The 243,793-nt window shown below is 37.0% G+C and overlaps 9 protein-coding genes across 16 annotated transcripts in view; 4 read left to right on the top strand and 5 right to left on the bottom strand.

Moving 5' to 3' along the window:
• Positions 1–1,221: 1,221 nt before the first annotated feature.
• Positions 1,222–88,990, bottom strand: LOC139972909 (uncharacterized). 6 transcript variants are annotated; one of them, XR_011795091.1, is made up of 6 exons: positions 18,951–19,107; positions 13,047–13,195; positions 11,329–12,569; positions 8,152–8,389; positions 3,944–4,894; positions 1,222–2,391 (listed from the first exon to the last, which is right to left on the bottom strand). XR_011795091.1 is itself a non-coding variant. In XM_071979221.1 (4 exons), exons 2-4 carry the CDS (start codon positions 12,166–12,168, stop codon positions 4,833–4,835), a joined length of 1,140 nt encoding a protein of 379 aa, XP_071835322.1. In that variant the 5' UTR covers positions 12,169–12,569; positions 18,951–19,108; the 3' UTR covers positions 1,222–4,832. The 6 variants fall into 6 exon arrangements, 1 of the variants encoding a protein (XP_071835322.1); XR_011795092.1 differs by having other exon boundaries at positions 13,092–13,195; XR_011795093.1 differs by having other exon boundaries at positions 13,141–13,195.
• Positions 25,729–41,672, top strand: LOC139972908 (uncharacterized). Its single transcript, XM_071979220.1, has 7 exons — positions 25,729–25,963; positions 30,261–30,533; positions 31,783–32,031; positions 33,883–34,029; positions 35,659–35,739; positions 38,717–38,826; positions 39,962–41,672. The coding sequence occupies exons 1-7, from the start codon at positions 25,903–25,905 to the stop codon at positions 40,190–40,192; spliced, it is 1,152 nt and encodes a 383-aa protein (XP_071835321.1). The 5' UTR covers positions 25,729–25,902; the 3' UTR covers positions 40,193–41,672.
• Positions 48,092–132,407, top strand: LOC139972904 (uncharacterized). The gene is made up of 57 exons (XM_071979215.1): positions 48,092–48,275; positions 52,417–52,527; positions 53,297–53,384; positions 58,509–58,594; positions 59,166–59,249; positions 60,332–60,460; positions 63,589–63,809; positions 64,182–64,269; positions 65,017–65,063; positions 65,268–65,327; positions 65,496–65,538; positions 65,694–65,740; positions 66,592–66,665; positions 67,312–67,408; positions 68,372–68,383; positions 69,500–69,557; positions 70,743–71,023; positions 71,863–71,966; positions 76,663–76,725; positions 79,003–79,038; positions 79,690–79,716; positions 80,287–80,316; positions 80,836–80,946; positions 81,684–81,734; positions 82,721–82,774; positions 86,757–86,837; positions 88,504–88,560; positions 89,021–89,122; positions 89,591–89,638; positions 92,627–92,684; positions 93,166–93,277; positions 94,154–94,301; positions 95,187–95,300; positions 96,286–96,434; positions 96,673–96,822; positions 97,520–97,645; positions 99,283–99,333; positions 99,764–99,811; positions 102,162–102,314; positions 104,726–104,764; positions 110,007–110,036; positions 111,682–112,035; positions 113,012–113,221; positions 114,012–114,041; positions 114,516–114,596; positions 117,014–117,070; positions 119,820–119,855; positions 120,371–120,424; positions 121,458–121,517; positions 122,528–122,698; positions 124,165–124,324; positions 124,813–124,944; positions 125,888–125,943; positions 126,410–126,550; positions 127,273–127,375; positions 127,829–127,898; positions 131,495–132,407. The coding sequence occupies exons 2-57, from the start codon at positions 52,438–52,440 to the stop codon at positions 131,562–131,564; spliced, it is 5,232 nt and encodes a 1,743-aa protein (XP_071835316.1). The 5' UTR covers positions 48,092–48,275; positions 52,417–52,437; the 3' UTR covers positions 131,565–132,407.
• Positions 132,408–148,606: 16,199 nt separating this feature from the next.
• Positions 148,607–167,819, top strand: LOC139973303 (cystine/glutamate transporter-like). Of its 3 annotated transcripts, XM_071979878.1 has the most exons (10): positions 148,613–149,246; positions 150,546–150,671; positions 153,552–153,651; positions 154,310–154,354; positions 154,792–154,915; positions 157,405–157,508; positions 158,801–158,897; positions 160,210–160,359; positions 163,720–163,897; positions 165,897–167,819. In XM_071979878.1, the coding sequence occupies exons 1-10, from the start codon at positions 148,721–148,723 to the stop codon at positions 165,971–165,973; spliced, it is 1,527 nt and encodes a 508-aa protein (XP_071835979.1). In that variant the 5' UTR covers positions 148,613–148,720; the 3' UTR covers positions 165,974–167,819. The 3 variants fall into 3 exon arrangements, with proteins under 3 accessions (XP_071835980.1, XP_071835981.1, XP_071835979.1); XM_071979879.1 differs by lacking the exon at positions 150,546–150,671 and having other exon boundaries at positions 148,607–149,246; XM_071979880.1 differs by lacking the exon at positions 160,210–160,359 and having other exon boundaries at positions 148,609–149,246.
• Positions 167,820–168,145: 326 nt separating this feature from the next.
• Positions 168,146–173,463, bottom strand: LOC139973304 (cytochrome P450 2J4-like). The gene is made up of 3 exons (XM_071979881.1): positions 172,583–173,463; positions 170,707–171,660; positions 168,146–169,741 (listed from the first exon to the last, which is right to left on the bottom strand). The coding sequence occupies exons 1-3, from the start codon at positions 172,941–172,943 to the stop codon at positions 169,563–169,565; spliced, it is 1,494 nt and encodes a 497-aa protein (XP_071835982.1). The 5' UTR covers positions 172,944–173,463; the 3' UTR covers positions 168,146–169,562.
• Positions 173,464–175,767: 2,304 nt separating this feature from the next.
• Positions 175,768–187,899, top strand: LOC139973231 (palmitoyl-protein thioesterase 1-like). Its single transcript, XM_071979766.1, has 9 exons — positions 175,768–175,945; positions 178,300–178,409; positions 179,045–179,172; positions 180,798–180,956; positions 181,518–181,532; positions 182,639–182,729; positions 183,424–183,522; positions 185,477–185,548; positions 186,190–187,899. Exons 1-9 carry the CDS (start codon positions 175,789–175,791, stop codon positions 186,322–186,324), a joined length of 966 nt encoding a protein of 321 aa, XP_071835867.1. The 5' UTR covers positions 175,768–175,788; the 3' UTR covers positions 186,325–187,899.
• Positions 187,470–207,077, bottom strand: LOC139973230 (eukaryotic translation initiation factor 3 subunit E-B-like). Its single transcript, XM_071979765.1, has 13 exons — positions 206,903–207,077; positions 203,557–203,616; positions 201,930–201,987; positions 201,148–201,308; positions 200,433–200,537; positions 199,676–199,801; positions 199,169–199,296; positions 197,776–197,905; positions 196,175–196,276; positions 194,991–195,100; positions 193,862–193,976; positions 192,878–193,018; positions 187,470–190,086 (listed from the first exon to the last, which is right to left on the bottom strand). Exons 1-13 carry the CDS (start codon positions 206,990–206,992, stop codon positions 190,051–190,053), a joined length of 1,362 nt encoding a protein of 453 aa, XP_071835866.1. The 5' UTR covers positions 206,993–207,077; the 3' UTR covers positions 187,470–190,050.
• Positions 207,078–225,671: 18,594 nt separating this feature from the next.
• Positions 225,672–230,729, bottom strand: LOC139973581 (galanin receptor 2a-like). The gene has a single exon (XM_071980371.1). It carries the CDS (start codon positions 230,349–230,351, stop codon positions 229,236–229,238), a length of 1,116 nt encoding a protein of 371 aa, XP_071836472.1. The 5' UTR covers positions 230,352–230,729; the 3' UTR covers positions 225,672–229,235.
• A 12,920-nt stretch (positions 230,730–243,649) lies between these two features.
• Positions 243,650–243,793, bottom strand: part of LOC139973793 (galanin receptor 2a-like) — a 4,628-nt gene continuing 4,484 nt past the window's right edge. Inside the window, exon 1 of the mRNA XM_071980660.1 lies at positions 243,650–243,793. This exon is cut by the window's right edge and continues 4,484 nt beyond it. The gene's annotated coding sequence lies outside the window, so the exon portion shown is untranslated.

Genomic DNA, 243,793 nt, shown 5'->3' with positions numbered 1-243,793 from the left:
TCATTACATTTTCTGCAATTTTTTTTCAAAATCCTCCAGTCAGTTAATTAAATTAATTTAGAAATTTATTTTAAAATAAAAAAGAATTTTTATAGCTAGTTTATGAAATAAATAAAATCATCTTTCAAAAGGTTCTTGCTTTCTATTCTTTGGACGCCCGAGTTACATATTTGTTTTGTTCCTGTAAAGCAATGCTATGTAATTGAAAACTTACACACGTGCTGTTTGCAAATTTCTACACAACCTAAAAATATTTAATGTAGTCATAATGCTCTAAACAGAATAGAACGATAACTCGATGGTTGTAAAACAAGTTGTCAGGTCAAGGTGGTATTCTGTAGAGCGAAAGGAAGGGCAAACTACTGTTAACAAGACACTTTGCATTCTCTTCATATCGAACATATGCAGCGCTAAAATGAAAATGCGTTCTGACGTAATCAATCACGCAAGAGTTGTTGAAAAATCAGTTTCTCTTTTCATTTTTTCCTTACCCGGAAAAGCTTCACGGAAAGATTGTGAAAGTACGACAAGTTTTATGATCGGATCAATTGTGTAAGCAAGCGCAGCACTCGAGATATTGAACAGCCGTCATACAATAAATAAAACTATGTAACCAAATGTGAGTAGATGCAGATCAATCTAAATTTTAAGAACCTGTCTTGTGGTTATGTTTGCCTAACATATAAGCTTCAGCACACAAGGGTTTGAATCCACAAGGACGAGTATATTGAGAAGACACAAGTGAGGATAGTACAGTAACCTACCACGGACTACGTATACTACTTCATCCTGTGTAGTGTACAAGAAGAGAAACCATTGGTGAAACAAACTATAGACACAATGATAAAACATAATTATAACAGCAAGTATAACTAATGCACTATGTGGGTTACAGTGCTTGTGTGTGTGGGCGGAGTAGAAATGAAGGGTCGGAAGGGGGGGGGGGTGGAGTAGAAAGGACGGGTCGGAAGGGGGGGGATTCTGACCCATGAGTTGAACGATCTTTGTTTCTTTCCTCAACTAATATTTTAGTGTTTTGAGAAAATGGTCTCTTTGTTCGCTTTTAGCCAAACATTCCCGTGTTTCGTTATTCACTTGGTGACAAGCCTAGACACTGAGATATGGTTTTGTAAAGTGCTCTAAAATAGTCGCTGTCTGCATGCTGTGATGTAAAACCGCAGGCGATCACACGGGGCAATAACAAGAATACTTAAGCCGATATTTGATATTCGTTGATCTTTATTAATTTAATATACATCTGCCATTAGCCTACCACTTACGACACATTCTTTTTAATATGTAAGGCTTGGCTTATCTAAAAAGTGGTAATTAGGTGTACATTGTAAGATTCAAAAGCACCAAGAGTACACTCTGTAAAGTTGCAACGCGTGTTCAATACGCTCTCAGTTATACCAAACCATGAATACGCATTCACAATAGTATAAGTACTGTGGCTTAGTGACGCTCTCGCCACCTCTCTCAACCTCCACCTCTCTCTCTCTTTCTCGCGATATATATATATATATATATATATATATATATATATATGTATGTATATATATATATGTATATATATATGTACATATATATATGTATATATATATATATATATATATATATATATATATATATATATATATATATATACTTATATATATAAATGAAAACGTAAAGAGAAGGCAAATCCAGAACAGTGAAAAAACTTCCAACCTCCACCGGGATTCGAACCCGGGCCTCCCGCTTTGTATATATATATATATATATATATATATTCATCAGTGCGTTAACTGTTAATGAGCATGTAAGCACCAAACCTATAAAACAAATACTATACACAATAGTCAAGAATTTGCTGGAGTGGGCGATTCAAGTTAAACTCATAATAACCATATTCATTTTACAAGTCTAAGCAACTAGTTTTTGTTTCAGTCATGATGAAACTACTAATTTGACTACTTCCCCTTTGAAGCGTGTTTATATTAATGATTCTGGGATTTGTTAGGCTTCCTTGTGTAATGCTAGTTTACACAGTTGAATTGAAGTGTAGTGCAAATTTAGTTTCTTTTCACCTTGCTATTTTTATCTTTCATTTGGCTCTTTCTGTTTGTAGCTTGTATACTGCAGGGAAAGCAGTACAAGCCCACCCTCCTCTCCACTATTAAACAAAATCCTCGCTTAGATATATCATACATATGATTATTTACGATAAATCATATTCAAACAATTCAACTTATTGCATTAATTACGTGAACCGACGGTCGTATTTACTTCTTTCGGGTAGAGACCCTTACCTGCAATGGGTGTAGATATGTTGATACACACTCTGAACAGAAATGTTTTCCAAACGATACTTAATTTTACATATGCGAGTTCCCAGCAGGATTAGGTTATCTGTACTAGTACTCAGTGTTCGATTTTTCCGGTATCGCATCGCAAAATGCGATCCAAAACGACAAACTTGCGAGACGTTTCCAAATCAGCATCGCACATTGTGCCGATTTGTGCGATACAAATTCCTAGTCAGATTTGGGAGCAAACACTCAAACCTTAACTTACGAACTGTCGATCACAATGTAGAAGTTATAATTTATTGAGTTTATACTCAATGTACAACTTATTCACTTGACCGTATAGCGGAAAAAAAACCTGAAAAAATATTATCCTACCATAGTTAAGTGTAAAGCAAATAGCCTAACCACCTCGGCGGTTACGGATCTCACGTAACTAAACTCCCTGGCAACGTGCCAAAAAATGTTAACAAACAGGTGTTACACAGGGGATGAGCTCACAGTTGTTGGGAAGGTACCTGGGCAAATTCACAGCACATGTACTGTGGTACAGTAGTTGGGTATAGGGTTAAACACTGCAGTTGTAAAAATGTACGCATAGTGCACGCTATTCATTGTTAGGCAGTCTAGAAACGGGGCTTTGCTGAACGTTGTTTGTTTCATAATATCGGAAGTTTTGTAAGTTGCACTTTTTAAAGATTGAAAGACAGATTAAATCTCTTTTCATTTTATACGATAATATAGCTACTTTAACTTGTCATTTAAAAATTTTCATCAGTTTCGTGACAATTTAAATAAAAAAAGTTGTCAGTATTTTGCATCATCAACTGCGAATTTTTTCATCGCCAGACATCGCAAAAAATGACAATTTTCGGGGGCTTTCTCCCCCAGGATCCCCACGAGGGGTTCTACCCCATAACCCCACCATAGCCCTAAGACGGGCCCCTGGACACCACGCCTTTATGCTCGCACGTTACGCGTGCTAGGCAGGCGAACACCGGCGGGAAATCGACAGTGTGTTCGCGGGAAATTTAACAAGGTTTTCCAACACTGCTGAACTGTGCAGTTACTGTATGCATCATGTTCAAGGTTTTCACGGAGGCCTTTGAGGAAATGAATGGTTAGTACAGTGTATATATGCTGCACTAATGCTGTTTGTAGGCCAAGGTTCACGAAGGTCATTGGTTATATTCGCGCGCCGTAGACGTGTTTTTAGATGTTACGGAGAGTCAGGTTTCAATGGATATTAATCGAAAATGAGTTTAACTGACGCTAAAGAAATGGATCGTCTTGGGCAGATTAACAAATCATTGCAAGTATAAATAAGTACAGGTAGCTCTGCTGTTAAAAAGAAAAGTTCAATATCGGTTTGCTGTTATCGGCAATTAGGCACAATTTTACCGATACCGATATGCTGCCGATATTGCAAATATCGGCCGATACCGATATTGAAAACGATTATCGTAGCAACACTAGTATAAATATAATAATAAACAAACATTTTCTAGTTAATACATTGATCGCCAACATTTGGTCCGTTTTGTGGTAATTTCAAAACTGCTATTCAATATTGGGGAACTGCTATGCAACAAAAATATTGTATAGCATTTGTCGAAATTTGTTGCTATGCAATTTTTTGGCCATAAGTCGAACACTGCTACTAGTACTGTATGTGTAGTTGAGTCCTGCGTCACCATGTTGGGTTCCCTGCTGCTGCATGGTGTTTTCCGTCAATCCTGAAGCATGTTTATATTATTGATTCTAGCATGTGTAGTTGAGTCCTGTGTCACCATGTTGGGTTCCCTGCTGCTGCATGGTGTTATCCGTCAATCCTGAAGCATGTTTATATTATTGATTCTAGCATGTGTAGTTGAGTCCTGTGTCACCATGTTGGGTTCCCTGCTGCTGCATGGTGTTTTCCGTCAATCCTGAAGCATGTTTATATTATTGATTCTAGCATGTGTAGTTGAGTCCTGCGTCACCACGTTGGGTTCCCTGCTGCTGCATGGTGTTATCCGTCAATCCTGAAGCATGTTTGTATTATTGATTCTAGCATGTGTAGTTGAGTCCTGTGTCACCATGTTGGGTTCCCTGCTGCTGCATGGTGTTTTCCGTCAATCCTGAAGCATGTTGATATTATTGATTCTAGCATGTGTAGTTGAGTCCTGTGTCACCATGTTGGGTTCCCTGCTGCTGCATGGTGTTATCCGTCAATCCTGAAGCATGTTTATATTATTGATTCTAGCATGTGTAGTTGAGTCCTGTGTCACCATGTTGGGTTCCCTGCTGCTGCATGGTGTTATCCGTCAATCCTGAAGCATGTTTGTATTATTGGTTCGAGTCTCTCCAAGATTAATGTATGTCGTCCAGTTACAGAGTTGTTGACAATTGATAATTCATAATCATGGACGTTAAATATCAGTGAATGTAAGAGACTGACTTCGGTCAGCTTGCGGCTTTGATAAGCCAATGAGGCTTCTTCGCGAGTTCCTGCTTGCAGAAGAATCTAAAATACATGTTTGTATTATTGATTCTATAGCATGTTTAGTTGAGTTCTGCCTCACCATCTTGGGTTCCGTGCTGCTGAATGGTGTTATCCGTCAATCCTGAAGCAAAGAAGACGTAAAAACAATGGCATTACAGATATGATATCAAGAGACATGGCGTTCACTTTGATTATTTCCTTCATCTTGTGGTTTCAGTAGATTTGTAATTGTATTGTGACACACTCACCCAGTCCTGATGATCAGGGGAATCAATAAGGGCACCCCGTAATATTCTTTCATGATAAACTGTATAATTATATATATTTGAAATATAATTACAGAAGAATGAAGAGTGTATATTACTGGCACGATGGGCACCGACCCGACTCTTGAGACATCTACTCTTACCTAGCTAACATTATTCTCACGTACATAACCAACAATGTAACTATAGGAGATATATGCGCATCCTTACAAGCATTTGACATCTCTTCGAATACCCCACATTTAATTTCAGGTTTCATTTATTTCTCTGGCAAAGGGAATTTTCACTTTTCTATCGCGAGCTCAGTGGACTGAAGCGTATTTTCTATCAAATATATAGTATCTAAAAATCTATTGAAATTAACTTAAAAGCGCATTTGAACGACACAATAAGAACCATTCATTGTGTGAATGCTCATGTTATTGACAATGTTGGATATGTGCATCTCGTCTTGTAAAATAAAATAAAAATATACAGCCAATACTCATAGCTAGTACAGTAACTACTGTTCATGTTCCAACACATGTTACCGTGTTGCGAACACAGCGCAGTAGTTACTGATGCACGGTTGTGGAACATGAACAGTAGTTACTGTACTAGGTATGAGTATCGGGTGAAATATATCATATAAAATGCGAGCAAGGCGTCTGAAATGACGGAATAAAGGCAAGCCAAACAATAGCATAATTGATTAGCAAGTAATTGAAACAAGACTATACACTCGTAAGATGTACTGTTATCAATCGATAACTTTGATGATATCAGTTAAATCGTCTGAGTGACGTCTGAATGACGTCACACTAACAATGTTAAAAGCTGATGCTATATTCTGCCAATCATTCACAGGAATCCTTCATAAAGATCGTGTCAAGCACATTTAATTTAAATCTAATGATCTCTTCGATTATCAATGTTGATTTCTTGCGTTAACAGCATCACGTGTCAACATCACGTGTCAAATTGCACTCTTCCCTTAAATTAAAATTAGAATGCCATCTCCCTGTCAAGAGTATATCCTTCATAATATATGTTACTGTTTTAAGTGGGAAAGAAGTAAACACCTATATTTTACCTTACGTAGTAATACAAGTTAAATAAATAACTTGTCTATCATAAATAATTCCTGAGGATGCATTATTGTATATATACAATCGGAACCACTTGAAACGCATGTCCTTCCTTATATGATGAATGGATTAATATGACATTATTCATATATCTATAAGGGTGTTTTCTATAGTACATTCAAATCCAGATTTGAGCAGCACCGCGTGACTTAGTGAGGCTTGAAGCATTCAGCCTGGAAGAGTCGACAATTCAATTAGCGTGCCATAGTCTGGCTCATTTTAGCTTAAAGAAGTGGTAAACCCATCTGTCAATATTATATTGAATGATATCGATACATAAGATAAAGATTTCCTCCGAAAAGCTGAGAAAAGAATCTGGAGTTGTTTAGGAGATATCATGGTTTATATATGTTCAAGGTGTACTGGTCTGTAATTTTACCAATGTATGATTTCATATTGCTAACTAAAGGTCATTAAAGTTTTTTTTTCAACAAAAACATTTTAAATCCTTCGTTAAAGAAAAGGGTTTAGTGGTTCCGATGCCTAAACATATTCATAGTGTGGTAAGCCATACACAGGTTAATATTCCTGAACTTGTGCACATCAGAATGAAGAGAATTATCTATTGACTAATGTGGCAACATATATAAAGGAAGGTACCAGGAGTCAGTTATCATGTTGATAAAGTATGTTTAGTGACAAAGCATAACAATAGCCCAATGGGCACTATAGTTCCTTAAAAGAAGAAAATGTGTTGTATATGTCAGTCATTCCTATAGTAAAGTAAATACTGGAACAAGAGCCCAATGGCACTATCAAGATTGGGTCCCAAAAAATTGGGCCCAAAATAGTCCAATCAAAAATTTGGTTCCAAAATTGGACCCGACAAATGTCGAGCACAAAAGGGCCTAAATATCTAGGTCCACATGTACGATCTTTTACCAACAACTGTATTCCAACTTTGGATACAAACTCTACATGGTTGTAGAGCTATAGCACTGTAAAATGTTGGGTCTCCAAAAACTTGGAGCCCAATAAAATTTTGCGCCTAAATGTTCCCAAAATAGTCTGTCTAAACCCACTGACTCAAATAAAAATTTGGCCCCCAAAGTTGAACCCCCAAAATGGTTCCAAACATTCACTTCCACATCACATTCACACACACACTCAGGTGTGTTTTACATTCAGACCGAGGACCCCATTGTTTTTCCATTGTTTAAATCCACGTACCCTAACCTTAACAATACCCCATAACAATAGAATTCTTTCGAGGACGTGGTGATTCTTTAGAAATCACATCCGAGGACCTGGAATTCTTTTTTCAAGTCCTCGGTCAGAATACAATACAAGGGCACACACACCTTCGGCATCGTCACCAAAAAAAGATTTAAAAAAAAGTACGATATTTGTCGAGTTGTCAAGGTACGCAAAACGCTGCGATTCGAAAATTTGATAATTTTCGTCAAGATATCACTTTAATGTAACTTTTCAGACTTGTCGAGAATATAATTAACACGTTTAATCTACAACTTTAAACCACCGTACATTAGTATTATTCGGTTCCGACAGTATAGATAGTTGTTTGGTCATGTTTTGAATAGTGTTGTGTTACCATGGCTTCAATGCTGTCTATTCAGCGACAGTGTGAAATAGCATTGATCTAATAGGGGTATTTATATTTTTGTAAGTTAGTGATGACGCTTATATAATTTGTTGAAAACTGAAAACTCCTATATGGAGAAGCGCTAAAAGGCTCTTGTTCGCGGCGTAACGTTTTGCTCGAGCACTCGAGCAGAGTAAGCCCATACTGTACCACGGAGACGTACGGTGTTACACAAATTTAGCCCGAGTTAGTAGGCCTCTATACGCGGTGATTGAAAGTATTTCCAGGCATCTAGCAATATGTTCAACTATTTTCCGATCTTGAATTTATAGTTGGACATCCTAAACTACAAAAAAATGGATTCACTGAGTGTTTTATCTTGCGAAAATGACACAGAGGTGATAGGGGAGGGGTGGGGGGGGGCTGTGGAGGGATGGGTTACCTGTCTGTCCATAGTTGGAAATCATTCTCAGTTCTTCATCAATCTTTCGCTTGTAGTCTTCACATTGACAACAGCAGTAACATTCGGCACACACTAGCTTCAATGCGGTTCGGTTTCGCCTTTTGAGAAAGACGAAGATGACAGGATCGATGACGTAGTTGAACACGTGAATCCAAATCCCAATCGATTGGGCTTTGGGGGAAAGATTAAAAGAAAGTGCCAGTAGAAGACGCTCAAGCTGTAGATAAAAAAGAATGAGAATAATCCAATAACTATTTATTTATGACATGTTATATGTGGTCTTTACTCACTTGGTAGAAGACTTTGTATTCTTTTGAAAACAATATGATGGCATGATACCAACACTTTCTAACTGGGTCTGCTACTGCCAATTAACGTTTGTCTCTTTTCACTTTTACTTTTTATAACAATGTTGTTATTGTCTTACCGATACTCTCACATGGTCTTTCTCTGTAACATAGTCTGTGCCATTTCAATCGAAGCGTTATCATGAACAAAAGACCGTGAAATATTAATTTGAAAACAGCTTTTCGTTTATGTTCAATATCGCTTTCACTACGAAAATCCAATAATCCTACGAACTTAGGGAAATAGTGCGAGCAAATTTTGGTTTACAAACATTTGTCAGATTTCCTCTACAACACCTGAACATGTGCACATAAAACTACATAATATTGGAAACAATATTCTTATATGTTGGTTGTGTTCGGTAAATGACCTTCGTCTTTTTCTGCGTGTTATTGCATCTCATTTCCTTTCACATCAGATTCGTTCAAAAATATTTATACGCAAATAAACCTAACATTTCCTTTCATTCCAAAATTGTATTAATAGCTGGCAATTAGTATTTACAATGGATGACAAGAGCAACGTCCTTCGCGGTTCTTCTACGCAAACTACAGTTTATGCCTATAAGTGCTAGGTCAATCAAACTATAGAACTGTCGTCGTTACATGCTAAGTGTTTTTTTTTTAAAGATAATATATTTATTGTAAATTAGACTCTTTAAAGTTAATGTTAACATCCAGCCTTCCTTTCAAACGTCCACTATCAGAAGGTCCCGAGTTCGAGTCACTCCAAGATTAATGTATGTCGTCCAGTTACAGAGTTGTTGACAATTGACAATTCATAATCATGGACGTTAAATATGAATGTAAGAGACTGACTTCGGTCAGCTTACGGCTTTGATAAGCAAATGATGGTTTCTTCGCGAGTTCCTGCTTGCAGGAGGATCTAAAATACATACATACATACACGCACACATACACTATATTCTTATACACAACACTGTCACCTGTCTCCTAATTAAAACACACACTTGGCTTCTCACTTTCCTTTTCTCCGTTCATGCCTCAGCTCCTCATCTCACAAAGGCCACAGCCCAACTGTCTTAAGTCCTTCTACCCTCTTCTCCTCATCTTAAAAAGTCGTGTTTTTTAATCCCATTAAGCTACCCGTAGATGATTCCTAAGCAGCTGATGTAACCTAGCATATAGCTTTCTGCTCCCTACTTGTAGACTTCACAACACGCCCCTCTCCCCGAAAGACTGTGACAGTCAATTCTTTCACCTTATAACTTATTCCCTAAGAGCCCTATGTAATTGAGAAACAAACTAACAACCACACCCGGTATCTCCGTTTACATACACATCTTACAATAGTGAGAGTTAATCCACTCTAAAACAGCCTCTAGCTTCTAAACTTTAATATCGTACAAGTCTTAGTAAGCCCAGCTTTTTAATCCCCTTAAGCTACCCCTATGATTCTTAAGCAGCTAATGTAACCTAACATAGCTTTCTGCTCCCTACTTGCAGACTTCATAACACTAACTATATATACATGTAGGTCATGTCTCTCTGCGTGATGGTGAACAACGTTTGTATGCACAACCAGCAGTTTTACTAGATGCACCGTAATAACCCACATATATCAACAGTATAAAATGACAGTTAAGTATGCTTGCATTGGTTCGTTTACAGCAATCACCGTACAGTTTAATGTAACAAAGATGCATGAAATTGTCAATATTTATTTTATAGACAGAGTTGATTTAATACGGCATACTCTGTTTTCCTGCCATCAAGAATGATTAACAGTATTCGCAGTTGTTACCGTGTGTCATGTATGTTAGTGTGTATTAGCTAATGTTGAAAAGGCATTCATCTCCTAATGTAACAATAATTAAAATAAATATACAAAATATGAAAGAAATCAGCAACAAAAGCTTAATCCCTATGCAGTTGGTCTATGACACTTTCAGATTATCCAAGAATGACATCATTCAAATAATGAGTTCTTAATTCCCAATTATTAGGGTTATTTGTTTATTGTAAGCATCTATATATTATTGTTAATGGTTGGATTAATCTCTCATGAAAAGCAGCATTGTGGCGTTTGGTCGGTCACTCTTCAAAGTTAAACAAGTAATAATCAAAATAATATTGACACTGATCAAAGTAAGACACCTCCAATATGTTCTCCACATGATACTTATCATGTCAGTTTCCTTAGCATGTAAATCACAAGCGAGACAATTTTCAACTGTTATTTGAAATGCATGTTGACCTGCAGGCAACATATACATTTGTTCAGTTGACCTGCAGGCAACATAAACATTTGTTCAATTGATCTGCAGGCAACATATACATATGTACAGTTGACCAACAGGCAACATATACATTTGTTCAGTTGACCTGCAGGCAACATATATATTTGTACAGTTGACCTGTAGGCAACATATACATATGTACAGTTGACCTGTAGGCAACATATACATTTGTACAGTCGACATGCAGGCAACATATACATTTGTTCAGTTGACCTGCAGGCAACATATACATTTGTTCAGTTGACCTGCAGGCAACATATATATTTGTACAGTTGACCTACAGGCAACATATATATTTGTACAGTTGTCAGTTTCACCGAGGGCGCAATACCAACTCTTCTTTTCTGGTTTATAACCTTACATCAATAGTGAAGTTAGCTAAAGACGATATACCCATATCTAAGAACCTCGTGGTAATGTAGATATTTTGTGAGAAGCTTATTGCAACAACTAAAATACCACAACTTTGATAGGAAGAAAATATTAACACAATTTCCTTGTTTTGAGGTTTGAATTGTTAGTTATGATAATAACATGTTTCAACTTACATACAGAGGCAACCAGGATATCGTGTAGGCTATTGAAACGAATACCATTATTATCGCAAAGCGCATTTCACTGTTTGATTTCCGGTTAGCGTTATTGGTTGACGATGCTTTAGGGTCATTTGGATTGGGTGCCACAGCGACGTTAAGGTGGGCAACTTTGTTCCTCATATGGAAAATAAAGTAAATTATGAACATATTGAAGCCCAAAATGCTAAACATTATTGAGAATCCAACACAAAAGAATATAATGGTAAAGTGTAAATGGTACTTGTTTATGACTGTAACGTCCAAATCTCCCGGCGAGACACATTTATATCCCTCGGCTACTTCTATTTTATACAAACCAAAGCCAATGGTAGGGAGAAGGCATACGACAACTGCGAATGCTTGCATGCTCCCAAGAATGACTTTGACTTTCCGTAAGGTGGCATACTGACGGTGTAAAAACGGTGCCATCACAGAGAAGGTTCTTTCCGCGCACATTAAGACATTGGCGAAGCCGGACGACCAGGTAAAAAATATACTGGTCGAAACGGAGAAGTCACACCAGATTGCACTGTCTACGAAGAACGGGATAGGGTAAAGAAATCCTCTGATCAGGAAAAAGATGACGGCGATCATGTCAATACGTAGTAAACTATTAAGAAGGAACGATGGCACAACATGGCGGGAATTCTCTACTCGGATCCTGTTTGCCCTTCTAGTACCAAGTATAGCGAGAATGTGAGCCACAAGTCCAATGGTCAAAAGCAATGTTATCACAGCTGGAGACAAAAACCCAGGAAATGCATCATCTTTCTCCACCGCTTCCGTTTCATCTGATGAATTTAGTAGTTTCATTATGAAAATAATCCCTCCTCAAGAAAAAAACATTGCACGCGTTACTCAAAAATGCCGTTTACATTAGCTGACAGTGAAAGCGTTTTATGTCATAGCAAGAATACCAACGAACCAATTTACAAATATGTCATTAATTTCAACACGATCGAAACTAGTTCTGTTCAAGCTTTCTTCTGCGTAAAAAGAAAACTTGAAGTTCTGTCAACAATTTCTGATGATTCAGCTGAAAATTCTATTCTGGTTGAATCCATAGAAACTACAGTTAAAAATAAACGGTTACTGTTCCTTTTATTGCCAACTGCCCTTGTGCACTTGAGGCAACTGCATGCGTGTGAGCTGTTGAGGTTGTCACTTCGAAACCTAAAGCTTCCTCAATCAATTCAGTCGGATCTTTTCTGTGCCTAAATAATGAGATAAAAATATTAAACGAAATGATAAGAATGTTATGTAAGTAATGTTGCAACGAATACAGACTAAGAGAGAGAGCAAATTAAGTTAGATCAATATCTCATTATTTCATAAAGAGAGCATTAAAATGTGTCCAATTCCCAACCTGATTTAAATGATAGTGATAGCAGTTAACTTTGAAGGCACATCTTAGCAGATAATTATATAAATATACAGAACATTTAAACTAAGTATCAACAAAGATGAGGTGTAAGCCAGTATCGATTCAAGGCTTTTGTCTGGCGTTGATAGTTTGCATTCTGCCAGTGTGACAAAGGCTAGTAAAACTTAAATTAACTGGGTCACATTTTCCAGAGATCAAGATGAAAAGATGCACTAAGTGTATCCAGGTTTTTTTATCAACATATTGCAAGTTAAAAATCAAATTAATTGAATGGAATAAACTATATAATGCCATAAACGTGCATAACCTCCAGTTAATAATTTAATAATGAACTAGTTCGAGAATCGGCCACCAAATTGATTTGTCGTCAATTAAAGAGCTTAATGAGGCTTGCACGTGACATTTTCTCATTTCCGGACTTTGATTTCTATGCAGGGATGCACACACGCAGCTTTCCTGTGGCAAGGACAAACAAAACAGAAAGGGAAAAAAGAATAATAAGAAACAAAACAAGAAGTACAGAGAGAAATAATACTTCCTTGATATTGAAAAATTGTCACACGGAAAAATATTTTGGCAGCCTAAATCAGAAAGTATAATGTTTTAGAGATTAATATCCTTGTTTTTTTGATATTGTATGTTTATTTGAAAGATCATACATATACACACCCATAACTTAAAAAAAAAATAATAATTGTCTAAACATATAACATAAATAAAACTTATATCAATATATAAATGAACTGAAACGACCTCTATTGTTTGTTTATGCCTCACCTGAAGACAAAGTGAATATCCTTCTATTCATAAATATCATATTACGAAGAAGATAACTGCCATCCGAGGAATCACGGATTGGTTTTCTTAATACTGATACAAATAAACAGAGCGTTTCCTCCTAATAGTATCATGTTTTATGGATTCAACATTTGTAAGTCCCATTTCACGTATTTAAATCAATAAACATAAAATCAGGTTTCACACGTCGTGTTTATATCGCCTGCTGAATTGATAATGCGGATATTTCTCTGTGTTGTGCAAGCCTTGTCACGTTCCTTTCTTTTAATGTCAATTGAGAGATGATATTGTATATAATATGCTACCAGACTTTCTCCGAATATAAATATTGCTTATAAGATCCACGCTATAAATAAATAAATTAAAAAATAAATATCGGATACATATATATACAAATAAGCTTTTTTCATAGCCTTTTAAAATTGATGATAACGATAGATAACGATAAAAACGATAGATTTTTTGCCTGTACATCAGCCAAACCTATATATGCTTAGTTACATTGAATTCAGTTGATTCCCGTGAAAGTTATTACAATCGATACTTTAGTTCCTTAGTTCCTTATAGCCGGTCGTTTGTTTTAGAAGCAGATGTGTTAAAAATAACTCATCTTATTATCACGTTTGTTACCACATATCACTTTCGTTCTGATATGGAAGTACATTTTTAGTGTGTTTGAACTGTACACAAATTTCCTTCATATTGGATAAAGCACAATTCGGTAGTATGTATTCGAATATTATTAACTAAGGACCAACTTGTTAAAAAAGTTTGATTGACACTGTAAACAAGAACGAGAAGATACCAGGGGCGTCAACCCCAATTTAAAAGTGGAGGGGAGGGGGGGTAGTGGGGGGGGGGCATAAATGACTGAACATGGGATAAAACTGAAGAAGTATCCACATAGCGCACACCGCAACTTCGATGGCGCAAAACCTTTATCGGATGGAGTCCAGGGGCCCGGCTTGGAGTAATGGAGTCCAGGGGCGGACTCACATCTAGAAATCTTAAAGTTTGCTTCGGTTTGGTCCCTGAATTGATATGTCTGTTATAAACATGTTTTAACAATATTCACATCTGACAGTTGATTACATTTCAGTTATAAAAAAAACTTAAGAAACACGAACGGAAACATTCTTTCACTTTGTACCCACGAATAAAATCGTAGCCATTTTTTTCTGCCCCCCAAAAAACCCTCCCAGATTGACGGAAATAACACTTCGCAGGCTTTGTAAGTTGCATCTAAACATTTCATTTGGAGATCTCATGGTCTGGAAATTTACACTTAAAGAAAAAAAAAGAAGGAAAAAAAAAGGTAGGCTCTATATAAGGAACGTTTCATTCGGTAAAATCACTTTGAAGAAAATAGGACTTTATAAGCTATGCTTTGTAAGCGCTACTTTATTCATTGTTTCACCCCGGAAATTGAAGTTATAAAAGCGCGCTAGGGCATTCTCATGGTAGCTGTACCCTATATATGCAGAGGGGAAGCCATGTGGGGAATTTAGGTGTAAATTAATAATTCGGTTAGTGTTACCTTTAATTGCATTACTTGTCAAAAAAGGACGTACTGAGAGGGGAGGGGGAGGGGGTTGGTGAGCTGTAGGGCACAGTGACTCAATATTCTTAGTTAAAACACACTGGGGCACTAATATAGGGTCCGGCAATGAACTAATAGGCCTAGTGAAACATATAGATGTAATAAATATATTAATAAAAAGTACTTTCACATTAGATTGCTGCACTGTTCTTGCCAGTTAAAGCTTACGAGCTCTCGATGTTCATTATTATTCTAATAAAAGTTATGAAACCAAAACAAACGCTAGGTCATCGCAACCACGATCGTGTATATATACGTGATGAGCGGCACGTTGGCTAAGATCATGTGTATCATTTAGTTCCATTTGTACGGGAATCGTGATAAACACCACGCCGTCATAGTCTACATGCAAGGGAACTGGGCTTGAGAGCAGATCAGTCGTTCGGTTGCTTGGTGTTTCGTTTCTTTCTTGGGTGACTTTTCTAAAAAAAGTACCCTGTGTTCTTTTTGAACGACATTGTTTCAAAACGTGGGTAGAATCTTGAGATTGCACACTACTGACTAAAGAAATCAGAAGAAATGATATGAACGTAGCAATAACAGTAACTGAAATAGCCAATACTGTCCAGGCGTTCACATTATCGTAGGCCTACGTTCCTTTAGTGAGTGGAAACGTCTGGGGTAACTGCAACCGCCCCCCCCTCTTCCCGCAGGCTACGGCCTTGTACTTGGCCTCAGTTAAGTTAATCACTAATAAAGCATTTTGTGAACATATGTACATGACTACTAAACTAGAACTTAAGGTAAAATGGGTACAACCACTGGCGGATCCAAGGGGGGGGGGGGCCGAGGGGGGCCATGGCCCCCAAAGGTGAGCCAAAAAGTGTTTCCGAACATCCGCTAAATCATATGATTGGAAATTAAAAAATCGAGAGGAATAGCAGTGGTAGACTAGTCTAAACCTTTTCGTTTTCTGGTTTAAAATTAAATGCAGAGCTCCCAACTGACCCGCAATTCGCGGTAATTAGACCCGCATTCTAACACCCAAACCCGCTGACCCGCACAAGCGTCCGAAAAAACCGCATTGTAATTGTCAAGTATACATTAAAAAATTTGCATCAAATTTTGACTTAGCAACCATCATTTCTTTAGCATTTAGCATAATAGAGTATAAAACCTCCTTTACAGCATCATTTGAACCACAAATTAGCCTAAATTTCTTTTCATTGGGGCGAGCAGCGAACATTTTCATGCCACGGGAAAGAATGAATTATCACCTACTATTCAATTTATTGATGTTACACACAACAAAATGCATATTTCTCAGAAAATTTTGGGTGACAAAAGCCTTTCTAAGTGCCACCATTTTACATGTAGGCATCACCAGGATTCCAAAACAATTCCAAAGGGGAGGGGGGCACCCCCTCCCCTTATACCCCTCCCCCAGGACGGCGATTCGTGGCATGCACCAGCATTTGCCTTCTCAAGAGTTGGGAGCTATGTAAATGCATGAGCATGAGGATTTACAGTTTAACACCATTTTGCAGTTACAGGCTGGTTGTAAGAAATTTATAACCTATGAGAAATAAAATTTCTTGAGAAAGATGATCCCAACTTTGTTTTATAAATATTTTAGAAAATTACACCTGGGAAACATTTTTTTTAGAAGTAAATTAACATCACCATTGTACACTTTTGTCGCACCAAATTGCATCTGAGGGCATTCAGCAATAGAAAATTTTCCAAAGGAGAGGGGGCACCCCCTCCCCTTAGACCCCTCCCCCATATCACTCTAATGCCACTTTGGCCCCTCCCAAACAAAGGCCCTGGATCCGCCAGTGGGTACAACATGACTAGCAGCTTAGCAGATAGCCTCAGCGGTATATTGGCGCGGTTCCTCATTTAATTTACGCTATAAATGAAATCCGTAATTCTTATTTCAATCCGGTTTAACAGTTAAATTTTCATCAGGGGTTGAGCAGATGAGAAACATTAGTTAACTATACTACTAATCTCATAAATGTGCATGTTTTAGCTCCTTTAATGAGATACACGAGTCATTATAAGCCTAGCGCCCACGAGTCAGTCACCTTATGAGGGATGGGGGAATTTGACATTGTGTCCCCATCCTTCAGAAAGTGGGGGACAGGAGGACAAGTGGGGGACATGTCTCTCTGTCCCCCCTCCCCCATGATTGACGAGAGGAGACTGCAGAAAACTAACGTCGTAACATAACCTTATGTTTGCTCTTTGCTCTTACTATACCGACTCACCAGTCTTGTCAAACGTTACCAAATAATCTACATTGATAATATACAGACTCACCAGTCTTGACAAACGTTATCAAATAGTCTACATTGATACCAAACATACTCCCCAGTCTTGTCACACGATACCAAATAATCTACATTGATAACATACAGACTCACTAGTCTTGTCATACGATACTAAATAGTCTACATTGATAACATACAGACTCACCAGTCTGACCACACGTTATCAAATAATCTACATTGATACTATACAGACTCACCAGTCTTGTCAAACGTTACCAAATAATCTACATTGATAATATACAGACTCACCAGTCTTGACAAACGTTATCAAATAGTCTACATTGATACCAAACATACTCCCCAGTCTTGTCACACGATACCAAATAATGTACATTGATAACATACAGACTCACTAGTCTTGTCATACGATACTAAATAGTCTACATTGATAACATACAGACTCACCAGTCTTGACACACGTTATCAAATAATCTACATTGATAACATACAGACTCACCAGTCTTGTCAAACGTTACCAAATAATCTACATTGATACTATGCAGACTCACCAGTCTTGACACACGTTATCAAATAATCTACATTGATAACATACAGACTCACCAGTCTTGTCAAACGTTACCAAATAATCTACATTGATAATATACAGACTCACCAGTCTTGACAAACGTTATCAAATAGTCTACATTGATACCAAACATACTCCCCAGTCTTGTCACACGATACCAAATAATCTACATTGATAACATACAGACTCACTAGTCTTGTCATACGATACTAAATAGTCTACATTGATAACATACAGACTCACCAGTCTGACCACACGTTACCAAATAATCTACATTGATAATATACAGACTCACCAGTCTTGACACACGTTATCAAATAGTCTACATTGATACCAAACATACTCCCCAGTCTTGTCAAACGTTACCAAATAATCTACATTAATACTAAACAGACTCACCAGTCTTGTCACAAGGTACCACATAATTTACATTGATGCTATACCTACTCACCAGTCTTATTAAACGTTTCCAAATAATCTACATTGATAATATACAGACTCACTAGTCTTGTCACACGTCACCAAATAATCGACATTGATTATATAAATTCTCACCAGTCTTGTGATACGTTTACCAAATAGTCTACATTGATAACATACAGACTCACCCGTCTTGCCACACGTTACCAAATAGTCTACATTGATAACATACAGACTCACCAGTCTTGCCACACGTTACCAAATAATCTACATTGATAATATACAGACTCACCAGTCTTGTTAGACGTTATCAAATAATCTACATTGATACTATGCAGCCTCATCAGGCTTTTCTTAGCTTCATAATCACATATCACCACATGAACTTGCCCCCTGCACCACAAACATATGTTACAATAAGTTAAACGTACATACTGCCGTATTAGTGATACATGCTAGTGCTAATTAGAGCTTAGGCCGACAGTCTTTCTGATTTTCACAAATGACCGGTAATTTTGAATCCGCGCCATGGATAAGGCAGTGGATTCAATGATTGAAACGGTTACGTAGTTACTTTAACGTGAAGCTTACCAAGAACTTTGCCGGCGCTCTTAGAATATCACCAGCCTCAGAGGAGCATACTCAGGTACGACACAGGCACGGCACGCCATGTACATGGAAATCAAATGTAAACCTTGCACTAGTCAATTGAAAAGTGACGTTCATTATGAAACGGATCTCGCATTACAGGAGGAAGTTAGCAAACGTATATAGATATTGCTTATGATAGTTGATGTGCACCGAATTGGCATTTTCCCTGTGAGGAAATCGTTTATACATAGGTCAGATACGTAGAATTTTGTGAAAATTATACGGCAAGGAATCACGAAGCCAACGCTTTGATATTTACCAGGTTTCAGTCATTCTGAAGTAAATACCGAATGGAGTGTTATAATATTCAGGACCACAAACATTAGGAAGTAGTGGGGAGCAGTGATAACCTAACTGAAAACCACAATATGCTAAAGGGGCACTTTGACGTATTTACCAATAGATAGTTGACAGTTTGAATTGTTTACAACTTTTTTTGACAGATTTCATCCACATTTTTGGTCACTGTATCATACATGAGACTCCAGTGCAAGCAAATCAGTTGAAATTGAGGCCTTAACAAATAAGGGTTCAGATGATAGCTGTAAACCTTGGCAACGAGATGATGATGCTTAAAAATGAGGCTCAACTTCAGGCTGCATAGACCTTCCACTCTGTTACTATGTAATAACACTACTTTCATAAGCATTGGTAGAACACCCAACTTGAGACGTCTGCAGATATTGTCCATATGGTTGGTAGCTCTTATAGAGAGTTATGTCGCAATGTTCAACGGTGCCCAATTATGTAACTAGACCAATACTTCAACCAGAGTGGTTTCCTGTTGCACAGGAATACTGTCGGAAATAGTAGAGACGGTCTGCACTTTAACGTCATACATGAAATGAAGTTATGATGATTCATACCATTTCTTCATAACTCAAGTGATATTCCAATTGCACAAGATGATCATTTCACAAATTTGCTTTGAAAGTTATTGTCAATACATATCAAGGGTTTATGTAGCCTCCTAGCAGAAGCGCAATATGTGATGTACAATGGTAATTTGGCTGGAAATGACTTTAGTTTGTTTTAACATTTGTGTACAAGTAAGTTGGCCTGACGTTTCGATCCTAGCAGGATCTTCTTCAGAGGCTAAATGACAAGTAACAGAAGGGACAAAAACACACACAGAATACAGACAGGTTAATGAGCACGTTGAACACAATGAGATACATTTAAGGGGATAAGTAGACAAACGATGGAGAGAAGAAAGCAACAGGGGAAGAGGAGAGGTAGGAGATAATCAGTGTAGGGACAAAGGGAGGATTTTATTTTGTTTTAACATTTGTAAAAGTCATTTATCCTCAAAAGATATGCATACACAACTTTCGCAGTTGAAGAAGACTTCAACTCATAGAACATTACTATCTATTAACAATACATCCCAAGTGTGTTATATTTCAAGGACAATCACTCAAAATAACAAATGAGCATCAGTCATGTTGAAAACACAGAAACACCTGAACCAAAATTGTTATTAATACTAAAGACCTCTTAGATTTGTGTCAGATGGATGGCTGCTATTCTTGAATTTGACTTCCGGTTCATTCTGAAATCTAATAGAAAATTGGTGAGTTGTTAAGTCGCAAAATGTCCATGAATGTTCTGAAAGAAATAGAAAAACAATCTTTCTTGTATATTGGATCCTCCTGCAAGCAGGAACTCGCTGAACTCACGAAACAAGCAGGAACTTTCTTAATCTTGCCCACGGATTTCTGTACAGGGTTGCCAAGCCAGGAGCTATGAGAGCGGGTAGCAGTAGAACTTCTCTACAGAAAACCTGAGATGCTGCAGAGATTAGACTGAGGTAATACATGTGGCCACTTCAGTTGTGAAGTCCTTCCATGATGCAAACGTCTGGTTCTGCAGAGCAGCAGAGATACCTACTAATGTAAATATAAATGATGCAAAAACTAAACTAAGAATCAATAGAGTGTAACTATGGTAACTGTAATGCTTTTATAGAAATTTGCCTTAATTCACATATCTAACGTTTAAATATATACATACTAGAGTATGATCTTCCCTTAGAAGAATTAAAACAGGAACTACCGACGTTATTATATAGAAATTTCAAAAGCCGAAAATTTGGTCGTTTGATAGAGGATTAAATTAGAATCATGTTATTGCCACACCGGAAGGTTGATGACAAAGACAATGTGAACTATTTCCATCCATATATGGACAGTGTACATGTGTCATTCGATCCTGGTCACAACGGTGTCCATGTGAATCAATGATGGTAACAATAGTGTACATGTGTGATTTAACCCTGGTAACAATAGTGTACATGTGTGATTGAATCCTGGTAACAACATTGTACATGTGTGAATCAATAATGGTAACAACAGTGTACATGCGTGATTCAATCCTGGTAACAACAGTGTACACGTGTGATGCAATCCTGGTAACAACAGTGTACATGCGTGATTGAATCCTGGTAACAAAATTGTACATGTTTGAATCAATAATGGTAACAACAGTGTACATGTGTGATTCAATCCTGGTAACAACAGTGAACATGTGTGATGCAATCCTAGTAACAACAGTGTACATGTGTGATTCAATCCTGGTAACAACGGTGTACATGTGTGATTCAATCCTGGTAACAACAGTGTACATGTGTGAATCAATAATGGTAACAACAGTGTACATGTGTGATTGAATCCTGGTAACAACATTGTACATGTGTGAATCAATAATGGTAACAACAGTGTACATGTGTGAATCAATCCTGGTAAAACACAGTGTACATGTGTGATTCAATCCTGGTAACAACATTGTACATGTGTGATTGAATCCTGGTAAAAACATTGTACATGTGTGAATCAATAATGGTAACAACTGTGTACATGAGTGATTCAATCCTGGTAACAACTTTGTTGAAAATATGTAAAAAAGGAAATTGGTAGAGTAAGGATTAGTTCCTTTCCTTTCCATTATTGGTTGCGGATAACTGCGGGAAGAGTGTAGGCGAGGGTGATTAATGTTCCAAAGAGTGAATAACGGATGTTATCACAAACACATATAGGTGTGGGGGTGCCAATGTTGTTTCAGCCTGTTTTTACAAAAGTTAGTATGTACAGACACTACTTATTTTAGTCGCGATCCTTATAAAAACTCAATCAGCAAAATCAACGTGGCAATGAAAACATTACAATAGCCATCACATACGATTTGAAGGAATTGTAGTATTAGGGTCCAACCCACCTATTACAATTTATGCCATCCACAACAAATAGCATAGGGTATTATGATTGTGTAAGTATGAATTTACTCAAGTAGATTTTCTGCATTAAAAAGCTAATCCAAATCCGATATGGCCATGCCCATCATGAATATTTGGCATTGAATACATTTCAGTGGTCAAGTATCATATCTATACCAATAACAAATATGAATACAATCCATTAAAGAAAATATTGATCATCACTGGCCTATGGTGTATCATTGTGTCAAGTATCAATTCAAACTGCCTGTGTCTGAGATTTTATGTTTACAAGCTACTTTGAACCAAACCTGATATGGTCCCGCCCCTCAGGAAAACTAACAATAGGGGAATGGCACCGAGAACATTTCAATAGCCAAGCATCGTCATCTTCATACCACATACAATTATGACGTTACTATATTTTTCAATACTTCATGTTACGTCCGACCCAACCTTTAACATCAATACGCTCCATTCCAAAAGCAAGACGGACAACGAACATTGGGCTCTGGGTGAATCATTGTGCAAATGTGAACTCAAACTGCTAGACCGTTCTTGATATTTCATATTTTACATGCTACTTTTAGCCAAATCTTATATGGACCTATCCCTCATCAATATTCAATAGGCGTCAGAAGACTGGCACTGACAACCTTCAATGATCAACTCTATACCAAATATGAACCTAATATGAACCAAATATGAACATAATATGGTTAGTCAGGAATATTTCTTTCTTAAATTTTGGATGTGACGTCCCACCCAACCATTAATGAATATATTCCATTTCAAAAACAAGAGTGGCAGGGACCATTGGGCTCCGGGGTATCATTGTGTCAAGCATCGACTTGAACCAGCTAACCACTCTCGATATTTCATGTATACAAGTTACTTTAAGCCAATTCTAATATAACCCTGCCCCTTTGAATATTTAGTAAGCATCAGAAAACATGCACTGAAAACATTTCGATGGTGAAGCATCATGCCCATACCAAACATACAGGTACTATTCCATATAGTCAGGAAGGAATTACACTTTTGTTTTCATTCTTCAGGTTAAGCACCACCCATCATTAACGTACCATATCCGAGGGAAGACAATGTTATATCTGATTGGAAGGGTAGAAGAAGAAAAAATCGTGTATTGATATTTTTATGAATCGTGTTATGATCGCTGTTTGTTCAATTCTGAAAAGAAAAAGAAAAACAGAACACCTTTAAGTAGGTAGTCTTAATACAAAATAACCCAACGAACTCTTGAAGACATTAGTCGGTCTTCTTTAATCAACATTTCGCTTTCAAACCCCCTGAATTTAACACGATGAGTGACAATTGCCTCATACCTTTAATCTGCAATAATGATCTCAAACCAGAAAATAGATAACTTCTTTCAGTAAACCATACGACACCCTCACTGGGCTTATCAATTACCTGTCTTGCAGACATTTGCAGATCTAAGCGCTAGATCCATGTTAATAAGAACTGTATACAATTAACTAACTACTGTGACCGGATGCGACTAACGACAGTTTCAGAACACAGATGTGGTTCGCAGTCACAAAAAGGTTCAGTACGACATGATTCAGTAGTCGGTAATCCCAACACGTCATTAACATTAACGACAGTAACTGGAGAAATAACAAAACTTGGCCTACTTTGTTGCCATCGTTCTCTCCAGGTGGCATACTACTATTAGAGTCTATATCTATCCGCTCGATTGTTTTCCTGTTTCATGAAAAGTGCCTAAAAGCAGCGGGAGAACATCTTTTGTGACCTGTTATAAATCATGATCTAGTTTTTTGTGGCTAACATGTTAAAGAGCATGAATAGAAGTACATGTGGTGAGAAAATGTGGTCAATTAAGGTAATTTACGACCCCTTTAGGTCTCCCAGGAGCAGCGTACGAAAATTGTTTACTACTGAGTGAAGAGGTTTGTTTACAAGTGACGAAAACTTCCGGCTGGGAGCCTGGGACAGCAAAAGATCTACATGGTCAGGATACCAAAAAATTGATGATGCCATGAAAGGCCAACTTGTCAGCTATCCGGCAATGGGCAGCGTTTAGCTAGTGGAAATTCTATCTAGACTTAAATACTTCATTACTTTTGTAATTTAGTGTGTAAGTCAATGGGGCTTTTAATGTGCGTATGCTACCTCCAACAGCGCTCTGTATTGCTCCATTTTGTGGCCTCGTCTGCCTAGCGAGTGCCCCCTCATTTGGAATGCTTTCTTTTCTGGTTTCGCTCGAAACACTAATGCCCTATCAAGGGATGCTTAAGTTTGTTCACTTCAGTTTTTGTATGTTGAAGTCAATGCTTAAGTAGGAAATGTATACTAAGTTCTGTAACGACCCATTAAGACTATTAAGAGAAGTACTGTATAAATTCTGAAACCAGCCTACGTGACAACTTAACCTCTTAAGAGCGACGTTACGGATAGTGTTGTGGGAGGAAATATAGTTGCACTGCGTTTAATCTGTGCCAAATTAGTACAGTAACTGCATTGTTTGAATGAATGTTTATTTGTGCCTTAAAACCTAAAAATATTGAGATCATATCTGCAACTCCATGGATTACTTAGTGATTCAACTGTTATTCACAAAATAGAAACTGTCGTTAGTCATTATGCTGCATCAAACACATAAAGTAATACATTTATTAATGCATATTGTTAGTGCCTTAACAGAAACAAACTGTTGCTGTTGCTACATACATGACAGCGAAAAACGAAATGTACTACTTCATCCCAAGAGACACAGAAAACAAGAATTGTTGGAAAATATCGAGTGGACCCGTGAAAATATGGGCTTTATATTCTAACCACTCTATCCTGACATAGCATAGAGTATCAATTGGTACATCTGATAAAAGCATTACACGTCAGTAACTACCTGACCAAGATTTGTAAACCATCATAGCTATTGAAACATTTTGGATGAAAGGAAAACCAATCATCTCCCCATCTTTTTATGTCATACGTCTGAACATGAACATACCGTCTGACACGTAAGCATGGCCGCCACGCACGGATCTAGGGGGTACGTTTTTATGTTTATCAAGGGTGGGTTGGTGGGCAGGACGACCCTGGTCCCTTCATGCAGGGAGTCGCCTTTAATGACCTCACCACCAACTGTGTCTGTAAAGTTTCATTCATTCTTGCCAAATTCACTCACAGTTTTGTTCATATTGAATAATAAGGTGACTTGCACATATAACCTAAGCTAGATTAATGATTCCGAGTCTTGACCTAAATACCATCAAAGAATCATTAGTACGCATATGCTTTGATTATACAATCACTTGTGTTGAAATGGGAAAAAGTATCCAGGTATATATTGTTGCAGTCGTAATCATATCTACTCCCTTTAAATAAAATATATCATTCAAACTATCTCTCGCTATATAGTGCTCAAAGAACGAAAGGAAAAGTCGCTTTGATTGTTAATTAACTTATTAGGTCTATTCATTATTTTATATCACAACTTTTGTTTAAAGCGACAACAATCTACAAACCCTCAAGTTCTAGTGGTTGTTCATAGTCTCGCTTATAGAGTAACCATATTTGAGAGATTTTATGTCAATCAGTACCCTCGCTCGTGTTATAGATATGTATAGTGTATAGGCTATGGTTGTTATACACTGCAGTAACATGCCATAGGTATCCCACGAGTATCGAACGATGAATCTCTTAACATTGTTAATGGTAATATCAAGCCTAGTAAGGACTGTTACATCTACAGGTAAGAAAACCAACACTTTCGTAATCAACTTGTGTAGCTGACGATTTAATCTCATGTATCCATCTTACCATGCCGAGCTGTCGTCGGAGATAATCAAGGCTAAGTATGGGATGAGGGAGAGATAGAGTGTGTGTGCGATGCGTTTAGTATATACGCCATGATATCATACATAGACAAGGATTAAACGCCAAATTAGATGAGATATATTTCCCTACAGGAGATCATTGATCATACAAAAAGCAAACATATTGAAATCGTCCAGTTTAAGGGTTGGTAGTTGCTACGTGGTAGGTATATAGTGGCACACAATTCACTTAGGCATATTCAGCTAGACGTTGAGACAGCAGATCCCCTTGACCTAACACAGTCTGATCTAATTAATGTTCTTTAATGGTAATAAAGATGCGTTATTGCAGTTTGATATGTCTTCATAGTTTAGGTATTACATCCCTATGAGTTAATGTTTATCAATCGTGGGCGAGCAATACTGACTTTATTATTCTATTACTTACTATTATAGCTGTATGACAATTTTACCCCGTTTTTTATGTATAACAGAAAAGTTTATCTTTTTCGCCTTGAATTGAGAATGGGTCTTGATGACGTCATTGTCGGCATTCCTATAGCATGCTGCTGCATTGTGCAAAACATATGCAATAGTATACCATAGTTGTTTTGTTATTCATTTGTGGACACATCGCGGAACAGCTTGCCTTAATTTCACAAGTATGTTTAGTTGCTCTGGGTGGGAGTGACACAGCCCGTGTTTATTTTCGAACAAACAATAGAACTTTTAACTTTCAGTAAAAGAAAATATAGTCTTTATGGACATTAAACTTACAGACTGAAAGTCTCGCTTGCAAGACATCAAATATAAACAAAATATAATGGGTGAATAATTCTATTTCTCGCCTTCACATAACGTGTGTTTTGGCTCGTAGACCTAACAAATATGGGGTACAGTTGTCAATATCATGCAGCCCATGTGTATTTGACAAGAGAACGGGTTCAAAACCTTGGACAACACACATCGTGGAACTCAACAACGTGATAATGCGATAGTCATGACGAGACCATTATTATGTAGGCAAAGCTTCAAATGGTAACATAGCTTACGTTAAAGGAAACACAAAACCCTAACATCATAATCAGCATATATGTGATTAACGTTATGAACAACTTCTCCAAACTGCCAATAAAACTCTTATTCCATTTGGGAAATATCACAGATTTAACGTCCTTTCACAGACAAAGCTTGAAGACTTGGTCAAGTATAATATGACATCTCTGAGCCAGGTGTGCAACATTTTTCATGATTTATTACAATGTTTATTTACGGCAACAGACATAGATTTCGCATATGAATCTAAAAATATTGAAGCTCATCAGATAACCTAACGATGGGATTGATTTCAATGTCAACGCTGTTATTATTCTACCTTGGAATTTTGAAAAAGAAAGAAAGAAAAAAGGTAACAGATCTTTATCAGCTCCCAGAATTACTTTTAAACTCTTAAATGGTAAAATCTTTCTCTTAGCTGTTTGGTGGAGTTGTTCTTCATATTGCTCCCTGTCTTATAAGCTATAGGTGATGATTGTGGTTTTGTCTCCTTTAACACAACAAATTAAACGCAAAATTTTACATTTGCAGTGGATTGGTTGGCCGTCGAGAACACGTTCTAGGAAGTTCTATTACATAAACTTCGGCGCCGGTTTGAATCACACATAAGTGGAATCGCTGCGTTATTGGTTGTTTCGAGCTCGCCTCGTAGACAGACGTTAAAAGTCTGTGAACATCTATGAACAACATAGTCCTAATCACTCTAATAAGCATTAGAAATCATGAAAATAACTGCAACTACCATAAGAACTATTCAAAGATTGACCATTGTACAAGTCTTTTCTTTATTCTAGTTTTATTTATGAATTAAGATTAGCTAATTATACACATTGCAGGCGCGTATCCAGGATTTTCTAACCCGGGGGGGGGGGGGGCGCGAATTACTATCTAAGCGGAGCGCCACCATCGGTTGGCGCGGAGCGTACAAGAAAATTTTTGGTTTTGATACCCCCCAGATCACCGGAAATGGCACTTCTCGGGCTTGAAAATGAGCAACCAGATGTACACTTTTGCCTGAGAACCAAGTATTTCCCAAAAGTTTTTTCCATCCATAACCTTTTTGAAGATTGTCACCAGTCACACATCATGTTCGACCTCATTGCATGTCCTATGGATGATTGCTTTTGTAGGTTATTCTACGTCACGGCCCACAATATCCGAAAGCCCCACTTTTCAAGGTTTTAAGCCCATTACTTGTTCAGAATTTGAAAATTCACTTTTCTCGTGAATAAAATCACTTCAAAACATACCCATAATGTTGCACAAAATTCAATCTATAGACAACCAATATAGAAAAACCTCCTTCAACCCCTAACAGACAGGTCAAAATTGAACGAGTAGAGGAAAGTATGATGAAGAATGTTGGTGAGGAAATTTTCGAAAATTCCGACACAGTTAATTTATTGGTGTACAAATATTAAAACCTCTTATAATGGCTTTTACAAAATTTCGTTGAAGGAACAGAAAAATAGCAGATATTTCCGATATCAGGTATATCGAAACCGAACACTTCACTCATAGGCGTAGGTCCCGTAGGAGGCGGGGCTGCAGCCCCCCCCAATTGTTTTCCCATTTTTTTCGCGCACCTACTGAAAGAAAAATAAATAGCAATGAATAGCTTAAAATGATCTCCTTGGTAATTTAAATAAAGTTCTAAGCTTGGCCGACATTACTACTGTAAAAGAGAGTCTTGACATAAATGGATCTGTATGCTTTTTCTCGATCTACATAAGACATTTGGTTGTTTACATTAGCATCCGGTGGTATACTGTGCAACTTTCACGGACCGTAAGGTACACGATGCCATACATTGTAATGACCGATCTTGCCTATATGATATTGGCATCGACATGTTGAATGCGCGAAAAATTTTGGCTTTTTTTTCGGGCAAGTCATTACAGCCCCCAAATCCAATCTGGCTCCTACGCCTTTGACTACACACATTGACAGTTTTTGAGGCTGTTCATCGTGGAACATGCATTTCAATGCTCATTGATATGGTGTTATATCTGCTCTTTGCTTTACAAATTCGAACAGGCGTGTAGCGAGTAATTGCCAAGGGAGGGCGAAGCCTGTAGGCAAACTATCTAAGCGAAGCGCCACCATGAGTTGGCGCGAAGCGAACAAGAAAAATTTTGGCCGAAAATGCCTCCCAGATCGCTGGAAATGACACTTCCCAGGCCTTTGTAAGTTGCATCTAAGCATTGTCTATTTTGAAATTACTAGCGATGTCATAAAGAAAATTTGCTCGGGGGGGGGGCGGTCGCCCCCTTCCCGAAATGCGTTATGTTCCCGACGACTCGGTCGAGTTCAAGTACATTAGTGAGAGAGGAAAAACGGAAACGTCAAAAATGGAGTTGTCGGGGTAAGGGGTAGGGTGAGGCGCACACCCCCTCCGTAATCCTTGATCTGTCACTGGCTACCCTGTGTATATAATAGGGATCTTTCTCTTCCCGAGGTCTTGGCTATCTTCTACTCCCTCCTTTTCTCCTTTTTCTCTCTTTTTTCTTTTTCTTTTCCCTTCCTTCCTCTCCTCCTTTTCTTTTTTCCCCTCCTTTTCCCTTTTTTCTTCTCTTTTTTTTCTCTCCTCTTTTCCTTACCCGGGGGGCGCGCGCCCCCAACGCCCCCCCTGGATACGCACCTGCATTGATAATGTAAAGGGAGTGACTGTTTAATGCTCTGTTATTCCTGTGTATTTATAACCTTGTCGTTTCAAGGACACTGAACACAAGTATGTGGCCTAACGCGCTTTTGAATTATTTTATTTTCTTCTTTGAAAAGAGGAACATTATTAATAAATATATGTAATTGTATAGCGCTTTTATCCAGTTGCAAACTGTTCAGAGGAGCAAGGTACACAATAATAAAATAACAGTTACAAAAACACAACATTACATTATTAAAATGATATATGTAGGCTTGTACTAATGGGTTAATATCCACTGTCATGGACCTGCTCGTTAAGTGACGTTTTCTATTGAATTTGTCAGTGTAGGGGGAGAAATTGTCCGCGTGTGATATTAACAATTTATGGCACGAAAATGCGAGATATAGAAATAAAACCTTAAAATGTCATTTGCACCAACGTGTTTGTAGGTTACGTGTTTGCTTTAACTTATGTTTAAGCCTGACACTTCGTTACATTTTCAAACATGTTGCCCTTTATATCTTTGACAGGTTCAGACTCCTACCGATATTTAGGTTGCTTTAAGGACGGAGACAATGATAGTACAAAAGTACTCTCGAAGCGAGGCAGTTATCGACCACATACAGATACCACGAAGTGCATGGAATATTGCTTGGAAGATTCACTTTTTTATTTTGGTATTGCTCTTAAATATATGTGCTATTGTGGCAATGCTAGTTCAAACTATTCCCGTTTTGGACCCGCCTCTACACCTGGAAGTGACTGCTTAGATGCAAACTATAACAACATTGAAATCTATGAAGGTATGAAAGGGACATTAATTGTTGTATGGCATAAAGTATTGCGAGAATATATAAACAACCTTATAGTAATGTGACATCGGCAGTATAGTTATACAGCTATTGCTGGGCGTTACGCCGGAATGGTGAAACCTCTTCACCATGGGAACAAGCGCAGCAATTGCAAAGTTGCCTTAATGGAATTAGTGTTTTATGTAGATACGATGAGGTAGACAAGAACTAGGGGAAGGGGGCAGGGGCTTACTGCTAGAAAAGGCAGTGTATACTTGGTGGGGGGGAGTGGGTAATGTACATGTAACAATTAGTATAATTTATTCAGATAAAAACACGTTATCACGTTATCATTGTTATCAATGGGACGGAACAAGTTCCAGATGTATTTGTGTGGAACCAGAATGAATTGGACATGATACAGAACATGGGCATCCGCAGCAAACATCCAGAGGGGAAGGGGGGAGGGCTCACTCAATAATCGATAATTTGCTTAAATATTTAACCGGTTCAACGTGGAAAATCAAATAATTTAACATTGAACCGCAGCTTTCTGGGATTTTTGGTTCACTTGTGACTTAGGCTCCGGGCGGCCGAACCGGATGCATTGGGCTAGTTACGCTGCTGTCTGGGATCTTTGTCGAGATTTTAGATCAGTGCTCTATCATATAAATATACCATTTGGTCAATTGCAGTCCGATTCGGCTGGTACTTTCCGCGAATGCCGCCCCTCCCATGCGGACGCCTATGCCCCATGCAGAGTTGAGTTACTTTGAGAACTGGTAATTTAATAGCAAATTACTTTTCGGTCGTCTACAGAAGAGGGAAAAACGAAACAAAAGAAGTAATGAAGAGGGCTGACCTGTTCAAGTCTGGCCAATCCGTACTTAAGTTCTGACTTTAAAGAAAATTACAGTTATGAATATTTGAATTCGTGCTGGACATTTTTCATGCAGTGTCAAGTTGGTTGACCAGATCATCTGACGATTAGAAGGTCCTCGAATGTCCTCCTTATACGTGACTATGCTTTGGCTAAAATGCTGGCCATTGCAAAGAACGATCTTTTTCGATTTTGGTATTATCATGTGTATAAAACCTTAGAGAAAAAAAATAGAGTGTTATATAATCTAAGGTCAAATCCAAAGTTTATTAAACGTGTCGCCTCCGGTAAAATTCCCATATGAATAAAATATTATCAGTTTAATCGTTATTCGTAATGGCGCTGTAGCACTTACATCTTCATTCTTTCTTATTTCGATAGCAATATGTTCCCTCGGTGATCTGGCAAACGGCAACTTCACGAGATCATACGGAGCTGCTAGCTTTAAATGCAACGTCGGTTTCTTTTTATCTGGAAATGAAACACTAACTTGTATAAAAAATATGAAATCAATAGTTTGGGACGGAGAGCTACCACAATGCATGGCGAAGGAATCGCATGCAGTGTCAACTGAAAGAGACCACAGATTAACAGTTTCCCCAACAGAGACAATGCCAAGAAATTTAAATGGTAAGATATATGCAACTGATATTTCTAACTAATCAAGGGCGTAGGAACCGGGGGGGCTGGGGGGCGCCAGCCCCCCCAGTGAAAAATATGGAGGGGCGGAAGTATCGTTCCACCCCCCGCTCCGCAAGTCAGAAAACCCCTTTTTCATTCCAAATGAGAAAAAAATCTCATTTGAAGCACCAAATTGCATCTAAGGCCAGGTGAAAATGCAAAATTCTTTACAAAATGTAGTGGGTGTTGAAGTGTGCTATATTGCACCAAATTGCATCTGATGCCACCTGGAAATGCAAAAACACCCCCTCCCCTTAGACCCCTCCCCCAGGCCGGCCATCAGTCTTCAGCCCCCCCCACTCAAAAGTACCTTCCTACGCCACTGTAACTAATAGTACAAAAATGACTGGATAATTGACTGCGAAACTAACAATACGGTTGTTGTGTGCACAGGCGTAAGTGCCTTATTTGATTGTGGGGGGGGGGGGGGGGCTGTAACGACTCGCCCGAAAAATATAACCAACATTTTTCGGGCGCTCCGCGCGCGGTCAACATGTTAATGTACATATATTATAGGCATGCATCGGTTATTACATCGCATGCCAATTACATTATTTGCCGTGTTATTACCGAAATGGCGAATTAGTCAGGCAAGCTGAGAACTTTATTTTAATTGCCAAGGAGATTTTTTTTTTAAACTCTTGATTACCTTTAGCTACATCATTGCAATTTATTTTCTTTCAGTATAGGTACCCGAAAAATTCTCAACATATTGCTCGAATTTTCACAACAATATTTGGTCGGGGCTGCAGCCCCCCCCCCACCCCGCCTCCTGCGCCTTTGGTTGTGTGTATGTGTTCGTTATAAGAAGTGACAAAGAACAATACAACTTGTTTCTCTTTCCAACGTAAACTTTGCTCTGAAGTGGTGGTGGGGTTGAGTCTGAGACTGGATTAGAATATTTGTGACTTCCATCAGCTGCTTTTCAGAGCGTATTAATTTGTAAGCATTTGTGGTGATTGGTTCACATTTTCACAATCCTTCAGTGATGAAATCATTTCTGAAGTCAGGGTACTCCCGTTGTGCGTTAAACATTGAACACAGCAACTCAAACTTGTTGGAAAGCCAAATCGCGTGAATGGATTGTTCATAGCTATGGAATATTTCTCTGAATTAATTGACTGCAAAACTACCAATACTGTTGTTGTATGTATGTATGTATTTTAGATCCTCCTTTAAGCAGAAACTCGCGAAGAAGCCATCATTGGCTTATCAAAGCCGCAAGCTAACCGAAGTCAGTCACTTAGATTCATATTTAACGTCCATGATTATGAATTGTCAATTGCCAACAACTCTGTAACTGGACGACATACACTAATCTTGGAGTGACTCGAACTCTGGACCTTATATTTGAAAGGCATCGGCGTTAACCACTGAGCTAACACTCCTTAACACTGTTGTATGTGTTGTGTGTATGTGTTGTGTGTATGTGTTGTGTGTATGTGTTGTGTGTATGTGTTGTGTGTATGTGTTGTGTGTACGTGTTGCGTGTATGTGCTGTGTGTGTTGTTTGTTGTGTTGTGTGTATGTGTTGTGTGTATGTGTTGTGTGTATGTGTTGTGTGATGTGTTACGTGTATGTGTTGTGTGTATGTGTTCGTTATAAGTAGTGACAAAGAACCTAATACTTCTGTGAAATCATTTTTGAAGTCAGAGTACTCCCACGGTGCGTTAAACATTGAACACAGCAATTCAAACTTGTTGGAACGTAATGAAATCGCCTGAATGGTTTGTTCATAGCTATTGGATATTTCACTTGTACGTTTTATATCAGTTCTGCAATGTTACTTATTGGTTCTAGGTTCAGTCGAGGTTCAGACGAGGTTCAGCAGTAGCTCTGATGTAACTGTAACGATTCGTCGTTTGCTCTCCTCGCAAACCACAATCACACCACGTGAAGTAATATCAACAAACGAAGCAACGAAGAAGACATTAATGTCATCAACAAGTAAGTATAGGTTAAAATGAGTTAAAATGTATGTTATCACCATTATTCTTTCCAGGAATATCTCGCTTTTAAGTTGTCAAGCAAGATAGATAAAAAGAAGAAGAAGAAGAAGAAGAAGAAGAAGTAAAACTCGTTTAAGCTATTTCTCAACGAGTGTATCAATCGACTGCAATATTACTGTCTTTGTCTACAGGTATTTCTCTGCTTGCTCTTGCCTTGGGATAAACGAAGGTCATTTTATATTATCTTATCTTTTTAAGATGGAGGAAACTTGAGGATGGGTGGAGCTGAGAAATTGTTATAATTAGACATAAAACTGGTGATATCGAGAAAAGAAAGTTGCCAATGAGGCTATAGCAGGCTAATTGTCCATACATGTTTACTGTGAAAGAATAAGCTGCAGATATAGAACGAAGATACTAACACCTGGATATATATATACTTGTAGTCTGTGTAACTTGCAAGGGCGTAGGAACCGGGGGGGGGGGGGCTGGGGGGCGCCAGCCCCCCCAGTGAAAAATATGGGGGCGGAAGTATCGTTCCGCCCCCCCCCCCGCTCCGCAAGTCAGAAAACCCCTTTTTCATTTCCAAATGAGAAAAAAATCTCATTTGAAGCACCAAATTGCATCTAAGGCCAGGTGAAAATGCAAAATTCTTTACAAAATGGAGTGGGTGTTGAAGTGTGCTATATTGCACCAAATTGCATCTGAGGCCACCTGGAAATGCAAAAAAATTCCAAAGGGGAGGGGGACACCCCCTCCCCTTAGACCCCTCCCCCAGGCCGGCCATCAGTCTTCAGCCCCCCACTCAAAAGTACCTTCCTACGCCACTGGTAACTTGGATCCACTGTCATAGAGAAAATTAATAGTCTATAGAATGTTTATAAAATGAGCCATTCAGTAGACACTAAACAAGTTTGATATGTACTTGAATATATTCACTTTCATTTGTATTGTATTAACAAACTTTGAGTGAAGAAATCATGTTGCACTTAGAAGCTCTCTACAGTACATTCTGTACAAAACGTGTAGTGACTACACTAGCTCTTGCATGCACTTTTAAAACAATTTACTGTCAAATTGCAATTAACCTGTGAACCGTTTGGGTGCAGTCTTGCCTAACCAATGAACTATGACGGATTCATTTGTGACTTCATAAATGCAACTGTGTTCGATTTATAGGAGAATCGTGTGTATTTTGTGTACTTGTTTTTGAGTGAAGAAAAGTACATATTAAAGCAGCCGTATTGTCTGGAGTCAATTATACTACTATACGTACACGAGGAAACTAATTAAGCATCGGAAGTGTGTTGAATGAACTCGAGAACCGAGAAGTAACTATTACAAGACGAAAAAGAAATAACAGTTTTCGTCTCTTTCTCTGATTTCACATCATTCGAGTCCTTTGACGTTACCTAAAGATGCAGATATGACGGCTACATGGAGCTTAGAAGAAGGTAAAACTACAGGAACTAATGAGAAGTTATAGTGTTGATATTGTACCATTGGTTCTATGGCATTTGATTACCTCTGCAATACGTTGATTTGTCTCCTGCATCGTGAGTATCATTGCATGATTATTAGGCTTGTGTTGGTTTAATTTGGCGTCTCTATACTCTTGTCCTTACAGATCAGTACATTACTACCACGCCAACCACGGGACTTGGGGATTGGCCTACAACTAATGACTCACAAATGAGCACAACTGCAGGTAATAATGCCCCTCATAACCCGATCATTATGAAACTATACCATTACATATTAAGTACCGTTTATAGATATTATAAGTATACAACATTTCGATTAGCCTATAGCTATTGATACCAGTTTGTCCTGCATATTTCGCATATCACCGTACTTGGCAGTTGTCATCAAGTTGGTTTGATTAGTGTATTGAATAACAATGAATGAAAAAATACAGATCACATGGCAGCTGATACATGAAATTTTGAAGAAGAAAAAAAAAACCCGGCTCAACTGAAATTCCAAATTAGGCAAATAAACTTCAGAGTTTTCAACTTGTTACTTTTTGTGTAGTCTGCTAAGAACTTCATTGAATTTTGTAAAAGATTTTGATGAGATCGTGATGTTTCCTGCAGGATGATGGTATAAGGACATGTAAGTATAATACCAGGTTGTCATGGTAATATACTTCCAGGTAATATACTTCCAGGGTAAGCTTGATGTGTCATAATAATTGAGACAATTCAGAAGGTGGCAAGCTTGAGACGCCCAGGCCGCTCGACTGGTCTAAACGTCATCAAAAGTAACAACTTGAGCCGGACAAAGATGACAATATCTCTCGAGGTCGGCACCATGACGCGATAAACCTCACACAGAAAACTAGCATACTATAACATACTATAAACTTGTTTCTGGTGAATACTGGCAAATGTGGTTTACAGTTCCTATCAGTGGCGGAGCTAGGGGTATTGGTCAGAGGGGGCGAGAATGGTCTATAGAGGCGCTTTTGACACTATCCAAGCGGAGCGCCACCACGGGTTGGCGCGGAGCGTACAGAAATTTTTTGAGTAAAGATATTCCCTAGATCGCCGGAAATGACCCTTTCCGGGCCTTACTAATTTGCAGATAATGTGACAAATGTCAATAGGTAGATGAGAGCACAATAAAAAAGGCAATAATCGTGAATAAGTAAAAAGTGGTAAAAAGCTGAAAAGGGCGCCAGCAGTCCATTTGAGTCCGTCAGGGGGGGGGGGCATCCGCCCCCCTGACTATATGGACGCTCCGCCACTGGTTCCTATGGCTGCTAACAGTACACTAGGGAGGAAATTAAATGAATATACAAGAAGATTTTCTGATGAGCAACTTATTATGCCTTAACATAGTGACTAGTATGACGAATTAATGGAGCTTCCGTTCGACTGAGTTGCGGAACGGGGAGAAATACCCCTCAGTTACAGCTCTTTTATATATATATATATATATATATATATATATATATATATATATATTTATTTATTTATATATATATATATATATATATATATATATATATATATATATATATATATATATATATATATATATATATATATTTATTTATTTATATATATATATATATATATATATATATATATATATATATATATATATATCTCAATTTGCCCTACGTGCAGGTCTTGTCGTAGGCCTAATATTCAAGAGGCATAAATACGGCAGAAAAGAAACAATTCTTTCCTCTGATATATGCAAAGATCATCAGTCAGGAAAATGAAAGGCAAACATGACAATTGAAATGAATTAATAATACTTATCTTTTAAATACTCTTCTAGAAATCAAAATTTACAGTCGCGATGGTTTCGATATGATGTCATGGGTATCAAAAGAGTATACACATAAGTACTTGTCTACTAAATAGTTAGGAAATGTATTCTCTCTTGTGTAAGAACATGATGTCTGTGTAAGTCACTCATATATTTAGAAATGTATTTGCACTGTATAGTTTGCGTACATGCCTGGGAAATAACTTCATGATTTTAAATTTTTATTACGTATTAAAGTATGCTTTCAATTGAACTCATAGGCATATACAAGAATATTACTAAGAGAACAGTTTTTTATTTAAATTCTGAGGTGCACGGAATCCTGTAGAAGAACCATTCATTAGATTAACGATCTCGTCGAATGCGAATGCATTTTCGGGACCTAACCATGTGCATGTTACATGTATGTGTCTGTATATGGTGGTGTGTGTCTGGATGGTGGTGCATGGTAGTGTGTGTGCACTTGTTTTGTATTCTGACCGAGGACTTGAACAAAAGAATTCCAGGTCCTCAGATGTGATTTCTAAAGAATCACCACGTCCTCGAAAGAATTCTATTGTTATGGGGTATTGTTAAGCTTAGGGTACGTGGATTTAAACAATGGAAAAAACAATGGAGTCCTCGGTCTGAATGTAAAAGACACTTGTGTGTATGGGGAAGGGGGGGGGGAGCAGATTCCTATGGTTAAATGCGCTACTATTGGGAGTTAATAACTACGGGCCAGGGATGCCATAATTTCATGGAATTAAAATTCTTTATTGTTTTTTTCCCTTCATATTGGTCTATCCACTGTTGGTTGTAACTTGCTTGTTTGTTAAGTGCTCCGGCATGCGCAATGTCATCATTTGGAATAGTAAAGACTGAAACATAAAGGCGCGATCTAGAAGTTAGCATATTGAGACACAATATGGCACATAAAGTACCGGCGAGGTTGTTTTACAGCAAAGCCTTCGGCATGCATACTAAACGGCAGTTACTTAATAAGTAAGGGTGAGAATTTTTGCCCCGCTTGACAGACACTCACTGAGCATCAAAGTATTACAATGCCTATATTATGAAGAAGTTACAATGACGAGTGCAATGACAACTGCTGGTATACAATAAATACACGCCGTGCTATTTAATTGCCAATCGTACCTTTACTTCCGACTAGTTTCAGGTTTGATACATAATCATTGAATGGTGTGATTATATTCATGTCGTTTATAGTTTACTTTCATTCTTTTCTCATTTCCAAATGGTCTATAATAATGCAAGTCGTTATAAAATGATGGTTTATGTTGTTTCACCTTTACCGCATTGTTTCAACAATATTAGAAAGGTGTAAAACGTCACATGTATTTGATATAAATTCAGCCACATATTAAAGAATATTTGATATAATTGTTCTTGCTTTTCTTTAGAGGGTATCATACCCCACATCATGATAGCAGTAATACCTGTGGCTGTGATTTCATTTTTCTTGCTGTTGTCTCGCTGTTATAAGTATGATGATCCAAAACCAAAGACAAAGGTAAGTAAACATCAACAACAACCTACATAGAAATCTATGTGACACGGTGACAGGCTTGATTATAAGTAACACAGAAACAACAACATAGATAGAAATCTATTTGACTTGGTGACAGGCTTGAGTATAAGATAACACAGATACAACAACCTACATAGAAATCTATGTGACACGGTGACAGGCTTGACTATAAGGTAACACATAAACAACAACATCAATAGAAATCTATGAGACACATTGGCAGGCGTGACTATTAGATAACGCAGAAACAACAACATACACAGAAACTATGTTACACGGTGACAGGCTTGACTATAAGGTAACACAGAAACAACACCATACTTAGAAATCTATGTGACACGGTGACATGATTGACTAGAATGTAACACAGAAACAACACCATACAAAGAAATCTATGTGACACGGTGACAGGCTTGACCATAAGATAACACATAAACAACATACAAAGAAATTTATGTTACACGGTGACAGGTTTGACTATAAGGTAACACAGAAACAACAACCTCTTTATAAATCTATGTGACATGATCACAGGCTTGACTATAGAATAACACAGAAACTAGGTATTCAGCTCAGCTATCTAAGGATATACGGACATGTAACATCGGATTGAAACAACTCCGAACAATTTTTGTTGTTGTTTGTTTCTGTCTGGTAATGTTGTCAGAATTGATCAAACAAAAGATAAACATTAAAATTCCCACCTACAGTGAGGAGCCAACGACATTTTCTTTTGAAAACCGGAGTTGCCATTGAACACATTACTAGCACTCATATATTTATAGCATATACAACTAAAATTGACATTTAAAAACGTTTGCGTTTGATCATCATGTTTACCGAACTCTACAACAGAGTTTTGCTCAGACAAGATTGAATTAAGTAGTATAGAAAAACTTCTTAACTAGCGCTAATTCTATCGAGTAGTTAAAATTTCTAGGAATAGAGGAATCTAATGCGTTGCGCATATCCGTTAACATATTACGCAATACCCGTATAGTGAATGTCATCCCTATAATTACGTAAATGTATGAGAAAGTATGTCATTGCAAGTTATTTAGTGTGATACCTATATTGATGCAATATATGCGCATAATAAATATGTTTTTGTTTGTAGACAACTGGAGAAAGTGTTTGTGGACCGAGTTCATTTGAGTACTTGACACCGAGGGTGGTGAAGAGACAATTTAGTTCAGATGTTCCCATGGCAACTTACAACAAGAGTAAGTCCATGTACGGCAGCAACGAAGACCTGGACAGTGAAAACTTGATTGAGGAGGATTTGCATGGGGACGGGGATATTAACTTTGATGGCAATTACGACCCCGATGAGATTGTATACGTCTAATGTGTTGTATGTTGCCTGAAGATCATCATTTTACATGGTGTATGTAACAAATTGGCGAAAACGTACATTAATTATTAACACTATGAAAATAAACCAGAACGGGCCCTGGCAAAGATATTTTTTTATATCTATATTCGATATCGAGCTTTGATCCTATCATGCACAGGTGAAGACCCAAAACTTAGTCGAACAGGACACCGATGGAACTAAAAGACGGAATTGTTTAAGCGTCATTAGTTTTGCACCCAAATAATGGTCTGTACTTGGCAAGCATCATGGGTAATTTACTAATAACACTATATTAACTAGAACGGGCCCTGGCAAAGATATATTTTATCTATTACTCGATATCGAGCTTTGATCATATATCATGCACAGGTGCAGACGAAAGCTTAGTCGAACAGGACATCGATAGAAGTAAAAGACGGAATTTTTTAAGCGTCATTAGTTTTGGACCCAAATAATGGTCTGTACTTGGCAAGCATCCGGGTATTTTGCTGCCTCACTGAAAGTATCTTCCCTCACCGAGAGGTGTTCGTCTAATCATGGAGTCTTATTTAACACTCGACAGTGTCCAGGTGTTTCATGGGAAACACTTGGAGCATCTGACCATCCAGGAAATTAACACTTCTCGCAATTCATAGTGAGACCAAAATGGACTGGAACGGTGGGGAGGGGGGGGGGGTGGGTTACACGAGGGTAGTATTTAAATATTTTAGTGTAGAGAGAGGTTATGATGCGAACCATAAGTAGCTAGTTTTAAGAAGAATCGTCTGGATATTTCGTTTCAAATAATTTTATTTTTTACGTTTGAAATGATATTCTGTTGAAGTATATACAGTGCAAGTAAGTAAACTAGTAAGTAAACTAAGGAGCGCGAACGACAATTTTGGAAAATCGGATGAAATTGTTACTGTTTACAAAATGTTGATCTATTCCAGATTAAGGAAGCTTTAGAAACCTGTCGTCTTAGAGAAAATGTATATAGAAAAAAAAAACGCTGATAAAATGTCTGTAAATATCAATTAAATGCAGCATGTTCCTTTAAGTTAGTTTGTCCGTAAAAACAATCCTAACAAACAACGAAAGACGATATTTTCATGTTTTAGGTATTTAAATTTGAGAACAACGACATAGCTATATATGTGTATACATGCAGCAGGTTGGAAAAACAACGAAAAGAGTAAAGCAATCTGTCGTGATGTTATATTGTATAAAACAAAACGTTTCACACTATTCTAAGATTATAATATTAAGCAACTTTAACTGTCAGTGCATGCCTATCTTCCCGTTGGTATTCTCATTGTAAGGCGTACAAAGTGCGTAAGTTACCTATAATAACTGAATACGTTAAGCAAGTGGTGTGGAATATTTAATATTTACATATTATTGTTAACAATGACAGAAGTGTTAAATGGTTTAATCAACGTTAATTTATGTGCATTAATAAATGGAAACATGTTTCTTTTTTACATTTCAACCAAGTTAGTTTTATGACCATTGAGTGTATTGTATTGAGTGTACATGGAGTACGCACGTATGCGTAGAAGGGTGCACTGTCGTCCTATATCCTCGTCTATGTTCTCAAAAGCTTTGATGTATAAATAGCCGATTGTTATGGGATTTTCATTGATTCTTCGTGTGCTTAAATTTCTTAAAGGTGTGTACTAACTTCTACTCTAGGGTACAGTGTTATTCTTGTAGTCTTTCTGTGTGTGTGTGTGTGTGTCTGTCTGTCTTCGAACCGAGTGAGATCCCGTTGATGACGTAGCAAGGAGCAACCTGGCCTCGATGCAGCAATAGAAATGGGCCACCAAAGGAGAGTCTACATTCACGCAAGCCCGACCATGGTTTTCGGTCCATGAAACCGAGTGCCTGGGAGTTAACATACGCCACACCGGCCTATAGTTACACACACCTCAGGATCCAGGCAACTCCTTTCATATGTTTCGCAGAATCCAGGACCCATAAGCCTTTACCATTATGCGTTGGCACGATCTGGTGGTGCCACACTCCTCCATTAAATTGAAGATAAGGCACCTTGCAAGAGACTTAAAACATAATCTTTGTTTATCGTCCACTTAAATCGCATTAGCCCGACTTTGCAACTAATTAATGAATGGAATTCAAATTTGCGCATATTTGTACATATAAATGAGTACAATTAATTTGTGGGACACAAAGTTTTCAGTAAGCACTAAGCGGCCGGTGTATAATGCGTTTACCATTGGAGCACCTTGGTTATGTGGTTTGATCCACACAGATCTTATTTAGATTGAATCGTACATGCATGTGGTAGTTACGTGACATGGTAAAATTGGCAGCAAGTTATAACCCACATCAAAATGCAACTGATAGCTGCTTCACTTGTGTACACTGGGATCCATTTTTTCTCTAAATTGATAAGTTTGATTTATATATCTCAAACTCATGTGTTACTATTCACGCATTAACAGGAATACACCGCATTCCCTACATCAGCCTGCGGGGTATATTATGGACATCGATACAGCAAACGCTCTGAAAGTTTCGTTCTCAAACAAAAGCCAGTCGATCTCTTTATACGTACACAGTGAGATGCCGTAGGATAATTAGACTGTAGATATAATAACACATTTTCCCTTTACAAAGACAATACACCATTGACTCTAAATTACTTATTTACATTACAAGAGACAGAGATGTTTTATAATTAAGAATGTCGTCTGTCGACTCGTTTAGAATGTTTTCTCAAAGAACCTGTAAGATTTTAAACTGTGAAAATTCGGTGTTTGCCCTGCAAATGATTTCGCGTCTTCCGCAAGGTGCCAATGTTTAAGAGATGCGTAACGCAAATAATGATTCTACACACTAAATATCTCACTTTCATGACTTCGAGATAGGGCCTATAGAGTAGGATTGTGATTCTAAGCAAACGTATTTCCATTCTTTTCCGTATTTCCATATGGTGAAGTTAATTGTTTCACGGCTGATTCCGTGGGTCGATAAATACATTGCAAAGATACTAGAATGTTCATCGAACCGCATTAATGAGTCTTAGGAAAGCTCGCACGTGAAATTATTAACGACAGTCTGTAATAGTGGTCCGTACTGTGCCGAGTGGCGGCGCCAAGGAGAGGACGGGGAGGGGGGTTCAGGAGATGTCGTTTCCCCCAGCCGGCAGCGATAACAAAAAAAGGACTCTCCCTTTTACGTCCAAATTCCCATTATTTGGGTAACAAAATGTTACACCGTCCAGAAGCTTCTTCCCTGAACCCCAACATTGTACTTAAGTTAAAATAACTGACAAGCAAACTCCGGGCTTGGAAGACGTTTCACAGACCTCAAAATCCAACGGCTTCTGGGGTTTCTTACCTGACCTTTCTGTTGCTGCAGCAGTCACAAACTGACAGCCTCTTGAGTAGTCTTAAGATTTATTAAAAAAAATATTTGTAAATGCTTTTAATCATCTTCCATTCTCCCTTATATTCCCATCATGGTTCACTTACCATAAAAGGTTCATGAGATCTGAAAACATGCCAACTTGAAAGGTACAAGGCTTTTCCTTAGACGCTATGCCGAAGATGTGTCTTTTTCTTACATACACCGACTCTTCGAATGCAGTATATACATCGATTGCCACTGCCATGCATCATAATAGTTCAGTTTAGTTTAGTTTTGAAGAAAAAACAGGATCAGGAGGGACACTTAAGTCCCCATCAAGAACCCAATAGGAGAAAAAAAATTCAGACACAAAAATTCAGACCCAATAACAATGCCTAAAGTGCTCGTCCAAAGCATTCTTACACCCATTGACACTAATTGCAAGTACAACTTCCTCAGGCAAACCGTTCCACTGATTCACTGACAACCCAATTAGCAAAAACGTTATGCCGAATAGTAATCCTACTTTGTGGCTTTTGGAGTTTAATCTATCTATCTATCTATCTATCTATCTATCTATCTATCTATCTATCTATCTATCTATCTATCTATCTATCTATCTATCTATCTATCTATCTATCTATCTATCTATCTATCTATCTATCTATCTATCTATCTATCTATCTATCTATCTATCTATCTATCTATCTATCTATCTATCTATCTATCTATCTATCTATCTATCTATCTATCTATCTATCTATCTATCTATCTATCTATCTATCTATCTATCTATCTATCTATCTATCTATCTATCTATCTATCTATCTATCTATCTATCTATCTATCTATCTATCTATCTATCTATCTATCTATCTATCTATCTATCTATCTATCTATCTATCTATCTATCTATCTATCTATCTATCTATCTATCTATCTATCTATCTATCTATCTATCTATCTATCTATCTATCTATCTATCTATCTATCTATCTATCTATCTATCTATCTATCTATCTATCTATCTATCTATCTATCTATCTATCTATCTATCTATCTATCTATCTATCTATCTATCTATCTATCTATCTATCTATCTATCTATCTATCTATCTATCTATCTATCTATCTATCTATCTATCTATCTATCTATCTATCTATCTATCTATCTATCTATCTATCTATCTATCTATCTATCTATCTATCTATCTATCTATCTATCTATCTATCTATCTATCTATCTATCTATCTATCTATCTATCTATCTATCTATCTATCTATCTATCTATCTATCTATCTATCTATCTATCTATCTATCTATCTATCTATCTATCTATCTATCTATCTATCTATCTATCTATCTATCTATCTATCTATCTATCTATCTATCTATCTATCTATCTATCTATCTATCTATCTATCTAACTAATCATCCTATAGTAGCCCTCCTCTGGACATTTTCGAGTACTTCCTTATCCTTAGCAAAATATGGGTTCCAAGCCTGCACAGCATACACCAGATGAGGCCTAACCAACTGCTTATAAAGCTTATCAACTATGACCTCTTTCAGAAAACTGAAGCTCCTCGATCATATACCTAAACCCCTATTACATCTTTTAGCAGCTTCGAGACAATGTAACTGTAACTCATCATCATTAAGAGTGTAAATATACTTTTGGTTACTATACTACCAATATGCATCACCTTGCATTTATCAATATTAAAAAGCATTTGCGATCCCTGAGACCAGGAAAAGCCTTATCCAAGTCCATCTGAAATTTCTCAGAATCGCTTTTGGAAGAGACCTCAGAATACAATTTGGTGTCATCAGCAAACTTCTTAGCTGTACACAAAATATCTCCGTCAATGTCATTTATATAGGCAACAAAAAATAAGGGACCCAAAACAGACCCTTGTGGCACCCCAGTAACGTCCTGTCAAGAAGAAGCACAGTCTTTAATTACCACCCTCTGTTTCCAATTACCAAGCCAATTCTCGATCTAAGACTGTAAATTCCCATAGACACCATTACTCTCCAGCCTAAGTAAAAGACGCTGGGCGGCTTTCTAGTCACTTCGCCCAACAACCATTTCGCCCAACTGCCATTTCGCTGGTTGGGCGAAATGACCAGGCTGGTTGGGCGAAATGGAAAGGTTGGGCGAAATGGCAGTTGGGCGAAATGGTTGTTGGGCGAAGTGTCCTGCTTCCGCTAGGCGGGGAACTTTATAGAAGACCTTCTGGAAATCCAGGAACACAACATCTACAGACTTCTGTCTATTTAGTGAGCTATACATCTCTAATAAACTCAAAAATATTAGTGAGACAAGACCTTTTTTGACAAAAGCCATATTGAGACTCTCTGATCAAAGACTGGTTGCTGAAGTGACTTTCCAAAGACTTTTTAACAATAGAATCCATGACCTTACAAACAACACTATTGAGACTAACAGGCCTGTAATTACAGGGCTTCAAGTTATCACCCTTCCTGAAAATTGGGGTATTAGCACATATCCAGTCCTGAGGAATATAACCTTCATTCATACATTTACTAAAATCCAATAAGATGGTGTGCAAAAGTCTTCAATTAATACGGATGGATTGTATCAGGCACAGAAGCTTTAGAGACATTTAGACAAAGCGACTACTTTAAGACAACCTCATCCGAAAATAAGACCGTATCCAGTTTAGGACTATCACTTCCCCCCTGCAAATGAGGAATACTACTCATATCTTCCCTTGTAAAAACCGGCATAAATAGTTGTTCAAAAGACCTGCAAGATCCTGACCATCAGTAACTATATAATCTGCTTGTGGTGCCCTAAGAGAAACTTCCAACCGCATCTTTAACTTTCTGCTTTGACCTGACATAAGAAAAGAAGGCCCTTGGGTTATCCTTAACATTTCAGTTTTGCTCCAGAGACTAAGCGGCCCTACCTTCAGCTGATGAATTTTGACTCTTGGCCAAAAGAGAATCAGAAGTAGTTCTCCTAAACAGATTCCACATTCGACATTTTTGCCTAATTGCACATCTAACTTTCTTATTCATCCAGGAACGCATACTGCTTTACGACGACGATTCTTTCATGGAACATGATTTTTCATAATGACACTTATCAGCTTAATAGATCCAATACTGAGAAGCACTCATGGTTCTAAACAAATTAATCCAATCTGTACCCTTTAGTAAAGTTTCAATTGCCTCTGTATCTAATTTCGAAAAATCAGGGACCTTTTCCTTGCCAACGTAATTTAAGACCTGGCAAACAGCATTAAAAGCTAGTATATCATGATCGCTAGATCCTAGTTTTCCTAGACCCGTCAAATCAACAACATTGATTGGATCAGAACTCAAGTCAAGATCCAGGATGTTATCCCCCCTAGTAGGGAAGTATAACATGCTGATGTTAAAAGCAATCTTGGACAACATCTAGAAAGTTATTACCCTTCCTATACCACTGGAACCATCTATCCAATTAAATGTCAGGAAAATATAAGTCGCCCATTATAAGAACATCACCTTTAGCAGCCTTTCTAATTGATTCAAACAGAAAGCCATCGTTATCTTCACCGCTGTTATAGGAGAACGGTAAACAACACCAATAGTTAATAACACTACTGGACATCTTGGAGTTGGCTGTGGACAACTCGCACCAGACAGAATTGACATAAAGAACCTTGCAACTGAGACTTCTCAACACTTACAATATCACCCCTAACATACAGTAAAACTCCCCCATTATGAGTATCCCTCCTGTCCTGACGAAACACAATATACCCTGCAAGAAACCTCAGCACTATCAATGTCCTCTGTGATACCAAACAGGTATACCAAATCAGGTTTCAGATCCTCAAGAAGCACAGTAAATTCAGTAAAATTTTACGAATACTTCTAACATTAGTAAAGACAATCTTCAGCTTATCCCTGAAATTATGTACCCTCAGCATGCCTCCTGAAAATGTTAGAACAATTGGGAGTGAACGTTCATGTAAGAAGGCTAAAGAAAAGTGGAGGAAGGGAGAGGTGGAGGTGCACTATTTGCTACTTAAATCTCTTACATTGTGCGTGATATATAACGACCCTCACCCCTCTCTCCCGCCGCTTGGGGCGATCAACTGGTGATGAGGTCAACGTACGCTTAAATATCTACAAAAGCATTCTTTGTTTTTAATTTTCGTCATGAGCTTTGAGGAACACAATTTCCCGTTGAAAATCAAATATCTATTAGTCGCCATACAGGGTTTTCAGTATCACCTAGTCCCAAACATACTAGCTGTAATATAATATGCTCTCTTCGAAAAAGTGGTTGGTCGGTACCATTCGACCATGTCCGCCTTACACTTAAACAAACTAGATCTATTAAGAAGAAAATATGAAAATAATGTTTTGTCCTTCCTCTATGAATCCACACGGGAATGTCGAAATTAACTTTAATGCAAATCATACCATCACTGCCTGCAAAGTAACACGGAAACACGTCACCAAAGAACAAATTGAACGACGCGCTCACTGTAGTAAACTAACTTCCATACACTCGTATCCCATCATGCAATATTAAATACTTGCACTTTGGTTCGACGATACGGTTTCGCGGAGTTGGTATTATCCATCAAACGCATCGCAGGATTTGTATAGATGACAGCGCAACACGTTGAAAACAACCGAAATAAAACATCAGTCGTAATTACCTCTAAACGTTACCATTAGAAGACTAACTCTGTTAGTAGGGCTTTGAATTATTATTTTTTACTCGATTGTTTACAGTTGCCAAGCAGCCGCCATTACACTGTGTTTTCTGCTATTACGTTAGGCTAGAGCATAGGCTTAGGCTAGGGAGGTTCCCAAACTTCCCAAGTTAGGCAAATGTGAAGGGGCGAATAAAATACCACGTAACAGTTACTTAAATGTAGTTGAATCACCCAGGGACTCAGTATTTCCATAAATGTTTGCATTCACTCAGTGAAAACGTGTGTAGGCCTACCTGCAGTCGGCCATGAAACCGTGCTGAGATGCAATTTCTCCTAGGCTAGGCCAGCCCTAGGGCCTCTGCCTAGGCCTGTCAGTTGGGCTACCATACTCTAAACTTCTTATGAATGATATATCATGACCACTGCCAGTGTCACATAGGCTTGTGTCCAAAGAAACGGATACATAGTTTATAATGGTATCATGGAGAAAAAAATCGAATGAAGTAAACTAGGCTAGATAGGTGAGTAAATTAAACATAGCAATGAAAAGACTTTCAAATTGTGATCTTGAAAGAGGGAATAAGCCTGTTGCAGATTTAGTTCTTGATAACTTTCAATATAAACACACCCGACCTACAGTACAGTAGGACTCCCAGATATATCTTCTTTGCAAACATGATATTGCCAAACATTCAGTGAAGAGATTAAAATATCAATATAAAACACAACAAACAAACAACAACGATATACTGTGCCAATGGTGAACATAACACTACAACTTAAACCAATGTAGTCAGAAGGACTTTGATATAATAATAGAACCATTGTTTTCATCAAAAATGTTACAAGGTTTGACAATTGATGTTTCATATTTATATGGTAAGATAACATCTTAGATCTTAGAGTTTTGAAGCAGCATGATAGAAAGAGAAACATACAATTTGTAAAAAGGAAAGAGATGGGAACAGACCGGGGTTAGTCTGACTTGTCTAATGGATGGAGAAATTAGGATATATGCAACCAACTTACAAAAAAAAAAAAACTAATGAGTTTAATGATGTGTTTACAGATAGTGTTCAAACGATTAACCTAATCAGAATCGGAATCGGTACGATTATTACATAATCAGAACATAATCGGAATCGGTAAAAATTACATGGAATACCAGTTATGTCATACCGATTATTCAAAAACATATGGAAGGTGAAAATATCATTATTCAAAAACATATGGACGTTGAAAATATCAACTGATGTATTAGGTTTGTTCTTTTACTACGAAATATTAAAATAAACACACCCTCTATACGTCTTGCACAATGTAATTTCACCAAATTAGGCTGCCAGGGTCGCCGATTTTGCTTCCCTCATGGTTAGTGACTTCATATTTCTCGGCACAGTAAGCATGGCAGCAATACCAATTTCGCGAATTAACGAATGTGCTGGACAGGGTCGGAAATAAGCGGGGCGACGGGCGATTCGCCCTCGCAAGTGCTAAAAAAGCCCTCCTAAAGCACAATTACGAGTGCAAAAAAGAAAAAAAGAAATACAAGAAAATCGCCCTCGTTATATCAGGTGTCTGTGTAAAATTAATTGTGACATGCGTTTGCTTTAGCTAGGAATTGCAGTTGCAGCGCGAATCGCGCAAACAGTTCTCACATCCCGCATCAAATTTGAAGCAGTGCGGGAGGGTCGCGCACAACCACCAGGAATTTCCCGCAGAGTGACTGGCAAATTACGGCCTCCACGAAGCAATTTCAGTACCAGCGACAATAACCTAAAATCCCCACAAATCTCCGACCACATGGTAGCCTTACTTCACACTAAGTCAACTGCATGGAAATCTAACCTTGCCATCTGTTTAATCGCTCTAGTTGTGTCGCAAATAAAAAATAGAAATATCCATGGAAACTGCAATCTTCGACCACATGTTAGCCTAACAACCACACTAAGTCAATGGGAAATATAGCCTAAACATCGGTTTGCAAAAAAAAATGCGTAGCTTAGTTTACAACTTTCAATTTGCTGGAAATCGACATTTGTTTGGAAGTTATGTGCTATGTCTTATAGGGAATGTTATATTTTATATTGGAGTAGTTTCTAGTTGTTATTATTTCTTTACATCAATCTGGTAACATTTAAGAGTAATTTTAAACAAGTTACTATGGTACAATTTGCTTTTCAGTTTGATTGGCGTAAGCTTACATTTTCTAATTGAACCTGAATGGAGTTAAATAGGTAACGAATAGGTATGTTTAACTTCAAGTTCGTAACATTTCTATTTGTTCATAAACGGTATAATACTGAAAATAAGTACAAAATAATGTCGGAATGAAGGCAATATGTAATTAAAATTTACACTTTGGTAAAGATTGAAGATGGATGGTTTGTCTGAGATACTTTTTGAGATGGATATTTTGAGTAACTACTCTTAGCCCATTTCAAGCCATTAACAGGTGACATTCACGTCGAGGTGGTTCATTGCACAGTGCTGACTAGGGAGGATGTTATTTTCGTATTTTGGAAATTAAAAAAAAAAATTTTTTCTTTCCGAGAAACTCCAGAGGTAATTTGGTACATACAAAAGGATACCAAAGAGCCTTGTATTACAACGAAGCAAAAGGAAACAGAGGAAAATCACAACAATAATTGTTTCTATCACAAACGTTATTGCCGATTTCGTATAAACGGGATATTTTCTCATTTTCAAATAATCGGAATCGGTACGATTATGAAAAAATAATCGGTAATCGGTATTTTCTGTTATGCATAATCGTTTGAACACTATTTACAGACTGGAAAGTGGAAAGCTTCCTGTTTTTGTGAGGATTAAAGTGAAAACAATGATTTAGAGCCAGGCAAAGATACATGAGATTTATAATGGGATCATGAAACTTTCACTGGTTTCAGAGACTGACAGGTGGACTGACCCTTTGGAACCCGAACACGTGCCCTAGCTACTGCATCTGTAGTGAAGAAAGTCTGATTTTAAAGAAAACATGGGAATTCTGAGGGTTCCTTGGGATTTTGTAAACTGGTATTGGTAGATCAAGTTGCTGGATAAGTAATTTGCAGTGCTGTGCCTACTGTACAGTTTGTTTCAAAAATGTCATAGAGAACACCAATGATTCCAGGAAAATGCTGTCTGCAATCATCATGAAAAAAGTTTAGCCATAATCTCAAAGAGCTATATGTCAACCTAGTCAATTCATCCCATTTAGGGGTTGTTTCACCCCTCATGGCAAAATGTACAGTGGCTTGGGGTGGCCGACTGATTACAGTTGGAAAGGAAGGATGTTGCTTAGCTGTTAGGTTAGATACTCTTTTGAAGCATCTCTGTGACATCTATGCACTATAATATTCAATAGGATAAGTAAACAATCCCTTGCGACAGATATCTGACTGGACAGGTTTGGGTGCTCAAATATCAGAAGCAAATATGGATTGCCAAGCACTCGAAACAGACCTCACAAGGTTTTCTATCATACTAACAATGAAACGTCATTAAAGGCATCGAAAACTTGCGCATAAAGAAACGTCTCATGCCGGTAATCTGACATAGTTTCAAATGAGGTGTAACAGAAGTGTTAGACACCACCATCAATCCCAGAAAATACACAGCTTGCTACCGGTGATTAGACACTAGTGTACAGTCAATACATCAAGCTACGGTCAATACCCACAACACAATGTACATAGCAGCGTGGACATCTCAGGTCTAGGTAAAAGATAACAAGGTATCTTGTTTCATTACTGTCTGCATTTTGTAGCGACAAGAAGAACACTTCACTTGCAAGCAACAGAAAGTTGACTTTTTCAGAGCGCGGCACACGGTTTGGGGCGAGTCTTCAATGCCTTTAATGCAATACCAAGGGCTTAAATATTCGTAAAATAATAATGGAGTTTTAATTGATTATTGTAAAACAGTAGGAGGGGAAAGCATTACAAGAATCTTAATTTTCAGAGAAAATAAGTACTGTAACGTTATCAGTTACTGTTTAGTTGTACATTGTCTGCTCAGTGTCTGTTTTCAGTTATCAGTAAACATTTAGTATTGGAGTAGTAGACAGACGAAAAGTAGACAGCATGTTTCTTTATATTCATTTAATAGCATCAGCATTTCCATATTAATTACTTTTCTTTTGTGTTTTGTTCATACCTTGTCCTTGACAGGTTTGATTGATGTCATGAGGCATGGCAGATGACATTGAAGAGTTCATTGCTCAGCAGAAGAGCAGGCTTGCTAGGGAGAGGCAAGAGTTGCAACAGCAGAACAATGAGAAGGTACTTAATTACTGTATAGTAGAACAATGAGAAGGCACTAAAGCTACTTAATTACTGTACAGCATAACAATGTGAAGGTACTATAGCTATTTATTTACTGTACAGCAGATCAATACGAAGGTACTATAGTTATTTATTTACTGTACAGCAGATCAATACGAAGGTACTATAGTTATTTATTTACTGTTCTGCAGAATGATGTGAAGGTACTCAAGCTACTTAATTACTGTACAGTAGAACAATGAAAGGTACTAAAGCTACTTATTTACTGTAAAGTTGAACAATACTAAAGCTATTTAATTACTGTACAGTATAACAATAAGAAGGTACTAAAGGTACCTAATTACTGTACAGTAAAACAATGAGAAGGTACTTAAGTTACTTAATTAATGTACAGTAGAACAATGTGGAATTCTCCATCAGTGTCTTTCATGCCCTATATACTGATGGATACTTCTTATAATTTCATTTCCATGTATCATTGTATCAACCATGAATTGTAATGTTGATTTAATCAGAGTCAACCTCATGTTGCTTCTCTTCATATCTTTCTTCTGTTCTGTTATTACCTTGTGTTCAGCTTCTCTTCTACAAAACTGAATTTAGATTTTATACGGAAGGGGAGGGTTTGGCAGGGGGCTGTGATAGGTTCCGCACAGAGGTCAAGGAAGTCTGTTTTGCATGTACGCCCCTGCCCCTCCCACATTCACTTATCGATTATTGTGTGAGCTAGTTGTTTTGAAACATGATTTTAAAATATTACTCACAGGTTTACCAGGACCTTCAAAATGGAAGTAGTGCTGATGTTCTAGAAGGAAAGAAACCTCAGTATGAACCAGCCAGCCAGCAGAATGGAGGTATTCAATAGTGTAATGTTTTAAAGAGTTTGATTCCTATGAACCTCTTGTTAGCAACAATCTCCTAAGGATCCTTATAGCAATGTCAAAGGTCATTTCTCATTGTGTTATCAACTGCCACATTGTGATAGTAACAGCCATTGCTAATTGCTGGAACAGGACTACCGACTCTCAGCCTACACTATCAGTGCAAAGACTTCGCAGTGTAGTCATTTTATAACAATAAAGCAGTATCCATGGCAAACTCAAAACAAGGCTCAATTGTCGACGACCATTCTCAATGCGAATTAACAATTTAGAGTGGTTCGCTGTTTGCATATGCAATATATGTTAGAGAAGTTTTCTTCTGTTTGGAAAGCTTACCATGAGAACATTATTTAGTATCTAATATTGCACAACGTATAACTATGAATGGGTTGAGTTGCGAACTTTGTACACTAATGGGTTTTCAAATTATTCACAATTTATTCATTCCTTGTCCAATTAGAGAAAGGTTTGCTGATCATTAGGAACTTGGCTGGGCTTTGGGGGCAAGTCCTAAAGGTTGGAGCTGAGTGCAGCCCTAGAACTCAGCTTCTCTGGGACAAGTAGAAATTGCTTGTTGTACCTACGCAGCGCTTAATTAAGTACTAACAATTAGTATGTTACTTTGAATGGGTTTAATGGGTTAAAATCCATGGGTTAGTTATACAAGTGCTGATATGATGAGAATCAATTCCACAGTTCACTATTATGTGCCTTTCTTTGGTTAACACATTTTCACCAGCGAAGAATGTAACTGCCAAGGTGGTTAGGCTTCATTGTGATCTTGTTATCACAGATAAAGATGAATGTTATTTCTTATATTATTTGTTATTCTTGAAAAATATGGTGTCATGTCCACTCATGTTTGTAGGTCAGCATCTTTTACAATGTACAAAATTGGTAGATTGGTAATGTTCTTGACCGACATTCTGCTGAAAAATTCGTCCATGCCCTTGTTAGTTCTTCTAAGATGACTGCAATAGTGTACTGCATGGTCTCCCAGCCTGTGAAATAAACAAACTCCAACTCATTCAGAATTCTGCTGATAGTCTAGTCACCAAACTAAGAAACGTGATCCAGTTTTTATAATATTGAGACTACTGCATTGGCTTCCCGTTAAACAGTGAATCATTTTCAAAATGTTATGCTTGGTTTTGTAATATTCTTCATGCGCAGGGACAGACCTACTTGAGTAATCAATAGACATAGCTTTGCAGTGGACCCTTTTCCAACCATCGAGTAAATCTAAGTTTTGTGGTGATAGGGCGTTTCATATTTGTGCACCACATTATGGAACTCATGCTGCCGTCGTCACTTCAGTCTTGGACCCACCTTTGATTGTTTTCAGTCCCAACTTAAAACTCATCAGTTCATCATGTATTGATCTTGCTTCATCATTACATACTTGGAGTGTTCCCTCTTAATCAAAGCAATGCGCAGCAGCAAGGAACCATGTTATGTTTCCATTCTGGTTCGTCTTAAACTTGTGTCATAATTTATTGATTGATTTTTGTTTTGACTACTTATTCCATTTATTACTCTGGATGAATCTCATATTTGTAATTCATAATATTTTACTGTGGTCTCATCATTATTTAATTATGATAATTATTATTGTGACAATCTACCAATGAATGATGAATGTTGGTAGGTTATCAAGAAAAATTTAAGGAAAAAAGTTCATGTCAGAATAACAGTAATGACCAAACACCTTGCTATGCTGATTCTAAAGCACAACTTGTGTCTCAGAGTTACAATGGAGTTGCTCGCCTAGTAACAACCATGGTTGGAACTAGTGAAAGTCACAGGTAACATGTTATGCAATCGTGTAATAGGGTTGGAAAGGGAAATTGAGAAATCCAAAACCGGTGACAAAGAACTGGGCAATGTGAACACGAAAGTTTGAAATTGTTGACACAGTGAATCAGTGAACCTACTTGAATGATATGTGATGGTATAAAAGCATTGTTTTGATTTTTCATAACTGATAACTGTATGTCTTAAAGTTGCCTGATTGGACGGGTGTGTGACTGCCAGTGTAAATGTAATGTTGCCAGTTATCATTACATCATTGGACATGGTCAATAGTCTCTTTTCTAAATAACTGATAACTCTATGAATACAGTTGTCTGATTAGAGGTACAGTATGTGTGGCTGCCAGTATGAATGTAATGTTGCCAGTTATCATTACATAATTGGACATAGTCAATAGTCTCTTTTCTAAATAACTGATAACTCTATGAATACAGTTGTCTGATTAGAGGGATGTGTGGCTGCCAGTATGAATGTAATGTTGCCAGTTATCATTACATAATTGGACATAGTCAATAGTCTCTTTTCTAAATAACTGATAACTCTATGAATACAGTTGCCTGATTAGAGGTATGTGTGGCTGCCAGTATGAATGTAATGTTGCCAGTTATCATTACATAATTGGACATAGTCAATAGTCTCTTTTCTAAATAACTAATAACTCTATGAATACAGTTGTCTGATTAGAGGGATGTGTGGCTGCCAGTGTTAATGTAATGTTGCCAGTTATCATTATATAATTGGACATAGTCAATAGTCTCTTTTCTAAATAACTGATAACTCTATGAATACAGTTGTCTGATTAGAGGGATGTGTGGCTGCCAGTGTTAATGTAATGTTGCCAGTTATCATTATATAATTGGACATAGTCAATAGTCTCTTTTCTAAATAACTGATAACTCTATGAATACAGTTGTCTGATTAGAGGTATGTGTGGCTGCCAGTATGAATGTAATGTTGCCAGTTATCATTACATAATTGGACATAGTCAATAGTCTCTTTTCTAAATAACTGATAACTCTATGAATACAGTTGTCTGATTAGAGGGATGTGTGGCTGCCAGTGTTAATGTAATGTTGCCAGTTATCATTATATAATTGGACATAGTCAATAGTCTCTTTTCTAAATAACTGATAACTCTATGAATACAGTTGTCTGATTAGAGGTATGTGTGGCTGCCAGTATGAATGTAATGTTGCCAGTTATCATTATATAATTGGACATAGTCAATAGTCTTCTAAATAACTGATAACTCTATGAATACAGTTGCCTGATTAGAGGTATGTGTGGCTGCCAGTGTAAATGTAATGCTGCCAGTTATCATTATATAATTGGACATAGTCAATAGTCTCTTTTCTTTAAAAATGATAACTCTATGAATACAGTTGTCTGATTAGAGGTATGTGTGGCTGCCAGTATGAATGTAATGTTGCCAGTTATCATTATATAATTGGACATAGTCAATAGTCTCTTTTCTAAATAACTGATAACTCTATGAATACAGTTGTCTGATTAGAGGTATGTGTGGCTGCCAGTATGAATGTAATGTTGCCAGTTATCATTATATAATTGGACATAGTCAATAGTCTTCTAAATAACTGATAACTCTATGAATACAGTTGTCTGATTAGAGGGATGTGTGGCTGCCAGTATGAATGTAATGTTGCCAGTTATCATTATATAATTGGACATAGTCAATAGTCTCTTTTCTAAATAACTGATAACTCTATGAATACAGTTGTCTGATTAGAGGGATGTGTGGCTGCCAGTGTTAATGTAATGCTGCCAGTTATCATTATATAATTGGACATAGTCAATAGTCTCTTTTCTAAATAACTGATAACTCTATGAATACAGTTGTCTGATTAGAGGTATGTGTGGCTGCCAGTATGAATGTAATGTTGCCAGTTATCATTATATAATTGGACATAGTCAATAGTCTCTTTTCTTTATAACTGATAAATCTATGTCATACAGTTGCCTGATTAGAAGGGTGTGTGACTGCCAGTGTAAATGTTATTATATAATTGGACACAGCAGATAGTCTCTTTCTCTTTACACCTGTAATGATTCAGAGGATGGACATGGTTTTAATTGCAGACTTCCTAACCATTTTTAGCTCATACCAGCATGCTGGTGTGAGCTATTGTTACAGTGCAGTGTCTATCACTCTATCCGTCAACAATTGGTAAAACCGCTGCCACTCGCACAGTGTTTGATGGAATTTCATGAAACTTGGACACAAGGACCATTGGGTATAGGGCCATCAGAGATGGTCCAAAATTTGGGGTCAAAGGTCACCTGTGGGCCGTAATGGGCCATTTTGTGGAAATACGCAAAATGCTTCTTCTCCTACAGATTCCATGGTACAATGTTGAGGGTTTGTCACGATAGTACTATGGTAGTTTTACCTTCAGGGTGTTCATGAATTTGAGATCAAAGATCAACTAGGGGTCTTTTGTGGCCCGGGCCGCGGCCCTATATTTTCAAATTGCTCCTGTTCTTACAGTGTATGGCCAATTATAATGAAACTTGGTCACAATGTTCCTCGGGATGAGAGTTACGAGGGGTGTTCGGAAAATTGAGGTCAAATGTCATTTAGGGGGTCATCGGGGGTCATTCTTTGTAATATTTTCAAATATCTCAATCTCCTCAAGATTTTGATGGATCATATTCAAAGTTGAACTGATGATTGTTGGATTGTGTATGAATAAGGTGATGCCTAAAAATTTTTGGTCAAAAGTTAATTAATTACAATTAATCCCCATTGTTTAAAAAAAATCTGAGCCTTCACTTTTTGCCAAAGCTCCTTTAATTTGTCTCCCAGTCCCTGCAGTGTTTGTTTACATTTGTGGTTAAGCTCTGCAGAGGCTGTTAGTGGAATTAAAGCAGGACTGGGAGTTGTTATTAACTGTTGAACTGTAAGCATGAGAGCCCTATAGCCAATCAGCACTTGCCGATTCTTAGAAGTCTTTGAGAATGTAGGCAGCTTGCGAAGTTATGTCTTGTAGGGAGTGCTTGTGAAGTTATTTCTGCTAAGGTAGAGGGGAGAAAGTTTAATAGGGTAGGTCAGTGGTATTGTCTGAGAGAGTGGGTAAAATAGGATTTAAAGGGGAAAATAGGAATTATAGCCAGTGGTGTGGCCAGGGTTCTGCTAACGGAGGGGAGGGGGGGGTATCCCTCATGGGCCCAAAATTGGTTTTGTGGGCCATACATTTTTAAGCTCGAAAAGGTATGAGCTTCTGCACCATTGGTGCTCTAGTCTTCTTTGTTTTTGCATTTGTCCAGGTGGTCAGCTTGTATTCGGACAGGAAGACGTTCAGGCAAAGCTTAGAAGGGAGAGGAAACTGGAGTATGAACAGTATCTTAAAGAGGTAGATTTCATTCATGTTACTTCAAGGAGAAAAACATATACAAAACAGCTAACCTTTTACTACAAATTCTTGTTTGAAAGCCTATCTCTCTCAAATATAACTCAACCCCTTTGATAAGAATTTAAAATGAATGTGGATGTCCTGTACCGATTTAAAAGGCTTCTTGTTGAAAGTGAAGAAAAATGTCGGCCGGTGGACAAGTATGAAAACCTATTAAGCTATTGCACTATCTCAAAGGACGGACATTTGGCTGCTTCACAGTCTTAGTTTGAATATATATTATGTTAGATGGTCAAAGGTCATTTGAGGCCAATAAATGTCCAAAATATGGAAACCTTTTGTAAGCATGGTGTCTGAAAGAAATTTTCCAGGTATATCCAATTCCAAAAAAGGTGTGACTAAATACATCACTGAAAGCTCAATTCACATTTTTAATCTTGGGTTGCAGGTTTTATTTTCAAATTCTTGATTGAAAATTGGTAGGAATTTCATTTCCTTGATTGTAATTAATGGTATTTAATTGTTGATAGTTGTATCCATTCACAATTTTTGTGTTTTTCTTCTGATGCAGAAGGAAGCTAGATCTGTGCAGAAGAGATCAGTACAAGGTGGTCATGGCAAGTCTCTGCCCATCCAAGACAGAGGATCAGCAAAGGTATGTCAACAAGAACCAGATAATACGATGCACTGCACAACTCTTTATGACGCTTGGGGGTTATTGATACTTAAAGGCATTGAAGACTCGCCCCAAACCGCATGCTGCACTCTGAAAAAGTTAACTTTCGATTGCTTGCAAATGACGTTTTCTTCTTGTCGCTACAAAATGCAGACAGTAATGAAACGTGATACCTTGTTATCTTTTATCTAGATCTGAGATGTCCATGCTGCTATGTACACTGTGTTGTGGGTATTGACCATAGCTGTATGTATTGACTGTACACTAGTGTCTAATTACAGACGGTAGCAAGCTGTGTGTGTATTTTCTGGGATTGATGGTGGTGTCTAACACTTCTGTTACACCTCATTCCAAACTAGGTCAGATTACCGGCATTAGACGTTTCTTTGTGCGCGAGTCTTCACACCCTTTAAATACCTCTCAATACTGACAGTGTGATGATATAGCAGCAACAGAGCTCATTTACCACCCGTTGTAGCTAATCTTTCAATTAGTGTATTCTAGAAGTGGTTACAATGGTTGGGACTGTGAGAGACTTGTGTTTACAATACTTCATGTCCTGCATACAATTATCGCAAATTTGGAACCATTGTAACCAAAACCATTGTAACCCATTGTAGCCACAATCTTTACAAGAAAATCTCATTTTCTTATAACGAACCGGTGCTGTGGCCCATTGGATAAAGGCGGTGGCATTTGAAGCAATGAGGCTTAGCAATTGGGAGTTTCTGGGTTGGATACCCAGCTGGGTCATAGTGAGGTGGGTTTGTTCATCCAAGAGCAATCTATGGTTTTCCCATCTGAAATGACTTTCTAATTTGAAAAGATTCCAAAATTGGAAGCCACGCGACGAGTTGTAATCCATAAGCCCTTGCGGGCTTCTCCCACATTTGTGGTCGCTTAAGCGTCGTAAAAATAACTGCCGATTATTATTATTATTATTATTATTATATGATAAGAATTACAAGTATGAAGGTGTCTAAATTTGTCACATTGATCACATTTTGGTTGATGTTCAAGAGTTTTTTCTACCAGCTATAATAATAAGTTTCATTTGCTAGGCACGTGCCAAAAACCAACGAAATCAAGAGTACAGAGCCTTTATGAGGGAGAAGGAACTGAAAGAGAAAGAGAGGAGAGATCAGAGACGAGGTGCTTACCCTTCACCCAGGGAGCAACCAGGCAACAGTGTAAGAGACAGCAACTAATGAAACTTTAGCAGCTCAAAACAGGATGTGTAGTTGGTTTACCGCACAGAATACTTTCAGAATTAATGTCTGTTATTTAAGGAATAAATAGCTTTAGGCTGCCTGTTATTGGTGAATAAACAGTCAAGATCCTAAATATATATATATATATATATATATATATATATATATATATATATATATATATATATATATATATAATATCCATGTGTCAATAGAATAAACAGGTAGCCAGTGGAGGGAGTCTAGCTACTCTATACAACATTGGTTCAAATGTTAGAATATCCATGTGTCAATAGAATAAACAGGTAGCCAGGGGAGGGAGTCTAGCTACTCTATAAAACATTGGTTCAAAGCGTAGAATATCCATGTGTCAATAGAATAAACAGGTAGCCAGTGGAGGGAGTCTAGCTACTCTATACAACATTGGTTCAAATGTTAGAATATCCATGTGTCAATAGAATAAACAGGTAGCCAGTGGAGGGAGTCTAGCTACTCTATACAACATTGGTTCAAATGTTAGAATATCCATGTGTCAATAGAATAAACAGGTAGCCAGTGGAGGGAGTCTAGCTACTCTATACAACATTGGTTCAAATGTTAGAATATCCATGTGTCAATAGAATAAACAGGTAGCCAGTGGAGGGAGTCTAGCTACTCTATACAACATTGGTTCAAATGTTAGAATATCCATGTGTCAATAGAATAAACAGGTAGCCAGTGGAGGGAGTCTAGCTACTCTATACAACATTGGTTCAAATGTTAGAATATCCATGTGTCAATAGAATAAACAGGTAGCCAGGGGAGGGAGTCTAGCTACTCTATAAAACATTGGTTCAAATGTTAGAATATCCATGTGTCAATAGAATAAACAGGTAGCCAGTGGAGGGAGTCTAGCTACTCTATACAACATTGGTTCAAATGTTAGAATATCCATGTGTCAATAGAATAAACAGGTAGCCAGGGGAGGGAGTCTAGCTACTCTATAAAACATTGGTTCAAATGTTAGAATATCCATGTGTCAATAGAATAAACAGGTAGCCAGTGGAGGGAGTCTAGCTACTCTATAAAACATTGGTTCAAAGCGTAGAATATCCATGTGTCAATAGAATAAACAGGTAGCCAGTGGAGGGAGTCTAGCTACTCTATAAAACATTGGTTCAAAGCGTAGAATATCCATGTGTCAATAGAATAAACAGGTAGCCAGGGGAGGGAGTCTAGCTACTCTATACAAAAATGGTTCAAATGTTAGAATATCCATGTGTCAATAGAATAAACAGGTAGCCAGTGGAGGGAGTCTAGCTACTCTATACAAAAATGGTTCAAATGTTAGAATATCCATGTGTCAATAGAATAAACAGGTAGCCAGTGGAGGGAGTCTAGCTACTCTATACAAAAATGGTTCAAATGTTAGAATATCCATGTGTCAATAGAATAAACAGGTAGCCAGTGGAGGGAGTCTAGCTACTCTATACAAAAATGGTTCAAATGTTAGAATATCCATGTGTCAATAGAATAAACAGGTAGCCAGTGGAGGGAGTCTAGCTACTCTATACAACATTGGTTCAAATGTTAGAATATCCATGTGTCAATAGAATAAACAGGTAGCCAGTGGAGGGAGTCTAGCTACTCTATACAAAAATGGTTCAAATGTTAGAATATCCATGTGTCAATAGAATAAACAGGTAGCCAGTGGAGGGAGTCTAGCTACTCTATACAAAAATGGTTCAAATGTTAGAATATCCATGTGTCAATAGAATAAACAGGTAGCCAGTGGAGGGAGTCTAGCTACTCTATACAACATTGGTTCAAATGTTAGAATATCCATGTGTCAATAGAATTAACAGGTAGCCAGTGGAGGGAGTCTAGCTACTCTATACAACATTGGTTCAAATGTTAGAATATCCATGTGTCAATAGAATAAACAGGTAGCCAGTGGAGGGAGTCTAGCTACTCTATACAACATTGGTTCAAATGTTAGAATATCCATGTGTCAATAGAATAAACAGGTAGCCAGTGGAGGGAGTCTAGCTACTCTATACAACATTGGTTCAAATGTTAGAATATCCATGTGTCAATAGAATAAACAGGTAGCCAGTGGAGGGAGTCTAGCTACTCTATACAACATTGGTTCAAATGTTAGAATATCCATGTGTCAATAGAATAAACAGGTAGCCAGGGGAGGGAGTCTAGCTACTCTATACAAAAATGGTTCAAATGTTAGAATATTCATGTGTCAATAGAAGATCACTGTTAACTGCAATTACTTTCAGTCTTTTGTATATAAGAAGTGCTTTGTAAGTGTCCTTGAAACATTAAAGTAACACTGCACCATGTTGCCTAACACCAACAGAAAACAGTCACTATTCCATCACAAATTGATGTTTCTATGTGATGTGTGCAAACAAATGAAGGAAACTAATCATTTTTGAAATATAATGGATGGTCAGGATATGATCACATAACAGATATGTAAGAACGAAAGTAACAGGTAGAATGTCTTAATTATAGATAGCGTGTAAAATAATAATAATAGAATGCAAACATAAGTATTATTAATCTATCACTTAACCAATATGCAGAGAAGGAAGCAATGTCCAAGGTAAAGGAGAAAGCATTTACAACAAAAGTTTGCTATATGTAGTATGCATGTGAAACTAACTTTCACTTTTAGTGTAATTTATTATTCTCTTCATGCCCTATAGAATTATCCATAAACATTAATAGTGATAAAAAAGAAAGGTATTAATTGATGTACAGAAATGTAAATGAGAAGAAGGGGACAAAAACGAAAAGAAAAAAGTAAAACAATTGTATAACAAAATATATATATAGATTTGTGTAATTTGTAAAACAACAAATGTGGACCTTACCTATTCCATGACACAAACCTACACAGTAATCATTTGAGAGCTCTATAGTCATAAACATGCAGGGACCATTTTATCATATTTTGTATTGCTAGAACTCTCTCAATTAAAGGCTTTAAATTGTCAGCTCCTGTCCCTTTTTACTGCATTTTTGTCCATTCAAACCAATACTATATACTTACATCACCCATGTTACATGTTGCATGTCCATTGAACATACATTTTCCTTATCTTTAATAGCTACCATATGAGAAACCTACACAGAGTGTAACAGAGAACAACAGATCGTTTGATATTACACCTGTAAAGAAGGAAGCTGCCTCTCAGACTCCTCATCCACCACCAGAGTACGATGACAGTAGACCTCCTCTTCCCCCACGGAAGGGATGGGGCTCCCCCCAGCCTGGACCTGACTATGATGACTTGTTGCGGCGTAGAAAGGATGAAGAAGCTAGATACAGGTAACATGTAATTTAGAGTCTCACCTTATCAAATATGATGTGGGGTGTGGTGGTAGGGTGGTGGTGTGGTGTGGTGGAAGAATGATAACAGATGGTTGGTATATGTCAATTAGGAAAAGAACTGATTGCTTATCTATAATCAGTTTAATTTTTACACAAAAGATCAACATTTTGTACTTTGTTTTTATAAATTATTAATCTCATTAACAGAGGGCACAGGTTGGACCAAGAGTCTAATTCATGTACTGTGCAGTATACATTCTAGGATTTTACTTCCTTACAAATGAACTAAACCAAATTGAGGTTTGGTACATCTCAGATTCTTGTATTTTCTTCTGATTTGAGTGATATTTGTGCATTTATTTCTTGCAGACGGTACGGTGACCTGGATTATTACCCAGTGAGGCAGAGTTTAAAGCCATCACGGAGTGATCCCAGGCTTGATAGGTACCCTGAAGAGGTAAGGATAAGCCATCCCTGAAGAGGTCTCTTCACACTGACTTGTGAATTTGTTTCTTAAATCTCTAGTCTAGGGATAGAGCTGTGGATTATTCTAGACCACTGTCTCGTTGCTGTTATATTTGATGTGTCTTTCAAGTCTTTCAGTAGATTACTGTAAGCAGTGAATGTGGATCTCCAGCTACACCCTAACTTAATAGAGGGCGCTATCATATTGGTCCTTTCTAAATCCACTAGTTTAGATAAGCTGCAATATCTGACATCTCTGACAGATGCAAAGTACCTGCACATTCCCTTATTAACATAAAGTGTGACAAGACAAGATGTTTTTGAACTTATTTCACAACGAGCACATTGATTGAGACATGTTACAGTGAAGCTGAAGATTCCCAGTGATTATCGTTAAAGCATGGAACAGTGGAATATCTGTAAGTATCATAGCTCTGGGTGTAGTCATATCACCTGTGATAGCAGTGACAGTATCATGGCTCTGGGTGTAGTCATATCACCTGGGAGAGCAATGTCACTAGTGTTACAGTAATGTAATGTGAAGTGGAATACTGGATTATCTGTAAGTATCATTGCTCTGGGTGTAGTCATATCACCTGGGAGAGCAGTGACACCAGTGTTACAGTAATGTAATGTGAAGTAATGTATTATCACATTGCAATAAGTGGAAATAACATGTATGTAAGCTTAACTGTTCTTTCAGGCTTTAAATTTGTGTCTTTTTTTTGGTTTGTCCCAGGATGGTCGGTACAGTCGTGTCAGAGATTCAGAGGATCATGACAGGAGGTATGTCAAACTTGATTTGGAATAAGTGAATACATTAAATCAACTGATTAAAAGTATGGTATGGCATGAATGACTTCACAATAAATTGACTGCATCTTTTAATACTCTCGTGAAGTACTCTGTGGTGATTGGTTTAAGTAATGATGAATATATATCCTACTACTGTTATATCTGTTATATCTTACATTTGTGTTTATTTACCAGGAGAGTGAGGTTTACTGATCTGGAAGCTCCTGGTCAGGAGAGGACATACTATAATGACAGGTAATAACAGAACCACTCATATACACACATATATAGAATCAATGATACTTGGGTTTCTTTCTCATAGTGTATCTTATTTTATAGTTACTGAATGTCAATTATTTAAATCTGCAGTTAAATTAATTCGTTTTTAATCTATTTAATCTGTTGTTACTTTTCTGTTACTAGACCTCCATATCCTGCCACAGACAGACAGGACCCTGGTTACAGGGTGAGTGCTACTTTATACATCAAAAATCAATTTCAATTACCAACAAATTCATAATTTACCCTACCTTAATTATGTATCATTTGTTCTAAATGAACATTTTACTAAAAAGACTACAATTAAATTTGTTAAAATAATTGTAAATTTCTATCTGACAGGATCAACTGGGTGTGACTAGAAGCAGGACTCTCCCTGAATTGGAGAGGTAAGAAGATAATGTTAGAGATAAAGAAATTTGAGTAAACAGTAAGAAATGCTGTAAAATATGTTTTTGGTTAAAACTGGTTATGGCACTTTGATAGATGGAACCTAATATATGAGGAATGAAATTTCAAGCTTTAGTTGACCTGAAAAAAATGTGAAATATTCTATATTACTTCCTTTTTTTTTGCCATCTGGTATCAAGTATCAACTGCAGTAAACAGTAAGAAATTTCATAACACAGTATTTTGGTTAAACTGGTTATGGCACTTTGATAGATGAAACCTAATATATGAGAAATGAAATTTCAAGCTTAATTACCCGGAAAAATGTGGCTTATCATCCAGGTACCATCAACAAAGCTCAAATATTCTACTTTTATTACCTTTTTTTTTTTTGCCATCTGGTATGAAGTATCAACTCCAACAACTGTGATTTTCTCACAAACATGTGGCTCGGTAGCATTACATATTAAATATCTTCAAGGCAGAATTATTTTTTATTTTGATGGTATTATTATTATTAAATTTTTACAATTTTCATGCATGGTAAAAAAAAAAAAAAATCGATAAACATGACCAGAGAAGCATATTTGAAGCCTTCATGGGTAATGTATACCTGACTAATACAGTACAACTAACATCACTTCAGGGTATCAGATCTTAAAAGCAGCTTTTCTCTTAGATAGAGACTGGCATCTCTGTTTATTAATGGATGCATTAGAGGAAACTTGATCAATAACAGCTACTTTAGTAATCATTTAAGAAGGAGATGTTAGATCTTTGTCAACATGAATGTTCTCAATTTTACATTAATTACAATGAAGCCCCATTTATTTGTATTTCAATTTCCTAGATCTGCTTCAAAAGCAAATCCAAGGGCACAGTCTGCCTCAAGACTGAAACAAGAGGAAGAAGGGTTTATAATAGGTAAGAGTATAAACTTTGAGACAAATTGTTCCTGCAACACACTTCAGGTAGGGTTTATGATAGGTAAGAGATTTAAACTTCAAGACAAGGAACACACTCTTTCTCTATGGAAGTTTAAGAATTCAAAAATGATTAAACTTGGTAATAAAATATAATATTTATAAAATAAAATAAAATTTGATAATAGTGTTCTTCCTTCCAAGTTGATTGATATAATGATTTGTGACGACAGAGATGTGATACAGAGTCAAGACTCAAAGTTTGTCTGGATCAACTGTGTCAGTGTGTAACAGTGAGTGTTATTTGTGTTATAGTTTGCAAATATCATTCCTTACCTTGCCAGTTCATATCAACATTATAATAAGCAATGCTATTTATTTGAAATTGCTTAGACAATCTTTTCAGTTTGTAATTACCTTTTGAATCATGATGTTTTCTTATTTATCCCTGTCCCTCCCCCCTCACCATTCCGCTTGCCCCAAGGTGTTCAATTGCAGGCAGAATTGTCTGTTTCCTTTGCCTCTGTTGTAGCTTAATCTCCCATGAAAAATGAATATTTGGTACACAAATTTGACTTAATGAAGCACTTATGAAGACTGGAACACAAGGTTGCTAAGGCTAGAATTCCTTTTAATTGGTTTCCTAGGTAACAGGGAAACTAACAGTGCAGTTCAACGAAAGAAAGAATTGTATCGTCAAGAACTAGCCCAGCAAATACAAGAACAGAAGGAAGCCAAACAGAGGTGAGATAAATTCATAAGCCGGGATGTAAACTTTGATTGCTGTACCTTTCCACTCATCTCTTTCATTTCTTTAAGTAATATGGTAAACCACTTGTAAGGTTGGTAAACAACCAAAAGTATCAAATGTGGTTACCGAAGGGACTGTAGTCATAGTGAAAACTGTTACACAATCCATTATACACATGTAAAATGGATAAAATAAGCCACTCGCATGGGTGGTAAACACTTGTGGTAAAAAAGGGTGGTACACTATCCATGAGGTAGTCCAGTTGAATCATGGTATACAAATCCATTTTATTTCATGTCTGGACAATCTTAAAGTTCAGGTTGTCAGAAAGACTACTTTCCCCAAAATGCCACCTCTAGTATCCTCTAAAGGTACATTGTTAATGATTTGATTGTTTTCTAATGGTCGTGCTTTCTTGGTAATTACTATTGCTCAGCAGTCTGTGTACCTTTCGGTATGACATTTTACAATAAATTGATTTCAATGTTTTTAAAACAAATATTTATTATTGTCATTTTGTTCGGCACTGCATGCTTTGTTTACACCCATTCTCAGTTTTCTATAAGTACCTGTTTGTCCGTTTCACTTCACTATTCCTTTATTTGTCGCACCCCGAAACTGAATCTCAGACCTTAAAGTAGTCCCAGACTTTAGCGCCAGAAAAAGACAAAATGAACACGCTCATGATGCAAACTGTTCAAGTTAGCAACAGACAATCCAATCAAAATGAAAGATAGTATTGACAAAGAAAATGGAGACAATTTTGGTAGTAGTGTTCCTTAGCTGTGATTTTAATTTTTCTGGCAATGATCATAGCTGTTGGTGGCAGTGTTCATTGGATATGGTTTGCTTTCAAACTTTGTGTTAAAAAGGAGGGGTTAATCTGAGTGCTGTGTCCTTGGTGATGTCACCTGTAGTCTCTTAGCAACTCCTTCTGTCTTTTCTTTCTTGAACAGGGAGAAAGAAAGGTGAGCTTCTGCACTTTCTGATCATTCCTCTCTCTTCACTTTCAAACCTTCATACTAACTAAGTCACAGTATGTTCCTGTTAAGATTACCACTCTCGGTAAGTAAGAGATATCCAAACCTTCACTAGGGAATTGTATCATCAAGAAAGTATAAGAACTTTACCTTTCACTGCTGGTGACTGACTGACTGATTGTCTTGTAAATAGCTGTTTCTGCCAAAAGGCGCTTCAGCCAGCCAGGAGTGAAAGCCTGACCGGTAAATATAAGACCCCTAACATGAGAGATGGGAAAAGTTGAGAGACGTTTTGAGTGTCGCATGTCAGTGACCCTTAAATCGGAACTAAAAGATTTAATCTATTCAAGGTAGAATTATTGCTACAGTAAGCTGATATACGCTAATTATAAATCCGTTTACATTTGTGTTTATTTAAACTCTAAAAGCTATGGATGATTAGTTGTCAATGCACCAATGATATAGTGTTAAATTTGAGTCAGCTTGTTGTGTTCTAATGGAAGAGTAAAGATTAATGGATTATAAAAAGAAAAAATTGGTCCCATTTTGCTCTGTGAAGTATGGCCCTTAGTACACATGCCATGTTCCTTCATGTAGTATGGCCCATGTAGACACCATATGCCTAAACAAAGTATGGCCCATATAATAACATGTTCTTTAATGAATTATGGCCCATATAATAACATGTTCTTTAAGGAATTATGGCCCATATAATAACATGTTCTTTAAGGAATTATGGCCCGTATAATAACATGTTCTTTAATGAATTCTGGCCCATATCATAACATGTACTTTTATAATGAAGTACAGATTCCAGTATTTGATGTGTAAATAATGAACGAAGTAGCAAGATAATGTTTTCCCTTTAATTAATGGAAGTGCCTAAAAAAACAACTTTGTTTCATTTCTCATTTCTATTGGAATCTGAAAGCTATCAGTTCCAATCTGTCCTTCTACTTTTACTGTGAGGATTACATTTTGAGTAGTTTTCAAGCTACTTTAATTGATTGATGAAAGTATACATACTTCAAAGCATAGATGATTTCATTGTAAGATTGCCATTTAGTATCTCAGTTTAAAATTTCTTTACCATTCATCTTACAGGGAACGTCAAGAAGACATTCGTCTGGTATCCCAGGCTGGTCCCGAACCTAGTAGGAGTGTAAGTTCTCTCTTTTTTTAAGTTGTGAAATGACTGTTCCCCCCCCTCCTCCCTCCTCCCCAATCTCCTTTACTTTTAAGTGTACAATGTTTTGCTTGGTTTGATTGCATATAGCAAGTCTGTTTGATGTATCATTGTATTCTTCCATATACAGATACACAGAACTGTGATGAGCCTATTGATGTGTGTCATCTTTAACAATGTCCAACCATTGATAGTTTATTCTGCCTCTATCCTGTGATTTTCAGCTTGAGTTTACAAGAACAATTTGCGGGTTTTTCTCCACATATATTATCAATGATATAATATAATATGATGGGATGAATGTTTGTCTTGTGCAGGGGTGGGCAACCTTTTTGAATGAATGGGCCAGATATAAGGGGTGAAAATTTGACTGGGCCGCACCTAACCAACGACCTGCTGTTGATTTCAAACATGTGATTCTGAGGACTTTCAAGCAATAGGTGTGTTTACTTAATCTGTATTCACAAAAATATAATGTCAATACAGTGCAGTTGATAATTAATGGGGATAATAGGCCTACCTGACAGCATCATTAGTGCCAATAAATTCTAAGCAGCTAGCTCGTTTTTTGTGTAAAAAAAAAGGTTTTCTTGCGACATCACACAAGCCGCAAAAAAATCACTGGCGGACCGCATGTGGCCCGCGGGACGTAGGTCTAGTAGGTCTAGTGCAGTGGTTCCCAAACTTTTCAAGGTGGGGACCCCATTTCATGTAGCGCCAGCCGAGCGCGACCCCAAGTTTGTGTCTCCGGAATCATGAAGTTGTGCAGGCCCACATGTACCTGTAGTACAGTACTGAAGTTGTATGTGAAAACAATATAGTGAATATACAGAAGCAGGGTGGCCAGCGACAATTGAGTAAAAAACGCCAGATTCACTCAGGAAAAACGCTAGAACGGCCGCTAATAAAACCCTAAATATGAGTTTTCAGGGTGAATTTTGTAGGATTTTGACTGCGAACGTTCAAATTCGGGTAAATTTTGGGTTCCCTCAGATTTTTTTTTTATATTTTGAAACAAGCCTGCGACCCCATAAGAATTGCTTCGCGACCCCAGTTGGGGTCGCGACCCCAGGTTTGGGAAACCATGGTCTAGTGGGACTGTCAGATTTAATTTTCAAGTTTGAGGCAACCGATCACACAGTTTACCATCTTTCTTGACAGGGACGTAGAAGTGTTGCATCTTCTAAGACCCCACAGCCCAATATCCAGCCACCTGCAGCAGGTCAGGCCTACACACCGTCTTTCCTAAATCAAGCCTACAATGGTCAACCTCAGAGCCGTGCTTCTAACCAATATGCCATCAACTCTGCTGTGCCCCCTTTAAACATTCCAGTCAATGGCAATTCTCAACAACCTCAAAGGCCCCCACCAGTACAGGAACAAATTGGCAATCTTGGACTGGATGAGGCCTATGCGAAGTCAAGACCTTCCAATTTGGATCAGTAAGTGATATTTATTACCTCTGTATTGTTTTTCATTTTTTTCATTTATTGATTTTTGTTCTATCACAACATAAGTATGACATATAACATAGAAGGAGATAAGAAACAAAACTTGTGAAAGGAAGTGTACTAAAAAAAACCTACAGAACTTTACAATTAGAAAAGAGAACCAATAAAAAAAACAGAACCACCCCTTCTCCCCCTTCCCTCACCTCCCCCCTCTCCCTCCCAGTTATAATAAGTGCAACTCTTGCATCAAGTTTATATGCCACCTTTAATAGAGTGATAGTGAAGTCATGTACTAAATTGTTTATATCAATGATTTCTTAGCATTTAGAACAATTGCACCATAATATCTTACAGCTAATTCTCTTTTGCTGGCTGTCTTCCACAAATGTGAAAGTTTTCAGTTGTTGATCTGTTAAGCCAATCACAAATTCATTGGATTGTTAGTCAGTCGTATGTTTGTGTTGGTATTAGTTAGAAAGTTGTTCTTAATTATTATTGTTTACGTTACAGTGCTAAAGATACTTCATTAAAGACTTAAAATCATAAAAATATGATTTGCAATACTTACAGTTTCCATGTCAAGTTTTCGACTAGATCTTTGCATTAGCGTGCTTCAGATTTCATGTTTATTTTTGTATTGTCGTTTGTTACTATAGTAACATGTGTTTTCTCTTGCTACAGTGTTCAAGGTCTCATTCATCTTTTGTTTTCATTACTTTGTTTGCTCAACAGTTGTTTTTCAGTTTTACCAGAAGTGAAAGTAAGAACGATGACTTTAAGGATAATTAAATTTGTACTGATGTTATCATTCTTTTGTTTCACATCCGCAGACCTTTCTCTATCTATAACCCTCCTACGCTTGGTCAGCAGAACCCTGGGGATCCCTATGTGTACTACAAACTCAGAAATCCACTGGAACCAGACCCTAATTACAGTTAGTATCTATCTAACATGAATCATTTCACCAACAGTCTGGTCTTTTGTGTGTTTGATATTATTGGTCACACCAACTGTCATGTGTTAAGTTACAGTACCGCTCACGTATAACTCGCGTAGACGTATACTCTACGTTTATCTACGCGATTATACGCGATTATACGATGTTATACGTTTCTGTACGCGACTTTCTACGCGGTGTCTACGCGGCGTCTACGCCGTGTCTACGCGGCTTAAGGCTTCGCTTCAGTGCACCTGAATAGGGATTATACGCGCGTAAAGACGTACAATCTCGTATAATCTGTAAACGTAGCATATTCTCAGCCGCTTTATATAGCAGAGCTTCTATGGGTTAGAATAAACTGTGATGCAGAAAAGAGTCGGTAAACTCAACATCAAGTAATGTCTTCTAAGCCTTTCCAAAATATTCAACCACAGAGTAAGCATATACTTAAGCCGTTAAGAATAAGAGTAACAAAGAAAACAGCGCTACTAGAATACAAACGATCGATACAATCAGTGCAGGCAAACTTCAGCAAGGAAACTTTATCAATTACAATGTGCACCAGTCTGTTAATATTTATACGAGTTCCTCCCGTTGGGCATTAAATTGAATGTAGGTAACAATTAATGAGAACAAGGTAGGCCTTGGCCTATCCTACCTTTTAGCCTTCATCGAAAGTTACGCCGTATATACCTCGCAAGAAAACCACGATAACCGTTTAACGAAAAAAAAAAACAATATTTGAACTTGAAGATCTGACTTCCCCCAAAAGCAATGACAAGGTTTTGGTTAGGCCTACTATTAAAAAATATTTTCAGAAGAAAACCCTTACGATTTTTTTTCCACAAATATTGAGGCTTATGTTGTATTAGTGCTTCCTCACAATCAAGGCGCCTCCACGAATTTCGCTCCGCTTACGTAAAACTTCTATATATATATATATAACACGTGGAAAGACCCGATTTTTTACACACATAATTCCATTGACATTAGTCACGGAACATAAATTGGTCATCGACATTCGAACTTGCCCAGGTTCACTTCACCATGGGAACGAAAGAAGTTTTATCAGTCGAAATTTATGATTGGTTGCCTTTTAATAAAATGTTATCGTAAACACAAACATAAGCGACTTTGGATACTTTTCCTACTGTATATGTAGCGTTTCTATTTTGCACTCCTGGCACGATGCCAAACTAAATATTTCGAAATGCAGTGTATTGCTTTTTCCACAAGGGCCATTGCTGGTATGTTATATTGAAAGTACATAGGCCTGGCCATTCAGAAAGTGTTGAAAAATCGTGTAAGGTGGATTAATGATTTGAACAAAGTCAAAGGTGATACAACTTTGAACACAAAATTGCTGCGAAGAAATATATTGAAGTAACGTCATGTTTTGACAAAAGCATTCAATGTACAATAACTATTTACTAACCTTTTGAAACAAAAATTCAAGCAGAAGGAGTGGGGAACAGTAACACGAAATAAGAGAAATATCGACATATTGATGATAATGGCCATCGGTGTCGGGCGACAACCAACCATTCCCACTATATCTTATCCTGGTTCTAAGTGGCTTCCGTTCAACAAAAGTATCGTTTTACCTAGGCTCAAAACGTCGCACAAAATATTTTCAAAACAACGGTACACATGAAGTAATCCAATAAATCCCAGACTGATCAACGAATATAAATACGGTACACTACAGCATCGTTACTTTAATGTTTACCTCTTGCCGACACAACCGAAAATGTTTAATGTTTAATATGTAACACGGAGATACGTATTGAACTTTTTTTAAAAAATAATTTCAATGTTTTAACATGTCACTCCCGTAGCTCCTTAAAAGTTGCTAAGCTTTTTATTGATAACGCCGAACGTACCGCCATTACCAGACACACAAGGCGCCACGAAATGTAACAGTTTAAAAAGTCGGAAACATCTGAAAGTACTAGTAATATGCAAATGTTACGAACGTTTTACCCCTACGTTAAGTGTATTTTTTCTCACCGTTCAATCGTCCGGTTATTTTCCTTTTTTTATCTTCAATGGTTATCGAAGTTTGTTTTTGACAATGAGGAAATGTTATTCGCAAAATTTGAGCATATTGAGAAACAAATCCCAGGGCGTAAAATCTCACGAACATACTTGTACTTCCAGGAATCCAGGGTAAAGCTCGTTGCTGCAAAGGTTGAGCTCACACGCGCTAAGCAAGGTACCTGAGAGACTGCTTGGGCCACCCCTCCTCTCTTACGAGACGGGTTAATATAGTGTTGCACGTTTTTGGCAGTTTGCCAGGGTTGTAACAACTCCTTGTTAGGTCAGAATGGAATGCAAATTAACAGGTGTCAGGCTTGTGAGCAGAAACCAGGACATGACCTAGATTTCCAGGGTAGTCAATATTCCGCGCGCCCACCTGCAGTTGGGATATTTGGTGATCACGTTTTAGTACGCATGACATGGGAAAACGAAAACCTCAAATGAAACTTACTGTTGGAATACGTGGATTTTACTATTCTGATGTTCGGTTACAACTGGTTCTTATAATGTCAAGTTGAATGGAGCTGGTAAGCATCTTAGCGCCATTTTAAATTGTGCTCGAACACTTTTGTCAAGGCCAATCAGTCTGTGGATCCTAAATGTTTTTTATTTGGCAAACGGACATTCAAGGGAAAAAGTCATGCAATTGGAAACTGTTTTCCTACATTCTAAGAAGTATAAGTTTTTTACGTAACACCTCTTGTTTTGTTCAAAGTTTTATGTTTTAGCATAGGCCTACTCAAATCAACTGAGGGAGAACAGGATGTTCAATGAAGGTTTACATATTTTTATATGAAAGGTTCGGCGCCGTTTTGCGGCAAATTCTCTGCCTCTTTCAATACATATTTTCCAATAACACACTTCTTGCGACAAAGAATTACCATACGTTGAGTTGTTCTTTTTTTTCAAATAAAATAATGTTTCTCGTACGAAATCTGAAAAAAAAAACGGGCGGCCATTATTTTTTCTTTTCATTGCTTTAATACTAGTTCGGAATACGTGGCTTCCTTTACAAAATATTATTTAATGATAGTTTAGATTGCTTGTAATCCGAATAGACACCCGGGGATTCAGGAAAAAGGGGGCCCCTTGTGCGGGCGAAAAACATGTTTTGTTTTTAACCGGCCCTGCTTCAAGTTGTTCGGTGGAATTTTTTCTTTTCATTCCAACGAACCAACGGTAAATTAAATAAAAATTGACAAAGAAACGCTTAGTAATACTTTATTATTTCTTCAAAATGTTGACAACTATTCAAAGTAAACTAATCCTCCGTGGAACAGAACTTCTACAACTGAAAAATAAAGTCGGGGAAAGAAACACTGAATAGAAACCCAATTAACAAAAAACATTCTATGCCATCAAACACTTTACCTTCGTCCCCTTCGCTGCAAAGTGAATATCACCTCTTAAACTACGATGTAAGAAACGGCTGTTTTAAACATCTCACTAACTCTTTCGGCGACTTTAATCCCTATTCATTGAGCACAATAGCATTTCCTGCGTATAAACTCGTAGAGGGATTATACGCGGTGTCTACGCGGCCTCTACGCGGCAATTTCTTTGTCAACGAGTTTATACGCGAGTGTACGTGTTTATACGTGTTTATACGATTCTGTGCGCGTACACATGTCCAGTTATACGTGAGCGGTACTGTAGTAACCATTGTTTGTCCATGTTCCTCATTGTTTATCTGTGGTTGTCATTCATGATTCATTTTACTCGAAAATGCAATGTCAGAATGTTACAGAGCTGTTGTAGCTGGGTTGTTTCAAGGAGACTGAAATTAAAGATAATAATGAACTAATACTTGAGCTCATCATTACTGGACTGTTTACTGTAAGCTAGCAGGGTTGTCTGTCATGAATAACCAAGGTATTAAGTCATCTGTCGCAGCTATGTTGCACTGAGGGTCAAGTCTCTTCCTATACTGGTCAGTATAGTCTTTGTGTTAATAATCAAGTCTGTTAATGAACAGCCATTCAATCTCAGTACAGAGTCAGCACTGTTTGCTGTGCCGATGACTATGACAATTGGTGAGGTAGATTTCAATATTTTTGGCCCTAGTTGTCCTCTTGGGATACCCTTTACTTGCTATCAGACCCTCTTTTGGAAACTTAAATGTGTGTGAACAGCTGTCATTCTGATGTCATATTCATCCCACAATCATCTGAAGTGATCACATTTTTTTTTTCCATTTACATGTTTTGTGATCTTCAGTGTGATCCAAGCATCAATGTCATTAGTGTGAGGGACAGAGAAATGTATTTTAAGTTCAACAAGTTTGGTCTGCCATGCCTGGAAAGACACTGAACAGGGATGGATGGAGTATATAAAGTACTCCCTGCTCGCACCCCAACATACCTTATCACTATTAAATCACCTAGAACAGGGATGGATGGAGTATATAAAGCACTCCCTGCTCACACCCCAACATTCCTTATCACTATTACATCACCTGTAAGACTGAAGTTAGAAATTCAGTCCAATGACATTGAACAACCTAAACAGACTGCCATGTGACCCTGTATTCCTTTACTTGCCCTGTCTCAGGGTGTTGCTGTAAAACAACTCATTAACATAATTATATGCAGATTACATTAATAGCTTAATCTTCTTGCCTTTCTTGATTGCTAACTTTGGAAACATTTAGGTGAGGTCAACACTGCTAAAACTTGGATCAAATCAATGAGTTCTTCTCTCAATAAAGCTGGTGGTAATTATGATATAGGTTATTTTGGTTTGCATCACTTGGAAGTTTGATGCAGAATTTGATCTGGTAATATGTTGTATCGAACAGACTTCTCCTTAGTTCTTACATACTGTTCAGGGGTAAATCCCACTCACGCACATGTTGTATTACATGTGCTGGGAAATGTGACATCCTGTTCAGGGGTATATCTCACTCACGCACATCTCGTAACATGTTCTAGGAAATGTGACATCCTGTTCAGGGGTATATCCCACTCACGCACATTGTGTAACATGTTCTAGGAAATGTGACATCCTGTTTACGCAAGTGCGACATTAGTTTGTTATGTGCCTGGGTGTTGTAGTTTTCACAATCTTTTTTTATCACCCTTACTGGGCGAAACTTCATCACATGGAATATGATGCAGACATATGTGAGAAACTTGTGTTAAGCAGAGGTGACGAATGATACATGGATTGGGGATTAAAGTGAACCCCCAAGAAATGTTCTCAACATATTATGTCCTTTGTTAGGAATTTAGAAATTGTACAAAAACCTCTAGAATAAGACCACCTCTTTTCTTGGTCAAGAATGTGATTTGAATTTCACAAAGATTGTTCTGAACTTTTGATCCTGTTCTGAAGGCAAAATGAATCTATGTGAAGGTGATGACATGTGTGTGTGTGTTTATTTGTGCATACATGTGATGCCTTGGCTAGTAAACATATATTTCAAAAAGCACTTGAATTGTTTAATTTCATGTGTATGTACTTCCATTGAAGTGAGTGCACAAACCCTATTGTCTTTTAAGTAATAATGACAATAATCAGCAGTTATTTTTACGACGCTTAAGCGACCACAACTGTGGGAGAAACCCTAAGGGCTTATGGATTACAACTTACATGTCAGGTGGCTTCCAATTCAACAGTTTAACTCAAATTTAGAATCTTTTCAATTTAGAAAGTCATTTCATATAGGAAAACAGTAGATTGCTCTTGGATGAAATACCCACCTCACTATGACCCGGCCGGGTATCAAACCCGGAACCCCCTGATTGCTAAGCCTTGTTGCTTCAAATGCCACCGCATTTATCCACCCGGCCGCACAGCACCGATATGGTGGTCAATGTTCAAAACTATTTAAGCATGATAACTAGCTATGTAAAGCCTGGATGGTCTGTGTAGGTCCACCTTGGTGCATAAAATAATTTAATAAATAAAATAAACATAAAATTTAATAATTTAATAAAAAACAAATTTCATGGAGGTCAAAGGTTAAAATTAAGATCAACATAGGTCAAAGTCCTTTTGGTTTTTGTAAAGGTCAAACATGATTTGATGTGAACAGAGCTCAAAAACTTTGTAAACATAATAACTCACATGAGTGCAAAAATCTTGCTGATCAGCAATGGGTAACACATGAATATTTTATCTGCAATGCTACATTAAATATTCTTTTCATGACACATGGCAAGGAATCACTAAGCTAGTTATCTTTCTGGGTTTGGTTGCAGTTTTAAAGCACATTATTTCTGCCCTATCACTCAGTGCACCTCACACAGTCTTAATACCTAATGAAACAACTATATAGTATAGATATCTGATCTTTCCTCAGTATATACTGCAAGCTTTTCCTCTTCACACAATTGTTGAGGTTTGGAAATATGATCTCTCCTCAGTATATACTGTAAGCTTTTCCTGTGTTGAGTTATCGGACAGTATGCTTTGGTCAAGAATAAGTATTTATTTGTTAGGATACCAGTGCATTTAATTGATTATTACCCATTGTTGACATCCCTCACAGCTTTCCAAACGTGAGTTGGTCTGTAAAAGTCTGTAAGCTAAATGGACATACCCTGACTTATAAGATTTAAATCTAATGGAAATAGAGTTGAGGTGACCATGATGTCATGATTGATAGCAACCTCAAAGACGGGGGTACAATGGTTGGGATAAAAAATGATTTTCATTTCAAGGAAGTTCATCTGCAAAATCCATTATAGTTTGCAATTAAGCATGATATGTAGGTATAAATAATACTAGTTACAATTCTGAACCATAGACTAATTTTGTACTTAGAGGGAAGGCTCACTGGGTGACTAATGTAAATAACAGCTACATATTGTTGTTGCTTACTAACTGCACATTAATAGTGTTCATTGAGAACTCTCTACTACTAGCACGTTAGCAGCTAAGTGGAATTCTGTCAGTTTCATTGACACTGCTGTGTTAACACGATTGCTGTTGCTGTGGACTTAAAAGACTTGATTTTCCTCGCAATGACGACAAGATTTAATTTCAGGAGTCCTCAGCGGAAAGGACGGAGATGTATTTGCTGGTGAGTGAGCCTATCACACAACACTATTGACCTTAACAGGGTCGGGGGGGGGGGGGTAGAATGATATGTTATTTCTGTTTAGTTTAAGCATTACTTAATAATCCACAGGTTTATGCAATAGGTTTACTGCCTTTGACGAGTGTGGCATATTCATAGGTCACTGATACAGTAGCTTAATGCATTGTTGCAAACTTACATTCATTATATGTTTAGAATTTACTGTTTAGCCTTTGAATGTTGTTAGGAAAATTAAAAAAACAGGATTGTCCATGGACTGACTGTAACGGACAGGTGTATGTTCTTATGCTTAGGATATATCCTAATATTGTTTATGTATCCAAGGCCTAATAAGTATGGCTTAATTCCATCTAAAATATTATGATAACTTCAACATTAATTTCAACTGCTGTAGAGGCAGCTGTAAAATAGATAAAGAGTTTGTTAAACAAACAACAACTTCTTCTGACCTGACTGAAAATTATTATTTGGTCTGGTAATGAATTATCATTTGCATCGGCCGTGAACTTGCTAATATTGCATAGAGAAAATACATGATTACATGTAAAGCCACGATATTCGTCATGGTTACTTACTTTCAATCAACAAACATGAGAATATGTACATTAATATTGACATCATTTATATCTTCAGTGACCTCGAGACCAAACAAGCTGAATAGTAAGTATCATCTGTATTAGTTTTGTTTCAGACTCGCTACCTATTAAAACTCCTCCTAGTGTGAGTACAGAGCAAGCTTTCATATTCCATCACCTGGGCTGCTCAAACTTTCAAATATACTCCTCTACCCACCCCACCCCTTCCCCCATCTAAGTGTTACATTATTACTCTTACACCAGACTGTACTTACATATCGTCTTGACATTGTACTCCAAAGCCAAGATATGCAGTTTAATGTGAGCTACAAGTAGCGCAATCATTGCCTTCTCCTTCCCGCACACCCTCCCAAGCCTTCCCACACCCTTCTCCCACACCCTCCCCACACCCTCTCCACCCTTCTCCACACCCTGCTCCCACACCCTCCCCACCTTTTGCACACCCTCCCTACCCTTCCCCTGCACCCTGCTCCCACAGCCTTCCCACACCCTCCCTACCCTTCCCTCACACCCTCCTCACCCCAAGTGAAGTAGTTCCTGTTTGCTTTACCTTCTACCCTTGTTAGCAGAATTAGAATGATCTGTGAGAATAGTATAGATATTAGTGGTTCACTATGTTTTCCTTCTGTTACAGATTACCTGACTGACTGGCAAAAGGAAGAAGGTAATACTCTTGACAACTTACTATAAGACTGTTTTGAGATCATTGAGATCCTCCCTGATTTATGTAGAAGACATGATTTGTCACTAGAGAAGCCTTAATTCAATTTATTGTGTTTCAGTGGAACACAATAGGATGGTTGTATTGGTTTTGTCATTGTGGAAAATATCTTACCTTATCCTTCAGGGTGACCTATCTATGGTTATAATTGTTTTAGCTTATAATTAGAAAAGTATTTAAGGATCAATTTTTCAAATAACTATTAGCCTCAGGTCTGTCTTTGAGCTGCAGTTCTTTTTTAACATGTAATCTATCTGTAGCTCTAGGTGTTAATTATTCTTATAGGATATCTTTAAAGTCATGTCTACACTCATTACTATACTAATTAGCTGCCTGTGCAGTGCTTACACTTCATTGCATTTAGCCAGTTTGCACTATCTTTGTGATTAGTAATTCCATAAAGAAAAGACAAACATGCTACATGTGATGATTTGACTGATTATGTTATTGCAATACGTTTAGGAATAAAACAACTAGCAAGCTTGGCCACCCAGACAAGGGAAGCCAAGGCAGGGAGAAGAGCGCCCTCACAAGCTGGCCAATTGAGAAATTTACTTCAAAACCAGAGAAATGGTAAGGGTTACATTAAATGCACGCTTTGGTTATAAAATAGTTATGTAATGTTGAAATGCAGCCTTGATGAATATTACACTGTTGTAGTTGTTAATTCCAGCATTGGCAACATCAGCTATCTTAAATCAATAAGTGTCCAATGATAGATATTCACATACAACAAATAACTGATTTTTTGTTCATTTGTCCACTGTTTCCCTGTGACTGAATGACCTCATTTAGTCATATATTTGAGCTCAGAGCCCCTTTAGTTTGGCATATTGTGAAGTTGAAGTATAGATATATCATTTGTGATAAAATGAAGATTGGACTACATTGTTAGCCTACTGTATGTGTTAGCTAGCCTTATATGTAAAAATTGTATTTAGAAAGAATAGTTGAAAGTCTGTGGATAAAACTTGTAATAAGATCAAAGGAATAGCCTCCTCGGTAGGAAGTTTGGACTGCATCGCCGTTTAATATGTAACACAATAAATATTGGAACAAGAATGGGTAGGAGCAATAGAAGTTGACTGATAGTAAAGGAATTGTTGAACAGTAGCATACAATGCTGTTGAGCTTGGTATATATAGTTAGAACAAGAGTAGATGAGACTACATTTATATCATTCATGGTCAAAAGTGTTTCTGGTGTATAATGATTATGGGTGAGCTACTAAGAGAAACTTCTATTTATATTTCTTTTTTGCCTAAATCTCAACTCATTTTTGATTGCACTGTTTTTCCATCTCCTTTCAGCATCTTCAAGTGAAGTACTCCCAAGCTCTCTAAACACAGCTTCTTTTGGAAGTATGCAACACTTTCATCATTTTCAGTTAATGTCAATTCATGCCCTTATTGTTAACTGATAGTAATACCACCTGATAACATCTTTGGTAGTTATGAGCTCATTGATATGACTAATTTTTATTATGATGATGACCATGAAGACAAAAGAACATTCTCTTGTCATGCATTCAGTGGACTCAGCATATCCCACATTGATTCAAGCATGGATAAAATATTTACTTAACGATGGGTATGGGCTGGTTGCAGAGATAATGCTAAATAGTGTAATATTTCTCGTAAAATATGCAAAGGGGATCTTATATTCGCCAAGACCAATAACAACCGAAAGGTCATGAAATTGAAAAGTATTATTTGGATAAAGTCTATCATTTTGAACTTTCTCTTATGGAAAACGAAGACTGTTGATGTTGGCACTTTGCAATATATTGCTCACTCTATGAATCCTTATTATTATAAACTGAATCAGTGGGAGGCATCTGTAAGAGAAACAGCTTGTCAGCAATGTTCCAATGATAGAAACAATCAAACTGTTGTTAAGAGAAACCCTCTCAAAGATATTTAGGACAGATATGTGGAAATAGCGGCTGTATGCTCTACTCTGATAGTTCATAGTTTCATGACCTTTTCAATAAGTTTGAACCCAAACCAATTAAAGCCAGCAGACCAGTTCAGCTCAAGTTTAAAGCATTAGCTTAGCATCTATGGTCAACTATATTAAAAATTTAAACTCATGTAGGATAGCTAGCATACCTCGTTCTTAGCGTTAATAGTGTTGAATTATCTTAGTTTCATTTCTTTCTTAATTTTGATCATTTCCTTCAACTCAAGTGAATGGAAACCCTGCAATTGCTCCATCTAGGCCTTCTCTTAAAAGTGAGTTTGTTTGACAATAGCTAATTTCTGAAGTCTGCTTAGCACTGTTCTTTTAATTTTGTTCAATCTTTCTTCTCAAATCCTTCCTATTGTTTGTGTGTTGTTCTCATCAGATGATAATGGGAGCAGAGCACCTGGGCGATCAAAACACAAGGTGACATTTTCAAGTAAGTTATTAGACTGTCTCAGAGTCTGTCAGTCAAAAATGACTGCAATTTAGCATCAAAATTTGGACAGAAAATCAAACAAATGTGAACAATTTGTCAGTACACAGTTTAGTCACTTTATTATATACTTATATACTAATTTCATGTCATGCTTCAAGCACTTGTAGTGACAGTATGAGCAGTAAGGATATCCTGTTTCTATTGGATAAAGGTTAGGAACTGTTCATACTGTAAATACAAGTGTTTCTAAGCATGGTATGAGAATACAGTATAGACTTGTATTAGCAGTAAGGATATCCTGTTTCTATTGGATAAAGGTTAGGAATTGTTCATACTGTCAGTACAAGTGTTTTTAAGCATGATATGAGAATACAGTATAGACTTGTATTAGCAGTAAGGATATCCTGTTTCTATTGGATAAAGGTTAGGAACTGTTCATACTGTAAATACAAGTGTTTTTAAACACGGTATTAGAATACAGTATAGACTTGTATTAGCAGTAAGGATATCCTGTTTCTATTGGATAAAGGTTAGGAATTGTTCATACTGTCAGTACAAGTGTTTTTAAGCATAATATGAGAATACAGTATAGACTTGTATGAGCAGTAAGGATATCCTGTTTCTATTGGATAAAGGTTGGGAACTGTTCATACTGTAAATACAAGTGTTTATAAGCATAATATGAGAATACAGTATAGACTTGTATTAGCAGTAATGATATCCTGTTTCTATTGGATAAAGGTTAGGAACTGTTCATACTGTCAATACAAGTGTTTTTAAGCATGGTATGAGAATACAGTATAGACTTGTATTAGCAGTAAGGATATCCTGTTTCTATTGGATAAAGGTTAGGAATTGTTCATACTGTAAATACAAGTGTTTCTAAGCATGGTATGAGAATACAGTATAGACTTGTATTAGCAGTAAGGATATCCTGTTTCTATTGGATAAAGGTTAGGAATTGTTCATACTGTCAGTACAAGTGTTTTTAAGCATAATATGAGAATACAGTATAGACTTGTATGAGCAGTAAGGATATCCTGTTTCTATTGGATAAAGGTTAGGAACTGTTCATACTGTAAATACAAGTGTTTTTAAACACGGTATTAGAATACAGTATAGACTTGTATTAGCAGTAAGGATATCCTGTTTCTATTGGATAAAGGTTAGGAATTGTTCATACTGTCAGTACAAGTGTTTTTAAGCATAATATGAGAATACAGTATAGACTTGTATTAGCAGTAAGGATATCCTGTTTCTATTGGATAAAGGTTAGGAACTGTTCATACTGTAAATACAAGTGTTTTTAAACATGGTATTAGAATACAGTATAGACTTGTATTAGCAGTAAGGATATCCTGTTTCTATTGGATAAAGGTTAGGAACTGTTCATACTGTAAATACAAGTGTTTTTAAGCATAATATGAGAATACAGTATAGACTTGTATGAGCAGTAAGGATATCCTGTTTCTATTGGATAAAGGTTGGGAACTGTTCATACTGTAAATACAAGTGTTTATAAGCATAATATGAGAATACAGTATAGACTTGTATTAGCAGTAAGGATATCCTGTTTCTATTGGATAAAGGTTAGGAATTGTTCATACTGTAAATACAAGTGTTTTTAAGCATAATATGAGAATACAGTATAGACTTGTATTAGCAGTAAGGATATCCTGTTTCTATTGGATAAAGGTTAGGAATTGTTCATACTGTAAATACAAGTGTTTTTAAGCATAATATGAGAATACAGTATAGACTTGTATGAGCAGTAAGGATATCCTGTTTCTATTGGATAAAGGTTAGGAATTGTTCATACTGTCAATACAAGTGTTTTTAAGCATAATATGAGAATACAGTATAGACTTGTATTAGCAGTAAGGATATCCTGTTTCTATTGGATAAAGGTTAGGAATTGTTCATACTGTCAGTACAAGTGTTTTTAAGCATAATATGAGAATACAGTATAGACTTGTATTAGCAGTAAGGATATCCTGTTTCTATTGGATAAAGGTTGGGAACTGTTCATACTGTAAATACAAGTGTTTATAAGCATAATATGAGAATACAGTATAGACTTGTATTAGCAGTAAGGATATCCTGTTTCTATTGGATAAAGGTTAGGAACTGTTCATACTGTAAATACAAGTGTTTTTAAACACGGTATTAGAATACAGTATAGACTTGTATTAGCAGTAAGGATATCCTGTTTCTATCGGATAAAGGTTAGGAATTGTTCATACTGTCAGTACAAGTGTTTTTAAGCATAATATGAGAATACAGTATAGACTTGTATTAGCAGTAAGGATATCCTGTTTCTATTGGATAAAGGTTAGGAATTGTTCATACTGTCAGTACAAGTGTTTTTAAGCATAATATGAGAATACAGTATAGACTTGTATTAGCAGTAAGGATATCCTGTTTCTATTGGATAAAGGTTGGGAACTGTTCATACTGTAAATACAAGTGTTTTTAAACACGGTATTGGAATACAGTATAGACTTGTATTAGCAGTAAGGATATCCTGTTTCTATTGGATAAAGGTTAGGAATTGTTCATACTGTCAGTACAAGTGTTTTTAAGCATAATATGAGAATACAGTGTAGACTTGTATTAGCAGTAAGGATATCCTGTTTCTATTGGATAAAGGTTAGGAATTGTTCATACTGTCAGTACAAGTGTTTTTAAGCATAATATGAGAATACAGTATAGACTTGTATTAGCAGTAAGGATATCCTGTTTCTATTGGATAAAGGTTAGGAACTGTTCATACTGTAAATACAAGTGTTTTTAAACACGGTATTAGAATACAGTATAGACTTGTATTAGCAGTAAGGATATCCTGTTTCTATTGGATAAAGGTTAGGAATTGTTCATACTGTCAGTACAAGTGTTTTTAAGCATAATATGAGAATACAGTATAGACTTGTATTAGCAGTAAGGATATCCTGTTTCTATTGGATAAAGGTTAGGAATTGTTCATACTGTCAGTACAAGTGTTTATAAGCATAATATGAGAATACAGTATAGACTTGTATGAGCAGTAAGGATATCCTGTTTCTATTGGATAAAGGTTAGGAATTGTTCATACTGTAAATACAAGTGTTTTTAAGCATAATATGAGAATACAGTATAGACTTGTATTAGCAGTAAGGATATCCTGTTTCTATTGGATAAAGGTTAGGAATTGTTCATACTGTCAGTACAAGTGTTTTTAAGCATAATATGAGAATACAGTATAGACTTGTATTAGCAGTAAGGATATCCTGTTTCTATTGGATAAAGGTTAGGAACTGTTCATACTGTAAATACAAGTGTTTTTAAACACGGTATTAGAATACAGTATAGACTTGTATTAGCAGTAAGGATATCCTGTTTCTATTGGATAAAGGTTAGGAATTGTTCATACTGTCAGTACAAGTGTTTTTAAGCATAATATGAGAATACAGTATAGACTTGTATTAGCAGTAAGGATATCCTGTTTCTATTGGATAAAGGTTAGGAATTGTTCATACTGTAAATACAAGTGTTTATAAGCATAATATGAGAATACAGTATAGACTTGTATTAGCAGTAAGGATATCCTGTTTCTATTGGATAAAGGGTAGGAATTGTTCATACTGTCAGTACAAGTGTTTTTAAGCATGGTATGAGTATACAGTATAGACTTGTATTAGCATAGTCAAAGTGTCCCATGGGACTGGCTGTTTGCCTGTAGACAGTGCATTTCATAATCTTTTCATGGTATTTATTGTCAGATAGACAAGTGATTATTTGGAAATTAAACAGTTTAAAACCAACAGATAATTTGTGTTCCAAGAGAAAACTTTGGGAAAGATGCAAATTGATCTAAAACAATATCATACCACGTCATTGAATGTTACATAGTTAAGTTACAACTCTGTTGTGAAGTGCAGTATTGTTCCCCAAATCATTCTTTGTGAATTCCTCAAAGTTTTTTAATATACTTTTTTATTCACAGTACCAAATGAGCAGACACCTACAAATTATAACAGTAATAGACAAATTCCAAGTGCTGAACAATTTGAAAAAAGTTACAATGGTAAGAAACAGATAATGGTCAATGTACATAATTTGACATGTTTAAATAATGCATAAAATAGTAAAGGAATAACAAGAAAATAGTCCAGTATGTTAGAGGGTATATGATAAAGTAATAGTCCAGTGTGTTAGAGGGTATATGATAAAGTAATAGTCCAGTGTGTTAGAGGGTATATGATAAAGTATTAGTCTGTGTGTTAGAGGGTATATGATAAAATAATAGTCCAGTGTGTTAGAGGGTATATGATAAAGTAATAGTCCAGTGTGTTAGAGGGTATATGATAAAGTATTAGTCTGTGTGTTAGAGGGTATATGATAAAATAATAGTCCAGTGTGTTAGAGGGTATATGATAAAGTATTAGTCTGTGTGTTAGAGGGTATATGATAAAATAATAGTCCAGTGTGTTCGAGGGTATATGATAAATTAATAGTCCAGTGAGTGTTAGAGGGTATATAATAAAGTAATAGTCTGTGTGTTAGAGGGTACATGATATAGTAATAGTCCAGTGTGTTAGAGGGTACATGATATAGTAATAGAAAGTTTGTTAGAAGGTATATGAGAAAGTAATAGTTCAGTGTGTTAGAGGGTATATGATAAAGTAATAGTCCAGTGAGTGATAGAGGGTATATGATATAGTGATAGTCCAGTGAGTATATGATATAGTAATAGTCCAGTGAGTGTTAGAGGGTATATGATAAAGTAATAGTCCAGTGAGTGTTAGAGGGTACAGTATATGATAAAGTAATAGTCCAGTTAGTGTTGGAGGGTATATGATATAGTCAAAGTCCAGTGTGTTAGAGGGTATATGATATAGTAATAGTCCAGTGAGTATATGGTATAGTAATAGTCCAGTGAGTGTTGGAGGGTATATGATAAAGTAATAGTCCAGTGAGTGTTACAGGGTATATTATAAAGTAATAGTCCAGTGAGTGTTAGAGGGTATATAATATAGTTATAGTCTAGTGTGTTAGAGGGTATATGATATAGTCAAAGTCCAGTGTGTTAGAGGGTATATGATATAGTAATAGTCCAGTGAGTGTTGGAGGGTATATGATAAAGTAATAGTCCAGTGAGTGTTAGAGGGTATATTATAAAGTAATAGTCCAGTGAGTGTTAGAGGGTATATAATATAGTTATAGTCTAGTGTGTTAGAGGGTACATGATATAGTAATAGTCCAGTGAGTGTTAGAGGGTATATGATAAAGTAATAGTCCAGTGAGTGTTAGAGGGTATATGATAAAGTATTAGTCCAGTGTGTTAGAAGGTATGTGATATATTAATAGTCCTGTGTGTTAAACCGTATATGATGAAGTACTAGTCCAGTGTATTAGAGGATATATGATATAGTTATAGTCCAGTGTGTTAGAGGATATATCATATAGTCATAGTCCATTGTGTTAGAGGGTATATAATATAGTTATAGTCCAGTGTGTTAGAGGGTACATGATATAGTAATAGTCCAGTGTGTTGAAGGGTATATGATAAAGTAATAGTCCAGTGAGTGTTAGAGGGTATATGAAAAAGTAATAGCCTAGTCTTATAAAAGAAACACTACTACAGTGTGTTAGTGTGATGTAGTAAATTTGTACGACAAATTTTATGTGTTAAACATCATGTTTTGATGATTTAAAGTCTTGCAAACGCTTGAAATTTTCATTTCTTGTAGAATTCTTACAGAAGTATAATCAGCCTGCTAATGCTTTGCAGCAACAGGTGAATGCTGGTAAGTAGGCCTACCCCTTATTGATATTTACTGAGGCTGATATCAAGTTGGTTGAATAACTTAAGATTAGTTAAATATCTCATTAAAGATTCTGACATACAAGAACAGAGATGAGGATTTGGTATCAACACACTTGATCAGTGCAGTAATTAACTTCTCTAAATAATCAGGATTGTTGATCAACAAACGGATTGAATAATGTTAAGGTTGTGAAATAATGTGATTATACTGTTACTTTAGCCTTACAAACTGTTACCTTCGCCTAACAAGCTGTGATTATACTGTTACTCTAGCCTAACAAGCTGTGATTATACTGTTACTCTAGCCTAACAAGCTGTGATTATACTGTTACTCAAGCCTAACAAGCTGTGATTATACCGTTACTTTAGCCTAACAAGTTGTCATTATACTTACTAACTAGAGGTGGTTTCTCTGTTGATATGATGTTCTCTATATGCAGGCAGCAATCAAGACAAAACTGTGGCTTTCCTCCAAGCATACTCCAGCTATCTGAGCAATGAAACAGATCCAATCACTAATGTTAGCCAACCTACCCTCTCATGTAAGATACATTATTCCGCTTGATTAACCATTTGTTATTAATTGGTTGCTGATTTCCTTATCGTAATAACCAGTGTAGTCCACTGTAGTCAACTCTTTTTGTCGAGAAATCATTGGCTAGACAATGTTACATGTCCCCACCATTAAGCACATTTGTATCTCTGCTGTGATAGCAAACTGGTTTTGTGTGTCAAGAGGTGTAGCTAAGGTCTTCTTCATTTATGTCCTCATTGATATGTTTGTCTTCTTACAAACTGACAATTCTGAAAAACAATAGAATTAGTCTATATAGTTTTAGTAATGCTTTAGATGTATTTTCAAACTCATCTGAGCTAATGAAAAATCTCACGTAGCACCCAGACCAAGTGCATGATTGGTCATTATTATCATAGGAGATGTCTAGTTAATGTTGCAATTCACTCTTTTTCATTTTTCTTCTTCTTCTTCTTCTTCTTCTTCTTCCTGGCAGCCAAGGCAAAGTTTGGAACTGTTCAAGATGTGGAGTCGGCCTATGAGAGTAATAACTATAATATACAGATTCAAATTAAATTTATGTTATTGTTGGTTTCCTTCAGTAGTTTATTGATTAATACTGAGATGCGGCATTTAGTTGATTGGATATCGATTGTTCTTCAGTTTTGATTTAATTTGATTTTTGTTGTTGATAACTTCATCGCTAGCATATCGAGCATAAAGTTATATATTAGTTGCTGATGCAAAAAAATTCTAGATTTCATAAAGAGGTGACATTGTGTTCATGTTTTACTTCAATGACTATAAATGAATCTTGAATGATTACTTAAGTTTAAAAACTAGTTAAGTTTGCAGTATATGATTTCCTTCACACAGTAATCATTTCAGCTTAATTGTAATGAGTATGGAATGAATAGTATAATTGTCAATTGTGTCTACAAATTTGTTTGAGATTATTATAATTATTAATTAATCATTAAGAATAAAAGTTGTATGTATATTTAATTTTTATCAATGAGCTTACAGCAAATTGAATGGATACTTACCAATACTTGTTTTTCTATGATTTTCTGTGGTCAGTTTTCAAGGACTATTTAGCACAACAAGATGATGGAGGTATTATTTACTTTATAAGATATTCCTGTAGTTTACTTATACATTGAGCACTGATAACTAATACACTAACACTTATGAATAAATCACATCAAGGTTGCAAACAGTACATAATGTAAAATATTTTAAATGAATAAAAAGAAGAAAAAAACCAAAGTTTACGTATAACAACTTTAACCAGGAAGAAATGTAAAATGAGGAAATACAGTTTCAATTAAATTATGTTAAATATTTTACTAGGTTGCATAATTGCCAGATTATCAAAATTGTTGTATTGTACTGCCAAGACAGCTTTTACTGTGAACAAGTAGGCAATTAGAAGGAAAAAAACAAAAATGTGAGCCAAAAAAATTGTTTGAATAGGACTGAATTTTAAGTAGTGACCTGGACTTGGACCTCCAGAGGTCACTGTTTCACATCCCATTTTATTTTATTCAAATATTTCTTTGTGTCTTTTTAAAAACATTTAGTCAACTTCCCTTATCTTTATTACATAGCATTGCAATGGCCATGTGTTGATATAGTGAGGTCAACCTGCTCTGTCGGTGACCTTTTTCCTATTCCTATTTTGGGATTCATTGATCGATTGGTTGATCGATCTGTTGATTGATCCATTGAATAACTGTTGTTTCTAGTCTACAATTATGTAAATTAGTATGACAAACTGCCAACTTTGTGTAAAATAGTATATGTTGACTATGCACTTCAGTTGTTCTTGCTTCTTTGTAGTATTTCATGTGATAGTTTCTTCCTATATTTGAACCCATCACCTTTGCTGTGCTATAAAGGGACAACATTCATATTTAAATGACCATACTTTTTCCTGATGTTTCACTTATGTATGTGATAGAACATCATTAGGTAACATGATAAGTAGAAATCTTGGTTTATCTTTTGCAATCATATTTAACATGTTCTTTCAGTAGTTAGTAGTTACTCATCTAATCAACATTTACCCTCTGACCATGTGTGTTGTGTATGTATTTTAAACAGTTCCGTCTGCCAAAGGATGAATATTTTATGGTTTCTACCATGATTTCTCGAATTGTTAGTCAAAGTAATTCAATGAGTATATTTAATGGTTTGTTTGTTCAATGGTATGAAATAAAGCACAATTAAATCATTCTGTGTATGTTTAATATTTTTAGGAATTGACAGATGTTTGCAGCTTAAATATTTCCCCACTATTTATTGGCTTACATGTATAGGCTGCAGTTAGTGTGATAGGATGTCGACAAGGTATATTTTTGTGTTAATTAGCCTTATCTTTAGAAGTCAGTTCATTCTTTCATCCTCATGAACATAGTCGTTGTCGTTGCTTCCCATTTTTATTGTCATTCACCGTTACTCTTTTCATTTCCTCTGCTTCCATCTGTGCTTGGATCACCTCTGTAAGTACTCATACAGTCAAGGGTAATGTCATTATAGTAATATAAGAATGTTATATCTGCAAAGTTTTATATTTCAAATTAATGAAACCTGATTTTCATTTACAGCAAAATTTCTCCTTTTTTTGTCTCCATTTTACAGATAAAATATTGTCTTCTGTAATAGCTATCTTCTTTTATGTTAAAAACAAACAGATATTGTTGGCTATATAATAATTTGCATGTACTAGATGTTATCATATATTTCTCAGTCTTTTTCAACATTTTTTGCTCTATCTGGACATATTTTGATTCAATTCAACATTTTCTGTGGCCTTTCTGTCAATGATCATTGTAAACTCCACTTATAAAATTGGATACATGCAAATAAATAAAACTTTACAGATGAACCAGTGGCTCTAAGCAGAGTCTGATATGTCACACTTAAAGGGAAAAGAGAAATATCTCAACATAGGTAATCATCCTGTATGGTTTTTAATATATTCACCGATAATATATCTGTTTCATTAGAAGATCATTTCTCAATCAGGACCCAATAGTTTGTAAATCCTTAAGATCTATAAATAATAATAACCTACAATGGAACTCTTCCTGTAACTTTTACAGAGCACCCCAAGATGAAATCAAGAATCAATTATCTTTGAAACATTTGATAAAATATTTTTAAAATATAACTTGGGTTAATAAAACTCTTGTTTCCCCCAATGAAGTTTGTGTTGCTTCAAAGAAGCAGATGTAATGACAATTGCCAGACTAAGTAGTTCAGTCGCTTTCATTGAAAAACGTTTTTACTTTCTCAAGAACTGAACATTGTATAAAGATCTAAACAGCACTGCTGGAACTTAGTGCTGATTGTCCATAAATATATCAACATTTATGTTGTGCATTAATCTGTACTTTATGTGTAAATAACTTAAGCTTTTTCTCTTGCCGATTTTTTCCCATAGATCTGCGCCAAATGTTAACATTCCAACCAACTTCTGCTGTGATGTCACCTGGACCTTTAACGTTCAATGATGGTGTCTCGCCAGGTCAGCTTAGGCAAGGACAGGTTCCTCCCCCGCAGTACAACCAAATCCCTCAAGCCAGGTAGATGCCGCAGAGAAACCATAAACACAATGATGTTTACATGTGTTAAGTGATCTCCCAAATATGATGAGTAAACAGAATTAAGCTAATTGATATATAACAACAACAGTTGCTTTGTCTTAACCAGGTCTCAGTGTGTCATCACAATTGCCAATAACATGAATTTTACTGTAATTACCTCAAAGCTCTCATCTTGTTTGTGAGAAGTTATCAATTGCTTGCTTGTTTTTGTACTGTATGTCCTACAGTAATTCACATCCTGTGATACATACCTGGCAATTGTTTTTATTTTTGCACTACTTATTTTGCAGCATGTCTTTCATTGTGATATAGTTGATGCTGTCAATCACACATATGTTTGTGATTAAGGTAATAAGTTGACACCCAATTTTATGTGTTAACTCATTATTGAACCAAATGTCACGAATAATTGCTGTAGCTATGTTAAACCACACAATGACTTCATTTGTTTTCCTTGCAGCGTTGCTTTCCCCAGAGGTGATAATTCCAGTAGGAATTATGGACAGAATGCTGATCTTAGTCCAAGAGCTTTGAAAGATCCGAAGTCATACCAAGCTCAGTTGATGCAACAGGTAAATATGTAAATAAGCAAAACTTAAAGGAGAAAAGGTAATTATTACAGTGTCATCTCCTCAGTAGCATCTGACCGATTCTGGTCATTGTAAACTGTTGTAATACCTGCTACTTTCCAGCATAATTGACTTATCATAGTATTCATTATTAAATACTAAGTCAACTACTTTTTACTTGAAACAGACGTAAGAAAGATATACATGGAGTGGTTCTTCTTTAAGTACATTAGCTGAAGTGTTTTGACTTTTAAACTTGGCTGGGAATGTTTGGAATTCCTTACACTAGCCTGGGACCTTTTAATCCCTTTGTGTTCATCATGTATTCTTAGTATCAGTATATTCATGTAACTTGATTCAGTCCATGGAGGCGGCTAGAATGAACTAATCTAGTTGCGTACAATTAAGATTTCCGTACATTTGCTGTGGTTGTAGGATGTTATTATCAACTGCTGCTGTTAATGTCCCATTCCCCCTTCTCCCTGCTGGTTAACATAAACTTATGATCTATTTATATATATACTCTCTAAAGGCTGGGTATTTTGTCACAAACAAACAGTGGATGTATGTTTTACATATACTGGATTGTTTCACCATGTACACATATGTGTAAATCTATTAACCTGATTCTCAACAAACAGTGGATGTATGTTTCACATATACTGGATCGTTTCTCCATGTGCACATCTGTGCACATCTATAAACTGCTTTCTGAAGTCATAATTGGGCCAACTTTTCAGTGCAAAGGATTGCTTTAATAATTAGGTTGATGATGTGCAATATTATGAAGTAATTCTAAAAATCCTCAGTTCCTCAGTTAAAACATTCAGTATATTTTTTTGTGCTACATTTTAGAGATATTAAATTTCTTTTGAACAGATGAGAGAGAAGGAACTGAGAAAGAGGCAGGAGAAAGAAGACAAAGTCAGGTATGAAGCAAAGTTAGAGGCAGATGCCCAAAATTATAATCCTTGGGGTAAAGGAGGTGCAGGTGCTCCAATGAGGAATGCTCAAGGACAGGTGTTCGGTAAGTAGTATATGTGAGAGTCATTACCTGTAAATATTTTTTATTTTTTTATTATTGTCATCTTTAATGAGGGTAGTCCTGCTCAGTGCAGAAGCACTGCTTTCCAGAAGAGCCCTCAATACAAAATACATGTACAATAATATGCAGTAGAAAAAATGGTAAACATCCGAAAGCACAAAAAAACGGCAAAAAGATAGACAAACAATATCGGACATCTAAACAAAATATATGTTTTCATATTGCGTTTAAAAATATTAACATTTGGCAAGCATTTCAAATTTGGGTGATGACAGATAGCCACTTCAGACACCCACTACATACTTCAGACACCCACTACATACTTCAGACATCCACTACATACTTCAGACACCCACTACATACTTCAGACACCCACTACATACTTCAGACACCCACTACATACTTCAGACACCCACTGTCAGGATATAGGCATTTCAGCAGCATGCTCCTTGGCATTACACTCTTTCAACACTAACATGTGCAAATCAAGTGTATTTACAAACCTGACTTGTCCAATATTGAAATTCACACTATCAACCAAATGGTGTTTAATATCTGCATAAGTTATGTAGCTAATCCTAAACGCAACACTCTTGAAGAAAGATGTAGTGAGAAATGTCTTTGATTCCTTGCCAAATGGCAAACAAAATTTATGCAGTCGTGATGGTGTGTGCATATATTGCGTGTGTTGGTGCGACACCTGCTTTGTACACAAAATAACTATAAAAAAAGTGTATCTTTGGTCTGTACTTTCTCATTGGTGCAATATCATTAAAAAGAAGGAATTTGGCTGAACCCTTTATTTGGAACATGACATCTGATTTTGACCAGTTCTTAATTTTAAGTGTTATTCTCTTTGTCTTCCAGCTGACCTTAAGCAGTTACACAACCTGAATGAACAAGCTCTACAGGATCCTCAGAAACCTGTGCAACTGTATTCAAACACAAGCCAACCAGTTCCTGGCAATCCCAGTACTACAGGTATTACAGATGTGTCAGTGAACTATGAGGACAATTGAATCAGTTTGATAAGGTTACAGGAAGGTAAACCTTGTTGAGAATGGAAGGATTTAGTCAAAGGGATATAGGTTGTGGCCTATACAAGCAACAAAATATAAGATCTGGGAGGTTGCCAGCTCCCTCACCACAGTTGAATAAAGTGAACTGAATTTGTCACTTAGGAGCAATCTTTAGTTTTTCCCATTTGTAAAATGATCTATCAGATTGGTAGAATAAATTCAGAATATGTTAAAACTGTTAATTGGGTTGCCACCTAATGTCAGATGTAAATCAAAAGCCATTCACAACCCCTCCCCTTTTTCCCTCTCACTGGTATATATGTGGCCCTCTTATAACATAAATGAATGTGGAATATTGGAAGCAACTTCTTATCCATATGTAGGGGATCCAGCCTGCAGCCGTCCCTTTTCCCAGTTTAATAATACTGCACATGAAGGTATCGATATTGACTTGCATTTTACAGATTTATAATTAATTTTCATAATGTTATAGAGTCTAAGCTCGACGCCATCCTTGCCGACGAGAATCACCCATTGTTTCTAAATCTCAGCAGTGCAATAATATCTCGCAGTAGGCGGATGAGGCTTCCGAGTGCAATAACAAATCGACACAAATCTTCCTTTATCCCTCAGTGCATTAAGCTCTTTAATTTTCGTTTCAATCGTTAGTTGCCTGCTTTATCTTCCCGTTCTTGCCATCTATACGGGTGTTACATTTGTTTTATCATCACGCCTTTAAACTTTTATACTTTAATTCTCTGATACTCTCATGTTTGTCATTCTTATATCTTCTTACTCTTTATCATCTTGTATTTGTCTTATATGTACATATGCGAGCTTGTATTTTCCCTTTTGGGATGAAATAAAGTTTTACTTACTTACTTACTTACTTAATATGCTTTTTATGTTTATTATAAAGATACCTCTTTTTTCCCCAATTTTTACAGCTGCCCCATCTGGCATAGCAAGAGCAATCGCAGAGAGAGGTCTCAATCCACCAGCAGAAGAGGCTGTTGGAGGGTCCAGTCAGGTACCACCACCCTCCAATCAAATAACAAGCCCAGTGGATTCATACAAAGAACAACTCAGACTGCAGGTAACTGTGATATATTCTAGTAATATATAATCTCACATTGTGGTATAAATATTATTGCAATCAACATAATACAGTTTACATTCAATTCTGCATGTCTGGTGCATGTCACATGTTCTTGTTATGACTGCTGCACTTGTAATATAAGTAACATGTGTAGAATCGGTATAAAGAGACTGGCATATCTCGACAGAGTTCCCGATGTTAAATACGGAATGTCTTTCCTCGTTTCTCAAAACAGGTCGAAGAAAAGAAACGAAGAGAGGCAGCTGAGAAGGAGAAACTCCGCTTGGAGGAGGAGAAAGAGGAGAGGAGACTAGCTGAGCAACAGGAGAGGATGAAGAGAGAGTTTGAGCAAGAACAAGAGGCTAAGAAAAGAAAGGAAGAGGAGGTAAATATAAATAGAGAAGATGAGCAGAGGGTAGGAGCAGGGGGGGGGGTACGTGCCCCCCACTTTTCCCAAAATAGCAAATGTGCCCTACTGGCAAATAAAATGTGCCCCTTTGATGAATAACTGTCTTTTGGAAATCTTAAGCATTTGTTAATTTTAATATTTTATTTTAATTATTCACATGCCGCACCATAATAGTATTGATAGCATACTAATACATCATATATATTTAAGTGACATGGCCGGTGTGTATCGGTTTATTGCATAACGATTGTTGTTTGTGGAATGAGAAAGTGCCCCTCTGATGTTGTGCCCCCCCCCACTTTTTAGAAGCTTCCTGCCCCCTGAACATGAGACTATCAAACCTATGGTTTCACACTGATTACTATATTATTGCATTAATGACAGAAAACATGAGCTAAATGACAGTACTATGTCCAGGTCCATACCAATACCACTGCACTTGAAACTTTGGCCTAGCTTTATAACTTGGCATGCAGCAGCAGAATTTGGTATTGTGTATAAAACTTGTAATGCTAATTTACAGCCATTTGTAACTTTTCGATCAATAGGAAACTACTCTTGCTTCTTGTCAATTGAGTAATCTTATGGAAAGTGGAAATATTTACGTAATATTAAGCTACATACTGCAACGGTCTGCTTTAATAAACACCCGGTGTATGTATCTTTACAACAGAAACGGAAGCAGCAGGCTGACATGGAAGCTAAGCTGGAGGAGAAGAGAAAAGAGGCAGAGGAGAGGAAGAAAGAGGCTCATAGCATTAAACGTGTAGAACCTACACAGAATGAACAAGCCTACCAGGTTAGAGCACATAACACCTCATGATAGGATTCATATTAAAATTAACCTACACAGAATGAACAAGCCTACCAGGTTAGAGCACATAACACCTGACGATAGGATCCCTATTAGTTTAACATGTCTGCTAGAGACACATTAGAACCTACACAGAATGAACAAGCCTACCAGGTTAGAGCACATAACACCTGATGATAGGATCCCTATTAAATTATCATGTCTGCTAGAGACACATTAGAACCTACACAGAATGAACAAGCCTACCAGGTTAGAGCACATTAGACCTGATGATAGGATCCCTATTAAATACTCATATCTGCTAGAGACACATATTGATTATGTAAGAACAAGATTAGTTTATTCCTTCTATATTTAGAGACAAATATCTCATTCAACAAGAATGAACAAGCCTATCAGGTTAGAGCACATTAGACCTGATGATAGGATCCCTATTAAATACTCATATCTGCTAGAGACACATATTGATTATTTAAGAACAAGATTAGTGTATTCCTTCTATATTTAGAGACAAATATCTCATTCAACAAGAATGAACAAACCTACCAGGTTAGAGCACATAACACCTCATGATAGGATCCCTATTAAATTATCATGTCTGCTAGAGACACATATTGATTATGTAAGAACAAGATTAGTTTATTCCTTCTATATTTAGAGACAAATATCTCATCCAACAAGAATGAACAAGCCTACCAGGTTAGAGCACATTAGACCTGATGATAGGATCCCTATTAAATACTCATATCTGCTAGAGACACATATTGATTATTTAAGAACAAGATTAGTGTATTCCTTCTATATTTAGAGACAAATATCTCATTCAACAAGAATGAACAAACCTACCAGGTTAGAGCACATAACACCTCATGATAGGATCCCTATTAAATTATCATGTCTGCTAGAGACACATATTGATTATGTAAGAACAAGATTAGTTTATTCCTTCTATATTTAGAGACAAATATTCCATTCAAAAATTGATCAATATTAACATAAGGGTTTATATAATCTGATTGTGTGGTACATGTTTACCATAAAGAGGGTAAGATGGAATTAAATTGTATTTGTATGACAAACCCTTTGTAAAACAATCCCCCAAAAGCATTGTAACAAAACAATGATTTCAGGTTATTCTTAGAGTGGACATAAGGAAATACAACTGAACCAGCTGCAGGTTTGGCTTTTCAATGATACTTTTGCCTTAAAAATATTATGTAGAAGACACATGCTACACGTAATCATTAATGTCAAATATGACAATTCACAACTGAGTTATTAAACCAGGTCTTAGAAGGAACACCAGGAATCGTTAGAAGGAACGTTATCGTTATCGTTAGAAGGAACTTAGAAGGAACACCAGTTACTATCTTTAAAAATTAAAAATTAAAAGTATAGTTCAAGACCTTCTTTTGTGAACAGAGAATTAAAAAGTTAAAAAATAGGACTGATAAAAGGAAGCATGTTATCTCTGCTTTTGTTGGTTTGTGAAGGTTTCTTCAGAAATAGGAAGTGTGTTGTGTAAAACAGATATGTGAAGGCTTGTAGTATGAATTAGGTAACAGTGTTTTAGTGCAACCTTTTAGTATGATGTACATAAATAATTCATGATTTCTCAACAGAGACAAGTTGCCTCACCACCAGTGCCAGCCTTAACTAAGAATGCAAAGCAGGTATCGTATTTATCTTTTCCTTAAATTTACTCTTTCGTGATCAGAACATTCTTAGAGCTTGTAGGGACACATTGTCTATTTAATTTCATTTAATTTCATGTGCAAAGTTAAATAAAGAACAATGTTTTGCATGCCTAGTTTAATGAAGTGGTGAATGGTTGATTAAGTTACAATTGCAAAATGTGACATGCTATGAGAATTGGACAGTGAACATCATGGACAAATAATTTGGCATCAAGGCATTTTAAAGAAATTATTGGGTGAGTGGTAGGTTAATGTAGGAAGAGAGAATGGAAAATAAATAGTGCCTTAACAGCTGATACAGTTGCCCCAGTAAGCCCCATCAACATCCTTCACCATAGTTGTAGTATGGTATTGTTCATTCAGTATCTACATTGATAACAATAATTTTCTTTTGATTTCATGAAAGCTGTCTGAGCCTGATGCAAAGCCTGTAGCTGCGGCTACAGCTAATTCTGTAGGTTTATTATATTGTGTTTTGTTTGACTGCACACTCATAACTAGACATTCTTCCTTTATTTCTTGATACTAATTATCACCGATAGGTTAAGATATTATCTTAGTAGTGGATGATCATAATGATAATCCCTTCTGATCCATTCACCTTCCTTCTAAAGTAACTGGTCACACGTGTAGCTTTCTTTCTCACCATAAAGTAATCTTCTCCATAATGATCTGTTTGACTAGTCTGTTTCAACAGATGTAATGCCTTGAAAAAAACTAGTTTTTAAAATAAGATAAAAAAGGGAATCATCAGCACATAACATTGACCTAACCTGATTGAGTTATCTTCTGTGTAATGTAGGAATTATTCCTCCTTTACTTTCAAACCACAATGTTCAGTGAAATGAAACACATGCACCTTCATTGCATAGGATATTCAGATCTGGTCTGTTACTTGCTTCTAACGGTTACTAAATTGAACACTTGTACCTTGCTAATTGAAACACTTGCACCTTCATAGCATAGGATATTCAGATATGTTCTGTTACTTGCTTCTAATGGTTACTAAACTGAAACACTTGCACCTTCATAGCATAGGATATTCAGATATGTTCTGTTACTTGCTTCTAATGGTTACTAAACTGAAACACTTGCACCCTCATAGCATAGGATATGCAGATATGTTCTGTTACTTGCTTTTGAAGGTTACTAAACTGAAACACTTGCACCTTCATAGCATAGGATATTCAGATATGTTCTGTTACTTGCTTCTAGCGGTTGCTAAACTGAAACACTTGCACCTTGCTAATTGAAACACTTGCACCTTCATAGCATAGGATATTTAGATATGTTCTGTTACTTGCTTTTGAAGGTTACTAAACTGAAACACTTGCACCTTCATAGCATAGGATATTCAGATATGTTCTGTTACTTGCTTCTAGCGGTTGCTAAACTGAAACACTTGCACCTTGCTAATTGAAACACTTGCACCTTCATAGCATAGGATATGCAGATATGTTCTGTTACTTGCTTCTAGCGGTTGCTAAACTGAAACACTTGCACCTTGCTAATTGAAACACTTGCACCTTCATTGCATAGGATATTCAGATATGTTCTGTCACTTGCTTCTAACGGTTACCAAACTAAAACACTTGCACCTTCATAGCATAGGATATTCAGATCTGGTCTTTTACTTGCTTCTGAAGGTTACTAAACTGAAACACTTGCACCTTCATAGCATAGGATATTCAGATCTGGTCTTTTACTTGCTTCTAACGGTTACCAAACTAAAACACTTGCACCTTCATAGCATAGGATATTCAGATCTGGTCTTTTACTTGCTTCTGAAGGTTACTAAACTGAAACACTTGCACCTTCATAGCATAGGATATTCAGATCTGGTCTTTTACTTGTTTCTAACGGTTGTTAAACTGAAACACTTGCACCTTCATAGCATAGGATATTCAGATCTGGTCTTTTACTTGCTTCTAACGGTTACCAAACTAAAACACTTGCACCTTCATAGCATAGGATATTCAGATCTGGTCTTTTACTTGCTTCTGAAGGTTACTAAACTGAAACACTTGCACCTTCATAGCATAGGATATTCAGATATGTTCTGTTACTTGTTTCTAACGGTTGTTAAACTGAAACACTTGCACCTTCATAGCATAGGATATTCAGATCTGGTCTTTTACTTGCTTCTGAAGGTTGCTAAACTGCTGCTTTCTGGTTTTGCTTCTGTTTTGAACCATTTCTTGAAAATTGCACATTAACCTGTATAATAACAGTAAGAACCGTGATTGTCATATTGTTTTATGTACTTTTGAGTAGCTCTTGGACTTTTCTTGAAGCACTGAAGACTTGATCAAGTCAATCTTCATGTACTTTACTGCAACACAAATCAGATATGCAATGATTAGTAGAGCATTAATAAAATAATGAGTAAGGCCTCAGTGAATATATTAATCCAAACAAGTCCAAACAAGGATGACTTTCTCTGCACAGTTAAAAAGTCAATTTTGCTATTTACTGACAGTTATTGTTTTGTAAACCACACTACTTGATGTGATCATTAGTTTTACCTTCACACAATATGTGTATAATCTTAGAATCAAAACCAAAAACCAGTGTCCCAGCATGTACAACATTTGATGGCATATTTTTCTCTCTCTTGTGGTCAACTTTTCCTGTTTTGGTTTCATCATCTCTTAATTCTCTAGATTCTCTTGCAACTGAGGGTCAGATAGTCCTGCTAGAACGTAGTTAAAGCAATCCAGAGCTTCCTTTTAATCCCAAGTCATGGAGGATAAAATGCTTGGCATGTTCAATTATTCCTTTTATATTATTAACTATCTACTTAGATTGACAGGTTAAAGTCACCCCCCGTGCCAACTTTGCGGGACAAATCTACCGATAACTCTCCCGAAGATGGTAAGCTGAGGCAAACTCCAAGACAAGAAGAGGGCAAGGTGAGGAGAACTCCCATAAAAGAGACAACTCCAAGGAATAATAAGGTAAGTACATATACAAATGAGAATTTATTATCTCAGTGTGTAGGGTTGAACGTGTTAAAGATGGATCCAACTTTGTAAATTCAAGATGGCCGCCTCATCTAGCCAGGAAGGTATAATAATAATTATAATAATAAATTAGATTCATATAGCGCTTAAAACAGCGTTTCAAAGCCCTTAACAAGGTAGGAAAGAGACAAAGCAAACCAAGGGGGAAAAAACAAGAAACTAGGAATCAAACAGAAATGTTTTAAGTTGTCTCTTGAAAATACAAAGGGAGGGAGAGTCACAAACATGAAATGGGAGTTCATTCCAAAGAGAAGGCGCAGCGACAGAAAAGGCACGATCGCTATAACGAGTGCGGGTATGTGAACCAGGGGTTAATTGTAAATGCACATGATAGGAAGAGCGAAGTTTTACTGTGTTGAGCGACGCAAAGGAGTAAGAAGTTCTGATATTTTGAGGGGCAAGCCCATTGATCGCTTTGGTAAGGTATGGTAATTTTATTATCATTTTTAATTTGGTTTTCTCCTCCCTAATCTTTACCTGTTGGGCTCTAGTGCATGCCCTTTTGTATAATCTTTTAACAATTGGCAACCCACTATAATTACTCCTGTTACACATAGCAACACAAGCAAACATTGCACAACTCCTAAATGCCATAGATTAACTGTTGTATTTGAGTTATATGCTGGTGGTGTATTTATCACAACCTTTGAGAGTAATGGCTCATTCTTGATTGTTGATATTTCGTGTTTGAAATGAAAGGTCAAGTGCCCAGATTTTCCAGTTCACACTGTGGATACTCAAGTAACATGGCATAACTGCATTGCATTGAACCCAACCCATGCCTTTGATTCATCAGATTATTTATTTGCTTATCAAGAGTCAATTATATGAATGAGACTGAAGTTTAGGCTAGTCATTTACTTTCCGTATTCTCTTGGCAGCTTCAGAATAAACATCAACATTTTTCACATTTTATTTTTTGTCAGTCACATGAGGACAGCGATATTCCAGTCATTACCTTACATGGAGTATGTTTTATAACAATATAACTGTTCCTTTTTATGTTGAGTAGTTTTCTACATAGAGACTATAACAACCTCCAATTCATTATGGATATATAGCATAACAAACTTACTGTATTAAATGTTGTGTCAACTTCATGTTTCCAGTTAAGTCCTGGATGATTTGGAAGAGTATTAAATTTTGGCTTATAGGGTGCAAAGAAAGTATAGCATTTCTGATTTGTATTGAATACAAATTGGATGTGGTCCTATTTAATTGAGTGTGCAAGCTATAGGTGCCATGTCCTCAGCTAGCTGGCAGGTCTCCTAGCAACCAAATGATTAAAGGGCTAACTGCTGGATGGGTCAGTTGACAGGCCAAAGGGTTGCAAATTACTAGTTTAAATCTCCTTCTAGCTCAAAACTTTTTTACTCTTTCAAGAAATGTTTACAATTCTTGTGGTCAGTTTCACCTTTCTAATCTGTTGTTGACATTTGTTGATTGCAAAGTCTTTCCATTAGACACCAGCCGGCAGTCTGAATTTGTTTAATATATATTAAATTGAATATAACGTACTGTGATCTAACATGAATGGTTCAGCTATTGCCATCGTTGTCTTGTCTAACAGGTGCTAATTAAGTTACTTTTTTACGAGCTATCACTAGATGGCTGTCCCTGCTAGAGCTACATCATATTGTCTAGCTAGTGCTAACTACCTTCGCTCAACTATAGTACTAGTTAGCCTTTTTACAGCTAGTACCATATATGTTACTTCCTCTTTTTTAAATCTGGTGCATTTTTTTTTCAACTTCATAGCCGTACTTTTCTATGCAGTTTGCTTTTCCTTATGGAAATAGACACAGTTTAGAGAAGTGATAATTTTATGTCAAGTGCAATTACCAAGTTGCTCTTTGTAATTAACATATTTGTATTTGTAGAACTGAATGTTACACACTGTATGTATGTATTTTAGATCCTCCTGCCAACAGGAACTCGCGAAGAAGCCATCATTGGCTTATCAAAGCCGCAAGCTGACCGAAGTCAGTCTCTCAGATTCATATTTTAATGTCCATGGTTATGAATTGTCAATTGTCAACAACTCTGTAACTGGACGACATACATAAGCAAGTTTGTCTTGCACATTGACCATTTGTTAAGTTGAAATATCCTTTCACATGTGTATGCCCTATACACAACTCCCCAAACTATACACTAGTCATGTTATTTCCTGCTATGAGGTTTCACCAGCTGCATTAATGGGACTCTGAAACCTTGTGAGATGCCAAAATTTGCTAGGATGCCGCACTTTGCCCACCTGTGTGTGCGCTATGGCAAGTTATAGATAGACGTTTTAGGGAATATTGACTGATATGAATTAATTACTATTTTTATCCTTTTAATAGCCGACAGGAAGAGTAGACAGACCAATCAAACCGGCTAAAGTAGGCTTAAAATTTCTCTTCAGTTGAGCTTTCATTTCATTATCCTCATTCGAGTGACTTAATGAAAGAAATAACCCAATCTTTTAAATACTAATTCTCTTATTGAAGTGATGGCAAACAAGGTACATGGGAAAATGGGAGACTGGGTGTTATGGTCCAAACTATACCACCAAGATAGTAAAAATCCACTGAAATTATTCTCTATTTTAGGTACCTGTTTTGTCCCTGAAGATGAAAAGAATAGGACAAATTCATGTCTATTCTTATGTCAGAACAATTATCTGGTGTTATCTTGTCCTTTCTCAGTGTGGATATTATGGTGATTAAGTTTTACATTTGTCGAAAAAATGTGTTGCTACTTCCGTCCAAAGTCTGATCAAATGAAGTGTTTACTATTATATCTATGTATGCTTACTAAAGTATGTTCAACTTCCAGCAATATGTGCATGCACACATCAATACAAAGAAAATGTGACTTTTGTACTCTAGGTATCTCATAGGGTCTTTGTAGAAAAATGAAAACCCTCCAGTATCAAATTAAATTGAATGTGATTCAGCTGTAAAGAAACTCTCCATGCCTGAAAGAATCACATTCCATTTGATTGGTGCATTATTCACACCAGATATTCTCATTTCATACAAATTTAGCAGTAATTGATGTCAATTTAGCAATTATTTTGAGAAATGTAATTAAAACAGCCATTGCCCCCTGCAGTGCTTATTAGAGCAGCACAAAGTGGAGAACACATGTTTTATAAAGCAATTTAGAATGATACATAGATAATACATAGATCTGAAACAGAATCTAAGAACAGATGTTCCTAGTCTCACTGAGTATGTATATGTACAGTGGCGGATCCAGGATTTCGCCGAAGGGGGGGCCCAGATGGGAAATGCCTAATCGTCGTCCTGGGGGAGGGGTCTAATGGGAGTGGGTGCCCCCCTCCCCTTTGGAAAATTTCACAAAATATGGAGGTCCTCGGTGCAATCTGGTGCTACTTTTCGTGAAAGTTTGGAGTAAAATTTATTTCCAATAAATCATGTATTCATGGTTTGCCGGGCATATATTTGCAATTTCGAGCAATGAGCTGGGATTTACGTCTTTGGGGAGTAGGTGGTGATGCTAACTACTTTTTACCAGGCTACTCCAGGCCATTACATCTTGGATGCCCCCTTCCAGATGGAGACTATTGATGCAGTCAGAGTGCCCCTCTCACCTTCACTTTATCAGAATGATGGTGTACTCTTTTTGCAAATTTATTTTACAAAAAATTACACGCACAGTGGCGTAACTAGGATTTTTTCAGTGGGGGGGGGCCATGGGGGCTGTTCTTTCTTGCGGGGGGCCGGAGGTTACTATCTAAGCGGAGCGCCACCTTGGTTGGCGCGGAGCGTACAGAGAAAATTTTTGGCTTTACAAACCCCCCAGATGGCCGGAAACGGCACTTCCCGAGTATTCTAAGCAGCATGTACCTAGCCTGAAAATATGGATCTCATGTCTGCAATTTCTCAATTGATGAGAAAAAAACAATCTATGAAATATGGTATTACATATCAGATGAGTTGAGATGATACAAAAATCATAATGCCTTTAGCCCCCAATCCCCTCCCGTCACCACTGTTTGATGCAGGGCCGGATCCAGGATTCTGGAAGGGTGAGGGGTTTGCTCATGAAAAATTCGTTAGCGCATCCTAGCAGCCTACCGCTCTGTAACCTCACCGCCCAAAAAAATTTGAACACCACCACAATTTTGAAACTTTTCGGTCTGAAAATTGAGATCGTTATGCATTTTTGGCACGTGTAGCACGCGTGCACACTATAGTTCATTTGACGGAAAAGACACACCTGGATGACTTGTGAGGATAACCGCTTTTCTGACGTCCTACATGTTTAAAATTGGCGTTTAATTTAATTATTTTTTCTCTCTTTTTTTTTGGCCAAGAGCAGGGGGGTCCGGACCCACTGGACCCCCCCCTGGATCCGCCCCTGCATATATTCATTTGACTCGAGGCAATATATGAAAACCTGATACCTCGGCTCAGTACAAACAGAGCCAATCTTTTGATAGATTGTTGCGCTAGGTGGAAGCACTGAACATATTTTCAGCAGATATCGATATCGCGCAGCACAACAAGGTTCGTGGTATATGGTCGCAATCGTCGCATCGACCATTGCCATGCCATGCTGTGTGACCATTCTCATGATTACTACAGATATTGTATTTTCTTATTCTGCCAGATGCAGACGAGATAATTGTGTAACTCTATTTCCCAAATTATTGAACAAAAATTATAAGTGAATCGCACTTATTTTTATATTTTTACAACATTTTTTTACCCCATTCCCAGTGGGGCCAGTGGGGGGCCAGCATATTTCATGGGGGCCTCGGCCCCCAGGCCCCCCGTAGCTGGGCCACTGATCACGCATGGGGCCCTTTCCCTCGAACGCAGTGAAAAAAAAAATCAGGATTTTCAAAAAGGGGGGGCCCGGGCCCCCCCTGGATCCGCCCCTGATGTGTATAACTGTACTCACAGCATAACATTAGGCTAACACACAATATCGTTAGGCTAACACACAGTATCTTTGGTATAAGTATGCAAAATGGATGTATCTGGTGGACCAGCGGAAGTTAAGATATCGGTACCCAGGAACAAAGTTTTTAGACTGTTCCCATCACTAACTTTTACCAACATACTCAAATTGTTGATCTTTCTATAGTGTTTAGCTGAATTGTGAGCTCAGTGTGAAATTGGTTGGTGTAATTCTCTTGCCTGCTGTTGTGGAGGATTTATATTTTTTTTGCAGGCATGTGTTTTGTGACTCATCTTGCCAGCAGCTAATTTTATTTGAAAGCCATAAACTCTGTAACCCCTTTGCAACTTCTCTGTATGCACTTGAGCACTTAAAATTCACAAAGAGCATAATTAATTACTTTCATAATGAGCATAATTAATTAATGAGCATATTCAGTGTTATGTGAAATCATTTTCAGTGCATTGTTGCACAGAGAATGTGTAATTATTGTAGACTTGGTTTTCTTTGTCACTGGAAGACATTTGTTTTACATTTTGCTGTGAATTGCACTTTTTTTAGCTGTCATTAATGATCTCTTGTAGGTAAAGAGTGAATGAATCCTACACACATCAATAGGGTATTTATTGCAATCAAGTGGAAACTTCAGATTCATAGTGGAATACAGATTTCAATTTTTTCAAGCAACTTTATAATCCAACTTTATAATTCATCAAAAGTAGTATTTCTAAAACCATGGAAACAAAATATGCAAAACTCTTTTTTTGCCTCTTGTGTTTCGATTTTGGTGGGTTTCATCTTCATTAGCAATTTAATAATGGAGCCTAATACCAGCAAAGTTGACCTGCTGCTAGAGCAGAGCACCATAGATAGATAGTTACCACCAACTGGTATACTCAACATTAGAGCTTGGATACTGCAACATACAGTAGATGTTCTTATTCCTCCAATGAACTCTCAAAACTTTACCTGGCTCATTTGAAAGTCATATCAGTTTACAGATCCTCTGTTTATCATGTTTCCAATTTGTGCACTCTTATGATTCCACCATCTTTGATGTGTTTCAGAAATTAGATATCTGTCAATGACAATAACAAACTATTAACCTTTCCTTAGTTCTTCTATTCAATGTAGCAGTTTAATTTATAGACGTGTATGTTTCACCCATTATATAAATAGGATGTTCATTATCCACATACTATGTTTGCATAATTATCTATAAAGCAGGTTAAACTACTTTGACTGTTTTAAATATTGCAATGTGTATATGCTTAGTAGACACGCTATTAATGACAACTCAAGCTTATATGGGTTTGTTATACAGGCTGTAATATGTTTAATACATGTAAAGCATCTGGTGTGTATTTTATGTGTGCTCATGATCCACATTTTTAGTTCAAAGCTATGGTTTCTTTTCTATTCATTTAAGTGGATATGATGCAATTATTTTGTAAATGGTTAACTTGATAAAGCTAAAGAATAATATATTATTATGTCCTGCACCTCGGAGGATTATTATGTAATGAGAGGACAACATCATTGCTTAGTACAGTGCTTGTTTTCTTGTTTACCATGGACCTGCACAAATACTGAATAGGGACGAGGGGATCAGTATAATCTGGTAATTATTGTAGGTAGTAAAGTGTTAACATGAAGCGGTGTAGTTCAGTCATTACAGTGAGCTGTTGATTCGTACAGTAGTTATGGTTTTCAGGGATGTAAGTCTTCCGTATTTTTACGGAAATCCGGTTTTTTTTGCAGGGATGTAAGTCTTCCGTATTTTTACGGAAATCCGGTTTTTTTTTAATTCCAATAAAGTTCCACAAAATTGTACAAATATCAAAGACACAACGCGGCAAAAATGCCTGGCCCGTTGCAGCGAGCTAACTTCAATTTTCACTCATCGATCAACCAAAATACCATTTCCTGTTACACATCGCATTGCACTGTACAACATTGTGTGTGCCATGTGAACATCGTTGCGTACGTGCGAACTTCAAATCGCCATAGCTCATTTCTGTCGTTGAAAAACCTTGCCTAATTCACGTTGATTCGTAACTGCGGGTGCTCGACATAAGTTTCGGAAATAACGCTTGTGATATTTGTGAGCGGCTAAATCTACGGGATAGGCATATGATAGTCGATATTCGTGATCGCTTTCAAATGTGAGGCTGTTTTTTATTCCGGATTTCGCTGCGACGTATTCGTTACTTGGAGCTAGCCTAACATAACGATAGTGTGTAAGTAGTCAGAACTAGGGATATGATGTGTTAGCGCTAATACTTTTGAGCTAGCCTAACATAACGATAGTGCGTAAGTATTCAGAGCTAGGAGTAGGATGCGTTAGGACGACATTCCCCCGGTTTCTCCGAATAGTTTTCCGGTTTTTTTTGGGGCTGCACTTACATCCCTGGGTTTTGAATACATCTTTTTAGTAAGAAAAATATATATATATATTGAAAAAAAAAATATATATATATATATTAAAAAAAAAAATAAAGGATTTTTTTATTTTTATAAAAAGATGGATGGTTTAAGTTTAACTAGTTACGTTCTGTTCTCTCTTGGTGCTTGCTTAATGTTTGTATCTAGCTTGCTCTGTGTAATCTCATTAGTCCGTATTGTGTGTTGTTTTCTGTTTCCAGCCCTGATTATATTTAAGTCATGATACTTATAAATATCTATCTTTCTACCTTAATGCTCTCAAAGGAAAATACATATTACAGACCATCATCGAGGGTAAAGTACACACCATATTAATATAATAATATCAAAATAATTCACAAGTAGAATCCTAGTTGACCCATCTGCCAGATTTGTCAATACAAGTTGCCATTATTGTATTAATTAGATAATGATTTTGGTTGTTCTAAGATGTGATATAAATAATGGTGATAAATTACACAATATGTACATTTTGATGAAATTTCCAATGTACAGAATGGAAATGGAATTGCATGAGGATTTTGGTGGCATCAGATACTGATATAAAGTTTAGTTAAGTTTAGTGTAATTTTATTGCAAAATCCTTGTTACCCTTGCCCTTCTTCTCTTTATAATGTGCACATTTTTCTAGTTAAAAGAGTTGATTTTGATACTATACTCATTGCTTATAATACAAAATTTGGGGAACATGTTAGTACATAAAGACCTATATTAAGCAGAGACTTCTAATTAATCATGCTTCAGTGACCAAAGAAAACTAGAAAAGCATTAGCAATGGTGTCACAGTCTAGATATTGAGATCATACAACCATGTACTGTACATGTACTGTATATTAATTAAGGACCAACAAATCTAAATGGCATTTCCAGCTGTATATGTTTCCCTTGCACAAAGTTGTCACATTATCGGTCAAATTGCAGCTTTCTCCATTAGTTGCCATGGGAGACAGAAGTTCTACAGGATACTGTACAATATTATCATACACTATTGCCAGGGGAATGATTCATCAAGTATTGCATCACAAAATGATATGCAAAAAACACAACATGCTACAAGGAGTACTACAACTGCAAAGATGTGTAGTGCTCAGTTTTTGTACAGTCTGTATTTTATAAGAGAAAAAAAAATGAGAGCCTTTAAAAACTGCAACACAAAAAGTGAACACTAACTTATTCCCTGACTGGTTATTAACAACTTTTCAACTTGCAGCTGCACAGGCTCTGTTTCAAATGAACTTTTGTTGTATTCCAAGTAACCCTTAGATATGTTTTATGTGTACATTCATTACCTTGCAAAAAAGCATTATATTATCTAGTTAACAGCTGCACAGGCTCTGTTTCAAATGAGCTTTTGTTGTGTTCTAAGTAATTGTTAGATATGTTTTATGTGTACATTTATTACCTTGTAATTAGCATTACATTATCTAGTTAACAGCGGCTCTGTTTCAAATGATATTTTGTTGTATTCCAAGTAACCCTTAGATATGTTTTATGTGTACATTCATGACCTTGTAATTAGCATTTTATTATCTAGTAGGACTGCATCAGTCTAGACAGCATCTGTTTAATAGTTGCATCATGTTGATATTGTGAGGCATCAAGTTAAAATGCAAACTATATCCAATGTTTGTACGTTTAAGTTCAAACAGCAGAAATAGAAAGAGACAAATCCTTCTTGTTCTCTGAAATAGCATTGCCCATTCATAACTTCAATTCCTCAACAGAAGATTGTATGCATGTTGAGGCTAATTCAAGTTGTGTAGAAAATACAAAACTGAGAGATGGTTTTGTATGAGTTTAACATTTCATATCCCTTTGTTATTGTGCACATACATACAGCGCATCGAGATGTTTCTAATGTTTTTTGCGCTTTATAAGAACTGTATATTATTATTATTATTATTATATAGTGATTGTGAAGTATTGTTAATAATTAAAGGATTTCCCAAGACCGGGATCCAACCAGCCCTCCAAACATCCGAACAATGCCGACGGCACTGCCGAGGAGAGACTGGGTAATGTTTGGGAGTACTCTGGACCCAGTGGGCCAGATAAAGCCAGAATCTTTAGCCCCAAGGAGATTCCAGAGAAACATGCTAAGCTTGATGCTCTCGATAAGTTCAGATTACCCAGAGACTCCCCGAAGGAAGAGATTCCTAAGAGAATATCGGAGGAGACGAGACAGTTGAGTCCACTGGAGAAACTTAGGACTCATTATCCATCAGATGATGGCAAGAAACCTGTAGAAGAGAGAAATAAGGGAGAAACAAAATCACAAGCTAGGCCTAAACCTGTAAGTTGGAAGTGACCTCCTGGCAGTGTTAAGTAAGCCTCAAACTGGGGCTATTTACTGTCTAAATGCTAGCTAATTTTGCCGTTTACCAGTACCTAGCCTTAAATGGGCACTTGCACTATTCTGCCAGTAGACAGTAAGGATGTAAACACATGATATAAATTGTTTATTAACAATCTTCAGTCAAGAAATCCTCATGATTGATTTTCATACCTAGCCTAAGCCCTGTTATCTTATTATCAGCATATATTACTACAGTAGGCTGTTCCAATAAGCATGTACAGTAACTGATATGTGTAGTATTCCAGAAAAGTGAAAATAAGAGGTTGTTGTCCTAGCCAGTGTATATCTTAAGCACTAATTGCAATTTTTAGCAAGAGGCCAGAATTGTTAAGTTGTATACCAGGTGGACGTAGTTGTGAAGCCTCTCCCTAGCTGCATCTGTTGTGGTTTCATTGTATGCATCAGGATAGTTAGAAGTAAGATGGAGAATCCTAGATAAAGTCATTTATTTTGAGTCTCTGACTTTAATACACCAGAGCAAGCACCTGGATTTATCATTTAAGATAATGACTCTGCCTGAAATATGTTTTTTGTTAATTATAGTAGGAATCCCATTTGATAATCTTTCACAGATCAATGACTATACTGTGAATATTGTTGATTTCACTGGTATGGTGATCTACTTATAGAGTTCTGGTCAGTTCCACATGGACTGTGAAAGAGCAAATTTCACCTCTCTTCGTGAGGGCATTATAGTAAGGGTATACATTGCATAGTCAATGTCCGTCACGGCAACTGTGTTCTAGTTTAGCAGGTTGGAAGAGCACACAACTTGTTTCCTTGTCATTTGATTGGTGTGACATAATATTTTGTTTTGCTTTTTTCTAGAGTAATATCGCTAAACTCCCATTTAAGTATTAAATATGACTTTTAATTTCTATTGTTTCTGTTTTATCATTGCCTGCTCTGCAAGGCCTTTGATGTTGTTGACTGGCTGCGAGCTGTTGATTCAGAGCTTATCACCTATGCTCCTCCACTAGCAGAGAACGGCTACAAATCATTGAAAACAGTTCGCAGGCTAACTAGGCACTCTCTGTTGGAGTTCTGTCCAGAAATGAAACATGGACACTTGGAAGCCATTCTACATGAAGTAGAAAGAATGCAAACCCCCAACATAGTCCAGGTATGGCATTAGTCCAAGTATGGCATTAGTCCAGGTATGGCATTAGGGTTAGTACACTGTGTGAAAATGTCATTGACTGAACCCGGTTCATGGTTGTGCAAAATGAAACATGGTCACTTGGAAGCCATTCTACATGAAGTAGAAAGAATGCAAATCCCCAACATAGTCCAGGTATGGCATTAGTCCAGGTATGGCATTAGGGTTAGTACACTGTGTGAAAATGTCATTGACTGAGCCCCGTTCATGGTTGTGCAAAGTGTGACGTTTTTGAAAGCAATTTTGTCGAACTAGTATTGGGTATCATCAACCAAGTTTACACTGTTCAAGAATATTGTACTCAGTTACTTTGACCTACAATCAACTTGTTGCTTAGAAACAAAGTTTTCAATATAAGATGCGCTTAACTCCGTAATAAACTTGGTCACGGTGTTCATTCAGAATAGTTAAACTATTATAAATAATTTCTTTATTTACATCAAATACTTGGTCATTTTTCCATTCAAGCTGATCTTCAAGTACCTTGTGGTCTTTTAATTGTGACAATAAGTATATAAGTTATTCAATTTCATTGTTTGTAAACATTAGCAGAGCTGTTTCTAACATAGATTGATTTTTGTCAACTCAGTGATGGATATCTACACAATTAATGCTTGAAACAGCATGTTAATTAATTACTGTAATAATGATAGTTAATAGCTCTTAGTTGTGCTATGCATGTTAGTAATACTGTAACTGAGTACACTTGTTGTAAACTAATTTTGTGAATTTCTTTTCATGCATTCATGACCAGGAACGAGATGACGAAGATTTTGATATTAATGTAAGCTTGTTGTATTTTTTTAGTTTTTCATCACGTTACAGTACCTGTAGTTATTTAAAATAATCTCAGTGTATTCAAGTGAAATGATGCATAACAAACTTGATGATTTAAAAATTTATCTCTTGAAAAGCTGTATAGCAATTATTATTTGTACAATATAGCTATTTTAGTTCTGGACAGTACTGTCCATTCTTTTATTTCCATTTTCACTCCCCCCACCCCACCCCCCCCCCACTTTCCCATGGTGTCAATTGATGGACTAACCCAAGGCCACATTTGTTATAAACAATTCTTAATTCATACTTTGGCCATCATAAATGTGTCCATAAAAAGTGTGAAAGTTACTTTGTTCCGGTGGAGTCCCTCTTTAGGAGTTTTGGATCATCCGAGCTGTATCGCTGTTATTTCAAAATGATTATATTGGAGAATTCTGATGATTGTATGATGTGTGTTTTTTCAATCATTGTTGAATAGAAAATATCAAAGGAAGGGGATCATCTCCCAGTGGAGTTGTTTTCTGAGGATGACAGCTTGCTTGGTGACATGGAGTCTTCTGTAAGGATAGAGTTTAGTTTGTTCTCCATATTGGTTGTTGTTCTTGTTGAACATTGTCACCCTGAACATGCTATGTTGTCAACAGCATGTAGATATCTGGTGGTCTGCAGGCCTCTCTGATTGTCTTGTAGAGTACTTACAGCTTTATGTGGAAACCCAAGTTTGCCGCCTTTTTGTGTTTTTACTTAGTTGATGTTATACGTACAATAGATGCATTGTGGTGTAATCTAGTAGTTACCCTGTGCTTTACTGAAACCTCTAAGATTCTGCAATGATGTAGTTAATACTTTATTCTCTCCCTGGCCCAGTTGTTTTGTACCTGTTCATCCCTATAGCTCATTGTGCTTATGATGTCTCATACCATGTTAAAGTATGAGCATGAGTTACGTTGTTTGCTTGCTTGCTTCCTTCGCTACAGTCATAAGTGATGTTTAATACCTCCAGATGGTAAAAAACACTAATATCACCTAAGTGACATATACCACCAGATGGTAGAAAACACTAATATCACCTCAGTGACATATACCAGTACAATATTAATTTAACTAGGCTTATCCTAGTTTACATATTATATTTACAAAGTTCTTCATTGTGATAGCACCTTCCAATTGGCAGTGCAAAAAAGCATTGAAGTATTGGGAGATGGTCTCAATCACAAGCTTTTGTGATGCCTAATATACTCTTAAATCTATAAAACACATCATTAAGTTGTTATAATACTATGTGAAAGAAACTGATTGGTTCCCAGTGAGAAACGGTTGGGACACCAAGAGGCATGACATTTACAAATTAAGTTAGTGTTTTTTCTTTTCATATAATCTTTGTGAAACCCTAAATCTAAACTAGGTTCAAGATGTCATTTTTAGGAAGTTGCATACAGTTTCACTAATTCTGTAATTGCAATATGGAATAGCAGTTGTATATACATATACAAAGTACATATTCCATGTGTAAAACTATGTGTAAAGTTTTGTTGTCCTGTTACAAATAATAATTGTTGTTTTATTATAATTATATTTCTAATTAATTTAAGAGTATTCTCATGTATAAAGTTCCATGATATAGTCACTAGTTTAAAATTTCTTAATTTGCCAAATTCTAACAAATATGATAGTTAAGTTTAAGAAGCAAAGCTTCCCAGTGTAGCAAAGTAAAGCGAAGCAAAGCTTCCCCAGTGGCGGAGCGTCCATACAGTTAAGGGGGGGGGGGCAGATGCCCCCCCCTGACGGACTCAAATGGACTGCTGGCGCCCTTTTCAGCTATTAACCACTTTTTACTTATTCTAGATTATTGACATTTTTATTGCGCTCTCATCTACTTATTGACATTTGTCACATTTTGTTGGTGTAATTTGGCGATGACACCTATTTTTTCTTCGTTTATCTGCAAATTAGCCAGGCCAGGAAAGGGTCATTTCCGGCGATCTAGGGAGTATCTTTACTCTAAAACTTTCTGTACGCTACGCGCCAACCAGTGGTGGTGCTCCGCTTAGATAGTGTCGAAAGTGCACCTACAGACCATTCTCGCCCCTCCTGACCAATACCCCTAGCTCCACCACTGAGCTTCCCACCATACTTTTAATAAGTATATTTTATAAGTATAAATCAATCCCCCAATTATATTGCATATCCATTTTATAGCAGATCACCTATAGTAGGGGACCATCTACAATGTTGCATACCTTCTTTATGAAGGAAATAAGTAATACCTTCAGTATTTTATGGAAAATCTGTGTTTGGTGTCCCATTTACATGTGGAACACCGAACCCTATTTTGAACAATAACTATTTCCACAAATAATTTTGTCTAAACTTTTGACATGATTTGCATATTTCCAGTCGCCATACATAATCTGAAATTAAGACCATTTGTTATTAGCCTTTTACGTAGTTCTGGAATTCAAAATTTTTCAAATGTCACAAGTTGGCCCCCTTATTTATAGAATCACCCCATATTTATAAAGTAAATTCAGTTTATGACTGTAGATTTACAGACTCCACCTACTAACCTTAGATGTTTCCAACTTGATTCACAATATACCCCAACCCGTTTAGTGAACTTTCAGACATGGTTACCTTTTAGCTAAAACCAACATTTGCTACCGTCAAGTTGTTCCACAATCATCTGCAAGTCATTTTGTCAAATGAAATGACTTTGTTGTTTCATGTGCTAGTTTGTCTCTGATGTCATTTGTGCATCATCACTAATGTCAGCTTCATTAATGTCAGCTTAAGTACATACTCTTGTCTCCTTAAGACTTATGCATTTGGAAATAATTTGAATTATATATGTTTATAAAATGATTCCTTGCAAAAAAGTATTATAAACTTAAGCTATTGTGTTTTAAGTTGCTTACATTACTTGTTTATGCATGCATCATGCTAATTTGTTGTTGTTAATGAATTTCCTGGTTTTAGAAGAAGAGGGTGAAGGTGAAGAAAAGTCCAAGGCAAGATGATAAAGTTGTTAACAAAGTAAGCAATGAGTGTGTGCATTGGTTTGATTGATAGTAAAATCCTTCTTAGTTCTTGCTTTGCTTTCTACACTCTACAGAGTGAAGACCTTAACTTTCAGTCAAATAACTTCTAACTACATATTAAGTTCACATCTTTGCATTCCTTGATATACTGACTTCATTGACTTTCATATCTCTCTGAACCAGGAAGCCTATTTACCATAACTGACAAGAGCCACATTTTGTACTAACTAGATTTGCACGGGTCTTGGCTTTTGCTGATAACCAATATTTAAAATCCCAATATCGGCCTACTGTATATTAATCAGATAACGATAACAATAATTAACCATAACCTAACGTTAGGCCATATCTGTGTACAATACTCCTTCAGTTTAAACTTGTCTATTTTGACCTGAAATGACACTACTGAGTGTTCATTCAGTATTAATGTTGTGTATTGCATGTGTAATAGATATATACTACACACTATACATGGAACCCTTCCAATAATAAATGGGAAGCACAGTTTGATACTAATATATGTTTTGTGCTATGAATATGCTATGATACTGTTACATGGTATTATTTGTAATAGCTATATGGTCATTCAAAGAACCCTACACTAATTAATGGGAAGCACTGTTTGATACTAATATATGTTTTGTGCTATGAATATGCTATTATATAGGGATGCACCGGATCCAAATTTTTGGATCCGGCCGGAACCGGATTTTGCCGGATAGTACTTGAAATCTGGCCGGATAAAATCTGGCCGGAACCGGATTTTTTCATTGCACAAAAGAAAATCATTAATAAGAAGTAGAAGTATGAAACAAGGAGCAAATCTTAGGTGAGGTATACGCATATTATAAAGAAGGTGAAATGAAGACCCCATTTATGAGATTAAATATGACTTGAAGTGGTGTAATCTACATTCTTTAATAAAATAACTACAATATAATTGTTGACAAGCTTGATACAGTATGTAAATTTGTTTGCTGGAAAATACTGCATACTACCTATGAAGTTTGTTTTTAAACGGGAAGCTACATTTCACAAATCTCATACTTTATACTGAATAAAAAGATTATAATTGTTGTAATAACACTACTATCTGGATTTAGAATTGTCTTTTATTATTCATTATTTGGTAACAAATTTTTACACTGCAGTATTATCTGTAAAATAAAATAAAAAAGCATTGTATCTTTCCAGAAGTGGAAGAAACTTCTTATCTATCTTTTATCTATCCTTTAAAATGGAATTGAATGTTCATTATTAGAACACTTTAAAATGATTTAGGTTTTTCATGAACTTTTAGGAACTTTCATGGTGACAAGAGATATCTCTTTCTGTGAGAAAATTAGATACTGTTTTTTCTGTGACTGGCACCCCATTTGGTGGAAACTCTTCTAGTCCATTGCTTCATCTATTTATAAAAGTGCCAAGATTACAATTTGCATATTGCCATGACCACAAACAATGAGTAACAATTGACAGCTTTCTAGACAGGAAATGGTCTGTAGTGGTCCACAAAAAGATCCATTGTTTTGACTTTTTAAGGTCCTAATGCACATGTTTGGATTTTGGACATGTCATTTCATGCAAGTGTTTCTCTCTGACAAGTAGTACTGTTAATGAAAGTTATTTCACTATAAGATTTGGAATATGGCTTCCTCATTTATTTGGAAGCATTTCACTGTTCAGGATCAGGCTGATGAAATTGCAGAGTGTAATTAAAAAAAATCAGACGTATTTAACCATATAAGAGATTGTTTCACACATAAAAATTCAGAGAAAACATGAATGCCAACAATAATGGGAAAGTAAAGATTCAATGGAACAGTATTTTGACTGTTAAGTATATGAATGGTCTATTTTAACTGCACAATATTAAACTGATGAAGGCTGCAAGAAATGATTTCACTGCAAACTGTATTTGTTGTATATAGCTTCATATTCTTACATTAGTTGTATTATTTTGGTTGATCTTTAGAAACAGTGGGTCATACCATTGAGAAAATTAAATTCAACATGTTAAACCTAATTTTTCCTTACTTTGAATGTTTTTATTAATTTTTGGAAATAGTTTACTTTGATTAAAGTTAATACCAACACCTTTTTAAGGAATAATTCAGGCCAGATTTTGAAAAAGATCCGGCCGGATTTTGAAAAATATCCATCTGGAACCGGAACTGGATAATTGCTCAATGTCCGGCCGGATAGTCCGGCCGGACCGGATATCCGGTGCATCCCTACTATTATACTGTTACATGGTATTATTTGTAATAGGTATATGCTATACAAGGAATCCTTCCACTAATTAATGGGCAGCACAGTTTGATACTAATGTATGTCTTGTGCTATGCATATGCTATTATATGTGTTACATTACTATATGCTGTACAAAGCATTATCCATTCCATTATTTGTTGTATTATGGATATATGTCCAATGTTATAATGAAGCCATTCCCCTTATATATTGAAAGGTACTAAATTCTGTGTTGAGATATATGTATGTGTGCTATTCATGTACTTTGCTGTGCACAGTTGGATGTTATTCGATCAATTAAAAATTACTGTAAGTTTTACTCTTCCCATCTCGTGTGGAAATGTAATTATGCCCCCTACTGGTATATATAGTGATTGTAATTTTGTAATATAAATTAATTCCCTCTCAAAATATGTAATGTAATACTTTTGAAAAATATGTAAGAGCCTCTGTCAGTTGTCAGTCATTATTTTACAATTTCTCCCTGACAGACCATTCAAGGTACCAGTCCTGTGGACAGATATTCTGTAAGTGTCAGTTGACTAAATGGTCTAACACACTTTTGGAGTGTCTGCGCACCTTAAACTAATTCACAAATTATGGATATAACAGCACAAATATCCCACATATTTAAAAATTATCAGTTCCTAGCAATCTTATTACTATCATCTTCATTGTAGGCAGAGAGATGCATTTGTGTATGTGCATATCAAGCACACACTATAACTAACAGCTTTTATATGTATGTATTGAAAAGTGTCTTGTTCTCCAGCAAAGCTTGAGATGGGCATTTTTGGAGGAAAAAATGACATTATAGCATAAAAGTATGTTTCTGTGTGGTGAGGTTCATACTTCGTTTGAAGGTACAACAGAAATGAAGCTACATTAGCAATGTATATATAAGAACAATAAATTCTACCATCCTCACTGTGTATACAGAAACGTAGCCAAAACCTTGAGGAGGAGTATACTTCATATGTATTACATAATAACAAACATCAAGCATTGTTTTGTGAGATTCCATATTTTTCTACCCTTGAAGGTCAGTCCTCCTGGTGAAAGCTACACTGACTTTTTGATTGGACTGTCCAAAGAAGTAAGATGAAATATTTACAGACCAGTAACACATTACAATTTCAATTGATTCAATAGTTTAGATTTGTTTGCTTTAATAACCTGGTTTGTGAGTGTCACTGCAGGTGTGACCAACGTGTAACCTTTGTTCCTATTGGGACAAAAGTAAATAATCGTCCTTGTGGAACTGTCAAGCCTGTTTAAGTTCTGTAATAGTAGTTTAGCTTTTAAATAAGTTATAATAGTTTATGAATAATGGAAAACTGACTGGGTAATTTTAAGCAATGGTGACAAATTTAAGACAAATATTAGACAACATGCAAACTACTTCCGTTGCTCTGTTCAAGTATATTATCATAGTTATAAGAAATTGAATTATTTAGAAAAGAGGAAATATTGCGACTTTTCTCAGGATACGTAGTTATTTTCTCATTTATACTTTAGATGTTTTAGAGTTTGTGCAAGCAAACGTCAAAGAGAAAATATGCATATCTATAAAGTTAACTTGTCCAGCATATGTGACATCACTTACTCTCTTATCACTGTCCTGTTGGTATACCAGTGTGGATAAACAAAACCTTAATTTATGCACTTCAAACAAGCTAGTTTACTCTGTGTGGCTTCCTCAGAGTAGAAGCTTCAACATGAGAAGGCCACTTTTTCTTCATGGCAAAAGTATAATGCTTCACTTTTAACCCAAAGCAAGTGTCTCTGTTGCCAAGTGTATGAGAACATTCCATGCAGAGTTTTCAGTTATACAGTGTTTCATATGCATACTAACTTGTGTACTTTGTGTTATATCTCTTGTGAAATGTTACTTGGGTTTAATGTGTCTTTAGTGTTACCTTGGTAACAGTCGCCATGTTGCATTATGGGTTTGTGTTGTTGATTTTGTACCATTTATGTGTCAGCTGTGTGGTAGAAATCCTCAGGGTTTATTATTTCATATGTTGAGAGAAAATTATTAAATAAAACATTCTTTTCTCTGTTTGCTTTGCATTATGATGTTTCCCTTTGTTTACTGTTTGAAAAACTTGACGATTATTCTTTCACAGTCTGAAATGTATAAAAAAGCCCTTAAAATGAAAGTTGTGCAAGAAAAGCATGATTTGGAGGTAGGTTACTATGTGTGCTTGACCTTTCATTGTTTGCTGTGGTTTTAAACTCATATTGGATGAATACACTGCCCAGCCTGTGGATTTATTTGTGTGCCAATGAAATATTAATAGTATTAGTAGTAGGGTGTGAGAGAACATAGACCAGAAAGAACCACTTCTGAAGATGGTTTCTTTGCTTCAAAGGAATTGAAAAGAGGAGTATGCAGTGAATTGCTCTGCACATTTGGTAGTGTCATGACTAATATTAATTTAATAAATTGTTTGTATGAAGTTTGTCTCTCACAAGAGCTATCACTAGATACATTATTGCGGGAGGGAAGGATTGACCCCTTCCAGGCATAATTTGGGGGCTTTGGAATTTGTTGGGAGGAAAACTACAAGTAAAGGAGTGATGCTTCTATGGCAACACTAACACACACCTCATATTCAAGGAAAGCATTTAAGTTTCCACTCAAAGTAGGCTACTCATAATGTAGGCTTATCAGTCGTAGTTTGGCCTCACAGATTGATACTAGTCAAAGTATGCATCATGGACGATGAGATTAACAAGAAACATACATCTTTACAGCAGAAGAGCACAACATGTTCATCTTCTAATTGTTTTACTTCATTAGATTGCATATTTGATCAATATTTATATATGTTATGCACACCATACTGGTAGAAAACCCATACTGCAGTGTAGTTGTATCAATCTGCTCCCCCCACCCCCCTCCATGTGTTTCTCTATGTTTTATTATTTTCCTCTAACATAAAGTAATTGCACTGCTGCTGATGTTACTCACCATGCACTGTTAATTAGGTTAGTATTTGGTAATGACATAATAATGAGTACTTTTGAGTACTTATTGAATATGTTTACATGATGCACACTGATTTTACAATGCTGTAAAATAATAACCATAGCATTGCCTTCTATCTTGGTAGGTATCCTTAATAAATCAAAGCCATTTGTGAACTGAAGTATATGTCACGTCCAATTTAAATCTGTTTTGTTCTTGCAAAAGGATGAAGAGCTTCCAGTCACTGCCAGGAGTGAATCACCACCAGTGCCAGCGGTGTCTAACAGGGAGAGAGATGGCGGTGAGAGGGATGTTATCAGTGCTCTATCAGCCATGAGAAAACAGCTTCAGAGCGAACAACGAAGAGTGCAGAGTCAGTTAGAAAAACACAGAGATGTAAGTATAATCCCAAACCAGGCGCATAGCCAGGGGGGGCAAAGGGTGCGACCGCCCCCCCCCTTAGCATATTTTTTGTATTTTCTTATGATATCGCTAGTAATTTCAAAATAAAAAATGCTTAGATGGAACTTACAAGGCCTGAGAAGTGCCATTTCAAGCGATCTGGGAGGCATTTTCAGCCAAAAATTTCATGCACACTTCACGCCAACTCATGGTGATGCTACGCTTAGATAATTTGCCTACAGACTTTGCCCCTCCATTGGCAAATTCCTCGCTACGCCCCTCTCCCCAACACTAGTAAACCATAATGCCATACCAGAAATGTTCTTAATGTCAGGCAAGGAACATAAAATGAGTGTAGTTTCAATTATACTTAAATGCTATTATAGCTAGGGGATTAACAGTTAGTTTCAGCCATATTACAAATGTATACAGGTTATTCACGTAGAGATGTACATGTAAGTATTACGCCTACAGCAATTTAGTTTCCACCAACTTAAAAATCTATTGTAGATATTTCACATGTCAGTGTGAACTACATATTATAGACTGGTACTGTTAGAATCATACTAAACTCTTCACTGCTGAAAATACAAATAAACACTAACATGTTAAAAACCATTCTGAAAATCTACATGAGATGATTAATATTGAGATGGAACGATGTTCAAAATCTTTTTGAAAAGTCTTGATCAAATGGATGAAAATGTAATCCCCTACACTCTAGTGTTAATAGAATCATACTGAAATTCTACTGAAGACTGTTCAAAAAGAGATGTAAACTACAACTCATAAAACTAGTGCTCTTAACTTCTAAGAAATCACACTGGATTTAAAAAAAAACATTTTTTTTTAGAATTCATCCTGATGCTATATTATTCCTTAAACTTTCCAACCATACCAAAATGACTAACACATATAGAACACATGAAGTTGTCATTTGTACAGCAAATAACTTCTGGCTCTAGTGAGTACAGAGACAACGTAAGGACGAACCAGTCTAGAAAAACACTCACAGGCAAGGAAGAAAAGATGAAGTTATTGCAATGAATTTATATTTGAGGTTAACAATGATTGCTTATATTTGTTGATATGAATTGGTAGTATTGAGTAGATACTGTGAAAAGAAGTCATACCATGTCATTATAGCTTGTCAGTTTACTGAACTACAAATAATCTCTCTTGTCACATATGGACTTGACATTAACATTGTTTGTGTTTTTTTTTTTTTTTTTGAATTCATTCTTGTGCTGTATTTTTGTCTTGGACTATTATTGTTAAGTATTATCCCGCATATTCTCTCATATAGGGTCCTTGATGTGGACTTGAGTGTCCCTCCTGATCCTTTTTTTTTGCTACTAAACTAAACTATATGTAATTTTATGATTTGTTCGTGAATTTGTTCTGTTTCATCATTCTTCCTCTATATTTACCCTTCATTTGACTCTCTATTTACCCTGCAGTACGATCCTTATGTTCAGGCCAAACCACAGGTTGTTTCTCGTCGTGCCAGTCCTCAAGTGGACATCTTTGAGGTTGCAAGACACAAGGGTAGCGTGGCTGTGAGGAGGGAACCCATTAACCATCAGGCTGCGGATGACTTCAACAATCTCAGAAATAGAGGTATTATAAGCTTCTTATAGTCAAACTTACCAGTAAGGTTACTCCCAAGGTATAGTTGGGGGGATATTTTAATAATTCAGACTAATAATCTAAGGGGATATCCTTATCATTTTCTTGTTATACCTGTTCTGGTTTCTAATAAATTAAGCTTCTGCAGGTTCAAAAATAGTTATTCATTATGTCCTTTAAAGTTGAAGGTTTACAGTCGTGTTCAAGTCCAAGGCCCTCTCACATGACTTTACAACTCAACCCTGGTAATTGGTAACTTGTCACACCCACACACCAAAGTGTGCACAATTCAATCAATCTCTCCTGAGGCACCACATCCACGTGTCCCCACATGACCACCATGGCCCCCTCCCCCTTCCCTCCCTCCAATGTTGTTGAGATGAACATTGTTGAATTTCACATGATAGGAATGTTCATCAACATGTTATAATTCTGTAGAACATGCCTATTAATAGAGTACATGTATCCTCATTGTGCAGGTGGAGGTAGTCAGTCCAGACAGAGACTAAGGGAACAGTATCCCAGCGAGCCCCAGTCAAACCTTGCCTTGGAAGCCCAACAGAGGGCACTACTGAAGCACCAGCAGTCACGACTGAATAACTTGAAGCTAGGTAAGCTATCAGTCTGGCAGCTGTGGAATATACAGTCTAGATTGATTAAACTCTGTAGGGTCAATGTCTTTAGATAATGTCTTGATATAGTAGGGAGTGTTACAGTAGCTCAGTGGTTAACGCCGGTGCCTTTCAATCATAAGGTCCTGAGTTGGATTCACTCCAAGATTAATGTATGTCGTCCAGATACAGAGTTGTTGACAATTGACAATTCATAATCATGGACATTAAATATGAATCTAAGAGACTGACTTCGGTCAGCTTGCGGCTTTGATAAGCCAATGACGGCTTCTTAGCGAGTCCCTGCTTGCAGGAGGATCTAAAATGCATTCTAGTTTGGGACAATTCTGCTAATACCACTCTATAATGTCACCTCATCATGCTTGAAAGCACTTCTACTATTAGTATGAATTGTTCCTCATCTCAACAGGAATAAGAAATAAGATTTACATAATGAGGTATAATATCTAGACATTGACAATGGCTTAAGCTTAGTAGTAAGTTTAGCAATTGATGTTATGTTTGTCCTCCTATCTAGTGTCCAGTGGTTATTACGAGCATACATTGTGGCTCTTATACCACAATCCTCCTATTAAACTTATCATAATAGAATCAACTAATTGGAAGTGAATCTATCATTTACTGAAAATGTTCCCTTATCAACTGAATCAAAAAGATTAGTTCTAAGTTTGTAAGGAGATTTTAATGTGTATGATGAATATGCTGTACATGGTTGGTCGTAGTTAAAAGAAAATATTAAAAGCCTTTTAATTATACATATATATATACATATGTGAATGATATATTTGAATATATGGATCATGCAGCCACATATTTGGTATTCTATATAAATTATCCTCCCAAAGTTTTGCCTTCATATAGAAAGTATGTGACCATTATTGTATTTGATATGACTTTCATATTTTTCTCATCTGCATTTCAGTTTCCGACAGTAGAAATAAGGATATTTATTTGCCAAACCTGGATGACCTAGGGAGAGTAAGTAGAGTTTTCAGTTATGTTCAAACCATAATATTTCTGTTACTTCAACTTACCTAGTTCACTTGTCCTTCACTTCAAGCGTGTTATCTGTATATTTATCCATACCTTTCCATTGCAAATCAAAACAGCTAAAAAATAGTATCTTGAACTGATTGTGTACAGTACATAGCATAGTGTACTGTAGTATTATGGTCTACATATACCTTAGTATTTAACAATACATGATTATTGTAAGCTGGTAGTTGGGTGTGAAAGGAGTTTTGCTCTTAAAACATAGTATTAATAAAATGCTATTCAGAAGCTGTACAATGTGAATGTTACATGTAACATTACTGCTCATATATATACATACAAGTTGTATTCCCCTTACAAGAAAGGGTAGTCCATTATGTGTAAATATTACATACCTTGTTCAGACTAAAGAGTTCTTAACCCAATAGAAACTGGACTTTTTCTTTTCAAGGCATCTGAAAGCCCTGCTGTTCCTTTAGAATCGTCCAGTGCTTTCATTGGCATAGAAGGAGGACAACCTAAGCTGACATCGAAGCCGATATCCAAGGAAATATACGACTTTTATTTGAAACCGAGTCCTGAGCCTGCAAAGGTACCGATACTTTGATGTGATATATGCTTTCAATGCACAAGATCTTCAATTGATACTTGATTCATCAAGGTGTTTGCACAAATGGTGGTGATATCGTTTACTTTATAACAGGTAGTAGAGGGTGGTAGATTGCATAGTGGGGCATATATGCTCAACAGAACAAAGGTATCATAAGTTGACTTCAGTCATCCCAGGATTATTAAAGTAGTGCAAAAGGAAATAATCCAAAAACCCCTGGATGGCTTAGAACTTAATTCCACGATCTGCATCCTAAAGAAATGTAGTTTATCAATCAAAGTTTTGACAGCTGTGTACTGTTTGTAGTCTGCTGCCCTGGTATTCAAAGTTTTTGGCTTGGTGACCCCAATTTTCACATTCGTCATCTTGGCAACCCTCTAGTGAAGGATACACAGGGTATACACAATGAAGAGGTATCCCCTTCATCTTTTACATATTTGTAAATGTGATTCAGGGTGTGTAGTTGCAAAATGGTGATATTTTAATACTTTTGTAGTAATTTATGTTTAACATTTTCCCCCTCAAATATCAGCAATTTCTTGTTTCTTCCGAATCTTTTGGCGACCCAAAATATTTTTGGTTTCAAACTGTTTAAAAGGTTAATGACCACCCCCATGACTGTGAATTTGCAAGTAATCCAGGTTAACAGGCCTCTATAAACCAGATATTTGTATATTACCTCTACTTTTATTACTTTTGCACAGCTGGTGGATCCATTTGGTTCTACTTCTAGTTTTGACAATGCCACGGTTGACAGACTGGCCCAGAAGAATCAAGAGAGGAACGACGCCTTGAAAGCCTTAGAACGTAAGATCTGGGTGATTTCATATCAATCTAAGCCAAATACTAGTATTAATGATCCTCATAAAATTACAATGTGTGGCATTTCAAGTATAATTTCTTATTAAAAATTGAGATAAATGGTACGTGCACCACTTTCTTTAGTCAAGGCTGTGTGAACAGAGTAATCTTCTCACATACATACAAAGCTTGATCATGGAATGATGTGTGACATTAAATATTCAATTGAAGAAGTGTTTCCATTGGTCAGGATTTTCATATTCAATTAAAGAAGTCTTTTCATTGGTCAGGATTTTATCATCTAGTGGTCGATGTCGTGTAGATCAACTAGCTCTTTTGCCGAGAGAGTCAATGTGTTTTATCAAGCCTAAGGTTACATCAGTGTACTAGATGTGTTGATGATGGTCCATTGGGATTTCAATCAATTCACAATCATAGTGTTTTGATTCTCTTTAACAGCTGACAGTGAATCATTGGTTGATGCAGATGACATACTCAACCAGTTTCTTGCAAAACAGTCCATAGACAGGTGAGAATGAACAATAATCCATCTGCTTCAAAGACATGTCAACTCTCTGTCAGTGAATAATTTTCAATATCAACTGCTTGTGAGCATAGAGTAAAGGATTCTTGTATCCGTAGAATTGTGATATTGATAAGTCCAGAGAGAGAAACATTTCCATTTAGTGCTAGTTAACTGTGCAATACAGTTATTGGAAAGGTGCAGGGAATGTTCAGGTAATATTTAGTATACGTTAGGTCGGTGATGTGGATCTATCTTGTTAATTAACTGCCAAGTAATTAAACATTTGTAGCTAGTTAGACTGCATCCAGAAATATAAATGTATAATATAACCTTTAGGTTTTGAAATTGGACAAGAGGAAGGTTAAAATGAATACAGGATAATAGAAAGAATGGGTTTAACAAAAGGAACACTTGACCTGCTGAAATCATTGCTGATGTTCAAATCAGACGAGAGTCTTTGGAAATATTTGTGAACGATCGTTCAACGAATTTATTTTACTACCATTGCACGCATCAACCAGATCTAGGGCCAGTTTGCAGGGTCAATGAACAAGGTAGAGTGATAACTGACATCTACTAACTTTACAAGGTAGAGTGATAACTGACATCTACTAACTTTACAAGGTAGAGTGATAACCGACATCTACTAACTTTACAAGGTAGAGTGATAACCGACATCTACTAACTTTACAAGGTAGAGTGATAACCGACATACTTTACAAGGTAGAGTGATAACCGACATCTACTAACTTTACAAGGTAGAGTGATAACCGACATCTACTAACTTTACAAGGTAGAGTGATAACTGACATCTACTAACTTTACAAGGTATAGTGATAACTGACATCTACTAACTTTACAAGGTAGAGTGATAACCGACATCTACTATCTTTACAAGGTAGAGTGATAGCTGACATCTACTAACTTTACAAGGTAGAGTGATAACTGACATCTACTAACTTTACAAGGTAGAGTGATAACCGACATCTACTAACTTTACAAGGTAGAGTGATAACCGACATCTACTAACTTTATAATAACTTTGCTGCTCTGTCAGTATGATTGTATCAGCAAACAGTTCTGATGAACATATTCAAACTAATATTTCTGATGACGTATTCTCAGGAAAAGAATTTGTTCTAATCACACTTCTAAGATTGATCTTGAATCAGCATCTGAGGTCATTTCATATCTCAAAGACATAACCATACTCCTCTTATAACCAGCTTTAATCTTTTTCTATCAGGTAATGTCTTTCCAGGATTTCTCTGTAATATCTCAGTCTGTTTTCTGACCGTTTAGGTTTTTAATGCAGTCTGGGTTTCAAGACTTCGCACATAAGGAAATGCAGTCAGTTGTGCGCACCTGAAGTGCATTTGGTGTAACACTTACATGAGCAATGGCTCAACTGTGTGAATATGAGATTCTGAAGGTCATATTACTAGTCTTCAACTAATCAATGAATTAATCCCTTCTTTACTTCCTTCTGTTTGTTGTGATCACACAAATGAAATTAATATTCCTTATTCTCATGTTGTACTTGATAATTCATCTACAAAGTATACATGTACTATCATTAAAGGAAGTGTCAAAACATTTTGAGTGGTCTAACATGATATCACTTGTAATTCTCTGCATCATGGTTCTTGAAACTATGTACTGTTATAGTCAAGAATTTGATAGGTAAGCCTTCTTTGAAGTAGAACGTTTACGTATAAACGGCAATATCCTTGACATCAAATCCCTTAGCACACACACGCACACACGCACACTTGCACATGTGCACATGCTATCATCATGCTAATTAAATCTAAGGTATTGTGGCCCTGATATTAAAGTTTGATAGTTGGAATAAATTCTTTAACATTTATCTTTATCACTGATGGTCAGTTACGTTCAGTTACATACAAATGAAAACCTTTTGTTGGTTGTTTAGTAAATCAGATCAAAGCTCGGCCTAGTTAGACATGCAGCATACTGCATTACACAACATAAATACATGATGCTCAGTAATACCTGATGACTAAACTATTTCAGTCATATCGCAGAATGCAGTTTTGGCTGTGTAGATTATGGCTGTTTTACTCTCCAAAGCAGTGACTTTTATAGCTTTATAATTAAATTTGGTTGGGTTTTTGAGCATGTTTGTTAGATAACAGCTGTTGTATTCTATTTGATGGCTTGTTCCTACCAGGTTCTTACCTGTAGCTCATAATCTCACTGAATTTTTTATTTTTTTATTATTGTCATCTTTAATGAGGGTAGTCCTGCTCAGTGCAGAAGCACTGCTTTCCAGAGGAGCCCTCAAGAGAATTAAACAGAGGAGGTTACGTATGTAACTTTGAAGTAATCCCCCTGTCAATGTCTTAACATTTTTTGTTGTTTAATGTCAGTAAGGAGTTCAATGCATTCATTGACTTGATATTGACTTGGTATAAATTATCCATGAATTACAGGGTGCAAAGCCAAGGGAACTATAGCTAGTCTTAATATTTTGGGTAGCAAGTTTGAATATTTTTTATATTTTTTTATATATTTTTTTAACTGAAAGTTTATAATTCTGTTTACCAAGGTTACTGTAGATGTTTTTTTTAATCTTTGCAGTAATTTGCCCATTTTGTGATGTTTTATGATCCATGCAATACTGATTACAGCAACTGAAGGTTGTAACCTCTTTTGACTTACACCAAAGACATACCCACACAATCTCTACTGTGCATAACTGCCATAGTTAACACCAGGCGACCTCGACACCATTAGTTATTAGCTTTTATGCAGTTAGTGGTTCCAAATAGAGAACGAAATCAAACTAATATAATTAAAATAAAATAAAACTGTTAGCAAACTGCTTATCCACTAGAGAGCCTGTGTAATAGAATGTGTAAAAGTAAGTAGGCCTGACATTTCGATGCTAGCAGGATCTTCTTCAAAGGCTAAATGACAAGTAACAGTAACAGAAGGGACAAAAACATGCACAGAATACAGACAGGTTAATGAGCATGGTGAACACAAAGACATAGATGTAAGGGGGTTAGTAGACAAGGGACGGAGAGAAGAAAGAACCCAGCAGGGGAAGAGGAGAGGTAGGAGATAAACAGTGGAGGGAAAAAGAGAGGATTAAGGGAAGGGGGTAGGAAATAAACTGGAGAAGGACAAAGACAGAAAGGTGTGGAGAAAAAAGTGTGGAAGAGAGCTATTAGAAGAGGAGTGATGGGGGTGGGGAACAAGGGGTGGGGGAGAAGGAGGGGGGACAGAAGAAAAGTTAGTCATGTCCTTCCTGAATGTTGAGCCCATGAGGTTGAATGGTGCGAAGGCGTTGCATCCACAGCCTCTCTCTGCTGATTCGTACTAGGTCAGGACAGCTACCTAAGGATTCAATCCCCTGTAGGGACATGTCGTTAATGATATGGTTGGGAAGGTTAAAGTGTTCTCCAACTGGGGTCTCAGTCTTCATGGCATTGACTGTGGATCTGCTGCCATAGAATCGCTTCTTGAGAGTGGTTAATTAAACTTAGTTAGTGGTTCCATATAGAGATTGACATCAAACTAATATACATAAACTCAACTCCAATGCCCATTTTCTTTTCTTTCTTTTTCAGTCAATTGTTGAGACCATCGTCAGGAAAGAGTGAGGACCTGAGTCTTTGGTTAAAACCATCAGAAGGATGAAAACCTGCTTTTGATATTGTTCTGATGTTGCTAGGGTGATATTGCTCTGATGTTGCTAGGGTGATATTGCTCTGCTGTTGCTAGGGTGATATTGCTCTGCTGTTGCTAGGGTGATATTGCTCTGATGTTGCTAGGGTGATGTTGTTCTGATGTTGCTAGGGGGACCTAGTATGCCTTTGAACTATCAGTGCACCATCATCATTATTTGTGTGAAGGATTGATAGAGGGGTGTATAAACCAGCTAGCATGGTGTATATAGGACAAGGCTGAGTACACTCTGTAGGGACACCGCAATGTATTTCTTTGCCTTGGGTGCATGTAATAATAATAATATAAGAATTTGTAAAGCCCTTTATCCAGTTAAAAAAAGCTGCTCAGAAGCGCTGCAGGAGCAAAGTACCCAAAATGGACACAACAGTTATTAAACAAATGGATACGCATTCATGAATAAGAACGTCTTGAGTTCTTTCTGGAAAGTTGACACATGCTGGATTGTTTTCAGATGTAAGGGGAGACTGTTCCAGAGCTGTGGAGCTGATCTAGCAAAGCAACGTTCCCTATAGGTGGAAGTGCGAACAGTGGAACAGATAGCATATGTTGTACGCTTGAACGAAGCACCCTGCTAGGTCTGTGTTCTTGGAGAAGCTCTTGAACTTCTCATGTAATGAGCGCATACTCGTGAATGCGGAACATTTTAGCTCATTACGTGTTGTTTGTTCTTTGTTAAGGACAGGTTTCATGAGACAAAGGAACTGTTAGTACTGTGTACCTCTGTAACCTCAGCTAGTGCCACATATATGCGATGTACACTGATTTAGTGTGTATTCTCTACTGCTAGCCATAATATCGCCAATTTTGAAGAAACCTTCCTTGGATCACAATGCTTTAAGTAGTTATCGTCCTGTATCAAATATCAGATTTGTGGCAAAGCTCATTGAAAAAGCTGTTGCCACACAGTTGAAACAGCACATATCTCTGCACAATCTCGACGAGCCGTACCAGTCTGCATATAAGACTGGTACCGTACCAGTCTGCATATAAGACACATAACAGTACTTGTCCGCCGCCTTTGACACTATAGACCATGATGTACTGCTTAAGAGAATGAATACAAAGTTGGGAATATCAGGGATTGCCCTCCAATGGTTCAAATCCTACCTGTCTGATAGACAAAGCCGTGTTTCCATTGGCAACAACTACTCTGATCCTGTTGATTTAGAGTATGGACTGCCACAAGGCTCTATCCTTGGCCCCTTAAAGTTTGTAATCTACACACTCCCTCTCGGTAAAATCATTCGTCGTCATGCCTTAGACTTTCATCTCTATGCAGATGACACACAGTTGTACTGTTCTTTTGACCCAAAAATACCAGGTGCACGGCAGCATGCTATTGAGAGGCTTCAACTGTGTATTGCTGAAATCCAAGAGTGGATGTCTTGCAACAAGTTAAAATTAAATGAGAGCAAAACAGAGTTCATTGTGCTTGGATCACCCTATTTTCTTCAGAAACTGCCACCTGTGTTACTGAAAATCGGTGATGCACATATTGAACCAACACAGTCGGTTCGGAACTTGGGCATAATTTTTGATGCAAATATGACTATGACTAAACAAATATCTAGCCTCTGTCAATCAATACATTTCCAGTTAAGAAACATCCGGAGAATAAAGAGATATCTTGATAAAGAAACTCTCCATCATGTCGTCAGGGCTTTAGTCATCTCTCGTCTCGACTATGGAAATCTTCTTCTTTTTGGTGCTACGGAACATGAATTGGACAGAGTTCAGAGATTGCAGAACAATGCTGCCCGGTTGGTATGCTCCATATCCAAGAGAGATCACATTACTCCAACACTTAAAGAACTCCACTGGCTGCCAATAAGGGAAAGGATTCAGTTTAAACTCTGTCTTTATGTCTTTAAATCCATGAACAATACTGCACCTGTTTATTTATCCAATCTACTGTCACCTTATACTCCCCAAAGAACTCTCCGCTCTACTCATGACATAACCCGCTTGAATGTTCCTAGAACGAACAAGGTCTTGGGTCAGAAATCGTTCAGTGTAGCAGGCCCACAGTCATGGAACAATCTCCCTCGTACTATCAGAGAAACTGACAATATCTCTCAATTTCGTAGTAATCTTAAGACTCACCTATTTCCATGCTAAGTTGTGTCTGTGTCACAAGCGCTATGATCTAGATGGAATAGCGCTATATAAATATTAATTGTTATGTTAATTGTTATGCTAACTTCAGTATCATGTAATTTTGTGGGGACTAGATTAATTTAAAACATCGAATGTGGCATTTTATGGCACTGGAAGCTTGTTAACACATACACCACAACGGTAAGTGGCAAGGGAAATATGTCACTGTGAGCAATTTGTGATAATATTGGCATTTTAGTTGTAAAATAATTAAATATTAAAATGCTTGTTTAACTAGAGGTAAATACATATTCCTCAGAATGATTTTAAAGTGGCTTTGTGCTTTTCAGGGTTGTCTGTGTTACATATCTTACTTGCCAAAGAGTTTTCTGAATTTCTAGGTTTGGACACGAGGGTTTTTTAGGTATGGTCAAGGTCAAGCGCCTTATGTTTGGCCAAAACAGACAAACTCCTTTGTGTATCGATAGGATATGATAGTCTCTAGCAAACTTGACTTCTACATATTTTTCTTGGAGAGAGATTGGATGTGTGTATGTGTTTATGTATGTATGTATGTATGTATTTTAGATCCTCCTACAAGTAGGAACTCGCGAAGAAGCCTCATTGGCTTATCAAAGCCTCAAGCTGACCGAAGTCAGTCTCTTAGATTCATATTAAACGTCCATGATTATGAATTGTCAATTGTCAACAACTCTGTAACTGGACGACATACATTAATCTTGGGAGTGACTGGAACTGGGGGGGGGGATGTTACATTGTGCTTCAGTTTATTATGCTATGTCATGCACATGGTGCTTGTTTTCCTATTACATAATAGCTATCCATATTAAAATTTCTTCTGTTACAAATGGAAGCATTTTGATTTCTCGTCCATAACTCAGAATTTGAGGCATACACCTTTGAACTTTTCACAAAAAATGAGTGTTAAACTACTCGCTCTCTGAGAGTCAACATTATGTGATATTTGATCGCTTGAGTTTATTGTGTGTTTAAGACTAGAAGTGGATGTTTTATCAGCTAGAGTGCCACTTATGTGCTAGCTAACTAGTTGCATAGACAGTTTTATCAAGACAAGAGTCAAGTGTAGAAAAGAAATGTTTAGCGAGTTAGCAAATATGCAGGTACTCAGTAGCTGTTCAAATAAAGCCAAGTTATTTAGTTTTGCTGCATATTTTGTGCTGTATTTTGTGTTGCATTGCCAACTTGTTAGGGTTTGTTAGAGCCTCCTTATCTGACACCAGCAATCATGATTTAGTAATTAAACTCTACAGGAAGACATGATGATTACATGTAATGGCTCACCAAGGTGCCCTCCTCAAGGTATCATCCCACAAAATTGAGATATTTGGTCAGAAAATTATCACATTTCTTGTACACAATTCAAGTCATCCTGTTTGTAAGGATTAGCTATCATTTGAAAATGTATGGATTTGTTAGATCTTGTTAGGGGAACCTCATATGAAGTTATCTTGAGTATTGAATGCATTTTCTTGTGAATTCTACAGAAGTGAACATAAATGACTTCAGGGTCATATAGACCATGTGTGTTTCAAGTAAGTGATAGTTAACTGCTCATTGTTGTGTCTGACAGACTGTGTTGTTATACATATTATCTGTAAATAGAGTTATTCATAGGAAGAAACTGTTTATGTAATATCAACTGTAATGCTTTGTATTGTCTATTATTAATGTAAATTAATTCACAATGAAATACAGCTATTTATTTCACATCATTTTGCTTCATTAATTCTTATCAGTTGCCTGTTTTGGATTTCTTTACAAACATGTGACTTCACAATATGCCTGAACATATCCTAATGATTGACAATATTCACCACACTGCTACAATTGATCGGATCTATTTGTGAAAATGCATTACTTAACATTGGGAAATCCTTACCTTCTATAGTGAACAATATACTTATGCATTTTCCCGCGCCATCGGCGCTCAACTCACACAAAAAAAAAACTATCACCAACTAAACCGTAGCCTGCCAAGGGCAGCCGGTCTAGCCGGCTCCGTCTGACACCAGCAATCATGATTTCGGGACGCGGGTCGGAATAGTTCCCTCCCGATCTTGTCGGCCCATGGTTTCAGCACTTCATTGTACATGCTGTACGTAGGCCCGGGTTTCATATGTACACTGTTGTGCCTAGGCCTTAGGTTAGTTAGCACTAGTAATACTGTGTCTGGGCTCTGGGTCATGTGACCTTAGTTCACGCTCTCTTGAACTCTGCCCTGGTGGATTTGGTGACATTGTTTTTTACTTGCTACGGAAACCTCCATGTTTCTCCCCCTTCTTATCATACATGTATTTGGGGAAGGTATCAATGTTTTTCCCCCTTCTCATCTGTGCTTCTGTTCTAGCCGCAAATGACTACTTGTTGGGCCCAGACCTTGTGCTGGCCCGGTCCCAGGTAGGGGGGAGGCTCCGGGCATTTGCCAGCGAGTGGTCATAGGAGACCGCTGGATCCTAACAACGATCCAGGAGGGGTACTGGCTGGAATTCACTTCCCGGCAACCAGCTCCTTTCCAAATCACCCTGGTCGCGTCAGATCCTGCCAGAGCAAAGGCCCTGAACAGCGAGGTTCAGGCCCTCTGGAAGGGCGCTATCGTCCCTATGTCTAGTGAGACCCTACCCTTGTTCTCAACGACCTTCCTAACTCCGAAGAAGGAGAGCTGTTGGAAACCCATCCTCAACCTATGGCCGTTGAAGCGCTGCTTCTGCCCATCCGTGGTTTGGATGGAGACACTTCCCTTAATCATGAACAGTTTGCCCCCTGGCCTGCGGGCCTGCTCAGTAGATCTTCAGGATGCATATCTTCACATCCCAGTCTTTGCGGACCTCAGCCCCCTCTTGACCTTCCGTTACAACGGGGCTTCTTACCGATTGACTGCCCTTCCAATCGGCCTATCCACAGCATTCTTGAGGTGACTAGCAGTCCAGATTTTCGTCTATCTGGACGTTTGGTTGATTTCGGGGAAGTCTTGAGAAGCCCTTGTTTCCTTTCCGTCTTGGACGTGGCGTCCTTGTTACGGTTGTTTATCAACAGAGACAAATCTTATTGGATCCCTCACAACTCACCTGGGAGCGGACATAGATCTTTGCCGGCGTTGGGCTTTCCCAACCCGCGAGAGGGTGCAGGCAGTTTGGAAAGGTCTGTCCAACCCCGCCCATAACGTGCCCATGCGTGGCTGGCTCTATTGGGCTATCAAGCGAGCCTGGTGGACCTGGTCCCTCTTTGCCGCTTTTCTGCCCAAGGGACTTGACGGTCTTAGTATCCACGGCTCTGCACCTGGACCAGATCTTCCAGTGGTGGTGCAACGAAGCTGTGCAAGGGCGTGACGTTCCCGTCGGCTTCCCCTCCTCTTTACAAAAATTTCAGACTTTGACTTAAATGTTGACCCCAAATGACATTTGACCTTCACTTATTCCAATACGGTTCTTGTATTCACTAAATTGGATCTGTACACCAGGTATGACGTTCCACAAAGATGTACTTTTTTGAGTTATTGTGTTTACAAGTTTTCAGACTTCGACCTCAAAGGACCTTTCATCTTTACAGAAAAGAATTGAGGTTGCACTCAACATGACGCATCGACATAGCAATTAGTTTGAAAGTTAATCCACGATATGAACTGTCTGTGTTATAGTGTTTACAAACAAGTGTCACACACACGTTTTTCATGCAGACTGAGGACCCCATTGTTCTCATCGTACCCTAACAATACCCCTGAACAACAGAATTCGTCTGAGGGCTTGGAATTCCTTTCTTCAAGTCCTCCGTCAGAATACAAAAAATGGTGCACACCCACACACAACTGCATCAATCCCAATTGAAAAGTGGGATAGGGGGAATAAATGACTGAACATGGACAAAACTGAAGGAATGTGCGCGTAGTGCACACCTCGAGCGCCTTGGTGCAAAACTTTTATCGGGTGGTGTCCAAGGGCCCGCCTTAGGGCCCCGAGGAGGACTCACATCTAGAAATCTTCAAGTTTGCTTCTTTTTGGTCCCCGAATTGATATGTCTGTCATAAATATATTTGAAAAAAGTCACATCTGATGAGTGATTAGACTTTAATTAAGAAAGACTTGTCTATTTAACATCTAGGTGTAACTTAGGGCCTTGGTTAATGATTAATAAATTTGATACTTAAACCAAAACGGAAACATTCTGATACAAGAATGTAATCATCTTATTTACAACATGCACCATATGGTATCGTAAGTACATTTAAAAAGCACTGTTGGGTACATTCACTGGGAGGATATATTCGAATATATACACGTATTAATTCGAATATATTCACGCATTAATTCGAATATATACGCCTATAAAGTGTGGGTGAAAGCTATACAAGACATGACAATTATTGTCTGATTTAATACGCATATATATTCGAATTTATACGCGTATGTATTCGTAATTATACGAGGATGTATTATGCAGTGTTTGCCCCATATCGCTTGTCATATACGTATGTGCGTACGCGTACCGTCAGAAGTCCGGCTTTCAAAATTCAGTTCTAATATTTGTCTATGTCAACGGCTACGGGGAATACATCAAGCAACCGTGAAAAGAAAGTTTCAAAATTGACAACGTCATCAGTCCTTATGGTGATTGGAAGTATTGAATCCAAATCACAAGGTAGTTTATAGCAGTCTTGAATAAGTTGAAGGTAAGTTTGATCATGTGAACTGCCGTATTGAGTGTAGCAGCCTTTAATTACTAATATATATCCAACGGTAGGAACGCAAGTGTAGCCTAAATTTAGTGTAAGCTTACGCCCAATTTATACCGTATGCCCGTGCTAACTATTGTAGTATTTTTATGCTGGCATTATGTCTAGACACTCGTTTTTTCCCCAACAATTCACAACATATATACATAGCCTATGACCTTATCATAAACACTTTAGTTCTATACCGTACAGTAGTGTGCATTGTATGCCGTCCATGCCTGCATATTTGGTAACTAGTCAACGGTTCTCGCTTCGCAATTTGACAGTCAATGTGTTATTGTAATTAATTAAATGTTTCATCATTAAATGTTTTTGTACACATTATAGGCATACCACTACACGCTTCCCTTACACACAAGCCAGCGTTTAATCAGAGTCATGATAATATTTAAATATTGCGCGTTTGTGTAGAGGTAGTTTAAGGTACAGGTTTTCATGGAGGACAGTTTTACTGAGCCGACGCAAACATTTTAAGATGTTGCGTCCCGTGGACGCAAGTTTTAAAATCCCAGTAACAATACTGCTTATACCATATTGCAACTTCTAGAATTGTTATTGGTACACAATGTAATTTTAAACTTGCATATAAGTCAATATACTACATAAATACAGGGAGGTTTGCAGGGATGCCAAAGGTGAATTGTACTACCAGGGTGGTGTGATATAACATGAGCATCTACGTGATGAATAACACTTTTGAATGAATAGCACTCTTCTTTAGGGTGTTGGGGGGGGGGCACGGGGTTCCTTTGTATACTTTGGCTCGGTATTAAGTTTTGAACAATTAAAGACATATATTACTGAGGTTGAAAATCTTCATAGCTTATTTTTATTGTTGAAATATAACATGTTCAAACATATGAGAACCCTGTTGAAGATGGTGGAGGTCAGAAATCATCTAGGGTCAACACAGGTCAAAGTGTGTACATCTTGTGAACACCGTATCGTAGTAAGGGTAATATTGACAAGTCTTGACAGGTCTCGTACTTGGCAAATATAGTGTACCGTGTTAATTGGAAGAACACCCTATTAATGTTGATGGAGGTTAAAGATCATCTTGGGTCAACAGAGATCAGATACTTTTTTTTGCATTGTGGATATCGGGAGTTGAAAGGTAATATTAGGTTAAAAGAGTTCCAAAGGTGTGAAGGACTAAAACATGGTATTGCAAGAAATGCTTAAATTTCCCAAAACAAATCAAAAATAAATTGACAGATTTCATACATGGGGATTTGAACGTTCCATATTAAGTAGACCCCTTTTTGTTTTTGGAATAGGTCAAATGTCATCTGGGATCAAGCAGGCACTTCCCAGGCCTTGTAAGTTGCATCTTAGCATTTTCTCTTTTGAAAATACTAGCGTTATCATAAAAACATTAAAAAAATTTTTTTTTTAAATATGCTCAAGGGGGGGGGGCGGCTGCCCCCTTCCCCCCCCCCTTGGCTACGCGCCTGGGATCAAGAGAATGTGTTTCCCGCTTTCACTGTTTCAGTTGCATGACCAATGCCTAAGTACTATGTCATAGTATGGAGATAGCCTTACAAATATGGCATGTAATGTTTAAAGGCAAAACCTAATATACAATCCACATTTCACAGTGTGTTACTCTATGATCAAGCATGTTTTGTTTTTCTTGGTTCCAAACAGAGACAAACTTCTTTGGCACAGAAGAGGAAAAGAACTTCCTTTGAAGAAGATGGTGGATCTTTAGAGTGATGATTGTTTTCTATTACATATGCTTTCTCTGACACTGTCATGATTTGTGCTTTATTACAATAAATTGACAGTACAAAAAGCATTCAAGTCTTATTAACTCTTTTCTGACAGTGTTGGAAGCACCAGACAGTGCCAACCATTCTGAATCTCATGTTTCATTACATTCACAACTCGAATAACCCGTCTAAAGTACTCACAGAAGTTTTCGAAATGCTCTTAGATGTCATGATATTTTCTATAACGTTATAACATTTGTCAAAACATTACTATAACGTCTTTATAACTTTTCCTAAAACATTTTAAAAACGTTGTGCTAACACCGAAATAATGTTGTGTAAAACGTTGTGAAAACGTTATCCTGCTATTCTAGCGACTCAACATGTAATGTTTTTATAACGTTATTTTATAACGTTATCATAATATTTCTCAAAATGTTATTATAACGTCTTTACAACATTTTCTGCAACATCTTAAAAACGTTGTGCCAAGATCGAAATATTGTTATATATAAATTTCTGAAAACGTTATCCTGCTATTCTAGCGACTCAACATTTAACGTTTATAACATTATTTATACGTTGTCATAAAATTGGTTTAAATATTTCCTGATATTTTGCTGGGTACCTATTTCGAGGGTGAAGAATCGTTTGAGTCGGGTATGAAGTTTTAAAACTGTCTAGATTTTTAGTTATTCCTGACTGGTTTTTGACGAATGTCCACCTAAGGCCCACTCTCGTTTTCACATACTGACGAATACTTTCGTCATTGTAGCCACTCAGTAACACCATTTGTCTAAGGTCCATGCGTTTTTGCATAACGAAAATATTACCCTTTGGAACAAGCCGAAGATAACAACCATGTCATCTTGATTTGAGAACCAACTATCTGCCTCTTGAAAACACACAGGATTATGGGAAGGTAACATCTTTATTATTCCCACCTCACCTTTTAATTGATAAATGCAACATCTCATACACGATAACATAACTCGTTGAAACAGAATGGCCAGTGGGTCAACAATAATATACCTGAATAATAGTCTAGTGTTATGATTGCAGAACATTCGATGCGTGTACCTGTTGAGCCTGTAGCTATAGACAGTAGACTGGAGCAACGCTATTTCTCTGCTGAATCGGTGTAACTGTGTCGGTACATTTAATTAGAGCTGTGTGTCAATGAGGAAACAGGTGGTGTAAGTCAGGACATATTGACCATGGGTGTAACTGGTATAAAAATGATGAATAAATCACTCAAATTTTAATTGTGACCGCGAAGACTACAATACCTAGACCAATGTTAATTAATTTAAGTAATTCTTAGTGTTAGCCTAACCATACCTAAGGATTATAGGGAAGGAATCCCAAACCATCATAATGAACTTATATCACCGAGATCCTTGTGATGAACTTATCCCTAAAATATCTAAGCCCATTATCTTGTACAGTACGTGAGTAAATTGGTTATAAAAGTCGTAGCATGGAACTATTTTTTTTGCCAATGTGTGATGTCTTAGTGCCACTTGGGATGGTGGGGGGGGGGGGGTGATATCATTTAATTCTTTTGGTTTCCTTCTCCTTTTCAAACAATCCAATATACAAATATCAGTATTATAACAAATTAAAACATGCAATCACCAGCTCATTTCCACTTTAGACTTCATCCAGTCTTCAGTTTCATATATAAAGAAACGTTTAAAAATGTAACATCTCCCTAAATAAGGCAAAGGTTTCTCTTAGCTGTTGGCGGCTTTGCTCATCACAAGCATTACTCTAGCCTAACTTAAAACTACCTTTATCTGGCTTAGTAATACCTCGTTACATAGTTAAGGTCACATATACTTTTACATGAAAACTTTGGAAGGTACTAGTATAGTATATTCTTAAGTAGTTATACGAGGGGCGTTTAGACCGAATTACTATAAAAGGTCTGTATAGCAACCTTCAGATTTGACAGAATCTTGGATGTTTACGTCCACAGGCCGAGAAGTCCAATATCATTGGGGAAGTAATACCAGACCTTTTGAAAAAATAAACCAAGTCAGAAATTGACACACAAATCAAATGAACTTCACCAAACTGATACACCCTCAGCCCTGGTTTCCATACATTGGAATTGTTAACCCATAAGGTTGCTCGACAAAAGAATGGAGAAGGCATTTGCTGTTTCAGAACGGAAGTTACAAGCCATTCGAAGAATCAGATATCAAAAATTTAATTAATCCATGATATTGTGTCTCATTTAGATTGTAAGGATAGAACTAAAACAAAGAGTCTTTTTCTTGACTTTTCAAGTGCGTTTAATACTGTCTTGCCAAATCAAGTAAGAATGATCTTTAACGCTGTATCAAAGAAACATGGCCATTCCATTGGCTAAGGGAAATAAAGAGAAGGAGCCACATACTATACAACTTGGAAACACTTGAACAATGGCACAGTTGTTCCCTACTTTTAATCTGAGGATTCACACGAGGTTGGGCTGGATATTATGAATGTGCCTGTGAGCGTAAGAAAAATTTCACATTCCGTTTAAGGGGATAGTATAGTGCAAAAGCTTCCAAAACATTTGAAGGATACTTAGAAACTATGGTCAGAGACATTTCACGTAATACACTAACTTGAAAATGAAGAATTGCACACAATTTTCCGTAGTCTGTGTGCTTCATAAGAGTTCCGACTCAACAGATTACGCAGCACTGCATGTGTTCACATTTCATCATATCCCTTGTCAATTTTATACATTGTAGAAAATGGTGCAGGTTCTTTTAAAATTTAATAAGACCAAATATACCACCCTTTCCGCAGCCGGCTCTCCTTGCCCTCTATACCCCTCCCCTCATCATATCCGACCCCATCCATGCCACCCAAGAAAAACAAACTCAAACACGTATAATTCGTCCCCGTTCTGGCGAAGTGACGAATGTTCAAAATGTGAGTTTTGAGAAAACGCTCTCTAAAGATTTTCACATTTTGACTTTAGTATGGCGTAATTGAAAAGGGATCTTTTGTACCGAAAGTTGTCAATATTTTAAATATAACAAATAGACTTTGAGTTCTCATATTTGTTGCTGATCGAAAAATTTCTAACAAAGTAGTAATTTTAGTGTAAACATATTCGTCGTTATGTCATGTCATTTTCAGTTAAATTTAGACATTCGTCACACATTCGTCACTATGCTAGAACTAAATTTGAAGTTTCGTCCTGTCACAGACTAGTATTCGTCACGTTTGTGTAGTAGCCATAGGGTACACCGTGAATGTTCACTGTCACATGGGGAGAGGAGGGAGGGGGGGGGGTAGGTGGAATCACCTTACGTAAGAAGAAAATAATCGAAGGGGTGGCACATTGGTCTTATTGATTTTAAGAAGAACGTCCACGGTTTACTATAGTGTATAAAATAGACAAGGAATTTGCATGGGTTATACGCAGGTATCAACATACGTGTTTTAGTATGTTTTTCTTGAGTGACATGGATGGGGTCGGATATGATGAGGGGAGGTGGTATAAAGGGCAGGGAGAGCCGGCTGTTGAAAGGGGTGGTATATTGGTCTTATTAATTTTAAAAAGAACGCCCACGTTTTGTTGCAATTTATAAAATAGACAAGGAATTTGTATGGGTTCACGGTGGGCGGATGTAAGTGTTTTAGTATGTTTTTCTTGGGTGACATGGATGGTGTCGGATAGAGGGATGTTGAGGTAGGGAGGGCAAGGAGAGCCGGCTGCTGAAAGGGTGATATATTGGTCCTATTTATTTAAAAAAAAAAACACCATTTTCTACAATGTATGAAATAGACAGGGATATTATGAAATGTGAACGCATACAGTTGCAAAAATAATAGTTCCAGTGGCGTAATCTGTTAAGTCGGAATTCTTATGAAGCACACAGACTACGGAAAATTGTGTGCAATTCTTCATTTTCAAGTGAGTGTATTACGTGAAATGTCTCTGACAATAGTTTCTAAGTATCCTTCAAAAGTTTTGGAAGCTTTTCCACTGTACGATCCCCTTAAACGGAATGTGAAATTTTTCTTGAGCTTACAGGCACATTCATAATATCCAACCCAAACTCGTGTGAATCCTCAGATTTAAAGAAGGAAACAACTGTGCCATTGTTCAAGTGTTTCCAAGTTGTACTGTAGTATGTTGTTCCTTCTTTTTATTTCCTTCCTGTATAAATATAAAATTTATAGAGAGGAGTCATATAATACCTCAACAAGAAAAATAACTAATATAAAAGGTTATTTTTTTTAAGATGATAGGATATCATATCAAATACATTTACACAAACAAAAGTTAAGACATAAAACGATATAACAAACAGACTACAACAAACAGTCCAAGAATAAATAATATAAAAGGGGAAAAGTGTTAAGATGATAGGATATCATATAAAATACATCTACACATACAAAAGTTAATACATAAAACGATATAACAAACAGACTACAACAAACATATAAGTGCTCGGGTGGAATGTATAAAGCAGCACGGTAAATAAATGAGTTTCTGTAAGCTTACGTTCGGTATTTTGTGGGGATTTCTTAGATTTCTGCTCTATTTGTGCAGGAGACTTTTTAGTACAGTATACAAAGGGTGATTCTGATCATTGTAAATCTTATTAGCCATTCTTGTAAACTCAGTTCTTGCAGCAGCATTTACTTTTTCTAAAAGTGTATTGTAATCTAAATTAAATATATAGCTGATGTGCATTTAAGAAACTTCATTCTTCTTTCTTTGCTTTTCTTGCAATGTAAAATGGTACCAGACAGGCACTGCATAGATCACATGTGCCAGGGTAGAATAATAGTATTGAAAACATTTTCCTTAGCATTTTGGTTAAAGAAAGACACAACGTAAGCCACACTAGATACTTTGTAATATACTTTTTTTAATACCTTGATATTTTGCAAGAAAAGGTCAAACTGTCGGCGGTGTATACTTCCAGTACTCAGTTTCGAGGTCCTAGCCACCTCAGATCCCTCAATAATAATACGTTGCGATCTTGATAGAATGAGACCTTCATGTTTTATGGTTTTATTTTCAATAACAAATTCCTTTATTTTGGGGTGACACAATTAAGTCTTGCAGTCACATGTTGGAACTATGTCATTTACAGAACAATAATAATTTCATTGGTCAATTTAAACATAGCTCTTAGGAATTGTATATGATACAACAGTATCATCGGCATATTTTGTAACAGAAATGTGTGAATTTGACCTATTTTCATAAGTTTATATAGTACATAATATAGCAGATAATGGACTCCTCACCCATAAGGCACACCAACCTTTATTTCCGATAACCCTTTATGCAACCTAACTTGTCTGGACCATCCTTGAAGATATTGTGTCAGCCAATGAATAAGCCATGTTTCTTTGATAAATCGTAAAAGATTTGGCAAGACAATATTAAACGCACTTGAAAAGTCAAGAAAAAGACCCTTTGTTATAATTTTTTCCTTACAATCTTAATGAAACACGATATCATGGATTAATCAAACGTTTGATATCTGCAATACCAAGGGCGTAGGAACCGGGGGGGGCTGAAAAATGAAAAATGTGGAGGGGCGGAAGTATAATTCCGCCCCCCGGTTCGCAAGTCAGAAAACCCCTTTTTCATTTCCAAATGAGAAAAAAAAATCTCATTTGGTGCACCAAATTGCATCTTAGGCCAAGTGAAAATACAAAATTAAGTTTACAAAATGGAGTGGGTGTTGAAGTGTGCTATATTGCACCAAATTGCATCTGAGGCCACCTGGAAATGCAAAAAATTCCAAAGGGGAGGGGGTACCCCCTCCCCTTAGACCCCTCCCCCAGGCCGGCGATCAGTCTTCAGCCCCCCCCCCCACTCAAAAGTACCTTCCTACGCCACTGTGCAATACATAGATTCTTCGAGTGGCTTGTAACTTCCGTTCTGGAACAGCAAGTGCCTTATCCTTTCTTTTGTCGAGCAACCGTATGGGTTAACAATCCCAATGTATGGAAACCAGGGCTGAGGGTGTATCAGTTTGGTGATGTTCATTTGGTTTGGGTGTCAATTTCTGACTTGGTTTATTTTTCCAAAAGGTCTGGTAAAACTTCCCCTGTGATCCTGAAATTCTTAGCCTGTGGAAGAAAACATCCAAGGTTCAGTCACATCTGAAGGTTGCTATACAGATTTTCTAATAATTCGGTCTAAACGCCCCCCCCCCCCCTCGTCCTTTGTAGCAAAGTAACTACTTAAGTATAAACTATGCTAGTACCTTCCAAAGTTTCATGTAAAAGTATGTGACCTTCAACTATGTAACTAGGTATTACTAAGCCAGATAAAGGTAGCTTTAAGTTAGGCTAGAGCAATGCTCGTGATGAGCAAAGCCGCCAACAGCTAAGAGAAACCGTACTTCTTTAGGGAGATGTTACATCTTTAACGTTTCTTTACATATTAAATTGAAGCTGGTATTTGCATGTTATAAATTGTCATAATACTGGTATTTGTTTATTGAACTGTTTACATTCACATTGAAAGGAGACAGGAAACCAAAATAATTAAATTACATCTCCCCCTCCCACCATCCCAAGTGGCACTATGACATTACACATTGGCAAAAAAGTAGCTCCATGCCACGACTTTTAAAAACCAATTTACTCCCGTACCGTGCAAGATAATGGACTTAGATATTCTAGGGATAAGTTCATCACAAGGATCTTGGTAATATAAGTTCATTATGCTGGTTGGGATCCTTCCCTTTAATCCGTAGGTATGGTTAGGCTAACACTAAGAATGGTTTAAATTAATTAACCTTGGTCTAGGTATTGTAGTCTTCGCGGTCACAATTAAAATTTGAGTGATATATTCATCATTTTTATACGAGTTACAAACATTGTCATCAATGTCCGTCAGTGTCTTACACCGTATGTTTCCTCATTGACACACAGCTCTTATTAAATGTACCGACACTGTTACACCGATTCAGTAGAGATAAATAGCGTTACTCAAGTCTACTGTATATAGCTACTCGCACAACAGGTACAAGCATCGAATGTACTGCAATCATAACACTAGGCTACTATTCAGGAATATTATTGTTGACACACTGGCCATTCTGTTTTCACGAGTTATGCTATCGTGTATGAAATGCTGCATTAATCAATTAAAAGACGAGGTGGAAATAATAAAGATGTTACCTTCCCATAATCCTGTGTGTTTTCAAATGGCAGTTAGTTGACTTGGTTGTTATGTTCGGCTTGTTCCAAAGGGTAATATTCGTCGTTATGCAAAAACGCATGGACCTTAGACAAATGGTGTCACTGAGTGGTTATAATGACTAAAGTATTCGTCAGTATGTGAAAACGAGAGTGGGCCTTAGGTGGACATAACATTCGTAAAAAATCAGTCAGAAATAACTAAAAATCTAGACAGTTTTAGAACTTCTAACCTGCCTTAACCGATTCTTCACCCTCGAAATAGGTAAGAACAATATTTAACTCAATTTCGCCAAAAGTGCAGATTCGCCACTACGCGAAAACGGGGACGAATTATACCTGCGTATAACCCATGCAAATTCTTTGTCTATTTTATACATTGTAGTCCACCGTGAACGTTCTTCTTAAAATCAATTAGAGTAGACCAATGTATCACCCCTTCAATTATTTTCTTCTATATCCTTAGGTTATTCCACCTCCCCCCCCCTCCCCCGTCTCTCCTCATGTGACTAAACATTCACGGTGTAACCTATGGCTACAACACACAAAAGTGACGAATACTAGTCTGTGACAGGAAGAAACTTCAAAATTTTTTCCCTCTCAAAGCAGCAGTCGTTGTGTCATGCCTGTAATCATACCCAGGCGCGTAGCCAAGGGGACGAAGGGGGCGACCACCCCCCCCCCCTTGAGCATTTTTTTTTTGTATGTTTTTTTTATATCGCTAGTAATTTCAAGCTTAGATGCAACTTACAAGGCCTGGGAAGTGCCATTTCCAGCGATCTGGGAGGCATTTTCAGCCAAAGTTTCCTTGTACGCCTAGCGCCAGTATGTGGTGGCGCTACGCTTAGATAGTTTTCAATGCAGAATCTACGGCTCTGATAGTTTGCCTACAGGTTCGCCCCTCCCTTGGGCAAATTCCTGGCTACGCGCCTGATCTAACATTATGTATTAATGTAAACCTCCAGAAGGCCAATGTTATTACAGTGATTGGTAACATTGTTTATGTCCGAGTATATAGATGTTCACATTATTACGTTTATTACTAAGCACTCCTGATGGCAGTCTGACAGTCACAATCCCTTCTTCCCCAGTAACTATGTCAGCGTTAATTTCCTGTTCAAGTATTGTTATCCACGCTGCAGTTTTGACTTTACAAAGGTACCGTGACGCTTAGAGGGCAATATCATATTAGGTTGTCGTTCATATTGAGTTACAGAAAACAGTTCAATCACGGAGCTATAAACAGAGCTCCATAGTTCAATAGATCTAATGAAAAGGTTTAACAATGCAAGTGTGGGGATCGTTCAAGTTAGCGCATCAGTGATTGGTCGGTTAACAATTTGATGATATTCAGTGTATCCACAGTAAATTCAGAATTCCACAATAATGTGTACAGACTGACAATGGAACAAGCTAAGGAAAGTAGACCTCCTTCGCGGAGTTCTACAGGTTCGGGAGATATCATATTGACCAAGCAAGTTACATTACTGGACTGTACAGTCTTAATAGCTGGTACCGTGATAGGATCCGGGATATTCATATCACCAAAGGGAATACTAGATAATACAGGCTCTGTTGGCTGGGCCCTGATTATTTGGTGTGCATGTGGTATATTTTCGGGCGTAGGTGCACTCTGTTATGCAGAACTAGCCTCGAGTATTCCTGAATCGGGGGGCGACTATTCTTATCTTCGTCATTCCTTTGGACCATGGGTTTCATTTCTCCGTATCTGGACCGGACTATTAGCCGTCCGAACCGGAGGCGCCGTTGTTGTGTCACTTGTAGCAGCGAAAAATATTATTCTTGCTTTCGGAGGTAATTGCGCTGCCGACAGTACGTCCACTGCGCTATTGGCGTTTGTCATTCTAGGTGAGAATTCTCTTTGTGGTTATATTTCAATCATGCAAACAGAACCTTATTTGCCTGCAAATACGAAGTTTTGTAGTGCGCATACAGTGATGACTACGGTGTGTAACTCTGGTTGGGTTTTGTCATATAGGGTAGTATTAAGAAACAATAGATTTAACTGAAATAATCGAATTGTTACGAAACTGCTATTTGTGGGAAACATTACCAGTAAAGATGCCTCGTTGGCTATAATTTATGTGGCACAATTATTGCCCTATCTATACATACTGGATATTTCTTTACAAAGATTGTATATACTTATATTAAGAAACTGGATGGTGTTGATCAATATAGGATGGGACTGATGCTAATAATGGAGTTGATACTAAGGAACTTAGATGAAATGCATTTTGTCCAATGTGGCAGAAACACAAGGCTCTGGTTAAGCTGTAATATAACAGTTAGCCTAGCTTTGAGCAGACTGGCTACTAGGCAGTTTGTGACCCACTATCGGTCGTTCACATACACTATGAAGACCTAACTATGTTTAATATGTTTAAGAGCATACCTGCTATGAGCGATAAGTTCCAATAGTTTGGTTCTAGGTAGACCTATGTATATAGCTAGACAATAAAAAATTAAAACAATTCAATTACAATGGTATCATACTTCAAGCTTGATAGTTGTACTGAGCCACGATCCGTTGCCTATTTGAATTGGGTTTGGAAACAATACAAGCGCAGTTAGTAAATTGTATGTATCACAACGTAAATTTCCCACTACATTTGGAGCAAATACCAGCATTGGTTTGGATAGAAGGCGCTTATTCGTTTAGTCAGCACCCTACCTTCCTAGATTGTTTTGAACTGCATGAGTGCTTTAATCGTGTAGACGAACCGTATTTTCGAGATGAAATATTGGCTACATAACCCGTATAAAGGCAAACATCTAAAAGTACCTATATTATGAACATCTTGACTTAAAGGCAAAAATAGGATAGGATTTTATATTTTATATTTTAAAAGGAAGGTTTTTCATATGTTCTATATTATTGATCATTGAACAAGAGTTCACGACTAACGATCAGTTTAACATTTTCTTATCGATTCGGCGGACGCAAACGTACTGTACTAAAACCGGCAACACGCTGCCAGACTAAAAGGGAACTTACTCAAAAGACTTCTTTTTCCGAATTGCGACTGTATACGAGTCTCTACGACTAATTAAGGTTTTTTTTCCAGTTTCGGTTGGGAGGAACTCATTCATCTTATATACCTAGGCTATACATGCAATTAATGAATTTTTCTTTCCTCCATATAGCAAGTATTTTTTACTTCAACTGCTGGAGCGTAAGTCTGAGCCGGAGCATTCAGGTGGTTTTTACTGGAGCTAAAGTCCTTGCTTTGATGATGATTATAATTTCTGGTTTATGGGTGCTGTCAAGAGGTATACGAATGTATATAGATAGTATTTGGATTCTAAGTCTTTGTCATTATCATCCAGTTCTATTGCATACTATCTGGAACTTAAGTAGTCCATTTGGTTTTCTCAAAAGCGGGAAGTTGTAACCCCACACGCACACGTCTACGACCTAAGGGGGAATCATCATCAATAAAGTTATTCTTTAATAGAGAAAGCGCTCATATGAACTTTTGAATGGTATTTATTTATGCCACCCACTCAACCCTGCATGTATTTAACTACAACCTGTCGTCTCAGAATTTACCATTACTTTTATGATTTAAAGCCTTTCCCTTCGGCGCTGAAAAAGTCACCATTGGATCTCGGTAAAATCTAAAAGATAACAAATTATATATATATATATATATATATATATATATATATATATATATATATATATATATATATATATATATATATATATATATATATATATATATATATATAAAACAGAAGGCTTTAGGCCTGCTAGCTAAATTTAGAAATGTTGATAATCGAATTGATGAAGAACGTCTTCAGTTATTTGCTCAAGTTATACTTTACAAAGTTAATACAATCACTTCTCATTCATTTTTCACTTTCAACTGACTTTCAGATATTTTGAAGAAAGTAAAATGAGAAATACCTTCACTGTCGTGTCTCGACATGTACAATTATTCCTTAATAAAGAACAGTACTGTGAACATGCTGGGGTAGGTTTTGGAGCATCGTATTCACGTGGGGTTCATATGATTACGTACAAAAATGACCACGTCCACGTCCGGGGATAGTTAACCAACGAATTTAGGGAAGCCTGTAGCAGGGACGTAGCCAGGGGGGAGCAGGGGGAGCGACCGCTCCCCCCCCTTTCAGTGTCGAAAAAAATGTTTAAAAACTGTTGTTTTATTAGCATGGTATTTTGTGAGTGCTCTTTTGATCTTGAATACTTGTCTGCTCCGTTAACTCAATAATAATCGTAGTAACATTCACGCCTACTGATTCAACTACTTACTTAGTTTGGCAGATGCAATTAGCTAAATTTAGCCTATAGCCTATTACAAGCCTACAGTTGGCCACTGCGTAATAAAATACATATTGCCTAACCGCACTCTATGGAATGTCACGAACCGTATGCACAACAACGTCGACAACGTTCGTTCTCATCCTTTCTATGATTCGTCCTAAGTTGTTGCACGAACAGCATGTTATGAAGCTAAGCTAGCAATCGTACGTGATACGCACTTCCTATAAATAATTATTACACTGCTAATACACTGCGATAACGATATTTGTTTTTAGGCCACTGCATATCTGGCTATATTCCAAAATATGAAAGTTTATATTGTCCATCAGTTAAGTTGGTCAAATGTATTAAAGTCCAGACATTGGACAATAAACAAGAATCATCCTACTTGAAAAATTGTAAAAGAGCACTATGTTTGTCTTTCTGATATATTATGTAAAAGAACATGTAAAAGAATTCAAACAGGAAACAAAATCTGCTGATAATATGATATCATATGATCAGGGGCGTAGCCAGTATGTAGCACTGTGGGCCCGGGCCTACACTTTTGTTGGCCAAGTTATCTTTTTTTTAAAACACCCATATTTCAAATCCATAAGCTTGCTGGACGAGTTTAAGAGTCTAGACAGGAATAACTATTGAAATGAACGTAGCAAGAATATGGCTTAATTAGGTGACCTAGTCTTCTAATTTAGGCTGTCATTTCTATCGCGTGCCGTTTCATTCAACGCTCTACCCGCCGAAAAAGACTATAGGATCCGATCTTGTCAGTGTTGTAACATCTAGTTAAGAACCTGTTTACGCAGATAATATTTCAGTTGAGAAAACAGTTGAGAAATTTGCATCAGATGGCAATCGTCGGATAGCTCTCGCCTTCTCTTATTAGGCTAACTTAAACATTTACAGTTGTATCAAAGACAATTACTGGCTATAGTTGTATCTAAGACATTTCTGGCCTATCTATATATGTAACTACAAGTATCAGCAGTTGAAAAGTAAGACTACTCTGTACATGTACCTTGCTAATTTTAAATACATTATGTATTATTGAATTATGTACTATCTAAACTCGTTTGTTTTTTTGGTTGAAAAGTGATATTGAATGAGGTGTCTCAAGTTAGCAAGAGGCCATGGAACCAGCATGAACACTCGGGAAGGGCCATTTCCGGCCATCTGGGGGGTTTGTAAAACCAAAAATTTTCTTGTACGCTCCTCGACAACCGATGGTGGCGCTCCGCTCAGATAGTCGTGCCTAAATTTTTAAAAATCGATATCAATCGCAAAAAGTGCTCCCCCCCCCCTTTCAAATTCCTGGCTACGTCGCTGGCCTGTAGAGAGGGACAATGTGGCATTTTTATTCCCCACTTCCCTCGTTGTTCTCAAGAAATATAATTTGTATTTAAAGTTATCACAATCCGGCCTAAATCGAGGAGTTCATCAGTTTCATCGACGAACATAGGAAGACAAATATTAAAAGCGGGTATTAAGTATTAAATACTTGTTCATTCTGAAGTCCAATTAGCGGACATTTTGTAGTCTATCTTGTTAAATGATGAACATAACATTAAAAAAAAATACATGATAAAAGTACTAATGTGTTTGATTATTTGGCATTAACATTTCACTATCAAATGATGTGCATATAGTGTATATACGTCGTTCCTGCAACATATCATGGAAAGTAAGAAATTTTTGCAATCACCTCAAAGTTGAATAATTTCTATACACCAATCATCTTTATAATAAATATAGAAAGCTGTTTTTTTTTTCACTAAGTGATATAGAGTAATTTTGATTCATGTTACCGTTGTATGTGTTCAGAATCACACAGCACGTATTATCTATTCCTATTTACATTGCAGGTAACACTGACAGCTTCCATGAATCTTTCGATACGGAGAGTGTGACGTGGATTAGATTCCCTAGAGCCTTTTATTCAGGTCTATTTGCTTATTCTGGATGGTAAGAGAATAACATCCGCGATACTTCAGTTTGCCAATCAATTTCAGTATTAAAAGTCTTCTTTATTATCTACAGCACAGGCATATCCAAGAAAATACAGTTTAGGCTATTAACTCAGTAAGTGGTTATAATTGTCACACATTACACTTTTACCAGCGTTTTATGCACAGTACAGGTTTGCATTCAAAGGAAATACAGTGAAGGCCATTGGCTCAGTAATGGTTCCTTGTTACGCAAAGAAATACACTACGGTGTAGGCCATTGGCTCAGTAAGTGGTCCCTTGTAACGCAAGGAAATACAGTGTAGGCCATTGGCTCAGTAAGTGGTCCCTTGTTACGCAAGGAAATACAGTGTAGGCCATTGGCTCAGTAAGTGGTCACTTGTAACGTAAGGAAATACAGTGTAGGCCATTGGCTCAGTAAGTGGTCACTTGTAACGCATGTAACCCACTGTGGCAGACGGAATCCGAATAAAGGACACGAATACAGATGAAGCACCCATTTAGATAGAACAGTTATACATATGCAGAATATTAACGAATAATATATACTACTGTACTTATATTTCTAGGAGTTTCCAAAATCTTGATATTAACATCAAAAGAATCATTTATATATATTTTCATACGTAACATTTTGAAGTCTCTTTACACAACAGGCAATATCTGCCACAGGTCACAGAAGAGATATTGAATCCAGGTCGGTGAGTATAACGCTATGACACTTAATCCCAAATGAGATACCTGTAGGGCAGATTTATCTCCTATCACATGTACTGAACATTCACGTTCACATTATTGCAAGCTGATCGAGCATACAGGCCTGTAGACACGAGAGTAACATAACCGAAGTTAACTACCGGGGCAAGATGATAACGAGGTGGTGTAGGATAGTTTACTAACACAGTAGGCTAACAGCTCATCTTTTTCTGTGATGACATCATTCTCATGGTCCACTTAACTAGTTTTGTCACGTTCCATAACAATTGTTTAGTGAATTGCTTTGTTCAGACTGTTTATGACGCTCTTGGTTATGCCCGAGTCGTTATCCGAGTATATCTGTGTAAGATAATAAGGTGCACAGATTATTTTAATGGTAATTCAAACAAATGACACTTGCTTCCTCACGTTTCCCTTGTAGGAATGTTCCCCTGTCAATAATCATCGCGACAACTGCTGTTACTGCCTTGTACCTTTTAACCAACCTTGCCTACTTCGCTGTATTGTCTCCATTTGAGTTACTGGCTTCAGAATCAGTAGCTGTGGTATGTATTACTATGATAATTGTACAATGCAGAAGCTAGATACAAGTATTTGGATGATTATTTGGGGGAATCGAAGATTGATTACGACTGCTAACCTTGACTTGACGTTTTACTTTCTTGGGAAATTATGTTGCACTTCAGGCGCGTATCCAGGATTTTCTCACCCGGGGGGCGCGAATTACCATCTAAGCGGAGCGCCACCATCGGTTGGCGCGGAGCGTACAAGAAAATTTTTGGTTTTGATACCCCCCAGATCACCGGAAATGGCACTTCTCGGGCTTGAAAATGAGCAACCAGATGTACACTTTTGCCTGAGAACCGCAAGTATTTCCCAAAAGTTTTTTCCATCCATAACCTTTTTGAAGATTTTCACCAGTCACACATCATGTTCGACCTGATTGCATGTCCTATGGATGATTGCTTTTGTAGGTGATTCTACATCACGGCCCACAATATCCGAAAGCCCCACTTTTGAAGATTTTAAGCCGATTATTTGTTGAGAATTTGAAAATTCCCATTTCTCGTGAATAAAAATCACTTGAAAACATACCCATGATGTTGCAGAAAATTCAATCTATGGACAACCAATATAGAAAAACCTCCTTGAACCCCTAATAGACAGGTCAAAATTGCACGAGTAGAAGAAAGTATGATGAAGAATGTTGGTGAGGAAATTTTGGAAAATTCCGACACAGTTAATTGATTGGTGTATAAATATTGCAACCTGTTATAATGGCTATTATAAAACTTGGTTTCGGAAATGAAAAATAGCAGATATTTCCGATATGAGGTATATCGAAACCAAACACTACACACATAGGCGTAGGTCCTGTAGGAGGCGGGGGCTGATATTGGCATCGATATGTTGAACGCGCGCGAAGCGCGCGAAAAATTTCGGCTTTTTTTCGCCCCAAATCCCAAATCCAATTTGGCTCCTACGCCTTTTACTACACACATACACATTTTTTTGAGGCTGTTCATCGTGGAACATGCATTTCAATGCTCACTGATATGATGTTATATCTGCTCTTTGCTTTACAAATTCGAACAGGCGTGTAGCGAGTAATTGCCAAGGGAGGGGCGAAGCCTGTAGGCAAACTATCTAAGCGAAGCGCCACCATGAGTTGGCGCGAAGCGTACAAGAAAAATTTTGCCCGAAAATGCCTCCCAGATCGCTGGAAATGACACTTCCCAGGCCTTGTAAGTTGCATCTAAGCATTGTCTATTTTGAAATTACTAGCGATGTCATAAAGAAAATTTGCACGGGGGGGGGGGCGGTCGCCCCCTTCCCGAAATGCGTCATGTTCCCCGACGACTCGGTCGAGTTCAAGACCAGCCACAGTTGGTTCCATATAGCACAATTGTACTACAATTTATACAATTGTTTAAGGCGTCCATACACACACACGCGTTATGATAGACCATATATAGTATTTATATAGATACATTAGTGAGAGATGAAAAATGGAAACGTCAAAAATGGAGTTGTCGGTGTAAGGGGTAGGGTGAGGCGCACACCCCCTCCGTAATCATTGATCTGTCACTGGCTACCCTGTGTATATAATAGGGATCAGCGCTTTAACTATGACTGTTCCTCTTTCTCTTCACGAGGTCTTGGCTCTCTTCTACTCCCTCCTTTTCTCCTTTTTCTCTCTTTCTTCTTTTTCTTTTCCCTTCCTTTCTCTCCTCCTTTTCTTTTTTCCCCCTCCTTTTCCCTTTTTTCTTCTCTTTTTTTCTCTCCTCTTTTCCTTACCCGGGGGGCGCCCACCCCCAACGCCCCCCCCCCTGGATACGCACCTGCACTTAGATACTGAGGAATGTTAAAATCATAGGCAACAACATGTCACTGAAAAAGTTCATTCATGTATCATTTTTACAGATATCAAGCCATTTGTTGAAAAATTGTCATACACGAGTCAAAAATTCTGAAGGCCTTTTCAGTATTTCCCCATCGACACCCCCTCACAAATCATAGTGGTCTTTTATTGCGAAATTGCGTAATTGAAAGCATTATTACGAAGAAAATGACGTCACAAAGGGAGGAAACAGAATTGGCGAGAAAATATATCAATACAGATTGCTACAGTTATTAATGAAATTTAAGGTTGTGTGCAATTATAACGATAGTATACTAAGCTTATGAAATTCGTTACCAGAGATTATAATATGCCAGAAAGACATATTTTAAAGTCATCAAGATTGACAACAAAGTTTTGCATGCATAAATCGTGAATAATTTTCATGGGCATTGTGACCCTTCTTGTTTAGTCCCGGACATTCAACAGTGTAAAGTCGACAATTTATTGGACAAAATCTCTGAGGTTGATAAAACTAGTAGTTAAATAGTTGTGAAAAAATTTGAGTTTGAGTGAACATTATTTGAAATTCTAGCATATTTTGATGACCAATATTGATGACCTTAAAATGGGATTTCGTCATTCCATTACAATTGGTTCCTTTTACCTTTATATATTGTTTTTTTCTTTAAGACTTTTGGCCAGCGTGTCCTTGGACCGATCTGGTGGATTTTGCCTATCTTTGTTGCCGTGTCCTGCATAGGTTCAATTAATGGAGGAATCTTCTCCACAGCGAGGTAAAACTCTCTGTTTTGTTTTTCGTTGCCCAGACACCACATGTGTCCGTGTCATCGTTTTAAAGTTGTGCTACTCGTGTAAATGGACGTGGGTGTTTTGGAGCAGTGGTGATTTTGTCCTTCTAAAAAAAAAAAAAAATATTAGAAGAAATAGTTCGTTGCAATGGGCAAAGACCAGACATTTTTCTGGTTTCCAGCCATAAAAGTATTTATAGTGTCGTCCGTCCTTCATACCTCCACTTCATGAAAGGGTGTGAAGACTCGCGCGAAAAGAAACGTTTAATGCCGGTAATCTGACCTAGTTTCGAATGAGGTGTAACAGAATTGTTAGACACCACCATCGATCCCAGAAAATACACACACAGCTTGCTACCGTCGGTAATTAGACACTAGTGTACAGTCAATACATACACCTACTGTCAATATCCACAACACGGTGTACATATAGCAGCGATGGACATCTCAGGTCTAGATGAAAGATTACAAGGTATCACGTTTCATTACTGTCTGCATTTTGTGGCGACACGAGAAAAACTTCACTTGCAAGCAACAGAAAGTTAACTTTTTCAGAACGCCTGGGGCGAGTCTACAATGCCTTTAAAGCAGCATTTTGCGTTTGGTCGCCGTTTTCTATTTTTCGACATGTCCATTGAGTTTTTGACATATATCAATCACAAAACAGAAAACTAAGATACAGCCAAGTTTTTCCCTGCCAACATCGTTAATTTGCGAGTATTTAAGGATATTTGCAGAGAATGAGAAAAGTATCCACGACAAAATTCCACATTTAAAATTAATCGCATACAGTACCCCAAACCCACTAGTTTGAATTCAGCCAATCAGAGATGCAGGTTTATTTATGAGCCGTTGCTAAAAAGAGATTCAAGACTTTGCGTTGGCACAACTAGGGAGTTGTTATGGAACTCCCTGGTACAACTGCCATATCGACTGTACACAAATCAAGCTTGGTGTTGGATTACGTATTGGTCAATGACGTCCGTAGTGTTGAAATATTCATATTATGGGCGAGGTTAACTGGGATCCCAACGGAAAATATCTTGGAGAAAAACAAAGTTGAAAGTTGCAAAGTTTTCGACTTTTATGCCACCATTTGAAGTAAGATTTAAATAGATAAGCTAGTTATGTATGTCGTTATATGGCATCGTGGAATCAGTGAGGTTGAGAAATATCATAGTAAAGGACGCAAAATGCTGCTTTAAGTGTTACGAGTTCATATACTCCGGCCAGATGTAGTCACCAAGTTTTTAGTCTTGTCTTTTTCATTCCACTAGAATGTTTTTCGTGGCATCTCGTGAGGGTCAATTGCCTGTTATTGTCAGTATGATACACATCAATAAGAGAACACCCTTACCTGCCGCTGCGTGCATGGTAAGTAAAGAGCATCATATATCATTGAATAAGGGTACCAGCGTATATGGTTGTCACAGATCCTCGTTTTATTTTACTTTCGAAATATATATTTTTATTAAATTATCGTATTTTGGCTTTGAATATCAGTATTCAAGAACATGTGAAGGTAAATACAAGTATACATTTTTGTGTCTTTCCCCAGAAAATCCGCAAAAAATGTACCCTACCCCCTCCCTCACCCCATAAAACGGAAGGTAACTGGAAGTGTTATTATTCAACACTTACTGCGACATGATGCATGCTTGTTACATGATATGAACTATCCAATTATTAGGATTTCCTTTATCTTCGAGTCATGAATGAACTTCACGTTTGTGGTTGTCATTGCTTGAGTTGGCAAGCTATATCTCTATACGAACATAACAGCAAAAATATCAAAGTGGACGTTTGATCACCTCATCATAAAATTCATTCTAATATGCAATAATAAACAATCAAAATGACGTTACTTCAAGAAATATGATAATATCTCAAGAAAACACTTTGCGATATTTCAGAGGAAACGTCCAGTTTCATTTTTATGTTAGCGTATATATACCACGCAGAGAGGTAACATTTATAGCGGATGAATTGAAAAAACTGTCTTTTAAAATGTGGGGTATTCTTTCATAATGTTAATACAACAAAAACTATTTCATCTAAGTTATATATCTGAAAAATCTTAACGTATTACCATCATAAAGATACATTTTTGTGTTCTTTATCTCTTGATCTGAGATTCGGTTTCGTTATGAATAATACATAATGATATTCCACAGGTCAGCAAATCCAATCACGTGACTATCGCAACGCTATGTACAGATATACAAAGTATTTCATGTACAATATACACGGGCCTACGGTATATATACAGCTATATAGAGCTATATAGAGCTATTAACAGCTATATACAGCAACAGTTTATACAGCTATAACGGATAACATGATTGATATATACAAACAGATAATGTTTAAGTTTATTTTAACTGAATCATTCTGTGTAGAGGTGTTTGGTATCTGTTCGCAATTACTACAACCCTATCATAAACACAAATCTATATTCTCATACTCATTGCAGTGGCAATATATTTGTCTGCCCCACCCCCCCCCCTCTGGAGAAGAATGTACTTTTAGAACATTGGTTCTGCATACCCCCCACCCCCTGGACAAGTTTTGGGCCCCTCCAGCCTCTCCCACTTAAAAAATCCACCTATCCCCTGATTCAGCTTTTAAAAGGAAAAAAAAAAATTGTATATAAGGATAACTATTAGTTGTACTTGGTCTTACGTAGCTTCCGGTTTGCGTGTTGATGCTAATGACTGATGACGTGTATTCGCTAATTAACTATCTTAGTTTTTGTCGATGGTTAGCTATTGCCATGACAGTGATGACTGTGCCTTACTTCCGGTGGAAATATCCAGATCTAAAGAGACCATTTAAGGTAGGTGGACTATATAGACGGTATTTATCTATATGAACTGGATCTCAGGGAAGGGGAGAGGTAGGAGGAGGGGAGGGGAGAAGGTAGGGGAGGGGGGGTTAGGAGTGAGAGTTGAACATTGTGTTTCAACATATATAGAACGCTTCCAGAAGGATTTGCCATATGTACAGTACAGTATAATTGGAATGTACCAAATTGGGTTTTATATGGGCATGTTGGTATAAGGGCTAACCTAGGGACGTCCAGTCATGTTCCATGTGGGTAAACTATGGGCTCTACATGGGCAAATAATGTGATAAAACCTTGTTATGAACTTCTGGGTTCCACGTGGGCTATAGTGTGGCTACAAGTGGTCAAATTAGTTTGGGGTAACTCTAGAATGACTGATTGGGTCTCATTTGGGGTTTTATACATTCATGAGGAAATTAGTGTGTGTTTACCAAGGGATGCCCAGTTGTATTCCACAGTGGGTTAATATGGGTTTGACATCGGTACTTAATGAGGAAGAACCATGTGGCATCCACCTGATTTCCGCGTGGGTTATGTGGGTTTCGAATGTGTTGAGAAGTTCAAACGGGCGCCATATACTAAATCGTAAACAAGAACTCTGAGTAATGGCATATTGCATCAACGTCATACTTACATGCATGGTAGATACATTTTGATGAGTAGATGCGTCCAATTGTTTTTCGAGTTCCCTAATGTTTTTAATATTAATGATTATATCTTTACAACCTTATATTTGATGTTCTTCATACTTGGTATGATTGTCGGTTAGTATATATGATATGTACATTTATCATGCTTATAAAATTTAAAATTGTCATTAGTATTCATGATTTGACTGGGTTTAATAGTGAAAATGGTTTTGTAAACTAGAAATCTCAATAAGGACATGCAGGTTGGATCAATGTCATACTTATATGGTTGATATGCCATGGTAAGTAAACGTGATTTTTTCTTCTTCTGGGAGACATATCATGATTATCAATGGTGGGCGTGTCTTAACATATCATTCATCGAGTATCGATATCTTCACAACCTTTGTTTTATATCAACCAATTTGATATTCACCGTGGCGTCGGGGCGTCTCGACGCAGTTGATTGGTGTCATGGCAGTTTGCGGCTGTCTACGACCCGACTGCGATCCGTTTCAAATGGATAGCCAATGAGGAAGCTACAGACGACAGCTGCAGAATGTCAAAATGGCGGCCCCATGGACTGATGAGCAGGGGATCAAACTGTTGGGTCGAGTCGGGTCAGACTAGTGTGCGGCTAATCGCCAATACTGACTGGTTTGCAGATTTTACGAGCGGCGATACTTACCTGTCTCCCGCTCCATATCTGCACTTTCCCATCTACCTATGTACACATTGGAACGTTTAAGCACTGCGCTCTCGCTCCCTGGGCACCGTTCACTTATATACTTCTCTTTCCGGATCAACCCCAAGGAAAACGCGGGGCTCACTCGTCCGGCACTAGGGTAGGAAAGGGTGGGCAGGCAATACAAAAACGAAGGAGAAAAAGAAACATGTGAGTTCCGCCGATCGGGGGAAAAAAACAGCGAGGAAGAGGAAAGTTTGTTAAAATAATATTGAAAACAAAAGTATACTTACACAGTGCTTCTTATTAGTGACGGGAAAAGATATTCCAGAATACGGAGATCCAAATCCAATCACGGAAATCGTATACAAAACGAAATTTTATTGACGAAAATGCGTAGCGTTCTTCTTGAATTGTAGACCCCGAAGGAGGAGTAATTTCGCGGTGACAAGGAAGCCAGGGCGCAGTGCTTAATATGTTCCAACGTGTAGTTAGGTAGATGTGGAGAGTGGGAGACAGATAAGAGAGGAGCCAAGTAAATCCGACGCCGACGCGACTAAGGCGACCACGACTGTCAACGACAACTCATTCCCGACGAGTAGACGGGGAGAGTCGCGTTGCAGTCGGGTCGGTGCAATTTTCACCGAACTGTTGACTACAGAAACATACCGACCATAAAGGTCCTTTCTCAGATGCAACGCAAATTTGAGAACATAAACCATCCCATGCCCCCCCCCCCCCTCCCTGCTTCTTACACTAGTCTACGATATGCATGGACGTTGGTAGGTGCTTCTGATAGCCGGTGTGGGGTTGCGGTTAGAATCATAAAATTCCAACTAATATCAGAATTTTCCAACTGCACTGGGTGGATTTTTAAGGAGGGATGCTATACCGCAAGTTGCACATTTTCAGTAGCATAACACGAGTGGGTTGTTAATTCATTGCACCTAACATGTGCTATACTATATAGTACTTAGTAAAACACCAAGGTGCTAAATCGAATGCCAATTGGCCGTATTAATTTTAAAGTTAGTTTGTAGGATTTTCAACTGTATTATCGATTGTACAAGGAATTAGAAACAGGATTCGGTTAATTGTAAGTTCGAATTTCCCATAAGTTCGAAAATCCTGTAATGTTGCAAGCTTAAACTTAGAAGTATTAGAAATAACCTAATATTAATGACTCAGAAATCAGAATTATCCTTTCAAGATCGCGATCAGCCTAAATAATTTTGAGATGTTGCATAGATAAAATTTTCCAACTGTCATGTTGTTGACCACCAATTATAGGGGGTGTGACAACCCCCCGCCCCGCCCCTACATCTCTGATGACATGGCTAAAATTCTGCTTGAAGTAATTCCCTTTTAACCCCTGTGCTAACATTACGTTACGCCTTACGCCGTGCCTTAAGCATATACCCATTAGCGTAAGGCTAGCTAGCAGTCTTGGGACAAAAGAAGGCCTACATATATATATGGTCAAACTGTGCATGTAGCCTAAACGTGTGACACATACCGGGTTTCGTGAGAAATAGTCTCATACAAATCGTGATGAAAAGTCAAAATTGTGAGTAAGCAATCTACTTTATTTGTCTTTCCGCTGTCCCATCTGGGCCACCGTATGCTCTTAAACAAGTTGTTGTTCGATTCAACCTGTAGCCTTTATAATAGGCCTATGTAAATGTGTAACAATAATTTATTTTGGTCCTATTATTTGCATATATACCGGTAGAAGACCTCTTCTGGGCACCCACAAGATAGCTGCGCTAATCGCTCTCCTGCTATGTTCCCCTCCCCTCCCCTGCCCTCACCTCCCCCGCCCTTCACGCTTTGATAGTTATATGCTTAAACGCCTTGATATTCATGTCATTTGAGAAAGAAACAAAATATCTAGAGAAGTTGAGTACAAACGTGAGCTAAATTATCTGATTAGGAAGTCTCTCCATGCCAGACTATTCTACCGATTAGGCTGAGTTGGCCGTTAACGTTCACACACGTGCACTCCAAGTTTGCCACTCATATGTTCCTCGTCTACAGGTACCACTAGTGCTGGCCATATTATTTGCTCTCTGCGCGGTCTTCATGGTCGTTGCATCTATTCTTTCTGCTTTCTACGAGTTTCTCATCGGATTACTCATTACTGTAGCTGGTATACCTGTTTATGCTGTCTGTGTTTGGTGGCAATCCAAACCAGCATGGTGGAATCAAGTCATGGGTATGATATATTATACATTCTTTTAAATACTCCAAATGTCTCTGTCGTATGTGTGCATGTTTGTATCTCATCTTCCTACACGTAATCCATAGTAAGATGATATTTTGTACTTCACTACTACATCGGAAATGTGAGGGAGTGCGCGTGTGATTGATGTGTGCAAACGCAGGGCCATTGAACACGACGCCTCCTAAAATGGCAACTGCATTACACATAGGGGTGGTAAGAAGAAGTAGGCTATAACTGTCCCATGTTAGATGCTTAAGTCATTCTGGAAATTTGTGCCCGAAAAGACAATAACATATAAATAAACAAAAATGACAATAACTATAAAAACCAAATGATAACATTGCAGTTCCAATGTAATTACCATATGTGCTAAAAACACGTGTATACAGAATCTGTTTACAAGGCTAGTAATACGCGTATCGCGAACGCATTTATTACACACGTACAGCTAAATAGTCTCCTATGAGAGCCTTAATTAAATGCCGAAATGAAATGAAACGAAATGAAATGATTCGTCTCTTATGCATGAATGAAGTGCCTTTGCATATATATATAGAGAGAAAAGGGCTTGTCATTGCGCGTGGTCCCTATATAGGGAAGTGTTCGGAAAATAAGGAATAAGATTACGATTGGTTAGTTTACACTATACAGCGAATACAGGCATATGTGTGTATTTGGTCGATCGAAGCTTGTTTGTCTGAACACGAGCCGTTGAAATCTCCAACCCTATTGTTTTCAACAGACACACATGCCTTAAAAAATGATCCAGGTCCCTAAATGCGACTTTGTTTCTTTCACTAAAGTTTAAGTTCATTAATAAAATGACAATTGTTGAAACAAAATCGAATCTACTTTATAGCAATAGTGTTACAGGACAACGCCGCGCGTATGGAAAGCCGTTTTCACATTTAATAAGGAATTTCAGATATCTCGAAATAATTTCAGATATCTCAAATTAAATTACAGATATCTCCAATTTATTTAAGATATCTACAAATAATTGCAGATGTTTTAAATTCAATTTCAGATTCTCGAAATACCAGAGAATTCGAGATATCTGAAATTGAATTCTAGATATCTGAATTGAATTCGAGATATCTGAAATTGAATTCGAGGTATCTGAAATTGAATTCAAGATATCTGCAATTCTATTTCAGATATCTGAAATAGAATTTCAGATATCTCGAATTCAATTTCAGATATCTGAAATAGAATTGCAGATATCTCGAATTCAATTTCAGATATCTCGAATTCAATTACAGATATCTCGAATTCAATTTCAGATATCTGAAAATTCCCGATTAAATGTTAAAATGGCTTTCCATACGTACGTCATTTTAACATTTAATCGGGAATTTCTGCATATGCATTTCAGATATCTGGAATTCAATTGCAGATATCTCGAATTCAATTTCAGATATCTGGAATTCAATTTCAGATATCTGGAATTCAATTTCAGATATCTGAATTAGAATTTCAGATATCTCGAAATCTATTTTAGATATCTCGAATTCAATTTCAGATATCTGAAATAAAATTTCAGATATCTCGAATAAATTTAAGATATCTCGAGTTTAATTATAGATATCTGAAATAGAATTTTAGATATCTAAAAAAGAAACAATTTAAGATATCTAAAATTCCCGATTAAATGTTAAAATGGCTTTCCACACGCGCGAACGCTTCAAAGTTTATGTCTGTACTAATTTACATAGAACAAGATTTCGCGCTACGGAGGATTGTAACACCACATGCGTCAAATTTCACTAAACCAACTTCATGTGGTGTTTACAAGCAAAGGGGTGGTCTCTCACATACACACGGGCACACGCACGCCATAATAATCGCATACAATTCCTTTACTTTCAACAACGAGTCAAAAGCAACATAATTCAAATGAAGTACATTTCCCTGGTAATATACGGTAAGTAGTAAGAGAACTAGATATTTTCCCATCGTTTCACTGAATTCTTCCCTTTCTCTCTTGTAGAAAAATCCACAGTTTGGATGCAGAAACTTCTGCTGGTTGTACCACAAGAAAGAGCTACCTACGTTAAGAACTTCTAATTGACAATCAGACTTGAAAGAATGGAAGCACGAATATATACCACAGCCTGATTACCGTGAATATGCACACGGAGATAAAGAAATCACATCATTATATCATTTTCAAAATTAACCATATAGGCCTATTAACAGAACTTGCCCTGATACAAGTTCTGGTAAATTGGAGACAAATGTGAAAAAACATGTTGATAACCCTTCAGATGGCAGAGCAGCAAACGGAGACCCCTTGCATGAGGCAAACTTGAATTTGTTAGTCTTCCATAAAGACGCCCTCACATCCTTCCTCTCCCACACATTCTCTGACAATCTACGTAACATTAGATTGAAAATAATTCATTCATTTTACGTGAAACTGCACGAGTAGGAGAGAGGTGAGGTGATTTGAGGTAAGGCAAATATTCACCACTGGTGTACATTGCTGTGAAAATGGATTTGTATGTACTCATGCAAGGGTGCATGCCTCTACCAGCCCTACAGCTAGGAGCTACCAGGATTTACCAGTGTTTACAAGGGTGAAATAGTAAGAGAAGTTTTTGTTCCGTTGTGTCATACTACAGTAGTCATGACGTGGGTAATGAAACATCGCTAAAATGCATGGTTACCATTTTGTATTGTTTAACATGTACTGTTGTCTGTATTCTTATGTTTAATGTCAAGCAAGGGTCGCATTGAAAATAATACCCGAGTATATGCACTATATTTTACCATTATATAAAAATCACTATCAGTTATTGTACCGACTGTGGCCGAGTAGATAAAAGCTGTGTCATTTGAAGCAACGAGGCTTAGCACTTGGGAGGTTCAGGGTTCGATCCCCCGCCGGATCATAGTAAGGTGGGTTTTTCATCCAATGGTATTTTATGGTATTCCTATCTGCAACGACTTTCTAAGTGGAAAAGATTCCAAATTTGAGTTCAAAATGTTGAATTGGAAGCCACCCAATGTGAAAGTTGTAATCCATAAGCCCTTGCCGGCTTCTCCCACATTGGTGGTGGCTTAAGTGTCGTAAATATAACTCTCTGATTATTATTATTATTATTATTATTATTGTTATTATTATTATTATTATTATTGTTTTACATATTTGCTCCATAATTGAAGGTTGATGTATATAGTTTAATAAAAAGTCCAACATTCAATTGTTTCATGTAATTTACGATTTATTTATTTTCTGCTTACAGAATCAAACAAGGCAATGAGATAATAAATACTATGAGATCCGGGCAAAGAAGAAACAGCTCACACATGAAGCATTTACATGTACACTTCACACTCTGCTTGCTTCAGGATTTTACATGGTTACTATAGTTTGATTCAGTACAACAGGTTACTTTAACAGTGTACAGGTTATCCTTAGAATCAGACATTCAGTATCTTCTCACACTTAAGAGATATAACTGATAAAGATTAAAAAAAGAGTTGGTATGATAGAAACAGAGTGAACTTCTTCAACATTAGCCATAAATTAAAGAAACCCCCACAAAGACACATATTACAGGAGAAGTAAAACCAAACCATGAACCTTGATCTACGTGATAGAAATACACAGAATGTAAATGAACTCAACATACCTCTAAGAAAGTTACATTTATTGCATTTGTGAAGCAACAGGCAAGCTGAAAGATTCAACTTGACCTTGTACATGACCTACATAAGTCTCTTTCTCCAAAGAGCAAAGATGGTCTGAACAGCTTCCTCCATTTTTCTTGATGTTTGGAAGAGGTCCTGTGTTTGCCTGTAGATTTCTTATTAGGCAACATAGGTATAAAGATAATGAAACCTTGCACACTCTCACTTTTACAGAGTAGTTTCTTTTCATTTTTAAAGGTAAGGAGATCCTTAAAGATCCATAAATATTTACTGTGATGAATGTGATTACTTATCTTTCTGGCAGAGTAGAGGTGTTTTTGGTACCACTTGGATGTAACAATGTCTACCAATCACTTCAGTTTCCTTAAAACACACATCACACAATGTCTACTAATAATTTCATAAAACACAGATCTCAAATATTGCATGTACTGGAACATGTTTTGTTGTCTTGGTAGCAAGTAAACCTACCTCATTCCTACACATATCCCGCAACTACAAGTAACAATAATCTGACCGCCTATCCATTGATTCCTACGAAAATTTCATTGGCAAATTTGGCAGTAAGAACCAATTTTTGTCCCTTTTAATGCCCATAGCATAAGAGGTAAGGATATTAATTACCATTTGCAGCACATTTTAGCACCATAAATTGCCTGTAACTTTGCATGTATTACATGAAACAAGCTTGGACTTGATTGTCATTGACTGCATGCAAGTTAAAACTGACCGGTGGATGGAAATCATGGCCATTTTTCCGCTGTTTTGTGGAATATTTACCATCTGAGTTTCCAGTGACTGAATACTGCAACACCAACTTACATATTTGATTTGCATATTCGCAGGTCGTTTAGGCTTTAGTAAATAGTAATGAAGACATTTTTGGCTAATATAGAGTGAAAGGGAATAAATTGAAGATACATTATAAAATATAATACGATAATTATACTACACAATTTCAAGAGCTAAATTTGTGAATAAAGTTTGGCATACATGTATATAAAGAATATAAAATTCCAGCTGTCGAAACTACTTTGAAGAATCAGAAAGTAGTAGGATTGTTCATGGCTGTTGCGAATGTGTTGAATTAATCATTTTCTATGCGAGCAATGTCCAAATGCACCCACAAAAGAAACATCACACAGATTGAAATATCCATCTACAACACATTCAACAAACATACAAAACAATCAATGTTAAATTTTATTTATAATTCACAGATACACCATCCCATGAAATGATTATCAATGCTTTACCTCGGAGACTCTGATAGAGATAGTGTAGCAGGTGCCTGTTACTATTTTCTTCCTCGTGTGTTCACACTCATTCACTTGTATTGTTAACTATGTCATGTACATAGGGCATCAATTTTCTCATACAATGGACGTCTGTTGGGTGAGAGTAGTGGTTGACTAGAGAGAGACAAGGAGTCTATCTGAATGTTTATCTCTAATTCCAGCTTCTCCCTTTGTTCCCCTAAGTTATTAATTATCTGAGCTTCGATGACTTCTGAGTATCCTGTTCCCCCTGTTAAATGGAAGATCTGCATGACATACCAAACTAGCTCCCAAACCCAAACCCGCTACAGAAGAAGAAGATACTGTAAGCTGGCTAACTAGATAAACAGAATAAGTTACATAGACTATGGGTGGAATAAATGAGGTACAGTAATTGTATAAAGTTTTTGGGAATGATGATGGGACGAAAACCATGTTCAGTTGTTGCACTCAATTTTGCATTTCCCCTTTTAATTTAGAGAGGGCACTACATACAGCAGCATTAGGCAGATACAGTAACTTCCTACTTTTCAAAAAGGCATGAGTATAAAGCAAATCATCAGTTACACATACGATTTCTCACTTAACAAAGTTACACTTCTGTTATACTAACCCTCTAGATTGGATTACAATACACCACACACCCTGGCACCTTTCTCTACAAATTTAAAACTTGGAAACATTTTCAAACTTGGAAACTTCCTCACTGCTGAATCCCCGCTTTATCTCTCAGCAAATTCAACTTTGAAAGGCAGTGGACTTCTGACAAGTCCGGTACTTGCACGTGATATGTCGGGTACAGTCTTGTCTGCTATCTTGATTTCGAACATTTTTAGAAGGCGAGTAATCCAAAGGAACAGTTCAATTCTGGCTATTTGCTCCCCGAGGCAAATTCTTTTCCCTGTAAAGAAAGGAAGACACATCAAAATACACTTTGTACTTTACTGAAGGTAAATTTCTTAACTTGCTTACACCATGTCAAGGATCTTTAACTGTTAAGTGCAGAAAGAGCACCCTTATTAAATAGATTGCTGGTTTTTATAAACAGAATTGGTAAATTAATTGAATTTCCAAATGTACAGTACAGTACAACATCACTATATAACACTTAGTAAATATTACAAAGCAACAGAAATATCAAGTAGTAGGTTGATGGTTGTGTCAATAAAGAGAATTCTTGGTGAAATAAATAGTAAATACCACATGCTTTCCTACCTACAGTAACTGCCTTATTAGTTTTCCGACTGCTTTGATGGTAATAAAATTGTCAAAAATGAAATGTTCCCTCTTGAGCTACATCTACTGTATGACCTAACAATTTTTGCACATGAGTTTACTGATGTTTAAATGAATGAATGAATGAATTTGTCGCCAACCCTTGAACTAAACATGGGGCATCAACATGATAAATATGATATGTTAAACCACTTCCCTCTCACAGACAGTGTATAACATTTACCAGATTTCTGACATCAATATTTCAAGACTTTGAATCAGATTTTCAGTGTAATATATCAGCAACTTTTCCACCTGTGGTTCAAGTGCTACAATAGAAGGTATGACCACTAATGTGCCATGATAAGTTGTGAATCGGATTTTGTATTTCTGAAAAAGTTCTTTATTTTTAATTTTTTATTATTATCATTCCATCAAGAATCCAAACAATGTACAATTCACATAGACATTATGATCATTAGTCAATTTTATCAACAACAAATCATTAAACTTCAAATAAAGATTTCAGGTTATGCCATCTGATATCAAAAGCATGTTGCTTACAATTAGTTTTATACATAAACTTTTCTTTTAGATAAAAATTCTTTAAAAGTTTTTTCTGAAAAAGTTTATCATACAGTATAATCTTACCAACTCCAAATGGCATCATTTCTTCAATGGCTTTATAATTACCATCAGCAGTCAAAAATCTCTCTGGGTTGAAATTTTCAGGGTCTGGAAAGATGTTAGCATCCATAGAAACAGCCCTTATGTTGGAGGTTACAATGGTTCCTTTGGGTATCAAATATTGTTCTAATATTACATCTTCGGCTGCTTCATGAGCAACTCCTAAAGGAAGAATATCCCCTAATCGTAGGGTCTCCATTATAAAGGCATTAACGTAAGGCAGCTTGGTACGATCTGCATAGCTAAGTACACAGTCTTGACTGAACTCTTTGTCTAATTCTTCATGACATTTCCTCTGCTTCTCTGGATGAGCAGCTAGATAGAGCACTGCCCATTTCAAAGTAGTCGAAGTTGTCTCTGTTCCGGCCAGGTACAAGTCTCGAAGAAGCCAGAGAAGGTTATGCATCTTAAACTGCGTTTTCGTACCGGCTGACAAATGTTTCTGCAGTTCTGCTAGATACACATCCAAGATGTCTTCGTGTTCCGAATTTTCGCCTTTCTTGATGTGATCTTGAATTTGCTTGCACCAAAGTCTTTTCATGACTTTGTAATTATTTACGATCCTCTGTCCGGGTCCGATACGAAAATGAGCAAAAATTGGGGTCATGCTGTTCAATGATCCAGGTCCTGCGAGTTGAAAATGTTTCAAAACTGTAGCAACCTGTTCCTGAAGGTTTGGATCGGTATATTCAAGTTGTTGGTTGAAAACCAGTTTGGAAATGATGTTGCAACTTGACATTGAGAAGATGTAAGACACGTCCAACACATGACCCTGTCTACAAATTTCTTTGACTAACTTGTCTCCTTCATTTCTTACAACTTCTTCAAAACCTTTCTTCCCTACTCCAAAGTTTCGAAACATGTTCAAAACAAATGTTCTGCATTGCTTCCATTCCTCTCCATTGGCAAAAGTCAAACCTAAAATGAAACAAAACAAACAAGGATTTCATTTTCACTTCATGTTATAATTATGCTGTGTTGAAAATCTGGTCGGCCAGTAGAGCAGGTCTCTTCCTCAAGTCCAATTCCATTTCTTATTACTGTAGGTATTATGCCTATACTGATGAAAGCATCAAGGGCTGAGAAAAGTGAGAGACTGTTAAAATTCTTTCACCAACTCAGTCCTCATAACAATAGGCTGCAGTAGTTTTGAAGGAAACACTAACAAATGGTCTCGTCATGTACAGTACTGTATTTATTGCTTGTTCACCTATGCATCGACCATAAACCAAAAGAAATATTTGTTATTATATTCCACTATCCCAGTGAGGGATTCAGGCTTGGAAATGAAAGCATGCTTAATTGCAGAATATCCCGCAACTCGTGAATCACACAGATTATGACCGGTAGTCCCTTTAGTAACCAATGTGTTGTTGTTATCAAAAAGGACTGCGTGTGTGAATTAGTTTAGTATACTTTAGTAGTAAAAAAGGATCAGGAGGGACACTCAAGTCCCCATCAAGGACCCTATAGGAGAGGGAAAAAAACTGAAGACACAAACAATCAGACCCGATTACAATGCTTAAAGTGCTTTTCCAAAGCATTCTTAAACCCATTGACACTACATGCAAGTACAACTTTCTCAGGCAAACCATTCCACTTATTCACAACCCTATTAGAAAAAAAGTTATGCCGAATATTAATCCTACTTTGTGACTTTTGGAGTTTAAGACAATGACCTCTGGTACAACTACTATAAGCAAACATAAAAAAGTTGGTATTTGGATAAATTTGTCAAAATTGCAGGGTATTCTGCAATTGCTCCGAAATTAAACCTGAGATTTAAATTAGGCTAGAAACAAAAGTAAGCTATACAACTACAGTAGAACCTTTAGCCTACCTTTGCCTGGCCCCAATGCCTTTATGTAAACCAATGGAGCAGCACGATTCTGAAGCTTCGGATGATGCCATGCTTTCTTTATTAGTCCATAGCTATTCAAAACTATCACTGACTGAAAGCCAAGCTGAAAGCTGAAAATTTGACCATATCGTCGCATCCACTTCATCATCAGTTCTTCTGGTTTATATCCTGCCCAGACCAGATCTGGCAAGTTACCTATGACAGGCCAAGCCCATGGGCTAGGGATAGAACGTAATCCATCTTTTCCCTTTTCACTGACATCTTTCTTGCAAAGTAAAACTAGACATATGATGAAAATAAATGATACAAGGCACGGAACGAACAGGAAACTGATGCTCATTGTGACTGCTGTGTAGTTTTGGACATCTATTAAAAGTTAAACTGATGTTTTAAGTAAGTATCCGTTGTACTTATTTAATGAGGCCTATCCACTGGAAATAGTTGGCTGGGCCACGGCAAGGTCAGGTGAAGAAGACAGGTTGCTTGTGTTAGTTGTGTCACACTTGTCTGGGCCTAGGGTATTTCCACAGATTCAAGTTTCATGATCATATACCTGCAGAGACTTCGTGTAGTAAGAAGGCTAGTTCCGCGATGTCCACATTTGAAATCACATTCACAATATTTGAATAGGCTTACAGGTAGGCCTATTGCTCAATATTCCTACAGATCTAGTCACTCAATAAAATATGTGACCTTAAACAACCTATTACTCATTGCGGTCCGCAGTCAAAGGAACATAACCTGGCTAAGACAAATTAGTGGGCAAACAATAAAGCCTACGACCCTCCCTGTTCCATTTAAACTTAAAAGTGTCCTGGCACTCAACATGCACAGTACGAAAACGTACAAATATATGCAGGGTCATTTACCAACCTGAAGCTATCCCAGGATTCATCACAGGATTCATCTCAGGATTCATCACACGATTCATCACACGATTCATCCCGTCGGTATTCGCGCTATTATAAATGCATAGCCAAAGGCCCCATAATCCAAACGGTTGAAATTAGAGTATGTTCACAACGTCTTCTTTTCATCAAGATTTGCCTACAGCATAAATGTCAACATCGGTAGCATGACCGCGCTCTGAAAAGTAAACTTTCCGTTGCTTGCAAGTTAAGTTGTCTTCTTGTCGCTTCAAAATGCAGAGAGTAGTGAAACGTGATACCTTTTTACCTTGTATCTGGACCTGAGATCAGGGAGTTCCATAACAACTCCCCGCTGAGATGTCAATCGCTGCTATATATGTACACTGTGTGGTCACTGGCGGATCCAGGGCCTTTGTTTGGGAGGGGCCAAAGTGGCATTAGAGTGATATGGGGGAGGGGTCTAAGGGGAGGGGTGCCCCCTCCCCTTTGGAAAATTTTCTATTGCTGAATGCCCTCAGATGCAATTTGGTGCGACAAAAGTGTACAATGGTGATGTTAATTTACTTCTAAAAAAAATGTTTCACAGGTGTAATTTTCTAAAATATTTATAAAACAAAGTTGGGATCATCTTTCTCAAGAAATTTTATTTCTCATAGGTTATAAATTTCTTACAACCAGCCTGTAACTGCAAAATGGTGTTAAACTGTAAATCCTCATGCTCATACATTTACATAGCTCCCAACTCTTGAGAAGGCAAATGCTGGTCCATGCCACGAATCGCCGTCCTGGGGGAGGGGTATAAGGGAAGGGGGTGTCCCCCTCCCCTTTTGAATCTTTTTGGAATCCTGGTGATGCCTACATGTAAAATGGTGGCACTTAGAAAGGCTTTTGTCACCCAAAATTTTCTGAGAAATATGCATTTTTTTTGTGTGTAACATCAATAAATTGAATAGTAGGTGATAATTCATTCTTTCCCGTGGCATGAAAATGTTCGCTGCTCGCCCCAATGAAAAGAATTATAGGCTAATTTGAGGTTCAAATGATGCTGTAAAGGAGGTTTTATACTCTATTATGCTAAATGCTAAAGAAATGATGGTTGCTAAGTCAAAATTTGATGCAATTTTTTTATGTATACTTGACAATTACAATGCGGTTTTTCGGACGCTTGTGCGGGTCAGCGGGTTTGGGTGTTAGAATGCGGGTCTAATTCCCGCGAATTGCGGGTCAGTTGGGAGCTCTGCATTTAATTTTAAACCAGAAAACGAAAAGGTTTAGACTAGTCTACCACTGCTATTCCTCTCGATTTTTTTAATTTCCAATCATATGATTTAGCGGATGTTCGGAAACATTTTTTGGCTCACCTTTGGAGGGGGGCCCCCCTTGGATCCGCCAGTGTGTGTGGTGGGTATTGAACGTAGCTGTATATGTATTGACTGTACACTAGTGTCTAGTTACCGACGGTAGCAAGCTGTGTGTGTATTTTCTGGGATCGATGGTGGTGTCTAACACTTCTGTTAAACCTCATTCGAAATTAGGTCAGATTACCGGCATGAGACGTTTCCTTGTGCGCGAGTCTACACACCTATTAATAGTAGTGAGTACTAACATGTAGCGTTACAATATATGCATACCCGCTGTACCTTTCCGTATGCGCACGGTATACACGTCTGTACAGGCATATCCTATATTATAGCTACTTAGTGATAGTACGTACGCCCATGCAACAATGAATCTAATTTTATTATCAAACCAATAACGTACTCAGCCCGTTTTCCAAGCACAGTTTGCGTAAGACACCATATCTGTACAAACTATTGCTACGATTTTCTTAAACGGCAGCCTAACTTTCCGCGAAGCCAACCTAAGTTTTCGTGACAAACAACCTACGTTTAAGCCGCTGCAAAATAACTTCTCGAGACGGCAACACAAGTTCCTGCAATGGCAACATAAATATGGTTCAAACGGCGCGCAATATTTTAACCTAACGTTCAATGTTATTGTTTACACCACTTGAACACATGACCAAAAGTCATATGATCGTAAATGGTGTTGTCAATTGATACAATAAAACGCTATACTACAATAAAACGCTAATGGTTGCTACCTCATTAACTTAATTAGTCCAATCTAACATAACAAAACATATATAAACAATACTTCTGGTAAATATGAAGTGTTCTTATGAAGTTCAGTTGATATTGTTATGTGCAATGCTCAGACAAAAAGAACCTGCAAGGATCTAGCAATAAGTTAGAAGTTATGAGAATGGTTTCGTAGTTTGCTTGTATATTGCACTGTTATGCTAATTTTAGTTATATGCCCTCACAAGTTCCTTACTTTGAGGACGTAGAACTATCAAAATTCTCCGAAATGATCTGGAAGATTGTTTTGAGCGTCGTTTGCACCGCCATCCTCGTACACGGAGAGTTACAGAGGGATGGACCAGTGCCAGTCGTCATTTGGCATGGGATGGGTTCGTTCAAGTCCATTGAAAATTATTGTATCCCACTCCTAGCCTACCTACAGTAACAACTATTAATTAGCCTTATACCTAAGGCTAGGTCAGGTCGTGTTAAAAGTCTTTCTGTCTTAGCCTAGCTACTGTAGTGTCGTAGATTACTAATGACACTATAGGTTACGGCGTTATGTGACTGAATTGGTGTTTTACTGTTAGTGTTGCATATGCTTTATAGGTAAATTCTTTGTAAGTAGCTATAATTAGGCTAGAAATAAATCAAGTTTCCAACAAAACAAGATAACATGTTCACAGACATTTAACTTCTTAAGGTTCGTATTTTTAAACAATGTTGATCCTCTCAGATAGTGTTTCCATTATTTGCAATTGATACACAGAGCTGTATAACTTTCCAAATAACATAAAATCAAGCTTTTGTTAGGTATATAAATGAAATTTGGATACCAATCGTCGTAATATGTTTGGGTAAATACTGCCCATTTTAGAAGAATTGAACAGGCAACCATTTCCCATTGTCAAATTAATTCTACATATGCTTTTACCTCTGCAATGTGTTACCCTATCTATCTTTTACATGTTTTCATAACATTGTGGCTATTCCTCTAGGCAGCATGAATGTCAGATGTCAAGCAATGTGTGCAGGCGCGTAACCAAGTGGTGGGGGGGGGGTGGCGAAGGGGGCGACTGCCCCCCTGTGCATATTTTATTGTGTATGTTTTTATGATATCGCTAGTAATTTCAAGCATAGATGCAACTTACAAGACCTGGTAAGTGCCATTTTCAGTGATCTGAGGGGCATTTTCAGCCAAAATTTTCTTGTACTTAGATAGTTTTCAATGCAGAATCTACGGCTCTGATAGTTTGCCTACAGGTTCGCCCCTCCTTTGGCAAATTCCTGGCTACACGCCTGAATGTGTGACCCTATTATTCACCATTGTGGCCAGATCCATTGTAATGGATTTAATTAAATACTTATTGAGTAGGTGATCTTTATGATATGTTCACATGTGAAGCACCCCAAATTTGTCGCAAAAAGTCTGGCATGAAATCTGCACAACCGAAGGAATTTTGCATAATCATTTAGCTTCTTGGCAAGCTCTCTCTATCTTATTGATATATGCAGTATCTATATATATATATACAAAACTTGACCTCCAGGAAGATCAGAAGAGCTCTAAATAAATATGATCTTCAAAAATATTCCCCAAAATATGACTCAGACAAGTTCAGTAAACAAGTAGTAGAGCACTTTCAAATAGAGCATCTATAGATGCAGGTAATAAGTTGCTGCTTCAGACTCGCTTAATTTTTCAATGCCACTTCCATACCACTTTTCTCAACTATCCATGCCATGTACAGTAGGCTAATGAGGACAACTGGGTAACCATTCTGTACGTAATATTTGCAAGTCGGTACCCAGAGCTTGCAATTTTCAACAAGGAATGCCACCTTATGTTATTCACCTGGCAGCCGGATGAAGAACATGGGCAGTACTGTTCATTTTAAGGTGTTACCTTTTCTTAATTACCGGCAGCCATGGTATTAGTGTGACTGTTAGTCCTTATTAAATCTGCTGTATTCCCATCTTCACCAGGCAGCTAGATGAAAAGTGAGCGCTCTACCCCTTATTTGTCCGCTAATATGTGAATAACATCAGGCGCGTAGCGAGGAATTTGCCAAGGGAGTGGCAAACCTGTAGGCAAATTATCAGAGCGGTAGATTTGGCACTGGAAACTATGTAAGCGTAGCGCCACCATGGGTTGGAGCGAAGCGTACAAGAAAATTTTGGCTGGAAATGGCACTTCCCAGGCCTTGCAAGTTGCATAGAAAGCATTTTCTATTTGAAATTACTAGCGATATCCCCCTCCCCCCTTGGCTACGCGCCTGAATAACATCATGTATGTTGTATACAGTGCATATCCAGGACTCAGATGCCAGCTGAGTGTGACTTTTCATAAACGTACATTTATAAACAAATGTGATAAACAGTTACACACCACAGGAAAGATGTAGAAATCTAACTGGGCAATACTTCCATAGCCTTCATAGTTCATATTGAAAATGCAAAAAATAGATCATACATTGAGATAACACAAGTTAACCAACAAAGCAGGAATGACTGAGTAATGATTGACCTAGTTTAACACCATCACATAATCATCATTTGACTTGTGAGGACCATTGAGGGACTCAATTCTTCAGATGGGCTAACTGTAACTACACTGCTATGATAACATCATAACATGTGGACTCCACAGTGCGCTATAATTCTTACTGTACCTTGGCCTACTTACCAATAAAGTTGTCTTATTGTTTGAAATTCTGTTTTTTGGCCTAATTTCTGTTTTAAGGTGACAGCTGTTGTAATCCACTCAGCATGGGCTCAATTAAGAGTATGATAGAGGATAATGTCCCCGGTGTCTACGTTCACTCTCTCATGATTGGTAATGGTATTGTTGAGGTAAGCACTAGTTATAACTTGGAGTTAACATACTTCTAATCTTTGTAGATGTTTGTTCACTCTCTCATGATTGGTAATGGTATTGTTGAGGTAAGCACTAGTTATAACGTGTAGTTAACATACTTCTAATCTTTGTAGATGTTTGTTCACTCTCTCATGATTGGTAATGGTATTGTTGAGGTAAGCACTAGTTGTAACTTGTAGTTAGCATACATCCTATCTTTGTAGATGTTTGTTCACTCTCTCATGATTGGTAATGGTATTGTAGAGCCTTTGAGGTAAGCACTAGTTATAACTTGTAGTTAACATATACATTCTATCTTTGTAGATGTTTGTTCACTCTCTTATGATTGGTAATGGTATTGTTGAGCCTTTGAGGTAAGTCACTAGTTATAACTTGTAGTTAACATATACTGTACAGTACATTCTATCTTTGTAGATGTTTGTTCACTCTCTTATGATTGGTAATGGTATTGTTGAGCCTTTGAGGTAAGCACTAGTTATAACTTGTAGTTAACATATACTGTACAGTACATCCTATCTTTGTAGATGTTTGTCCACTCTCTTATGATTGGTAATGGTATTGTTGAAGTAAGCACTAAGTAAGCAGTAAGTACATTTTTCTCTTCTTGTAGGACACTACTAATGGGTTTCTTCTGAATGTCAACAAGCAGATTAAAATGGCATGTGACATCATAGCCAATGACACCAAGCTGCAGAATGGATATAATGCCATTGGATTCTCTCAAGGAGGTCAATTCTTGTAAGTTACTGCAGAATTTTCAGACCTGCTCTCATTCCACATCAGTTCAAGAGTTTTTGTCATCAGTTAAATGTTAATTGTACTCAAGAGCCAGTATGTTGAATCACAGGAGAAGCAAATGTAATGTTCTTTACTAACAATATATTGGTCTCATTGAAAAAGGTGCATATAGAGTTCTGTTAAGTACAAAATACTGTAAATTAAATCATGAGAATTTTCTTTTGCCAAAATTCAAATGTGTAAAACAGTGCAGGCTTTCATACATATACACTGAGAGGTTGTTTTATATGGGGTATGTTGAATCACAGGAGAAGCAAATGTAATGTTCTTTACTAACAATATATTGGTCTCACAGAAAAAGGTGCATATAGAGTTCTGTTAAGTACAAAATACTATAAATTAAATCATGAGAATTTTCTTTTGCCAAAATTCAAATGTGTAAAACAGTGCAGGCTTTCATACATATACACTGAGAGGTTGTTTTATATGGGGTAATGCATATTGTTTTCTGTGGATCAAAGTGTGATACTGTTACCAAACCTACTGAGTTTTTGCTCAGAATAAGATAACAGTTCATCAAGCTAAAGACATTAACAAATTTTCTCACCAAATCAAAATATGTAAAAGTTTAGAGTGTCTGAATATTTTTGCTCAAGTCATTGCTCGTTTGTCCAATTTTAACTGTCCGTCCATCTGTGTCTCAGGTTTCAATGTGTTCTTATTTTGATCTCAATTCCGTTAGACTCTGAAGAAGATTCAAGATTTTGATCTATACATATTTCTTACATAGGCTTCTGGCAGTACAGTTTACTCACAGTTTTTTCTCACTTCAAATCAAAATATAGTAATCAATGAAAGATTCATTGGCCAGACACTGAAATAATCTGGGCAATATCTTTCATTATTTTAAGAAAGAAAATGACTAGCTATAAAGTTATATGTATTGTAATGGGAGTTTAGTATCAGTGCAACAGTATGTTTGATTTAGCTTATACAGTTTGGTATGTTGTAACTACTTAGTATTAACATGTTGTTAGCAACAACAATTAGGCCTACATTGCTTAGCCCCAAAAACTTCCGGCACATATTTGGGCACCCAAATTTAATTCCCACCTCAATTGCATTTTGTGACACATTCTTTGGGCCTAAATTCGTGGGGCCCAATATTTTTTGGACCATTTGGAGCCACAATTCTTCAGGTTCAAGGATTGGGGGGCAAAAATATTTTTGAGCCAGTTTGTTTGTGCCAAAATAATTTTGGAACCATTTAGGGGCTATTGTCATGTTATGTCACTAAATAGACTTTACTCAATATGATAACTGTCTCCTGGTACCTTCCTTTATATGTTGCTGCATTAGTCCATAGATAATCCTCTTCATTTTGGTGTGCACATGAATATTAGTATGTATGGCTCACCACACTATGAATATGTCTTTAGACATCGGAACCACTAAACGTTTCATTTTCTGGTTTAAGGCTATGAATTTTTGGCTCTTACAACATTAGTATGGTTGCTGTGTAAAAAAAACTGGCATACATGTTTGGACTTGTACAGCAATTTGACCATTTGCAATGTTAACTATTAAAACTGACTTTTGAAGAAAATGAATTCTTTGTATTTCAGACGTGCTGTAGCTCAGAGGTGCCCATCACCTCCCATGCGTAACCTGATCTCTGTTGGGGGGCAACACCAAGGAGTGTATGGACTTCCACACTGTCCTGGACAGAGCAGCACCTTGTGTGACTATGTTAGGAAGCTTCTTAATGTTGGAGCTTACATCAAGTGAGATTTATGTTATTGATAAAGACCCGATTGTTAACCATTTAGCTGATTGTAGCCTAATGCACTGTCAATCGAATCACATGTTCCAGTTTATTCTGTTTGTTCTTGTTTCTGACATAAGTAATTTGATGTTCTTTTTTCATTTTAAGAAGTATTTCTTTGAGAGCTCTTGTTTATTTCTACAAATGTGTCCAGACAATTTCGTGTTGATTTGTAACTGCTATGTAACATTTCATACCATTAATTGGTACAGTAGTTTATGGAGACTAGTAATGTACCTGTTTCAAAATTGATATGCTTCCAAGCTATAAGTGACATTGGTGCCATCAAATGCAAATACCTTCTGCCACTGGTACCTTTCATCCCAAATAATACTCTCTACATACTCTAGTAGTAATAAGTATGTGGGAATGCTTATATCATTTCCTACTTATTTTTCTACATTAGTTTGGTCTGTTTAATAATTGTAGACATTCCTCCAACAAATAATTCATTGTTTGCTTTCTTTACCATCTTACTTCCAATGGAATTCCTGATGTTTGCAAACATTTACAAATGAAGATACATTCAGGACAGGTTAGTATTCTTCAAGTTTCATTTATTTTAAAGTTTATGGTCTCTCTGTTGGGAGTAACATAGCAGACACTGCCAGTTTTGACGTTATCCACATGTATGGCATGTTGAGATATACTCCTATGTCATCAGCAATAACATTAATGGTATCAAAGATCAATTAAAAAAAATTGTCAAGTTGTATTCGTCAACTCCCGTCTAACAAGTGGTAATGGAAACATTCTTTGCAAAGTCTACAGCACTGTTATTAATATCAAAGCCAGTTTTCTAAACACATGATGAAGCAGCTTCATGCATTTGGTCTTCAATTTATTGGACATTAAAAAAACCAAATACAGTATGTAGAGTTACCTTTGCGTTTACTTGTTTCAGCTTCTTAGAACCTTCCATATGTAGTATTTATCACATTCAATGCAATATTTGCAACCTTTTCACGATCATTTAATAATGTTAATACGGATCTTGAATGAAATGTGTGGTTGTGGGCTTCTGATATTTACATTGTTGAATATAAATTTATCAAACTTATGTCACAAATTTTTCAAACGTATCTGTCAAATTTATTTAAGAAAAGTAGAAGCTTCTCTGGATCTGTTTTTCTGTAATAAGCTTTGAAATAAGGGGTTAATCAACGGTCTAGCGTGCGTTACTCACAGGATTAATGCACGATCGGGGGATAATGCAAGCGATGCACGAGGGCGGAGCCTGAGTGCATCCAGCGATAGCATTAACACCCGGAGTGCATTAATCATGTGAGTAACGCACGCTAGACCGTTGATTAACCCCGTTCATTCATACACTACCATTTGTGTGGGGGAAAAATCATAAAACAAAACATTTTTGGTTACATATAACCAAAGATTTATTAAAGTGATGCCCCGTAATTTTACCGTGCGTTACTCACAGGATTAACCACGGTCAGCTGACCTGAATGGACCAATAGGATTTAGGAATCTTTACTAAGTATGAATGAACGCTGTATTAAGCGCTATATATTTATTATGATTGATATTAAGCTATAGAAGTGTTTGCTATGTTATATATTCTGGTTTATATGGCCTGTTTGGCAGTGGTAGATCAACTCAATTATCATTTTCATCATATCATAGTATTGTACAAGCTGAATACTGGCACGATCCTCTGAATGAAGAAGAATACCGGACAGCCAGTGTATTCTTAGCAGACATCAATCAAGAAACGGTAAGTTTTCATCGTAGAGCAGGGGTGGGCAACCTACGGCCCGCGGGCCACATGCGGCCCGTCAGTGATTTTTTGCGGCTGTGAGATGTCTCAAGAAAAAGAAAAATCAATCTATTTTACATCATCACAAAAAATCAAGCTAGCTACTTAGAATTTATCGGCACTAATGATGCTGTCATGTAGGCCTAATATCCCCATTAATTATCAACTGTAATGTATTGACATTATGTTTTTGTGAATGCAGATTAAGTACACACACCTATTGCTTGAAAGGTTTGAAATCAACAGCAGGTCGTTGGTTAGGTGCGGCCCAGGCAATTTTTTTCACTCCTTATATCTGGCCCATTCATCCAAAAAGGTAGCCCACCCCTGTTGTAGAGAGAATGCTCGAACTTATGATATTACTTCTTGGATCAATGCAATCCGTGTGAGAGAAATATTAAATCATAATTGAATTAATATTGTCAGTGACAGTAGTCCTGTGATTAACATGCTTGTTACTCGTAAGGGGGATTGAGTAGTGCTGTACAGTACACAAAATATTAAGTAGATAAAATGTTAACACGTTTGACATTGGTAGTAGCTGTTTTATATTAATTCATATCACCTATAACAACTTTAGTAAATGATAGTAAAACCATGTAAGTTATAGAAAGTGTTTAACATCTGTAAATATTTTTCTCTTTTACCGTAGACTGTGAACAAAGATTACAAAACAAACCTGCAGAAGCTGAATAAGTTTGTAATGGTCATGTTCTCTGAAGATACAATGGTACAACCAAAGGAGTCAGAGGTAAGGGTAGCTGTAATGTTAACAGTTTGATGTGAGCAAATCATACAGCGTGTTGGTATGTTAACATGCATTGCAGGAGATGAATAAACTCCGTTTTTTTTGGGCTCGTACTGAAGTATTTTAGTACACAAACAATACTGTGGTTCCCGTTTAGTCGAAAGAGACAGTAATTTAGAGAAATTTAATGTCAAAGTTAGCAGATTCTCACTGACCAGAAACATGATGTGTAAAAGCTTGTGAACGTACAGGTCACCGTGTGATGTCAATGTGTGGAGTGTAAAACAAACGCGAAAAACTAAAAATGGACTTTCCACATAGTTCTTGTAAGAAAGTGAACCATTTATTAACTTCACTCTTACAATAAACATGCAGCTACAAGAGAAAGAAATATTTGTTAGAATTGTTCACACATTGGTTATGCATTTTGGGTAGCAATTCTTCAATTAAAAGTAAAATTATGATTAAAAATACTGCCTCAACATCTGGTTATTATTTGTAAGATTAGTTGCTATTATAGGCCAGTATACATACTGTGCCGTACGATATCGAGGTCTTGTCCCAATTGAAATGCCTAGCTTGTGAAAGATATCAACATCTCAGATATTTCTTCATTTGTTGTTGCAATTAATCGTGTTTGCAGTTAGTTTCCAGTCAGTGGAGGCAATATTAATCCACGAAATATAAAGCTTTGGGTGTGTGTCAGTCTCGCTGCCATAATGTAAGGCTTTCAGAAAGTCACAACTCCATGAGAGCAGAAACACAAGTTAAGGGAACACCACAGTAAAAAAACAGCGCCTGATAGATTCCATATTCCATATACAAGTTTCAAAAGTTAAAAAATTTGAAAACATTTACCGTTTCAGTACAATATACATGCCTTCAATGCATATCGTCCTTACGTGTCAGTGTGCATCACTAAGTTAGCTCCGTGCGTAGTGTTGTTGGTTCTGCTAAAGAGAACTAAGTCAAGCAGGGCCTTATGTAGTAGTGTACAACTCTCTTTTGTAACATGATCTATATTTTCCTGCACCTATGGGGTAATCACGGCCGAAGATAAACAATTGAGTATGCACATTAGAATAACAAGGCAATCGTGGCTTGATGAGTTAAGGCATATATCAAAATTAGGGAGACTTAGAGGGCCTCTATGACTGAGAAATGTAAAGAAACTTAAATTTCGGTTTTCAGAATCGTTTTTGCAACCTCCTACTTCACAATTCGATGGCATTTGAGTTTAACAGTATGACAGAGTGTCATATCGGCCTAGTGTTAGTAGTGTAATGTTAGTGCTGCAGTGAATAGCTTGATCGAGAGTTTTCCTCAACCAAATCAGCACAATGATATCACAGGGGTCACCTACAGTCAAGTGAGCGCAATAGGAATTTTTGCGAAAAGAGCAAATTCCTTGTCCAAAAGTGCTAGATTTGATAAGGATTCACCTAATCCCAAAAGAAAATAATACAATGTGCCATACATCAATGGCAAGTTACAAGTACAAAGATTCTATGTGACATAACTTTGAATCGATTAGCCTATGTCAAAAACCTCCAGCTGTGCATTTTAAAATATCAATGAAGCAAAACCACATAATGGGAAACAGCTGGATTTATGAATATTTACAAATGTAATACTTCCTTCTTGTGACTTGTTTCATGTGGCATTCACAAGATTTCAAAGAGAGGTGGGGGGGGGGGTCGTGGGGGGAGGGTCAGATTTTCTTCCACTGACCTTTGTGGAGGGACCAGAGGCAAAAGAAAGAACTTATATAGGAGAGGGTGAGGTCTTCGCAGAGGGGTCTTGTGGTCCTTCCTAAAATTGAATGGTTCGACCTGAAATGTTGCACTTTGAGACATATTTAGGCTATAAATTAGGACTATAATAAAGTATAAATGCAACAAGCTGCTGCCTTCATCCCTTCTCTTGAATTGATGATATTATGTTTTATTTTTCTCAGTGGTTTGGCTTCTATAAACCAGGACAAGCAAAGGAACTCTACACCTTAGGGGAGAGCGATCTCTATTTGAAGGTAAATCTATCTTACAATACCTGACAACTCTCACTGTTTCACTGTAAAACTCACAGGTTTATGTACCATCCTTACGGGAGATCTACATATCCAGTAATACACAGTAAAGCAAATTTACATGAACCTGTGGATATTTAATGTTAAAAGTATAAGGTTTATTTGACAAAGAGTGTCTTGTAAAATCTCCAGGTTTTTTTGCTCATGGGCATCTCCAGGTTTAGGTCTGGTCTTAATGTGAGGCAGCTGGTCACATCTCATTTTAATCCTATCACTGAATTCAATCTCAAGTAACTAGTGTATTTTTCTGTGTAAATTCTACAGTACAAGGTGTTTTTTTTTTATGTACCAAAGAGATGACCATTGCTTAGCCTAACATCGCAATCTGTCATATGGGTATGTAATTCTTAATCAGTATTGGGTTATCAGTGTGGTAATCTAATGAATGGGGAATTATTTTTGGAGGGGATAAGAGAGGTAAGGCAGGGGAAGGATATTTGCCTTGCAGACTTGCAGACGTCTGCTGTTGTACTTTATCTTGGGTCATCATAACTCTCCAATATTTATAACAGATCCTATTTGTACCAAAAGTAACATAGAATTTGTTCTTTATTTTGCCCATCTGTTTTGTTTTTTTCTTGCAGGATAAGCTTGGTCTGCAAGCAATGGATAAGGCTGGGAAGCTGGTATTCCTGAGTTCACCAACAGATCATCTTCAAATCTCTACAGATTGGTTTGTTACTAACCTAATCCCTTACTTCAACTCAACCTCAACATGAAGAACAGCATACAATGTATTCTACTCATGATACTCTAAAGGAGACTTAATTTTAAATCTTATGCATTAATTATATAGGCCTGGATAGATTTAAATCTAGAATTTTTTCAAATTTTTCAAAAAATTTGGTCATTTTTGTGTAAGAGTGTAGGGCTTTCATTACTTAAAAGACTCACTGAGCCAAGAGTTAAAAGGAAAAAGGCTCCTTTGACAAGGAAATAAGCTTCAATGATTGAACAGTTGTAGAACTATTGGTTAATATCTTCTAGTTACCAGCATATATCTTATAAGCAGCTGGTTGTTGCAGCATTTCTTCCCTGCCTTTCAAATATACAAGTGAAATTTTAGCGCCTTAAGTCGTGACTCGTTTCAACACGGCTGGTACAAAGCCTTGTTTACTTTGCAAATGAGAATTGGGAACTGAAGATGTTATTGTTAAGATCTGTTGAGGGCTAATTACCCACAAATCACACCTTTGTGAACAAGAAGAAAACCAGAATTGATGCAGAACCTGGCTCTAGTAAGATGTGAGGAAGTGTGGTCGTGAACCGTAACTAGTCAGTTACATGACGTATGTTAATACCTTACGTAACATGTTTACATAGCAATTGTTCATAACTACAGGCTTAAGGCAAGCAGATGCTAAAGCAAATAAACTTAAGTTGTTGGTGTACTTCTATGGTCTGATATTTTGTTTCTCTCACTGTACCAAATATTTGGATTACTAGTAAGCGTACAAAAACATGTTTGTCTTTGTTTGGATGAAAGAAAAAAAAAGAAGATTCCAAAGCAATATCTTCAGACTAAACTACTATGGGCTGGTTATTGGTATAATTGTGTCAAATACTCAGTTTTTGATCAGATTAAATCTTATGGAAACTGCACATTGCATTGGATTTTTTGTGATAATTTCAATAACTATGTAACATCATAGCTACAGTGATTGATGTGTTCAGTGTTGTGTGTACTGTGTAATGTAAATGGGCTGTAATCGTTCATTGTAAACCATGTAGATGTCAGCAAAGGGGGTGCAACAACAATTCTCTATTGTAATTAATCTCACTACTTCAAGATTATGAGACTTCCGCAAAACATTTCGAACATAGCTCTAATGGATATGTCGCATTCAGTTCAATTTTCTTTGAGGGTTTTTTTTTTGTATTAAATCTGGTTCCCTTATTGTCTGCAAAATTATTTCGGATTATGCTACTTATAAAGTTACAGATCAGGAGTAGTATAGTGTGGCATACTAAGAAATCTCATAGGTTGACTTATGCAAAGTTAGGTGCAAGTATTAAATGGCTTGGTAAGTGTCACAAAAAAATAAAAATATGATTTTAAATGTGATGATATGGCAGGACTACATAAACTATATCATATTTTATATCTAAGTGTCAGTGTAATGTTTAAGATACCTTTTTTTCATATTTGGATATACTTTTTTTCATATTTGGATTGCATCATTTTCAACTACAACAAGGTTTGTGTAACATTTCATGCATTTCTGGTAAAAGCAAGTTTGTATTTTGTCTAATTTTGTTTTCACATTGATCAAATATAAAAGGGGACACTGGCATCATTTGTTTATGTTGTATTCAACTGTGTGGGAGGATGTACACAAAGATAGTTAGTTTGAGTTGATGTAATGACTGACTTGAGTTTGATGAGTCTGCTTGATGTAATGTTGGCTTTTGCTTAACCATTGTCACCTCAGGTTAAATGGTTATGTTTTGTTGGAGAGGTATCATACAAAGATACATATTCATAAGTTAATTGTTTACAAATCCCATCGTTGTTGCCACGTTATAATTGTGTATGTACAGGTATGTATATTCTAATGGTTAGGCTGAGAACACATGTATGGTAGGCTGTAATTACATGAGGAGACAAAGTCTACATACAGATACCTCTGAAGTCTGTACTGTAGTAATCACTAACTTCATTGCAGAATTGCAGATGGCGTGACCCATGTACGGATTGGATTACAATTAACTTATGAATATGTATATATCTGAATATAACAAGAGGAACAGCCAATGGCCTCCAGTTTCTACCTAAATCATACTTGAACCTTCTAGAACAAAGGTGTAGGAAAATATGGAAATGTAAGAAAATCAGCAGATAGTCAACAAATACATTGGAAGGACTGAGGAAGGGATTATCATAGCAAGGGATTATCATAAGGAAGGGATAAGCATAGCAAAAATAGTCCCTGCATACAAAGTGAAAGTAAACTTCCCAAATTACTTGTAAGACTTAATATTCTTGAATGACTTTATATCAAAACAAATGATAAAGGAGTCTGGAAGCTTAACATGTCTTTATTATTGGTTGTAGGAGATGCACTGTAAACAACAAAGGAATTCCAAATAATAGAAGCTAAATCAAAGAACTTCAGTAAATTTATTCTTGGAAAATTTATTAACCTCAAACTTGTGTTTATATGCAGAATATTCCAAAATGTTATTAACATGTATGGATTATACAAGTTATTTCAACACTAATACCAAAGATCTCAATGGTTTAGCCCATAACAAGTAGCATTAGCAATATCTGTAAACTATATCAGTATGCATCGCTGTTATGAAGTTAACCGATGTGATCAGGCTTGAAAATGTGCTTATTGGTGTTGACCTAGCAGTAAATGATACAGAGATTACAGATGCAAATTACAGTTTCACACATTGCCCAAGGAACTGAGGAACCTGTTAAAATAAGCCTAAACCAAATTAAAGTTTTCACATGTTAAAACTTACAGGTTGCATTTAACTTCATTACCCTACTTAAATTAAACCTGTTGCAGAAATGGGAATTCAGCTGAAAAAGCAGCTGACTCTACAAATCCATGTATAATTACAGAGCAAAATCAATGTTTCATCAAATCTCCCCACCACCACCTCCCTTTCCCATCTGGTCCTTTCCACACTAATTGTATTGCACTATGATAACAGTTAAACACATATACCATACCACAGATACCAAAGGATTTCATGGGTAACATGTGCTTCTGACAAATTCAAACCAATTTAACAATATCATGCAAGGAATACTCTCAACCTATATTAATTATGGTTTATTTCTATTTTGATACCCAGTCATTGTGGAGAATCAAGTCAAATACATAAATACTTCCTAAACTTATCAAGATGCAATTCAGCAACCCTAACTACTTCATAAAATAACACATTTTCTACTCATCACATAAAATACAACTTATCTTTGTTTAACGACTTCTAGACAATTCCTTTAATTTAAAGACTAAAAACTACTCCTTGATAGATGAAGACTAACCGACTCCAAGGCAGAATTGAGTGGGGTAGAATAGAGTGGGATAGAATAGAGGGGTAGAATAGATTGGGGTAGCTACAAGGGAATCATAAAAACAGAATGAAGCTCAAGCATGGGCCTCCCTCCTGTCAGAGGGAAGGGGTAGTTACATGAAATTCTTAATCTATTAGACAGTCCTTGTCATCCCTGACAAAGCACTCTGAACTGACTGGCTGCTGATTGAACACTCAATGCCTTAACCAATGTATGTCTATTTTACATTCCTCCCAAAGCATTGGCTTGATGTTTCTTCTCAGACTTGCTCGTGGTTTCGGTAGACAGTGCTGTGAGTCGCCAAGTGTTCCTTTCTTCTCACAGCAGCACAGGTTTATATGAAAGCTTGACCTCAATGAGGTTGTTTTCTCCCGAATGGCAGTTGTTAGCTTCACGATGTTGCCTTCTAGTAGTAGTCAGTTGTCCAAGATCTCTTCTCACCCTGCCAAGATGTATAAAGAAAACGTTCAATGGGAACACATACTTATAGCTGCGATATCTGTCGACAAAACTCTCCTCAGAATCCATTGCAATAAAATAACTCATGACCTTTAACCTCTTGCTCTCTGAAGTGTTTTGTACTATTCAATTGACTATTCAATTCAAATGACTATGACTATTCAATCAAACAAATGACTATTCAATTCAAATTCATTGCCCTCACACTTGTAAGACCATAACTGAACAAACCACTGCAAGATGAAACTTAAAGGACACCAGATAAACAGGAAAACTATTATCAATGGTTAGTGTTCGATAATCGGTTAGACAATCGGCATCGGGCCGATTATCAGACAATCGGTAAATAATCGGCATCGGCAAAATCCATTGCGCTACCGATTAGTTGGAACCGATTATTACGTTCCACATAAAGGATTGTATTTTCCGCGCTTTTGAAACACCACAACTACAACGGGAGAAAATTTTTTGATCATTCGATTCAATGCTATTCATAGCCGGGGAAGGTGCGCTAATCTACCGTGTAACGGTATCGTAAGTCCCTCGCGCGAGTTTGCACAAATGCTGTTCGATACACTATCCAGTTTTGGCAGTTAACATCATGCTGTATACCCGCGTAACAACACACAGTATACCCGCGATAAGCTTAGAGGAACGACGTATTTTTTTTACTTCGCTTGTTGCATCTAACAGAACCACCTGTCATCATGTTAAACGATTGATAAGAAAGAAAAAATGTCTATACTAAATATAATCACCAAATCAGTATACTTTTGAACCACTTTGGCCGTTTCACCGTAGGTGAAAACTGGAAAGTGAAAACAATAACATTAGGCTTTGTTCATTGTGAGAACTACGTACATTAGGCTAGTCTGGCTAGAGAACGGTTAAGCTTCAGAACTGTTAAGTTTGAAAATGCGCCCAAGATTTTACAAATGGCATAAAATGATGAAATTAAGGCTCCAAATACACCTAAAAATCCATAAACACGTTTGGCGACATTCCTCAGAAGTTCTACTGCATAACAGTATTTTGTGATTAGGCAAACATTCTTACGCATATTTTTACGAAAAACCCGAAGCAACTTTTTTCCTATGCCGCATGTACCACCATACGTGCTAACAGTAACTAAACTCCTTACCGCAACCGACTAAAAGCAAGTCTGATTTCCAGTGACACGCCGCGACAAAGTCAATGGGACTTTAGTGTGTGATTTCTCCCACATGTAGTTAAGTCAATGGAGAAGCGCCATTGACTTACTGTGTATGATCGTTTGAAACAAGTTCGTTCGATCGTAAGTTTTACCGCGCAGATGGTAATTGAAAACTTGAAGCAAACGTTCGGGATTGTTTTATTTTTCATAATAAAATAAAACTGTTAGCAAACTGCTTATCCACTAAAGAGCCTTTGTAAGAATATGTTAAAAGTAATGTGGCGTTACATTTCGATCCTGCTAGGATCGAAACGTCAGGCCAACTTACTCTTAGGCCTACACATTATTTTTCATATCAGAATTCAGATCATATATTTCGATATCAGCTAACGAAATAACGAATATTTTATTTACGTGCGATATACTTTTTACTTTATTTACGTTTGAGTTGCAACACTGATAACGGTTTTCATAGCAGTTGTAAAACCTGTCCCTAACTTTTTTGTTTTTCATTTCGTAGCCAATGGCTACTATTTTTCCCCTTCTGTAGTCTGTACAGCACTGTCATTAGCCTTACTGTGTTGTGGCGGGATTGCAATATTGCGACTCCTCGTTATAATCGTACATCGCCCTATGTATGTATTACAGTGTTCTTTACTTGCTCCAATAATCTTTACTGTGAACAGTTAAGTCGTTCATTTACATCTTTGATTGTATTGGCCTAGAAGTTTATAATCATGCATAACACTTAATCATACATTAGGCCAGTTCCACGAAAATTTTGAAATAATCGGTAATCGGCCGATTGTCACAGGAAATAATCGGTAATCGGTAAAACCGATTATCATACAATCGGTCGAACACTATCAATGGTAGCTCACTCACCATATGTAGAGAAAAAATAAATAAATAAATAAAGTCAAGAAAGGAAAAAAACACTTTATGGTTTAAGATTCAAGCTATTTTTCAGAAAGTTTTGTACGTAGCTTCTGTATTCATGTTTGACTTTGATTTGTGTGCCCTTCCTGACCTCCCAACTTTCATTTACATACTCATTTACATACTTTGCATTAACATTCTAGTGGTTCTGAAATGTCTAATGCCGGGTAATCTGACCTAGCTTCGAATGAGGTGTAACAGAAGTGTCAGAAAATACACACACAGCTTGCTACCTTCGGTAATTAGACACTAGTGTACAGTCAGTACATGCAGCTGCGGTCAATACCCAAAGCACAGTGTATAAACGATACAGTGATGGACATCTCAGGTCCAGCTAAAGATAACATGGTATCAAGTTTCATTACTGTCTGCATTTTGTAGCGACAAGAGAAAAACTTCACTTGCAAGCAACCGAAAGTTAACTTTTTAAAGATGGCGGCATGCTGTTTAGGGCGAGTCTTCAATGCGGTTAATATGCCAGTGGGGTACAATGCTATGCGAGTAGTGCAAAATACTGAGTTAGTGCATGAGTGATCGACCATATTTGCACATTATAGGGCAAGACAGATGCTTAAAAGTTGGCAGGGACACTGCTTGGAGAGCAATGAACACACTGGATTAAGTATAGAAAGAAAATAACAGACAGTAGATTTCAAGAATGTTGTTAGTTCATTCAACTTACCCCTGCTGCTAAGACCGCTAAGGCCTTCTCCTTCTTTTCAATATTAATGGCCAAGTTTTGGCTGCGAAACACCAGTGTCTTAGTCTTCTGGATGACTTGTTGATAGGGTGAGACGTTCTGAATGCCCATCACAACATGACCCTGACAGACAGATAAAAGAACAGCATGAACAGGAGTGGGTACATAGTGACAATCCTTACTAAAGGTATGTCTTTTATTCTAATCCTCAAACCCATTCTTGTCTTACTCTGTTTAGCAGTAAATCTAATAATATGCATATTTTAATACTGTAATACTCTATGTGATATTTTAATACTGTAATACTCTATGTCATATTCAGTTACACATCATCAATACCAGTGCTTTGAGAGCATGATATTGGAGTACAGTTAAGAGAGGTATTAGCATTAGGAAATTGTCCCAACTGGCTGTGTAAACAAAGGCTCCAAGGAAGAATATTTTAATTACCTTAGAAGTTCATGTTTACCACCAATGCTGCCCATAACAACACCCTCAATGCCACTTCTCCCAAAGATACCTATTGCAATATATCTCAGGGCTTGGATTTAAATTTTATGAACCAAACTTTGAAACTGTGTTAAAGTCAGTAGGTCTAACATCTACAATAATTATTCACTAACAGTGATCTCAACAAATGTCAACAATTCAACAAACACTAGATTTATAGTATTTTCAATACTAAGCTCTCAATTCCTCCAGGACAGGCAGTTAATACAAAACTGACTGATTCCCTCATTTTGTCACTATCACAGCCTTTAAGATGACTATACTGCCGTACACCATATAAATTATGCACGACATTGCAACGTCACTTTGAAATGAACCACAGAATACTGCATTACTAACAATAACACTCTAATCAAATTATAACCAACGATATGCACTGGCAGTCACATCTCTGAAAAGATTGTACTCTCCTTGATGAAACTATTTCTTGAAGCGCTTCAGTTCTGGGTTACTCACCAACTTGGAATCTATCTTGGCATCTAGAGGGGCATCCCGAGGGGCATCTCTGATGAGGTTCACGATCCACCTCTCTGCCTGTTCAGAGGCCATGTTGAGCTTCTCTGCAAGCATACTGCACAGTAAGCAAAGATCACAATGTGAATATAAAATACACATCTCAACACATCTAATCCATCTGAAGAGCATTACACTAGATATAACAAATCAGGTAACTGCAATTTGATGTTGCCTTACAAGATTTCGCTGAAACACTGAACTGGATTGGATTTGAGGTGATAAAACATTGCTTATTTAGCAAACAAGTAATGGCTAATCCCTGAACTCACTAAGCAGCATTGTTACCAGCATCAACATACCTTTGATAATGTACATATATCAGTTCCACTACATACACTAACCTCTAATGTATACACTGGATTGAAGTATGTATTTATCAAAGTCTAACTGAACATACATTTTCCAGTCTTTATAGACAAATTCTGTCTGTCAAAACATCCCTGAGGCTTACAGAAACTAACAGTATGTGTATATTCCTCTCTGATGGCTGTTCCCTCTCCTCAGTGGCCATGCAACAACTTTACAAAATCACTTTACATGACATTTTTTGCTATTACTATTGCCTTGCACAAATGTATTAATACACAAATGTATTAACACACAAAAGTATTAATATTCTGTGTGCATTCCGCTCCACTGGATGTTAACTACCGGCTGTTGCAGACTGTGACCAAACTTGTAGTCTGTGTATATCTTAATATTTACAACTCTAGCCAAAATGTCCTATGAGACAATGCTCCACAACCAATGGAAATGACTGTAACATATGCAGGCCCACTAAAAGTGAGCAAATATGCCCTATTGGCTATTGCTTTCAGGTAATCTACACAACCTTCCATACATTATTTTACCAACAAAATAATAAAGGTTACACCAAAGCCTACAGCAACACTCAATACGTACATCAACTAAACACTAACTTTGACAATACGAATCGAATACTAATTTTGTGAACATGTTTTACTGAACAGTGATGTTGGGAAGTTGGGAACAAATGCTATAAGAGTGAGACTAGTATAGCCTGCACATCACACTGATCCAGAAATGAATGTAATCAATATGCTCTTACTCTATGCTGATGCAGTTGTGGATCCTGCAAAAGGTCTCAAAGATCAGATGTCTTGCATTTTCAATGAAGTCATCTAATAAAGCCACCAAGAAGAAGTCATTCGTCAAAACCTGCCAAAAAATAAATAATACGCAGAGCATTACTTTTCATTCAGACTTGTAGCTGAAGCATATGTTAGTATAGGCTCATTAATGTGTATGACAGAAGACCATACATGGGACACAGTGCAACAGAAAACGCCAAGGAAATCAACAAATTAGTAGCAGCTACATTTCTTGTTCAATTTTCTTCATGCTAAAGAAAGTGCAAAAACAACATGTGATACCTCATGAGGACTGCAAAAGAAATGATTTGTGTACTTTTCATACCTAACTCCATTGGTCTTATTAGTACAAAATAAAATCATTATTTCTAATGCAGGTTGTTCTCAAATTTCCTATGAGGGTTAGAGTCTCAGAGAGAAATGTTGGTTAAAGCACCTTGCAGGGGTAGACCTTTCACTATACTAGATGAAGAACAAGATGGGCAGGTTGGGCAGCTTGGGTACTCAAGCCTAAGGCCTTAGGAGTCTTCATACCTGATAATATAAGCTTGTGGGTGGATTTTCTTGTTTTCTGTTGGACCTATTGCATTCTTTCACCGGTTGTCTTTGGTTTGTGGGCTCTCTATTAAGAACCCCTGTTCTACCAGATTACAGTCATTTTACGACAATGAACTTTTCATTTTCACATAAAAACTTACAGTATCATTACTTCACACATCTTTGAGCAAACTGGTTTTGGGAGTAAAATAACATAATTTCAATTTGTGTGAAAACTGGTTTCTTTAAGAAAATGAAAACAAAATTATATAGATAAGCTATTAAATTGGTATTGTGACTGTTTTTCCTCTTATCTGGTTCAACAGCAAGCCTTAAACTGAATTGTAGCACACAGCACTCTATAATTTCTTCATTGTGCAAGGGCCGTAATGATTAACATATGTCTGTAAATTTGGATGCTTTCATCTCCCTTGATTCGCCTCAATTTGTGGATAACATTAACAATGTGAAAACTACTAAAATATTCCACAGCATGCTTTGTGCTTAAGCTGACAGCAATAAATTAACATTACAATTGTATACATCTGCAATGATGTAACTGTTTAAGTGATTTGATAAACAACCGACGGTTGGACATATTTACCGTTTCGCATTCTCTCAACTTCTGCTGAGCCATGTCAAAATCAAAGTTGACATAGAGACACTCTATAAACTCTGTAATAGGATCTCTGTAGGTGTAAGTTTCCTTTGGAGAAAGAAAGAGAACAATGTATCACAAAATTTAATGGAAAAAACAATGATATTTCTCTCTGATTTTATTATCATCCTTTAAAGATAAATCTAATGGTCCGGTCACACTACAGCGATATTTTATCGGAAAACGGTCCGATTTTTCCGATTTTAGGCCGAAAAGTGAGGTTTGTGGTAGTGAATGTAATGAACGCAGTGGATTATTCGAATACCTACTCCAAATCTGAGGGGTTCTGGAACGGACTACATTCTGAAGTGACGTCACATCGAAAAACGATAAAAATCGTAAGAGAAATCGGATAGCTTTCCGATAAAAGGAAACGGAGTCAATATCAAAAGTTAGGAGAGGGCTATTCCACATCGGAATGGCTCAACAGATAGCAAATCAGGTCCTTTATCACTGTGGCTAGAAGACCCGAACGAAAAACTGGCAGTTTCAATTCCTCCGGGAAAATCGGATAGTATTCCGATAAAATATCACTGTAGTGTGACCGGGCCTTTAAACTTGATAGAGAAACTTGTGTAGTATTATGTTGAACCTAATCAGTAACAATGAAAACACTGTTAAACCATAAATACAGATTTCAGCAATAGACCTACCATGCAACTGAAGAAATAGGTAAGCATTACTACCCACATTATGACTTATATACCACTTGGAAAAAAGATTTGGTCAATGGAGTAACAAGGAAACCCAAACTACTGACAAATAACAACCTTCCTAAGGTTAGCAAGACATGAGGGTACTTCCTTGCAAATTTAATATGTGACAGACTGTCTTTAAGAAACATTCAAGGATAATGTAAACTCTTCAACTGCATCTGTGACATAGAAAAGTTGTCAGTTAATCACACAAATCTGTGGATCTTTGTACAGGTTTTTACTAACTTAGAATACTTAGAACCTTACTTAGAATAAAGAACTGCATTGAGTAGTATATGCTAATGGAAGGAGATTGTTCTCCACGGGGGATTAATGTAGCCGTTATCACAGAATATCTAAGTCATAATATTAAACTTTTCTGTATAATCTTTGTACAATGAAGAACCATAAAGCTTTGCAGGATTTATCAAGATAGACACATTACACTGCTTTTGATATGTACATGATCACAAATTTGCCTTCTCAGGGCTTTTATTATCCATGCTCAATTAGCAATAACTACACACTGGAGACATATTATGAGTTAGTCTATTTTAGATTAGGTTCCCGCACGGAATTCCTGCATATACAGTCAGAACAAAGGTTTTTAAGCTTAATCACCATAGCTACAGATGAAATTAACAATAGACCAGCACCGGTGTCAATTGTTCTGCAATTTCATAAAAACTTGTAGATTATCCAGTACAGAAGGGGTCAGACGTAAGCATTTTCAGTGAGTAAGGTGAAAAAAATCTGGAAAACGTTGTATTCAGTATTGGCAAAACAAAATCCCATTGACCTAATCGTAAGGTTAAGAGTTTGATGGATACAAACGAGTTGTAATATATATACCTGTTGTATGACTTTGACAAGGTCCTTCAGGACTTGTTGTCTCTTCGTCTTCAAGCTTTTGTTGGTGATAACTGCTGTAGTCAGATAGCGTAGAATGTGTGGGCATGCTGTCTGAATGGCATTCAAGTAGCTGGATAATGGGAGTCGAACAACAACAAAAGAATGAATTTCGGTCAAATACCAAACTGAATACTCAGGACAGGTGAGTATAAACCAGGGTTGTCCAACCTTTTGCAGAGGAGGGCCACATGGAATGATGATGATGAAGGAGGGGGCCGCATGAACCCTACACTCGATTTTTTGCGCGAAGCCCAAGGCAACAAAATGTGAGCACTTCGCGCGGAGTGCACTGATTTATTTTCCTTCCTGATAAAACAGATGAATAAAGTCCAGCCGCCCCCCCCCCTCCGCTGAGAGAGTGTCACACAAACTGACCTGTATGCAGTTTTTTGGACCCAGAAGGTTCGAATGATTGATTATATAGCTTCAAATTGTTATCAATAAATCTGCTCACTCAAATTTCGCACCGTAGAGCATCTCTGGCGGGCCGGACGCAACCCTGCGGCGGGCCGGACTGTGGCCCGCGGGCCGTAGGTTGGACAACCCTGGTATAAACAGTACACTACAAAAAATGTTCTGAACACATCATAGATACAACTCAAATTAATGGAATGAATATTTGGTAAGGTACTGGTGGCAGAGGGGGTACAGAGGCACTAGTGAGAGGGGGTACATAGGCACTAGGGAGAGGGGGTACAGAGACACTAGGGAGAGGGGGTACACAGTCACTTCCTGTACTGAGGGGAATAAACAACTGGTCTGTAAATATATTAATTCAAAAATAGTGGAAAAAATTTGTGGTAAGAGCAGGTTTACACTCCACCAACTCAGCTATCCAGTCATTCTTTGCTGGGGTGGCGAGTCAGAAGTATCTAGAACACCATGTCACCCTAGGATCACATACAACACATACAACAAATGAAGCCACAAAGGGTTTATATCTCAACTTGTCTGTTGTTTCTTTACCAGATCATTATCATCTTAAGGAGCAAAATATCGATATAAGTATTACGCATTCATTCAAACATCTGTAGACTGCATAAGGCATTTCATGGGTTGGTTGGTTATGCTCTGACAAATACATCACATTTGAAATATTATCATTGTGAAACGTAACGAAAGACAATTTTTCAGCTGCTTTGAAGTTTGCTTCATAATAACTGCACCGTCCACCTGAGAATTTTGTGTTTTCACTCTACATCAGATTATTCTTTGATTTAAGCATCAAGACTCTGAAATTGGAAGACCAGATCGATGCCAAGGCACCGGTATCTAAACAGTTCTTAATATTACATGGACAGCAACAATGCATATCTAAATGAATAATACTGACTGTGCTTGGTAGAGGAACCTCTCAATGATAAACTCTCGCCCCTGGGGATGATTGAAGTAAACAAACAGACTCCAATGGATCAGCCAGTTCCTCTGCTGTAACATCTGAAGAGGTGTTGTAAACGATTGCTGGCAAGAGAGACAAAATTAAGGAAACAGTTCTCTCAGTGAGGGGGTTCTCATTTCATGCTTTCACTCGGTTATCCGAAAAACTAGAACGCTGGAAAATACTTTAAACCTCATGACAAAAACAGGCAATTGATATGCAGTCCTTCAGGACTTTGAAACTTAGATCGCTGTTAACCCTAAATATTCTTTTAACCTACACAAAAAAACAATACCATCTAAGTAAGTGACCCTTTAAATGATTCTCCCATCAATCGTTCTGCCCATGTATGTTTCAATTCCAATTTATACACAGACATGATACTAAAATTAATATAAAAAAAATTAATAAATAAATAAAAAACTTGCACAGCATAAAGATGAATTATGGTCCAAAACTTACATTGGAGTCTATCACTTCTTGTAACCTCTGTAGGTCTTCCAGTGATGCATCCCAATTCTGCATGAGAATCTCTGAAGCAAGTTTACCCCACAGAGAACTGATAGCCCGCTTGTCCTCTGGTGGGACCTGACAAACAAATAAAAGCCTTTGTTGTTTGAAGGAAGTATCTACCATTGTACGTGTATAACAAATAACACTCATTTGAAAATCTACAGAGCCTATGATGACAAAAGGTCCTGAATTGGTCAGAGAGATAAGGGGGGGGGGGCAACTTACGTAGCAATTTACAGCATTATTAACATGTGCTTCAGTGTAAAGCAAACCTATCACCATCCACTGGACTGTGCGATGGAGATTACTTGTGAGGACATGTATTCATAAGGGATTTATCATAAATTAACATGTTTATTCAAACTCAAATACAAAGACTTGGGCAAGTCTAAATATAACTTCAAGCGACTTATCCGTGATTTTATTACAACTTGTGAACACTGTCGACATTCACTTTTTAAATATGAAAAGAAAAACAGAGAAAGTAAACCTTAAATTACCTCCTAGTTGGCACTATGACATCACAGATTGACAAAGAGTGCATAAGATACCTCAACAAAGGAATAATGTTTATCTTCAAAACATTGCAAAACTAATCATCTTTATACATGTACATGGTAATATATTCAGGTAGATTTTAGTCATATCCTTCAATACATGGAGTTTAACAACCTGAGTGGTCAGGTAACATTACCTACGGACTTACCAGAACTCTGTGGAAGGATAGGTATTCTGTTGCTCCAGTGTAATTGCCACATTCATATTGGAATTTAGCATAGGCGTAGAGAGTGTCCAGCATTTTCAGCTTAAACTGCGAATGAAAAGGACAGTCTCAACTCTCAATGTGACTAGGGTGCAGAGAAAGTTAAATCTCTCCAAAGTTGCCAACAGCTGCTAAGAATTCTTATAAAATAATTGGGGCAACTCCAGACACAAAATTATAAACAAAACATGTTTGCATGCAATAGACAAGATGATTTCATAAAGTTTCCCAACATACCTATCAACTATATGCATAATGAAAAGTGTGCACATTGTGTAAATCTGTAGTGATTCTGTCAAACACTGTATTATGTATTATTTTGTATTACATGTTTTATTTTGTATTATTGTATTTTATTATTATTATAATATTATTTTGTATTACATACAGTATAATGTATTATTTTGCAATCATGTATGGCATCAAAGAGACTATGGTCTCATTGCATAATGTGTCAAAGTCACCAGATTTGAATAAGCAATTTGTCAACAAAATGACAAAAAATCATAGTTTTTGAGTAATTATAGTTATGCTGCCAAGCATGATTGTCCTTTAAACCCAATGTATGCATGCTATGCATAAGGATAAAAGGCTGCGAACATCACCAAAATTACACAATCTTATCAACGACTGTGTGAAAGGCATCCCATATACTCACATTGTGTTCCTTTTCTAAAAACTGGAAGAGATCCCTGCCGTCTCTCGTACTTTCAATCTGTTCCACGACAGTCTGATCCTCAAAGATCTTGATGATGGGCTCAGTCTCACTCTGAAGTTGTTTCAACTGGGTCACAACTGAAGAACGCTTATCTCTCAGTGCTGTAAGTACATAGATACATAAAGAAACACTATACATAAGAATCATGGAGACATTCAGCACAAATTATATAAATCCTACAGGCAAGCCTGATGATGCAGAAAAGAGTCCTACTACTGCAGTTATACCAAACAGACCCCTCCAATAATATCACAGCACTCTTCATAACCATCATGAACGAATGAATTTAACCGAAAGTAAATAAGAAAGCACCCTTCTCCTTCTTGTACAGTGCTATCCATTTCCAAGAGTACAGTATTTACTGTACACTATGCAGCAAATTACATTGTTCGCTATTTGGTTATAAGTATAAGTAAGACTTTATTGCTCCATAAAATCGGAAATTTCGATACTCGCACAATACAAAAAAATACAAAAATATATATAAAACTATATTCATATTACAATTAATAACTAAAGAAGGTAAGTGAAAAGTCACACACAGATTTGAAGGAGAAAAAGGAATATTTGTTTTAATGTGTTGGTGGTTAAAGGTTCCTGGCTAATTGTATTAACAGAGCAACTACATTATCATAGCTGAAAGTCTTCCATATTATCAAATCAAACAGATTGCATCTTGTTTTGGCAAGTACAGTAATGTAGAGTACTCATTAAATACTCACTTTTGGGAACTTCTTGGTTTGGATAGAGTTGTCTGAAGACATCCATAGCAAAATCAACCTGATGAAAAAATACAAAGATAAGAAGATCTGAAACATTCAAAAAGTCAAACTTTCATCTGAAATATTTCATCATCCATACTGAGTGAATATTGATTCAACTTTTGGAACAGAAGCTAAAACTATATAGACCTGTGACTTTTCATAAAACCAGAATGAATACTAGCGCTCATACAAATAAAGCCTTACCCACTGGATAATGTAAGTTTATGTTTGCTTTGGTATCTTTGAAGTGAGGTTTGTTTGGTAGACAACAAGTCAATTTTTACAGTTTGAATTGCACTGAATGTGTCAATGGTTAACCTATTTGTTGTTTTGCTAATTATAATATTATTCATTATACTAAATGACTGCTCAATACTGTACGTGGCCCTGTGAATATACTAAGTGCTGCTGAAATAACAGGCTTCAAAAGCTGGATACTTCTTAAGAACAGATGACCACCACTTGTCAATCCTCACTTCTACTTCAGGCAAAGATTTATCCAGTTGAAGAGCTGAAACTTGAAGATAAACACTGATCTTTTTCAGAAGGTGTTAAACCAATTTTCATTGCCTTTGTTAGTTTCTTCAAGTATTCACCAGTGAGAGAAATGCCCTTGTGCCTAAAGATCCACAGCTGATAGCAGTTCAAGCACCTGCTTCTTGAGAGGGAGGGGGGGAAAGTTTCGCCTGTAGATACAGTACACTGCTGCATCTTTGTAAGCATTCTTGACCTTTGTTAGGAATGCATGCATCCTTGAAGACTCCCATCTGAAGAATGACTGTTTCTCATTTTGTTCCAATGAATATTTGAGAGTGTTTCAACGAGTGATCATCACTGATAACAAGCTCTGCCAGCTGCTTTGCTTTCAATACAGATAGTTTTTCATGAGCTTTACGAAACATGCCAGGATATGCCTTAATAGTTCTGTTAGTTCATCATGTGCTCTGTAAACAAGTTTTGTAGCAAGTAGCACATGTTGGTGATCCCTACTTCTCATTGGAATAAGAAAGGACTGATTTAGTATGGTGGCTTGGAGAGGTTTCGGAGCAAAATGAAGTGGCTATGTACATGCAGTTCTGTTGCAGGCATGCAGTTCCTGTTCCAAAGCAGAGACGTGCGCAAAGGGGAAGGCGGAGAAGGGAGGCACGGTCCCTACCTCCATCTTCACCGGAGAGAATTCTTACATTCAGTCAGGGAGGAATTAGAGTTCAGTGGTGGATACCCCCAAAGTGGCCAGACTTTTTTTCTTATCAAGGAAAAGGGGGTAAAAAAGGTTCTGCTTGCCCCCTTGGGCCCCTGTGAAAGAACGTTATTGTAGCTATGCCCCTGAATCAGACCGATAGCTCCTTGATCTTGGCCCATGGACCTTTCCTTAAAGGTTGAAACACCTTTCATTAATCAGTCGAGAAAATCTAGAATTTCCCCCTTTCAGGTTCAGATTGTCCTTGAATTTTGATCCAAACACATTATACCAACTGAGGGTTTGTGCTGAGCTTCTGATGAAAACCATTGACTTCCACTGGCCAATCACTTCCACACAGAGAACAATTTCTAGTGAACAAAACAAACAAAATTCTCTACTCACCATGTTAGTATTACTAAGAAGCTCCAATTTTCCTTTGAGCATGTCACCTTCATTGTAAATCTGTTAATAAAGGTAAGTCCAAAAATTAACATTGCTCCCTCTTTTGAAAGATGATGTAGAATGAATCTATCAAATATCAATCTATCAAATATCAATCTATCAACATCAATCAATATTGTGGAGTGTTAGCTCAGTGGTTAATGCCGGTGCCTTTCAATCATAAGGTCCCGGGTTCGAGTCACTCCAAGATTAATGTATGTTGTCCAGTTACAATTGTGCTTTCAGAGGGCTTTTAAGCACTTGCTAGGGCGAATCGCCTGTCGCCCCCCCCCCCTTATTTCTGACCATGTTGCAATGTAATGTAACGTAGGCCATACAGATATTATATTTAGTACACTGGTAGTGCGAACCATCGTAGTGTAGGCAATGCATCAGTGCCCGTGCACGTTACGTTATATGATTTAGCTTTACAGCAAGCGAGCTAAATCTGTATGACTGTATAGAAAAACATAGCTACGGTAAAGTTAACGATCGCTAATATAACATTTGTAAGCTTAACATTTGCAACTATTTACAAAATGTACATTAACTCTGGTCAGAACCAGTAGCATGGTGGGCTCATATTTGACGCACTTTAGGATTTGATCAATGAGATCTATCAAGGAAAAACCCAAATCACTCAACTGTATGCATTTTTTATATGTGTAGTTCCTCCGAAATGTAATGATCTCAAAATATTTATTGTTCTGTGCCTACGCAACGTACAATTGAGCAGAATTTGACCATAAAACGTCTGCCGTGTCAAGTTCTTTCACAACCCAAAATTGACACATTCGTCGATAAGCTAGCTATAAGTATACATCCATTGACTCTGGATGCTGTTTGCTATGCTCTGAGCCTCTAAGCTCAGACAGGTGAGGTCCCAGAGAGCAATGGTATCATCTTGAGGTAATCTGGGTTATTTTTAGGGGGCAAGATAAATTTCCAAATGCCAAAATTACGTGTAAAACTGGGGGGAGGGTGATAAAAGCTTTAAAAAAAACACACTTTGATCAGCACATACCTGAAATGGATTCAAACCCATGAAATATGCAACTCTGCAAAAAGTTTAGGTTGCCTGCTTTATCATTGCTAGTAATATTTGATGGTGCGTCAATTACGAAGGTGTGTCAATTATGAAGCTTTTAGTTTTACTTTACTTTTTAGTTCAAATGGTGGTGGCAATTTGAGCAATGAAACATAGGCCTTGCATCTGGAATGCTATGGGTATGCACCCAGTGTCCTAGGACGGTTTCAGTTGTTTTCCGCATACGTTACTTTCCGCAAATTACTTTCCGCTGAAAAAATTCTTCTGCGGAAAACACTTTTTTTTCACTTACCTGTACACTATATTTTTCCTCAATTTTAGGATACCAAATTCAGGCAGGATGATTAAAATAACATGAGAAAGTATCAAAGAACGTTGATAAAGGATGGTTAGACTGAGTTCATGTCAGAAAAGTTAAGCTGCTTATAATTTACAGGAGGCTTGGGGTGTTTGTAATTAGGGATTATTAAAGAAGTATGAGGCGGTGGGCGGATAAAAGGGCAAAGGGACGCCCGCGTTATGAAGGATTGAGTATCTAATAAAGTATTAAAACTGCGATCAGCATAATGATGGTTTGAAAAAAAGTTGTAAAAGGCAGTATCTTTTTGATTTTCGCTGGAAATGGCTGTATAAGGGCTGTTTTAAGACCCGAACACGCATTTTGCACCACCTTTCTTACGAGTTACATCTAAAATCATGGCCGATTTTAAAAATTAAACTTGTGCTTACAGCCTAAGCTAGTGCTTACAGCCTAAGCTACAACATTAGCTATCCTAATAATAATCTAGTCTCGAAGCTACATTTTATCCTGTTACAGTCAAATCCTATCTTCTCCATCCTCCTAAATCCTTCCATGTGCCTAATCATTTCAGTAAGTCATTCTGTTCCTCCCAAAAAAACGGTACTTTCCGTTGAAAAAAAAGTTGTTTTCCGCTGACAAATTTGTCAGCGGAAAACACCGTTTTGTTTCAGCGGAAAGTAACGTGTGCTGAAAATAACGGTATCCTAGGACTTGTCAGCTACTGTACAATGTGTGTTTTATCCTGGAGAACTCTTTTACCATGTGAATTCAAACGGTCTCACGTGTGAAGTGTTACTGTTAGGCCTAGTTACAACTCAGGGATGAGACTGAGCCGGGGAAAAAAAATCTGAAATTTATTGATCGCCATCCTGGGGGAGGGGTTTAAGGGGAGGGGGTGTCCCCCTCCCCTTTAGAATTTTTTTGTCAGGTAAGGAGGGCTTAAATGCAAAATGGTGGACTCTAGATGGAATCTATCACATCACGTAACTCGCCAAAAAATTGTGGAATTTCTGCTTGTATAATTTATCCATTAGCTTTTTTGAACCAAAAAAAGGGCTTTTTTGCTTGCTTTGTGCTACTTGATTCCACCACTGGTCAAATTCGGTGTTCCTTCCCTTCACAGTCCAGCATGTTCGGCAAAAAAAAAAAAAAAATTAAATAAATAAAAAAATAATAATAATTAAATAAAAAAAATAATAAAAAACGCGAATTACGAGAAAAAACGCGAAAATGAAAAAAAAAAAATCTGAAATCCGCGTTTCCGCGGAAGAGTCTCATGCCTGTACAACTAACTTCAATATGCAACTTAGCTAGGTTACGTTCATTGTAAAAATGGATCTGACTTCCAATTCCACAAGGTCCAGGTAGAATTTATGAATCGTGTACAACAGGCCTTACTTTTAGATCTTAGCCACACATTTCCTGTTGGGATGTGCAGTTGTTACTGCAACTTGCAAGTTTAAGGTTTGCTGAAGTTTGGCTCATGCTATTTATTGGCTCCATACTATCGTAAAGCCAAGCTATCCACATACTGTGAAAAAATAGACATTGTTCTATAAAATAATGACAATGTCTGGACATAAGTTTAGGCTAAGTGTTGCTCAGTAGTGCACCTCACTGACAATCTTATTTTACACCTCCATGTCGTCTAGCATAGGGCTTCAGGGCCTTACTATTTTGAACCTAAATCCAATTTATCAACCCTGCCCTACTAACATGGTGCGTCCTGGCATGTGAGGAATCTTCCACATAGGCCTAAGTCTAAGAAGTCTCTAGCCTAAATTACTCTTCCGCTGTCTTGTACACTTTGTATATGCACAACACACGTGCGGCTATGCCAATACATCCTACCGTACAAATCTTGTATCTTAGCTTAGCCTAGCTTACAAAGGTCAAAATTGGGGAAAACATATGCCCGGCATAGATTATATCGTTCAGTTGTGCTCTTTGAAACAGACCTGTTTGGCCGAAAGGAATTCCAATAGTGGGAAAACAAGATGACGGTCAAGATATTGACCGATTTTTCTAGTCAAATCGTAGTCAGCCATGGCTAAAATTAGTGTTTATGGAGAAAAGTTGGACGGTAATGTACCGCGAAGTAATGAATTAATACATGTGAATGTACACATATAAACGAACACCTATTCGCTCTCCGCTTCTTCAATATTGGCTACGTAAGTCGAGCCCTCTATTATACCTTGGCAATGCTGGAGAGTTTCATGTAAAGTCAGCTTAAAAATGACTTGAGCAAGAACAAATAACATTCGATATCTCACCACTGCCACGTCCCCTTTGTATGGATTACCTATCCCCTGGCCGACAGACAAGAATTCTGGATTGGGGAGGGGGGGGGGGGTGTAATACTTGAATAAGAGGCAATATATTTGTGTCCTTTACTAATTGTGAAGTTTTTTGGTACACATATTGGTGTCACAAACAGGCGCGTAGTCAAGGGGGGCGAAGGGGGAAGCCGCCCCCGGCCCCCTTGCGCATATTTTTGTATGTTTTTATGACATCGCTAGTAATTTCAAAAGAGAAAATGATAAGATGCAGCTTACAAGGCCTGGGAAGTGCCATTTCCAGCGATCTGGGGGGCATTTTCAGCCAAAATTTAATCGTACGCTTCGCGTCAACTCATGGTGGCGCTACGCTAAGATAGTTTTCAATGCAGAATCTACGGCTCTGATAGTTTGCCTACAGGTTCGCCCCTCCGTTGGCAAATTCCTGGCTACGCGCCTGGTCACAAATGGGTGTGGAATCGGTCCCTGGGGAGGGGGACCTACTCTTAGTTCCAGCCTTGCTACGGGCCTACCTATATTTCCACCGTGCACTGTCTCCAATGTGGTACGTCACAACTAGCACCTTTTTATGTTGTAATATTCACTTATTTGGCTTTCATAATTCATTATCTCATCCTTATACATGTTATATACTGCATTGTGGTGATGAAATATCTTGTGCGCTATCGAAAATTTGTGCAACATGGTTCTGAAAAGCTACCCACTCATATCTTTTGCGGCATTGGACTGAAACTGGTGGGTTATAGTTGTCTGCGCTGTGTTGTAGTACTCGTAACAGTGGAAGCAAACTTTTTTATGGTGGGGGAGAGGGGGGCAAACATTTTCGGTGAGCAAAAAAACCCACCTGTATAAAGTGCACACCACGGCAAACTTCAGGGGCTTGGAAACAACTCCTACCACCCCCCCCCCATCTCCCCATCCCACGATTCATCGGTGAACCAAATTTTAATTTTTTAATATTTAAATTTTTACATGAAATGGAATAAAGGGGGGAAAGCTTACCGATTGGGGACAAATTTAGTCCTACACAGACTAGCTGCGTGACGTCATCATCAATTAAGCCTGTTTGCATGTGTGCAGTGCCTTATTGTAAGTACGATTTCTCAAGAATCGAAATTAAGAAGCCTAACATTGGTTTTGGTGGAGGTTATAGGTCAGCAGTGGTCAAACTTTGAAATCTTATGAGCACATTATTTCAAGAAGGCAAATTAGGAGCAGTCTCATGTCCTGTCGGCGGATGCCCTTTATTGAATAGGTGAAGCAATCATTGTCTTTGGTGAAAGTCATTGAAACCCTACAACCGTTGCCTTTTTACACTTTTGTACGGTACTACTCGAATCGTACTTGTCCTCAGCGAGTACTAAATACTTCAAATCGATTATGAGTACTTAGCATGCATGCAAGAACCAACATAAGAATGATGAATACGAATACTTTTACTGCAATATCAATTGCAAACAGTACCCGGCGGGGTTACCACTCGAGTACATGATATTTTGTGATTACTACAGCACCGTGCAAATATTTTGTTGGGTTTATCGGATTCGGTGACTCGACTTGAACACGGATTGTGATGACCTCAGTATCGACTCGAATCCTAAGGACTCGCTCTTAATTGGACTTGGTCTCGGTCTCGAATCCTAAGGACTCGGACTTGAATTCGGATGTTGTGATCCGACCGATCAGCACTGGTTACTTAGTGGGACATACATGGGTAGACGTACCTCAATAATACGGGGACGGGTAGACCTATACGCAAAATACAGGGAGGGTAATAATGTGTGAATATGTGGGAAGTTTCTAACCAAAAAAAAAGTGGGTTACTAAATTCTCCTAAACCGTAAAGCAGGCTGGACTTAAAACTGGTTGGGTGTTTGCTCAAACACGGATTAGTGAATCTCTGTGCGGAATGACGTCACAAATTTAAAGGTCAGAGGTCAAAAGTCATAAATAAAAGAATCTGGTATTTTTTTTTTTGCTATGATATTCATGGCAGAAAACGTAAAATAGCTGAAAGTACATTCCAATGTAGAAATGGTGATTATCAACGTTTGAAAGCGTTTTAATTTACAACAAAAAAAAACATGAAAAGTCTTGATATCGTAAACTTCACTCTAACTCATAAGGCATATGTACTTTAAACTAGGTTGGTGTATTACAACATACCTCCAAATTGATGACAAACCGAGTTTAGAGATGCGACATACAACTCCGTGGATTTTCCTCTTCTATAGTTTTGCGTTAGTCGATGTTATGTTTAATACAGATGACAATTTGTGATACGAGATGGTTTGAAACCAACCACACATATTCAATGAATTATTATGTAATGTAGAAGGACTGTATGCAGTTAAACATAAACGCATCCATACCGAGGCTTTGCATCTTCATATATATATATTGTACACTATTTTTAGCAGGAGGATCCCATTTAATTGGGAGCACCCTGCAGTCAAAAGGCAATTACAACTGATCATTTTTTTTTTACCACGCTTGGTATCTTTATTGGTAACATTCTTGTGCCAATTCGAACATATTTAAATACAATAAGGTCAAAAACCTTTTACAAGTAATGATAGGTACATACAAAAAAACACGATGCATCGTAGTTAACTGAACAGTATATAGTGCAATTATACTAAATGAGTCTTTTAACTGCTCGTAAGAAATGAAAGCTTTGCCTCTTTGCTTGAGTTCTTTCTCAAGTTTAATAGCAATTTTTAACTTATATAGAAAATCTCGACATCTCATTTCCGTGTTTGATTTTTTTTTTACTGAAGATGAAGTACTTGAGATGAAAACTTAAGAAATTATATGGGTGATTCACAGAATAATGAAACCCAAAGCAAATGTCATTCTTCGAAAGTATACATTGACTGCCAAAAATAGCTTGCTCCATATCTAAAATAAAGTCCGATATAATAGGGCAGTCCCAAAACAGATGTAACAGGGTCTCGTCATAGCGGCCACAAAATTGACATCGTGGGTTTTCGTTTTGCCCTATTTTATGACGGCAGTGGTTTGTTCCAATAATGCGATGAAGGAAGCGAAATTGGAAATATTGCATCTTGGAATCTCTGACAGAGCGAAACGGGGCTTGAAAAATATTCTCCCATTGGGTGGCTGTGATATTGAAATAAAGATTCCATTTGGCTACAGCCGCAGGAGGAGTGCTAACACGAGTAATAAGGCTATTATAAATATGTTTAGAGACAGAGGGAATAAACTGGGGATAATCACTAGAGCTATCAACAATATCCTTGTGAACCTTCACCAGTCCATCCTTCCATGCTCTAGGGATAGAGGAAATAATTCCATAGTAAACAGTAAATGGGCAATAATCTAATCTATACTTCTCTTTGAAACGCAGTATTGACAATGGACGATAGTCATTGTCAAACTAATGTTTCACCTGCCTAATCCCTCTTTGGAACATTGAGTTGTAAAATACCATCTTAGTAATTTTAGTAAACGAATTGTTCCAAATTATCTGTTCACCATAGTTGGAATCATTTTAATGATAAAGATGGAAAACTTTGGACTTGTGTGGACTGGGTGTCCAATCCAAGACAACTCGCGTCGAAGCCACATAAGAGCAGACTCGAGTCCGGATATCTGTCCGAATTCAAATGCAATTACTATACGGTATAACCATATGCAGCTCACGTGGAATTTCTAGTGTAGAGTCGCTTTGGAGAGGGGGGCCTATTTTTTCCCCTCAAACTTACGCCGAGTGTCTGCTTTCTTATATATATTAACTTTTTACTCTGCTATATCCAACATATGTAATGTTGTTGAACAATCATGATATTATGGAGTATAATCAGGCGCGTAGCCAGCTTTCGACGTGGTGTGAGGGCCAAAGATAAATATCCCCCCACCGCCCCCCCCCCACCCATTGAAGATTCTGAGAATTTAAGTTAAACCCAGTAACGTGTACAGGAATTTAAAGTTGGGGTACTAAATTCCGACAACTGATTTAGGTAGATGCATGAACTTTTATTGAAGAGCTAGAGGTGGGTCCAGGATTGTATGAAGGAGGAGTTGCGTCCCTTGGGTCGTTCAGATGTTCGGGGGGGGTGGTCTTGCCCTGGGGAGTGTTCTGAGATGTATTTACTTTTATATTTAAAAAAGTCAATAATCGCGAATAAGTAAAAAGTGCTAAAAAGCTGAAAAGGGCGCCAACAGTCCATTTGAGTCCGTCGGTCCATGGTTGTATATAAGGTGCGGCCCTTGGGTCGTTGTATAGATGTCCGGGGGGGGGGGTGGTGGTCTTGCTCTGGGGAGTGTATTCTGAGATGTATTTACTTTTATATTTCATGACATTGCAACCCTTGTTTGGATTCGATAAGACTTCTAAGTTTCTCGATGATCCGACCAGGACAATATATTATACGTGTTTGTGGCTCAATGAAGCAAAACAATCACGTAAGGTCAAACGATTCAGTGCACAAATCTGTACTTGTTAGACAGATCTTTATAATGTATTGTGAATTGTATTGTCTCAATATTTGTATTTCTCGAGTCCGTATTCGGACACGTAATCGAGTTCGGGTACATTTTGTTCTATACTGGTACTCATTGGTTTGGATAGGCCTACTGTGTCTACTAATGACAATAAAGTTGTTGTCTTCGGTAAAATTTTGATAACATGATTTTCCAGGGTAACACTTCAAAGTTTGAAGTAACGATGAATTTGCTGCATAGGTTGTACAGAAACTGCATTATAATATGACGTTATAAACTTGAAAGAGTTACTTAGGGTAGTTGGGTCGGTGTATAGAGTTAGCTGGATTCTCAGAGAACTACAAAATATGTCTTTGTCGAGTGAAGAGCTCTAAAATAAAACTTAGATACAGTACGTGACAACTATTTCTCACTATACTTCTTAGTACAATCCTTCCCAGGAATTCGTATCAATTGAATTGTATATATAATAAAACATGAATCCTAAAATTCGGAGTTTTTTTTTCGGAGTTGTTAAATCATAACATATTCTGCTATAAATTAAATATGGCGAGATTTCAGCTGACGTGATTCGACAGCTCAGAGCTCCAAATTTCACAACCATAGAACATTATAGGGAGAACCAATTAGGCAAACAGTTGCAATTATCATTTGAATTTTTTTTAGAAAATGTAAAGGTCACACCTTTGCCTTGTCGATCTACTAATTAGCATCTTTGGTAAACATGTTATTGTAATTAAACACTATTTATAAGTAGGTACATTTTATCCACCAAATCCACATGCAGTTGGGAATAAATTAAAACTATAATTAGCACACACTCAAGTTATTACAATTTACAATTTTCGTTTTGCTCCTGGAACCTTTCATATGCCATCAATCACTGTGAGCTTATCATAAACACCATTGAGCACAAGCTCAAATTTGTTATGTTCAAGCAGGGAGTTGTTATATATGGAAAGTAAGGCATATACACATGAGGATTACCTGTATTTATGTAGTGAAAAGATTAAGGGAAAATTCCACTTCATTTTTCATTATTCATAGCAGAGGAGATTTCACTAAAGCTGCTAAAATAGCTGTATACTTATTAATCTTTAAAAATCATAAATAAAAAAGCAAAGATGATTGGTGAGAGATGTGGCACCTAATTCTATACGTTTTAATAAACAAAAAGTATGATTTTCTCCCATATTATCAACACAAGATTTCGCATTTTGATAAATGTTGTAAATGATATTCAGATCCTTCTCATTTCTATTACTAGCAAATAATTTCAATGAACAGAATGTCCAGTCAATAAGATCGAATTTTTTGTTTACATTCAATAAACGCACAATGCACCCGTTTCTCTTTACTTACTTATACTTAATAATCAATGACGGAATATGGTACAAATAGATGAGCAAGTATTTAATGGTTTACTTCTAAAACCACCTATTGCTCATCTCCAAATAATCTAATACAGTCAAGCTATCTAGAAATACGTTTCACTTAATATGGAAGTAATCAGTTTCATTATAGCCTACTACAGTGATACCTGTGTTATCAACATTATCACGTGAGCCTTTGTTCCAACTCAATTGAGTAATGCTTGTGTAAAATGTAAAAGGGATATGTTTATTAAAATGACTTATACCTCTTTAACTGTAAAAGTAATTGCTTCTTGCACCTTGACTATATATTCTATGCACCTCCGTACTCTCATTAATTTAATACGAAGCACTTTATACATTCTGTTATACGCACTCGGTTAAACCGTGTTATCTATAAGTACACTCAATGTATAGAGAGCCAGCTAGCTATAGTATATATAGAGAGGACCATATTCAAAAAAATCGTGATTAGCTTTGCTACATGGCAGTTATTCTTACAAATCCAATAACATATATACAGGTCTATTCACTGCAGGATATTTGTTTTTCTCTCGACGGTTCTTAAAGGTCAATAAAAAGTGATAATAAATTAATAGTTTCACAGTAACTTGAGACTCATTCAGTAATAATGAGTGGACTTACAACAAAGTACAAATTATTAGTCAAAAGAGACATATATAGCCAGGGAAGCCAATTCCTCACCCACATATCATAATCCATATTTTTTTTCAATAAAGATATCCTCCCACAGTCTAAAGTAATCCCGATTTTGTTTTTAAGCCGGCCACTGAAGGAATGACATTATGCTCTTTACAGCAGGAAATGTAATCTTTTATTGCAATAAGAATTATATTCAAAAGCTGAGCGAAGTCACCACCAAATATAGCAATTTTGGCATTTGAAAGGTTAATATTTACGTCAGCTCTATACTCCAGATATTTTGTGGGAGACGCCAAATATACTTTGAGCACAGTAGCAATAGAAAATAAATGTTGAATGGTTGCGCATTAAGTTGTATACGTTTGAATGTACCATATTTATATTGTACATGTAGGAATTTGTGGGAATAATCCTATGAAGTAACTGATATTGGAACCAACGAAGTGTTACATTCATGGTATACACTTAAATGGTGTAAGGCAATATAAATACCATTCCTCCCTTGAAATACTTTTCCACTACCTCAGACTGGATTTGTTTGGGTGTTTCAAAGGTTCTATCAATCATTTGTAAACAGATTTGCTGCGATAGCATGATCGCTCCTTAAGAACACGATTAGATACAAATTATCGGGTCGGCATGTACACTCATGTACTGTATGTTCTGAAGTAGATCTGGCCACGAAGACTTAATGGACTTTACAATGCCATAATATTCTAAACAGTGTGATGGAACCTGAAAATTATTAACAAATTCCTTGAGTGTGAAGAAGTCACCATTATGGGACACGAGGTCATTAACAAAAAACTTCTTTATCAATCCAATAACTGTAACAAACTGGTTTTTTCCAACCCGAATTAAGAGCCATGTTGTTCCATATAGGAAGACTTGAGAAAATCTCCGAAGGGGTTCGAAATTTTCGCTACTGCCCCCCCCCCCCCCCCGTCCAGAAGAAAGGCGAGAAGAACAACTTATTTTTAAGCCTAAACAGTAACTAACAAAATCGACCTGTTTAAGAGCACCTTCTGAATAATTGTTGATTATCCGATAACGACAAACACGATCAGCTTTATTAAGCCAAAACAGATATAAAATGGAATTCATCCTGGTAATGGCAATGTCTGAACGTAATAGTTAAATAAGGGGAGAATTAGCGGCTAGACAACTGTAATACAACCTACTACGGTTAAGTTGGGCTTTAGCCAATCCTTGATTAAGCTGTTCCTTTCTGCTAAAGCATCTGCGTAATTTTTACTTATCATACTAAACATATCTACGTTAAAAGTAACGCCTATAGTATATAGAATAAAATCATCACCGCAGTTCCATTAAATTATATATTTTCACTTTTAACACTCATGGAAGACCATCACAAATATCCGATAGTACTATATAAGAAAGACTTTTCTACGATAATCTTCAAGCCAGACAATACCCAAAATAGTTTTTTGATTGAGAAGAGTACTAATGATGCTACCTCTATTAAATAAAGAAGTTTGTTCAGACTATCTGTTTTCGAGTTGGTTACCATCAGGATAGATCTCTAGAGTAAAGCAAAATATGTCACCGAAACAGAACATTGTTTGACACAGGTGGCAAAAGCCTACAGTGGTATGACGACCTTCCTTACTGGTTGCACTGTTCTGGAATTTCCAGCTCGTTACAACTCCCCCCCCCCCAAAAAAAACACAAACATATATATATTTATATATATTATATATATTTATATATATATATATATATATATATATATATATATATTTATATATATTTATATATACATATATATATTTAGTACCGAAAAACCTTTTGCACGGAATATGATAATTCGGAGTTTTCCAAATATTTTGAAATAGTTAAGAATAGACGCAAATAGATAAGGTACGTATTTTGTCGCAACCAAATGTAATTTAATTTGACGATACTGCCATTTTTACCTTCGGAAACCACGGCATGCTTATTTATAAAGAAACAGAATGTACTCTTATTTCTCCTGTTTAATTTAATAACACTAATGCCGGTAGCGTTTGATGACGCTCGTTCGTACAGAAACCAAATATCTTTTTCCAAACAACTTAACGCCAAACCAAAATTGATACACATGTATTGATATCATTGCAAAGATACGAACGATATGTTTCCTTTTAGGATTTTAAAAGTTTCAATTTCGTCGACACATCTCGTGTTACTTATGAAAAACCTTTATAAAACACAACAAAGGATCACCTATCTTTGCTTTTATGATTTGTTTAATTGTCTTGACAACAAAGTTACTTATTGAGAAAAAGTAGGTCTTTGAAGATGTAATACAAATATCTTCCGTTGTAATTTTCTTTCATTTCATAATGCGTACAAATAAGGAAAAAGGGTTAATTAACGAAGATTTACGTAACTTTCAGGAAACGATAAGTGAAAAATACCCTTTTTCATTTGTAACACGACGAAAGAAACAGACCACGAAAGAGGTGGACCGTGGAGATAGGTGGTAGGTGGAGAGAGAGAGAGGGGGGGGGGGGTGGAAGGAGAGAAGTAAAATCGAATGAAATCAAATGATTATGTGAAGATTGACACTGCTTTATGCCCTAATTCAGCTTGGTTCGTAATATGGTTGATAAATTAAAGTCAGGTCTCACTTCCTTCCAAACGTCCATCAAATGACACAGGTTACTTATAATAATAATAATAGTAATAATAATAATAATAATAATAATAATAATAATAATAATAATAATAATAATAATAATAATAATAATAATAATAACAACAATAATAATAATAATAATAATAATAATAATAATAATAATAATAATAATAATAATAATAATAATAATAATAATAATAATAATAATAATAATAATAATAATAATAATATTAATAATAATAATAATAATAATAATAATAATAATAATAATAATAATAATAATAATAATAATTTTTTTTCTACCACTGAAAATTGTATTGTGTTCACGAAGTTTCCGTGCATCGTTAAGCAAACAATTCATTACTTGTTACAACGCTTTGTTTATACACGACATTGCAAAGCACATTTTACACTTTAACGAAAACAAACAGCTGATGCCAACTTTGTCGTGATAGTTCGTTATGATTCAAAAATAGTTGAATAAATAACATAAATAAACTGATATTACTTTGGCAATACAACTTTCTTTTAAAACAAGCAAATTGTCAGCACCGACTCTAATTAAAGTATTCTTGCTAAGGGATCTTCCGTTTCCTTTAGATTACCTTGAAGTACAACTATCAAGTGTGTTATTGTTATATATGTTATACATATGCTATATTTTTAAAACTGTTATCAACTTTAATGTCAGCTGAATAATACAACTTTGAGATGAAAGTATAGAAGAAATTGAACATAATAATTTTCGCCCTATAGCCTAACCATTTTTATTAGAGAACACATTCGACAAACTGGTACCGACGATACAACAACTTAAATCCCTAACCTTAACCATCATGCCAATGCCATTCAGTAAATTGCCCGTAATGTCGTTGGTTTGGTAGTCTTCTTAAATATTATGTTAATATAAGGATTCCATGCTCTTTTAGGAGACTTCAAGCTTAGAACCACTAGTCGGGTGAAATTAAATTCAGCATTTTTCTCAAATTTTGTAACTGGAAAACATATCACAAACCTTCTGGGATCACTATAATGACAATCAGTGGTAAGTAGCAGGTCCTCTTCATCTTGTTAGTGGGACACCGATTGGTGGAAATATGTTGAAATGATTACACCGAAGCTTACAAAGATGTACTGCATGCTCTACAACACGGTTATATATCAAAAATAAATTTAAAATATATAAATATCATTATAAAGTGTGATTATTAAGCTCATCATACCAAATGTAACTCTTTTGAAAACATCAAAAGAACCTTCTGCAATCGTCTGAATAGTCTTTTGTGTTATATTATAAAACTGTTATAAATGCAATAATGACAATAGTAAGCAGTATAGGAGAGACTTAGAAGATATTAAAACATGTGTGTCAATAGCATGTTTAATTATTAGCAGATTTCATTGAGAAGTAATTCATGTATTCTTCCCAATATTTCCCCCTTTTTTTGTTGTAACCATTTGATATGAAAATTGTTCCATCAGTTCCTCTGGCAACCATGAAAAACATTCAAACAAAAATAGAATCAAATTTCACCAACATATACAAAATGTGCGCCTAGATTACTATGTGTCTGTCTTTGTTGTCTCCTTTTAATGGGAAATTCGATTCCATCGAATGCATGAAACGTATGTAAATAAACATATAGACTTTTCGTGTTATTATGGACAGGTATTAATATGACATTTACTTGGAATTGGTTTCTCACCTTTAAATATTGGGATATAATCCTAAAACTGCATACACCATAGAAAAACAAAAACAAAAAACATCAATGTGCCGTGAGTGCACAAGGTTTGGCTATTAGATCCACGTTTATAGCTATAGGGGGTCTGCCTAACATTTTGAATTATTTCATTGGTTAGCCGGAAATTCAACATGATGTATTGTTGTTGTATAAATAGTGTTCATATTCACCTTAGTTAAAGAATGACTACTGACTATAGCCAAGTAGGCTAAGACCTAGCCTGACTTAACCAATTTTCAGTAAAAACGGCAAATCTGAATATCGCAAACAATTTGTGGAAAGTTGATTGGAATATTTCGTCTTTAGGCTTGTAGTAAAGGAATATCAAATTGGGATTTTTCCTAACCACTTAAGTATTTGACCAATCTAAAATATGGTATTCTAACAGTGATAAGGATTTTGCTTCGTCGATCCCATTATTGTCTGACTGAATTGCCTTATTTTTCACTTAGCCTTAGGCTAGGACCATTTGCATACATTTTGAAAGTTTCATATTCAATCACAAGAAGAGTTTATCACTTTCTTGATATACATGGCATTGTAAAGTTGCGAATTGTATTATAGCTAGGTACTTAATCCCCAGTGAACCGTTTCTGCAGGTTATATCCAGTATCTTTAACTAAGGTGACTCTATATATGATATCCATCCCTTTAGTATTTGAAGTTAATAAAAAAATAAAATAAAATAATAATCAATAATCAATAATAAATAATAATTAATAATAATAATAATAATAATAATAAAAATAATAATCATCGTCATCGTCATCGTCATAATAATAATATTAATAATAATAAAAAATAATTGTTATTGTTATTATTATTATTATTATAATAATAATAATAATAATAATAATGATGATGATAATTATAATCAGGTGGCTCATAATGTAACTTAGGTTCATTTCGATCCGTCTTCTACTTTCCGAGCTTCATGTTCGATCGTTGTACACGTCCACTATACTGGATGCATGACGTTGGTTTTGATATTTTATAACATTTACACATATTCTTAAATGATTGCCTATTGTTGTTAGGTTATACTGAGTTTATTACTTCCTCTAACTATGACTAATGGTACAATTGACCTCGTTAAATTCGTGTTCATAATTAGACCTACTAAACCAGTAAACAAGGTGAAGTATTCTCCTGCAGTGATCAGCTGACAGTAATAAGAAACTTAAATGACACTGCCGGTCAAATGATGTAGTTTCGCAAATGAAAAACATAACAAACACTGAGTGTTTTCATTGTATAGCCCTACAGATGGGATATTCGGCCGTATGGAAAGCCATTTTAACATTTAATCGGGAATTTCGGATATCTCGAAATAATTTCAGATATCTCAAATTAAATTACAGATATCTCCAATTTATTTAAGATATCTACAAATAATTGCAGATATCTTAAAATCAAATTCAGATATCTCGAAATACCAGAGAATTTCAGATATCTGAAATTGAATTCGAGATATCTGAAATAGAATTTCAGATATCTCGAATTCATTTTCAGATATCTAGAATTCAATTTCAGATATCTCGAATTCAATTTCAGATATCTGAATTAGAATTTCAGATATCTCGAAATCTATTTTAGATATCTCGAATTCAATTTCAGATATCTGTAATAAGAAATAATTTCAGATATCTAAAATTCCCGATTAAATGTTAAAATGGCTTTCCATACGGCCGGCCTAATCAATCACACATACATTAGTTTATCATTACGTTGGCCGAGAAATTCGGACATCACGTTGAGTACGCGTTTATAATATAGGTTAATTGTACACTATTTTAAGGTAAAATACTTTGAATACAGGGCGGACATTAACTATCATTCATCAAGGTGTGTTGGGAGGTGTGTGGGGGGGGGGGGGGTGATTTGCAAATTCTACTGTGTTCTTTGTAAAGAGGGAAATGATGTGATGAAATAACTAGGTTCGCGGTTACGCTCACGTTTATAAATCACGAAAGATCAATTCGTGACAAGGGCGGCGGAAGCACTTTTAATCTGGGGGGGGGGGGGGGCACCGACATCAAAGGGCATGCACTTTGCAGAAATTCGATTGGAGTGATGCAGCCTTATACCCTTTATAACTCTTATTGTATTATCTTATTTGCGTATACACATCACTCCATCAACGCCCCCCCCCCCCCCTCAAGGAAAATATGCATACTAGCACTGCAACATCCAATGTGCAAATTGGGAAAAAAGGAACAAGTTTTCTTTTGAGACAAAATGAGGTGAAATCATGCTAGTTGCTAACGTAGGAATCTTCCGAATTAGAGTTTATTTCTTGTCAATATCTTAACAAATTTTGTCCATTCGAAATAGCTTTGAGTTTCACCCACAGAAATTCATTAAAAGTCAGGGGCGTAGCCAGGATTTGCAAAGTTGTATGCACGACTATCTGAGCGGAGCGCCACCATCGGTTGGCGCGGAGCGTACAAGAAAATTTTTGGTTTTACAAACCCCTCAGATGGCTGGAAACGGCCCTTCCCGAGTGTTCATTCTGGTTCCCTGGCCTCTTGCTAACTTGAGACACCTCAATTTTTATGTAGAAAAAGGGCACATTTTTAACCTGAGGAAAAGTGGGGGGGGGGGGCACGTGCCCCCTGTGCCCCCGGTTCCGCCGCCCTTGATTCGTGATAAGCAGGATTCCCCGTTTCCGAACGTTTTAATCTTCCTAGACACATTCTCAAAAAATTGGTATGTATTTTATCCTTTATCTTAAATCCTTAACTGACCGTAAACCTACAACTATAGATTAGATTTTTCTTATTTAGTCTCACATCACCGGTCTCAAAAAAGACTTGGAACTCCCAAACAGCTATCAGTTTCCACTAAGGAGGTTCAACAAGGATGGCGTCGCAACGGGAATTGTCTGCGGCTGTCCTTATCATGGTTTCAGGTGTGAACTAGCAACCCTACTAGAACCTCCTTGGGTTCTAAGAACATGAGCAATCCGTTCTTCCATACGTTTTGTTCCTTAATATGTCATGGTTTATTTCGGTATTAATTCCATCGTGTCACTTTTATTTATCTATAGGGTCAAACTTTCTTTGTGTCATACTTTTCCATTCCACTGCCAAGTAGTGCTGGAGAAGGCAGAGTGGGGGGGGGGGTGGTAGGGGGGGGGTTGGATGGCCGAAAATTCAATATATTCTCCCGATGGTGAGGAGGTGCAAATGTGTGAACTAATTGGGTTGTACATCTTGTCCTCTCTATAGAGCGCACAGTCAAATCGGAAGACGGGCTTGCCGTCGTCAAAAACCACCAAGAGAAGAATGCCCAATTTTACAAAATCCTTGCAGCTGAGGTCGGTCTGAAGATAGCAGTCCAGTCTAACTTGTCGGTTATTTAACTTTCTAGATATACCACTGAATCTAGAAAAGGGCAGATACAAGCCGTTTAGAAAACCCAACGATGAACCACTCTACATAACTACTGGTTTCAACACCATCTACCTACCTCCATCAGTAAACGAAATTCATGAAGCTTTAACGATAATACACAGATATACAATAAAACACTAAGATCCAGCGGATTTCATCGAGAAAATGGGAAAATAAACAGAAGAAATCAACAAGAAATATCATCTGGTTTAACCCATTATACTACAGAATAGTGAAATCAAAGACCATCTGGTATAACCCATGATACTACAGAAATAGTGAAATCAAATGCCGACACTGATTTTCGCCATCCAAAGTCAGTTAAAACCGAAATACAATGTCTAACTCGAGTTAAAGCATGATCTCAAAAAGGCCACATAATAAGTCAATGCTAATGTAAAAGTTGATATTTTGAGACTAAAAAAAGTCAAACCATTGACTGGACACAGTCGCAATTTTGAACATAAAAAGTCGTCTATAGCTAGAAATATTAGTTTTTGAAAGGTAACACGAGAAGTGTCTGAACAAGCTTTATCCTATAATGAAAACGTCTTTCGTCTTTATGTATAGTGAATCAATCACCTGCATAACTTTTCAGTTTTGCGCCAAGTTGATTTGCTTTTTTGAGAAAATCTATACGAGGTTGGAATAAAATGTCTGAAACCAGAGACACCGCGATCAGACTTACTAAAACTATTTTGAACAAAAGTCTATTGAAGAAATGCTATGATATAGAAGGAACACAACATCAGAGCGGTTAAGTGTCATCTTGAATTAATACAAGGATATAGAAGGAACACAACATGAGAGAGGTTAAATGTCATCTTGAATTAATACAAGGATATAGAAGAAATACAACATTAGAGAGGTTAAATGTCATCTTGAATTAATACAAGGATATAGAATGAACACAACATCAGAGAGGTTAAATGTCATCTTCAAGTAATGCAATTATGCAAGGATATAGAAGAAATACAACATGAGAGAGATTAAAGGTCATCTTGAATTAATACAAGGATATAGAAGAAATACAACATGAGAGAGGTTAAATGTCATCTTGAATTAATACAAGGATAAAGAAGGAACACAACATGAGAGAGGTTAAATGTTATCTTGAATTAATACAAGGATATAGAAGGAATACAAAATTAGATAGGTTAAATGTCATCTTGAAGTAATGCAAGGTTATAGAAGGAATACAACATGAGAGAGGTTAAATGTCATCTTGAATTAATACAAGGATAAAGAAGGAACACAACATGAGAGAGGTTAAATGTCATCTTGAATTAATACAAGGATATAGAAGGAATATGACATTAGAGAGGTTAAATGTCATCTTGAATTAATACAAGGATAAAGAAGGAACACAACATGAGAGAGATTAAAGGTCATCTTGAATTAATACAAGGATATAGAAGAAATACAACATGAGAGAGGTTAAATGTCATCTTGAATTAATACAAGGATAAAGAAGGAACACAACATGAGAGAGGTTAAATGTCATCTTGAATTAATACAAGGATATAGAAGGAATATGACATTAGAGAGGTTAAATGTCATCTTGAATTAATACAAGGATAAAGAAGGAACACAACATGAGAGAGGTTAAATGTTATCTTGAATTAATACAAGGATATAGAAGGAATACAACATCAGAGAGGTTAAATGTCATCTTGACTTAATACAAGGATAAAGAAGGAACACAACATGAGAGAGGTTAAATGTCATCTTGAAGTAATGCAAGGTTATAGAAGGAATACAACATCAGAGAGGTTAAATGTCATCTTGAATTAATACAAGGATAAAGAAGGAACACAACATGAGAGAGGTTAAATGTCATCTTGAATTAATACAAGGATATAGAAGGAATACAACATTAGAGAGGTTAAATGTCATCTTGAAGTAATGCAAGGTTATAGAAGGAATACAACATGAGAGAGGTTAAATGTCATCTTGAATTAATACAAGGATAAAGAAGGAACACAACATGAGAGAGGTTAAATGTTATCTTGAATTAATACAAGGATATAGAAGGAATACAACATCAGAGAGGTTAAATGTCATCTTGAATTAATACAAGGATAAAGAAGGAACACAACATGAGAGAGGTTAAATGTTATCTTGAATTAATACAAGGATATAGAAGGAATACAACATCAGAGAGGTTAAATGTCATCTTCAAGTAATGCAAGGTTATAGAAGGAATACAACATGAGAGAGGTTAAATGTCATCTTGAAGAAATGCAAGGATATAGAAGGAATACAACATGAGAGAGGTTAAATGTCATCTTCAAGTAATGCAAGGATATAGAAGGAATACAACATCAGAGAGGTTAAATGTCATCTTCAAGTAATGCAAGGATATAGAAGGAATACAACATCAGAGAGGTTAAATGTCATCTTAAAGTAATGCAAGGTTATAGAAGGAATACAACATCAGAGAGGTTAAATGTCATCTTCAAGTAATGCAAGGATATAGAAGGAATACAACATCAGAGAGGTTAAATGTCATCTTCAAGTAATGCAAGGATATAGAAGGAATACAACATCAGAGAGGTTAAATGTCATCTTGAAGAAAAGCAAGCATATATAGAAGGAACACAATATTAGAGAGGTTAATTGTCATCTTGAAGTAAGTTTACCTAACACTGTTGGAAAGAAACGATTTATATCAAGATACTTGTAAAATATTACCATCTGTTTTCTTCTAGTTTACTCCTAGCCTATCATTATTTATCAAACCAATCAATAAATTAATTAATTTATCAATCAACCAATGATAATATCAGCAGACTTTGAGCCCTGTCTGTTTCGACTGAGATACATAATTACAGTCAATTAGTGCATGCAGTTATCGTCATATGAAGATGTCCGTGATTAATTTGGGCTACTCACAGAAGTCACATGATGCTAATTCCAATTACGGTATAATCAAAACAACCAATGACAGTAGTAGGCCTAATCTCTCTTGTTATTCTGTTACGTCACGACTGCCGCATATGGACGATGCGAACATACAATCAAGTGTTATTTATTTATTTTGCAAGAAATAATACCTTCAAGTAATATGCATTTCAAAATTTATTTATTCTGCTTTCATGGCTAGATAACCTAGATATCCTAGATAACTTATCAACTTATACAATTATATACAAGATATATCTTTCCATGCATGCATCCATCCATCCATTAGCCATCATCCATCTATAGATTGCCAAAGCAAAGAAAATGATCACGTTGTATAAATACGTGAATGTCGAATCCTTGTATTCATTTACGTTAGCAAATTTGGGCATTTCTTAATATTGTTCAAGTAATCGTTTGCTTATTATTTACATTCTTTAAAATTATATTAATTATATATAAATTATATATATATATATATATATATATATATATATATATATATATATATATACAGGGATGTGCACAGGATTTAGTGAATGCCGGGTATACTGATCGCCGTCCTGGGGACAGGGACTAAGGGGAGGGAAATTTGAGAAATTTTTCGATTTTGGAAGGTGCTCAGATGCCAAATGTTGGCACTTGTGTAGCTTTTAGAGCACATACACAAGTACTAGTATTGCTAACAATTTATATTTGTTATTCCTTTTAGTGAAATATGATACGTACCTGGTTATTAGTTTGTTTCAAAGAGATTTTACAAGGGACCGATTGAGAGCCGTAAGTAATGTTTCTCGCATGCGTAACTGACGATTATTTGTCTGTATGATTTTGGCATAGGCTAGGCCCAATTTATGTTGAATATATTGTTAGGAATTTCGGGATTTTAGATGAAAATAGTATTGGGCGGGATTCACGATTTTTAAGACAGTGCTGGGATGTAATTTTTAGTGCTGGGCGGGGCCGCCCAGTGCCGCCCAGCGTGGGCACAACCCTATATATATATATATATATATATATATATATATATATATATATATACATATATATATATATATATATATATATGTATACATGTAATAAATATGATATAATATAATCTAATATATATATCTTATAGACGCAAAATCTTTAACATATAAAAAAATATAAACATTGACTGTAAATAAGGTGCGATTCAGTGCACACCTCAAACCTAACTAATCCCCCCTCCCCCCCCCCACTATCGGGTTAATATCATTAAAGGTTACATGATTTGCTGGATTTTTTTCTCGCTCAATCATTGTTTAATATCTGGTAATTAATAATACTACCTATCATGAATTAGGTCGAGAGTCTGCATAGCAGGATTTCCTTAATCTTTATGTTCAAAAACTACCAAGATCATTGTTAATTTTGTTTTTAAATGTTGTATGGAGTATTTACACATTTAAATGACTGTACTTGAGCGAGCTCGTGATATAAATTTGTGAACAACATTAATATGAACAGGAAATACAACCTTGAAAGTTACAGTAATATTCTTTTAAATGTGTCTGAAATTTAAAAGCAAATCCGTAAAATTTAAATCATGCTACGGCAACACGTGAAAACGATGATGAAAACATCCTTATTTACATTGATTTTTCAAACTGCTGTTGCATGTGGGTTTTTTGCCATATTATGTTCCGATGTTTCCATGAATAAATAATGTCTTTATATGCTGTCTTGACTTCACGTGATTTGATATAAGCAATCTGTGCAGGCATATTGTCCGCCCGTGAAAATGCTTTTCCCTTCTTAATGCAAACGCCTCTTAATTAGCCGAACATATGGCATTAGTACCTTTTGTACAGTTACACAGTTGTGTAGTCGTTCTATATAAGTGTGCATATACAAAAAAAAAAAAAAAAATCTTGAAAACTAACAGTGAGAAGTATTAAATAGCGTTTGGAGATTGTTTTGTTAATTGACATGAACGGCTTTAGCAATGATAATAGCCTTCAGAATGCTTCATATAGTCCCTACAATAGTTGAAACCTCTGTCGTTGACAATCTGTGGATTAATTGAAAGTGTAATTGAAAGAGTTGTTGGAGTTAATCCGGCCAGAACACCGGGTGGTTTACACTCATAACGCCGTATTTACTATACAACTAATCCACTCAGCGAACGGCGAGCAACATTATAATTATTATCTCGAGCAGTTGCAAGGAATGAAATTGATCTGCCATATACCAAACATTATCCCTAGCAGCGCAGCTAGAATTTTCAATAACACTTGTACTTTTGCGAGAAAAAAAAACGGTTAGAACTCATACCTGCAAAATGCAGAGGCTTAACGATCACACTGGCTAAATTGCAGACTAGTCTATACATGCCTATATGCTTAAAATTCGGACAGCTAATCAGGCGTACAAAAATCAATCGGAAGTATCCGATTTAAATATCTGAAATAACATGTCAAGATTTCAGCGCAAATTTCCAAGACAAAGTGGTGCTGATTTCGCTCTTGGCTGGCTGCTCTGCTGTTCAAATATAAGGTTAAAGAAACATGTTTTGGCATAGTCATTTGAATTTAATGAAACGATAAATTAAAAAAAGAACGTTGCCTTACAGAAATAATGTGTAAACTATATTGAGTAATATTATGTGAAGGACTGAAATATATTGTAAACCGGAATAATTGTAGATAGAACTCACACGATCTTCCTTTATGTTATTTTGTTGGACTAAGCATTACGCATAATATGATGCAATTTTGGAGGTCTCTCAATCACCAAATGTTATGAAGCATAAAACAATATTAAGTAGTGTGACGCCATGTGGTTTCTACATTGATTACTTTCATTACTCATTTTAACACACAAGTTAAAGGGAATAATACAAACAAGTATATATTCGAGAACGTTATGTCTCCCCTTATTATCCAGAGACAATGGAGCGTGATCAATTAGACAATGCGATCGATGTCTCTGGGAGGAAACAACTCTGATAAGGTGGCAGTTAAATGGTTATTCGAAGTATGAACATGTGTGACCATTAATTGACTTGCTATCATATTTGGGGTAACACATGATGACCTTTACATCCGGTATAGGAGGGCGTTGTGGTCAAGTGGTTAAGGCAGTGGACTTGTGATCTAAGGATTACAGGTTCGAGCCCTGGCCAGATCATTGCGTTGTGTCCTTGGGCAAGGCGCTTTATCTCCATTGCCTCTCTTCACCCAGGTGTATAAATGGGGACCTGCGAGGTAACTTGTAAATATAGTTGCGTGCGCTGGTTTGTGGCTGCACCCTATGGGAAGTCCCCCGGGGGACACGTGGTTGTGGTGCACTGTGGTGCCCCAGGAGAGATTGATTGAATTGTGCACACTTTGGTGTGTGGGTGTGACAAGTTACCAATGACCAGGGGTTAAGTTGAAAGTCGTGTGAGGAGGCATTAGCCTCATACAAGACTGTAAACCTTCAACTTTTTAACTTTTTATAGGAGTGTGGGCCCAATTGAAAAGTTCGCTTACTTAGACATATAGACTTCTGAAACTATCGGTGACACTGAACGTTTGCAAGGGAAATTGACATTAAATGTAATGAAAACTAATTTGCAAGATATAACGCTGTTTTCAAGGGGCTTTTCTTATAATAGCAGACAAGTTAATATTTACTTTAAAGTATTAAAAAGTATTCCACGCTATTGATTGAAACATCATCTGAAGTAATTTCTTGTCCCAGCTCACTCGATATATTGTTTATAGGATAAAACTGGCTGGACCATCCTTTACTCATGTCATCACCATGGATATTCTTCAAAGTTTTACTTTCCTATTATAATGTTGTTGTTCATTTAGTTTTGAAATGTGATACTTCAAGAATATTTACTTGCCTATCAAAATTGACTTCTTTGTATAAAAAGGTATTTTTGCTTTGTGGGGAATGATTTCGAATATTATTAAGAAAAAACAAAAATATTTACAACTTAGTTTGACGTGATGACATCACTAATCGTTGCCAGATAACATTCATAAAATATCGGCAGATTTCAAAGCTTAAAGTCTTTACTATAAGAAATGCTATGAGGATGTGTTTTAGACCTAAAGAAACAGAAAATTCCAGCAATTTTGTTAAATATAAACTTCCGACACCGGAAGTTAGAAGTTCTTTCCAGTATTTTGATAGCATTGAGAGTTCTTTTTACAATGACAAAAAAAGAGGAGTTTTAGCACATGCAGCCACCCCCCCCCCTTTTTAAAGTAGCTTCCACAGTTTAGTAAACGGTTCATGGAAATTCGACTAAATTGCAAGAAACGTTATACCGTACACAAAATAATACAACTTACAATTGCAAAGAACTAAGGTACTCTTCCATTTGTTTTCATCGGAATTAACGTTAACTTTAAGCTAGTTATTCACTACTATGTTCGAGTTTAAACAAAGAAATATGCAAACATCTTCTTTAAACCATCAATTAACATGTAAAACGCAAAGCCAACTCTTTTATTTGTTGTAGTTTCTTGTCGATATATGACTACTATACAACCGATGAACTGCATGGTGAAGATGTCGAACATTGACCAATATATTGTAAACAAAACTGTTTTCAGTTTTTTAATTGTTTGCAAAATGTTTCAAAGTCGACATAAGAAATGACAGAACTGATCTGGGACACGATGGTCTTTTTGTTGTTACTCCCATGCAGTTGTTAACTGCATCGATTCTGCACTGTAGAGACCGAAGATGCCATTGATGTGAGGGGAGAAGGGGCGATTAGTAGCAATTCATAGGTCAACAAAGTCAACGTTTTTCGTCTCTCGACTGAGTAATCGCACGTTAGCCTCTTCTAATGGTGGTAGACGCACTGGCTACAGAGTCATTAGACGGTTTCAGACCAAATATCTTGCGTAATCCCTGCTGGAATTTCCGATATTTGAAGGTATAAATGAACGGATTGATCCAAATGTTACAAAAAGCTAGGAGTACACCGAACACATAGACGTTTCCGTTGAAGTCCAACTGATATATTCCCAAGTTATAGCAAAGGAATGTGACTTGGTTAGGCGTCCAGCAGACGGTAAAAATAATCCCAACCAAGAGCAATGTCTTGATAACATTTCTTCGCACTCTTTGGTGTAGTTCAGACTGCTTGAGGTCCGATCCCTTGGGACGGCCGACCACCGGTGGTTCCGTGTTTTGTCTATCATTGAGCTGTGAGTCGTCCTTTGGCGGTTGCGATGAACCATGCTCGTCTTGGCGCTTCTGATTTGAAATCTTGTTAGTTTCTGTCGTTGTCAAGCTGGGAGAGATCCTAGTGTTAAGCTTCATCACGATGCCAACGTAGACAAAGACCATAACCATGATAGGGATTAAATGTTTGATCAAGAAAATAAGTATACCCAAAACGGCTTGAAGAAGAGGACTTCGCCAATCTGGATAACATGACGTTTCTGTCCATTGATGAACTGCTGGCCAATATAATTGTAAAATAAATCCAAAAATCCAGGCGAACACAGCAGCAACTTTTGCGCTGTGCCAGTTGACACGGTTGCGATATGTCACAGGTAGTACGAGAGCCATGTATCGCTCCAATGTAAGGAACACGAGATTAGTTGTTGAAGCTGCCAAGAGTGCCCAAAAGACGTAATCGGAGGACCAAAAGAGACATTTTAATTTACCTACACCGAGGCTGCTCTGTCCCTGATCGGAGTTCTCATCTCGATACTTGCTTATAAGCAGAAAGATCGAGGAAACCAAATCTATAAGGGACTGGTTCCCAATAAAGAGGTTCGTAAAGTTCATTAATGAACGAACTCTAAGAAATACGTATATAACCAGACCGTTGCCAAAGACCCCAAGAAGTCCAAAAATGAGATACATTATTCGGAGGAGATCTTTCGCTGACCAAATATTGTTTTCGTTCGAAACAGGTATTGTTTCATTGGCATCCATATTTTAAAATGCAATTTACGTCTTGCAGACGCTCGTCGAAAATCCCGTAAAAATATTCTAAAATCCAATGGTTTTAATCTCGTATAAACGTACGAGATGTTCTAATAAGCTGACATAGATGGAGTGAGTTGCTAGCATTTAATAAAATAACAATTTTCCTAGACCCCCTTTTACCCTTTAGAAATATTTGCAATTGCTTGTAAACAATCACTACGTTTTCACTCTGAGAACACCATTCGCTTTCAACAGAATATATGTTTTAACAGCTTCTTGTCACGCAAATTTCCTGCATATTGTCATCGGAAAGAAAACTGCGTTCCCAGGGATACGCTGATGACGTAAGATCTTATATCAAAAGAAACAGAACTCACAACAGCCAATTAGAATACTGAGTAATATAACGACGATTGCGACAGTGACTTCACACTTGCTAATTACATGTATGTATATATATATATATATATGTATATATATATAAACATTGTACATTGCGCGAACTCTTGTAACTTAAAGTAAATTCCATTCTAATTACCAATTCTATAGCAATTTTTAGAAAGACTAATTTGAAGCTATTCAGTTAAGCACATCGTTATAAACGTTTACAATTGTACTACATGGTCGAGATTGCATTGAACATAATACGGTAAACCTAAGAACTAAAGTTAAAGCTGAAGGTTTAAAGTCTTGCTTCACGGCAAAGGTCTTCTCAAACGACTTTTCAACAATTAATCCCAAGTGATTAGTTAATTGTCTCACACATACACCCAAGTGTGAAATGTTCAAAACAATGGCCGTCCGGAGCACTAAAGCTCAGACTCTCACATCTATATTCTATAGTGTGTAGCCACAACTAACTATCTTTTACAAGTGATACATCTCAGGAGATGTGGAATGGCTCTGGGATGAAACAACTTTTAAAGGGTGGCAGTAAAATACTCTGAAATACGAACATGAGTGATAAAATGTATAATAAAGTGTCATTGCCAAGGACAACGTAAATGATCGGTCAGGTCTAGAACCTGCATTCTTTACATTGCTAGTCCATCGACAATTTGACAACTACGCCCTCGCTATAGGAAGAGGAAAACACGTTTGAGAAAAACAGCTTTATGGGATCATGATCATTGGTTAAAGAAGCAAATGTCGTAAAGGTTTGTAGAAACTATATGATCTTAACGGCTCATCCATGACGGCAAAAAGATGTGAATGATAATAAAAATTTCGTTTGACTGATTAACCTCTTGATTTGTCGAAACTAATACACAGATTGATCAGACCAATTGAGGTGTAAATACAACCACCAACTCGCAAAGTTTGAGCTCATCTGGTAAAGCATGTTGATAATGCTCTGTCATAAATGAAACAAATACAAAGCATACAAAATTTTGGAATTGCAGATCTTACTGATTAATATTTCCATTTGTTTGGTTGATTCGAGAAAGACCTTATAGGTATCAAATGCGATCAGAGATTATTATTATTATTATCATCATCATCATCATATTATTATTATTATTATTATTATTATTATTATTATTACTATTATTATCATTATTATTATATTAACTGATATTATTAGCGCGTATTCAAAGTGATGTCAAACATCCGAATTTCTCGGCCACCTTAATGATAAATTAATGTATGTGTGATTGATAAGGCCGGCCGAATATCCCATCTGTAGGGTAAAATACAATGAAAACGCTCGGTTTTTGTTATGTTTTTCTTTGCGAAACTACGGTCATTTGACCGGCAGTGTCATTTAAAGTGGCCATTACACGAAAATGTCAACATCCAATCTTTTTGGGATCCATCTAAGCATGTTCTCTTGAACATATATCAACCATTCTGCCAGCTAAAAACTTGATTTTTCTAGTCGAAAGTTGAAAATTAATTTACCCTCTCGACGGGGCTTGAAATGTTCGCTCGCCCGAAAGTGTTCCTAATCTCATGACGTCATGATGACGTCATGTTAGGAACACGATTTGCTCTCGCTGCTTCCTCCGAACATATATACACGTACGTACACATTCGACAAGTATACATACTACTCACAAAAAATCAATATCAAGTCAGTGCGAAATCAAATCTAAATTTCCCGTGGAATGGCAGATCTAGACCCAAATGAGGCAACCGAAGTTCAAAGTGATAGTGGTTCTTTCTTCATCAGGCAGTGAAATTGGGCTAGAATCAGAGTGCCCTTTCTCATATTCGAAGCAGAGAGTGAAGGCGATGATCATGCCCATATTGAACCGAACGTTGAGGGTGGACCTGAGGTGTGATTGTTAGTGTTAGGCATAGAACCGTATCAGTTCAGGCCTGTTAAACGAGCCGAAAATGAAGCTCCACAACATATCGAAGAAGAATACCGTTCGGAACTATTGCAAGGAACATACAACGTGGTAACGAAGGAAAATATTTTTCAAAAATCCAGTCCATTCTGTGCATGTGTCGTTGGAATTCGCGGAACTGCCTAAACCGTATTGTGCGTTGTGTTTCGGTGACTTACACCCATAGAACCCTAACAACCCATATGTACAGTGTGTTGGCTATGTATTGTGCTGCCCCGGTGGCGAATTTTTTTCCCAAACAGGTTTGCAATTGCGTGGTTTTCCGCCAATCAGATTGCTCGTGACGTCAGCATAAAAAATGGGCATCGCTTCGAAGTTCGAAGACATGCAATGAGTTACACACTGACACTTAATTAAGTCTAGTTACGGGGTTTCTCATCAAACGCCTAACTTTACTTTTAATGCTTGAATCACATGTTGACCTTACTTATGATGCATACGCTACATTCTATTGGGTTCATTTTTACGTTATTCAAGATTTGTGAGCCGTTCTACTACAATCGGAATTCGTTTCGTGGAATGGGTAGGCCTACACTAAAATCAACTTCACGAGTCTTGAATGAATATACGCAGTTTAGTGTACAGTATGATATTTTCCGTCACTGCACTGTGTACACAGTTATAATACATATAGGCCACCAGCGCATGTGTGATGTACCATGTACGAACATTTCACTGTGCGATGTTATCGATTAATACCTTCAAATAAAACTTCGATCAAAGTAGATGATCATACCATACTCAGGCGCGTATCCAGGATTTTCTAACCCGGGGGGCGCGAATTACTATCTAAGCGGAGCGCCACCATCGGTTGGCGCGGAGCGTACAAGAAAATTTCTGGTTTTGATACCCCCCAGATGACCGGAAATGGCACTTCTCGGGCTTGAAAATGACCAACCAGATGTACACTTTTGCCTGAGAACCAAGTATTTCCCAAAAGTTTTTTTTTCCATCCATAACCTTTTTGAAGATTGTCACCAGTCACACATCATGTTCGACCTCATTGCATGTCCTATGGATCATTGCTTTTGTAGGTGATTCTACGTCACGGCCCACAATATCCGAAAGCCCCACTTTTGAAGGTTTCAAGCCCATTATTTGTTGAGAATTTGAAAATTCCCATTTCTCGTGAATAAAAATCACTTGAAAACATACCCATAATGTTGCACAAAATTCAATCTATGGACAACCAATATAGAAAAACTCCTTGAACCCCTAACAGACCGGCCAAAATTGCACGAGTAGAGGAAGTATGATGAATGTTGGTCAGGAAATTTTGGAAAATTCAGACACAGTTAATTTATTGGTGTAGAAATATTGCAACCTCTTATAATGGCTATTATGAAACTTGGTTGAAGGAAATGAAAAATAGCAGATATTTCCGATATCAGGTATATCGAAACCGAGCACTACACACATAGGCGTAGGTCCCGTAGGAGGCGGGGCTGCAGCCCCCCCCCCCCCCGCAACCAAATTTTTCCCATTTTTTTCGGGCACCTACTGCATGAAAGAAAAATAAATAGCAACGAATAGCTTAAAAATGATCTCCTTGGTAATTAAAAGAAAGTTCTAAGCTTGGCCGACATTACTACTGTAAAAGACATAAATGGATCTGTATGCTATTTCTCCATCTACATAAGACATTTGGTTGTTTATATTAGCATCCGGCGGTATACTGTGCAACTTTGACGGACCGTAAGGTACACGATGCCATGCAATGTAATGACCGATGCTTGCTTATATGATATTGACATCGACATGTTGGACGCGCGCTTTGCGCGCGAAAAAATGTTGGCTTTTTTTTCGGGCGAGTCGTTTCAGCCCCAAATCCAATTGGGCTCCTACGCCTTTGAATACACACATAGACAGTTTTTTAGGCTGTTCATCGTGGAACATGCATTTCAATGCTCACTGATATGATGTTATATCTGCTCTTTGCTTTACAAATTCGAACAGGAGTGTAGCGAGTAATTGCCAAGGGAGGGGCGAAGCCTATAGGCAAACTATCTAAGCGAAGCGCCACCATAAGTTGGCGCGAAGCGTACAAGAAAAATTTTGGCCGAAAATGCCTCCCAGATCGCTGGAAATGACACTTCCCAGGCCTTGTAAGTTGCATCTAAGCATTGTCTATTTTGAAATTACTAGCGATGTTATAAAGAAAATTTGCTCGGGGGGGGGGGGAGTGCGGTCGTCCCCTTCCCGAAATGCGTCATGTTCCCCGACGACTCGGTCGAGTTCAAGACCAGCCACAGTTGGTTCCATATAGCACAATTGTACAATTGTTTAAGGCGTCCATACACACACGCGTTATGATAGACCATATATAGTATTTATATAGATACATTAGTGAGAGTGGAAAAATGGAAACGTCAAAAATGGAGTTGTCGGTGTAAGGGATAGGGTGAGGCGCACACCCCTCCGTAATCCTTGATCTGTCGCTGGCTACCCTGTGTATATAATAGGGATCAGCGCTTTAACTATGACTGTTCCTCTTTCTCTTCCCGAGGTCTTGGCTATCTTCTACTCCCTCCTTTTCTCCTTTTTCTCTCTTTTTTCTTTTTCTTTTCCCTTCCTTTCTCTCCTCCTTATCTTTTTTCCCCCTCCTTTTCCCTTTTTTCTTCTCTTTTTTTTCTCCTCTTTTCCTTACCCGGGGGGCGCGCGCCGCCAACGCCCCCCCCCCCTGGATACGCACCTGATACTAGTGTGCTCAATATGTCTAAACCAATTCCAAACACATCTACATATATTAACGAAAAGCTTCGGGTAATTTTGAACGGGCATATCTTCGTTGCAACGAATGGATGTAGACACTTTGGTTACCTGGAAGTAAAGGTTTCTATCGTGATGACGTAACTTTTCCGACCAATCATGAGCGCCTATTTACACGCAATTGCAAACCTGTTTGGGAATAAAAATTTCGCGCCCCGGTGTTGCTAATGAGAGTATATCATACATGTACAGTACAGTATGCTGCGTAGTACTACTACTAGTAGGGTTGGTTGAATACTGAAAGTTTGGCTCGGGTTTGTAAACTGCATTATGCAGCCATGTTAGGTAGGTATGTGTGTCTTTTTATACTCATTATTAGGCTAGTACTTAGGCCTGGAGTTTGCAAATCAATTGTCTGAAACTGTGAAGAATGTTTCATGAAACATGGAAGGTGTAAATTCACAACAAATGTAACCATAAATGTACATTGTATCACTGTTTGTTATTGTGGACATCATGGGCCCACATTAATACTTTGAACTTTCATAAAAATTAAAAATAAATCAGTCAGTACAAATACATGGCCTACATTCAACAGGTTCAATGGTGCTGAGGGTTCCTAGTAAGACGTAAGCGAATCGCCACTATGGTTGGCGCGCAGCGTACCAACTAACTTTTAGCTAAAAAGGCCTCCTATAGATCGTCGGAAATGACACTTCCCAGGCCTCGATTCGAGTATTCCGGCCGCAAGTACTATCTAAGCGGAGCGCCACCATCGGTTGGCGCGCAGCGTACCAAGAAAATTTCAGATTTCAATACCTGCCAGATCGCTGGAGATGGCACTAGCAAGGCTGGATAACAGCCATCTAGTTGCGTGATTTCGGGTGAAAATTACAATTTCGTCACTCAGGAAATCTGCAATAAAGTTCATGCGGCCTTAATTTTTGGTGGATTATTTCTGTTATTAGTGATTCCAATTGACATGAACATTAGAACACAGTGCAAGTTGACAAATGATGCGGCGAACTGGAAACCCCAGCCCCATTTTTGCCCTATGTTTCAGGATAGAAGACCCCTCATTTGTTCGAACCCATGACAACTAACAATCTGTGAATAAATTTACTTCGAAATGGGCACATTATATTGCACCAAGTCGGTCAAGGAATGACTCCAGGGCCTCAGATATAGGCCTACAGGAACGATTTCACAAAATGTCCTAACGAACTATATGTCAAACTGAAATCAAAGATTGCGTCTGAAACATTATTAGGGTGATAGACTGATTCTCAGCGATAGTATTGTCTCCTTTCTTGATTTTTTTAGCGGTTTTAAGAGCATCAGGGTACGTCCCAGAAGTAAAAACCCGGCCTATGCGCTATGTCACGTCCGGTTTTTCAGCAACTATTGCCTACTACCGGTCCGCGGTCGAAGGGTTGTTCATGAGTGGTCATCATGGAGATTCGAGACCATTCAGACCAATGATATATTTTTCGTACATGTAATTTTTTTTCGACACCCAAATTCCCAGTTGGAGGGTGACTGGAGCGGCAAGCTTTCATGGGGAGGGGGGAGGGGCTGTCGCCCCCACGCCCCCCTTGGCTACGCCACTGGTTGTACGTGTGGTCCTGTGTTGGTAACATTGTTGCATGTAAGTTGTGTCGTGCAGTGTTTCTTGGTTTAAATTATCCTTTATTCTATTTGCTTCGGGTTTATTCTAATTAATTTGTCACAATAACGATTGATGGCAATGGACATGTATCTGTGTTGTAGGCTTAAAGCCAAACCATTTCATGTAAGTTGTTTTCCCTTAAACTTCCTTGATGCACGAATTACATCATTCAGTGTAATTTAAGAATGATGTTGTCTATGGAAAGTACAGTTTTATTTTAATGTCATAGAATACAAGGAGAATATTGTGGTTTTAGTATTTTGAATGTGCTTTAACTGTTTTTATGGATATTTGCAGTGAGAATTCTGTTCCATGATTATTGATTTTGTGAAACGTTATATATTGTTGTAGCTATCTTTGATGATTTTCATTATTGTGTATCATTGAATCCATTTTCCACATATGACCCTTACCAATGATTGTTTTTAATGATTGTTTAGTCACGGGCTTGTTCAGATTGTCCAGAATGACTGTCTAGAACTGATATTGAATAAACTCTGTTCAATGGTTTAAGATTTGAACTACGTTGTGTGCATTTTTGGCTTTGTGACTGTTTTAAATAAATCTCTGTGATATTTAATCACCCTTTAGAATATAATCTGTTCAACTACTTATTTTGACCCATCCCTATCACTTTCACTCCCTCCCCAACTAAAAATGGTTTCCTGGAATACGAATATTGCAATAAATAACTGACCCAGCATATTCCAGAAATAAATTGGGGCACTTAGATTTTTCACAAGAAGATGTAACGCATCCCTTCTGAAACTAACCTCATAGCTGATAACTACAAAATAGGGCAATGAAGCGGTTGTTAATTTAGATGATACCGCAAAAACTCTTCGTCTATAACGACTTCAGTGTAGTAACGCTAATACTACAAGGCATGTACTTGTGCTCGGCCGCGCTTTCTCCAAAGGATCGCTACTTGACCCACTGGAGGTTCCTGTTCCCTGATCTGGTCCTCGGAGTTGTTAATGTGGGGTACTTGCCATGAAGAACGACTCTTGTCAGGAAGAACGACTGGTTTATGTCGACCCGTTAAAGGCTTTTTGTTTGATTTCAGTAGAAAGGAGGGATCTTAGTCTGCTTCCGTGAAGTGTTCGCTACATACGGAGCTGCATACTGGCTAGGCCCAGTAAAATCAGCGCTGGTGTTCTGCACTCACATGGTCATGATTGCCGTGTTTTTTCGTCCTTCGGCCATCCATGAAGGCAATTGCGTGGGTTATGACATTACTGCAGCCCCAACAACTCAACGGACCGGCTTTTTTTCTCTCGGATAGTTTACATGTTGTAAAAAAAAACTTGAAATTTCTAACGATATAGCGTAATACATTGGTTGTTCTCTCTGCAGTGTAAATGTGCGGTGTATGTGTGACGGTATGATCGTCGCGCATCCGGTACATGCCTGTACTTGGCACTTGTGTTCCTAATATGACGTCATCGTTGTGTTGTTATGAAATCTCATTTGTCAGAGGGTTGTTTTCGGATGCAAAAAGCGTTCTATGTTTAAAAAATTCTAATTAGTCCTTGAGGTTTTAAATGTGATGATGAACATGGATTTTCTCATAGATTCAGAGGAAATTACTCTCGATTAGTTGGATTTTACATGTCATGGCCTCTTTAAGTTTGTTATTACTGTCAGCTCATCAGCACATTGTTTACTGGTTTAGTAGTTCTAATTATGAACACAAATGTAACGAGGTCAAGTGTACCATTAGTCATAGTTAGAGTAAGTAATAAACTCAGTTTAACCTAAAAACAACAGGCAATCTTTTTAAAATACATGTAAAAGTAATAAAATATCAACGTCAGGCGTCCAGTATAGTGGACGTGTACAATGATTAAATATGAAGCTCGGAAAATAGAAGGCGGATCGAAATGAACCTAAGTTACATTATAGGCCACCTGATTATAACAATAATAATAGTAGTAATAATAATAATAATAATATTTTGTTTTCCTCCGTTTATTCATCGTTTATCATCAAAGCAAACAGAAATTTTCTTTAGATTTGTAACATAGCTTCTTCATTTTGTTTTGTTTGTAAGTATATATATTACATGGAACACCACTTTCAAGTACATGTGCAAGTATATAGCAAAATACTAGGGTAAAGGAAACGGAATCGACATGGCTTAATTGAATAAATCAGGACATAAGGAAAAGGCGTGCCATAACTCCACAAAAGTAACTTTATGTTTTCTAAAGCTAGAAGTTCTTAAATAGTTGAACCTTTCAATACAGAAAATGAATTTGAATTTAAAGAAAAATTCATTGGTTAATGGATTTCGTTCATTCCTTTTGCAATCATCAATATAGTATTTCATATGAAGTATCAGAAAGTTGTAATAATAATAATAATAATAATGATGATGATGATAATTATAATCAGGTGGCTCATAATGTAACTTCGATTCGATCCGTCTTCTACTTCCGAGCTTCATGTTCGATCATTGTACACGTCCACTATACTGGATGCATGACGTTGGTTTTGATATTTTACAACATTTACACATATGATAAAATGATTGCCTATTGTTGTTAGGTTAGACTGAGTTTATTACTTACTCTAACTAGGCTATGACTAATGGTACAATTGACCTCGTTAAATTCGTGTTCATAATTAGACCTACTAAACCAGTAAACAAGGTGAAGTATTCTCCTGCAGTGATCAGCTGACAGTAATAAGAAACTTTAATGACACTGCCGGTCAAATGATGTAGTTTCGCAAATGAAAAACATAACAAACACTGAGTGTTTTCATTGTATAGCCCTACAGATGGGATATTCGGCCGTATGGAAAGCCATTTTAACATTTAATCGGGAATTTCGGATATCTCGAAATAATTTCAGATATCTCAAATTAAATTACAGATATCTCCAATTTATTTAAGATATCTACAAATAATTGCAGATATCTTAAAATCAAATTCAGATATCTCGAAAAACCAGAGAATTTCAGATATCTGAAATTGAATTCGAGATATCTGAAATTGAATTCGAGATATCTCGAATTGAATTCGAGATATCTCGAATTGAATTCGAGATATCTGAAATTGAATTCGAGATATCTGCAATTCTATTTCAGATATCTCGAATTCAATTTCAGATATCTGAAATTCAATTTCAGATATCTAAAATAGAATTTCAGATATCTCGAATTCATTTTCAGATATCTAGAATTCAATTTCAGATATCTCGAATTCAATTTCAGATATCTGAATTAGAATCCTTAACTGATCGTAAACCTAAATATATAGATTAGATTTTTCTTATTTAGTCTCACATCACCGGTCTCAAAAAATGACTTGTGACTCCCAAACAGCTATCAGTTTCTACTTTGGAGGATGGATGGCGTCACAACGGGAATTGTCTACGGCTGTCCTTATCATGGTTTCAGGTGTGAACTAGCAACCCTAGTAGAACCTCCTTGGCTTCTAAGAACATGAGCAATCCGTTCTTTCCATACTTTTTGTTCCTTAATCAGTCATGGTTTATTCGGTTTAATTCCATCAGTGCCACTTTTATTTATCTAGGGTCACACTTTTTTGTGTCATACTTTTCCATTCCATTGCCAAGTAGTGCTAGAGAAGGCCGGGGGGGGGGGAGGGGTGTGGATGGCAGAAAATTCAATATATTCTCCCGATGGTGAGGAGGTGCACATGTGTGAACTAATTAGTTTGTACATCTTGTCCTCTCTATAGAGCACATGTGCACATTCAAAACTGAAGACGGGCTTGCCGTCTTCAAAAACACCAAGAGAAGATTTTACAAAATCATTGCAGCTGAGGTCGGTCTGAAGATAGCAGTCCAGTCTAACTTGTCGGTTGTTTAGATATACCAATGAACTAAGAAAATGGCAGATACAAGCCGTTCAGAAAACCCAACGATGAACCACTTTATAACTACTGGTTTCAACACCATCTACCCACCACCATCAGTAAACGAAATTCATGAAGCTTTAACGATAATACACAGATATACAATAAAACACTAAGATCCAGCGGATTTCATCGAGAAAATGAGAAAATAAACAGTAGAAATCAACAAGAATATCATCTGGTTTAACCCATTATACTACAGAATAGTGAAATCAAAGACCATCTGGTATAACCCATGATACTACAGAAATAGTGAAATCAAATGCCGACACTGATTTTCGCCATCCAAAGTCGGTTAAAATTGAAATAGAATCTCTTACTCGAGATAAAGCATAATTTCAAAAAGGCCACATAATAAGTCAATGCTAATGTAAAAGTTGATATTTTGAGACTAAACAAAGTCAAACCATTGAGAGACACAGTCGCAATTTTGAACATAAAAAACGTCTATAGCTAGAAATATTAGTTTTTTAAAGGTAACACGAAAAGTGTCTGAACAATCTTTATCCTATAATGAAAACGTCTTTCGTGTTTATGTATAGTGAATCAATCACCTGCATCATTTTTTAGTTTTGCGCCAAGTTGATTTGCTTTTTTGAGAAACTCTATACGAGGTTGGAATAAAATGTCTGAAACCAGAGACACCGCGATCAGATTTACTAAAACTATTTTGAACAAAAGTCTGTTGAAGAAATGCTATGATATATAAGGAATGCAACATTAGAGAGGTTAAATGTCATCTTCAAGTAATGCAAAGTTATAGAAGGAACACAATACTAGAGAGGTTTAATGTCATCTTCAAGTAATGCAAGGATATATAAGGAATACAGCATCAGAGAGGTTAAAGGTCATCTTGAAGTAATGCAAGGTTATATAAGGAATACAGCATCAGAGTGGTTAAATGTCATCTTGAAGTAATGCTATGATATAGAAGGAACACAACATCAGAGAGGTTAAAGGTCATCTTCAAGTAATGCAAGGATATAGAAGGAATACAACATCAGAGAGGTTAAATATCATCTTGAAGTAATGCAAGGATATACAAGGAATACAACATCAGAGAGGTTAAATGTCATCTTGAGGTAATGCAATGATATAGAAGGAACACAACATCAGAGAGGTTAAATATCATCTTGAAGTAATGCAAGGATATAGAAGGAATACAACATCAGAGAGGTAAATATCATCTTGAAGAAAAGCAAGGATATATAGAAGGAACACAATATTAGAGAGGTTAATTGTCATCTTGAAGTAAGTTTACCTAACACTGTTGGAAAGAAACGATTTATATCAAGATACTTGTAAAATATTACCATCTGTTTTCTTCTAGTTTACTCCTAACCTATCATTATTTATCAAACCTATCAATAAATTAATTAATTTATCAATCAACCAATGATAATATCAGCAGACTTTGAGCCCTGTCTGTTTCGACTGAGATACATAATTACAGTCAATTAGTGCATGCAGTTATCGTCATATGAAGATGTCCGTTATTAATTTGGGCTACTCACAGAAGTCACATGATGCTAATTCCAATTACGGTATAATCAAAACAACCAATGACAGTAGTAGGCCTAATCTCTCTTGTTATTCTGTTACGTCACGACTGCCGCATATGGACGATGCGAACATACAATCAAGTTTTATTTATTTATTTTGCAGGAAATAATACCTTCAAGTAATATGCATTTCAAAATTTATTTATTCTGGTTTTATGGCTAGATAACCTAGATATCCTAGATAACTTATCAACTTATACAATTATATACAAGATATATCTTTCCATTCATCCATCCATCCATTAGCCGTCGTCCATCTATAGATTCCCAAAGCAAAGAAAATGATCACGTTGTATAAATACGTGAATGTCGAATTCTTGTATTCATTTACGTTAGCAAATTTGGGCATTTCTTAATATTGTTCAAGTGATCATTTGCTTATTACTTACATTTTTTAAAATTATATATATACATATAAATATATATATATATATATATATATATATACAGGGATGTGCACAGGATTTAGTGAATGCCGGGGGGTATACTGGGGGGAGGGACTAAGGGGGAGGGGTGTCCCCCTGCCCCTTGAGATTTTTGAAGGTGCTCAGATGCCAAATGCTGGCACTTGTGTAGCTTTTAGAGCACATACACAAGTACTAGTATTGCTAACAATTTATATATATATATTTTTTTTAGTGAAATATATTACGTACCTGGTTATTAGTTTGTTTCAAAGAGATTTTACAAGGGACCGATTGAGAGCCGTAAGTAATGTTTCTCGCATGCGTAACTGACGATTATTAGTCTGTATGATTTTGGCATAGGCTAGGCCCAATTTATGTTGAATATATTGTTAGGAATTTCGGGATTTTAGATGAAAATAGTATTGGGCGGGATTCACGTTTTTTTTAGACAGTGCTGGGATGTAATTTTTAGTGCTGGGCGGGCCGCCCGGTGCCGCCCAGCGTGGGCACATCCCTGTATATATATATATATATATATATATATACACATGCATATAATAAATATGATATAATATAATCTAAATATATATATATCTTATAGACGCAAAATCTTTAACATATAAAAAGTTATAAACATTGACTGTAAATAAGGTGCGATTCAGTGCACACCTCAAACCTAACTAATCCCCCCTCCCCCCCCCCCACTATCGGGTTAATATCATTAAAGGTTACATGATTTGCTGGATTTTTTTCTCGCTCAATCATTGTTTAATATCTGGTAATTAATAATACTACCTATCATGAATTGGGTCGAGAGTCTGCATAGCAGGATTTCCTTAATCTTTATGTTCAAAAACTACC

This window comes from Apostichopus japonicus, chromosome 9, assembly GCF_037975245.1.
Source record: "Apostichopus japonicus isolate 1M-3 chromosome 9, ASM3797524v1, whole genome shotgun sequence".
Classification (NCBI taxonomy): Eukaryota; Metazoa; Echinodermata; class Holothuroidea; order Aspidochirotida; family Stichopodidae; genus Apostichopus; species Apostichopus japonicus.
The sequence above is the reverse complement of the archived record's forward strand: the minus strand, read 5'-3'. Positions and strand labels throughout refer to the sequence as shown.

Bases quoted from the DNA above. Each gene is read 5' to 3' on its own strand.
- LOC139972909 (XM_071979221.1), bottom strand. From the start codon at position 12,168: ATGAAACTACTAAATTCATCAGATGAAACGGAAGCGGTGGAGAAAGAT. The intron at 8,390-11,328 runs GTAAGTTGAAAC...TTTTATCTACAG, and splicing joins TATCCTGGTTGCCTCTGTAT to CTTGAGCGTCTTCTACTGGC. The intron at 4,895-8,151 runs GTAACCCATCCC...TCTTTGCTTCAG, and splicing joins TTCCAACTATGGACAGACAG to GATTGACGGATAACACCATT.
- LOC139972908 (XM_071979220.1), top strand. From the start codon at position 25,903: ATGAATCTCTTAACATTGTTAATGGTAATATCAAGCCTAGTAAGGACT. The intron at 32,032-33,882 runs GTAAGATATATG...TATTGGTTCTAG, and splicing joins AATGCCAAGAAATTTAAATG to GTTCAGTCGAGGTTCAGACG. The intron at 38,827-39,961 runs GTAAGTAAACAT...TTTTGTTTGTAG, and splicing joins ATCCAAAACCAAAGACAAAG to ACAACTGGAGAAAGTGTTTG.
- LOC139972904 (XM_071979215.1), top strand. From the start codon at position 52,438: ATGGCAGATGACATTGAAGAGTTCATTGCTCAGCAGAAGAGCAGGCTT. The intron at 65,741-66,591 runs GTAAGAAGATAA...TCAATTTCCTAG, and splicing joins ACTCTCCCTGAATTGGAGAG to ATCTGCTTCAAAAGCAAATC. The intron at 80,947-81,683 runs GTAAGGGTTACA...ATCTCCTTTCAG, and splicing joins ACTTCAAAACCAGAGAAATG to CATCTTCAAGTGAAGTACTC.
- LOC139973581 (XM_071980371.1), bottom strand. From the start codon at position 230,351: ATGGATGCCAATGAAACAATACCTGTTTCGAACGAAAACAATATTTGG.
- LOC139973230 (XM_071979765.1), bottom strand. From the start codon at position 206,992: ATGGCTGACTACGATTTGACTAGAAAAATCGGTCAATATCTTGACCGT. The intron at 199,802-200,432 runs GTAAGTCCGTAG...TTTGTTTGTCAG, and splicing joins TATCCTTCCACAGAGTTCTG to GTCCCACCAGAGGACAAGCG. The intron at 195,101-196,174 runs GTAAATATGTCC...ATTTTTTGGCAG, and splicing joins AGTTGAGAGAATGCGAAACG to GTTTTGACGAATGACTTCTT.
- LOC139973303 (XM_071979878.1), top strand. From the start codon at position 148,721: ATGATATTCAGTGTATCCACAGTAAATTCAGAATTCCACAATAATGTG. The intron at 149,247-150,545 runs GTGAGAATTCTC...TCCTCCATATAG, and splicing joins ATTGGCGTTTGTCATTCTAG to CAAGTATTTTTTACTTCAAC. The intron at 153,652-154,309 runs GTAAGAGAATAA...TTTACACAACAG, and splicing joins CTATTTGCTTATTCTGGATG to GCAATATCTGCCACAGGTCA.
- LOC139973231 (XM_071979766.1), top strand. From the start codon at position 175,789: ATGCCCTCACAAGTTCCTTACTTTGAGGACGTAGAACTATCAAAATTC. The intron at 175,946-178,299 runs GTTCGTTCAAGT...TTCTGTTTTAAG, and splicing joins CGTCATTTGGCATGGGATGG to GTGACAGCTGTTGTAATCCA. The intron at 178,410-179,044 runs GTAAGCACTAGT...CTCTTCTTGTAG, and splicing joins TTGGTAATGGTATTGTTGAG to GACACTACTAATGGGTTTCT.
- LOC139973304 (XM_071979881.1), bottom strand. From the start codon at position 172,943: ATGAGCATCAGTTTCCTGTTCGTTCCGTGCCTTGTATCATTTATTTTC. The intron at 171,661-172,582 runs GTAGGCTAAAGG...GTTTCATTTTAG, and splicing joins GGCATTGGGGCCAGGCAAAG to GTTTGACTTTTGCCAATGGA. The intron at 169,742-170,706 runs GTAAGATTATAC...CTTTCTTTACAG, and splicing joins AATGATGCCATTTGGAGTTG to GGAAAAGAATTTGCCTCGGG.